The sequence below is a fragment of the Mastigoproctus giganteus genome, chromosome 11 (genome assembly GCF_048544385.1).
Source record: "Mastigoproctus giganteus isolate SK-2022 chromosome 11, ASM4854438v1, whole genome shotgun sequence".
Classification (NCBI taxonomy): domain Eukaryota; kingdom Metazoa; phylum Arthropoda; class Arachnida; order Uropygi; family Thelyphonidae; genus Mastigoproctus; species Mastigoproctus giganteus.
This window is the reverse complement of record NC_143585.1, coordinates 21996425-22284782: the sequence shown is the minus strand read 5'-3', so window position 1 is coordinate 22284782 and position 288358 is coordinate 21996425. Positions and strand designations below refer to the sequence as shown.

Genomic DNA, 288358 nt, shown 5'->3' with positions numbered 1-288358 from the left:
GTAAAGAAGTCTTTGGATTTTTCTTTGCATCCTTTGCCAAAGATTTCTCATAATCTGCTTTTGTTCACCTAACCTCCTTTGTGACTTGATTACAGACTAGCTCATATCTACCATAGGCTTCTGTTTCGTCTGATAATTTATATGCATCCATTGCAATTTTCTTCTCTACACAAGTCTCATTAGTTCATCTTACTTCCACTTAGGCCTAAATCTTGAACAGTATTTTCTTAGTTGGTATGAAAAGCTTAGTAGCTCTCATGGTTAATTCCTTGAATGCTTCCCTCCCGTTTAGAATTTATAAATTTAGAATTTGCCTTTATAAAAACCCTTCCCTTTACTCCTGATGGTAGTTACATCTTTAAGTAAATCCTACATCAATATACTGAAATCACTGAAATCTGCGGATTCTTAATGCATAAATTTTTCTCTCTGGTTGCCTCTTGAACATGCTAGAAAACTGTAATCCAATAAATCCAGAAAAGTCTTGCTAGTGTGCTAGTGACCAATCCACAATCCACAAGTTCCAGCCAATATCTGGAAAGTTAAAGTCTCCTATTATAAGACATTCTGATTTACTGGCTCACTCTATTTCTCTGTGCAGTTATATGTTGTACTTATCAGAGTCCTATGTAATATTTTTTTCCATTAAAAAAAAAAAAAAAAATTTTGCCGATACTTTAAAAGCTTGCTTTCTTGCATCATTTGCCACTACTAATACTAAGAATAAAATTAAACAAAAATGCAAAATTTAACTTACCTTGTGGAATTTTAAAGGAAATTCTACAGGCTGGATTCCACAAGCCTCTTCTGGTGTTTGAAATTTTAAGGCTATTTTATTTATGTTACATTTTTCACATGCAATCTCTTTCTTTAAAGAAAAAATAAATTTTTATTCTAGTAGCAAGACTTTATACATAAGCAGTAATCATATCCTAAATATAGCAGTAATAGTTTTATATAGTTGTATTTATTATCATAAAAAGACAATTTATGATAATAAACATAATAATAAGGTACAGAGGTGTTAAGATACCTTGATATCAATACGGAGGATGCGGAAAGGTTAGGGAATGACCACCACATTACCCCAGAGCAATATGGCTTTAGTTGCTAATGCTCCTAAAAACCAAATAACAACTACCTCGATACCTTATACAGAACAATCCTTTTTATAGCCAATTTCCAATTGGAAAAAGAATCCATTAGGACTGTTCTGTAAGTCATGCCAATATTGAATTTATTATGGCATAATTGCATCCACAAAAAATTTGTTATAAAATTACAAACCACATAAATCTTATAAAATTATTTACCACACACTTCCAAACTATAGTTGAACTTGGTTATAATGAGCATGGAAATAACAAGATCACAGCTGTAATGAGCAAAAGCCATAACAATTTTAATTTACGTGTATTACCATACAATTGCTCACTGTTATAATGAGCATACTACACAGATATGACGTACAAATTTTGATAAACATGCAAACATTCTTAATTGCCTGGGTAGTCTTTTTTTGACTTTTTTGTCTATTCCCAATTCTTGGAATAGGCAAAAATGAAAGGAGTGACTTAGCTTTTATGACCACCCACATCGGATTAGGGGCTGGGTTTATGACCTTGTCCTTTCGGGGATGGCGCCTCCGTAGCCAGGTGGGAAGGAGCAGCAGTGCGTAGCACACGCTTCTTGATTAGACCGGGGTTCGAGCCCGTCACCACCAAATACGGAGGATGCGGAAAGGTCAGGGAATGACCACCGCATATCCCGGAGCAATATGACCTTAGTTGCTAATGCTCCTAAAAGCCAAATAACAACAACAACAACTTTCGGGGACAGGGGCTATACAATAGTGCATTTGAGTTTGGCTTGTCATTTCTATGGTCGCATTACCCTATTTACAGATTGTCTTGTATTCTTCTTCTTCTTCAGCTTGATGAACCTCCAAGCAAGTGCAATCTTCCTCCATTCCTTTTGGTTGTTCACTTGATCTGCCCAAGCTATTATTCCAAGCTCCTCTAGGTCTTGCCGCACGTTGTCCTTCCATCGTTGACAGGGGTGTCCTCTTGGCCTTTTACCTGTTGGTATATATTCGTATGCTTGTTTGGTTGCACTGGAATCTTCCATTCTTTCAATATGTCCTAACCATCTAAGTCACATCGCCTTCATTTAGTAAACAATCAGTGGTGATTTATAATTTTGGTAGAGTTCTATATTATGTCTCCTTCTCCATTCTTCCATTTGGTTGTCTTTGATGGGTCCAAATATCTTTCTAAGTATTTTTTTTTTCAAATCGTTGTAACATATTGTTATCATGGATAGTTGTGTTCCAGGTTTCTGCTCTGTATAGCACTATGGGTCTAATGCAGGTTTTATATAAGTATATTTAAGTCTATGTGATAAAATTTTAGACGACAGAAGATGCCGAATTGAAAAATATGCCCTATTTCCTTCCTGGATTCTAGCCTTCACTTCTATACTGGTATTATTTTTGTTATTTATCATTAAGCCTAGGTTTTGAATGAGGTTACATTTTTAAAGTTCAAATTATTAATTATAAAATTTATGTCTTTGTTGTTATCTCTTCTTGTGACTTTTAAATATTCAGTTTTTTCTTGGTTAATTTGGAGTCCAATTTTTCCAGCAGCTGTGCTTAATATCCTCTATATCCTCTTTGTTTATTTCCCTGATACATTTCTCTAAAGCAAGATTAACCCTGTCGTAAACCTGTTGTGATATTGACGCTTCTGATTTAGTTCCATTAGAAATAATAATACCCCTACTACCATCCATGCACATCTTTATCAGATTTATCAATTTTTGTGGAATACCAAAATCTTTTAGAATATTCCATAAGCTTTCTCTATGGATACAATCATAGGCTTTTTTAAAATCGATAAAAAGGTTATGTACTGGTTGATTGTATTCCCATTTCTTTTCCAAAATTTTTCTTAAAACAAAGATTTGGTCTATAGTAGATCTATTCCTTTGGAATCCTGCTTTGTATTTGCTTATGTTATCTTCAGCAAATGGGGTAATTCTTTTTAATAGGATGTTTGATAGAATTTTGTAGAATGAAGAAAGTAGTGATATTCCTTGGTAGTTATGGCATTCCTGTATATCTCCTTTTTTATAAATTGATGGCATTAGTGAGTCCTTCCATTCCACTGGTATTTCTTCCTTTTCCCATATTAATATGATTAATTCATATAGTTTTTTAGTTAGAAATTTCCCTCCATTTTTAATTAATTCAGAGGCAATTCCATCAAGGCCTGGAGCTTTATTATTTTTTAACAGTTCAATGTTTTCTTGTATTTCTTCCAAAGTAGGTATAGATGTTTCTACATCACAAGTATATAAATGGCTCTGCTCAAAGGTTAAAGTAGGCATTTCACAATTTAGCAGTTGATTAAAGTATTCTCTCCATCTTTTAGCAATTCTGTCATCAGTAGACAGTATCTGGTTCTTTTTGTCCTTGATTATAGTAGTCAGCATTTGGGTTTCTGATTTTTGTTTTTTGACTGCTTGATAAAATTTCCTTTGATTATTTGAAGTGTGTTGATTTTTAATTTCCTTCAGTTCATCTTGTTGAAACTGTCTTTTCTGTTGTCTGATTACCTTCCTAGTTTCCTTACAGCTGTCTCTGTATCTTTGTTCAGCTTCGTTATCTAATGGATTTTGGAGTCACTTTAGTCTGACACCTTTCTTTTTATTCACAGCTTGTTCACAGATATTGTTAAACCAGTTATTTTTCTGTTTCCATTGGTTTGGATTCCATCGATATTTTCCGCTGATTCTTGGATACTACCTTTAATGTAATTCCAATATTCTTCTACGTCTTGGCCCATACCATTTCCTTGGGCATTAAATTTTTGTTCTAGTTCTCTTATGTAGGTCTTTTTAACTTCTGTTAAATTTAGTTTATTTATATTAAATCGCTTTTGTTTCATACTTCTTGTGAAAAATGCCTTATTTAGCTTTATTTTCAAAAAGGCTGCTACTAAGAAATGGTCAGTATCACACTCTGCTCCTTTGTAGCTTCTTATGGGCTGAATATTATTTCTGTGTCTTCTATTGATTAGGACATGATCTATTTGGTTAAAAGTTAGACCATCTGGTGATTTCCAGGTTTGTTTACTTATGTTCTTTCTCATGAACGTTGTACTACAAAGTATCATATTTTATTAGCTTGCCAAATTTATAAGTCTGAGTCCATTTCTATTTGAGGTTTCATGTAGGCTTTGTTTTCCTATAGTCGGTCTTAAAATATCTTCTTTTCCAATTTTTGTGTTAAAATCCCCAAGGAGTACAATAATATTATTTTTTGGGGTATCATCAATCATTTCTTCTAGACCCTCATAGAATTCATCTTTTGCTTCTTCCTCTGTAATTTCTATGGGCGCATGTGCATTTATTAGTGTGAAGTTAAACCATTTTGTCTTTAAGCTTATTTTGCTGATTCTTTCGTTTATGGCTTCAAAATTTTAGAGTTCCAGAGTTTTTTGTTAACTGAAAATCCAGTACCTAGTTCATGTTTATTGGAGCTAATCCCTCCACAAATAATAAATAATCGTGTAGTCATCTTTCTTCATATTTCCTTCTCCTGTCCATCTGATCTCTTGAAGGGCTACAAGGTCCATTTTCTCTTGAAGGGCTACAAAGTTCATTGGTTAGCTCTTGAAGTGTTCCCTACTATGTCTCCCTACTATGTCTTCCCTACTATGTCTATGAAATCGTGGAATGGGCTTCGAACATTCCACGATTCTAATCATAGTCTATTATTCCAAGGCTTGGGTCGATTTCCATTTAAAGTTGTCTGGTAATGAGGCTTTTGTGCTTATTTCCTAACGAGAAAGGTTTTACAAGAGGAGGTTGTTAGTCTCCTGCTTAACCCCCAACCTGGAGGGCCAGGGTGTCTCTCTTAGTCTGGTCCCTCACCCTCGACCTGTCCGGCTTGGGAGGCCCTACCGGTTAGCTAGGCTACCACCGGCATAGCTTTCAGGGTCATTGTGACACGCAAACTCTCCCACCCCAACAAGGTGGAGACACCATCAGGTCTTGTATTCACTGAACCATAAATTTATTTTGGGACTTCTAAGAATTTTGGAAATGATAATTGTTTGTATGCAGATCACTTTACTGTCATTTTAAAGTAAAATCAGTTAGAAATGAACCCTTCCTCCGGAAACTATTATTATTATTATTATTATTAGCCATATAGTACAAGGAAGCCTGAGGCTTATGCTGTACCAGGCAAGAGAGAGAGAGAGAGAGTCAGAAGTAAAAGGGAATCACCAAGAAAGAGAAGAATGATGATATGTCTACTAACAAAAGAAAGTGTCTCTCGATTTGCGAGAAAGTCGAAATTATTGATGAGTTAGAATGTGGTGCAAAAAACATTGAACTACATAAAAAGTTTTTATTGCCCTCTTCAAGAGTATTGACATCGTGGAAGAATAAACATGTTTACATATTAGCACTAGAAAAGAACATAACCGAAAAAAAAAAAAAAAAAAATTAGAAAATGCAAGGTTACAAACGTCAATTTTAAGATTCATAAAATAAAAAGACTAATTGAAATCTTTTATTATTAATTAATATTGTTTTTAATTATGGAGAAATAAATTGTGTTTAGTACTGAGTGTATGGTTTTAAAATTACAGGCAAATAAATTGTGTTTAATATTAAGTGTATACAAGTTATACAAGCATATTAATACAAATAATATGTAGGTATATACTTATATTATTTTTTTCTCTCTAATATTTCTTTTGTTTTTTGAAACTATCTTTTTATCAAGTTATTGAGAATTAAAAAAAATAGGAGGTGGATTTAACTTATCACTGATATAGTGAGTAATGGTTATAATGAGGAAATTTATTTGGTCCCCTTGATGCTCATTATAACTAAGTTCGACTGTAAAGGACATCTACTGATGTTGATTTTTGCCTCTCTAAAAAACACTCTGTCAATATATCAAACATTGCATTTGTCAATATTCAATATAGTAATTTTGCATTTTTTAATATTTACATTTCATTTTTCTGTAATGTTTTCTTTTCATTTTCTTTCATTATTTCCATGTTACCCTATATATTTCACAGCAGTGCATGCCTGTAACTTAGTTAACTTCTCTATTTTACTGTTACTTTGTCTCATGACTGTAGGAATGTATGCAAGTAAAAATATATTAGCATTTTTATCTACATCCAGTTTTTCACTTTCTCAAATTCATATGGATTATTAGACAGACAACTTGTGTAGTTGAGAAACGCTAATTGGAAGCTTGATGGGGGCTTTTTGTTTATACTATCTTCAAAGGGGAGTGAACATGTGTTGAAGGCCATATTTATAGCCTAGGCACGTTCCATTGCCGTATTTCAAAAGTGTGATGGGGGTGTTTGAGTAGGCGAAAGGAAGAGAAGTAGGATAGAAGGAAATTTCCCCCACCCCTTCATATTACACTAATAGTTTGGGAATGTAAAAAATTTAGAGATTTAGAACAGCTTAAAGGGTTTTTTTTGTGAGAGAGATATGAAAGTTGTCACTCAGAAATCCAGGCATGTGACTACCCATCCCTGTTAGTAGGGTTCCTGGATGGAGGAGGGGGATTGTTATGTTTTGTTATTAAATTTGAACTTATAGGATATTTGTTTTAGGTCTCATTCCTCAAAATTATTATTGGTCTATGTACGTTTACTGATCTGTTTGTTGATCTTACTGCCAGAGTCTCACTGGTTTCTAACTTAAATTTTGTGTCTTGTTTGTCTATTATTATGGTGTTTTCAAAAGATGGGTGATGTCCTGTGTCTAACTGGTGAGCTACCAGTTCAGAACAAATTTTTTCTCTCCGGTCTAGTTTTTCTTTATTATTTGAGGCTATTTTTAAACTGCTTTTGTGCTTTTGGATTCTCATATGTAATGATGTTCTCGTGCTGCTTTGTATATATATGCAATCGCAGTCTGGTGTGCAAGGAAGTGCATAAACTACGTTTGTTTGTTGTTTAAAATCTATTGTTTTTTTATTGTTAGTTGAATTTTTAAGGTACACCCATAGTTTCTTGAAGCTACCGAAGGCTAGGTTTACCCCGGAATCTTTGAAAATTTTTTTCAAAAAGTTTTTATATCACTTCTCGTTTTGGTTTTTCTTTACTGTTTCTTTCGGCAGTATTTAAGGCACCATTTATGAGCCATTTGGGTAACCACAGTTGGAGAATCTGTCCTTAAGTGATTCGATTTCCTGTTTGCAGTCATCTTCTGTAGCTGTTAAAATGTAAATAATTTCCCTTATTTATAGGTTTGTGATATATTTTAGTGTTGATTTTGGTGGCATCTCTTGTTAATGTTAAATTTAGGAAGTTTATGCTGTTGTTTTCTTCATTTTCAATTGTGAATTGTAGCCGTTCATATACATTATTCAATTCATAAAAGATTGTATTTATGGTGTATCGTTTGTGTATATAAGCAGACAATCATCTATGTACCTTCCACAAAATTTAAGGAATGGGGAAGAGTACTTGGAAATGATGAGGTTTTCCTTTTCCAGGAGGTAAAATTCGGAGAGATGTCCACTTATGGAACCACCCATTGGTACCCCAAATACATACTGTTTAGTAAAAAACTCCTTCATGGGTGAAATAATTGGCGGGATAACAGTATGCTTAGTAAGTTTGTTATATCAGAAATTTCTAATTTTGTTCTGTTTTTTAGTATGGGGTCATTGCACATTTTTCACAATGTCATGGATTATCCAGATGATAGGACATATGAACATAGCATTTCACTGGCAGAGACTGCAGTGAAATGTTGTATTCCAGCAAGGTGGCACTTCATTTCCTGAAATATGTGTGGGATTGCTTGGCATTGAAACTTTTCATGTTATTGGATTGGCTGAAGTGGATCAATTGATTGGTGGCCTGTTTTCTGGACTTCACATCTATGCATTTTTTCCTATGGAGATTTTAAAATCATTTCCAGGTTCAAACCACCACTTGCAACATATTTACCAGACTTAAAAAACAAGGATAAAATAGGTCATTTCCAGTGTCCCAACATGCTGGAATGAATATGGATGGAAATAAACCACAGGTGAAATATGCGCTATATCACTTCTCTCTGTTCTGTTTGTGGACCTGATTTATGTCCATAGATTTTGAGGAGGGATGCATGCAGGGCTGGCTTTATGGTAAAGCTGAGTATGCACTGGCCTAGGGGTGCCAAGGTTTAGGGGCACCCATAAACAAAGTGCACAAGAAAAATTTTGTGTATTTCATGTTTAACATGTTAAAAACAAACAATATTAACTTCAAAATTAAAACTTTTAGGAATTAGTTTTAGATATATTTTTAACTGCCTAAACACATGGATTAGGCAGCAAACTCAAGTAAAGGACATTCTTATCAAAACTAAAGAACTAAAATGGTCTTGGGCAGGACACATAGCTCGAAGACATGATGACAGATGGACTAAGAAAATAACAGAATGGTATCCAAGAGGAGCTAGAAGAAAACCTGGAAGACAAAGGCGGAGATGGATAGATGAAATTTATGAGTTTGTGGGTAGTAAATGGATGGCCAGTGCTCAAAACAGAAGGAACTGGAAAGTTGCTGGAGAGGCCTTCATCCTGCAGTGGATTGAAAATGGCTGATGATGATGATGATATTTTTAAACAATATCTCAAAACAAAATATTGAAAAAGACAGAAACTTGGTAAGCTTCCTCATTTGTTCGAACAGATTCTATTAAATTTGTAAAAAGCATTTAACCCTAAAATCTAAAATTATTTAAATATTTATAAATTTTGCTGCCATAAAAGCTCAAAACGTTTTGCTTTAAATGTCTAATTGTCAAAAGTTTTTATAAATTTTGTTAACTGTTGAAAAGTTTTGCTTTAAAACAGTGTATACATTATTTGTTTTGTATATTGTGTGCTTCAGATCTTTTTTCATTTGAATTAAACGTTTTTATGAAGAGTTTTTATTTTTATTTTAAATTTAGTGTTACATTGTATATAATTTACTTTTTGTAAGTAAATAAAATGTAAAAAAAAAATGAAAGTCTCTGCATCAGCAGGAGGGGGCACCATATATCCTTGAACTGGCCCTGGATGCATGTAGCAAATTACATTACAGCATTTCACAAAATGCAATAGTCAGCAGTGTCATTATAATTTATTATCATCCAAGTTTTTCAGTCATATATTATTTGATAATATCTAACTTTACTATTAGTAAATAAATAAGAGGAGTTAACCTCAATATAGTACGTGGAACACTTCCGTATGATACCCTCCAGAAATTAAAACGGAAAAAACGAAAAAATCGACAACTTACCGGAACATTAAAGTAAAATATAAATAATTAAATAATCAATTTAACACAATTCAAAATCAATTTAAAACAATTAAAATTCAAATTAACGCAATTAAAAGAATCTAACGAAAATATTCAAAACGATTTTCCTTCCTGAAGCTGACAATGCTTTTCGACCGACTGTCGTGATCACAGGAACGAAAATTACCGAATCAGGCTAAACCTGCAACTTAAATAGTGATTATATGTCTTCGCGCATGCGCGTAAAGGTCCACGCATCGGAGATCAAATATGGCCGCCGAACATTAACAGAATTCTCATGTAATTTAATTTCAACGGTTTCTGCAATTAATAGTCGCGTATAATTACGTTGAACATTAAGTATTTTGGCCTCGTTAAATAAAAAAGTATGTTTTTCGTTAATGGCATGAAAGGCTAATTCTGACGCTGCTGAATGAGAAGCACGAACAGAGGCTTCGTGTTGATTTACACGGATATTAAGAGAAAACCGGGTCGAACCCTGGTAAGACGAGTCGCAGTCACCGCAAGAAATGTTGTATACTAGATCATTAATTTGTGTTGCGAACGCGGAAAGAACCGAGCGATTGTTCAGTATAGTGTGTAACTTCCGTATGGGCCTAGCTATAATTTTAAATTCGGTATCTTTAAAGAATCTGTTAAGCTGTTTGTGCCACTGTTCAACATATGGGACAGAAATAAAGTATTTTTTGATATTTCTATTGTTGATTGGTGTAGTATTTTGTATCCTATCCTTAGCTTGTACCCTAATTCGATTTATTGTGTTAATGGGATAACCCCTGTTTAAGAATCTGCTAGTTAATATTTGTATTTCTGAGTCCAAAGCAGAATCCGTCGTTGAATATTTATAGGCATTTAGAAATTGATTAAAGATAATCGATCTTTTGTAGGTGAACGGGTGGTAGCTATTATAATGTAGAAGCATACCGGTGTTTGTGGGTTTTCGATAGATGCTAAATTGTATTTTGTTCGAGTCACGGGTAAGCGTGAAATTTAGAAAGTTTAATGACTTTGTATCCGTATCTTCCCTTTCCAATGTAAATTTGAGTCTAGAATGAATATTATTAAACAAATGTAAAATGTCTTGGATAGTACTACTATCGGTAATAACTAGAACATCGTCCAAATACCTCCCATAGTATGTGATACGGGGACGAAAAGGTGTCAAATGTATCTGTTCAATCGTTGAGAGATAGATCTCTGACATTAAGCCACTCAGGCTCAAACCCATTGGTAAACCAAAAATTTGTTTGTACACCTTGTCTCGAAAGGTGATGTAGTTAGCTTCAACTAACAGTTTAATTAAGTGAAAAATTTCCTTAATAGGCAGCTTCGTATAATTAATCGGTGTCGAGTTTTTATTTAACATATCCCAAATAATATCTAATGTGTATTCAACGTTTACATTCGTATATAATGAGGTAACATCTAATGAGAATAAATTGTCATTGTCGCCGAGTCTACAGTCTTTCAGATTATTAAATAATGTATCGTAATTCTTAATCCCAAATTGTATAACCTGTCTAAAAGGTTTTATAATGTTATATACATGTGTGGCTAAGGCTGAAAATGCCGAGTTCCTGTAGGAAACAATAGGTCAAATCGGAAATCCAGGCTTGTGTAATTTTACCTGACCGAAAAGTGCAGGAATATTGTATGTTCTGGACTTCAGTTCCTTCAACTGAACCATAGTAATGTAGTCGTTTTTACGATATGTGGTTAACGTTTTATTGTATTGATTTACCAAATTGGTAAACAGTGCCTGGTCCACTTCACGATAAGTGGAGGTATCAGACACAACAGAATCTAACTTATTAATATAATCATGTTTATCTAGTATTACCACTGTATCTCCTTTATCTGCCCTCTGTATAATAATGTCCTTATTTTCTCGAAGTTCTCGTAAAGCTGAACTGTCATGTGTATTCAATTTAGGAAGTCGCGTTTCTTTTATGTTATTCACTACTTGGTTAACTTGTTGAATAAATACATCTTTTTGTGGAACGCTACGAAGTCCAAATTCAATATCAATTACGCATTGTTTTTTTGGCAGCTTTCGAGGTGGTAAATTATAATTTAATCCTTTGGATAAAAGTGAAATCTGGTCCTGCGATAGTGTACACGAGGAAAGATTTGTAACCTTTACAAATGTTTCGTTCAGCAGCGTCAGAATTAGCCTTTCATGCCATTAACGAAAAACATACTTTTTTATTTAACGAGGCCAAAATACTTAATGTTCAACGTAATTATACGCGACTATTAATTGCAGAAACCGTTGAAATTAAATTACATGAGAATTCTGTTAATGTTCGGCGGCCATATTTGATCTCCGATGCGTGGACCTTTACGCGCATGCGCGAAGACATATAATCACTATTTAAGTTGCAGGTTTAGCCTGATTCGGTAATTTTCGTTCCTGTGATCACGACAGTCGGTCGAAAAGCATTGTCAGCTTCAGGAAGGAAAATCGTTTTGAATATTTTCGTTAGATTCTTTTAATTGCGTTAATTTGAATTTTAATTGTTTTAAATTGATTTTGAATTGTGTTAAATTGATTATTTAATTATTTATATTTTACTTTAATGTTCCGGTAAGTTGTCGATTTTTTCGTTTTTTCCGTTTTAATTTCTGGAGGGTATCATACGGAAGTGTTCCACGTACTATATTGAGGTTAACTCCTCTTATTTATTTACTAATATTATTATCAACGTAGAACATATTGAGTTATTACAGCTCTGATTCATACTATCTAACTTTACTATATATTTACATAGGAACAGATAATTTAATATAAGTTATGTTACTGTTGAAAAATACAGTAAACCCCCACTATTTGCGGTATAATAGTGGTTGCTGATTTAATATAAAATGAAGCCTAAAAAAATGTGAATTTTAAATCGCAGTGAACATTTTCCGCCATAAAAAAACATGTGCTAAAAAACATGGGTGGCTAAAACTGCGCTCAGTGGGTAGAGGGAGAGGGGTGACAAAATCGTGAGCGTGGATGTTTCTCGCTGATCCTTGTTCAGTATGTGCTATGCGCTTGTCATGGAAGGTTTCGTCGTTTGCTTTTAATTAATATGCTTACAAAAGTGAAAAATCTACCGTTTTGCAGTGTGTTAGTGTAAACAGACTTTTTCAAGTGTGTTAACGGAAGAAAGTGACTTTATTGTGGACAAGTTCTTTTCTAACCCCTACAAAAATATGGCTACGAATAACAAGGGAATTGTGAAAAGATCAAAGAAGGTGATGACATTAGTGAATAAAATTCAGTTATTAGACAACATTTCTAATGGTGAAAGTGTCTCATCAGTCACAAAACATTATAAAATCAATAAGTCAACGGTACGACCAATCAAGAAATTGGAAGAAAAAATCTGCCGTAGTGTCCGTGAAAATGCGCTAATTGCTTCAAACATTTGCTGTGTAACTCGTGATGTTAAATTAGAAAAAAAATGGAAAAAGCTTTAAATCTGTGGACAAAAGACAAAACTCAAAATAATATTCCTTTAAGTTCACTCATCATTCGTGAAAAGGCAAAACACCTTTATCAACACTTTAGCGAAACTGGTGATAGCACTGGCGGGATAAGTTTTTTTAACTAGAGCAAAAGCGCTGGTTTGAAAGATTTGTTTGAAATTTCTAATAAATATTACATTTAATATTAAATTGTTTCTTATTTTCATTTCGATGCCTTATGCCTGCATTTCACTATGTACTGTCTATGTACATAGTCATATTATGAAGGTACATATAATACATACATAGACAAAATTTTAGACTAGTTTTTCTTATATATTTCATACTTTGGAACAGAACCCCTTTATTACTATGGGAGCCATAACTCAGTATTCGCAGCATTTCTCAGGAATGTAACCCCCGCGAATAGCGGGGATTTATTGTATAAGTTATGTTACTGTTGGAAAATATAAGTTATGGTACTGTTGGAAAATATAAGTTATGGTACTGTTACATTAAACTATTTGTCACTAGTTTTCATAGATGCACTTTTAAAAAAATGAATTATTCTACAATTTTATATCATTTTTATGTATTAACAAATGTTTTATTTTATCAACTGGCTCTGCAATTTGTTATAATTTTAATAACTAGTTCCATAGAATAAGTGCAAAATAACTGAATGACACAACTGGCAGAGACTGCACTGGAAAATGTTAGATGCTTCACTTGTTGATAAGAAAATGAGCAAAGTGACTGTTTTTGGAAATGGGCTGATTCACCTTGATATATTTGCAAATCAGAATAGAAACAGTTTTTGTCATTGTCAGCAAACAGAGTTTGGATTCCACAATGTTTATTTCTATTTACACAATCTTACATAGTCTGTGTAAGATTGTTTATTTCTATTTACACAATCTTACACAGACTATGCCTTCAAGGTTTATGTATTGTATTATAATCAGTAATTCAAATTCAAGTAAATAATTTGCAATGTTCAGCTATTTAATAATTAATGTTTAGCCTATAATGCACAGTTAGTAAAAGACTTACTTGTATTCCAGACTGTAAGTCATACAAATCCATTAAAAGAGTGCTCTAAAAGAAAAAAAAAAAGAAAAAAGATATTCACATCAACCATAGTAATTAAAATCATCATAAGCAAAAAATACAAGAAAATACTTTCCATGTCAGTTGTAAGTTTTAATAATATTTTATTTAATCTTATTATACATTAAAAAAGTTTTCTTCCTAGTGATATTTATTCAAGCCAATGGGAGAAGAGGGCAAGGCAATTACATCAATACAAATGCAATTATTGATAATTGCCTCCATAACGTTCACCAACCTCGTGCACGTGATTATCTGTCTAACATTTGATGTTCCCTTGTAACATTTTTTGTATATTAATGAATATTGTATGCAGGCAACTCTCAGTTTACAAATGTTTGATTTACGAACATTTCCTATAACGAACGTCACAATCATTCAAAATTTCTTAAAGTCACCAATAGATAAGTTCCTTATAAAACAAAATGCCAAATGTATAGTGAACATAATTGTAAGATTGAAATAAATAAACTTTTAAAAAATGCATTTATTACAATAATTATCAGGAAATTGTTGAACTGGGCAATAAAATGGACCTCGACCTTGATGTGACTGACATGAGAGAGCTTTTGGACTCGCATTTTGAGGAATTACCAACTGATGAAATAATTGAAATAGAGACATCTAAATTCTGAAGTAACAGAAGAACCCGATATTTCACAGCCTCCCAGAACATTTACAAGGCAGAAAATGGCTGCAGCTTTTAAATCAATTTCTGAGGGGTTGGCAATCATTGAAGAAGGATGCAAATATGGAAAGAATTGCAAAAGTGAAAAGAGGCATTTATGACTGTCTAGCATGCTACAGTGGTGCCTCCGTAGCCAGGTGGGCAGGAGCAGCGGTGTGTAACACATGCTTCTTGATTTGACTGGGGTTCAAGCCCGTGACCACAAAACACAGAGGATGCGGAAAGGTCAGGGAATGATCACTGCATATCCCTGGAGCAATATGGCCTTAGTTGCTAATGTTCTTAAAAACCAAATAACAACAACAACATGCTACAGTGAGATTTTTGAAAAAAAAAAAAAAAGAAAGAATCTAACTCTGCAATCTTCTATAAAAACATATTTTAAAAAAATGATAAATCTAGCTGTTTCTTCATTATCAGATGCCCTTCCATCTACCTCATCTACACCTAGTGTCACTTATGTGGAAAATATTGAACTCTGATGGAAGATATTGACGAATAAAAGTTAAATACATATGTATGTACAGTACATATGTTAGTACTCATTTTCTTTATTTCTATTTTGTAACTCTTTATGATTTTAATTAAAATTAACAAGTACAATATCTTGTTTTTTTATTCTTTTTTATTTTATTTTAAGTTACGTATCATATACGATAAACCATAACTCATACATACATTATAATGAAACGTATTGTATAGACCATTCGATGTTTAGTACATGGTTTTAATGCTTTAAAATGGCTGCTAAGTTATACAATACGTATCATAAAAGCTCAGGAACACAAGATACACATACCAAACAAAACGTATAATGAACAACGTCTTGGAACGGAACTCGTTTATAAACTGAGAGGTGCCTGTACTGTATTTGTAAATATTGTGGTTTCATCATCATCATCATCAGCCATTTTCAATCCACTGCAGGATGAAGGCCTCTCCAGCAACTTTCCAGTTCCTTCTGTTTTGAGCACTGGACATCCATTTACTACCCACAAACTCATGAATTTCATCTATCCATCTCCGCCTTTGTCTTCCAGGTTTTCTTCTAGCTCCTCTTGGATACCATTCTGTTATTTTCTTAGTCCATCTGTCATCATGTCTTCGAGCTATGTGTCCTGCCCAAGACCATTTTAGTTCTTTAGTTTTGATAAGAATGTCCTTTACTTGAGTTTGTTGCCATGTGTTTCTCTTCTTATCTAACAGTCTTATTCCCAATATGATTCGTTCCATTCTTCGCTGTGTAGTTCTCAGCTTCTCTTCCATTCTTTTGGTGAGTGCCCAAGTTTCACTTCCATAAGTCATGATGGGAAGTATACATTGGTCCATTATTTTACGTTTCAGACAAACTGGGATATTGCTCTTCAGTATGTGACTATATTTCTTGAATGCTATCCATCCAAAATTTATTCTTCTCTTGACTTCCAGCCATTTATCATTATTACAGCTAATAACTTGTCCCAGATAAGTATATGACTCCACCTTTTCAATTACTGCTCCTTCAATCATTATTTCCCTTTCTGTGGCATACTTGTTCATCATTACTTTTGTTTTAGCCATATTCATCTTTAGTCCAAAATCCTTACTAGCTGTGCATAACTGATTAAGATTTTCCTCTAATTCTTTGGGATCATGGCTTATGACCACAATGTCATCTGCAAATCGTAAATGGTTTAGGTACTCTCCATTCACATTGACTCCTTTCTGCGACCAGTCTAATCTTCTGAAAGCTTCCTCAAGGGCAGCAGTAAACAGCTTTGGAGATATTGTGTCTCCTTGTCGAACTCCTTTCTCAATTTTAAATTTCCTACTGTCTTTGTCTAGTCTAATAAAGGAGGTAGCACTCTTGTATATTTTCTTCAAAATCATAATATATGGGGTATCAATGCCTTGTCTTTCCAGTGCCTGAAACATTGCCTTATGCTGTATGGAGTCAAATGCCTTTTCATAATCCACAAATGCCAGGCATAATGGTGTTTTATATTCATTTGCTTTCTCCATTAGCTGTGATATTACATGAAGGTGATCCATAGTTGAGAATCCTGTCCTAAAGCCAGCTTGCTCTTTCGGTTGATTCTCATCCAGTATTCTTTCTAATCTGTTAGTAATGACCCTTGTGAACAACTTGTAGATGTGGGATAACAAGCTAATTGGTCTATAATTTCCAATTTCTGATTTATCTCCTTTCTTATGCAGCAAAACTATGATTGCATTATTCCACTGCTTAGGCGTCACACCTTTTCTAATGCACTTTGTGAAGAGCCTTGCCAGTTTTTGTGTTATGTCTCTTCCTCCCAATTTTAACAACTCTACAGTAACTTCATCTTCCCCCGGGGCTTTCTGATTCTTCATTTTCTTCAATGCATGCTCTACCTCATCAGGAAGAATATTGGGTATGTCGTATGTGTTGCTACTTTGCAATCCATCTTCCCCACTGCTGGCATCATTCCCCTGCTCCTTGTATAATTCTCTATAGTAGTCTTCTGCTATTTGAATTATGCCTTCTCTGCTGTTTATAAGTACACCATCACTATTCTTCAGTTTCAGTATCATTTGTCTTTCTGTATTACTGCTCATGGCTGCTGATTTAAATCCTTTGTTTTCCCTTAATGCTTGTTCTACTTTTCTTGTGTTAAATCTTCTTATGTCCTCTCTGAGTCTCTTTCTAATGGCTTTGCATAACTCAGTATACTCAATTTTCTCCCTGTCAGTGTTTTTCTTGCTCTTCATTTGTCGTCTTTGGTTCATCATGACAAGTGTTTCTTGACTAATTTTTTCTTCTTTGGAATTCTGTTTCCCTATAGGTTTCTTGGGCTTTATCACTTTCAGAAAGTTGTAATATTCCTCGTCGATATCTTGGTCCTGAGAAGTCTGCAGAAGCTCAAACTTGTTCTTAAGTTCCAGTACATACTGCTTTTTCTCCTCCTCTGTTATGTAAATGGATATTGTGGTTTAGTGTTTTGTAAATATTTTAAATATCTGTATAGTTTGTAAATATTTCAGTTAAATATTTTAGTCCTGTTCTTTGGGATGCGACAATATTTCTCTTGTATTATGGAACCCAAAGCAAAAGGCCTTTTCCTAAATGACCTATGTAAATGCAAGTAAATAATTACATAGTGATATTGGCTGAAGTCAAGGACAGCATACACCAGCAGGTAGTTCTATGAAAGCGAGGAAGATGGCGATAATTGACAGGTGAAGGCACCTCCCCTTTCTGATTGTTTTGTGTTGTCGAGTAGGGTTTGTTTTGTTTGTTTGTTTGTTTTTGTTATTTTGGAGCATTAGCAACTAAGGCCATATTGCTCCGGGATATGCGGTGGTCATTCCCTGACTTTTCCGCATCCTCCGTATTTGGTGGTGACGGGCTCGAACCCCGGTCTAATCAAGAAGCGTGTGCTATGCACTGCTGCTCCTTCCCACCTGGCTACAAAGGCGCCGTCGTCGAGTAGGGGGAGCTTAGCTTAGGCATGGTGTTTATCCCTTCATCCTGCTGTTTTAAAATGGAAAAACGAGTTAAACACAGCGGCAAATGTGGGGAAAAACACCCTAGGCATATCAATCTAGGATGGGCAGGGAAAGCAGAGGCATCTGCCAATCACTGCTTTGTTCCTGTCTGTCAAAATATGGGAGTCACAATTTGTCAATCACTGCTTTCAAACTGCTTTGTTTGCTGCCATGTTGGAGGGTGCACACCGTTCTGGAATTTTACCGTGATATTTATTCAACCTTGAGAATGTAATAATAATAATAATAATTCCGCACAATACAAATGCACAGGTAAATAATTACACAGGTCATTTCCTGATTAGATATCGACTAGTGCATTTTGACAGGTGTTTCTTTTACGTAGAAAAGATTTGATTTACTCTGTATACCTCTACATTTTACGTAAAAAAGCATGCGCAGGGGTGGTGAACAAAGCGAGCAAGGGGTGAAGCCTCCTAGTTTTAATTAATAAAAAATAAAACAAGAAACATCTGAAAATGAAATATAAATACTGTTATATAACAAACTGCCAAATACTCTCCTTGTTATTTAAACAAGGAGAGTTATATGTATAATAAAATGAATGCATAAAAAACAGTTATAACTGGCATGTGCATGTCAGTTGAGATTTACAGACAATTAGTCAATTACTAGCAGTTCACTTGTGAACTAACAGTTCACAAGTGAACAATGAAGATACAAGTGAAAAGTTCCAAAATGAGCAGAAAAACAAAGAATATATATATACATTGTGGTCAGAAACTTGTTATTTCACATGATAAAGAAGGCAAAACTTAATGAGAAAAATTAAACAAAAAAAATCTTTCAACAGAAGCCACTCTACTGGGCAATATATCATAAAGTAATTTAATGAAGAAAACTGCATTGCTGATAAGCCAAAAATTGGAATGAAATGTTTGTTAAATTAGCATTAGCATTAGTTGACGCATATGATGCAAGAAAGCAAGCTTATACAGCATCAGCCAAAAAAAAAAAAAAAAAAACCTTCCCATTTGACCCATCCAGTCACTCCAAATGCTTGTCTAGTTCAGCCGTAAATTTATTTAAGCTATCAACTTCCATAACAACGGAAGTCTATTTCAGCAATCAACTACCCGCTGGCTAAAGGCCAGCGGGTAGTTGATCTATTCTACAACTGTCTTTCTTCAATTTGAATCTATGCTCCCTCAGGTTCTTAATCTAAGCAAGCAGAAGTATCCCATCAGCATTGAGACTGCTCAAACCATTCAAGGTCTTACATATCTCGATCAGATCACCTTGCAGGTGCCTAGTCTCCAGAGGCAGCAACTTGCAGAACTTAGCCTTTCTTCATAAATGCACCCCTTTGTTCCTCTCACTAATCTTGTTGCCCTTCTCTGTACTCGTTCTAGCAACTCTACATCCTTTCTAAACTAAGGCCTCCAGACTTGTATGCAGTACGCACAGTGTAGCCTGACCATTGCCTTATACAAAGGGATAGTCACCGCCTTGTCTCTGCTACCAAAATTCCTATATATCATTGACAAAACTCCATGACCTGCTCTGGCAGCCCGTCTGCACTGCTCAGAGAACTTCATACCTTACTGCACAATTACCCAAGATCTTTTTAATTATCCACCTCCCTGAGTGTAGTATCACATAGTTGCTATGTTTCTTTTGGGTTACTGCTACCCATACGCAGTACTTTGCATTTGTCAATATTTATCAGTTGCCACTTCTCTGCCCAACTTTTCCAGATTCTCTTGCAGCAGCACACTGTCATTATTGTTATTAACAACCCTGCCAACCTTTGTATCATCTACAAACTTGGACATTAAGCCTAATATACTTTCACCAATATCATCGATAAATACAGAAAACAACAATGGGTCCAGCACCGAACCCTGGGGGACTCCACTAATAACATTAGCCCACATAGAGCAGTGTCCATTTATTACCACTCTCTGCTGTCTCCCACTCAACCATCCCTTTATCCATTGTAGCAACTTGCCATTAATGCCATACTGCTCCAATTTGTACAACAGTCTTCCATGTGCAACAGTATCAAAAGCTTTCCTGAAATCCAAGTATATGATATCAAAATTACTTTTTGCATCCAATTCTTTTGTGACCACATTGAAATATCCAATCAAATTGGTCAGACAAGACTTCCCCTTAACAAACCCATGTTGTGTCTCAACTATTACTGCAGTCTTGTCTAGGTGATCCTGTATCACCTCTTTAACCAGTGACTCCATTATTTTTCCCGGAACAGAAGTTTTATTTGTGTCACCCTTTGCACCCCCTTTGTGAATTGGGGATGCATTTGCACATCTCCAGTCCATGGGGACTTCCTCTGACTCTAAGGATGCTCTCATAATTCTAGGTGGTAGATGACGTTCATCAACCGGTGAAATACCACCACTTTGCTTATTGGAGGCTTGAAGTGGTGAAACCCATGTTTAGTCTCTAGAGCAAAGTTTCTGGCATCCCCCCCCCATACTTCTCCTTCAACCCATGCACGGTACTAAGTACTATAGGTTTTGATACCTTTCGTGTTTGGGGTTTTCATAAAAAAAAAAAAAATAAAAAATAATTATGGCTAAGGGTTTGCTTACTTCCCTTGCTTCCTCCTTAAATATATATCTGGATAGATTCCATCTGCCCCAGGTGCCCCTTTTTATGTTTAATTTCAATAATTTCTCATCCACTTTGCTCTCAATTATTACAAAATCACTTAGCTCCCTGTTAGAGTTCAATAAACTTCGATAGCTCCTCATGTGTGAATGTAGATCCAAAATACTCATTCAGTTTATCAGCTACTTGAGCAGGATCAGAAATAGTCGAACCATCTATGTTAAGTGGACCAATCTGATTCATCCTCTTCCTTCTAGAGTCGGTGCCTCCGTAGCCAGGTGGGAAGGAGCAGCAGTGCGTAGCACACGCTTCTTGATTAGACCGGGGTTCGAGCCCATCACCACCAAATACAGAGGATGCAGAAAGGTCAGGGAATGACCACCGCATATTAAGCATCTGATGACAGCAAAGAAAATGTAGAGTTTTGAAAAGAATTAAAAAAAAAAAAAAATTACTGTAAATGTCTGTAGCATTGTGGTTAAAGCTTGAACAAAAGGACTAATTTGAGGGAGTAAGTTCATTCATGACTATCAATAAAAGTATGGTTATTATAAAATTAGTTCCATTATTTAGAGGTTGTGCCTTTAATGCTAAATGATTCAATTAGAAAAAAAAAAAACTTTTAAGTGATTTCAATGGTATCCTTATGAGTGTAGAATTATGTTATACAACATTTGTATAACATCATTTAAGAATAAGAAAAGGTGCATGTATACTTGTGTATACACCAATGCTGGGAGTTTGGTAAATAAATTTGATGAATTTGAAGTATTGCCCAAAACATCAAAGGCAGATATTGTTGGGATATCAGAGATGTGGTGTCACACAGATATAAGGAATGCAGAACTGGAATTTGAGGAGTACAATGTGTACAGAAAGAATAGACAGGATAGGAAGGGAGGAGGGGTTATGCTATTAGTTAAGAAACACATAAAATCTAAGGAAGTGAAGCCAGTCGACATCACTGGACAGTGCAGTGTCGAGTCAGTTTGGTGTGACATAAGCATTGGGAGATCAAAATTGAGAGTAGGAGTGTGCTATAGGTCTAATGACTCTGATGAGTATAATAAGAAACTGTACAGGGAAATAGAGTGGGCCAGAAAATCAGAGAGTCTTATAATGGGGGATTTTAATTTCCCAGATATTGACTGGAATTTGTGGGTTGGTCACTCACACACTAGCAAGGCTTTTGTGGATTTATTGGATGATTGTTTTCTACAGTAGCATTAACATTAGTAGAGGCATATGATACAAGAAAGCAAGCTTATGCAGCATCAGCAAAAAAAAAAAAAAAAAAAAACACCCACTTCCAATTCACCCCTCCGTTCGTTCGAAATACCTGTCCAGCTGAGCCTTAAATTTATTTAGGCTATCAACTTCCACGACAAGGGATGGAAGTCTGTTCCACCAACCAACTACCCGCTGGCTAAAGGCAAATTTCTGCACGTCTATCCTACATCTGTCTTTCCTCAATTTGAATTTATGCTCTCTCAGGTGATTATTCTGAGCAAGAGGAAGAATCCCATCAGCATTGAGCATGCTCAAACCATTCAAGGCTTTATACACCTCTATCAGATCACCTCGCTGGTGCCTAGTCTCCAGACACTGTAATTTGCAAAACTTAAGCCTTTCTTCGTAAGAGTACCCCTTTGTTCCAATCACTAATCTTGTTGCCATCAGCATGTTCGGGAGGCAACTAGAGGGAGTAATACTCTTGATTTGATTATCAGTAGTGATTCTTCATGCATTAAGAATCTGCAGATAGAGGAACCAACTAGGTGGCAGTGATCACAGTGTGCTGAAGTGGGATTTACTCAAAGAGGTAACTACCATCAGGGATAAAGGGAAGGGTTTTTGCTTTTGTAAAGGCGACTACGGTGGTCTGAGACAGTATTTAAATTCTATACAGTGGGATCAACTGATGATGTTACCAATAGCAAATTCAAAATGGGAAGCATTCAAAGAATTAATCTTGGAAGCTACTAGGCTTTACATACCAACTAAGAAATATTGTTAAAGGTTTAGGCCTAAATGGATGTCAGATGAATTAATGAGACATATGGCAAAGAAGAAAAATGCATGGGATATATGGGTGACATGGAAGCCTATGATAGATATAAGCTGGTTTGTAACCAAGTCACAAAGGAGGTTAGGCAGGCAAAGGCAGATTATGAGAAATCTTTGGCAAAGGATGCAAAGAAAAACAACGAAGAGTTCTTTACCTATGTAAACTCTAGAAGGAAAGGGATGAATTAGATTGGTCCACTGGATATTGATGGTTAAACTGTTGATGATCCTGCTCAGGTGGCTAACAAACTAAATGAGTATTTTGCATCTACATTCACACATGAGGAGTTATTCAGGGAGGGAAATACCAGAGGTGAGTTAAACTCTGGCAGTGAGCTAGATGATTTTGTAATAACTGAGAGGAAAGTGGAGGAGAAATTGTTGAATATAAACATAAAAAAGGCATCTGGGTGGATGGGATCTATCCAGTTATACTAAAGGAGGCAGCAAAGGAAGTAAGCAAACCCGTAGCCATAATTATGAGAGCCTCTTTGGACTCAGGGGAGTTACCCATGGACTGGAGATGTGCAAATTTGACCCCAATTCACAAAGGAGGATCAAAGGGTGACACGAGTAATTATAGATCTGTTAGTTTAACTTCTATTCCAGGAAAATTAAAGGAGGCACTGGTTAAAGATGCACTGCAGGATCATCTAGACAAGACTTCAGTTATAGCTCGGACACAGCATGGTTTTGTTAAGGGAAAGTCTTGCCTGACCAATTTGATTGGATACTATGATGTGGTCACAAAGGAACTGGATGCAAAGAATAATTTTTATATCATATATTTGGATCTTAGAAAGGCTTTTGATACTGGTGCATATGGAAGACTGCAGAACAAATTGGAGCAGTTTGGCATCGGAGGCAGATTGCTGCTATGGATAAAGGGATGGTTGAATGGGAGAAGACAGAGAGTGGTAATCAATGGACACTGCTCATCGTGGACTAATGTTATTAGTGGAGTCCCTCAGGGTTCAGTGTTGGGTCCATTGTTTTTTTCTGTATTTATAAATGACATTGATGATGATATATCAAACTTAATGTCCAAGTTTGCAGACGATACGAAGGTTGGCAGAGTTGTTAATGAGACTAATGACAGTACACTGCTGCAACAGGATCTAGAAAAGTTGGGCAGACGTGCTGAGAGGTGACAAATGTTATTGTTGTTATTTGGTTTTCAGGAGCATTAGCAACTAAGGCCATATTGCTCCAGGAAATGCGGTGGTCATTCCGACCTTTCCGCATCTTCCGTATTTGGTGGTGACGGGCTCGAACCCCGGTCTAATCAAGAAGCGTGTGCTATGCACTGCTGCTCCTTCCCACCTGGCTAAGGAGGCGCCTTGAGGTGACAAATGAAGTTTAACATTGACAAATGTAAAGTACTATATATGGGAATCAGTAACCTCTGAGTAACGTATCAACTCTGTGGTACTACACTGGCAGTGGTAGAAAATGAAAAGGACCTGGGGATAATTGTGCAGGCATATATGAAGTTTCTGAGCAGTGCAGACGGTCTGCAAGAGTAGCTCATAGTGTCTTATCAATGATATACAGGAATTTTTCTAGCAGGGATAAGGCGGTGATTATCCCCTTGTATACGGCAATGGTCAGGCCTTGAGTACTGTATACAGGTCTGGAGGCCTCATTTTAAGAAGGATGTAGAGCTGCTGGAACGAGTACAGAGAAAGGAAGCAAGCAAGATTAGTGAATGGAACAAATTGCTCTTATGAAGAAAGGCTTAAGTTTTGCAAATTACAGTGTCTGGAGACTAGGCACCTGCAAGGTGATCTGATTGAGGTGTATAAAGCCTTGAATGGTTTGAACATGCTCAGTGCTGATGGGATTCTTCGACTTGCTCAGAATAATCACCTGAGAGGGCATAAATTCAGATTGAGGAAAGCCAGATGTAGGATAGATGTGCAGAAGTTTGCCTTTAGCCAGCGGGTAGTTGGTTGGTGGAACAAACTTTCATCCTTTGTTGTGGAAGCTGATAGTCTAAATAAATTTAAGGCTGAGCTGGACAGGTATTTGGAATGAACGGAGGGGTGAAATCGGAGCCTTTTTTTTTTTTTTTTTTTTTTTGGCTGATGCTGCATAAGCTTGCTTTCTTGCATCATATGCCTCTACTAATGCTAATGCTAATTTATATAAATAAAAGATTTTAATAAGTAAATTAAATTAAGTGGTGTAAGATTTCTTTATCTTTGTTCAGTATTTGTAGATCCTATAAAATGGATATATTTTACAAAAAAGTTGTTGTAGAGTCTAGGGTACATCAGCAACTTGAACGTATCACACAATATATTGCATATTGTGTGATACATTCATGGGCTGCTGATTTGCATGTTGTATGGGCTGAAAAACTTTGTTCCCTCTGCCTGAGATTGGTTAACTACATCCTGGTTGAAAAAGCCTTTAAAAATTCCTCAAGTGTCTATGACAGGACTTGAACCCAATGAGTGACAGGTGGCAAAATTATTATACTGTTAAAGACTACACACAAGTTATTTGATTTGAACTAATCTGATTTATATTTAAAATATATTAATGTTCTTTATTTAAAAATTTGTTTTTCCATCTTTTTCAAAGAGAAATAGAATTCTTTTGAAATATATCACCATCAATAAATAATTTAATTATTGTGTCAAAGTGATCGCTAATCTAGTTAGGTTTAATTTATACACTTAAAAATGCTTTTTTTTCCAAGACTGCATTAAAACATCATTACCCATTTGGTTTTTTCATTTCGTGCAATGTCATCTACAGGAACTAGAATAGCTGCAGATCCAGTAAGTGGACATGGAAGAGTTGCTCCTTTTCTGAAACCTTCACATTCACAATCATATATGTCATTTTCCATAAGAGCTGTTTTGTTGGTGCTTGTAAGTCCACCCAGAATGTAAACCTGTTTGCCTAAAAAAATTAAATTTATTCAATTAAGATTTATTAATTAAATACACACTGCATGTCTTTAAAAACAAATGTTATTGGCAATAAATAAAATATTGTACACTGATAAAAATTTGGTAAAATAAACACTGAAAATAAAACATATATAAGGTAGCTTTCAACAAGCATATGCTGTTGAATGCTACATTGTGTATTACAGCTCCTTATATCCTCAATGGCGTCTCTGTAGCCAGGTGGGAAGGAGCAGCAGTGCGTAGCACACGCTTCTTGATTAGACCGGAGTTCGAGCCCGTCACCACCAAATACGGAGGATGCGGAAAGGTCAAGGGAATGACCACCGCATATTCCCGGAGCAATATGGCCTTAGTTGCTAATGCTCCTAAAAACCAAACAAACAAACAACAAACAAACATATCCTCAATTATAACTCCTCTGTGAACAGTTTTAATTCATGTGGTTTAATTTTTTTGATAATTTTTATTTAAGAAATACCATGTAATGTCATTCTCACAATATATGCATATGACAGATTTTAGAAAGGTATATCTAATGGTTGAGTACTTCCGAGAAGCATATTCAATGAATATGAAGCATTAACAACTGAAGTTATTTACATCTGTAAATATTTATAATGGATAGAAGGTAGTGCTATTGGTTAAAAATGTAAATTATAGTTCAGTTGATTAAAAGTAAACAAATAAAAATAAACAGTCAATACTGTCATGTTAACATAATGTGTGTGTCAGAAGTAGAAAGGAATCACCAAGAAAGAGAAGAATGGATATCACCATTCTTCTCTTTCTTGGTGATTCCTTTCTACTTCTGACACACACACACACACACACACACACACACACACACACACACACACACACACACACACACACACACACACACACACACTCTCTCTCTCTCTCTCTCTCTCTCTCTCTCTCTCTCTCTCTCTCTCTCTCTCTCTCTCAGGGTAAGTCGGGGAATTTTTTTTTTTTTTTTTTTTTGGCTGGTGTAGCATAAGCCTCGGGCTTCCTTGCACCATATAGCTAATAATAATAATGTCAAATGTAAATGCATGTCTAGTATAGTAGCAGAAAGAATATTGATTAATATGCCACAGAGAAAAAAAATAGTATTAGTAGTGGCAAATGATGTAAGGAAAGCTTATACAGCATCAGCAAAAAAAAAAAAAAAACACTATCCATATAATCTGTCCATTGCCTCCAATAATTTTTCTAGCCCTTCCTTAAATTTATTCAAACTACCCACTTGGACATTAAGCCTGATATACTTTCATCAATATCATTGATAAATACACAAAACAAGAATGGATCCAGCACCGAACCCTGGAAGACTCACTAATAACATTAGCCCACATAGAGCAGTGTCCATTTATTACCACTCTCTGCCATCTCCCACTGAACCATCCCTTTATCCATTGCAGCAACTTGCCCTTAAAGCCATACTGCTCCAATTTGTACAGCAGTCTTCCATGTGCAATAGTATCAAAAGCTTTCCTGAAATACAAGTATGTGATATCAAAATTATTCTTTGTATCCAGTTCTTTTGTGACTGCATCATAGTATCCAATCAAATTGGTCAGGCAAGACTTCCCCTTAACAAAACCGTGCTGTGTCTGAGCTATAACTGAAGTCTTGTCTAGATGATCCTGCAGCGCTTCTTTAACCAGTGCCTCATTAATTTTGCGGGAACAGAAATTAAACTAATAGGTTTGTAATTACTTGCGTCACCCTTTGAGCCTCCTTTGTGAATTGAGGTCACATTTTCACATCTCCAGTCCATGGTTACTTCCCCTGAGTCCAAGGAAGCTCTCATAATTATATTATGGCTAAGGGTTTGCTTACTTTCTTTGCTGCCTCCTTTAATATAACTGGATAGATCCCATCCACCCCAGGTGCCTTTCTTATGTTTATCTTCAGCAATTTCTCCTCCACTTTGCTCTTAGTTATTACAAAATCATCTAGCTCATTTCCAGAGTTGAATTCACCTCTGGCATTCCCCTCCCTGAATAACTCCTCATGTGTGAATGTAGATGCAAAATATTCATTTAGTTTGTTATTTACCTGAGCAGGATCATCAACAGTTGAACTATTGATATCAAGTGGACCAATCTGATTCATCCTCTTCCTTCTAGAGTTTACATAAGTAAAGAACTGTTTGCTGTCTTTCTCTGTACCTTTGCTAAAGATTTCTTATAATCTGCCTAACCTCCTTTGTGACTTTGTTACAGACCAGCTTATATGGGATACATAAATTAACAGGCTTCCGTGTCACCTGTTAATTTATATGTATTCCATGCATTTTTCTTCTCTGCCACATGTCTCATTAGTTCATTTGACATCCATTTAGGCCTAAATCTTGAACAATATTTCTTAGTTGGTATGAAAAGCCTAGTAGCTTCCAAGATTAATTCTTTGAATGCTGCCCATTTTGAATTTGCTATTGGTAACATCATCAGTTGATCCCACCGTATAGAATTTAAATATTGTCTCCGACCACTGTAGTCACCTCTACGAAAGCAAAAACCCTTCCCTTTACCCCTGATGGTAGTTGCCTCTTTGAGTAAATCCCACTTCAGCACACTGAGATTGCCGCCACCTAGTGGTTCCTTTATCTGTAGATTCTTAATTATCACAGGCATTCTCATTGTTTAAAACTGATTTGTTTTTAACTGTTGATCAAAAAGCAGTATTGATATAATTTTTTATTCATGTTTTGCCTCACCCTACATATGCTTCTGTAATTTGATCAGCTTCCAAATCAGTATGTAGTAAAGCCACTGCTCGCATACAAATGCATGTCATCACTTGTATGCAAATGATGGGGTTTTGTCAATGATATATAGGAATTTTGCTATTTTGTATACAAATATCCATATGTATACAAATGGATATTTGTATATATACAAATGGATATCATCATTCTTCTCTTTCTTGGTGATTCCCTTCTAGTTCTCTCTCTCTCAGGTAACGGGGAATTTTTTTTTTTTTTTTTTTGGCTGGTGCAGCATAAGCCTCAGGCTTCCTTGCACCATATAGCTAATAATAATAATAATGTAATACATCATTGATTGAATTATAAAGTAGTGTCCTCTTCCATACGCATAACATTCCCTATTTTAAAATTTAAAAATTATGGGTGTAGAAGTTTGATAGGTGGTTTCCCATGCTATAACTACTTTGGACAGAGGATTCCATATCATTTTCATGTTCAGCCATGGATTGATCCTTTTCTAAACAGACTGAAAATGATGGGCACCATTTTTCTTAACAATGGATTAAATAATGACTTTTATAATTATGGATTGAAGACTATTCTACTGATCATGTATGACAGTTCAGTGAAGCTAAATATAGAAGTAATGTGGTTTTATTGATTGGAAGTTAATTGGTCTTGTGTTAAGATGTATTGTAATGCAATTTTCTAATATTGTATGATATTTCACTTTCTTGTAAACCCCACTGGATTAGTCTGTCCGGTGGTACTGCCTATATATAATTTTTTTTAAAAAATTATTTTATATTTTGAATTGGAATAAAGGAATTTATAATATATAATTCTAATCAGCAACACAGAATAATATACGAGGCATGGCTATTAAATAATGCGACTGCACACCAATTTGGTTCCATGCAACATTTTATTATTCCCAGAATTAATAAGAGATACAAAAGGAAAACAAACAGTGAGTAAATTCAAGAAATTCACTCAAATATGATAGATTACCTGAGAGCATTCACAAAAGATTAAAAATGTTTTGATCACTTGCACACATGATGGAAAAAAGTGTATGATTGCAGAAGGAGATTATACTGAAGAATATTAGCAGTGTAAATATTTATCACTGAATAAAATTAATTTTTTGCAACATTGACTAAAAATCTTAATCAAGCCTTTATAACCCCACACTCTTTATTAGTGATAGTTTCATGCATGATAAGTAAAAACTGGTCACCTTCAAAGGGAATGAAGTATATATAAGATGGGAAAACTCTATTTTTAATTCTATAAAAATTTATAAATAATAAAAAAATATATACTAACCATCTTTTGCTAAAGCCATTGAATGTTTTGGCACAGACAAAGAAATATACTGTTCCCACCTTTCGGCTGTTGTTCTAAATACATATGCAACATCTGAGCTTCCCAACTCATCACCATCATTTGAGAAAGTATTAACACCACCCCAAACAAATATTTCCTGCTTTAAAGTAGATGAGCAACAGAATGCTCGACTTTCAGGTAAACTATATTTCTGAGACCAACTGTAACAACAACAGGGAAAAAAAAAAAAATTCATTCATTTTGAAATTTGATTTGCAACTTAAAATACTAAAATTATATATTTTTGATATTTATAATTAAGTTATTGAAATGCTCTCTGATATTGCAGAATACATGATTATAAAGATAATTACTGATTAAGTTTCTAGAAGAAAGAAACTGTTTTAAAACTGTGTGAGTGAGGGAACAAATTCACAGAAATTATTTCTACTCACATATTAACACTGTGGCATGTCAAAACAGGAATATGATTTTTGGAATAACATACAAAAGTGTCTATAGTTTATTGATATATTATCTTTTTGTAGCATGTGCTTTTGAGGTTTTTTTTTTTGGATTTGTAAACAAAAATGACAAAAGATAAATGATTAAATACAGTTGAGATGGAGAGAGGAAGCATTTTGTCTGAATAGGCTGCCTGATCCAACAGGAACCATAAAGCACTGGCATCAGGAACAGCCAAGAGACACAACATTTCAATAACCTCTAAACCTGCTAAAGAGCTGGGTTGAAATGGCCCTGTGAACCAGTGGCTCCCAAACTACTGAGATCTACGGACCCTTTCAAAAATCAAATAAGAGTTTACGAACCCCTTCAAAAATCAAAACAAGTTTGTGGACCCCTATATATATATATATAAAATAAATTAAAACAATTAATTCAATGCTGGTAGCATGGCAAACCAAATGACTATATATCATAAGATAACATAAAAGGGGGGAAGGAGAAAGAGTATTGCGGAAGGAAACATATCTAAAAAATTTAGAACGAGCCAAAAATTATAAAATTATGTAACAAATTATAATTTAGAATCCAATTGAAGGTAATTTAATGGCACCCCCAGAATGGCAACCCATACAGCAATACTCTGCATAGCACTGATAATTGGTACTGAAACTGTTCAGTATTATGTGAAACTGTGCTGATTGAGGTATAATTATAATGGGTTTTAATTGAATGGGTACCAGAGAAACAGTCCATAAACAAATTATAATAAATTGATAAACAATTTGCACTTGATAGCCAATTAAAAGGATTTGAAATTAAAAAAAATATTGCAAAAATTTTATTAATGAAAAGGTAACAGCATAAGAGATGAGAAAAAAAGCTTTAAAAAAGCAGTTGTTTATTTAGGTATTTCAATAATGAAGTCTGGTGAAGTAGTCTCTTCTTTTTCTCAGCATACAAGTCTTTGTAGAATTGAATCCCATCGAATCCCATTCTCCAGTTCTGTTGAAATTTTTTTGGTGGCACTTCAGTGTTATCCACTTCAAAATCGTTTTCCTCTTCTGCATATGCAGTTTGCTCATCAATTTCAAGGAGAGTTGCATCATCTAAGTCACTTGCATGTGAGTCGTTGTTGTTGTTATTTGGCTTTTAGGAGCATTAGCAACTAAGGCCATATTGCTCGGGGGATATGCAGTGGTCATTCCCTGACCTTTCCGCATCCTCCGTATTTGGTGGTCACGGGCTCGAACCCCGGTCTAATAAAGAAGCGTGTGCTACGCACTGCTGCTCCTGCCCACCCAGCTACGGAGGCGCCACATGTGAGTCAATGCAGTCACATACATTGGCAGTATCCAAAGTTTCAGATCCCAAGTCTTTTCCGATCTTCACAATGTCTTCGGCAATTATCTGAACTTGCGATTCAAAACCAGTGAAATCATTTACCAAATGGGGCAAAGCATGCTGCCAAACAGAATGCATGTTGTTGGCAGTGATTTCTAGCCAAGATGCAGATATATTTTTGATCGTATTTAAAGGGGTAAAAAATAAATTGTGAAATGAAAAGTTTGAAAAGCTATCATATCATCTCTTCAGGATGGAATTAAGAATACTGAACACTGTTGTACATTGCAGTTGACTGCCTGAAGGGAGCTATTGTCACATGTATATGGTAAATAATAGAGTTGGCACTTGTACTGTGCCTAGGCTACGACAATGCAGCACATATGTACAGTACTTGTCTAGGCTGTTAGCATTAGCATTAGCATTAGTAGAGGCATTTGATGCAAGAAAGCAAGCTTATGCAGCATCAGCCAAAAAAAAAAAAAAAAAAATCCACTTCCACTTCACCCCTCTGTTCGTTCAAAATACCTGTCCAGCTGAGACTTAAACTTATTTAGGCTATCAACCTCCACCACAAGGGATGGAAGTCTGTTCCACCAACCAACCACCCGCTGGCTAAAGGCAAATTTCCGCACGTCTATCCTACATCTGTCTTTCCTCAATTTGAATTTATGCCCTCTCAGGTGATTTTTCTGAGCTAGAGGAAGAATCCCATCAGCATTGAGCATGCTTAAACCATTCAAGGCTTTATACACCTCTATCAGATCACCTCGCTGGTGCCTAGTCTCCAGACACTGTAATTTGCAAAACTTAAGCCTTTCTTCGTAAGAGCACCCCTTTGTTCCATTCACTAATCTTGTTGCCCTTCTCTGTACTCGTTCCAGCAGCTCTACATCCTTCTTGAAATGAGGCCTCCAGACCTGTATACAGTACTCTAGGTGTGGCCTGACCATTGCCTTATACAATGGAATAATCACCTCCTTATCCCTGCTGGAAAAATTCCTGTATATCATTGACAATACTCCATGAGCTACTCTTGCCGCCCGTCTGCACTGCTCAGAGAACTTCATATCTGCCTGCACAACCACCCCCAAGTCCCTTTCATTCTCTACCACTGTCAGTGTAGTACCACAGAGTTGATACGTTGCTCTGGGGTTGCTGTTTCCCATGTGTAGTACTTTACATTTGTCAATGTTAAACTTCATTTGCCACCTCTCAGCTCATCTGCTCAACCTTTCCAGATCCTGTTGCAGCAGCATAGTGTCAGTAGTGTCCTTGACAACCCTGCCAACCTTTGTATCATCTGCAAACTTGGACATTAAGCTTGATATACCATCATCAATATCATTTATAAATACAGAAAACAATAATGGACCCAACACTGAGCCCTGAGGGACTCCACTAATAACATTAGTCCACGATGAGCAGTGTCCATTTATTACCACTTTCTGTCTTCTCCCCCTCAACCACCCCTTTATCCATAGCAGCAATTTGCCTCCAATGTCACACTGCTCCAATTTGTGTAGCAGTCTTCCATGTGCAACAGTATCAAAAGCCTTTCTAAGATCCAAGTATATAATATCAAAGTTATTCCCTGCATCCAGTTCTTTTGTGACTGCATGATAGTATCCAATCAAGTTGGTCAGGCAAGACTTCCCCTTAACAAAACCATGCTGTGTCTGAGCTATAACTGAAGTCTTGTCTAAATGATCCTGCAGTGCTTCCTTAACCAGTGCCTCCATTAATTTTCCTGGAACAGAAGTTAAGCTCACAGGTCTATAATTACTTGTGTCAGCCTTTGATCCTCCTTTGTGAATTGGGGTCACATTTGCACATTTACAGTCTATGGGTATCTCCCCTGAGTCCAAGGAAGCTCTCATAATTATGGCTAAGGGTTTGCTTACTTCCTTTGCTGCCTCCTTTAATATAACTGGATAGATCCCATCCACCCCGGGTGCCTTTCTTGTGTTTATCTTCAACAGTTTCTCCTCCACTTTACTCCCAGTTATTTCAAGATTCTGTAGCTTACTGCTAAAGTTGAATACACCTCTGGCATTCCCCTTGCTGAATAACTCCTCATGTGTGATGTCGATGCAAAATATTCATTTAGTTTGTTAGCTACCTGAGCAGGATCATCAACAGTTGACCCATCAATATCAAGTGGACCAATCTGATTCATCCCCTTCCTTCTAGAGTTTACATAAGTAAAGAACTCTTTGCTGTTTTTCTTTGCATCCCTTGCCAAGGATTTCTCGTAATCTGCCTTCGCCTGCCTAACCTCCTTTGTAACTTGGTTGCATATCAACTTGTATCTATCATAGGCTTCTGTGTCATGTGTTAATTTGTAAGTATCCCATGCATTTTTCTTCTCTGCCATATGCCTCATTAGTTCATCTGACATCCATTTTGGCCTAAACCTTGAACAATATTTCTTAGTTGGTATGTAAAGCCTAGTAGCTTCCAAGATAAGTTCTTTGAATCTTTCCATTTTGAATTTGCTGTTGGTAACATCATCAGTTGGTCCCACTGTATAGAATTTAAATACTGTCTCAGTCCATCGTAGTCGCCTTTACGGAAGCAATAACCCTTCCCTTTACCCCTAATGGTAGTTACCTCTTTGAGTAAATCCCACTTCAGCACACTGTGATCACTGCCACCTAGTGGTTCATTTATCTGCAGATTCTTAATGCATGAATGAGTTTTAATATGTACAGTAAACTTTCGACTTAAACTTAATTAAAAACCATGTTTTAGTGAAACCCGTGCTGTTTGAAGCTGTGCTAAGCGAGGTATTGTTGTGTATATATATATATATATATATATATACACGTGTGTGTGTGTGTGTGTGTGTGTGTGTGTGTGTGTGTGTGTGTGTGTGTGTGTGTGTGTGTGTGTGTTAGTTATATGCATATATATATATATATATATATATATATATATATATATACGTGCATGTGTTTCTCTCTGTGTGTGTATATCTATGAACACTGGGTTTTCTGAAAAGAAAATTCAACGTTTTATGTTTAAAACAACTCAACTTTCTTATTTTTACATAAATATATAAAAATAACCTTATTTATCATCAATTTACTATACATAGAATGAATAATTTGATCAGTTCCAGAGGGTCCATTTTGCAGACCTCCAGAGGTCCACACACCCCAGTTTGGGAAACGCTGCTATGCCCTATGTTATGCAGACTACTGAAAAACAAAATGCTTGACCAGTGAAGCTGAAAATAAAAAGAAAACTTGAGCAGGCTTCTCCAATGATCCCAGTTCCCCACACACACAGCACCATCTAATGAAATTTTTTTTTTAATCAGAAATGGGTCTGGCAGAATGAAGCTGAAAACAAAAAGAAAACTTGAGCAGGCTTCTCCAATGATCCCAGTCCCCCACACACAAAGCACCATCTAATGAAATTTTAATCAGAAATGGGTCTGGCAGAATGGACAATTTATGGAAAAATATAACATTAAATTAAACTAATGGATAAAAAATTAAATAAGTTTTTCTTTTAAAAAATGAATTTATGAAAAAAATAGCATTAACAATAAATTAAATTAAATGGATAAAAATGAAATATACAAAAAAGTTAGTTTTTTCATAACAATTTTAATATATTTTTCCATTAACTGTCTACTCTGCTGGTTCCATTTCTGGTTAATTTTTAGTTAGAGGGCACTGTGTCAGGGTGATCAATGGAGAAGTATGTTCAGACCTTTCTTTTTTTGTCTTTAGCCTCCATTGGGTATGTACTTTATTAGCAGTTTGCATAACATGGGTGTTATCACTTGGTTGAGAAGCACACAGAATCAAAGGCAGAGCACCCAGTTTAAAGTGGGTAGCCAGTGCAATGTTGAGTCAGTTTGGTGTCACAGATGCACCGGGAAAACAAAAATGCCAGTAGAAGTATATTATAGGCCAAATAACTGTGATGACCAGAATGGAAAACTATAGGGGATTTTAACTTTCCAGATATTGACTGGAGCTTGTGGGCTGGTCACTCACACAGTAGCAGATCCTTTTTGGATGCATGGGATGAATGTTTTCAGCATCAGCATGTTAGAGGAGCAATAAGAAAAAGCAATACTCTTGATCTGATTAACAATAATGACTCTTCCTGTAATAAGAATCTCTAGAAAAAGGAACCAGTGAGTGGCAGTGTACTGATGTGTGATTTATTTAAAGATATAATTACTGTAAAGGTTAACGAGAAGGGATTTTCCTTTCATGAAAGTGGCTATGATGGTTTTAGACAGTTTTTAAATTCTTTACAGTGGGTCAAACAGGTGATCTTACCAATTGAAACTGTAAGTGGAAAACATACAGTGAGGTAGCTACCAAGCTTTTTATACCAACGAAGAGATAATATTCAAGGTTTAAACCTAAATGGATGTCAGACAACCTGATGAGGCTAGTGGCAGAGAAGAAAAATGCTTGTGTTGATTATGAATTATAAGGGCACATAGACACCTGCAGCAAGTACAAACTAGTCTCCAATAAAGTCACTAAGGGGATTATGTAAGCTAAATCAGATTATGAGACATCTTTGGAAAAGAATGAAAAAAAAAAAAAAAAAAGTAGCAAAGAATTCTATGCTTATGTTTTATATTAATGCTAGAAGGGATGAATCACATTGACCCACTGGATATGAATAGAATAACTATCGATGATCCTGTTCTGATTGCTGACAAACTGAATAAATATTTTGCATCTATATAAATGCACGAAGAAGTTTTTAGGGATAGGAACACCAGAAGTATACCAAGTTATAAGTTATAAGAGCTAAATGATTTTGTTATATCTGAAAAGAAAGTGGAACGGAAATTGTTGAAGCTAAAAGTAAATAAGAAACAAATCATTCAATTATATTACAAGAAGCAGCAAAAGAGATAGCCAAAACTCTGACCATAATTATGAGAGCATTCTTGGATTCAGGGGAAGTATCTATAAACTGGAGATGTGCAAATGTTTCTCCTATTCACAAAGGGAAGATCAAAGGGCAACGTGAGTAATTATAGACCTGTAAGCTTGGCTTCTGTTCTGGGGGAAAATAACATAGTCAGTGGTTAAAGAACTATTGCAGTAATATCTTGACAGGAATGCATTTATATGAAAATCACAGCATGGATTTGTAAAGGAATGAGGGAACTTTTACCAACCTGATTAACTATTTATGATGGAGTGACAAAGGAACTGGATGAAATGGGTACTGCTCTTCTTGGATTAATGTTATTAGTAGAATCCCTCAGAGTTTAGTGCTGGGCCCCCATACTATTTTAAATATTTATTAGAGATTTCAATGAGGGCACATCAAGCTTACTGGAGAAAAAAAATGACCTAGGGATAATTGTGCAGTCTGACATGAAGTTCTCTAAACAGTGCAGACATGCTACTAGAACAATTCATGGGGGTTCTATTCCATAATATACAGTAATTTTGTCAGAAGGGACAAAGGGATGATTATCCCATTATATGAAGCAATGATTAGGCTGTATCTTCAGCACTACATATAGTCTATAAGCTTCATTTTAAGAAGGCTATGGAACTGTTGGAATGGGTGTACAGAGGAGTAACAATATTAGTCAATGACATAAACATGTATTTTTACTATGAAAGACTTTAGTTCTATAAGTTTCAGCCTTGGAAACCAGGCACCTGCAAGGAGACCTGATGGAAATGTTTAAGGCATTGGATGAATAAGGTAAAATGAATGCCGATGGCATCTTTATTACATCTTGTGAAAAACATTCATAAGGCAATATAAACTTAAATTGAGAAAGAATGGTTGCATATAAAAATCTGGATTTTCTCTTTCAATCTCAGCATTACTTTTCTTTTAACTCACTCTATACAAATCTTGAATCTGCCCTACCATGGAATATTGTTCCTACATCTGAGACAGTGCCCCATAACTTCTCTCAGTTTTCTAGATCCCATTAAAAAGAGGGCAGTTAGTTTAATTAATGACCCATCTCTTACAAGTCTCTTCACTTTCTGTCTCACAGATATTCTGTTTCTGCTGCATGCATTTTTTATAGATACTTCCATGGGCACTGTTCTTCTGAACTGACTTCTATAATTCCCCCCCCCCCTCTGTTCCAAACCAGTCTGAACACATGCCACAGCCAGTCAGCATCCTTTTATCGTCCAACTTCAAACTCACAGAATAAACTTTTCTTCTCTCTCATTTATTCCTTCAACTTCTATTTTCTGGAACATTATATTTCCTGAAAATTACAATCCACAGAAATTCAAGTCAATTCTTTAATTAATGACCCATCTCTTACAAGTCTCTCCACTTTCTGTCTCACAGCCATTCTATTTCTGCTGCATGCATTTTTTATAGATACTTCCATGGGCACTGTTCTTCTGAATTGACTTCTATAATTTCTCCCCCTCCTCTCTCTCTCTCTCTCTCTTCCAAACCACTCTGAACACATGCCACAACCAGTCAGCATCCTTTTATCGTCCAACTTCAAACTCACAGAATAAACTTTTCTTCTTCCTCATTTATTCCTTCAACTTCTATTTCCTGGAACACTATATTTCCTGAAAATTACAATCCACAGAAATTCAAGTCTAATGTCAACAAGTATTTTTTTCACCTTTTCAACCTTCAATTCATGCACGATACTAAGTACTATTGGTTGTAATACCTTTTGTGTTTGGGGTTTTCATAAAAAAAAAAAAGAAAAGACATGTGAAAATTCCCTTCAGCTAGAGAATGATTGTTTGTTGGAGCAAACTGCTATCTGGTGTGGAAGTGGGTAGTTTGATAAATTTAAGGAAGGCTTAGACTTTATTAGAGGAGGTGGCCAGATGAGGTAGGTAGTTCACTTCTTTTTTTTTGCTGATGCTATATAAGCTTATTTGTTTTCTTGTGTCATTTTCCACTACTAATATCAATAAAATGTAACTATATTACAGAAATGTGTAATCTAATTATATTATTTTATTAATATCAATAAAATGAAAGAGAAATATGCACTTATAATAATTAACATCTTTTAGTTGTGTTCTCATATAAAAAATTAGATTTTGGTCTTATTTATAATGTGGTTACTTTATACTATGGGTATTAAAGTTGCTACCCTCCTACGCCTGCATTATGTAGAAGTTCCACTGAATTTCATTCAAATCACGATTTAGAAATTTCTTTTATTCAATAAGGGTAATCGAAATTTTTCATGTTTATGTTACGAATGGACCAAAAATTTTTATTTAAATTCCTCTGTGAAGAAATGGCAGTTTTGACAATTTTTACTAATTTAAAAATATCTGATTTCAAATCCCATTGATAGCTGAAAGAAAAAATCCTTTCATTCAGGAGTATAGCCAGTCTCAGGAGAAGGCATATAGAATCTAGTGAGATATTTCAGGTTTTATTCATTTTGAAAAATATGAAGTCAGCCCACAAAAACATGCTTCACAGATAAGATATACACAGGCCTGCACTGGCACAAAACCACTGTTCAGAAGAGAAATAATAAATAAGTAATACATTAATTTCAAATTACCTTATATTTACAAAAAACATGAAATTTTAAAGTTGAAAAGAACTGAGCTTACATCTGTTGAGCAATTTCAAAACAGTAAACACTGTTTGATACAGAAAATTTATTTTCTTCTTTATATTTTATACCACCAATTATCCACACATATCCATCAAGAGTTGTAATACCCACTCCCATTAATGGCTCTGGCATGGGTTGAATTAATGTCCATAAATCCTTAACAGTATCATATATTTCAACTGCTGACAACAACCTGGAATAAAGAAAAATCTATAGGACATTCATATACAAATACTCATCACTGAAGATGAAATCAAAGAAACAGATAAAGATCTATAAAAGCCTAACAATTTAAGATAGTTATCAACAATTTGAAATATTATGAAGCTGAATGGCATTGATAATTAAAAAAATATGTTTTTTATTTATATACTCTGCCATCATATGTAAATATGGTAGCTGTATATATGAATAAAACTCAGACCTTTTCAAATAAGTGGCAAATGTCGAGCTGAGAATATTCTTGTGGAGGATAGTGTCACGGGTGCACCGCAGATATTGGTATTAGACAATACGGACCATGGTGTAGAGCAAATATAGTTTCAAAGAAGTTTGATTGTTGGATGACATATTAGCCAATAATTCCAAAAGATGGAAGAAAAAAAGTTGATAAGTCAAAAAATGATTGGGTACCAGTGGTAAATCCAGTAGGTGGTATCTGGGGAAATTACACCCCAGCCTGAGAAAATTGGAATAATTACTGAATTTTATGAATATTAATTCAATTACTTTTAATCATATATACCACTATCATTATATCATGCATCCCAATAAAAAAAAAAAAAAAACAGTCTAGATCCAACCCTGACAGGTACACTAAGGAATTGAAAGGATTCAAAGCTTTGTGAACAGGCTAGTACTTACACAAAATGCTACTTCCAAATATTGTAATCAAAAGATGTTTTTTAAAGGAAATCCAACATAAACTGTACCATAAATGTCAAAACATATAAAATACAAGACAAATTTTTTTACCTATTTTCATGATGACTAAAAAGGTATCTGTATACCTTCTTCACTTTTATTTTCAGAAAATCTGCACAGTCTGTTCAAGCAAAAACAAAATTATTTTGCATTTTAAAAATGAAATAGCCTCTGTTTTATATGTTGCAGGTGATCTGAATTCCATTCTTAAAAATAACAAAATTTCATATGTGGAGAAAGTGTCGCTTATTACTGTTTGTATTTGAGAAACTATTCAACAATAATCTTTCAGTTCGGTAATTCAAAAACATGTACAAAAAAATCAACAATTATATGAAAGCATTCACATAATTGTTTATATTTTTGTATATGAAGGAAAACACAAAAGAAAAAGAAATAACAAAGAACACTTTGAATGAAAAATAAGTAACACTTTCTCCACATATTAAATGAAAGAATTATCTGGCATTTGGAGAAAACAATTCAAGCAGAATACAACTCCTGGCTGAATGAGGACCAGGAGATCGAGCTTAATGTCCAAGTTTGCAGATGATATGAAGGTCGGTAGGGTTGTCAATGACACTAATGACAGTATGCTGCTGCAACAGGATCTATAAAAGTTGAGCAGATGGGCTGAGAGGTGGCAACTGAAGTATAACATTGACAAATGTAAAGTACTGCATATGGGAAGCTTGTTATTGTTATTTTGGTTTTTAGGAGCATTAGCAACAAAGACCATATTGCTCCGGGATATGCGGTGGTCATTCCCTGACCTTTCCACAACCTCCGTATTTGGTGGTGACGGGATCGAATCCCGGTCTAATCAAGAAGTGTGTGCTACGCACTACTACTCCTTCCCACCTGGCTACGGAGGCGCCTGCATATGGGAAGCAGTAACCCCAGAGTAACATATCAACTGTGTGGTACTACACTGACAGTGGTAGAGAATGAAAAGGACCTGGGGGTAATTGTGCAGGCAGATATGAAGTTTTCTGAGCAGTGCAGATGGTCTGCAAGAGTAGCTCATGGTGTCATATCAATGATATACAGGAATTTTTCTAGCAGGGATAGGGAGGTGATTATTCCCTTGTATAAGGCAATGGTCAGGCCACACCTTGAGTACTGTATACAGGTCTGGAGGCCTCATTTCAAGAAGGATGTAGAGCTGCTGGAACGAGTACAGAGAAGGACAACAAGGTTAGTGAATGGAATGAAGGGTTGCTCTTACGAACAAAGGCTTAAGGTTTACAAATTACAGTGTCTGGAGACTAAGCACCTGCAAGGTGATCTGATTGAGGTGTAAAAGCCTTGAATAGTTTGAGCATGATCAATGCTGATGGGATTCTTCCTCTTGCTCAGAATAATCGCCTGAGAGGGCATAAATTCAAATTGAGTAAAGACAGTTGTAGGACAGATGTGTGGAAGTTTGCCTTTAGCCAGCGGGTGGTTGATTGCTGGAACAAACTTCCATCATTCTTTTGTAGAAGTTGATAGCTTAAATAGATTCAAGGCAGAACTAGACAAACATTTGGAGTGAGCAGATGGGTGAAATTAGAAGTTTTTTTTTTTTTTTTTGGCTGATGCTATATAAGCTTGTTTTCTTGTATCATGTGCCTTTACTAATGCTAATGCTAATGTCATCATGTCTATAATCGTAGCTACCAAATCCACTGCTCTTCCAAAGAGGATAAGAGAGTTGGGGAAGTTGCTGTTCACTTTAAAACATCTGTATTTCTCTTAGAACATGTCAGGTCAATAAACGTCAATCTCTTTTGAAGCAATCATCATCACAATAAAGTTAAATTTTACGCTTATTAACTGTGCAGTTCTTTATGTCCCACTTGGTTCCTAAATTGGAATGAATGCTGTAACTAGCTGGCTTCTCAATCACTTACATCCATCCATGAAAAATATTGTTTTTGGCATTGTTCAAACCAACTCCTTGAGTCATTTTTATCAAATTCTAGTTGTCTTTTTTGCCTCTTGTGACATGCATTTAGTTAACCAACAACCCTTGAACTCCAACAGGCCTTTTAAATCAAGAGGGTATGAATGTTAATTAATCAAAAATTACAGGCACTTGTGGAACATCCTACTCCATTAATCCTGTCTGCCAGGGACAAAAGTTGATGATGTTGTAGAGCAGATATCATCTTTTAAGGGCACAAAAGGTGATGTTGTTGTACATGTTGGAACTAATGGCATTAAGAGTAAGAGATCTGCAGATTTACTCAACAAGTACAGATCAATGTTGAAAAAAAATTGTGAGTTAGGTTTGAATGTGAAAGTGTCTACAATTTTGCCCAGACACGATAGGAAGGAGTATATGATGAAAGCCTTGTTGATCAATTCGGCCCTGGGGAGTTTATGCAAGGCTCAAGGGCTAGAATTTTTTTCAACCTGGTCTGTGCTTGTTGATAGGAGAGACTGCTTCTACAGGGATAGGGTACACTTAAATAGAAAGGGTGCAAGAATACTTGCTGATGCTATCGAGGCAGTTTTAGGTATGTCGGAAAACTGCTAGTTTGAGGGGATACACAGATTAAAAGGTTAACAGTGGCTGCAGGCATAAGCAAAAGTGATTCTTGTGCTGCTTCTATTAGAATGAGAAGCAGCTTGGAAAGCAAGGCAATGGGGATTTCCAGGACTGCTGGGATTCATAGTGGAACAAATAAATACATGGGCTATGTTACTGTAACTAAGAGTAGAAGCAGGTGCATGTATACTTGCACATACACCAATGCTAGGGGTATAGTTCATAAATTTGATGAGCTTGAAGTGCTAGTCAAGACATCAAAGGCAGATACTGTTGGGATATCAGAGACGTGGTGTCACACAGACATAAGCAGTGCAGAATTGGAATTTTGGAAGTACAATGTGTACAGAAGGGATAGACAGGACAGGAAGGGAGGAGGGGTTATGCTGTTAGTTAAGAAACACATAAAATCTAAAGAAGTGCATCCAATTGATGTTTGCGGACATGCAATGTTGAGTCTGGTGTGACATAAGCACTGGGAAAGGAAAAACGACAGTAGGTGTGTGTTATAGACATAATGAATCTGATGAGTATAATGAGAAATTGTGCAGAGAAACAGAGTGGGCCAATAAATCAGAATGTCTTATAATGTGGGATTTTAACTTTCCAGATATTGAATGGAACTTGTGGATTGGTCACTCACACACTAGTCAAGACTTTTCTGGATTTATTGGATGACTGTTTTCTATAGCAACATGTTTGAGAGGCAACCAGAGGGGGGTAATACTCTTGATCTGATTATTAGCGGTGATTATTCATGCAATAAGAATTTGCAGATAAAGGAACCACTGGTGACAGTGATCACAATGTACTGATATGGGAACTACTTAAAGATGTAACTACCATCAAGGTTAAAGGGAAGGGCTTTTGCTTGCTTTAGTAAAGGTGACTACAGGGGTCTCAGACAGTTTTTAAATTCTGTACAGTGGGATCAACTGATGATGTTACCAACTTTGAATTCTAAATGGGAAGCCTTCAGGGACTTAATTTTAGGGGCTACTAAGCTTTTCATACCAACTAAGAAATACTGTTCAGGGTTGAGGCCTAAATGGATGTCAGATGAACTAATGAGGCTCATGGCAGAGAAGAAAAATATATGGGATGCATATAAAATATCAGGTGACACAGAAGCCTATGCCAGATATAAACTAATCTGTAATACACTCACAAAGGAGGTTAGGCAGGCGAAGGCAGATTACGAGAAATCCTTGACAAAGGATGCAAAGAAAAACAGCAAAGAGTTCTTTACTTATGTACTAGAAGGAAAGGGATGAATCAGATTGGACCACTTAACATTGATGGATTGACTATTTATGATCTTGCTCAGGTAGCTGATAAACTGAATGAGTATTTTTCATCTACATTCACACACGAGGAGTTATTCAATGAGGGGAGTGCCAGAAGTTTATCAACCTCTAACAGGGATCTAAGTGATTTTGTAATAACTGAGAGCAAAATGGAGGAGAAATTGTTGAAGTTAAACATAAAAAAAGGCACCTGGGGTGGATGGGATCTATCCAGTTATATTAAAGGAGGCAGCAAAGGAAGTAAGCAAACTCTTAGCCATAATTATGAGAGCTTCCTTGGACTCAGGGGAGGTCCCAATGGACTACAGGTGTGCAAATGTATCACCAATTCACAAAGGGGATTCAAAGGGTGACACAGGTAACTACAGACCTGTTAGTTTAACTTGTGTTCCGGGGAAAATAATGGAATCACTGATTAAAGAAGCATTGCAGGATCATCTAGAGAAGACTGCAGTAATAGTTAAGACACAACTTGGGTTTGTTAAAGGGAAGTTTTGGCTGACCAATTTTATTGGATACTATGATGTGGTCACAAAGGAACTGAATGCCAAAAATAATTTTGATATCATATACTTCGATTTCAGGAAAGCTTTTGATGCTGTTGCACATGGAAGCCTGCTGAAGAAATTGGAGAGGTATGGCATTAAGGGTAAGTTGCTACAAGGGATAAAGGGATGGTTGAGTCGGAGATGACAGAGAGTGTAAATCAATGGACACTGCTCTTCATGGACAAATGTTATTAGTGGAGTTCCCCAGGGTTTGGTGTTGGGCCCATTGTTGTTTTGTATACTTATCAATGATATTGATGACTAAAGTCAGTATGCTACTCCAAATGGATCCAGATAAGTTGGGCAATTAGGCTGAAAAGTGGCAACTGAACAAATGCAAAGTACTGCATATGGGTAGCAATAACCAAAGAGAAACATACCAACTGTGTGGTACTACACTCAGGGAAGTGGAAAGTGGAAAAGAAAGTGGAAAGTTAATGCAGGATATTTCAGAGACTGCTGGGAATCATTGGGGTTCAAGTAAACACATGGGTTGTGTTAGGGTAGCTAAGAAAAAGAACAGGTGCATGTATACTTGCGTGTACACCAATGCTAGGAGTTTGGTAAATAAATTTGATGAATTTGAGGTATTGCTCAAAGCAACAAAGGCGGATATTGTTCGGATATCAGAGACGTGGTGTCACACAGATATAAGGAATGCAGAACTGGAATTTGGGGAGTACAATGTCTACAGAAAGGATAGACAGGATAGGAAGGGAGGAGGGGTTATGCTATTAGTTAAGAAATACATAAAATCCAAGGAAGTGAAGCCAGTCGACATCGCTGGACAGTGCAGTGTCGAGTCAGTTTGGTGTGACATAAGCATTGGGAGTAGGATTGTGCTAATGTGCTATTGTACTATTGTGCTTTGGTGTGACATAAAATTGAGAGTAGGAGTGTGCTATAGGCCTAATGACTCTGATGAGTATAATAAGAAACTGTACAGGGAAATAGAGTGGGCCAGTAAATCAGAGAGTGTTATAATGGGGGATTTTAATTTCCCAGATATTGACTGGAATTTGTGGGTTGGTCACTCACACACTAGCAAGGCTTTTGGGGATTTATTGGATGATTGTTTTCTATATCAGCATGTTCGGGAGGCAACTAGAGGGAGCAATACTCTTGATTTGATTATCAGTAGTGATTCTTCATGCATTAAGAATCTGCAGATACAGGAACCACTAGGTGGCAGTGATCACAGTGTGCTGAAGTGGGATTTACTCAAGGAGGTAACTACCATCAAGGGTAAAGGGAAGGGTTATTGCTTTCGTAAAGGCAACTACGATGGTCTGAGACAGTATTTAAATTCTATACAGTGGGACCAACTGATGATGTTACCAACAGCAAACTCAAAATGGGAAGCATTCAAAGAATTTATCTTGGAAGCTACTAGGCTTTACCTACCAACTAAGAAATATTGTTCAACGTTCAAGCCTATATGGATGTCAGATGAACTAATGAGACATATGGCAGAGAAGAAAAAATGCATGAGATACATATAAATTAACATGTGACACAGAAGCCTGTGATAGATATAAGTTGATCTGTAACCAAGTTACAAAGGAGGTCAGGCGGGCGAAGGCAGATTACGAGAAATCTTTGGCAAGGGAAGCAAAGAAAAACAGCAAGGAGTTCTTTACTTATGTAAGCTCTAGAAAGAAGGGGATGAATCAGATTGGTCCACTTGATATCGATGGTTCAACTGTTCATGATCCTGCTCAGGTAGCTAACAAACTAAATCAATACTTTGCATCTACATTCACACATGAGGAGTTATTCAGAAAGGGGAATGCCATAGATGAAGTAAACACTGGCAGTGAGCTAGATGATCTTGTAATAATTGAGAGTAAAGTGGAGAAGAAATTGTTGAAGATAAATACAAGAAAGGCACCTTGGGTGGATCGGATCTATCCAGTTATATTAAAGGAGGCAGCAAAGGAAGTAAGCAATCCGTTAGCCATAATTATGAGAGCTTCCTTGGACTCAGGGGAGGTACCCACAGACTGGAGATGTGCAAATGTAACCCCAATTCACAAAGGAGGATCAAAGTCTGACAAGTAATTATAGACCTGTGAGTTTAACTTCTGTTCCAGGAAAATTAATGGAGGAACTGGTTAAAGAAGCACTGCAGGGTCATCTTGATCTTCTTTGTACTTTGTACATACAAGTACAAAGAAGGGCAACAAGATTGGTGGGTCGAACAAAGGGCTACTCTTACGAAGAAATGCTTAAGTTCTACAAATTGCAGTGCCTAGAGACTAGGCACCTGTGAGGTGATCTGATTGAGGTGTATAAGGCCTTGGATGGGTTGAGCAAGCTGAATGCTGATAGGATTCTTGCTATTGCTCAGATTAAGAACCTGAGGGGGCACAGAATCAAATTGAGGAAAGACAGTTGTAGAATAGATGTGCAGAGATTTGCCTTTAGCCAGTGGGTAGTTGATTGGTGGAACAGACTTCCATCTTTTGTTGTGGAAGTTGATAGCCTAAATAAATTTAAGGCCTAGTTGGACAGGCATTTGGAACAAATGGAGGGGTGAAATGGGAGTTTTTTTTTTTTTTTTTGGCTGATGCTGCATAAGCTTGCTTTCTTGCATCGTATGCCTCTACTAATGCTAATTCTATTCATAAACCCAATAAAATCAGTTGCATTTTCCACGAAAATCATATTTTCATGGAAAAACAACCCATTCAAAATCCAGTTGCCCATTGGAAATTCATTAATGCCTGCAATCCATTCTCAAAACTACCTTGGAATTTGGTTAAACTTGAAATTCCTATTTTTTTAGCAAGACAATCAACTTCTCAGTAAAACTGCATGTTTTGCTAGATACAAAAAACCAACTACTTTATGTTCAATGCCTTATGTTTGTATGCAAATATATTGCCAGGGTTGTATATTCTACATTAGTCTAGGAGTCTGAAATATGGGCTTCAGCTGCTTACTTTAAAGTGAAGAGAGTGTTCATAATAGAAGACAGGTTCCTTAAGTTAATTCCACCTATCTCAAGAGGAAAGAACCACTTGCATGGCCCAATCTCTTGGTATTTGTAGGACAGATACTTGATCTGATATACATACAGCTTTCATTCTCAGCGAAGGTAACAGTAGGCCTTAGCTTAAAGCAGAACTTTTGGTGTACCTATGCCTGGAGGATTTACCCCCCTACTTCAGTTGACTGACATTTCAGGCTACCCTGATACTAATCTAAATACTGATTTTGCTCACTTGCATGGCCCAATCTCTTGGTATTTGTAGGACAGATACTTGATCTGATATACATACAGCTTTCATTCTCAGTGAAGGTGACAGTAGGCCTTAGCTCAAAGTAGAACTTTTGGTATACCTATGCCTGGAGGATTTACCCCCCCCCCACTTCAGTTGACTGACATTGGAGGCTACCCTGATACTAATCTCAAATAATTGATTCTGCTCAGAGAGATACCGTTAAACTATGATTTCTTAAGGTTTGCAAGGAATAAGAATTATGGTTGCAAGATTTTAAATCCACAGATCCTCCCAGCCACATCCCTGCAAGGCTCGTGAATACTGTAGCAAAATGAATTGTTGGTTTTTTTGTTAACATAAATTTTTTTTCCCTATGTTGATTGTTAATTTTTTATTTGAAATTTATTTATTTTAATTTTTTTTTTCTCCCATTCAAGTTTATTTTTGTAATCTTATACTGTTAAACCCCTGGCCATGACTGGATTGTGTATTATACCTTTTGATTAATGGTATCAATAAAGATCTTTTAGTATTATCTTTTAGCTCATTCAAAAAATATAACAGTTGAAGAATTGCCACTTACATGCCACGGTTGTTTCTGCCACCTGCAACCATAATGTTGTTATCTAGAACAACAATGCCATGACAAGCTCTGGCATGATGCATATCTGCACACCGGTTCCACTTTTGTGATTTGACTGTTAACCGAAATGTTGTTTGTGTTGCTAACATTTCTCCATTGGATATCTCAAATGGACTATAGCCACCTGAATCAAAGAAAATCAAGCAACTGTTAATAATATGCCAGATCAATTATAATTTACCAAATTTACAAGTACAGTTGGTCGTCGACTTATGACCGACTTCCGTTCTGACTGACAGGTCGTAAGTCGATCTGGTCGTATGTCGGCCATATATTTATTAACAGTATTTTTTAACCTTTCTAATCTTTTTATCATCTTTATGATTTATTTTTATAATCTTTTATTTTTCATTTTAAATACAGTAATGTTTTTATCTTTTACTTAGTGATACTGAATATACCTTCGTTTCTACGCCTAGGCTATCTCTCTCTCTCTCTATGAGGTTAAATTCAAACGTTCTCTACATTTTAATTGGTTTATTATTCATACTGTTTATAAAAAAACAAAACTACAATCTATAATTATATTGTACATAATGTACTGTAAACACAAAAATACAATCTAAAATTAATGTAAAAATTAATACAAATGAAATTTACAAAATCAATTTTCAATCTTTGCTTGTGCTGGGTTGTGCATCGTCAGGGCCATGTTCTTGGGTTGAGGTAGGAAATGTTTATTTATAGAGACATTATGCAAAGAAAATCTTTTTTTAAAAACGCTTAAACCACCCAGTACTAGCCTGAAAATCTTCTGTGTAATCGTCTCCGGCGCGTGATTTTAAACTGAAACAAACTTCTAGCCTTTGCTTGCACTGTGTGAAGGCTCATGGGTGTATTTTTTTGTATTAAATCTTCCATCCACATAAACAACAATTTCTCCATTTCATGGATGGGTTCCTGTCGTTGTTTGGTTAAAATTGTAGACTTAATAAGTGCAGAACCTTTCACAGCTTCCCGAATTCTTTCTTTGTCCTTAAGTATCGTCAATACCGTGGAATGTGATAACTTCAAGTCACATGCTATCGTATTCACTTTCTTTCCGCCTTCATACTGCTGGATAATTTTCATTTTACACTCTAAATCAATAGTTTTTCTTGACCTTTTAGCTGGCGTATATGTAGATGAAGTCATTTTCCTTTTACTAAACATTTTATGCGTATTTCAGTAGAATTTTAATTAATACACCACACGCAACAGATACTTGAAAGCGACTGGGTGTATGTGAGAGAGAGTGACTGGGTGTATGTGCCTGGTGCTGTCTTCAGGCCTCCCGTCATCGATTAATTAATTTATTATTATTATTTTTTTTTGTGGTCGTAAGTGCGGCCGGTCGTAAGTCGCATAGGTCGTAAGTCGACGACCAGGTGTATACATTTTTTATAGCATAACTGTACAAATTACAAGGTGTGACAATAAACCTCGCAAACTGGTGCAATAAAAAGAACACAAAGCAAAGAAACTTAAAAAGGGTTTTATTTTTATTCAAAGTAATCACCACTTAATTGAATGTGCTTATTGCACTGTTCTAAAAGTTTCTGAAAAGAGTCAGCAAAGGCATTCAAAGAGTTCATGTTCAGTTCAGCAGTCACATTTTTCTTTATGTCATCAACATCCTGGAATCTTTTTTTTTGAGGGAAGTTTTCACCTTGGGAAAGAGGAAGAAGTCTGCAGATAAGAGATTGGGATGCTTGGATGAGTTGGATGGTTGACTTGCACAATGCCATGTTTCATCAGAAATGTCTTCACAACAAATGCAGAATGGGAGGGGAACAATGCCACATAACAAGAACCAGCTACCTTTCTCTCAAAATTGCAGCCTTATCTGAAATGCACTTCAATAGTCTTTAAAGCACATGTACATAGAATGCAGCATTGACTTTCTTTCCTGTTCTTTGCAAAACATGATCGGCATTGTCTTGATCCTGGACTTCTGTAAATGAAACTTTTTGGGTCCTGGTGATGACTTTGAAGTCCACTGCACGCTCTGACACTTTGCCTCTGGGTTGTAGTGAAACACCTGACACATCTGCAGTGACAATACAGTCAAGGAAATTAGGATTGTCTTGGCAAGTCCAGATGAAGTCTTCACATGATGACACTCTTCTTTGTTTCTGCTCATCTGTGAGGCACAAATCTTGCACAGATATTCCTTTTCCCAAAATAAACAGGCAGAATTTGATGACGTCTCCTTATTCATATCCAACTCATCAGCCATCATTCTGAGGATCAAACAATGATCTCTTGCCACAATTTTGCACACTTTTGCAACTTTGTCCTTATTTTGAGAGGTTGGTGGATGCCCACTTCTTGCGTCATCACAACTTAATGTTTCAATCACCACAAACAATTATCACTTCATACATTTCTGTTTCAGATATTCCCAGTTTAAAGAAAAATTTGATATTCATTCATTGCTTTGTTACAAAATTGTGATGCAGAATGTTAACACTACTGATGAAACTGGTTGTTACTTGCAACCTGTCAGCCTACTGAAAAATCTGTATACCACTATCTATCTTTAATAGATAGTGATATCACTATCAATTAAAGGAGGTTTGAACTATAACACACCACTTCTATTTATTTTTAAACTCATCAAACATGACTGCAATCGCACCAGTCTGGGAACTTTATCGCCAAAACTATATATTAGATGTATGTTCTAATTTATACACAGTGAGTCATTGAAAATAAGATTGGTTATACAGCTGTTTCATGGTTGAAACAACTATACAGGGTGTTTCAAAAATGATAGTCAATAATTTAAAGGTGAAAAGTACAAATTAAAATAAGCAAAAAAGTCCCAGTGAACATTGGGCTGCAAATGAACCATTTTCGAGATAATGCACATTTTCTGTTAAGATCCGCCACTGACTATGGGAGCACTAGATTAGCAAAGAGCTGTGAATCCTTTGCTAAGGGTGGTTTTATTAAACATAAGATAATACATTTTTAATTTTTGGTTTCAACACCACAGGTTTGTTTGTTATTTGGTTTTTAGGAGCATTAGCAACTAAGGCCATATTGCTCCGGGATATGCGGTGGTCATTCCTTGACCTTTCCGCATCCTCCGTATTTGGTGGTGACGGGCTCGAACCCCGGTCTAATCAAGAAGCGTGTGCTACGCACTGCTGCTCCTTCCCACCTGGCTACGGAGGCGCCTTCCAACACCACAGGATTTTACAGATGTTACATGTTACAGGATGTTACAAAAGGTGTTCAAAATGCTGTCCTTGCATTTGTACACAGCTTTGTAGTCTTCTCTGCATATAGTTATAAATCCTCTTAGGCATTCCTGGATCATTTCTGATTTGCTAAAAGGCTCCTTCAACCCGACCATGCAATTCCTCAACTGTGTTAATGTCAGAAGTACGCACCAAGCTTTTTACAAGACCCCAGATACAAAAATCCATAGGATTTAAGTCTGGTGATCTGGGAGGCCACATTACAGGCTCACCTCTACCTATCCACCGTTGACCATACCTTCTAGTTAAATACTGAGTCACAACTCGAGCAAAATGTGCCGTGCACCATCATGCATAAACCACATGTTCTGGCATTGCTGGAGTGGAACATTATCATTACCAAGGAGGTCTGGAAGAACATTCTGCAGGAACTGAAGGTACAGCTCTCCTGTTAGCCTGTTTGGCAGAAAGTGTGGTACAATTAGATGGTCTCCTGGTAGTCCTGCCCAGATATTTAATGAGAAATGCTGCTGATGTCATGACTTGTGAATTGCATTAGGATTTTTGTTGAACCAAATGTGAGCGTTATGAAAATTATAAAATACCATCACGAGTAAACCCAGCTTCGTCAGTGAACAAAATGTTGTTTACAAATTGGGGGTTCAGGATACACTGTTGTTGCATCCACTGGCAGAAGTTCACTCTGGGAGGTAGTCTGTATTGCTTTGCACGCTGGATATGGTAGGGGTACAGTAATTGGCGATGTAAAATTCACCACACATTGCTATGACTCAGTACATGCTCTTGCAGAGCAACCCTCCTTATCAAAATTCCTGGATTTTGTTCTATTCTTTCTTACACCCTTTCCTCAACATCAGGTGTTATGCTTCTGAGCCTACCTGCTCGTACTCCATGTGCGAAGTGCCCATGTTTTCTAAGGCACCGATCTACCCTGATGAATGTGCTGGGCTGCCTTCCGCGGGGGATGCTTCTTGGTAGAAACGTCCAGCCTCGAGTGCACTGCCATTGGCTTTACCATACCTGAAGTGCATGTCCGCATACTGTTCATTGCTGTAACCTCTTTCCATGTTGCCTATCCTTTAACAAGTACTAGTATGCCTGCCCCGTCTCAGAGAATTGAGAGAGGGGAAACGGAGTGAATGAGCATAACCTAACCTAAACAAACAAGTCGGTGGTGTATCCCAACTAGACATGTGCAATATCTTGAAAACGATTCACTTAAGGACTCATGTTTGCTAGGCTTTTTGTACATATTGTAGTCTGTACAGTTCACCTTTAAATTACTGACCATCACTTTTGAAACACCCTGTATAACCTGATATTAGCACATCTATGATTTTTCAGCCTTTTAGCATTAGCATTAGCATTAGTAGAGGCATATGCAAGAAACCAAGCTTATGCAGCATCAGCCAAAAAAAAAAAACTTCCACTTCACCCCTCCATTCATTCGAAATACCTGTCCAGCTGAACCTTAAATTTATTAAGGCTATCAACTTCCACAACAAGGGATGGAAGTCTGTTCCACCAACCAACTACCCGCTTGCTAAAGGCAAATTTACGCACATCTATCCTACATCTGTCTTTCCTCAATTTGAATTTATGCCCTCTCAGGTGATTATTCTGAGCAAGAGGAAGAATCCCATCACCATTGAGCATGCTCAAACTATTTAAGTGGTGATCTGATACATCTCTATCAGATCACCTCACCAGTGCCTAGTCTCCAGACACTGTAATTTGCAAAACTTAAGCCTTTCTTCATAAGAGCAACCCTGTGTTCCATTCACCAATCTTGTTGCCCTTCTCTGTACTCGTTCCAGCAGCTCTACATCCTTCTTGAAATGAGGCCTCCAGACCTGTATACAGTACTCAAGCTGTGGCCTGACCATTGCCTTATACAAGGGAATAATCACCTCCTTATCCCTGCTAGAAAAATTCCTGTATATCATTGACAAGACACCATGAGCTAATCTTGCAGCCCATCTGCACTGCTCAGAGAACTTCATATCTGCCTGCACAATTACCCCCAGGTCCTTTTCATTCTCTACCACTGTCAGTGTAGTCCCAAAGAGTTGATACATTGCTCTGGGATTGCTGTTTCCCATATGTAGTACTTTACATTTGTCAATGTTAAACTTCATTTGCTCCCCTCTCAGCCCATCTGCTCAACTTTTCCAGATCTTGTTGCAGCAGCATAGCGTCAGTAGTGTCCTTAACAACCCTGCCAATTTTTGTATTGTCTGCAAACTTGGACATTAAGCTTGATATACCATCATCAATATTATTTATAAATACAGAAAACAATAATGGACCCAACACTGAGCCCTGAGGGACTCCACTAATAACATTAGTCCACAATGAGCAGTGTCCATTGATTACCACTCTCTGTCTTCTCCCCCACAACCACCCCTTTATCCATAGCAGCAATTTGCCTCCAATGCCACACTGCTCCAATTTGTGCAGCAGTCTTCCATGTGCAACAGTATCAAAAGCCTTTCTAAGATCCAAGTATATAATATCAAAGTTATTCCCTGCATCCAGTTCTTTTGTGGCTGCATCATAGTATCCAATCAAATTGGTCAGGTAAGACTTCCCCTTAACAAAACCGTGCTGTGTCTGAGCTATAACTGAAGTCTTGTCTAGATGCTCCTGCAGTGCTTCTTTAACCAGTTCCTCCATTAATTTTCCTGGAACAGAAGTTAAACTCACAAGTCTATAATTACTTGTGTCAGCCTTTGATCCTCCTTTGTGAATTGGGGTCACATTTGCACATCTCCAGTCTATGGGTACCTCCCCTGGGTACAAGGAAGCTCTCATAATTATGGCTAAGGGTTTGCTTACTTCCTTTGCTGCCTCCTTTAATATAACTGGATAGATGCCATCCACCCCAGGTGCCTTTCTTGTGTTTATCTTCAACAATTTCTCCTACACTGTACTCTCAGTTATTACAAGATTATCTAGCTTACTGCCAGAGTTGAATACATCTCTGGCACTCCTCTCGCTGAATAACTCCTCATATGTGAATGTCGATGCAAAATATTCATTTAGTTTGTTAGCTACCTGAGCATGATCATCAACAGTTGAACCATCGGTATCAAGTGGACCAATCTGATTCATCCCCTTCCTTCTAGAGTTTACATAAGCAAAGAACTCTTTGCATCCCTTGCCAAAGATTTCTCGTAATCTGCCTTCGCCTGCCTAACCTCCTTTGTAACTTGGTTACAGATCAACTTGTATCTATCATAGACTTCTGTGTCACGTGTTAATTTATATGTATCCCATGCATTTTTATTCTCGGCCATATGTCTCATTAGTTCATCTGACATCCATTTAGGCCTAAACCTTGAACAATATTTCTTAGTTGGTACGTAAAGCCTAGTAGTTTCCAAGATAAGTTCTTTGAATGCTTCCCATTTTGAATTTGCTGTTGGTAACATCATCAGTTGGTCCCACTGTATAGAATTTAAATACTGTCTCAGGCCATCGTAGTCGCCTTTACGAAAGCAATAACCCTTCCCTTTACCTCTGATGGTAGTTACCTCTTTGAGAAAATCTCACTTCAGCACACTGTGATCACTGCCACCTAGTGGTTCCTTTATCTGCAGATTCAATGCATGAAGAATCACTACTGATAATCAAATCAAGAGTATTACTCTCTTTAGTTGATTCCCAAACATGCTGATGTAGAAAACAATCATCCAATAAATCCACAAAAAGCCTGGCTAGTGTGTGAGTGACCATTACGCAAATTCCAGTCAATATCTGGGAAATTAAAACCCCCCATTATAAGACTCTCTGATTTACTGGCCCACTCTATTTCCCTGTACAGTTTCTTATTATACTCATCAGAGTCATTAGGCCTATACCACACTCCTACTCTCCATTTTGATCTCCCAATGCTTATGTCACACCAAACTGACTTGACACTGCACTGTCCAGCGATGTCGACTGGCTTCACTTCCTTGGATTTTATGTGTTTCTTAACTAATAGCATACTCCCTCCTCCCTTCCTATCCTGTCTATCCTTTCTGTAGACGTTGTACTCCCCAAATTCCAGTTCTGCATTCCTTATATCTGTGTGACATCATGTCTCTGATATCCCAACAATATCTGCCTTTGATGCTTTGAGCAATGCCTCAAATTCATCAAATTTATTTACCAAACTCCTAGCATTGGTGTATGTGCAAGTATACATGCACCTGTTTCTATTCTTAACTACCCTAACACAACCAATGTGTTTATTTGTACTGCATTGACTCCCAGCAGTCTCTGAATTATCCTGTATCTTGTTTTTCAGGCTTCTGCTCATTCCAATAGAAGCAGTGCAAGAATCACTTTCACCTCTGCCAGTTGCTACTGTTAATCTATTAGTCCTTGTGTCCCCCCAAGCTAGTAGTTTTTCGACACACCTAACACTACCTCGATAGCATCAGCAAACATTCTTGCACCCTTTCTATTTAAGTGTATCCCATCCCTGTAGAAGCAGTCTCTTCTGTTAACAAGCTGGCTCACTCTGAGGCAGCTAGAGAATATCCACATGATGCAGTATCAGCTTAGGCTCTGCTATGTAGTTGATAAAACACTAATGGAGAAGATAGTGTTATATGTGTGGGGGCTTAAGACATGCTTATGAAAGTGGGGAATTGAGATTCTGTTATTATTTAATGCATGGGGAGAGGACATACTTTAGGCAACTATGATTGTTGTGGAAATAAAAAAAAAATAAAAATAAATAAATAATAAAAAAAAATATATATATATATATATATAAATCCAGATTTATTTTTCACATATATGTAAAATCTTAGAAGTTGATAAGATTTTTCATAACTTATCATTTGTACATTACTGTATTGCTATTCAATGATAAAGCCTTATGTTAGTAATGCAGAATTTTTTAAATGTTCAAACAAAGTTTTCAGTAGTAAAATCATACAATAATGACCATACTGATGTATGTCACAATGAACTCTTAATAATATGGGTTTACACCTGAGTCATGCAAGAATTTTTATATGCTAAATTAAGAAGCTTATAATGTGATTTCAATGGGATAATTTTATGCCAAACAGTATGGTAAAAAACTGCAGCCATTATCAATCCACTACAGGATGGAAGCCTTCTCAATGATTCATGTTGAGAGAAATGGACCATGATTTGTGATGCTGGTCCAGTGAGGGTTGGCAGATTGACCATATTTAGCAGTCAGGGACTTGACCCCTGATCAAATCAAGGAGCATGCGCTACTGCACTCCCACTCCTGACCACTCGGCTGAGGAGGCCTCACACAGCATGAATGATGGCCAATTATTAGTCTATCAGATTATATCAAGAAATTCAATATCCTTCACAACTGAGGCCATCTCTAAAATGCCCTATTTTAAACTAAGTAACAAACTAGATATAAATACACCAGACTAAAGTTGATTTTAATACTTTAGGAAATAATCTTGTTACCTCTATTTTGCCAGACATTTGTAAGACATAAACAAGCAGTGCTGTCATGAGATATTTTTGCGCCCTAGGCAAAACTTGATTTGCCTAGGGCATATGGATTACTCATAAAATTAAATAATCTGCATGATGGCGAAGTGCCCCTACCCAAATGGCACCCTAGGCATTTGCCTGGATGCCTACCATACCACGACAGCACTGTAAACAGGTATATGCAGAGCACTGCTGATGATAACTATCACTTCATTCCTCTTATTTCCCTGAATCTTTCTGTTATTTCTTTATTTTTGTGCCAAAGGAAGTTGTTGTTGTTTTTGGTTTTTAGGAGCATTAGCAACTAAGGCCATATTGCTCCAGTATATGTGGTGGTCATTCCTTAACCTTTCCGCATCCTCCGTATTTGGTGGTGACGGGCTTGAACCCCGGTCTAATCAAGAAGCGTGTGCTATGCACTGCTGCTCCTCCCCACCTGGCTACGGAGGCGCCTCCCAAAGGAAGTACAGCTATGAGGCAACAGTGTATTGTGCCTATAAATTGTATACATTCTGCAATTAGTTTGCTTGCTTTTCTGGATTAAAAACACAAGTTTCTGGGGGAGGAAACTTGTGTTTTTAATTCATTTATTTAATCTTCTTTCAGGCTCATAAACAATTTATGAGCCTGAAAGAAGGAAGACTGTGCAACTCTTACCTAAGACCAACTAACTCAGCTATGGTATGAAAGAGCCCATAAAAATTCCACCCATCTTTATAGGATTCAAATGCAGAGCTTTACATTGTGGGAGTCGGATAATGTTAGGCTACGTTAAACTGTCATATATACAAAATAATATTTTTTTTATCTAAATTGAAACCTAACATAACCTGATCTTATTAGTATATTATAATTTCAAATTATAATATTATAATTATTGAAATCATAATTTCAAAATCTAACTTGATCTGACCTTACAAGTAGATAACATGATAATGTCAAGAAACCCTTCCAAAAATATCAATGAATTTCATAACACAATGTAGTATATCTTTATATTGTAACTATCCTAAATTGCTGTAGACAAATAAATTTATCAGTTTAATCAACATGCAACCACCAAGGATTAGTATTAGTATTTGGCAAAATGATCCAAGGAGGCTTACGCAGCATCAGCTTCCAATGTCATCTTTCTTCAATTCACTCACCTATTTCTTTCAAGTATTTTCCCAACTCCCTCCACCTTTTAAAAAGTAGCTAAATTTCCAACCTTTCACAAGTGCAAGTAGAAGTTAATTATAACAGTCAATCTTTTGACTAGAAGAGTATTGAAAAGGACTGGGAAAGATGCTACTTTGATCACAAAAGCAAATTTTTCCAGTCCCTTATTTCCTGCAATTGTCCAAGTTCCTTAGTGAAGTAAGAGATTTATATGCTTTTGTAGTTTTTCCAAGATACAGAATTGGACTACCTGTGTTTGAAAATTTTATAGCCATTTTCAAATTTAGATTTATTATAAATTTAATAATACTTTCCCTTACCATTTAATGGTTGTTTATTCTGATGACTAGTATCCTTACCTATTACATAAAGTTGATTGTGAAGATAAGCGGCTCCATGAAAATTTCGTGGTTCAGGCAGGGTTCCATTATAAAACCATTTATCATTTTGTGGATTATAGACAAAGAGAGATGACCCTGAAAGAGTGAAAAAATATGTAATTATGATGTTTAGTAGTGTTTTTTTTTTTTAAAAACTGTACTTTCAGTAAGCTTTATATCTATTTTTTAATGTAATGTTAAAAGTTTTTGATTATAGAAACAAGAATAGGTCAAAAATTGTAACCTGTATGCACAATTTTGTTTTTACTCTGGAAAGTTATCATTTCTTCCTAACTTAAATAATGTTGAATGCTTAATCAATGGATTAGGAATACTTTAAAAATTAAATTAATTTCAGAAAAAAAAAGTACTATCAAAAGTAGAAGTTCTTCAAGTAATCCTCTATCAGCCATTTCCAGAGCAACTGAGAAAGGAAGAGTGATTCCAGTTGTACCCTGAATGAGTTAGATTAACATTTGTATGTTTCAGGAAGTAGAAAATGATGAGCTTTTCGAATAACTAAAGGGGGAAGGGAACTAGCATGGAAGCTCAAAAAAGGCAGTCTCCATCTCCTCTATCACTTAAGTTGCTAGAGGCCATTATACACAAGCAAAATTCAGAGCTTGAACTAGGCTAAACAGAATGCTGTTTTAGTTGAAAAGTTTACTTTTCAAAATTACCTTCCAGCAAATTTTTTAAAAATTTTAATAAGGTCATTCCCAATTACAAGTTCAAGCACATTCATAATTAATTGTGGTGTCCAAATATCAGAACCAATAAAATTTGGCATATGATACCTGCATGTGTTACATAAGATTTTTTACAAATATATATATTTTATTTTTATCAAATATTAATGTTCCAGATATTAATATTTTCGGCTAAGGTAAAGAAAGCCTGCACGAGAACAACGAGAAATGTCGGATAACTTACGTGGAAAATTAGTTTCCCGTAGGCGTGGCAAACGATGAAATGATTGGTGGTGAGCGCGACAGATGACAAGCTACTGTATAGTCATTGGTTGGCATTATGATGTGTATTTACCAGTAAAGAACAGTGCATAATAGTTTTGTAATGAATGGTGAACAGGTAATAGTAGTGATGAATCTTTTAAGGTGCTGATTGACGTTATGATATGTGTGTATCCGCACGAGTGTCTTTAAAAATAAAAGTACAGTAATAAAAAATTAAAATATTTTGTTAATAAACAATTTATGTGCTAATCCACCCATGATTCTAAAGAAAAAAGGTTAGGTTACTCCCTCCATTTCGGGAGGGGTTCAATCTCCCATGGGATTCAAGTAGAGGTAACCTGACCTTTTTTCTCCATTAGGGCATATTATTGAACAAGAAAATAAAAATACAGTCATAACAAAATTATTTTTTTTATGAATTAATTCTTTTTTATTTTTTTTACGAATTAATTAATTCATAAAAAAATTAATTTTTTTATGAATGTATTTCTAAATATGACTGATTCTAAAGAAAAAAGGTTAGGTTACCCCCTCAACTTCGGGAGGGGTTCAAGCTCCCATGGGATTCAAGTCGAGGTAACCTAACCTTTTTTCACCATTACGAAATACTGTAATAGTGAAAAAAGGTTAGGGTATGTGCGATTAGGACAAGTTACCATTATTGCTACCAAAGTGATACTAAACCAATGTTATCATGTGTTGCGTTCATGCACCAATCAGCACATTGTTTGCCACGGCTACCTGTCAATCAATATATCGTTCTCGACTTTGCTCCAGACCGATAACACCTACCATCTGTTTACCGAGTGAGCAGCGCTAGAGTGCCGTATCGGAAAACTAATTTTCCGCGTAAGTTATTTGAGGTTTCTCGTTGTTCTCATGCAGGCTTTCTTTACTTTCGCCATATTTTCCAATTCAAGCACTTCCAAAATTTAAATGATTAAAAGAACAAACACAGATAAAGCTAGCCTGTCTAAATGAGAAATTAGCAATAGCATTAGCATTAGTAGAGGCATTTGATGCAAAAAGCAAGCTTATATAGCATCAGCCAAAAAAAAAAAAAAAACCTTCCTATTTCGCCCATCCATTCACTCTAAATATTTGTCTACTTCTGCCTTGAATTTATTTAAGCTACCAACTTCTGCAACAACAGATGGAAGTTTGTTCCAGCAATCAACCACACGCTTGGCTAAAGACAAACTTCTGCACATTCTATTCCACAATTGTCTTTCCTCAATTTGAATTTATGTCCCCTCATGTGCTTAATCTGGGCTAGAGATTAATCTAGAATCCCATCAGCAGTGAGCTTGCTCAAACCATTCAAGGCCATAATCAGATCACCTCGCAGGTGCCTAGCCACCAGACACTATACTTTGCAAATCTTAAGCCTTTCTTTGTAAGAGCAACCTTCTGTTCCATCCACTAATCTTGTTGCCCTTCTCTGTACTCGTTCCAGCAGCTCTACATCCTTCCTAAAGTGAGGTCACCAGACCTGTATATAGACCATTGCCTTATAAAAGGGGATAATCACATCCCTACTAGGAAAATTCCTGCATATCATTGACAAGACACCATGAGCTACTCTTGCAGACTGTCTGCACTGTTCAGAAAACTTCATATCTGCCTGCACAATTACCCCCATGTCCTTTTCACTCTCTAACACTCTCAGTGTAGTGCCACATAATTGATACATTACTCTGGGGTTACTGCTTTCCATATGCAGTACTTTGCATTTGTCAATGTTAAACTTCAGTTGCCACCTCTCAGCCCATCTGCTAAGATTATCGCAGAAAACATGCACATTTCAACAAAATGCCTTGGCAAGTAAGAATAAAAGATAACATGCTATGAGAGGAACAGCAGTCGGAGAGGGGGAAGTGCTGCCTCACCTAATTAAAGGGCATGTGTAAACCAAGGTCAAAAGAGAATTTTATGATTTTTAGTTTTAAAACAAAATATTATCCATGTTTTATTGCATTTTTATTATTTTGTTGAATATTTCCCAATTAAATTTTAATCTGATTCGGGCCATACTTGAGAGTGTTGTGGGCCACGTGTTTGACACCTCTGCACTAAGGAACACTCAAAACAAAAAAAAAAACAACAAATAGGGACCACCCTATGAGGAACTAACAGTCCCATTTAATACAGTTGCCCTTTTCTAGAAGTTCTTCATCAATTTTTAGGTGAGGCCTCCAAACCAGAATACAACTGCAAATGAAGATTTGCAGTTGCTGCAAATTTATAAAGAGGAATAACAACAACTTTCTCCTTGCTAGCAAAGGTCTTATTGATCAAGATCTTTATTGAGTTCAATGAAGTTGTTGCTAAAAGAAAAATGTGAAAACTACAGTGTGCACAAGATGTTTAAGTCCATCACAGTAGAAAGGGCAGTGAAGTAGTAGAAGTTTTAGGATAGATGTTAAATGAGGAGGTGGAAACATGTCAAAAAAAATTAAGAAAATACTGGCACAGACAGAGAAATAGAAATTTGTGTTAATACTGCTATAGATCAAAGAATTAAATGGGAGAGACCAGTGGAGAGGGGAATTGAAGGATGAAATTAAGGAAAAGAAGAAGTTATAGAAAAATATTTAGGAACAAGGAGATTAAAAGACTGTGATATATATAAGTGACAAAGGAATAGAGTAAAAGGAATAGTTTTTATTTAGAAGAAAAAAAAATAATGTAAAATGACTTTTGCAGAAAAGTGGAAAATGATTTTGAGAAAATCTGAAATTGTTTTACAGTTTTAAAGGCTAAGAAGAAATAAAAATAATTCTCAATAAAGCACATTAAAAAATAAGGAAGAGAATATCTGGGAAGATGAAAGTGAATAAATGTTTGGTAGTGAAAAATGGAATAAAGATTGAGTGGTGAAAGCATTATATAATTTGTGATATGAGAATTTATTTAGGGAATGAAGCTAACTATGCTAAAAATAACATGAAATTAGAAAACGCTCCAGGATTATCAATAAGGCTAATACTTAAAATGATAAAATATATGGACAACAATAAAAAAGATTGTTATTAAAGTTAATAAGGTTGGTGCTGAAAGAAAATAAGAGACAAGAACAGCATACACACACATCTATATGTGCAAAACATGAAACATATTTTAATCCTTCTTTTACTCATGTTCATTACAATGTTTAGCATCAAGCAATCCAATGCATTTTGATTTAAGCTTCAGCTATTATTTATATCTGAAAATACCATTAATAAAATCAGAAATAGGAAAAGAAACTCAGGAGATAAAGTTTAGTAATAAACTTTACCTCCTGATAAATTTGGTAAAGTTTAGTAATAAACTTTACCAAACTTAATTTTATCCATAATTATTGCTTGTTCTCAACAGAAAATTCTATTTAAATTAAATGATGGTTGTGGAAATATATAAGAAATATGCTTATATACAAATAAAATAAAAAAAAAATATATATATATATATACATATAGATATAAAGAAAAATTTATTAAAATTCTTTACCTAGAAAGTAATCTTTTGGAGTGTGGGGATTAATTCCACCCACAGCTAAAACTACTGAACACAGTTCATCTTGAATGTGTGTTACATTCTGAATTTCATCTGAAAATGTAGTACGCTGTTTCCATTCTCTTAAGATATCATTTCTGCAAAAATTAAAATACTTTTATTTTATATTCCATATTAAATCTGAAAGTCATTTAAAGTCATTGAAAGTCACTGTGATATATAATCATGGCAATTTATATGCTCTTTAGAGCATATAAATTGCCAGGATTATATATCACCGTGACTGCCACGTGGTGATGTGTAGGATCATGGATACCACAGATCACCACTTGGATTTACAGACCACCAAATGGATTTACTGTACCAGCCAAAAAAATAAATAAATGAAACAATAAAAATAAAAATAAAATAAAATAAACTATCTGTGCATTTCCCCCCACATGTAGTACTGCATACGTCTCAAAGTACTAATTGGGGAGTTTGGAGAAACCCCTGGTGCCTCTAGTCAAACTACACTATACACTATCTCCTTTCTGTATACTCCCCATATTCAAATTTTGCATTCTTTATATCTGAGTGAAACTATGTCTATGATATGGTGACTTGACCAGCACTTCAAATCCATCAAATTTATTTATTATACTCCTAGAATTGGTTTACACGATTCTTACTCTTAGTCTAACACAGCCCATGTCCTTGTTCCCTGATGAACCACAGCATCCTTGAAATTCTCGGTACCTTGATTTCCAAGCTGCTACACATTTCAAATAGAAGCACTACAAGAATCACTTTCACTTCTGCCTGTAGTTATTGTTAATCTAATAGTCTGTGTGCCTAATACTGCCTTGACAGCATCAGCAAATATTCTTGCACCCTTTCTATTTAAGTGTATCCCATCCCTGTAGAAGTAGTCTCTCCTGTTAAGAATCACAGACCTTGTTGTGAAAATTTCTACTTCACAAGATGTGCACAATCTCTCCAGGGCCAAATTGACTGACCAAGCTCTCATTATGTACCTCCTCCAATCGTCTCTGGCAGAATTGTAAACACTTTCAAATTTTTGGGATCAGCAATTTTGCTGATCTGAAAGAAAACAATAGTTTCCTTTGGGATCAGCGCATTCTACCTTGGCGGTTGATGTTGTGCAAGTGCAAGCTCTGGCACTGAGGTGGGCAGCTGAGAGCTTGATGAGTCCCCCCCAATTTAATTCCTCCGAGGGCATCATCCTGTTCTTCAAGCTGTCATAAATGCCCATCAGAATGCTGAGTTGATTTAATATATTGATCTTTATATTGAACGTTGAGTTGATCTTTATACTGAACACACAAGAAGACATCCTCCCATGGCTGTATCATGCCCCATTCCAGAGAGATCTGCAAACATCAAACAAGTAGTACATTTGGTAAGGCCATGATTCTGAGGACAACTGCCCCCTCAGTTCTCCCCCGAGCAACAGCACTCACATTACTTTGAGCCCTTTGCTTTGCTGCTCTGGTGTGAGGCATGATTTCCATTCAAATTCAATTTAATTGAGAATACTAGACTAAAGTGATAAACTAGGTAGTTATAAAATAAGTTCTCCTATTCAGGAGACCCTAGTGTCAAAATGGTTAGCGATAGCACTGTGAAAATCGGTGGGTATGTCATTTAGGGTATGGGGAAGCGATTTGTAGGAGAAAAAAAATTAGTTCAAATCTCCCCCACCAGGGGAGAAACTGGCACTGTAAACATGAGATGGAATACTTAATTTAGGATTAGATTTTAATATCAGAACTTAGAAATCTACAGATATTGTTCTATGTGCTTTCCTTCACTTGAGATGACATTGTGAAAACGGAGGACTGTGTGCAACAGTTTCGCGTAGCATCTCATTGGGGATGTTGACTACATGCTGTTTAATGTTTGCTTTCAAATCGACAAGCGTCTGTTTGCCACCATGGTAAACTCTGTCTTTCAGGTATCCCCATAGCCAGAAATCGCAGGGATTGAGATCTGCTGATTGGGCTGGCCAGAACAGCGGAAAGTCTCTAGAAATGATGCAATCATTTCCGAATGTTGAACGGAGCAGTTCCTTCACTTGTCGAACGTGAGGAGGGGCACCATCTTGCATGAACACTATGGTCTCCGAGTGTTAACAGGAGAGACTGCTTCTACAGGGATGGGATATACAGTTAAATAGAAAGGGTGCAAGAATATTTGCTGATGCTATCGAGGCAGTGTTAGGTGGGTCGGTATTCATCTCTGTTAGTAACCACTGGCAGAAGTGAAAGTGATTCTTGCACTGCGTCTATTGGAATGAGCAGCAGCCTGGAAAACAAGATGCAGGGTATTTCAGAGACTGCTGGGAGTCATTGTGGTACAAGTAAACACATGGGTTGTGTTAGGGTAGCTAAGAATAGGAAAAGGTGCATGTATACTTGTGTATACACCAATGCTAGGAGTTTGTTAAATAAATTTGATGAATTTGAGGTGTTGCTCAAAACATCAAAGGCAGATATTGTTGGGATATCAGAGATGTGGTATCACACAGATATAAGGAATGCAGAATTGGAATTTGAGGAGCAAATGTGTTCAGGATAGGAAGGGAGGAGGGGTTATGCTATTAGTTAAGAAACACAAAATCCAAGAAGTACCACCAGTCAACAGTGCTGTGTCGAGTCAGTTTGGTGTGACATAAGCATTGGGAGGTCAAAATTGAGAGTAGGAGTGTGTTATAGGCCTAATGACTCTGATGAGTATAATAAGAAACTGTACAGGGAAATAGTGGGCCAGTAAATCAGGGTCTTATAATGGGAGATTTTAATTTCCCGAATATTGACTGGAATCTGTGGGTTGGTCATTCACACACAAGCAAGGCTTTTCCGGATTTATTGGATGATTGCTTTCCACATCAGCATGTTCGGGAGGCAACTAGAGAGAGTAATCTGATTAATGAATCTGATTATCAATAAAATGATCTGATTATCAATAGTGATTCTTCATGCATTAAGAATCTGCAGATAAAGGAACCACTAGGTGGCAGTGATCAGTGTGCAGAAGTGGGATTTAGTCAAAGAGGTAACTACCATCAGGGGAAGTGTTTTTGCTTTTGCAAAGGCGACTATGGTGGTCTGTGACAGCACTGACACAAATTCATTGACACAAAATGACCCAACAGCAAATTCAAAATGGAAAGCATTAAAAGAATTAATCTTGGAAGCTACTAGGCCTAAATGGATGTCAGATGAACTACTGAGACATGTGGCAGAGAAGAAAACAAAGGAGATTAGGCAGGCAAAGGCAGATTATGAGAAATCCTTGGCAAAGAATGCAAAGAAAAACAACAAAGAGTTCTTTACCTATGTAAACTCTAGAAGGAAAGGGATAAATCAGATTGGTCCACTGGATATTGATGGTTCAACTGTTGATGATCCTGCTCAGGTGGCTACCAAACTACATGAGTATTTTGCACCTACATTCACACATGAGGTTATTTAGGGAGAGGAATGCCAGAGGTGAATTAAACTTTGGCAGTGAGCTAGATGATTTTGTAATAACTGAGAGGAAAGTGGAGAAGAAATTGTTGAAAATAAACATAAAAAAGGCACCCGTGGTGGATGGAATCTATCCAGTTATATTAAAGGAGGCAGTAAAGGAAGTAAGCAAACCTTTAGCCATAATTACGAGAGCTTCTTTGGACTCAGGGGAGGTACCCATGAAAAGGAGATCTGCAAATGTGACCCCAATTCACAAAGGAGGATCAAAGGGCGACACAAGTAATTATAGACCTGTTAGTTTATCTTCTGTTCCAGGAAAATTAATGGAGGCACTGGTTAAAAAAGCACTGCAGGATCATTTAGACAAGACTTCAGTTATAGCTCGAACACAGCATGGTTTTGTTAAGGGAAAGTCTTGCCTGAACAATTTGATTGGATAGTATGGTGTGGTCACAAAGGAACTGGATGCAGGGAGTAACTTTGATATCATATATTTGAATCTTAGAAAGGCTTTTGATACTGTTGCACCTGGAAGACTGCTGCACAAATTGGAGCAGTGTGGCATTGGAGGCAAATTGCTGCTATGGATAAAGGGATGGTTGAGTGGAAGAAGAGAGAGAGAGAGAGAGAGAGAGAGAGAGAGAGAGAGAGAGAGTGGTCATCAATGGACACTGCCCATCGTGGACTAATGTTATTAGTGGCGTCCCTCAGGTTTCAGCCCGTCACCACCAAATACGGATGATGCGGAAAGATCAGGGAGTGACCACCGCATATCCCGGAGCAATATGGCCTTAGTTGCTAATGCTCCTAAAAACCAAATAACAAACAAACAAACAAACCCTCAGGGTTCAGTATTGGGTCCATTGTTGTTTTCTGTATTTATAAATGATATTGATGATGGCGTATCAAGTTTAATGTCCAAGTTTGCTGACGATACGAAGGTTGGCTGGTTTGTTAAGGACACTAATGACAGTACGCTGCTGGAACAGGATCTAGAAAAGTTGAGCAGATGGGCTGAGGGGTGGAAAATAAAGTTTAACATTGACAAATGTCAGTTACTACATATGGGAATCAGTAATCCCAGAGTAACGTATCAACTCTGTGGTACTACACTGACAGTGGTAGAGAATGAAAAGGATCTGGGGCAGGCAGATATGAAGTTTTCTGAGTAGTGCAGATGGTCTGCAAGAGTAGCTCATGGTGCCTTGTCAATTATATACAGAATTTTTCTAGCAGGGATAAGGACGTGATTATCCCCTTGTATAAGGCAATGGTCAGGCCACACCTTGAGTATTGTATACAGGGCCGGAGGCCTCATTTTAAGAGGAATGTAGAGCCGTTGGAACAAGTAGAGAAGGGCAACAAGATTAGTGAATGGAACAAAGGGTTGCTCTCACGAAGAAAGGCTTATGTTTTGCAAATTACAGTGTCTGGAGACTAGGCACCTGTGAGGTGATCTGATTGAGGTGTATAAAGCCTTGAATGGTTTGAGAAGCTCAATGCTGATGGAATTCTTCCTCTTGCCCAGAATAATCACCTGAGAGGGCATAAATTCAAATCAAGGAAAGACAGTTGTAGGACAGATGTGCAGAAGTTTGAATTTAGCCAGCTGGTAGTTGGTTGGTGGAAGAGACTCCCATCTTTTGTTGTGGAAGATGATAGCCTAAATAAATTTAAGGCTGAGCTGGACAGGTATTTGGACTTAATGGAGCGGTGAAATGGGAGCGAGGGTTTTTTTTTTTTTTTTGATTGATTGATGCTGCATAAGCTTGGTTTCTTGCATCATATGCCTCTGCTAATGCTAATTGCATACCTTGGTTATGTTTCTGTGTATTGTATACAGGAAATCCAATCATGATCACTCAATCCCAGAAGACAGATGCTATGACTTTCTCAGCTGACTTCTACACTTAAAATGTTTTAGAAGTAGAAGAAGAGGAATGCTTCCACTATTCTGATAGTTCTTTTATTTCAAGGTTGAAGTGGTATACCGTTTCATCCATAGTGACATACTGCCCGAAAACTCAGCTTTGTTAGCTTTGAAATGCTGCACAATTTCAGGCAGTACCTCACTCCTTCCTGCTTCTGATCTGCATTCAGTGCTTTAGGGATTCACTTTGAAGAAACTTGCTTATTCTTAAATTCACCACAGTATTATGAGCTCTCTCATGGGAGATGCTGGTGTCTCAATGTGCTTTGATGTTGGGCTTGCTTCGTTGAGCATGCTCAGTGCTGATGAGATTCTTCCTTTTGCTCAGAATAATCGCCTGAGAGGGTATAAATTCAAATTGAAAAAAGACTGTTGTACAATAGATGTGCCGAAGTTTGCCTTTAGCCAATGCATGTGGTTGATAGCTGGAACCAACTTCCATCTGTCATAGAAGTTGATAGCTTAAATAGATTCAAGGCAGAACTAGACAAATACTTGGAGTGAGTCGATGGGTGAAATGAGAAGGGTTTTTTTTTTTAATGGGCTGATGATGCTATATAAGCTTGCTTTCTTGCATCATGTGCGTTTGCTAATGCTTATGTTATTCTGCAGTCTAGCATGATCAAGTCATGAATGCCATTCACATTTTCAGGTGTCAACATGGTAGCTGGCCTCCAATGGGGATGCATCTTCAATGCTGCCTTGTACACGCTTAAATTCTCTAACTCAGTTTTTGACCGTGGTGTACGAAGAGCAAGATTCCTCTGTCTGCTAATATGTCTTCATAAATTCCTTTTGGCAGTATTCCCTTTAAATGAAGGTATTGAATGACTGCATGATGCTTGATTCTCTCAACAGTTGCCATCCCTATTTCAATGCCCTCTGTAAAGGAGAAGAATACAGTTATAAACCTGATTTTCTATGAACACAAGAAGAGTTACAGCACAGATTGGCAAAATTGTCTTTCACAAAAACCTTTATGTATTGGGCTAAAAAATTTTCAAACATCCCTCCTGTATCATTTGAATTTGATAACAGAATGTACTGATTCACATTTATATTCTCAAACTGTGTATTTTTAAGTTGTATAGATTATAAAGCTCACCTATATAAACACCTAATAAAATCTGTTAATGGATACTTAATAAAAGGGAAAAAAAAAAAAAAAAATTATGCTTGCCTAATAAAATCTGTTTTGCCTCCACGAGCCCTAATAATAGTGAACATATCATACAATTGAATGTACAGGTGCTTTGAAATATTTCTTGATTTATAGACTGCCGTGCCATCTGCACAATATCTCATAACTTTTTTGATAGAGCCTTATATTAAATTTTTATTGTGTTTAAAGCTGTCACAGACATTCTCTCAGATATGCCAGACAATCTGTGCTTTGCTACCTGGGAGTCTAAAACTCTGATGGAACTAATATTCGGGTGACACTCAAGTCAAGTGGACCTAATTTTGGCAAAGTCTGGATGGTCTGTGACAGCCAGATCCTCCAGTTGTACTTTCACAATGGTGGGACTGTAATCCCGTGTGCAAGCACACTGTGGGTGACCACCCAGGTGTGAACCAACGTAAGCAAGTGTCAGGTTTAGTGCCCACACCACACCAAGGAATGCTGCCTATCTGTGTTACCAGGCAATACTAGGTGGTAGATGACTCTCATCAACCAGTGCAATACCACCACTTTGCTTATTTGGAGGCTTGAAGTGGTGGAACCTATCTCTTCCATCATGTAGTATGATTGATGTACCTCGAGGTTATGATGAACACCATGGTGAGATCCAAACTTCCTTTCATTTCGAGGTTCAGCTCTAAAACGGTGTTTGCAGGCCGGTCGCTAGTTAGTACACTAGACCGAACCTGTTAGTAGCTCTCTAGGAGGAGTCCGGATCAGGTAGTGTATAATCTTGCTGCCTCTACTCTGCCAGATAGTGAACGGAGGGAGTCCAAGTAGTGCGTATGCAGGGGGGGGGCATTGTCGAGGCCATGTTATGTCAAGGATCTGGATATGTTCTTGCGATGTGCACACCATATCCAAAAATTTCATTACTTCATGCAGCATGACCCCCCCCCCCTACCCCAACTTTTTCTTACTGTTGAATACACCATGAATTGTCAAACTAATAGAGCAAACTTATCTGCAAAAGGATCTAAATCTCCCAAACACTTCCTAGTTCATTTCACAAATATACGTGGTCTCAATTCTAATCTTAGTGATGTCCATTTCCACTTGCACTCAGCCAAACCCCGTGTACTTTTTCTGACAGAATCTTAGTTATCGGTTGATTCAATCGCTGCTCATCTCAGTTGCCCAAATTATTCACTGTATGATTCCTTTCACCTTATCGGTGGTACTTGTGCATATGTCCGTTCCGATATTCTCTGTCAGATACTTGGTAATTTGGAATCTTCTCTGGCTTAAAATCTCTCTACCTCATTGTGTCAAATTTATCTGTTGTCTCTACCATTCTAACAACTCCACTAATCACTTGGAACTCTTTGACTTCTTCACTTTGCAACTTGACTCTTTTCCAGTCCAACTTTCCTACCAGTGAGGTAATTTTCCTTGGTGATTTTAATGTTCACAACTCCAGCTGGCTTCCGTTTTCTAGTCACACAGACCCAGCTGGTTGAGATGCTGTGGCTTTTGCAATTACTAATGACCTCACACTGATTGTTCATTTACCTGCAAGAATACCAGACAATCCTAACCATTCAGCCAACACACGCTTGATCTTTTTCTCACAAATAACCCTTCTAAGTACGGTCAAAGTGAATGGTCCCTTAGGTACCTCAGATCAGATCACAACTTGGTGATTGTCTCTTCTCCAATGGAGCCTTTATCTCATGGCTATTCCCAATCTCGTGTTTGGCATTACAGGAATGCAAAATGGGATGACCTACGAGATTTCTTTTCCTTGGTCGGGTCACTGTTTCCAAACTTCTGATTTCAACGTTTGCTCAGATTGCGCCAGTGAAATTATTCTTGTAGGAATGGAATCCTTTATTCCACACTCCACCTTAAAATCTAAACCTTGGTTTTCCAATAAATGTGCTAAGGCTGTATGCTAAAGGTAACGAGATTGGCGAGTGGAACAAAATTTTGGTGTTACCAAGAAAGGCTGAAGTGCTGCAAATGCAGCTTCTGTAGGCTAAGCACCTGCAAGGTGATCCATTTGAGGTGTATAAGGCCTTGCATGGATTGAGCAAGCTCAATTCTAATGGAATTCTTCCTCTTGCTCAGGTTACTCATCTGCAGGGACATAAATTTAAATTGAAGAAAGACATTTGTAGCATAGATGTGCAGAAATTCGCCTTTAGCCAGTGAGTGGTTGATAGCCGGAATAAACTTCTAACTGTTGTAGTGGAGGTCAGCAACTTAAATAAGTTCAAGGCAGAACTAGACAAACATTTAGAGTGAATGGATGAGTGAAATGGGAAGGGTGGGTTTTGGGGTGTTTTTTTTTTTTTTTTGGCTGATGCTATATAAGCTTGCTTTCTTGCATTATATACCCTACTAATGCTAATATCTAGCCAGTTCCTAAAAAGTGTGACAAATCCCTCCCATCCAATTATCGGCCCATTGCAATTACTTCTACTCTTTCTAAAGTAATGGAGAAATAAATTAAATGCCAACTCTTAAACTACCTAGAAACCTTCCGTCTGATCAACGATCACCAGTATGGATTCCATCAGTGTCGATCCACTGGAGATATTCTGGCTTATGTTACCCATTTATGGACTAATTCAATGGAAAAGTTCGGTGAAACACAAGTAGTTGCTCTTGACATCTCAAAGGCTTTTGATCGTGTTTGGCATAAAGGTCTTCTAAACAAGCTTCCATCTTATAATTTGCCAATTGTTTTTTGTAATTGGTTATCCAGTTTTCTCTCTGACCAGTCACTGTAGGGAGATGGTAAATGGCTCTTTAACTTCTCTACTAATGCCAGTGTCCCCCAAGGGGCATCTCCGTGGGCAGGAGCAGCAGTGCGTAGCATGTGCTTCTTGATTAGACTGGAGTTCGAGCCCGTGACTACCAAATATGGTTAGGATGCGGAAAGGTCATGGAATGACCACCGCATATCACCGGAGCAACATGGCCTTAGTTGCTAATGCTCCTAAAAATAACAATAACAGTATAATATTAACAGTATAACAACAGTCCCCCAAGGTTCTTTCCCCCACTCTTTTCATCTTGTATATTAATTACCTTCTTCCATTGACTGGAAATCCTATCCATTTTGCTGATGATAGCACATTGCATTCCACTTTCCACTTTGAGAAACCTTGCCCTGCTCAATCCACTTAAACTTCTCGAATATCCACTACCAATTCCTTAAATGCTGATCTCCAGGTAATTCTCCAGTGGGGCAAAGACACCTTAGTTGATTTCAATCCTTCTAAAACTCAGTCATGTCTTATATCTCGCAAAAAAGATTCTTCTGCTCCTTTGCTTATCTTTGATGACACTCAGATTTCTAGGCAAGGTGATATATCTCTTTTGGGGATTACCCTGATTTCTAATCTCTCTTGGCAAAAGCACATTACAAGTATTGCTTCCTCTGCATCTAAAAAACTTGGTTTTCTCTTTCGCTCTTGACATTACTTTTCTTCCAAACAGCTGTTCACTTTGTATAAATTGCAAATTTTCGCTCTTGACATTACTTTTCTTCCAAACAGCTGTTCACTCTGTATAAATTGCAAATCTGCCCTGCCATGGAATATTGTTCCCACAGCTGGGGCGGTGGCCCCAAAACCTCTCTCACGCTTCTAGATTCCATTTAGAAGAGGGCAGTTAGATTAATTAATGACTCCTCTCTAACAGAGTCTCTCCACTCTCTGTCTCATAGGCATACTGTTTCTGCTGCATGCCTTTCCTACAGATACTTCCATGGGCACTGTTGTTCTGAATTGGCTTCTATAATTCCCACTCTCTCTTTCGAAATAGTCTGAACACATGCCGCCACCAGCCAACATCCATTTACTGTCCAACTTCAAACTCACAGAACCAACTTTTCATCTTCCTCGTTTATTCACTCAACTGCTGTTTTCTGGAACAAACCTACCTTCATACATATTTCCCAAAAATTACAGTCTACTGAAGTTTAAGTCTAATGTCAACAAATATCTTCTTTCGTCTTCTCAACCTTCTCAATTTTTTTCAGCCTGGACTGTACTTGTTAACAGGAGAGATTGCTTCTACAGGGATGGGATACACTTAAATAGAAAGGGTGCAAGAATATTTGCTGATGCTATCGAGGCAGTGTTAGGTGGGTCGGAAAACTGCTAGCTTGGGGGGAGACAAAGACCAATAGTTTGACAGTAGCCACTGGCAGAGGTGAAAGAGATTCTTGCACTGCTTCTATTAGAATGAGCAGAAGCCTGAAAAACAAGATGCATGGTATTTCAGAGACTGCTGGGAGCCATTGCGGTACAAGTAAACACATGGGTTGTGTTAGGGTAGCTAAGAATAGAAACAGGTGCAGGTATACTTGCGTGTACACCAATGCAAGGAGTTTAGTAAATAAATTTGATGAATTTGAGGTATTGCTCAAAACATCAAAGGCAGATATTGTTGGGATATCAGAGACGTGGTGTCACACAGATATAAGGGATGCAGAACTGCAATTTGGGGAGTACAATTAGCATTAGCATTAGCATTAGTAGAGGCATTTGATGCAAGAAAGCAAGCTTATCCAGCATCAGCCAAAAAAAAAAAAAAAAAAAAAAAAAGTAACATAAATAAATAAAAATAACCACTTCCACTTCACCCCTCTGTTCGTTCGAAATACCTGTCCAGCTGAGCCTTAAACTTATTTAGGCTATCAACTTCCACGACAAGGGATGGAAGTCTGTTCCACCCACCAACCACCCGCTGGCTAAAGGCAAATTTCCGCACATCTATCCTACATCTGTCTTTCCTCAATTTGAATTTATGCCCTCTCAGGTGATTTTTCTGAGCTAGAGGAAGAATCCCATCAGCATTGAGCATGCTCAAACCATTCAAGGCTTTGTACACCTCTATCAGATCACCCCGCTGGTGCCTAGTTTCCAGACACTGTAATTTGCAAAACTTAAGCCTTTCTTTGTAAGAGAACCCCTTTGTCCCATTCACCAATCTAGTTGCCCTTCTCTGTACTCGTTCCAGCAGCTCTACATCCTTCCTGAAATGAGGCCTCCAGGCCTGTATACAGTACTCTAGGTGTGGCCTGACCATTGCCTTATACAAGGGAATAATCACCTCCTTATCCCTGCTAGAAAAATTCCTATATATCATTGACAATACACCATGAGCTACTCTTGCAGCTCGTCTGCACTGCTCAGAGAACTTCATATCTGCCTGCACCACCACCCCCAGGTCCCTTTCATTCTCTACCACTGTCAGTGTAGTACCACAGAGTTGATACGTTGCTCTGGGCTGGCTGTTTCCCATATGTAGTACTTTACATTTGTCAATGTTAAACTTCATTTGCCACCTCGAAGCCCATCTGCTCAACCTTTCCAAATCCTGTTGCAGCAGCATAGTGTCAGTAGTGTCCTTGACAACCCTGCCAACCTTCGTATCGTCTGCAAACTTGGACATTAAGCCTGATATACCATCATCAATATCATTTATAAATACAGAAAACAATAAAGGCCCCAATACTGAACCCTGAGGGACTCCACTAATAACATTAGTCCACGATGAGCAGTGTCCATTGATTACCACTCTCTGTCTTCTCCCCCTCAACCACCCCTTTATCCATAGCAGCAACTTGCCTCCAATGCCACACTGCTCCAATTTGTGCAGCAGTCTTCCATGTGCAACAGTATCAAAAGCCTTTCTAAGATCCAAGTATATAATATCAAAGTTATTCCCTGCATCCAGTTCTTTTGTGACTGCATCATAGTATCCAATCAAATTGGTCAGGCAAGACTTCCCCTTAACAAAACCATGCTGTGTCCTAGCTATAACTGAAGTCTTGTCTAGATGATCCTGCAGTGCTTCTTTCACCAGTGCCTCCATTAATTTTCCGGGAACAGAAGTTAAACTCACAGGTCTATAATTACTTGTGTCAGCCTTTGATCCCCCTTTGTGAATTGGGGTCACATTTGCACATCTCCAGTCAATGGGTACCTCCCCTGAGTCCAAGGAAGCTCTCATAATTATGGCTAAGGGTTTGCTTACCTCCTTTGCTGCCTCCTTTAATATAACTGGATAGATCCCATCCACCCCAGGTGCCTTTCTTGTGTTTATCTTCAACAATTTCTCCTCCACTTTGCTCTCAGTTATTACAAGATTCTCTAGCTTACTGCTAGAGTTGAATACACCTCTGGCATTCCCCTCGCTGAATAACTCCTCATGTGTGAATGTCGATGCAAAATATTCATTTAGTTTGTTAGCTACCCGAGCAGGGTCATCAACAGTTGACCCATCGATCTCAAGTGGACCAATCTGATTCATCCCCTTCCTTCTAGAGTTTACATAAGTAAAGAACTCTTTGCTGTTTTTCTTCGCATCCCTTGCCAAGGATCTCTCGTAATCTGCCTTCGCCTGCCTAACCTCCTTTGTAACTTGGTTACAGATCAACTTGTATCTATCATAGGCGTCCGTGTCACGTGTTAATTTGTATGTATCCCATGCATTTTTCTTCTCTGCCATATGCCTCATTAGTTCATCTGACAACCATTTAGGCCTAAACCTTGAACAATATTTCTTAGTTGGTATGTAAAGCCTAGTAGCTTCCACGATAAGTTCTTTGAATGCTTCCCATTTTGAATTTGCTGTTGGCAATATCATCAGTTGATCCCACTGTATAGAATTTAAATACTGTCTCAGTCCATTGTAGTCGCCTTTACGAAAGCAATACCCCTTCCCTTTACCCCTAATGGTAGTTACCTCTTTGAGTAACTCCCACTTCAGCACACTGTGATCACTGCCACCAAGTGGTTCATTTATCTGCAGATTCTTAATGCATGAAGAATCACTACTGATAATCAAATCAAGAGTATTACTCCCTCTAGTTGCCTCCCGAACATGCTGATGTAGAAAACAATCATCCAATAAATCCACAAAAGCCTTGCTACTGTGTGAGTGACCAGCCCCCAAATTCCAGTCAATATCTGGGAAATTAAAATCCCCCATTATAAGACTCTCTGATTTACTGGCCCACTCTATTTCTCCGAACAGTTTCTTATTATACTCATCAGAGTCATTAGGCCTATAGCACACTCCTACTCTCAATTTTGATCTCCCAATGCTTATGTCACACCAAACTGACTCGACACTGCACTGTCCAGCGATGTCGACTGGCTTCACTTCCTTGGATTTTATGTGTTTTTTAACTAATAGCATAACCCCTCCTCCCTTCCTATCCTGTCTATCCTTTCTGTAGACATTGTACTCCCCAAATTCCAGTTCTGCATTTCTTATATCTGTGTGACACCACGTCTCTGAAATCCCCACAATATCTGCCTTTGATGTTTTGAGCAACACCTCAAATTCATCAAATTTATTTACTAAACTCCTAGCATTGGTGTACACACAAGTATACATGCACCTGTTCTTTTTCTTAGCTACCCTAACACAACCCATGTGTTTACTTGTACCCCAATGATTCCCAGCAGTCTCTGAAATATCAATGTCTACAGAAAGGATAGACAGGATAGGAAGGGGGGAGGGGTTATGCTATTAGTTAAGAAACACATAAAAACCAAGGAAGTGAAGCCAGTCGACATCACTGGACAGTGCAGTGTTGAGTCAGTTTGGTGTGACATAAGCATTGGGAGATCAAAATTGAGAGTAGGAGTGTGCTATAGGCCTAATGACTCTGATGAGTATAATAAGGAACTGTACAGGGAAATAGAGTGGGCCAGTAAATCAGAGAGTCTTATAATGGGAGATTTTAATTTCCCAGATATTGACTGGAATTTGGGGGCTGGTTACTCACACACTAGCAGGGCTTTTGTGGATTTATTGGATGATTGTTTTCTACATCAGCATGTTCGGGAGGCAACTAGAGGGAGTAATACTCTTGATTTGATTATCAGCAGTGACTCTTCATGCATTAAGAATCTGCAGATAAATGAACCACTAGGTGGCAGTGATCACAGTGTGCTGAAGTGGGATTTACTCAAAGAGGTAACTACCATTAGGGGTAAAGGGAAGGGTTATTGCTTCCGTAAAAGCGACTACGATGGACTGAGACAGTATTTAAGACCAACTGATGACGTTACCAACAGCAAATTCAAAATGGGAAGCATTCAAAGAACTTATCTTGGAAGCTACTAGGCTTTACATACCAACTAAGAAATATTGTTCAAGGTTTAGGCCAAAATGGATGTCAGATGAACTAATGAGGCATATGGCAGAGAAGAAAAATGCATGGGATACTTACAAATTAACACATGACACAGAAGCCTATGATAGATACAAGTTGATATGCAACCAAGTTACAAAGGAGGTTAGGCAGGCGAAGGCAGATTACGAGAAATCTTTGGCAAGGGATGCAAAGAAAAACAGCAAAGAGTTCTTTACTTATGTAAACTCTAGAAGGAAGGGGATAAATCAGATTGGTCCACTTGATATTGATGGGTCAACTGTTGATGATCCTGCTCAGGTAGCTAACAAACTAAATGAATATTTTGCATCGACATTCACACATGAGGAGTTATTCAGCGAGGGGAATGCCAGAGGTGTATTCAACTCTGGCAGTAAGCTAGAGAATCTTGTAATAACTGAGAGTAAAGTGGAGGAGAAATTGTTGAAGATAAATACAAGAAAGGCACCTGGGGTGGATGGGATCTATCCAGTTATATTAAAGGAGGCAGCAAAGGAAGTAAGCAAACCCTTAGCCATAATTATGAGAGCTTCCTTGGACTCAGGGGAGGTACCCGTAGACTGGAAATGTGCAAATGTGACCCCAATTCACAAAGGAGGATCAAAGGCTGACACAAGTAATTATAGACCTGTGAGCTTAACGTCTGTTCCAGGAAAATTAATGGAGGCACTGGTTAAAGAAGCACTGCAGGATCATTTAGACAAGACTTCAGTTATAGCTCAGACACAGCATGGTTTTGTTAAGGGGAAGTCTTGCCTGACCAACTTGATTGGATACTATGATGTAGTCACAAAAGAACTGGATGCAGGGAATAACTTTGATATTATATACTTGGATCTTAGAAAGGCTTTTGATACTGTTGCACATGGAAGACTGCTACACAAATTGGAGCAGTGTGACATTGGAGGCAAATTGCTGCTATGGATAAAGGGGTGGTTGAGTGGGAGAAGACAGAGAGTGGTAATCAATGGACACTGCTCATCGTGGACTAATGTTATTAGTGGAGTCCCTCAGGGCTCAGTGTTGGGTCCATTTTTGTTTCCTGTATTTATAAATGATATTGATGATGGTATATCAAGCTTAATGTCCAAGTTTGCAGATGATACAAAGGTTGGCAGGGTTGTCAAGGACACTACTGACACTATGCTGCTGCAGCAGGATCTGGAAAGGTTGAGCAGATGGGCTGAGAGGTGGCAAATGAAGTTTAACATTGACAAATGTAAAGTATTACACATGGGAAACAGCAACCCCAGAGCAACGTATCAACTCTGTGGTACTACACTGACAGTGGTAGAGAATGAGAGGGACTTGGGGGTGGTTGTGCAGGCAGATATGAAGTTCTCTGAGCAGTGCAGACGGGCTGCAAGAGTAGCTCATGGAGTATTGTCAATGATATACAGGAATTTTTCCAGCAGGGATAAGGAGGTGATTATTCCATTGTATAAGGCAATTGTCAGGCCACACCTAGAGTACTGTATACAGGTCTGGAGGCCTCATTTCAAGAAGGATGTAGAGCTGCTGGAACGAGTACAGAGAAGGGCAACAAGATTAGTGAATGGAACAAAGGGGTGCTCTTACGAAGAAAGGCTTAAGTTTTGCAAATTACAGTGTCTGGAGACTAGGCACCAGCGAGGTGATCTGATAGAGGTGTATAAAGCCTTGAATGGTTTAAGCATGCTCAATGCTGATGGGATTCTTCCTCTAGCTCAGAAAAATCACCTGAGAGGGCATAAATTCAAATTGAGGAAAGACAGATGTAGCATAGACGTGCGGAAATTTGCCTTTAGCCAGCGGGTGGTTGGTTGGTGGAACAGACTCCCATCCCTTGTGGTGGAGGTTGATAGCCTAAATAAGTTTAAGGCTCAGCTGGACAGGTATTTTGAACGAACAGAGGGGTGAAGTGGAAGTGGGTTTTTTTTTTTTTTTTTTTTTGGCTGATGCTGCATAAGCTTACTTTCTTGCATCAAATGCCTCTACTAATGCTAATGCTAATGCTATTTCTTTCTTTTCTTGCAGAACAGGAATAATGTGATCTCTTAGAAGAGTGCAGTACTGTGCACTTCTAAGTTACCGTACACCTTACGGGGGTGGGGCATGAGGTGTAGACTCTTCAAAGAAAAAATGGTCTGATTCTAAACTCTGCTGTGAATCCACACCATATTGTAACATATGGACTTTGTAGTGGTCTTTCATGCACAGCAGATGGATGAGAAGTTCTGAATATTCAGCATTTTTGTGTATTTACAGCCCCATGAAGAGTAAAATGAGCCTCATTAGACTACAAGATCATTTGAGCTCATGTATCATCAAGTTCCATACGAGCCAGAAATCGTAAAGCAAAGTCTGTTCATCGTTACTGATTACAAGACTTTAGTTCTTGCACTACATGAATCTTGTACAGGAACCAGCGTAAAATTATTCAAAGCACTTTATGTATAGTTGACTAAGGAAGGTTCAAGTGTCTTGACACACCTCTGGCACTACTGACTGGTAGTGTTTTGCATGCTGACTATTGCAATCCCCACTTCATCCGTTTCCTCTGTTACGATATGTGGTCGTCCCCTGCCTGGAATTAAACCCAACTCCCCGGTCGCTTAAAATTTCTTTATTAGTTTTTGAAGCCCCACTGACATCAAAGGTCCTTTACGCAAGCCTTTAAGTTTCCGATATTCATGTAGTGCTGCATTAGTGTTACTATTATTCTGGTAGAACAGTTTTATTAAAAGAGCACATTCCTTTTTTGTAAGAGCCAGAATGATTATTGACAGCAGCGTTGGCTTTTCTGCTTTTATCTAACAGGATGTCATTTGCATAAGCAGTGTGCCTTGAGGTATATGGCAACTTTTACATATGTGCAGCATCGTTTTTCCCCTGGCGGCAGAAATTTGAACTTTTTTTTTTTCTGCAAATTGCTTCCGCATACCCTAAATGACATACCCACCGATTTTCACAGCGCTAACTCTAACCATTTTGACACTAGGGGTCTCCTGAATAGGGAAACTTATTTTATAACCCCCGGTACTCAAATGCAATAATAACACTATGCATTGGTTATGCAGAAATAATACATTAGCATTAGTATACTTAGAGGCATACGATGCATGAAACCAAGCTTACATAGTATCAGACAAAAAAAAAAAAAAACATCCCATTTCACCCATCCATTCACTCCAAAAGTTTGTCCAGTTCTTTCTTGAATTTATTTAAACTATCAACTTCCACAACAACAGATGGAAGTTTATTCCAGCAATCAATCGCCCACTGGCTAAAGGCAAATTTCCGCACATCTCTTCTACAATTCTTTCCTCAAATTGAATTTATGCCTTCTCAGGTGTGTAGTCTGAGCAATGGGACAAATCCCATAAGCACTGAGCTTGCTCAAAACTATTCAAGGCCTTATAAACTTCAATCATATCACCTTGTTGGTGCCTAATGTCCAGATGCTGCAATTTGCAGAACTTAAGCGTTTCTTGGTAAGAGCATCCCTTTGTTCCCATCACCAATCTTGTTGCCCTTCTCTGTACTCGTTCCAGCAGCTCTACAACTTTCCTAAAATGAGATCTCCAGACCAGTATGCAGTACTCAAGGTGTGGCCTTATACAAAGGGATAATGACCTCCTTATCCTGCTAGCAGCAAAGTTCCTGTATATCATTGGCAAGACCCCATGAGCTGCTCTGGCAGCCTGTCTGGAGTGCTCTGATAATTTCATATCTGATGACAAAATTACCCCCAGGCCTTTTTCATTCTCCAGTACCCTGAGTGTAGTACCACACAACTGGTACATTACTCTGGGGTTACTGCTAACCATATGCAGTACTTTGTTGCATTTGCCAATGTTAAACTTCAGTTGCCACCTCTCTCTGCCCATCTGCCCAACTTTTCTAGATACTGTTGCAATAGTGTACTGACATTGCATATTATGATATTCAGTGACTGAATAATCTTATTCTAGCAATGCTGCCACTTACTGAAGCATGCTTGGAATTCTTCTTTCAGAATGTCTCTTTGCATGTGTGTGTTTTCAAAATAATATCCTCCATTTTGCCAAATCTTTTTCCTTCAAGTTGAGTTGTTAGTTCCAGAAAAGAAGATATTACAGGAGGAAAAATCAGAGGAGTAGGGAAGATATGATATAACAGGAACACTGCATTTCACCTGACTATGGACAAGGCAATGTATAGGAACATGTATTATCACAATAAAGGAACAATGTATTATTCAGGTGTAAAAATCTTTGGCGTGCCGCCAAAGTTTTGGAAGTCATTTTGACATTTTCACAGAATTTTATGTCATTTTGACATCATTTGACCTCATTTCCATTTCATAACAAATTAATAAAAAAGTATGAGATTGAGGAAATCTCTTACTTTTTTTAATTTCATAACAAATAAAAATGGAGTAGGGAGAGGAAATCGTGCAAAGGATCATGCGAGGTATTCTTGGATGAACTCAGAGCTGGCATAAACCAGCTGGTTGCAGAAAACAGTTTATGATTTGGGGCATACTACTTAGGTGGCTTTGGGCTAACCACTGCCACCCGAGGCATAAAAACCTTTTGGTAACCAGAGAAATGGGTATCTTGCAAAATTTAAAGTAAAGTAAAGCAAAATTTAAAATAAAAAAAATAAATAACATGGTTCGACCAGCACAAAGCATTGTGCGAAAGGCAAAAAGAGCAGAGTCAGAAGAGGAGATCGCCAAAAGGATCATGGGTGGTGATCTTAAATGTGTTCAGAGATTATTATTATTATTATTAGCTATATGGTGCAAGGAAGCCTGAGGCTTATGCTGCACCAGCCAAAAAAAAAAAAAAATTCCCAAGTTAACCTAAGAGAGAGAGAGAGAGAGAGAGAGAGAGAGAGAGAGAGAGAAAAGAATCACCAAGAAAGAGAAGAATGATGGTATCCAGCTCAGGACCCTGGGTGTGCCAAGCCTATACTCACCAGATGTGAGCCCCTGGGGTTAATAGTGTAAACCAGCTGGTTGCAGAAAAACGTTTATGATTCAGGGCATACCACTTAGGTGGCTTTGGTCTAACCATTGCCACCAGTGGCAGAAACCTTTTGATAATTAGAGAAATGGATATCTTGAGAGCAGTGAGCTTGGATATGCTCAGAACTGGCATAAACAAGCTCTGAGCACATCCAAGGTCATTACATTACATGCACTTCAGCCTTACCAGTTGAAATGCATGTAATGTAGGTATTACAGTACCCATCTGTATTACTGAAGTGGTTGTATATTTCCATCATGAGGTGAATCATAAATGTTTTTCTACTACCAGTTGGGCCAGTAAAGAATATTTGAATCGGTTCGTGATTGGGAGATAACAGACAAATTAGGTACATGGGCCGAGAAGTGGCAAATGAAGTTTAATATTGAGAAATGCAAAGTATTTCATATGGTGGGCAGTATTAATATACTAGCTGTGTGGTATCACCCTCAGGATATTTATTTACTTTTTTTTTTTCATTTATTGAGTAAAGCAGCCCCCAGCCAAAAAAAGATCTGGCAAATCTGCTTAGGGTAGTGGAGAATGAAAAATACCAAATTACATGTATAAGTAGAATCTTTTGCTTGTCCTTGGCCATTCTCATTAAGTTGCAGAAGTCCTTGTTGGTCATCAAGTTTTCATATTTCTTTGCAATTGTGCTTGGTCAGTTGAGCATGGCGAGCTTTAGATCCTCATTCAACTTGCTGTTTGGATGATTGTAAAAGTTTTGAGAGAGGTCTTCTTCTCGCAGTTGCATTACAAGACTATACAGCTTTCTTGCATCATATGCCTCAACTAATGCTAATGCTAATTACCACATGCTTTGTCAGGGTCACTGTCATCATTGTCTTGACACATCATTTTACATATTTCAATAGTTTTGCAAATGTCCAAGTCCAGTTCATAAAATTTACGACCTATCTAGTATGAGCTCCTCATAGTCGTCGTAGATCTTGACATATTTCATCTCTGACAGTATCTCTGTTTCCTCATTGAGAAATGGAATGTGCAGCATTATCATCTCGCAGTTGTACTTGTTGAGATCCTGGGCCAAGTCATAGTTTCGATAGCATATTATGCGTGGATACTGCCATTTCTTGCAGATCTCATAGCACTGCATGTGAAATTTGCGACAAAGCATGACAGAGCAACATGATCCAACATGATAGTATGATTGTAACAATACAAATACTTGTATTGTTGCAATCATACTATTTAACAAATGGCTATAATCAAATAGGTAAATAGGCTATTGGCCTAACCTCTTCCAAACATTGAATTGGTAGAGTAAGCAGCAGGTGTGTGTATCCATCCTATTTATCACTAGCATTGAATCAGTAGAATAAGTAGTGGGCGTGAGCATGAATTACATTGTTAATGATTTCGGTTCTAGCTGTTTGAAATTTAGTAGGTGTCATCAAAGATGCTTACACATAAAACATCTTTCTTGCGTACAGGGTACATGGATGATTTTTTTTGTTGTTGTTGTTTCCTTTTAATCAAATCAAGCATACACACACAAAAGCCTGTCCATTGAGCAATGGCTGATTCTTCTGAAAGCTTTCTCAACAAAAAATGCATCACCTTAACACAAAATTTAATAATATGTACTTGTCATTAGAATTAGCCATATAACTGCAACAGCTGGTTTACACATGCCCTTAACACAGAAATAAATTCAGGTGTTATGATGGGATTGTATGTGCAAGGTTACCAATAATTGGTAACCTTGCACATTGTTACCACATTGTTGCCACCTCATTTGCAGCTTACAGCTCTTCAGATTGCTTAAAAAATATTGGTTGCAGGACTTTTTTTAAAGATTGTCATATATAAAAAAATATTCTAAAACAACAATTCACTAAAAACAATTTAAAAACTAGCCATTTTAAAGGATCTTACTTTTCAGAAATGTCTAAAGGTTGAAGATGAGGTATTAAACCAAGGTTAGGATCCACGTGTCTTGGTAATGGTATGAAAGATTCATCTTCTGAAAGATTAATAGCATTATTAGAGGTAATGTCTTGGTGTATGAATTCAGATTCAGATGTTACTGCTGTAATATCTTCAGATGCAACTTCAGGTTCAGGTGCATCTGTTGTAATATCTTCAGATAAGAATTCAGATCCAAATGTTACTGATATAATATTTTCAGATCCAGAAGTTGTTGTTGTAGTATCTTCGGTATTTAATTGCGGCTGTTCAGACCTTACTGTTGTAATATCTTCACATATCAATTCAGACTCAGCTTCAAGTTTTACTGCTGTAGTAGCTTCAGATATCAATTCTGATTCAGATTTTACAGCCTTTGCTAATATTTCCTTCCGTAAACGTTCCTGTGAGTAAAAATAATTATTTCAACATACAGAACCATCCAGAGTTTTTCATATATTAATTTGATCCAATATAAAAGTAATACAAAAATCTGTTGAATAAAATATTAAAATATAATGCTATATATTCAAATTATTTGCACAAATAATAATATGACTCTGAATTAAAATTTCAGTGCCACAATAAGACATTTTAACTTTCCATGGAAGACATCTTGCTATTACTTATGTGTGAATAAAGATTAATAGCATTTTAATGGTATTCAAATTAATAAACAGACCCCCTTTCATCATTTCAAATTAATTTTACTATCAAACTGAATTCCCTATTGTAAGTCAATTAAAACCACACTATTATAAAATCTGTACTAGTTAAATACTCCAATAATTAATTAAGCATTTATGAAAAGTAAATAGAACAATGAATACTCTGCAATTATTATAAAGTATTTTTAGGTAGGTTAGCATATATGTGTAAAGTGCCTATTGTCCTCACCAGTGGCAGATCCAGAAAAAAATGAGAGGAGGGGCACCATTTGTGATGGGGGGACCATTTTGTGCCTTGTTTGTGCACAAAAAAGGTACAAAACAAATATGACACTCAAACACATGTGACTGGTGGACACAGGCACACAGCTACAGTCTGAATTACTTTGAAGTAAACATTACCCACCACCAAACTGCATGATGCCTCGAACTAGAATGGCGATCACATCAGCATTGTTGCCGACTGTAGTTAGTTGAAAATAGCTGAGCCACAATGCAAAAATAGCTATAATACTATGTTAACAATGAAAAAAATTGTTTTTGTAGCTAAAAGGAATTAAATCATTAGTGTATATGCTCCGAAAAACAAGTGGGGCACGTGCCCCAGTGCCCTTACCCTAATCCGCCTATGGTCCTCACCATATCTGTCTGTTTGCATGTAATAACTTTACTCAAAGTGGATGGATTTTCATAAAATTTTATATTTGGCTCATTTAGAAAAAAATTTGTCAAGCCATCCCAAATTGCATTAATATTGGACCAAACAAAATATAACAAATACTATTTCTTTTTCCACTCATCCACATATAATAACCAAACTCCCAGTGGCAGGCTTTTGATGAAATTATCTATTTAGAGCTCTTAGAAAGACTTATCTAGCCATCCCAAATTTCATTAAAATCAAACCAATTGACATCTGGCAATTATTATTGCTTTGTCCATCCGTCTATCTGCATATAATAACAACTCTCAGAGGATGAATTTTCATGAAATTTTATGGTTGGCTCTTTTAAAATGATTTGTCAAGTCTTTCCAAATTTTGCAAAAACTGCAGTTACCAATAGAAATCAAGAAATTATTATGCTATATACTGTAGCTGAACCAGTCAATATTGTTCTGTTGCAGTATGGTGATTGGCGGAATGAATGGACAGTATGGCAGATGCTCAGAAACGAAATGCTTTCAGTTCATGCATAGAAGTCATTGCTTTTTTTGCTCATTTTTTATTTATAAATCACATATTATTAATATTTACTAAAGTGCCTGAAATGCAATATGCTGCGCACATTAACTAACCTGTTTTATACTCTGTAGCAGCCAGATGATAAAAGGAGTGTTAACAATTTTATTATTTTGCTGAATGTAGTACCTAATTATTTGCATTGCAGTTAGAAATCTAGGTATATATGAGAAAACTCATTTCATTATAGATGTGCAAATTTTTTTTTGCAACAAAATCATAAATTAGGTGAAATAATTTAACAGAGTTCCCCAGGGTTCGGTGCTGAGCCTATTGTTGTTTTCTATATTTATAATGATGATAATGATTAATGATAATTATGAAGGTATATCAGGCTTCATGTCTAAGTTTGCAGATGATATGGCGGGGTAGTTAATCACAGTGGGTATGCTACTGCAACAAGACCTAGACAAATTAGGTACATGGGCCGAGAAGAGGCAAATGAAGTTTAATATTGAGAAATGCAAAGTATTTCATATGGTGGGCAGTATTAATATACTAGCTGTGTGGTATCACCCTCAGGATATTTATTTACTTTTTTTTTTCATTTATTGAGTAAAGCAGCCCCCAGCCAAAAAAAGATCTGGCAAATCTGCTTAGGGTAGTGGAGAATGAAAAATACCTGGGGGATAATTGCATAATCAGATAGATATGAAGTTCTCCAAGCAGTGCAGGTTGCTAGGACAGCTAATGAAGTTTTATCGATGATATAAAAGAATTTTGCCAGCAGGGATGGCTTAATTATCCCATTATATAAGGCAATAGTTAGGCCACGGCTTGAGAACTGCATACAGGTCTGAAAGCCTCATTTTAGGAAGGACGTGGATCTGTTGGAATGGTGCAGAGAAGAGCAACAAGACGAGCAACAATTGGTGAGGGAAGTAAAAGGGTACTCTTACCAGGAAAGGCTTCAGTTTTGCAAATTGCAGTGTCTGGAGGATAAGCACCTGAAAGGAGATCACATTGAGGTGCTTAAGGCCTAAAATGGATTGAGTAAGCTGAACACTGGTGGAATTCTTCCTCTTGCCCAGACTACACATGAAAGTGCATAAATTCAAACTGCAGAAGGATAGTTGCAGGTTGGATGTGCAAGTGGGATGGACAGATGATATGGGAAGTCTTGGCTTTATTTTATTATTTTTTTTTTTTTGGCTGATGCTGTATAAGCTTGCTTTCTCGCATCATTTTCTGTATTTACTACTATTAATAATAATAATGTATTGAAAAAAATATATATATACATATTGGATTTTATTAAAACTTATTCACAGACTTGTTTTTTTTTTTACCTTTTTTTTCCAGTAGCTTTTGCGACATTTATAACCTCGAAATACTGATTGAATTTTTGTGGCTGCTTTGCCCAGCTTATTAATATCCTCATCAGTTAATATATTCTGAAAAAATAAAGTAATTATGTTTTTATACAAAATCATTTCTGCTAAGAATAAATCATAACTGCTAAAAAAGTTCAATCACAATTCCCATTTCCTCAACTGATTTTGGAAGATAAGATAATAAAGCAACTTATAATAAAGCTGAATTGCTATGAAGGATATTTTCCCAAATGGCATGGAAAAGATTAGGTTTTCAGTTCATGATAATGTTTTTGAATTTGAAAGTGTCTGCAATACTGCCCAGACACGATAGGAGAGAGTATATGATGAGAGCCTTGTCGATCAATTTGGCCCTGGAGGGATTGTGCAAGGCTCAAGGGGTAGAATTTTTTTCAGCCTGGTCTGTACTTGTTAACAGGAGAGACTGCTTCTACAGGGATGGGATACACTTAAATAGGAAAGGGTGCAAGAATTTTTGCTGATGCTGTCGAGGCAGTGTTAGGTGGGTCGGAAAACTGCTAGCTTGGGGGGGGATACAAGGACTAATAGATTAACAGTAGCCACTGGCAGAGGTGGAAGTGATTCTTGCACTGCTTCTATTGAAATGAGCAGAAGCCTGAAAAACAAGATGCAGGATATTTCAGAGACTGCTGGGAGTCATTGCGGTACAAGTAAACACATGGGTTGTGTTAGGGTAGCTAAGAATAGAAACAGGTGCATGCATACTTGCGTGTACACCAATGCTAGGAGTTTGGTAAATAAATTTGATGAATTTGAGGTTTTCCTCAAAACATCAAAGGCAGATATTGTTGGGATATCAGAGACGTGGTGTCACACAAATATAACGAATGCAGAACTGGAATTTGGGGAATACAATGTGTATAGAAAGGATAGACAGGACAAGAGGGGAGGAGGGGTTATGCTATTAGTTAAGAAACACATAAAATCCAAGGAAGTGAAGCCAGTCGACATCGATGGACAGGGCAGTGTCGAGTCAGTTTGGTGTGACATAAGCATAGGGAAATCAAAATTGAGAGTAGGAGTGTGCTATAGGCCTAATGACTCTGATGAGTATAATAAGATATTGTACAGGGAAATGGAGTGGGCCAGTAAATCAGAGAGTCTTATAATGGGGGATTTTAATTTCCCAGATATTGACTGGAATTTGTGGGTTGGTCACTCACACACTAGCCAGGCTTTTGTGGATTTATTGGATGATTGTTTTCTACATCAGCATGTTCGTGAGGCAACAAGAGGGAGCAATACTCTTGATCTGATTATCAATAGTGATTCTTCATGCATTAAGAATCTGCAGATAAATGAACCACTAGGTGGCAGTGATCACAGTGTGTTGAAGTGGGATTTACTCAAGGAGGTAACTACCATCAGAGGTAAAGGGAAGGGTTTTTGTTTTCGTAAAGGCGACTATGATGGTCTGAGACAGTATTTAAATTCTATACAGTGGGACCAACTGATGATGTTACCAACAGCAAACTCAAAATGGGAAGCATTCAAGGAACTAATCTTGGAAGCTACCAGGCTTTACATACCAACTAAGAAATATTGTTCAAGGTTTAGGCCTAAATGGTTGTCAGATGAACTAATGTGACATGTGGCAGAGAAGAAAAATGCATGGAATACATACAAATTAATGGGCGACATGGAAGCCTATGATAGATATAAGTTGGTCTGTAACCAAGTCACAAAGGAGATTAGGCAGGCAAAGGCAGACTACGAAAAATCTTTGGCAAAGGATGCAAAGAAAAACAGAAAAGAGTTCTTTACCTATTTAAACTCAAGAAGGAAAGGGATGAATCAGATTGGTCCACTGGATATTGATGGTTCAACAGTTGAGGATCCTGCTCAGGTGGCTAACAATCTAAGCGAGTATTTTGCATCTACATTCACACATGAGGAGTTATTCACGAAGGAGAATGATGTAGGTAAAGTAGACATTGGCAGTGAGCTAGATGATTTTGTAATAACTGAGAGGAAAGTGGAGGAGAGATTGTTGAGGATAAACATAAAAAAGGCACCTGGGGTGGATGGGATCTATCCGGTTATATTAAAGGAGGCAGCAAAGGAAGTAAGCAAACCCCTAGCCATAATTATGAGAGCTTCTTTGGACTCAGGGGAGGTACTCATAGACTGGAGATGTGCAAATGTAACCCCAATTCACAAAGGAGGATCAAAGGCTGACACAAGTAATTATAGACCTGTTAGTTTAACTTCTGTTTCAGGAAAATTAATGGAGGCACTGGTTAAAGAAGCACTGCAGGATCATCTAGACAAGAATTCAGTTATAGCTCAGACACAGCATGGTTTTGTTAAGGGCAGGTCTTGCCTGACCAATTTGATTGGATACTATGATGTAGTCACAAAAGAACTGGATGCAGGGAATAACTTTGATATTATATATTTGGATCTTAGAAAGGCTTTTGATACTGTTGCACATGGAAGACTGCTGCACAAATTGGAGCAGTGTGGCATTGGAAGCAAATTGCTGCTATGGATAAGGGGATGGTTGAGTGGCAGAAGACAGAGAGTGGCAATCAATGGACACTGCTCAAAGTGGACTAATGTTATTAGTGGAGTTCCTCAGAGTTCAGTGTTGGGTCCGTTGTTGTTTTCGGTGTTTATGAATGATATTGATGATAGTATATCAAGTTTAATGTCCAAGTTTGCAGATGATACAAAGGTTGGCAGGGGTGTTAAGGACACTACTGACGCTATGCTGCTGCAACAGGATCTGGACAGGTTGAACAGATGGGCTGAGAGGTGGCAAATGAAGTTTAACATTGACAAATGTAAAGTACTGCATATGGGAAACAGCAACCCCAGAGCAATGTATCAACTCTGTGGTACTACACTGACAGTAGTAGAGAATGAAAAGGACCTGGGGGTAATTGTGCAGGCAGATATGAAGTTCTCTGAGCAGTGCAGACGAGCTGCAAGAGTAGCTCATGGTGTCTTGTCAATGATATACAGGAATTTTTCTAGCAGGGATAAGGAGGTGATTATTCCCTTGTATAAGGCAATGGTCAGGCCACACCTTGAGTACTGTATACAGGTCTGGAAGCCTCATTTCAAGAAGGATGTAGAGCTGCTGGAACGGGTACAGAGAAGGGCAACAAGATTAGTGAATGGAACAAAGGGTTGCTCTTACGAAGAAAGGCTTAAGTTTTGCAAATTACAGAGTCTGGAGACTAGGCACCGGCGAGGTGATCTGATAGAGGTGTATAAGTCTTTGAATGGTTTGAGCATGCTTAATGCCAATGGGATTCTTCCTCTTGCTCAGAATAATCACCTCAGAGGGCATAAATTCAAATTGAGGAAGGACGGATGTCGGATAGATGTGCAAAAATTTGCCTTTGGCCAGCGGGTGGTTGGTTGGTGGAACCGACTTCCATCATTTGTTGTTGAAGTTGATAGCCTAAACAAATTTAAGGCTCAACTGGACAGGTATTTCGAACGAACGGAGGTGTGAAATGGGAGTGGTGTGTTTCTTTTTTTTTTTTTTGGCTGATGCTGAGTAAGCTTGCTTTCTTGCCTCATATGCCTCTACTAATGCTAATGTAACAAACTAATATTATCAGTAGCAAGGTATCTTGACAGTGATGAAACCTTACTGGTCAGGTTAATCATAAAACATAAAAATAAGAAAAAATACTAAACACATTTGCTAATGGCTTTTGTAATTGAGTGGCCAAGCATAAGGGTACTAAAGTGCATGCACTTTGAGTGACTGTGGTTCAAGCTGGAGTGAGTACTAAATGTGGTGTAATTTTTCTGTCATTCTCTCTACCTTGTGAACTCCTCTAACCTGATTGTCCGAGAGTATAAACAGAAAATTTATTATTTAATTATTAAGTATAGAACACTCACTTTGCATTCAAATTGGATGTGAAAGGTAGCTGACACTTCCTACCTTGGAACAAACAGACAAGAAGGAGAAGTGGAGGCAGCAGTACTCAACCCATAGAAATTAGAGAAGCACACACTGCTTCCCCTAGTACAGTAAATTTAAAATTTAAAAGTATCTTATGTTTGTAATATAGTTCAAAAATACTGTTTTCCATTACAGTATACCAGGCTCACCACTTTTTCTCATTAGAGAAGTCTAGGTTCGAATCCTATTGGATGAATTTTCAAATGTTTCTGTAATAAGAACTATAGAACTACCTCAAACAGGCAGAAGGAGACAGACAATTCAGTACTTCAATTCAAATACATAGTGCTAACTGACTTTGACAGTGTGATGTAGCAATTCTGTTGTTCTGGCATAACTGCACATGTATTACAGAAGTAGCTTTCAATTTGATTTGATTTTGGGTTTACTGGTGCAATAGCAACCTAGGCTACAATGTGCCAACCACGGCAGAAGTGGCAAGAAAAATCATCAGTCTGAAATATGCTGAATAGATATGAGTATACATTTTATAGTAATGTTTCTTAAAATTTAAGTATTTTATTACGTTTAAAATTGTCTAGACAGTTTCTTAGTTTCTTCTTTCAACAGTATTGCATTTAATTGTTGCTGTTTTTATATAATTTTCATGAAGCGACTGAAATTACTAAAATTTTAGTAATGATATTCTTTTCAAAAACTCCTGGGCATGATGTAAAATTTGATTGCCAGTGGGAAATATATGGTACAGATTATCACTAAACCATCCAATAATATCATATGCGTTTGACTGATACTGGTAAATGCATTTTAGAAAGCGAAAAACACAAGTTCTCAGTATAGCATCACGAGTTTCATATTACATCCCTACATTTCTGAAATCTGTGAATTTTATGTTCAATCCTAATCAACAGCAATAAAAGTGTACCAAAAATTATTAAACATAACTACACTAAGTCTACATTTACATTAATTAGCTGCCCATTCTTGCTTGTACGAAGTGCCAAAAAATGGCAACCCCAAGCTTGCTGGATAAGGGGTTCCATATCTGCATTATTTCTTGAATTTAATTTCAGCAAGTTTTACTAAATTTCTTGTCTACCTAGGGAGGCACACATTAAGCAGGTGTTCACACCTTATTTTTTCACAAAATTAATGTGAAACTTGTTCATCTTGTGTCATTCAGGATGTAACCACTAATTACAGTAATAATATACCAGGAATTTTTTCCCACAAGTCTTTAAAGAAATAGCTGGGCTAAACAAAAATCCTCTTCTTTCAGATTTTCAGCTTATGAAAATATTGGGTGTTCATAAAAGATTTGATATTGCAATAAAATAACATTTAAACATAATAACAAAGAAAGGGTTTATTGATATTGTAGTAACTCAATAAATTTTACTTACATGATCAGTACATTTTGCTATGTGAACATATATGGTCACATGCAGAATATCTAATTGATAATTAATTTCTCTCAATGTGTGTTCGTGCACATTGGCATTGACTGCTGCTGCTGCAGCATTCATGATTGTAGTTTGTAGTTCTGTGTTGTGCAGAGCTTCGGTACAAGAATTTATTAAAGATATTCTGTTGAATATCGAAAATCTTTAATGAATCCCCAAGGAAGAAATCAAGAAATGTGATATCTTGCAACCATTTTGACCAAGGAACAGATATACCACAGCTAATTACAAACATACAGACACCAGTTTGGTGGTGTCCCATGCTGCTGAAAGAATATGTGTAGCCACATTTCTTTCTCTGAGGGCATTCATTAAAAACCTAGATAAAACTGTTCTGCATATCACAAAACTTTGAACCAAAATCACAGATGATGTAAGCAATGGTCAGTGCTAACATGTAGAAAGATCCATAACATTCATATTTTACTTACTTTTGGTCGACTTTTGCAAACCACTCCACCAAACTTACGCCCGTGTGGTCTTGGATGAGCAGGTGAAGCCACAAGTGATCTTCGTAACATTAGTGATGTTGAAAGGAAGCGACAGTAGCTCCTTCAATAACAGTACAAAAATTGAATAATATATTAATAATAAAAACTAAACAATAATAAAAATGAACTATAATATAATATAACATATAATATAATATAATATAATAATTCATATAATAAAGTAAGAAGAGGAATTGAGTAATATGGATTGAGATCGTGAAAAGGACATCCTTATGAGGAAAGACTTGGAATATGTGGGTTGCGCAGCTTGGAAACTAAGCACCTTAGAGGCAACTTTATTGAGGTGTTCAAGACTCTAAGAGGCAATAGTAAAATGAATGAGGATGAAATTTTCAAGGTAATTATTCTAGAACTAAAGGACATAAATTCAAGTTACAGGGAGAGATGTTTAGACTAGATTTCATGAAGTTTTATTTTAGCCAGCGAGTTATAAATTACTGGAATAAGTTACCTACATGGGTGGTAGAAGCTGACAGTTTATCATTAGCATTAGTTAGCATCAGTTGAGGCATATGATGCAAGAAAGCAAGCTTATACAGCATCAGTCATATATATAAAAAAAAAAAAAAAACCCTTACCATTTCACCCATCCCTTAACTCCGAATGTTTGTCTAGTTCAGTCTTAAATTTATTTAAGCTATCAACTTCCATAACAACAGATGGAAGTCTGTACCAGCAATCAACTATCCACTGGTTAAGGAAAATTTCCGCACATCTATTCTACAACTCTCTTTCCTCAATTTCAATCTATGCCCCCTCAGGTTCTTAATTTGAGTAAGTGGAAGTATCCCATCAGCATTGAGCCTGCTAAACCATTCAAGGCCTTATACACCTCGATCAGATCACCTCGCAGGTGCCTAGTCTCCAGATGCTGCAACTTTCAGAACTTAAGCCTTTCTTTGTAAGCGCACCCCTTTGTTCCTCTCACTGATCTTGTTTCCCTTCTCTGTACTCATTCTAGCAACTCTACATCCTTCCTAAAATGAGGCCTCCAGACCTGTATGCAGTACTCAAGGTGTGGCCTGACCATTGTCTTATACAAAGGGATAATCACCTCCTTGTCTCTGCTACCAAAATTCCTATATATCATTGACAAAACTCCATGGCCTGCTCTGGCAGCCCATCTGCACTGCTCAGAGAACTTCATATCTGACTGCACAATTATCCCCAGGTCTTTTTCATTCTCCACCTCCCGAGTATAGTACCACACAGTTGGTATGTTTCTCTTCAGTTACTGCTACCATTTGCAGTACTTTGCATTTGTCAACATTAAACTTCAGTTGCCACTTCTCAACCCACCTGCCTAACTTTTCTAGATCCTGTTGCAGTAGCATACTGTCTTTAATGTCATAAACAACCCTGCCAACCTTTCTATCATATGAAAACTTGGACATTACGCTTCATATACCTTCATCGATATCACTGATAAATACACAAAACAACAAATGGGCCCAGCAATGAACCCTGGCAGATCCCACTAATAACAGTAGTCCATGTAGGCAGTGTCCATTTATTACCACTCTCTGCCATTTCCCACTCAACCATCCCTTTATCCGTTGCAGTAACTTGCCCTTAATGCCATACCACTCCAATTTGTACAGCAGTCTTCCATGTGCAACAGTATCAAAAGCTTTCCTGAAATCCAAGTATAATATCAAAATTATTTTTTGCATCAAAGTCCTTTGTGACCACATCGTAGTCTCCAATCAAACTGGTCAGACAAGACTTCCACTTAAAAAACCCATGCTGTGTCTGAACTATCAGACTATCAGTGCTATCTAGTCTAGGTGATCCTGTATCACCTCTCTAACCAGTGATTCAACTATTTTCTCCGAAACAGAAATTAAACTGACAGGTCTATAATTATTTGTGTCACCCTTTGAACCACCTCTGTGAACTGGGGATACATTTGCACATCTGCAGTCCATTGGGACCTCCCCTGACTCTAAGGATGCTCTCATAATTATGGATAAGCGTTTTCTTATTTCCCTTGCCGGTTCCTTCATTATAACTGGATAGATTCCATCTGTCCCAGGTGCCTTTTTTATGTTTAACTTCAACAATTTTTCCTCCACTTTGCTCTGAGTTATTACAAAATCACTCAGCTCCCTGTTAGAGTTTGATAAACTTCTGGCATTCCCCTCCTTGAATAACTCCTCATGTGTGAATGTAGATGCAGAATACTCATTCAGTTTATCATCTACCTGAACATGATCATCAATAGTCAAACCAGCTTTGTTAAGTTAAGTTAAGAACTCTTTGCTGTTTTTCTTTGTATCCTTTGCCAAAGATTTATCGTAATCTTCCTTCGCCTGCCTAACCTCCTTTGTAACTTGATTACAGACTAGCATATATCTGCCGTAGGCTTCTGCGTCTCCTGATAATTTATATGCATCCCATGCATTTTTCTTTTCTGCCACGAGCCTCATTAATTCATTCGACATCCATTTAGACCTGAATCTTCAACAGTATTTCTTAGTTGGAATGAAAAGCCTAGTAGCCTCCAAGATTAAGTCCCTGAAGGCTTCTCATTTAGAATTCACCATTGGTAACATCATCAGTTGTTCCCAGTGTATAGCATTTAAAAACTGTCTGAGACCACTATAGTCACCTTTACGAAAACAAAAACCCTTCCCTTTACCCTTGATGGTAGTTACATCTTTAAGTAAATCCCACATCAGTACACTGTGATCACTGTCACATAGTGGTTCGTTTATCTGCAAATTCTTAATGCATGAATAATGACTGCTGATAATCAGCTCAAGTGTTATTACTCCCTCTGGTTGTCCCTCGAACATGTTGCTATAGAAAATAATCCTCCAATAAATCCACAAAAGTCTTGCTAGAGTGCGAGTGACCAACCCAAGAGTTCCAGTCAATATCTGGAAAGTTAAAATCCCCCATTACGAGACATTCTGATTTACAGGCCCATTCTATTTCTCTGCCGAACTGTTCATTGTACTCATCGGAGTCATTAGGCCTATAACATACTCCTACTCTCATTTTCCCTTTCTCTGTGTTTACGTCACACCAAACAGACTTAATATTTTGGTGTCCACTCATGTCAACTGGATGCAGCTGCTTAGATTTTATGTGTTTCTTAACTAACAGCAAAACCCCTCCTTCCTTCCTACTCTGTCTGTCCTTTCTGTACACATTGTACCCCCCAAATTCCAATTCTGCACTGCTTATATCTGTGTGACACCATGTCTCTGATATCCCAACAATATCTACCTTTGGTATCTTGATCAGCACTTCAGATTCATTTATTTTATTTACTATACTTCTAGCATTAGTGTACATGCACTTGTTCTTACTCTTAGTTACCCTAACAGCCCATGTATTTACTTGTTCCATGATGACTCCCAACAGCTCTTGAAGTCCCCAGAAACTTGCTCTCTAGGCTGCTGCTCATTACAATAGAAGCAGTGCAAGAATCACTTTCGCCTTTGCCTGTGGCTACCTTTAATATTTTAGTCTATGAATACTCCCAATCTAGCATTTTCCAACTCACCTAATGCTGCCTAGATAGCATCAGCAAATATTCTTCAAGAAGGTTTGGTAAAATTCAAAGGTCGGATGGATAGTTACCTACAGGCTGATGGAAATGCATTGGTTGTCTATTTCCTTTTCTCTTGTTATAATTTATTAATTAATTATTTTATTTAATTTTATTATTATTACTATTATTTATTTTATTATTTTTTTTTGACTGGTGTAGCACAAGCCTTAGGTGTCCTTGCATCATATGGCCATTACTAATACTAATATATATATTTTTTTTTATGAAAATCCCAAACACGAGAGGTATTAGAACCTATAGTACTTAGTACCGTGCTTGGGTTGGAGGTGGAGAAGATGAACGAAAATATTTGTTGACTTGAACTTCTCTAGACTGTAATTTTCAGGAAATATGTATGAAGGGTGTTCCAGAAAATGGCAGTTGAATGAATAAACAAGGAAGATGAAAAATTCGTCCTGTGAGCTTGAAGTTGGACAGTAAATGGATGTATCTGTAGGAAAGTATCTGTATCCATGGAAGTATCCGTAGAAAAGGCATGCAGCAGAAACAGTATGCCTATGAGACAGAGAGTGGAGAGACTCTGTTAGAGATGAGTCATTAATTAACCCAACTGCCCTCCTCTGAATGGAATCTGGAATCCTGAGAGAGATTTTGGCGGCTCCACCCCAGATGTGGGAACAATATTCCATGGTAGGACGGATTTGCGATTTGTACAGAGTGAACAGCTGTTTGGAAGAAAAGTAACGCTGAAAGCAACAGAGAAAACCAAGTTTTTTAGAAGCAGAGGAAGCAATATTTGTAATGTGCTTGTGCCAAGAGAGATTAGAAGTCAGGGTCATCCCCAAAAGAGATATATCATCTTGCTTAGAAATTGGAGTGTCACCAAAGATAAGTATAGGTGCACAAGAATCCTTTTTGCGAGATATAAGACAGGACAGTTTTTAAAGAATTGAAATCAACTAAGTGGTCTTTGCCTCACCGGAGAATTACCTGGAGACTGGCATTTAAGGAATTGGTAGCAGATATTTGAGAAGATGAAGCTGATTGAGCAGGGCAAGGTTTCTCTAACTGGAAAGTGGAATGCAATGTGCTATCATCAGCAAAATTATGGATAGGATTTCCGGTCAATCAAAGAAGGTCATTAATATACAATAGGAAAAGAGTGGGGGAAAGAACTGAACCTTGGGGGACACCAGCATTAATGGAGAAGTTAGAAGACAGAGAGCCATCTACCGTCACCCTTAGTGAGCGGTCAGAGAGAAAACTGGATAACTAAATACAAAAAAATGGTTGGCAAACCATAAGATGGAAGCTTGTTTAGAAGACCTTTATGCCAAACATGATCAAAACCCTTTGAAATATCAAAAGAAACTGCTTGTGTTTCACTGAACTTTGCCATTGAATTTGTCCATAAATGGGTAACATAAGCCAGAATATCACCAGTGGATCGACACTGGCAGAATCCATACTGGTGATCGTTGATCAGATGGAAGGTTTCTGGGTAGTTTAAGAGTTGGTGGTTAATTAATTTGGCCTTACATTAGAAAGAGTAGAAGTAATTGCAATGGAACAATAATTGGATGGGAGGGATTTGTCACCCTTTTTAGGAACTGGCTGGATATGAGCAAATTTTCAAGCGGAAGGAAAAACACCTTTGGAATAATAAAGAGAAAAATGAGGCAAAGAACAGGAGTAAGTTCAGGAGCGCAGGTTTTGAGAACAAGTGGAGAAATACCATCAGGACCTGGAGCTTACTTAGCATCGAGATTAGTCTAAATTATTCTGACATCCTTTTGATGGAAGACCACAGGAGGCATTGAATGGAGCATGCTGGGAGGTGTTTTACCAAGATCATTAATACATGAGTTGGAAGAAAAATGGGATGCTAGCAGATCAGCTTTATCCTTAGCTTCAGTGAAAATAGAACCATCTGATTTTGATAGAGGTGGGAGCAGAGATGGGCAAAAGTTGTGGCCAATAGCTTTGTCAAGAGAGCAAAATGCTCGGCTACCATTAGGGCAAGATGCAAGTTTTTTACTTTTAGCCTGTTCAAAATCTAGTTTGGACTGATCAATAACTGCTTTACAATTGCTGCGAGCTTTGGTGTAGGCAGAAAATGAAACTGAAGAATTGGAAACAAGCCAATTATGATAGGCAACATTCTTCTCTCGAATAGCCTTAGCACATTTATTGGAAAACCAAGGTTTAGATAAAGGATGAGATTTTAATGTGGAGTATGGAATAAAGGATTCCATTCCTGCCAGAATAATTTCACTGACACAATCTGAGCAAATGTTGACATCAGAAGTTTTGAAACAGTGATCCAACCAAGGAAAAGAAGAAAAGAAATCTTGCAGGCCATCCCATTTTGCATTCTTGTAATGCCAAACAACATGAAATTGGGAATAGCCATGAGATAAAGGCTCCATTGGAGAAGAGACAATCACCAAGTTGTGATCTGAGGTGCCTAAAGGACCACTCACTTCGACCGTGTACTTAGAAGGGTTTTTATGCGTACTTAAGAAGGGTTTTTATGCGTACTTAAGAAGGGTTTTTAAGGGTACTTAGAAGTCTCTGACAGGGAATATCGGAACAGACATATGCACAAGTACCACCTTTGAGGTGAAAGGAATCATACAGCGAATAATTTATGCAACTGAGATGAGCAGTGGTTGAATTGACCGATAGCTGAGATTCTGTCGGAAAAAGTACATGGGGTTTGGCAGACTAAGTGGAAATGGACATCATTGAGATTAGAACTGAGACCACGTATATTTGTGAAATGAACTTGGAATTTTTTGGGAAGTTTATATCTTTTCACAGATTAGCTTGCTTTATTAGTTTGACAATTCATGGTATATTCAATAGTAAGATAAAGTAGGGGGGACATGCTGTATGAAGTAAAGCAATTTTTGGATATGGCGTACACATGGTAAGAATATACCCAGATCCTTGACATAACATGGCCTCGACAATGCCCCCCGCATACACACTACTCGGATTCCCTCCAGTCACTATCTGGCAGAGTAGAGGTAGCAAGGTTATACACCAGCTGATCTGGAAGCCTCCTAGAGAGTTACCAATAGTTTTGGGCCAGTGTACTAACTAGTGGCCAGCCTGAGAACACCGGTTTAGAGTTGCACCCTTGAAATGCAAGGAAGTTTGGATCTCGCCATGGTGTTCATCATAACTACATCATAAATGTATAATAGATGTGCGGAAATTTGCCTTTAGCCAGCGGGTAGTTGGTTGGTGGAACAGACTTCCATCACTTGTTGAAGTTGATAGCCTAAACAAATTTAAGGCTCAGCTGGACAGGTATTTCGAACAAATGGAGGGGTGAAATGGGAGTGGTGTTTTTTTTTTTTTTTTTTTTGGCTGATGCTGAATAAGCTTGCTTTCTTGCATCATATGCCTCTATTAATGCTAATGCTAACTTCAAAAGACATCAGTCATACTGCATGATAGAAGAGATGGGGAAGGGTTGACCAGAACTTAGCTCTGGAAACTAAACATTGATTCCACCACTTCAAGCCTTCAATAAGCAAAGTGGTGGTGTTGTACCAGTTGATGAGAGTCATCTACCACCTAGTATTGCCTGCTAACACAGAGGGGCAGCATTCCTCCATGTGGTGTGGGTGCCACACCTCGACCCCTGCTTAGGTTGGTTCACATCTGGGTGGTCACCTAAAGTGTGCTTGCACATGGGGATTATACCCAGGATTACTAATAGTCCCACCGTTATGAAGGTGCAAGGAGAGGATTTGGCTGACACAGACCATCCAGACTTTGCCGAAATTGGATCCACTTGACTTGAGTGTCACCCAAATATCAGTTTTATCAGCATTTTAGACTCCCAGGTAGCAAGCACAGCTTGTCTGGCATATTTGAGAGAATGTCTGCGACAACCTCAAGGACCCAGTTGTTATATCCATGGATACAGAAGGATACAAGCTTCAACTTAAATATTAATATTTTTTTACCTCATTCAAACATTTTATTACATTGTTAAATGCTTATCCTCCCCCCCTTACAAACCATTAGCACTCCACCCTCACTTGGAAAAATTTCTTGTTATATTCGTGGGCACTCTGTGTATAAGGTGTAATTGTAATCAATACTAATAGTTATTAAACAATTCCTGTTTAGTTAATATTCATTTTTAAAATATTTTTTATATTTTAACTTGTACATGAGATTGTGTGAAGCCAACTTTATCCATCATTTGTGCTCCGTTCTAATAAAAACTTGCAATTGATAATTAGACAATTTTAACACACAAGTAAAAAAAATAAATAAATAAAAATTTTGCTATCAAATTGTTCCCTTTGATTAATATTTAAATACAGATTTAGTATTTTTAAAGTTATATTTTTAATATTTAATCAACCAACTTTTATTTTCAATAACAAGTCATGATAACCAGTAAGAACTCAGTCAGAGTAACAGCTTTTAAGCCATAATTATGAGAGCATAATTATAAGCCATAATTATGAGAGCATAAAATTACTTCACTCTTAGGGGAATTAAGTTGGAGAAAGTAGAGTTTCAAAGAATGGAAGTCAAAGAGTTCGAAATGTTGCAATATGCAACATTCTTATCCTGAAGAGCCTTAGCACATTCATTGGAAAACAAGGTTTAGATAAAGGATGAGATCTTAAGTTGGAGTGCAGAATAAAGGATTTTGTCCCTACAAGAATAAATTCACTGACACGATCTGGACAAATATATTCAGATCAGAAGATTTAAAACAGTAACTGAGTCAAGGAAAAGAAGAACAGAATTCTGGTAGATCATCCCCTATTTTGCATTCTTGTAATGCCTACCAACACGAGGCTGAGAATGGCTACTGGAGAAAGACTCCATTGTAAAAGAAACCATCACCAAGCTGTGGTATAAGGTGCCTAGAGAACCACTCACTTCAACTGTGCACTTGGAAGGGTTGTTCGTGAGAAAACAATCAAGTGTTGGCTGTGTGATTAGGATTGTTTGGTATTCTGGACGTAAATGAATAATCTACATGTGGTCATTAGTATTTACAAAAATTTCAGCATCTCAACCAGCTGAATCCATGTGACCAGAAAACTGAAGCCAACTGGAGTTGTGAACGTTAAAATTACTTCACTGTTAGGGGAATTAAGTTGGAGAAAGTAGAGTTTCAAAGAAAGGAAGTCAAAGAGTTCGAAGAGTTAGTGGAATTGGGAGATCGATAGAGGGTTGGTTGGCTGTTTGTTTGTTTGTTATTTGGTTTTTAGGAGCATTAGCAACTAAGGCCATATTGCTCTGGGGATATGCGGTGGTCATTCCCTGACCTTTCCGCATCCTCCGTATTTGGTGGTCATGGGCTTGAACCCTGGTCTAATCAAGAAGCGTGTGCTACGCACTGCTGCTCCTGCCCACCTGGCTATGGAGGTGACCTAGAGGGTTCGGGTGGAGAGATTTTAAGCCAGAAAAGATCGAAAAGAGGAGATTACAAGTTACAAATTCTCTGACAGGAAATATCAGAGCAGACATATGCACAACTACCACTGTTGAAATGAAAGGAATCGTACAGAAAATAATTGGGACAACTGAGATGAGCAGTGGATGAATCAACCAATTAACCCAAGGGGCTCACATCTGGTGAGTATGGGCTTGGCACACCCAGGGTCCTGAGTTGGATTTCATCATTCTTCTCTTTGCTTTTTTGGTGATTTCCTTCTACTTACTTCTGACTCTCTCTCTCTCTCTCTCTCTCTCTCAGGGTAACTTGGGATTGGGAATTTTTTTTTGGCTGGTGCAGCATAAGTCATGGGCTTCCTTGCACCATATAGCTAATAATAATAATAATAGGGATTCTGTCAGAAGTGCAGCTTACACCATTGAAATTGAAACTGAGGCTACCTGTATTTGTGAAATGAATGAATGAGTATGTGTTTGGGAGGTACAGATATTTTCGCAGATAAGTTTCTTCTATTAATTTGACTTTTCATGATGAATTTAGTAGCAAAGAGAGGGTGTGGAGAGACACGTCAAATAATGAAATTTTTGGATATGGTATACACAATATCATTCTACTCTTTTTTTGCTTTCTTGGTTCCCTTCTACTTCTGACTCTCTCTCTCAGGGTAATGTGGGAATTTTTTTTTTTTTTTTCATGAGGCTTATGCTGCACCAGGCATCATAAGCCTCAGGCATCCTTGCACCATATGGCTAATAATAATAGCCAATTGATCCAGTACCAATGGGGCAATAAGAGTAAGAAATTAATTGGAAAAGTGAAGACCATCCTCAAGAGAGACAGCGTCCATGAAAAAAAAACCAAACTATTATGTTTAGGCCACCCGAATAATTAAATTCATCTCCCGTGCTGTATCTTATGTCTGTTAATTGCATGTGTTCTATGGTTGATTTGTTTGTTTCCTGGACAAAAAACCCCAGTTTCTGAGGAAAAAACCTTGCTATCTACGCCTGAGACCGACTAACTCAGCCACGGAGTGAAAAAAGCCCATTAAAGTTCCTTGAGTAATCATCGGGGATTCGAACCGGGGCCTTTCCACCCGGTGTGGAAAGGACGGTCACGATACCACTGTGCTACACACACAGACAGACAGCATCCACAGCAAACATGAGACAAAAAATCAGAGAATAGGAGAGTACTTGGACACTGAAGCAGAACATCCTTACACTCAGAAAGAGACTACGCCGATACAAAGAGAGCTCCCAGAGGAAAATAAACAACCGAATCTTCGATGAGGACCAAAGAGGCTTCTACAGGAGTCTCAGATAAGATGGGAAGAAGGGAACGAACTACCCGAACAGAAGGAAATTGAGGAGTTCTGGGGAAACATATGGAGCAGGGAAGTAAGACATAACAGCCGGGCCCCCTGGTTAGAACTAGAATGCAAGAAAACCAAGGACGTACAAGAAATGAGAGGGTGAGAGATTCGGGAAGAAGTAAAACAGACGATCAAGAACTCTCACAACTGGCGAACACCAGGAATAGACAACATCCACAACTAATGGTACAAGAAGCTCACTTGCACACACAAGCACCTGGCAGAGCAGTTCACCCGAATGATAAGGCACCCAGAGACAATCCCGAAGTCTCTCACTCAAGGAATCACATATCTGAAACCTAAAGATGAAGATACAAGAAACTCGGCAAAATATAGGCCAATCACCTACCTCCCAACAATGTACACGATCCTGACCAGCTGCATAACCAGGAAGATATCAGACCACTCGGAGAGCAAGAACATAATGGCTGAACAGCAGAAAGAATGCAAGGAGGAATTAACCATAGATTCCATGATTATGGAGCAAGCCTACAAGAAGCGCCGCAACATGTACACAGCCTATATCGATTACTGCAAGACCTTCGACTTCGTGCCTCATAGCTGGCTAATAGAGGCGCTGAACATCTACAAAGTCAATCCTATAGTGACAAACTTCCTAGGAGAAACGATGGCCAAATGGAATACCACCATTAAGGTCGAAGACATCACAACTAGGCCAATCCCCAATCAGGAAGGAAACCTTTCAGGGAGATGCCGTGAGCCCATTGTGGTTCTGTCTAGAACTTAACGCGCTATCGACCATGCTCAACAGTAGCAAGTACGGATATAACCTCAAAGAAGGAAGAACCTGTACACCCTCACCCACCTGATGTACATGGATGACACCAAGCTCTACGCGGGAACCCAGAAGCACCTCCAGCAACTACTCCAGATCATTGAAGAATTTAGCAATGATATTAGGATGGAATTTGGTCTAGACAAATGCATGACCCATGGATTGCACCAGGGAAAATTAGTCAAACGAAACTACTAGCTGTAGACTGGTAAAGAAATCGAAGCCATGGCATAGGGAGAGGCCTACCAATACTTGGGGATGGTGCAGGCTCAGCAGTTACAGCACAAAAAAATTATGGCCTGCCTGACCAAAAAATACCATCAGAGATTCAGAAGCCTGCTGAAAGCGAAGCTGAATGGAGAGAACACAGTTAAAGCCATAAACGCCTATGCAGTCCCAGTGCTAACATACTCCTTCGGAATCATAGATTGGACTAACACCGAGCTGGAGAAGATCATGAGAAACACAAGCACAATGATGACAGAGCCGCCAACACCACCCGAATTCTGCCGTGGAGAGACTGACAAATGCCTGGAAAGAAGGAGGAAGGGGCCTGATAGACCTCGTTGAGCAACAGAAGACAGTGATAGTTAACTAGAAGGATTACTTCCAGAAACACACAGCAGCACTCCAGCAGGCCATAAGGAAGTTAGACAAGCGGTATACTCCCACTCAACCTAAGCAAGGAGTCCCCCCCCAACCAGGAGGCACAAACGAAGCTAGAAAGACAGGCAGAGAAGACACTCCATGGCAGACACTACAATGATCTCCATCAAGATCACATAGATAAAATTGCTTCCAATGCATGGCTCACGAGCGGGACGCTCTTCCCCGAGACTGAAGGATTCAAGCTCGCCATCCAAGACCAGGTAATCAACACCAGAAACTACAAAAAATACATCGCCAAGGAGCCCGGAGTGTCCGATAACACATGTCGACGATGCCACCTGGCCTCAGAAACGATCCAACACATCACCCAGACTAAGTACACTCATAGACACGACCAGGTAGCTAGGATAATACATCAGAAGCTAGCGAGGAAATACCAGTTGACCAAAGAAAGTGTATGATACTACAAGTACGAACCCCAGGCAGTACTAGAGACCCGAACCTACAAGCTGTACTGGGACCGCGTCATAATAACGCATAAAACCATTATGCACAACAGACCGGACATAACCCTTGTGGACAAGATGGAAAAGCTACCTACCTGATTGACACAGCGGTGCCCAAAACTAGCAATGTCCAGAACACCCATGAGGAAAAAATTAGGAAGTACATGAACCTGAGACACAAGGCCAAGGAGATGTGGCATATGCAAGACGTAACGACCATCCCGATCATCCTGTGAACCACCGGTATGATGCCAAACACCCTACATAGCAGCCTAACAGCAATAGGTCTCCCAGAGAACAACTACAAGGAACTCCAGAAAATCGCAATCCTGAACACCTGTAGGGTAGTCAGAGACTTCCTCGACCAACTGTAACACCAGACATTACAATCACCCTAGGTACTTGGTTGCAGTACCCGTCACGGAGTGGAATCGCCCAATTAGGGAGAAATAATATAAGAGCAACAAAAATAATAATAATAATAACAAAGCAAGAATATATCTAGTTCCTTGACATAATGCGGGCTCGACGATGTTCCTCCCTTAAACCTAGTACTCGCTCCAGTCCACCGTCCTTTCCGTACCGGGTGGAAAGGGCTCGGATTCGAATCCCATCAATGACGCCAGGAACTCTGATGGGCTGTTTTCACTCCGTGGCTGAGTTAGTCGGTTTCAGGCAAGGTTTCCTCCCCCAGAAACTGGAGGTTTTTCGTCCAGAAAAGCAGGCAAATCGACTAGCGGACACAGGCAATTTACAAATGCAATACACATGGGTATATGAAATAACTTTCAGGGTGACCCTAATGTAATAGTTTGCAGTTATTCCCTCCAGTCACTGTCTGGCAGAGTAGAGTTAGTGAGATTATACACTAGATGATTCGAATGCTTCTTAGAGTGTTATCGGGCTGGTGGACTCAAACTTCATGCCTCAAATACCATCCTCTTACTTCAAATACACCAATCCCCTTACATACCCTGCCCTATAATTAATATCCAGACACCTACCCTTTAGACAAAAAAAGAGCTTTTATTATGTCATTTAATATTTTGTGCTGAAACCTTTTTCTTTTATGACGGCCTTCAATCTTCGCGGCATTCTCTCAACCAGCTTTTCATAAATGTCAGGTGATATGTTCCTCCACTCGGCCTTTAACGCAGCCACCAGTTCAGCCTTATCCTTTGGGCCATCTCGACGTGCTCATACCCGACAGTCCAATACATTCCAAAGATGTTCGATAGACTTCAGATCGGAACTCTGGGCTGACCAATCCAACTTTTTCACACCCATGTCCTCAAACCACTCTGTTACGACCCGAGCAGTATGGAATGGCGCGCTGTCTTGCTGATACTGGTATGGGCATTGCCATAATGTTGGAAATGCATAATTATTATTATTTTATTATTGTTATTAGCTATATGGTGCAAGGAAGCCTGAGGTTTATGCTGCACCAGCAAAAAAAAAAATCCTGAGCCACCCTGAGAGAGAAAGAGAGTCAAAAGGGAATCACCAAGAAAGAGAAAATGATGATCAGCTCAGGACCCTGGGTGTGCCATGCCCATACTCACCAGATGTGAGCCTCTGGGGTGATTTGTCCAGGTTGTCCTGGTATTGCACAGCATTCATGGGTTTTGTCGATAACGACTAACGGGTCCAAGCCAAACCATGAAAAGCAGCCCCATACCAAGACACTGCCTCCGCCAAACTTCAATGTTGGGAGGATATAATCAGGAAGGAACTGTTCCCCTGGCATTCGCCACACCCAGGAACGGCTATCAGACTGGTAGAGTACGAACCTCGACTCGTTTGTCCATAGGACTGTTTTCCACTACTCTACAGGCCAGGATTCGTGCTCCTTACAACAAGCTATTCAGTGTCTAGCATTTGTTCAGGTGACCAATGGCTTGTGAACAGCTGCACGACCATTGTAACCGATATCGTGGAGCCTCTTTCGTATTGTACTAGTGCTGACATTAGTTCCAATACTCTCACAAAGGGTTTGTGTGACGTAAGACAATGGAAAATTATGATTTGCATGTACAGTTCTTCGCAGAATTCTCTTGTCCCGTTCTTAGTTTTCGGGTTTACCAGGCTGTTTTTTGGCAGATTCAGTCCCATTCATCTGCCATTTGCATATGACTTCACTAACCGTTGACCTAGGGATCCCCAGAGTGACTGCGATGTATCGTAGAAAACTCTTGCTTATGTGGCACTTTTGCAATTTTTACATTTTCTGTTCGAAGCCCAGTGTGCATATTTATAGCAGGTTCTGTGACGTGTTGCATGCATAGGACCTGTTTCCCCATCCATGGAGGGGTGTCCGGATATTAATGGTAGGGCAGTGTATATCAGAAAAAAATTGTAAAGTGGAAGTGGTATTAGAGTCAGCAAGTTTGAAAATAAGAATTGGAAACAATTTTTGCGTCTAGCTGAGTTTTGATTTATATTCTTTTTTTTTTACGAACGGCAGGATTATAACGGGGAGACAACTGCATGAGTTAATATATTTAATTCCCCACTGCATGTTTTGGTGCCCCCAAGGACTGGGAACATGTACTATACCACTGTGAAAATTACCATCCATTCAGAAGCATCATACTGGAAAACTTCCACTCACTCTCATGTGAAAATTAACTTTTTTTCGTCTTAGATGAACAGCACTACAAACAACTCTTCACATTTACACACATACACACACACACACACACACACACCCGCGCGCGCGCCTCTTTTCTCTAGAAACTGAAACGTTAAAAAAGCAGCAACTGCAACACAGGACAACACCGCTCCACCTCGAGGATCCCACCACAATCTAAACTTCTGCCACAACTTCACCTTACCAACGGACTTACTTTCTCGCCTTCCTGATAAACCGGAAAGGAGAACTGCGCAGGCGTCCTCTTCATGATGCGGAATCTGTTGACCTGTCAAGGTTTCCTTGCACCTGTATACCCTCGGTTGGTCGGGTGCAGCTGATATCTGGCTTGCCAGATGTGAGATGCCGATCTGGTGCTCACTTTTGCAGATCTCTCTCTTGCTGGAGGATGCCGTCTTTCCTCATCCTCCTCCTATTTTCTACATTGACTTCTCCATTTACAGTATTTACATCTGTAAATACTGCAAAACCTGGCAGAGACTAGTCAGAGTATGATGGGCAGCCTTACTCACCTGTCAGTAGTGGTGGCGAGCAATAGGGTCATACTGGGACCTCTGCGGCCAAGCAGCCAGAGACACAAAAGAATAAAACACAATACTACATAAACCAGATACTACACTTTTTCCTATCTGGGTGGGGAGCACAGTGATATAGGCACTGTCCTTCCACACACCGGGTGGAAAAGGCCCAAGTTCGAATCTCGTCTATGACGCGAGGAACTTTTATGGTTTTTTTTTCAATCCGTGGCTGAGTTAGTGGGCTCAGCAGTAGCAAGGCTTTTTGCCCGGAACCCCGGGGTTTTTCGCCAAACAAAGCAGGCAAATCAACCAGAGAACACGCAATTTAAAGTCACAATATACACGGGTAGATGAAATAACTTTCCGGGTGACCGTAATATATAGTTTTTTACACTTTTCCTTGGCCTTTGCAACAGTTTTGCATTGCAAGCGTACATACGGCGCAGATGTGAGAAACCACCGGTGGTGCCTGACTCTAAATACTATGCCACTATGAAACGCTGTGTTCCTTTCCTTGGCCTTCGGTGAGCTCCCAGACCAGAAGTGATTCCTACTTCTCCCTTCCAAACCTCTTCTTTCCGCTGGAGGATGCCTTCTTTCCTCATCCTCCTCCTTTTGCCTACTTTGATTCCACCAATTTGTGGAATCGAGAATGTAGTCCTGTCTCACCTCCCAGTGGTGGTGGCAGACAACGTATGGTCCACTAGGGACCCAGTGGCCAAGCAGCCAAAGACACAACAACAGAACAAAACACAATACGACATAAACCAGACACCACTTTTTTTCTGGCTTTTGCAGTAGTTCTGCATTTCATCACAGAGTACATATGAAGCAGACGTGATTAACCATCGGTGGCGCCTGACCCTAAATACTATGCTATATGCAATTTTTGCGCACGGAGGGGTAGGGGTAATTGCAAGGGAAATATTTTTGTGGCATGGACTAGACCCACAGATATGTCTAAAAGGACGACAAACGCCTGCTGCATAATTAAGGGATTTCAATTCTAGATCTCAATTCTATTGAAAACCGTGAGACACATTACGTTTTATTAAACAAACTGACTATGAATACACGCAATTTACATAAATAACCATTGGCGCCTTATGGCTTTGTTGCCTTTGCTCAAAATCAAAGCAACAGTATTATGCCTTCGCGGATACCACAGTTGATAGGGTCACCGTACTGATGGAAAACACCCGACTTTGAGTCCCATAAAATTCTGGGAGGAATTTTATGGGCTTTTTGCACAACGTGTATAAGTAAGTCGGTCTCAGTCGGTGTGAACATCTACTCATATAGATGTTCACACCGACAACCCCATATTTCACTCGGATCATTCACCAATTACTTTTGACATCACAGTGACTTCTCATAACTTCAAATGCAGCTCCCGTACTCCTCGATTCAATTTCAGAAAGGCTGACTGGCCTCTGCTCAACCTAGCTCTAAGAAACGTAGACAAGCAGCTCGCTGACGCTATGGATGACATCGATGTGCTCACCAACAACCTGATTAACTGTGTCCATTCAGTTATATCTGACATTGTTCCTCAATCCCATCTTACCGCACGCTCTACCTACCCGCACTGGTATAATAGTGAACTAATACGTAAAATTAAATCCAAAGAATTCTACAGAAACAAATATAAGCAAACAGGTGACAGTCAATACTATGAAATATTCAGCCAACTCCGCAAAGAAGTGAAAACTCTCATATTAAACTCCTACAACATGTATACAGAGTCAGTTCAGGATAGTCTGCTTACTCACAGAGATATCAAACCATTCTGGAATTTCATGAAGCATAAGAACATAACCAGTAGAAAGTTACAACTCCGAAACGCAGATGGAATTCTCTTATCTGACGAATTCAGTATTGCTCAAGAGTTTGCCAAACACTTTTCTAGAATTCAAACAAATGATACATTGAGACCTGCCTCATTTCCTGACTTCACACCTGTTAAAGATGATATCCTCATTAATCTCTTTATCACTGATGAAGATTTAAATTCGGCATTAAAAAGCATGAGAAATGACTATACTAGAGGCCCAGATGACATTCCAGGCTTATTTTGGAAAAGGACTGTCGCTACATTGAAACCCCTCATACTGCGGATCTTCAACCTGTCTCTCAGGCTGGGGAAGTATCCTAAGCACTTTAAGCAGGTCAATATAGTTCCTATTTTCAAAAAAGGTGATAAAAATGACGTATGCGATTACAGACCCATAACCTTGCAAAACAGCCTGGCTAAACTCTTCGACACAGCAGTGCACAAACATCTCTTCGAATTCTTCAAGCCTTTTATCGATCAGAATCAACATGGTTTCTGCAGTGGCAAGTCAGTAGTCACAAATTTACTTCCTTTCTGGCAATACACCTCTGAAGCTCTTGATAACCACCTACAAGTTGATGCAGTCTACACAGACATATCTAAGGCATTTGATAAAGTCCCGCACGAACAACTTCTGGAAAAACTTAAGCTGTATGGCATCCGTGACCCTTTGCTCTCATGGCTACGCAGCTATATTACGCATCGTTCCTTGAGCGTTATCATCGATCAAGTGAACTCAGACTGTTTTATACCACTAAGCGGAGTACCACAAGGCTCTCCCTTAGGTCCTCTTCTCTTCATTGTTTTCGTAAATGATCTTCCTTCTTTCATCTACACCTCCAATGTTCAAGTTGCTCTCTATGCAGATGATCTTAAGATCTACTCAGCAGTGAAGGAGACTACCGATTCTCAACAACTTCAATGTGCTCTCAATAAATTCTCTCTGTGGCTATCTCTGAATGGCTTGTCTGCTAACCCCTCGAAGTGCAAAGTTATCTCTTTCTCATCTTGCAGATCTCCACAACTAATGAATACGGAGTATAGTATTAACTCTGTGATCATCGAAAGGTGTGACCAAGTTAACGACTTAGGGATTCTCTTTTCCAGCAGTGCTAAATTCGATGCCCATGTCCTTAAAATCACCAGCAAAGCATTCAAAACACTGGGATTCATCAAACGGAACACATACAAGTTCAAAAACTACAGATATGCGGTTATCCTTTATAAAACTATTGTACTGCCAATCCTTGAATTCAGTTCCCCCATCTGGAATCCTCACACAAAGACTTTAACTAACAAAACTGAAGCAGTCCAAAAAAACTTTGTCCGTTACCTTACGTACCGCAATCCTCTATTCTATCACTCAGTGTATTATGAATCGCTGTGTGATTACTTTCATCTAAGGCCTCTGTGCACTAGAAGAGTTACTGCTGACATCGCCCTCCTAGCCAAAGTAATCACTGGAATTTATGAAGCATCTGATATCCTGAGTAAAATAAACTTCAATGCTCCCTGTAGACAAGTCAGGAACCTTACACCGTTTCGCCTTGACTCTGCCAACACGGACTTAATGAAGTTCAGTCCACTGAACAGAATCAGCAAATCAGCAAATGACTCTCGCATTGACTTCTTTGACAACTCCCAATCACTGTTGAACTCCATCCACAAGTTTGCCTCTTCACTTAAACTGCAAAGTGACTAGCTCACATCTAATTATTGTAGCTTATTATTTGTTATATTATTTTTCTATTCTCTAACGGATTAATTATTACTTGTTTTACCGGTAACTTAACTTAATACAATCCTCTTTTGTACATATGCTTTATTGTTTGAATTTGTATCAATGTTTATCGTCCTGTAGGATTTCACATTATTGTTATTATGTTTATTGATCTGATCTCAGATACACTGTTAATGGTTACCTGTTGTGTATCTTTTTATTAATAAAATAAAATAAAAAATAAAATAAAATAAAGACGTGAACAGCATGGTTTTTTCTCCCGGAAACTCAGGTTTTCGTCCGGCAAACAGAAAATTGACCTAAGAACACAAGCCCTACCTACAGAACACGACCTTAGTTGTTGATGCTCCCAAAACAACAACATTATAACTCTGATGTATGAGAAAGCAATCCGATACCTCACCACGACTAATTTAAAATTACACTAGATACCTTTCACTACTAATCTGTAATTGACCCATGTCGAAGTCCTACAAGATACTGTCTGAGATTCAGTTCCTAATATTTGGCCACGTATATACTTTACAATATAAATTACATTAGCTGGTCTGGTACATCAATTATTATTTTATATATATTTTTTTAATTTGGACTTATGTAACTTTTCTTGAGGAGGTGCGAATATCTAGAAGTAGTAATCAAAAGGTTAAAATAGTCACTTTAAACGTGGATTTGTATATTTTCAGCAAGTGATTAGGTAGAAATTCTTAATACTTAACTCATCCACTCTAAAAATAATGCCCTTTCATTATCAGAAACTTTTCAGAAAGGCGTCCAGGATGTTAGGTATTCTAATCGTTCTTGCAGAAACTTCTCTGACATCAGTTATATAAGAAAAATATACCAAATGTCTCCACTTGTGGGGTATGTCTCGATCATTTCGTTGCTAAAGACTAAGAGCCCTTATGAAAGACATCGAAAGAATAGAGAAGTCGCTTATTAAATCCTTTGATTCAGAAAACATCGTTAAATTTCACGCTAAGAATTATAAGAAATTGTGAGGAAAGAAGAAAACTATTAGATCTCAACTTTTTAAAATAAATTAACGAACAATGCGATCCAAACAAATAAACGTCTGAAAGAAATCACTTTTTTTCTGCCCACCAAATAGGAAAGAACCGAGTTTTGCAGTATTTACATCTGTTACTGCTGTATCCCACAACTGAACATCCAAATCTTCTTAATCGCCTTATGAATGAGGTAGGGTCGGGCGCCGGACCCTGCCTCTTTCTTAGAAGCCATAAGGCGATTAAGATTTTAAATTTGCAGTGTTTACTTCGAGTATTTACTTATAACGCATACTTCAACCAGTTGTTTAATGCATTTTAGATAATTAATACTGGCCTGAAGTAATTATATTAATAATAATTATTATTAATTCAAGCATATTGATATAAATTGATCTCGGTAATCCTAATTATCTATTCAAATTGTAGTTACTATGCTTAAATCAATCAGTGTTAAAAAATGTTTAACCGAAATGGCATCATACCTTTTTCAGCTATTTTGCTACATAAATCCTCTACTGAATGAACACACATACGTAAAATGTTTTACTGTATGTAAATATAATATATATTTTTAAGAAAAGTAGAAAACTGTATACATTCTTTTCTTGAATTTAAACAACTTTCTATATGAGTTTAAACAACGCGGCCTGCCATGACAACATTATTCGAAAGCGCCGTCTAGTGGCTCTAAAATATGATTTTTATGAATAATTATTTATTATATTTGGCTAAGTTTTATTAGCCAGAATTAAAAAGTAGTTGAAGTTTATTATTATAGGATAACTGCATAAAAATCATTTATAAAATTCCACCATCCCCTACAAGTACATGTATTCGTTTTCTCTTTCCTATATTTGAAGCTTGAGAAATGTTTCTAAATATTTTATATTATATTTGACAAATCTCAAATTTCGCTCTACAGAACAGTACAAGTGTTCTGTATGAGTGGTATTATTTTTGAAAAACAATCTGAGTTATATTCAATGTCATAACGTGTCTATTTAGAATGCTATCTAAAAATAATTAACTATTAAATAAAAGTAATCATAAAAATTATTGATTTAATTTAAAAATTGAATTAATAACGTGTTCGCTATTTTAACTTATTTTTATTACTGATATATAAATGTAATTTTCTTTCGAAAAGATATGGGGGGGGGGGTATCATCTAGGTAAGTACTAGTCAATAAATGCATACAACCAGAATTTTTCTTCCGATATGTGTTTGGGAAAGGAACAGCAGACAGGGTAAGGAGCCGCTGCTCTTAAGGGAAGTACTGTACTCACTTTTTTTTGTTTTCCGTTTTGATCGAGTCATATTTGGCGAGGACACTGAATCCTGCCAACTACCTCCAGCCGCTAGACAGAGACATTTTCGATACATGACTTCGTGAGGCTCACGTCACATTTTCACCCTGCCATTAGCACAAAAAAGTGCTAATGGCAGGGTGAAAAAGATCATATTAGACATATGATCTTTTTCCACTGTTCCATAATCCAGTCTTGGCGTTGAAGGCACAACTCTAGTGGAATATTTAAATTTTTTTAGAAAAGAAGTGGCTTTTGTATAAGGCACACGACTGCCCAGATTCTTCAACTCAAGCCACATGGTTAAGTTTGAAATAGGGGTTTATTTGCCTAAAATGAATTTTCAGTCATTACTGCACACTGGACGTTCTGTTCTGACACATAATTCGCTTTAAATTCTTGCTGTCTAGTACGGACTTTTTGCAGCATTTCTCTCTTTTAGAGCTGGATTCTCCTTTCGTCTTTCACTCGTTATATGCTTTTGAGATGGTTGCTTTGAACCCTTTGGTGATTTCCTTTTTTTTAAATTAATTTATTTTTTTCTGAATTGCGGTTCCTGCTTAATATGCTCCATTAATAACACCGGAGGGGTCACCTGTCTTCCCCATAGCCGAATCGACTAAGCCCAAGAAAGCATACAGTATTAATCCGGTACCAAAGAATTTGTGATCATACCACGTGGCAACTTAAATTTGTATTCCTTACACTTAATTATCTGTTCAGGTCAATTGCAAAATGTTTGTAATTTTTTGACCAGTGAGTGCATCAAACATCATTGCAAAACGGTTGATTGACAATAGCATATTTCTACAACTAATTTCAATCATAGGAGTTTCGTATCCACATTTATCACACTAAGACAATTTATGGGTTTTGGGCACGCATATTAAATATTGCCATTACAGCTACGTTGATTTGAGGCGAAGTATGTTAATATACTTCGCCTCAAACCAACCTTTTCGTGAGCTATAAGAGCAGCAGCAATCACTTTCAGCACACCGTAACACAGGCACGATATGGTTATTGAAACAAAATTCTGCTCCATCCGAATAAATTATAGGAACTGTAAAACTTTCCTTTTGGAGTTGCAGTTTGAGTGTGCAAAGAATTTTGGCTAGTTACCTATATACATAGACATGCCATAATATTTTTTAGATGCAACCTGTATAAAATGTTGTAACTTGCCCCTTTCAACTTTAAGCGTCATCCCCTTTTCAACTTTAAGTACGAGAAGTATGATGAAAACTTAGAACAATGCAGAAAATTCGTCAGGGAAGAAACTAAACTTCTGAAAAAGCTTCAGTTGCTTTATAAGTATACACGATGAAACGACGTCTCCACTTTCATCTACAGGCTTCTAAACATCAATTTTTCATAACAGAAAAAACAACTCCCATATCCTAATTATCCACTCCAGTTTCTTCGTTTTAAAAGTACTTGTGTATGTCCTTTTGCACACGTTCATTTTGATATTCATTTGCCAGAGAATCCATAACTTAAAATCTTTTATTTGATCAAATTCTCTTCATTCCAATTGGTTTTTTGGAGAGAATTGATGGACATAAGGTTCCTTTACGCATCGACTACTGTGTAAAGTCCATCAGGTTATATGATCTTTGCTGTGTATTGTACCAGTACACTTCCCCCCCTAAAAGTTTGGCATCACAGTGTATGAAAACTACGTTTGTTAATGTTTTTAAAATTAATTATGATAGTGTAAGGTTTAATTTGAGAAAAAAAAAAAAAAAAAACACTACAAAGTATTTTAAGAATTTTCATTAAGCAATGAAAAATTTATAGCAAAAAATTATTTGAATATTAATAACTATACTGATTGTTCATCAAAATATCCTCCACGAGAGGGTAAAAGAATATCCTCCAAAACATCACTGCCTTACACAGACGAGGCATGCTCGCGATTACTTTTATAATAGTGTCTTGACTAATATTATTCCAAGAGATCTGCAAGGTTTCCCATAAATTTTGCGAAGATGAGCAGACTTCACGGATTTGATTGTCTATATGATCCCATAAAAGTTCTATTGAGATTAAGCCAGGCGATTGGGGTGGCCGCACCATAATTTGCAATATCCCCCCCCCCCGTTGTTTAGTTGCTAGAAAGTCTTTGCACAGATTAGAGTTGTACTTCGGGTTATTGTCTTGTTGTAATGTAAAATTTCTTCCACAAAGTCGAAGTCCAGAGGATATTGAATTATATTCAAGAATGTTTTTATAGCCTTCTTTTCTTAAAATTCCTTCAATTCCGACAATGTCACCCTCTCCAGAAAATCAGAAGCAACCCAACATCATGATGTTACTACCACTTGACTATAGACACTAAACAGTGTGGCACCATTTTTTCAGTTGATCGTCTCATATAAACTATACATTTGAATCCAAAAATTTTAAATTTGAATTCATCTGTCCACAGTACGTTTTTCCACTCTTCAATTGTTCAGTGTTGAACTCTTAGCTCAAGGTTTTAATACGGGTTTTCGGACCTGTACACGACCATGAAGTCCTGCTTGTTTAAGACGAAGTTTTACAGTGGTTACGTGCGGTCGAACTAATCGTACTTTGGCCTTTAAACTGCCAATTTCCTTGAATCGTCGAATGGTAGTTTGTATTTCTTTAAATGAAAGGGCGCAATATGGCCTGAGCAGTCCTTGCACCAAAAATAAAAATAACAATAATTTAAATGAAACACTTAGTTCAAGATATATTTCTCGTGGAATAACTGTTTTATACAGAGTTATAATAGCACTTTTTTTTTCTCCTCAACACTCAGTTCGTTCCTTATTTCTTGTCATGTTTATCACGAAACACACAAAACTTACACCAAACACTCTTTCTGAATGAAGGGTGTTCGATATTACAAGTTTTACGATATTCAGGAGTTTTCTACCGGTTTCTGGAATAGTATCGAATATTCTAGAGATTTCTTCAATATTTTTAAAATATTATTTAAGTTTTTTGATTTTTATAGATAATAGAATATATTTTAATAAAAATTGATAAACAAGTTGGTCCTATTTTAATAACAAAACTTAGAAAATTAAGAAAAAGGAAACGTGATTCCAAACTTTTAAGCGGCAGTGTATGTACACAGGTCGATTTGCGACTCCGATTAAGCTAGTTTCATTTGCTCTTTTTTTTTTTTTTTTTTTTTATTTTGCTTTTTGGAAATAACTCGTAGCTTTTAATGTTTTCTCATTGCAACTTCAAAGGATTTTTACACTGTGCTGCCACTTTATTAAGTACACCCATCTAGTAGCGTGTTGAGCCTCCTTTAGCCTCCAAAACAGCTTGAATTCGTCTAGGCATGGATTGAATAAGATGCTGAAAATGTTGCGCAGGAATGGAGTACCATGCAGACATAAGTGTGTCAGACAGTTCCTTGAGATTCGACGGAAGTGTAGGCCTGCAGCAAACAGCCCTTTCCAGCTCATCCCAAAGATGTTCAATAAGATTGAGATCCGCGGACTGAGCGAACCACTGCAGCAAAGAAAAGTCATTGTCATTGTCATGTTCCTGAAAATATTCCATAGTGATTCGGGCTTTGTGCACCGGCGCATTATCCTGCTGGAAGTAACCATCTGACTGAGGATAAACTGTCAACATGAACGGATGCATTTGGTCAGCAACGATGTTTAGGTACGATGTGGCATTCAGACGTGAATCTGTGGGTATCAATGGATCCAATGTGTGCCAAGAAAACGTTACTCACACCATAACACTGCCCCCACCACCTTGCACAGTAGTCGTTAGACATGACGGGTCCATGGATTCATTTTGTTTTCGCCAAATTCTGAGCCTTCCATCGACATGATGCACAAGGAACTTCGACTCGTCAGAGCAAGCAACTGTATTGCAATGCTCGATAGTCCAATGCTGGTGTTGCTGTGCCCACAGGAGGCATGCTCTCTTGTTCTTCATTGATAACAAAGGTACGCGATGTGGCCGTCGGCTGTTGTAGCCCATTCGCGACAAAGTGCGACTAGTGGTCCGTTGCAATATTTTGTTCTGCGCACCAAGGTTGTATTCTGACGTGATATATGACGTTGTGGCCCGTGTGTTTGCTTGCACAATTTTAGCCATCCTCCTCTGACCTCTCTCATTAACAAGCGATTTTTTTCCACAGGAGTGCCGTTGAGAGGATATTTTCTGTTCGTTGCACCATTCTCGATACACCCTTGAAACTGTGGTGCGTGAAAAGTTCAGGAGAACTGCCATTTCAGATATGCTTTGTCCAGCACGTCTTGCACCTACTACCATGTCATGTTCGAAGTCCGTTAGATCACTCCTTTTCCCCATTCTTGCTACGGTTTGTATGCTTAACTGATATTAGAAAGGTTGTTCTGCTGCATTTATATCCACAACTGTGGTCATGTGACTTGTAACGTTGTGGGACAAACCATTTGTGTGCACAGCAGGGGTATACCTAATAAAGTGGCAGCACAGTGTATGTATGTACCTTCTGAGAGTATCATATGAAATATTTTTGGAATTATACAAAGTGATGTTATGGAAAGCTAATTATAGAAAACCCCATCAATACCCCCACGAACAGTATAGTATGTATGATTGTTACTTCCGCCATACGGAAAAGGCTTGGGGTTGAGTGCTATCTGTACGGGAGTATGCCATCTTGTGAGATATTTTCACACCATGGCCGAGTTAGTAGGTCTTGGGCAAGACTTTCGCTATTTTTTTTTCTTGGAAACTCCTTTCTTTTTAATCCAGAAAACGGATCATAGAATACACGCAATTTATACTGACACCTCATGTGTCCTAGTTGAAATTGAGCAAAATAAAAAAAAGTGAAAAAACAATCTATCGCTTTTCCTAAGTACCCCTACCTTTTTTTGAACTGTTGCTTTACGTGATATTTCTTTAGGATGAGTTGCATATAAATTGGTGTTAACATAGTGTTGTAAACATTGTGAAGTTATTATAATGACGAACAAGGAAGAGTGTCAATACAAATTTTAATTTGTGGCAGTCAATAATATAACGAGCGGAAATAAGTGTATAGAAAAATAGATAGAAGAAGAGAGTATGATCTATTTTATATATATTGAATATTTAATGTTAATTTAGAGGAACAGGTGTGGTTTTAGGTCGCAATGTCCATCCTAGTCCTCCCTGATCCCCACGGTGATGATCTGATTATACGGAACAAGCAGTGGAGAACGTGCGTATATATTAAGTGACAAAGCAAACAAGGCAAAACAACTATGAGTCACTAAATTTTGTTTTTAAATTGAGCACATTCTTCAATACGTTCCAGGATGCGCTCGATTTTGTCGATTTTGTACATTTAGTGTACGAAAAAACCGATCTTCCGAAGGACAGAACAATGCAACCCTCGCCCGAATCCGACTAACTCAGTTACATTGTAAAAAAGTCCATAAAACTTTCTCGTGTCACTGACGGAATTGAAACCCAGTCCTTTCCCACCTGGAGGGGGTTGATTGATTATACGTTGATTATATCCACCGTGCTATCACCGAGGGTCAGCAGCAGCAGCAGCAGAGAGATTACCCCTGTAAATATGATTACACTGTGCGGTTTCTGTGTTCAGTGGCACTATTATTTTTCCCATTGGTTAAACTCCAGGCAGAATGCCCTTTCTTGGAAATATTTTTCTCACTTTAGGCGAGGCGCGTAGTGGAAACTTTACTCGATCAACCGCTAGTGTTTCTAGGATGGAATTTATTGTTTTATATGAAGTGCTCCATTCATGAAGCAATGAAATTGTTGCCTATATGAATGTTTGAGGTGGTCCATGCACGCTAAGGATGAAACAGTTGCTTTCTGGCAAGAAAATCGACGTCTAATAAAATTTGTATGCTTAATGAATTCGGTTTTCCATCATTATTCTTCTTCCACTGAAGCCCAAGGCTTAGTAATTATATTCACTTTAGTGGTAAATACCGTTATCTACTGTTCTGCCCAAGTTGATACAATGTTAACTTGTATAGTATCATCTGAATATGGAAGCCATCTGACATCTGATGAAAAGCCACTAACTTTAAAACAGCTACCATGATGGTGTCTCAGGTTTTTAAATGTATAGCGGATTCACCCATTCAGGTGATGCGATACAATTTAAAAAGATATTAGCAATTTTAGCAATTAGCAATTTTAAAATTGTAATAAAACAAATTTCCAAGAACATTGATTTCATTATTTTATTTCATATCGCAAATCAAAACGCTGAAAGCTTAAAATTTGTTCGGAAGATCGAAAATTTTGGGTCTGCGAGTGTAACTGTTTCAGACTCCAGATAGTAGTGGAGCATATCGATTGATAAAGATCAATCGATATGCTCCACTACTATCTGATAAACAATAAGTAAGCAACATAGCAATCAGAAATAATATTCATGGCTTTAAAGCAGTGATGCCCAAACTTTTGTCACTCGAGTCAACCATTGGAATTAAAATACACTATATTCGTGGCACACCTAAACATTTGTCCAAATCTCTAGGCACACCTGAAGAAGGTTGAGGCAAACCGAGCTGTCTGGACATACCGTTTCGACATCACTGCTGTAAAGGTTAATTAAAAAAAAAACATAAAACTTTTAAGAGTAATGAGACAAAGTCTGTATAAAAAAGGGAAATTTATTTCAGCATTTAGTTTACACAGAAGGTCCTCAAAATTACACAGGTTTTATTTGTACCTTGATAAATCGTAAAGCGAATAAAAGATGAAGATACCATGAAGGTAAATAAATTTCTCACTATCAACTACAAAAATGCTGTGTTAATGACACACCCACCTTTCTTCCACAACTCATCTCATTAATCCCAAACACACATAAACGAGGCATCTTCAAATGTGTATTAGAAATTCCCAAGTATAGATAATACTTTATACAAATTATTATACAAAGAAAATGTCGATTTTTCTCCAAAGTAGCATTGCTTGAGCAAGGTCTTTGGAGATTAAAGATTTATGTTCGCTACTTAGCAATGAAATATCCAACAATTTACATTCTCAGTACAAAACAGGCTGATTACAAGCACTATTAGAAAACTATCGAGCAAATACCAGTTTGACACAACCTGAGACCACTTTCATATGTAGGCACTTCATTGTCTACATAGAAACATCTAAAACGAAGAGAACCAAGAATTAATCCAAAATGACTATTTTTATAGTAAACATTTACTTTACACTTGGCCCCTAAGACGGAAAAACTTTTTAAGACACTAAAATGAAAAACTGCTTTACATATTCCTATAGCAAACATGATCAATTACTCTAAAACACGAACAATAATAAAATTACTTAATTCTCTCGCAGTAATAGGAGAAGAGCCGTTCCACTTGATAACAGGAAATTTCAAGGGCAACATGAAACGTATTAATAGAGTTCAACTGGTCAGATGAGACCTAAATCTGAAATCGGGTCCCAATCCACCCAACCCATCTAGGGCTCCAAATCAGATTAAAAAGACAAGCAGTTCACAATGTATGATTGATAGTCCAGATTTTAAAGAAATAATAAATTATTTTAGTTTATTTAAATTATAGTTTTAAAAATTATTATATGAAAAGTAAAGTTTTATTTCGACATTCACTGAAGCTTATATAAGAAACTTTGGGTGTCCAATTATTCATTTCAACTAACCAAAGTCTTCACTAACTTAAATTTGATTGGCTACTTATTAATTACTCTAAATCAAGAATGTCAAATATACTGCCCTCTGAAAGACCTCAAATATTTGCAGCCAAAGTATTAACTTATGTGAGTTCATAACGTTTTCGGAATTTTGTTAGTTTTCTTATTTGTTGCCTATATTTTTCAATTTTATGTTATTTCTTCCTTGAATCCAGAGGGAAGGAAACTTTTCACGTTGGGCATAAGGTTCATTCTAGTGTGGGGGATTCAGATGCGTGTAGTGAATATCTGAAATTGGGGAGGGGAAAATAAATTTTTTCGGTTTTTCATCCAGGCAAATCGACCAGAAAACCATGCAATTTACAGACATAATATAGGCGCAATATGACCTAAGTCGCTGGTGCGCTTAAAACCCTACAACAACCAAAAACAAAATAACCATTATGCTATCCGCGAAGGTTCTTCATTTCGAATGCCCCACTCTGAAATTAAATTGAAATACAGGGACGTCTATACGTGTGTTGCGAATTTAGTTGAAGTGCCTTGTTGGGTATATTAAATTTTTAAAATATTAAATATTAAATAAATAAAATCATGTGGAGTCGGTGAGCAATTTGGCATTCTTGCATCAAAAACATTACAGTCTTCTTAATCTGAATTTTGCTTAATCCGGTATTATCCATAATAATAAAAAGAAGTTCCACCTAAATAACAACTTTATGGATTCCCACATGTATGTAAACAAAAATATGTGTATTTTTTTTTCATTCATCGGCTCAAAAAACTTAACACTTTTTATAACTCACTCTAGAATTAGAGTTCAAAGTCAAGTATACATTTTTGATTTTTCGAGTATAATTTTGTTAATTTTAATCAAAAAATTACAAAATACAATTTATCTTATTCTGTATAATCCGAGTTTTTAGTAATCTAAGTTGGCTCTGATCCTATTTACTTTGGTTTATCAAGCTTCTACTAGTTGAAATGATTATGGATAAGACTTAAAATGATTTAATTTTAAATCAATCTGAAATAATCAAATCTTATAATTAATTTTAGAAATGAAACACAGATTTTAGAATTTCATCCTACAAAAAAAAAAAGAAAAGAAAAACGCTGACCGCCTGCAAAGTGGGGGAGGAGAGGGTTCCTGAGGCAAAATTTTCAATAACGATTTTTAAAGCTATTTTCATTGGACTGCCGCATGTATCCGCAGTGCAATGTAATTACAACTGCATAATGTAGAAATTGAATATATTTTTGGATAAAGGTAAACTGCAGCCATTATCAATCCACTGCAACATGAATTGTTGAGGAGGGAAGCCTCCTCAACAATTCATGTTGAGGAAAAAGGACCATAATCTACCACGCTGTCCACTGTGGGTTGGCAGATGGACCGTATTTAGCAATCAAGGGCTTGAACCCCGGCCTACTCAAAGAATGTATACCCCTTCACTCCCGACCACTCGACTATGGAGGCTCCTTATTTTTTGGATACTGAATGTTAACCCTGATTTTTATCGAATTTTGTTTCATACACCAAAGTTAAGTAATATCTAGTTTCAGACAGGGCTGTAGCCAAACGTTAGCGGACGGAAAACTTTCTCGGGCTTTGACGTGAAGTGGGGAAGAGGAGACATCACAAGATACTCTACAAAGACAAAATACACATTCAAGATTTCTAAGAGGAGTTCCATCATAATGGGTCAGTATGTTCAGCTTGTTCGAAAAAAACAAGCAAATTTTATTTTGAATAAATATTTTTAAAATGATATATTTGATAACATTAATTAAACAGAAGTAAAACACACATTATTTGGCCATTTCTTGTAAGGTAAGGCTGAGACCGACATGTGGCAGGGGATTCCGACAGTCCAAGTCTCCTTAATCATCAAATTACTCCAGCTACAGCCCTGACTACACACACACACACAATTAAAATTGTTTTCCATAATAATTCTATCTAACTAAATCGGAATTTTAAATGAAGTCTTTGCCAGTTTTACCTGAATTAAAATAGTAAAACAAAATGAGATTTTTTCTCTTATATTGTCCCTTATAATTTCCTCTTTTAACGTTCGCACTCTATCTTAACAGATTCATGTTGCCCTGCATTTTATCTAGCACCAATTCTATAAATTTGGCCGAAGTGATAGGATTCAATAGCAAAAGGTTAAAAACATTTAAAAAATTATCTGGTCCATTCCAAAGGACAAAACGTAATTTTCTAAGAAAAAATATCTCATCAAGATCTCGTTTCATATTAATAGTCACAAAATATACCATATCTCAATGATTGCACATCCTTACATTTCAAAATATGCTATTTGATTGCCCACGCGAACTGTTTTGATTACTCCATCATTTTGATTATAGTTACAAAAACATTTATGAAAACATTTGAACACACAAGGCAAAAGACCTTCATGGATAGAACAGAGGAAATGCCAGGGATTCTTAAATCTTTTTTCACATTATAAAGGTTAACTTTAAAATACTATACTTTTGCCTATTCAATTTACGAACCTCAAAATACAATAGGAGTTAAAAACAAGGGAACATAAATATTTTTTATACCTTTGGCACTCCTGTACTAGAATACGAACAAGCAGAAAAACAAATCTACATATTCTTTCATCAGATACATCGTAGCAAAACTCAACATCTGCAGTGATATCTGGCGGTAGCTTTCTGTACATATTTATTTTGAACTACAAAGGGCGGATTGATGTCATTCATGTGACATCAATGGGAAGCAATTTCATACTTTGTTTCAAAAACGTCTCGTGGAAAATCTAAAGAGATTCTAAAATATTGCTGTAAATTCCTGTAGAAAGAAAAAAATGACTTCGAAGATAAATCAATTGTTATGCTGTATATGTATGCATGTAGAAAAGAAAAAAAAGATTACAGCCGAGGTCCAGTTGAGTCCTCAGAGAAAAAGTAGAGTAGAAAACTGCAACAGAAATCTCGGCAGTTGAGGGGCTCTTCTCTCCTTTAAAATGTGATGGAATCAGGTAATTTGTTCTTAACAAAAATGCCGATATATGGCATAACTGGCAACCTCGTCCCTTATGCTAAAAGGGTACAACCACACGACATACTTACATATATCCACAAAGCCAACAGTTTCTCACTTTTATGTGAACAGTTTTTACTTATCACACATAAATTTCTGCACGAATAACTAGATACTGGAGAGTTCAAACAGCTATGGGTAGGTGTCGCTTCAGCCGCTTAAACACAACTGTGGCACTCGGTATACGATTACACATTCAGTTAATATGTCATCTCCATGTTTTGTGAGTATATACACATTGAGGATGATTGTGTTGGGGCTGAGCGAACTAGTACACACCAGTATTGTAACGAATAACGTCTTCACTACTTCGCTAAATCATACAATATACAAACACTGTTTCCAGGAATCGCCTGGATGCATGTGTTGAAATCAAACGCTGGATTCGAACTGCGAACAGTTTCCAGTGTTCATTGGTACCGTTTCTTCCCTATCGACTACTTCTTCGTCATCGTGAAACCGGACTGAAGTTGCTTTGTAACACACCAATGCATCCACGAGAAATGCTCCAGTCATTATAGCTGCTGTAAGTCCATGAAATACCATACGAAATTTATTGGGATCGTAGACTCGGCAAGCTCCAGGCTCACCACAGTTGTCCTCCCAAAATAGACACGCTGAATCAACAACTGCACCATAGATGATGGGACACGGGACATTACCTATTGGGGAGAAAACAAAATAATATGATATTAAATAGATAAAACTAAAATAATATACCTGGAATCTTGGACCAAATTATGCATTAATTTTACAAAACTTCAATTTAAAACGCTAACCAAACTTAAATGCGAATTAGCAACTCTCATTACGTTTAGAAATATCGATTTTAAGATTTTTAAATTTAGAAACTGAAGCTTTAAAAAAAACGAATAATGTTGGTAACGTAGAAAACAAAGGGTAGGGAGACAGGAGAAAAATCTTGAGGAAATCCAACAAATTTAAAATAAAAGTTTTCTATTGGACACCATTTACTAATACATTGCAAAGCTTTTCCTTCAAATAACTAGGTATCCATTGAAGCAATGGCTCAGGAAGACCATATCCAAATAGTTTTCTTAATAGAAAATGATTGTCGACCGAGTGAAATGTTCTGGTGAGGTTATATAACATCAACATGATTATCCTATCCAACGCAAGAGACAAGTCGTGTCAACATTTAAAACAAATTGGTAAATATCGATCCTTTTTACCTAATCACCTTTTTTTTTGGGATCCTTCTTCCAAGGAATTGCAAATGCCTCTAAATTAAAACACCTGTGGTCTTTCTTTCTGAACAAATGAACACAATTTGTGGATTGTATCAGTCATCAAGAGTGTGCTATAGGCTAGAGAGGTTGAAATCGCTAAGCCACTGTGTTAGTGGATCGATAGGATATCTGAGAGATAGGATATGCATGAGGAATGTAGAGGAATGAAACTAGACTTGCAAACAAAAAAACGGGTTACAGAATCTCTGCGCCATACCAGTGAGCAGTCAGATTGCTGTTGACGAACACCAACAACGACCAACTACCAAAACTGATCGCTCCTCACACCATAACACCAGCAGGGCGCGCAGTATGGCATTCAAGAATGACGCTAGGATTATTGAGTTCACAATGATCGTCGCCACAAGAGTATGCAGCGATCATCGGGCTTCAAACAAAAGCGGGATTCATCGTGAGAAGACCACTTGATGCAATTTTGTATCCCAGGTGGTGTGTGCGCGTCACCATTCCAGACGGTATCGCAATGGGCAATGGTCAGAGATAATCAATGCAATTGCTGATTGGCACAGCGGTCTCCTTCTGATAGTCGGCGTGCAATGGGTCGACGGGTAATGTGGTGAAAGCCAACTGATATCACAGCTCGTTGGATGGTAGTTAGTGTGGCTGTAGGTTAGGTGTAAACCAGTTGATGGATAAAACAATCCTCCCGTTCTCTAGTTATCCGTCGTGCTCCACTACTTATTCGATGAGCAGTCGTACCTTTCCGCAACCACTGTTGCCAACATCTATGCATTGTGGTATTGTCACGGTCTACCTGTTCCGACACGACAAAACAACCATCCAGACTCTGAAAGGCCGATAATCTGCTCTTCGTCGAAGTCACCAAGTTGCTGATATCATTATTGAACATGACGTCGCGGCATTTCTAAAATTTCCTTGCAATCTGAAGTCAGTTTCTGTAAGACAGAAACCTATATTAATTGCGTCACACACGGGTTGCTTCGAACTCCAGGATCTCAATGTTCATTTTTAGGCCCCTCATGGGTAGCACAGTTGGTAAAATCGCCGTCCTCCACACAGCAGGTGGAAAAGACCCGAGTTCGATTCCCATCAGTGACGTGAGGAATTTTTATGGGAATTTTTCAAAATGCGACTGAGTTAGTCGGGTCTCAGGGGAAGGTAGAATGGCTTTTTCTCCCGGAAACTCTGATTTTTCGTCCAGCAAACAGGAAGTCTACCTCAGAACACAATTTACAGACAGTATACACGGGGCAATATGGTCTTAGCTGATGATGCTCCTAAATCCCAACTACAGCAACAATATTGAACTCTGCATGTTGATGACATCAAAATATTTACAAACACAGTTTTGAAGAATGGGCCCGCCATGACAGCATAATGGTTTCACCGTGGTAACTTGTTTGGAGAGGTTTCGATTTGAATCCCGTCAGTTAGGATTTGCAACAAGTACAGCACTTTGAAGAGGGAGATCATGAGCCACGAGTGAACCTTACTCATAGGGTGCTGGCTAATCTTGATGGGGCAGGCACTGATGAAATGTTTACCCAATTAGAAGGTGCTTCAAATCACTTTACAGAAGCAACCCCTGAAGTTTGACAGATTCTCCCTAGGACACCTAGATAGACAGAATAGCTATGACATGATCAGCACGTCTTCTTAAAAGCCGTCCATGGGTTGGTGAAAAGTAGCGATTAGTTTTCTAATGGCTAAAATAAGGTCACGCATCTCACTAGATGACAACGGTATTGCAAGGGTATGACATGGCTTCAGTCTCCGTTGACATGGTCAGCGACCCTTATATATATTCAAAATATAGATTCAACTTGGGGTCTTTCCTCTTTCTGCCAGCAGAGTGCTCCCTCTGTTTGTTGATATTGGGTGTGATTAGTATTGCCGATACGTTGACAAGTTCTGGCATTTATGTGTTTTCTAAGAAGAAGTCCAAAGATGATTATTGCCTCCGAAAACTTATAAAGGTGCAGAATGACTGCAGCAGTCAGCGAATATGAACTCGGTGACCCCTAAACATTAAATGTCATTGGATTCTACAGTAATTTTTAGGAAATTGCATAAGAAAGAAGGTTGTTTCAGAGAAACAGAAGATCGTAGTTGGAAGTGAGTGGATGTTGACAGGCTGAGGCAGATGTCCATATTGGTTTATAAGAGAGGAAGAGAGCTGAAATTACAGATGTTAATTCAGAAGAATACTGTCAATAGAAATATCTGCACGGCCGTCGCTGATTGCACAGTGCATATAAGCACTGTCCTCCTCACACCTGGTGGGAAAATCCCGGGTTCAAATCCCATGAATAACGGGAAGAATTTTTATGGGTTTATTACAACATGACTGAGTTAGTCAGTCTCAGAAGGGGGATTGCATGGAAACTCGGGACATTCCATGATTCTTCCTCCTTGGTTTTTCGTCCGGCAAATCGACCATAGAACAGTCACAATATGGAGACATAATATATACTGCTGGTTGGTTGTTGTTTGGTTTTAGGAGCATCAGCGACTAAGGCGATGTTGCTCAGTGTATATTGTCTGTAAATTGCGTATGTTCTGTGGTCAATTTTCTGTTTTCTGGACGAAAAACACGAGTTTGGGAGAAAAAAAAGCCAAGCTACCTTCTCCTGAGACCGATTAACTGAGCCATGTGAAAAGGGCCCATAAAAATTCTTCACGTCATCGACGGGATTCGAACTCAGGTCTTTTCCACCCACATGACATTTCCTGCACATTTGTTCCTTGTCTCTATGCCTGGCCGACAGATTTAACTGTCCTCCAAGAGATTTCTCTGTTTTTTTGGGGAGGACCGTGCATGTGTTTCAACAAAAATACAATTCACACATATGAAAAATAAATCAAAAGTCAAATTAAAACTCACCAAACAACCCTATTGCAAATGATATCAAACCCAGGGCCATTGCCTTGTCCTGAGGATCGACACATCTAAGAAAGAAAACAGGGGATGGTTTATTGGTTAGAAGCACATAAAGGTATCCGAAATCAGTAAAAAATATCAAGTATAAAATTGTACAGAGCTAAGAAAACAAAAGAGTGTAAAATAGTGATTTAAAATAATGTGCTGGTATAAAATTAAAAGATTATTCATATAGATTTACCTGAGAGTCAGTAACATTGAACCCACTTCAGAAGTGGAGTGGATGAGTACGAAAAAAGAAAATATGATGATATACCAGATGAGGTTGTCACATTGCAAAGGACAGTAACCATTCACAGCAGTAACATTTTGCCCTAGACATTGGCAGTCACTATACTGGTACTAAAAGAAAAAAAAAAAAAAGAGTATAAGAAGAGAATTATTGAAAGAAACAGTTTCATTTAAGTTGAAGTGAATATGCTCAAAGAGATAAAATCGTTTTTTCATCAATATTTTAAATATAAATAGCTAATTCTGGATTAATTAAGGTGTAGCGGCTCCAGAAGTCCAGAGGTTGCAGGGGATGCAGAACAATGTAGTCATTGTCAGTATTGGAAGCCAACAACCTTATTTTTAAGGCCCCTAAAATTATGTATCTCAGAGCACCCAGATTTCCTAATTTTGGCTTTGTAAGCGGCAGACCTGTGCCACAGAGTTTCTGGAACTTCAAAAATATCAAACAAAAAATTTCCACTAAAATAATACAGGACTGAGAATATATTGAGTGGCTACTCACTGACTGCAGAATAGCGAGTAGATCTGCTCTTTAGAACAAACAAAAGTCTGAAATTATCGTTGCATAAACTTAACGATGTATCGAAAGAGTGCCATAGGGACGCCGTTGCACGTTAACGTAATTGATTCCCACAGTTGCTGCTGCAACGTTGGAGATCTCTACTCCGAAGAGCTCATTCCACCAGATGCCACAACTGTTCAATTGGATTGAGATCTGTGAGTGGAGAGACCATCGCGGAAAGCTGAATTCACCCTCATATTCCTTGAACCAGTTCCAGGAATATGAGGGAAGCAATTGGGGGTCATCATCGATTGGCATATCACTGCATTATGCTTCCAACATCTGATTGATTCTATGCCACAGTGAATTCAGACTGTTCTGAGAGCTGAGGAGGAGGAATGTACTCGCTATTGAGTAGGTGAATCTAATAAAGTGGGCGCTCAGTGTATATTGAATCCGAATGCTGTTGAGAATATAATTTACTCCGAAGGAAAGGGAGAATGAAGAGTAGTTAGATACTAACCTGATCTTTGGTTGTCAAAAGAACTTTAGTACATCCGGCAACACATGGTGATAAGTAGGTAACACCATCGCTAGAGCAGATAGGAGCGAACTCTCCTAGTCGACACTGGCATGTAGTATTACAACTCTGTTTGGCCACTCCAGGAGGTCTGTAAAACAGGCAGACAGTTAAACATTTGATTGCATAATCATTTTATTTTTATTTTAAAGTAAATAATAATTTTAATTTTAATTCTATTTTAATATAAATATTATTTTTTAATTTAATTAAAAATATTTTTTAATTAAAATGATTTAGATTTTTAATTCAATCATTTTAATTTAATATAATATTAATTTTTAATTAAATTGAAAAAATAATAATTTTTAAATTAAAACGATTTAAATTTTTATTCAATCATTTTAATTTTAATTTTATTTTAATATAAATAATCATTTAATTTTTTTATTCAATCATTTTAATTTAATTTTTTTATTCAATCATTTTAATTTAAATTTTATTTTAATATAAATAATCATTTAAATTTTAATTTTTTATTTTAATGTAAATAATAATTTCAATTAAATCATTTTAATTTTAATATAAATATTAATTTTTAATTAAATTTAAAATATAATAATTTTTTAAATTAAAATGATTTAAATTTTTAATTAAATCATTTTAATGTAAATAACCATTTTAATTAAATCGTTTTAATTTATTTTATTTTAATATAAATAATAATTTTAGTTAAATCATTTTAATTTAACTCATAATTAAATTAAATTTATTTATAATGCGCATTGTTCAAAACATCTATTATAAATTAATAACAAATAAGTTATTAAATAATATACAATAAAATATATTTATATAATAATGCAATCCACTTCCAAAAATAGGTTTCCATAATTTGATATGTTAGAGTAAGATGTCACTAGATGGCAGCACCACTTCATTTAGTTTTTGCTATAAGCAGTTGGTTCACGTAACGTATGGGAAGTATTGTACTCATCTTTCCCATAATTCGTATGAAGATTAATACAATTTTAGTATATTAAAATAAAGCTTTTGTGAAAATAAACTTATAAATATTGTGAATAATAATACAATTTAGCAACTTTTGAAATTTTCTTACCCTCCAGGATTGAGGCCGACAAAATTTGTAAGAGGACATCCCAGCCACATTAGGATCACCATTCCTACAGCATAAGCCAAGGCAGACATTGCAATCCATCTGGCAACGAATCGTGCATTTGGTTTGAACTTCCTCATAAAAGTCCCGCTAGCAAAGATGCCCGCTCCCATAACCAGAATCCCTGCCATCCCTACAAAAATAACAAATTCTTTTTATAAATGTTTTTTTAAAGATTTTTCTAACATTTTATTACCTCTTTGTCAATTTATTCATTTAGCAATATAATGCGCACTCTCTTATGAGTGTAAATTCAAAAAAAAAAAAAAAACAGAAAAAAACTGAAAATCAGAGATTTTATTTCAACTTACCAGAAATCATATTAGCTTTAGTAGCTGTCAATTGAAACTGCGATTCTAAATATTTCGGGAGGAAGGTATACAGCCCTGCTATTGGCAAAATATGAAGGACGCTGCTAGCTGTTCTGCACAGAAGGATTTCGTTTCTCAGCAAACGGCGCATAGCAGCGGGGAAATCTAAAACAAAAAAAAAAAAAAAGCTCGTTTTAGATGTCAGTGTGTTGAATTGCTCAGGGCCTTGTGAGAAAACTGTAGGAGCAAGAAATATTGTAGAAAGCAAGGCCTTTGCTGTATCTTTTTTTATTCCAAATTACATGAACGCAAAAGACCATTTCCATAGAGAAAAATCCTAATAGTAATGGTATTATTTAAACTAAGTGGCCATTTTATTAGATAAACCTACCTAAGAGCTAGTAGGTCCCCCTTTTAGCTCTCAGAACAGCCTAGATTCTTTCTAATGTGGTGTGGAAAGTGTGCCGTGTGGCACACTTTCCACAATTGTTGCAATTGTGGAATCTCTACTCCGAAGAGCTCATTTTTCCTCTCCTGGCACCAGATCACAAACCAATTCAGCATTTGAATGCTCAAGTGGACTGAGATCTGGCGACAGGGGAGGCCAGCGCAGTAGGACGAATCCACTTTCATGTTCCTGAGACCAGTTTCACACAATTCACTCTTTGTGACATGGTGTATTATCCTTTTGAAAGAATCCATTTGCAGACGGACATACTGCAACCAAAAAGGGATACGTTTGGTTGTAATCAATTTTAAGATGACCTATGGCATCCAAATGTTATTCCACTGGTATCAAGGTGCCCAATGTACATCGCAAAAACGTTTCCACGCCGTTACCAGGCCACCTCCATCTGCATTATTGACCTCGCAGAATGAGTCCATGGACTCGTGCTGTTTTCACTATTTTGTGATCATCGCGTCATCGTGAAACAGAATGAGCTGCTATTCGGATTAAGCGACGTTTTATCAGTTCTCCACTTTCCACTGTTGCTGTTCCTGAATCCACAATAACTATATCGTCTTTTTTTCTGACAAGAGTGGATGTCAGCTCGATCGTCGGCTGTGATACGATGTCCTTCACAAACTACGCTTCTTTGGTTACCACTGTTGTACTGGGTTGTCATTTGACTAACAACCTTTCACTTACTCTGAGCAAGCCTTCTCAGCCTCCTTTGGTCTCTCGCATCAAGGAACTGCATCCAACCATTGGATCGCACATAGCTGGATGCCATCTGGGTATTCGCCCAAACTCGATAAACCCCAGATACCGTACCTGAAAACCCCAGCAAGATTGCAATTTCCAAGATACTCATACCGGCGAGTCTGATGCCAAACTATCGTGTTACGTCCAAAGTCACAGAAACCTTAAGTTTTGACCATATAGTATCCTTATGTACCTGCCAACCTGCTTTATATTGCCTAGAACGAATACGTGGTAACGTTTCTGAAGAGGCGCTCCATTTCATCAAAAGGATAGGTGTACCTAATAAAGTGGCCAATCGGTGCATTTGTCTCTAAACCGTGTGTATTCGTTAGTCAGTTGCTTAAATTTATGGTTGGAAATCTCGAGCTTTTAGAAGGATAACCAAACATTAGCTCATGATAAGGGCCGAATAAGGTTACGACAAATATAATCATAAAACTTAGAAATTACTTAGTCGCAGCTGGAAATAGCGTATTTACCTTTAAGACTAGGCTTTTTGGATGTTTTCTTTGGAAAGCGGCCATTGGCCATGAGTACAACCTGACGACATTTGGCATCGGAAGTTCCATTGACTCGATCTTTGACTGGAATTGCTGGAGTGCTTCGAATAGGTGAGCCTGTTTTTGACAACTTTCGAGGGAATGCCATCATTGGTAATGCAGTAAGGACAAGTGCTGATCCAACAATGAAAACTCCCAACCACCAAGCCCCAATCCATTGAGGATCATCGGGTAAAAGCCCGGGATTTTCTGAAAAGTAAGAACAGTACATATTGTAATTGGGAAAAGGAATTAGAAAAATACATTCAATAAACTTATATTAAAGCAATAAAAAGTGTTGGAAAGTATAAACTTACCAAACGGAAAATTTACATAAACACTGGTACAAAAGGATCCCAGTAGAAATCCGAAAACTGGACCAAATATTCGTACTCCAATGGTGATACCTGCAAGTTACATATAAGTTTTCAGAACTGGGAAAGGCAGTTACACATTCACAAAGAAACAGTAAGAATAATTTGAACAGAGCAGTTGAGCATGAGAAAGGTGCGCGCGCAAATGGTGCCAGTGAGAGTTGTTGTTTTGGGGTTTTAGGAGCATCAGCGACTAAGGCCATATTGCTGCGGGTATACTGTCTGTAAATTGCGTTTGTTCTGTGGTTGATTTTTTTTTTTTTTGCTGGACGAAAAACCTAAAACCATGCTACCCTCACCTGAGACCGACTAACTCAGCCACGTTGTGGAGCACGTTGTACGGGCTCAATGGCAGGCCGTTGTACGACAATTAACATGTGAATGCAATAAGGGAATGCAAGAACAATATCTCAAATGACGATGTTGCACAGACAAACGTATGGTGTTCCACAGCAGACGACCCAAGGGACTCCTCTCATCACAGCTGATCATTGTCGACGGGATACTGGTGACCTGGAAACGAGTCACCAGTATCTAGTGACTAGTCTGTTGAGCCAAATATGTAGCGCAACACGCCGACAGACGCCTTCATTTGTGACGCAAGCAACAAGAGTCCACGAATCGATTTTGCGTAGTGCCAACTATCATGGCAGGTGGCGATGGTTGCGTTATATATAAAGCAACCACCGCCAGCAAACTTTGCCAGTAGGGCATGTTTTTCTGGCAAGAACTAGGGCCCCCCCCGGTGCGTAAGAACCTCGTTTTACGCTTACGCACGGTTCCTCGTCTTTCTTCGGGCAGTCCTTGTAGTCATGGCCTTTGTCGGCGCAATGGTCACAGGTTGGGGTAGTTTTTCTGCAAATGTTGGTAGCATGGCCAAACTTGCAGCATCTGTAACATTTTGGGACTACTATGTGTTTCCGGAGAATCCCTCTCCAACTAGTAGCCCGCCAAAGACCCAGCTCAAGAGCGGATATCTCTCGATGAAAAAAGAAAAGAAAAAGAAGAAGGCCAACAAGAAAACTAAGGAGACCATGGAGGCATGGGGTGCTCTCCTCTGCTCGGAGTTAGTGACCCAAGATGAGGGGCAACCACTGGCATTGGCCTCTGACCAAAGCCCTGTTGCTGAACCTACCGATGCTGCTCCAACTACTGGGGCTATGGCCTCCACCCATATAGAGGTTAAAAGCGTCGCCCAAGCTATCAGATCGACAGTCCTTGCCAACGCTATCACAGCTGGGTTAAAATCCTCTCCTAGACTGGGGATACCTCCTCCTCCTAGTGTCCCAGAAGGTGGACCCACTTCAGAGCCAGCTATCCTTCACAAAACAATTATTGTTATTATTAACAGCTACAAAACAGCAAACAACGTGCCTGAGGGTGCAGCTACAAAGAATTATTACATAGCTTCAAAAAGCTTGGAGTATACATTTCCCAAAGTAAAGAAAAAAGTATATGTACAGATAAAATAAACTAAATAAATAAAAGGACTCATCCGTCCTATTTAAGTGAACAGGCAGAGCACTGGTATTTCTTCACACACAATCAGAGTCTTAGAACTTAAAAGAAGAGTCTATTTTAAGTCAGGTACCGGATGAGGTTAGCAATTTCAGTTGCCTCTTGAAGTGTCCGGGGGTACCAAATATCTCAATATTTGAGATATTTGGTACCCCCGACTTCATAGGCAGTTGATCGCATTCCTAAACCACGACTCCAGTCACTTCATCAGAATTACAACTGAGCTCCTCATTGATAATGAGAGGCTCAAAGCTGTGAACGAAGAACTTCGGTCCAAAACTGTAGTCCTGGAAAAGGTCATTGATGCTATTGGCAGGCTCCAAAAAAATTGTACTAACGCTGACCCTGACTATATTGAGACTCCGTGCCCCCCTGGGCCTGTTGCGGGTGTCACTTCCTATGCTGCTGCTGTAAAGTCGGGACAGGAGTCCCTTGCCCATGACATGATACAAACTCTCCATGGGCACCACCCAGAGAAGAAGCAACAGCATCTACTACTGTTGAGAGCAAGTGATACCTCGGAGCTCAAGACTAGCAATGACGTTAAAGATCTGGTGCAAAGCACTATAAGGGCTGATTATAATAATCTAAAAGTGAAATCCCTGAGACCCATTAGGAACAAAGGAGTCCTACTGGAGACCGCAACAAAAGAAGACCTAACAAGTATTGCCACATGTGGTACGCTCACAAATGCAGGAGAGGTTATAGTTCCTCATAAAAAGTCAAATCTGTCAATCGTAGGGTACGATGTTGCAAAGCACAGTTCCAACGATGAATTACTCGAGGATCTGTTCCATAGAAACCCACTGGACCGTGGATTCTCCTGAGAGGAAGTTAAAGCTGAGACCACTTTTAGGTTTGCAACAAAATCAAAATCCAGCTCAAAATACATCTCAAACTAAATACTTGCGAATGATGAAAATAAATGGGCAAAGGTCCCGCACAGTTGTGGATGAAATACGCCAGGCCACTGAGCAGCATTCAATTGATGTTGTTCTGATTCAAGAGCCGTATGCTTCAAGAATACAACCCCATCCAACCTCTAAAATTACTGGCTTTTCCATACACACTCGAGTCATTCAACCTGTCCCAGTGGACCCTGAAACATGTATAGCAGTCATAAATAGGGATCTCTATGTCCTGGTTGTCCAGGGCCTCTGCAATCAGTTCTCCACCTGTATCCAGATTACATATACAGATAAATCATTCTATCTGATGTCACACTACAGCTCTCCCTCAGGTAACATCAATGAAACACTAAACTTTTTGGAATTCGCCCTGAATTTTATTGGCTCCAAACAACTGGTTGCATCTGACTTGAATGCAAAATCCCCATTCTGTCACAGTGCGGTTGCTGATGGCCGTGGCCAGCTTATTGAGGACTTCGTTGTCAACCAAAATGTTATTATCCACAACCAGCCTAGCCAGTTCACTACTTACTCTAGTTCCACTGGTGAATCTAATATTGACTTAACCCTCTCTACAAAGGACCTACGTCAGTCAGTTAGCTGCTGGGAGGTAACTCCGGATCTGACTGTTAGCGAACCTTACCAAGAAAACCTTGGTAAGGTCCTTGAGCGACTCATGGCTATCAGGGTTGTCTCCCTGCTACAGATGCAAGATTTGGTTTCACCATGCCAGTATGGCTTCACCCGTGGAAGGTCGTGTGAAGAAGCTCTTTTCGATTTGGTCTTACATATTGAAAGTTCTGAAGAAAAATTCGAATTGGACATCTTCATAGATTTGGAGGGAGCCTTCGACACCGTCTGGTGGGACAGTGCCTTGGCACGCCTTCGAACTGCCGCTTGCCCTCGGCAAATACACAGACTCTTCCAGAATTATTTTTCCGACCGAGCAGTTATTCTCAAGTCAAAATTCCAGCAAGTGACCAGATAAATAAATCGAGGTTGTCCCCGAGGTTGACCCCTCATTTGGAATATAGTCCTCCAAAGCTGGCTCTCCCGCACCTTCAGGAATGCGAAAATTGTGGCCTTCGCTGATGATCTCACAGTGGTGGTGTCAGGACATTCACGGAAGGCCATCAAAGAAAATGCAAACCAGGTCCTCGACGATCTCTCAACATGGGCCGCACTTAATAAGTTGCATATCAACCGAACAAAAACTAAAATGATGCTATTCAAGAATCGACTGGATTTCAGGCGCCCACCGCAAGTAAAGATATTTAATGCTCAACTGCCAATCGTCACCGAAACCAAGGTACTTGGGGGCTGCTACTAACTACGCTGCTATTGACCACAAACTCAGCTTTCTCCCACATCTTGTTCATCTAAGAAACAAAGTTAAGAGATTCTCAGGAACCATCATACGCATCTCTAAAAATGATTGGGGACTCTCCAAAAAGTCCCTGCGGTTGTATTACAACGCAGTATTTTTACCAATTTTGACATATGCAGCCGGAGCCTGGTTCTATCGGGCAACTCTTGTAAAGATCCGAGACAAGATTGGAACCATCAATGTTATGGCAATCTGCCGAGTGTGTAGAAAGGTCTCCACTCCTGCCATTCAGGTCATCGCGGGGAGCTCTTCCGCTCGATCTATATGTCATCTTCCGTGGGTTGTTCTTCCGAATTACGAGAAATATCCCAACAAGGATCCTCGACATTGAGGTTAATCTGGATGCTGACCCCAAGGCTGAGACGACCCATTGCTACAAAGAGCTCTTCAACATTTGGCAAACTCGATGGGATAACTCATCACTGGGCATTGTCACAAGAACATTCCTTGTGACATGGACACGGATCCATGAATGAAAAATTACACCAGCTGGGTCTCCACTCAACAGATCTCTGCCATTGTGGAGCCAAAGAGAACTGGTGGCACATACTATTCGAGTGCATTACGTACGCGGATCTGAGACACAACCTTGTCAGCTGTACACAGATCTCTGGCGAGCATCTAGAGCTCTTCCTCAGAACCCTAGAAACCTCCCTGCACTGCAAACCTACTCAGCTGAAGTCTTTAAGCGCAGACGAAGGATTAACAGGCCCCCAGTGGCCAACGTCGATGACCAGCAGTGAACTGAAACCGACCATGTATTTCCCCTCCCCCAGTCCTGCTACATGGACTGTGGAGCTTGTTTCTGCAGCCTGTGTGCAGGACGGAAAACACTATCTCTCTTTTTATTTATTTATTTTTTTATTTCTTCCTATCTCTCTTCTTTTCTCTTCGCGTTCTTCAGTGTGGCTGTCACATGGTTTTTTTTCTCTCTCTTTTTATTTTCTCTTCTCTCTACTTTTTCAGGGTTGCTGTCACACTGTTTTTTTTTTTTTTTTTTTTTTTTTTGTTGTCGTTTCGCGTTCTACAGTGATATCACTTTTTTTCTCTCTCCTCTGGAGTGGGCCACTAGAGGAATCTGGCCCACCTTTTGGCAACATCATGTGGGTCAGAGTCTCGTATTGAGACAGTACGTGTTTTGCTGGAACTGGCCCACCTTCTCGTGGTGTGGACGGGTACCCAGAATCATTTGTCCAGGTGACTGATGCTTCTGGGTAGCCAAGAAGCCAGACAACGTCACACACATCTGGCCCATTTGTAGTGATACTGCTCTTCACAGAGACACGAGGCAGAGTTGAACAAACGTTCTAGGAGCCTCCCCTTACAAAAACACATGTCCACACATATTTGTTCATAGAACCCGTGACTACTCCATTTGATGAAGATCCGCGATTGGTTTGCTATGATTTTCCATGCTGTGGGGCTGAGTTCAATTGGTTTCGTATTGATGGCAGTCGAACATTAGAGTGGATTTTCGATTATTCCCAGAGTTGTTAGTTTGGTGTTTATAGCGCCATGTCCTGTAAGCGTAAGAACCAACGTTTTACTGGTGAGGCCTACCAGCACCTCTTAGGAGACCATATGCACCTTGCCACGTTGCATTTTTTCCCAGACAGGATGCTCTGTGTCATCGGGCCCGTGCTGTGCACGAGTGGTTCGAGGAACACAGTGAAAATATCAATCGTCTTGAGTGGCCTCCAAATTCGCCTGAAATTCAAGTGAACACCTGTGGGATGTTTTGGATCAGGTAGTGAGGTATATGGACACGCAACCGTCATCTGTTCCAACACTGTGAAAAGCCATGTGGTTAGCATGGATCCAGATCCATATGGACATCTTCAAACATCTAGTGGAGTCAATGCCTAGACGAATCGCAGATGTTATCCTTGCGAACGGTTGCCTTGCACAGTATTGGGTAGGTGATCATCATACAGTGATCACTCAGTCTATAATAATTTAACCAGTTTAATATTCGTTTCTGAATATCATAATACTGTAATTTTGGCTAAAAGTGGCCCCACTCGATGTGAGTCCTCTAGTCTTAATTCAGCTTTCTCGATGTATTATTGAGTTCACAATAATTCACAATTATTGTGAACCATCTTATATGCAAGAAATTGTTTTGGTTGATTGGTTGTTGTAGGGTTTTAGGCGCATCAGCGACTTCTGCTGTCGATTTTCTGTTTTCTCCACGAAAAACTTGAGTTTCTGGGAGGAAAAACCCATGTTTTGAGATGCAGTGATAATATTTTAATATGGATTAATAAAATAAGTGTTTCTCAGAGTCCTGGAGAGCTGCAAAGTGATCCTAGAGGTTTTTTAAAGGTTCCGTTATTCTTTTATTACTGATTTTTAAAATTCAGTTTATACAATTGTTAATTATTACTATTTTTAAAGAGACCAGAGTTGGGCTGGAGATTTACTCCATCAGACATCTAATGGAATCCAGCCCAACTCTGGTCTCTAGATATTCTCAAAATGATTCGAATTTTTTGACAAGTTGTATATAAAAAAACTTTCTATAATTTCTATTTAATTAACAAAGTGGAGGCCCATAAGATTTTCAAGAATCTAATTCCAGCGCAGAACAAAGAATGAAGTCGAGAAATGGGCCACACGAAGGGGTTAAAAATTACAAATTGGTTTAAAAATCTTAAAATAATATATTTGTGGATACAGTGAAGGGCAGTGGAGTTACATCACAAGGGACTGAGCGAACTAAAGCCCCTTCCAAGAATGCTTTGTTTTATGTTATATGAATGTACTTTGTAAACGCTACCATTCTTAGTTTTTTGTAAATCTGAAAGGAATTATGTGTTCCATAATTTTTCACGCTGTGGCACATGCCAGCTGAATAAACGAAAGCTGGCTGTTTAGACGTGAGTATATCGCAATTTTAAAAAAATATATATTTAAAAATTAACCAGCTTGAGTGAATTTACGACCCTATACGTGGAGATTCTGCAATTTTCTGTTCTGGATTCCTTTCTGGATGAAAATCCGAGTTTACGGGAGGAAAAAACCATGCAACCCTCGCGTAGGACCGACTAACTCAGCCACGTTGTGAATATTGTCCATAAAAATTCATTCCACACGTCATCGATAGGACTCGAACTCAAGTCTTTTCTACCGGTGTTGGGGAGGAGAGCGATTCTACCAACTGTGTTACCCACGATAGCAGCCTTATTAAAAGACAAGGGGTTAACAATTAACTGTTGCGGTTTATCACTGTCATGTCGACCGAAAACTTCGGTGTAGTTCCATTAATGGGCAAATACCTCATTGTTGAAGAACCTGTGTTGCTCTAAGGATTTCATTTGTACCATAATATCAATGGATGGAAATATACACTGTGCTGCCACTTAATTAGGTACACCCATGCTGTGCACACAAATGGTTTGTCCCACAACGTTGCAAGTCACATGACCACAGTTGCGGATATAAATGCACCAGAACAACCTTTCTAGTATCAGTTAAGCGTACAAACCGTAGCAAGAATGGGGAAAAGGAGTGATCTAACGGACTTCGAACGTGGCATGGTAGTAGGTGCAAGACGTGCTGGACAAAGCATTTCTGAAGCGGCAGTTCTCCTGAACGTTTCACGCACCACAGTTTCAAGGGTGTATCGAGAATGGTGCAATGAACAGAAAACATCCTCTCAACGGCACTCCTGTGGAAGAAAATCGCTTGTTGATGAGAGAGGTCAGAGGAGGATGTCTAGAATTGTGCAAGCAAAGAACCGGGCCACAATGTCGCACATCACGTCAGAATACAACCTTGGTGCGCAGAACAAAATAATCCAACGGACCACTAGTCGCACTTTGTCGCGAATGGGCTACAACAGCCGACGGCCACATCGCATACCTTTGTTATCGATGAAGAACAAGAGGCACGCCTCTTGTGGGCACAGCAACACCAGGACTGGACTATCGAGGATTGGAAAACAGTTGCTTGGACTAACGAGTCGACGTTCCTGGTGCATCATGTTGATTGAAGGCTCAGAATTTGGCGAAAACAACATGAATAAATGGACCCGTCATGTCTGACGAATACTCTGCAAGGTGGTGGGGGAAGTGTTATGGTGTGGTGAAAGTTTTCTTGGCACACCTTGGGTCTATTGATACCCATAGATTCACGTCTGAATGCCACATCATACCTAAACATCGTTGCTGACCAAGTGCATCCGTTCATATTGGCAGTTTATCCTCAGTCAGATGGTTATTTCCAGCAGGATATTGCGCGGTGCACAAAGCCCAAATCACTATGGAATGGTTCCAGGAACATGACAATGACTTTTTTTTGCTGCAGTGGCCCGCTCAGTCGGTGGATCTCAATCCTATTGAACATCTTTGGGATGAGCTGGAAAGGGCTGTTCGCTGCAGGCCTACCCCTCCGTCGAATCTCAAGGAACTGCGTGACACACTCATGTCTGCATGGTACTCCATTCCTGCACAACGTTTTCAGCATCTTGTTCAATCCATGCCTAGACGAATTTAGGATGTTTTGAAGGCTAAAGGAGGCTGAACACGCTACTAGCTAGGTGTACCTAATAAAGTGGCAGCACAGTGTGTACTCCACTACCAGTAATATCCGAACTGCTCTGCATTGATAGTTGATTACTTTCTACTCAAGCACTCCCCACACCGGGTGGAAAAGACCGAGTTCGAGTCCCATTGGTGACGTGAGGAATTTGTATGGGCATTTTTCACAACATGGCTGAGTTAGTTGGTTTCAGGCGAGTGTACAACGGTTTTTTCTCCCTGAAACTCTGGTGTTTCGTCCAGCAAACATAAATCGATCATAGAACACACGCAATTTAGAGATAGCACATAAGGAGCAATATGGCCCTAGTCGCTGATGCTCCTAAAACCCTAGTATAACAATAGTCCATTATTCAGTGATCACTGAGTATATTACGATAAAACCATAAAAGGTAAAGTTCTGAAGTGTCCATGAATCAGGAGCACAGTGCAGGAAACGAATTTTCTCTTCCTTTCCTTCATTCAAAAAGAAAAAAAGAGAGAATAAGGTTCTGAAACATGTAACTTGTAGTGCCAAACTCGCTCCTGAGTTCGGCAGTACAAGTTACAAGTTATTATGTTGGGAATACAAGTTACAACATCTCCAAGACGATCAATAGCCAGAGGGGATTACATTATACTGAGTCTACCCACATTAAAATGCAATTAATCAGCAATACAGCGTTACAAGCGTGGTAAATATCAACGGGAACTATTTGTTCAAGTTCACAAGACAAATTCACAAAATCCATTTGCACAGTTCAAACTGGCGAGAACCTAATAACATTATTTAAATACAAGTTACATCAGAGTTGATGTCGTTGGAAGATCGTGGTACATTTATTTATTTAGGGAATGGAAAGCTTGTTGTGAATTCTTCAACCGTTTGCATTTTACAAATGAAGAAGGAACTTGATGGTTATTGATTACTTTAATGCACACACTCGGAATTTTATCCACTTTCAACTCAATATTAATGATGAAATTATAAGACAGGTTTTGAATGCGATCTAAATTACTTTTAAAATGTGAGACACATAGAGTTACAAAGAGTTTCCTCAAAAATTAACTGAGGTTTGCGAAACTTACAGAAGAAGATACTATTAGGTTGATGTTTGCAGATGATATATAATATTAATTGACCACATCAAAGAGGGAGTAAGATGGAATTACAGCAAATAGCTTTGGAGGGTGATGATTTGAGAATTAGAAGAACTAAATACACTGCCTTACCATTAATATTCGAACACCTTTCCATGGATGGGGAAACAGGTCCTATGCATGCAACACGTCACAGAACTTTCTATAAATATACACACTGGGCTTCGAACAGACAATTGCAAAAGTGGACATGGAAGATGACATGTTCAACAGAATTGATGACTTCAACAAATGCTAGACGCTAACATGGTATAAGGAGCACGAATCCTGGACTGTAGAGTAGTGGGAAACAGTCCTATGGACAGACGAGTCGAGGTTAGCACTCTATCAGTCTGATGGCCGTTCCTGGGTGTGGCGAATGCCAAGGGAACACTTCCTTCCTGATTGTATCCTCCCAACAATGAAGTTTGGTGGAGGCAGTGTCATGGTATGGGGCTCCTTTATCAACAAAACTATGAATGCTGTGTAATACCAGGACAACCTGGACAATTATACACTTGTTCTTGTTGATACTCCGGCACAACCACCAGGTCAGTGGAGTTTACAATAAATCAATCATTACAAATTGTTAATCGTATTTAGCAGTCACATGCCATACTGCTTGGGTCGTAACAGAGTGGTTTGCGGACATGAGTGTGGAAAAGTTGGATTGGCCAGCCCAGAGTACTAATCTGAACCCTATCGAAGATCTTTGGGAAGTATTGGATCGTCAGTTACGTGCACGTCGAGATCGTCCAAAGAATAAGGCCAAACTGGTGGCTGCGTTAAAGGCCGAGTGGAGGAACATATCACGTGACATTTATAAAAAGTTGGTTGAGAGTATGCCGCGAAGATTGAAGGCCGTTATAAAAGCAAAAGGTTTCAGCACAAATTATTAAAATGTCACAATAAAAGCTCTTTTTTGGGTCTAAAGGCAGGTGTCCGGATATTAATGGTAGGGCAGTGTACTCTTCCAATCATTGATATTTGGACATTCGCTCCATTATAGTTTGCTCTCGTGGGTAGCACAGTTGGTAGAATCTTGGTCCTCCCCACAGCTAGTAAAAAAAGACACGAGTTCGAGTACCGTCGATGAGGTGAGGAATTTTTATGGTCCTTTTCGGTCTCAGGCGAGTGTAGCATAGTTTTTCTCCCGGAAACTCCGGTTTTCATCCAACAAACAGAAAATCGACCTCAGAACACACGCAATTTACAAAAAAATATAATACGGAGCAATAGGGCCTTAGTCGCTAATGCTCCTAAAAAATCGTCCGCTCAAAACACAGGTCAACGGTGCACCACATAAATGCTCTCAGCGAAATAATTGGTATGCACGTCACTGCCAGTACATTGCCCAGGACGCCGCGCCGTTTGAGTTTGAGGTCTTTTCTACCCTGTGGTGGGAGGGCGGCGATCCTACTAACTGTTATACTTACGAGGGCCCGTCTAATGCCAGACGTTGTCCAGTGTGATTCTTGGTGCATAAACCAATGGACAGCTGTGCTTTCGAGTGACTAGTTACAGTCCAGGGTCTACCAGTCTGTCGCCCTTGGGTGTGGCAGATTCTTGGAGAAAGCTATTAGCCGGACTTTATCGTCCCACAATGAAATTTGGCAGAAGCAGCGTGATGGTTCTGTGGCTGTCTTTTGTGGTTTTGACACGGGACCGTTGGTTGTTTTGGACAAAACCCCGAATGATGAAGCCTGTCTAAATGACCTGGACAATAATGCGTTACCTACGTTGTGGCAGCAGGTCGGGAAAAGCCTCTAACGCTATCAGAAGGACAACGCGACATGCCATACTGTCACATTGTGACAAACTAGTTTGAGGACATCATCGTCGAAAAGTTGCACTGGTTAGCCCAACATCGAACCTCCTGGATAAATTGGATCGCCGGGCGTATGTTTGGAGAGACTGCCGAAAAAGATAGAGCTGAACTGGTTGCCACTTTGAAGGCAGAATGGGGTTAAATTTCGGAGGACATTTACAAAACATTGGTGGAGAGTATTCCAAGGAGACTAGACGCTGTCATAAAAGCCAAAAGTTGTAGAGCATCTTATTAGTTTTCCTGTGAATCAAGATTATTTTTGGATATGCAGGTACTCGAATATTGATGGTAGGGTGTATAGGTGAGATTTTTTAGAGGAGAAAGAAGTGCAAAGGATAATTTGGTGAGAACTGGGGTTCATACAAGAGAATAAAGAGAAATTCGGACAGTGTACTTGAATCACTTGGCGTGACGAGATGGTAAAACTGATGAGGATGTAACACACGGAATTAGCTCTTGTGGATAAATTGGCGACAGACTAGTGAGACACTGTGCGATCGATGGGTGACAGTAGGACTTAGGAGGGCTTTATTGATCGTTAGTGAGGTCAACTATTGCGTGTTTTCTATGGTTGAGTCATTGCTGGATGAAAAACTACGTTATCCTCGCCTGAGATCGTCGAAATCAGCCAAATTGTGAAAATAACCGATAAAAATTCCTCGCGCGTCATTGACGGGATTTGAACTCAGGTATTTTCCATCTGACGTGGGAAGCTAGAAATTGGTGATTAAAATTAAGTCACCCTTAACGGTAAGAAGCCCCCCACTGGATTTCAACACTATAGCAGCTCAAAGAGATGGGCACTACCGGATTTGATCGCTACTAGAGACATGGGTATTGTTCAATTTTAAATCTTACTTTCATATAACCCGACAACAACAAATAGACTATTAAATTAAGAATATTCAAGTTTTCCAACTAATATTTCTATCAGTTGACCCAGAGGATAATAAGTAGTATTGTTAAACAAATTATACAGATACTTACCAAAATATAAGGGACTTTCCCTAGTGGCGACGTTATCGTCAATATATGGTATCCCCAGAGTATACACTGCTGTGGCACCAATTCCTATGAAGAGCAGACTGAAGAAAAACACTGCTAACACTGCTTGCGTAACCTTGTTGTGATGGCTAGTATTCTCTGGCGAATCACATCTAGAGCCCTTCAATCCTTTATACAAGGGAGGTTGCGTAGAATGCCAAATGGTCAGTTCTTCGACCACTGGATGAGTTGTATTTGTCTCCTGAAGATCAGCAAGGGTCGTATTTGCTTCCTGAAGATCTGGGAGAGTTGAATTTGGCCACGTCCATTGGGGCAAAGTCACATTGTCATTCGAGTCACCTTCGGCATGATGGCACAACCTAGAGGTGAGTTCACGCAACTGGAAAGAGGTAGCGTTTCGTTTGGACGGAATTGTAGATGGAATGGTGTAGCCACCGAAAAGGAAGTGAGGGGTGGAGCACAGGATGGAAGCTAGAGCGAATATTAACATTCCTCCTGCTATCCACTTCGGTCTATGTCCTTGCCCACCATAATAGGTAAGCAAAAGAGCGCCCCCTATCTGTCCAATTTCAGTGGCAGACATAATGATACCTGTGGTCTTGCTTTGGATCTGGTAGAGCTTCTCAATGGTGGTAAGGACACTCACAAAGTAGGTGTAATACATGCCCTGGAGGACGCTTGTCAGACAGAACACTGCAAGAAACGCTTTTTTATTGGCGAACGACTGTAACCACCTCGGTTTCAGAGACCACACCCCGCACGTGTAATCATCACGATCATCATACACCACGTCCAGTAACTCCATATGACACGCGCAACCAGGAAATATTTTGTACCTCGATTCATCAGGCACTAGCGCTAATTGTCCATTGACCCCTCCGTTGGCAAGTTTATGATGACCATTTAAGTCACCGTTCTTCGTTTCTTTTTCGCTGCCGATGACCCTGCAGTCATTAGGTGAGTCGACTACATTGCCACCTACCGGTGTAAATGATCTTTCTTTTTCCATTGCGTTACGATCCCAAAATGTAGAGAGACCTGAAAAAAGTGAGGAAAAATTATTTTAGTTCAAAATTGGCACGAAATTTATACTCTCTTTGGATTAATATTTTGATACAATTGAAATTTTTAAGACTATTTTATTCCATTTTAAATTTCACAGTACCAAGAAATTATTTCTTAAATAAATGTTATCTTCTTGAAGTTCTCTCCCTCAGGCAGATTCAAAGCTCCATTGACGCCATGCATAATTTCCTCTTCCCATCCAATTCATCATTCCGATTCTCCTTCTCCCAACAGCTCTCTTCCCACACATCTCAATAACTTCCCTCAACATCTTTCTCTCTCTCAAAACATGTCCTATAAAGTTCTTTTGCCTTCTTAGTTCTTTTACCAGCGTTCTTTCTTCTATTTTCCTCGTTACTCACTCTGTCCACCCATTTCACCCTTTCCATACCCTCTCAAAAGCTTCTAGCCGTCTGATCTCTCTTCCCAGTGTCCATGTCTTCGAGCCATCTGTAGTACAACAGTCCATTATTAATGTTTCTGTTACTAAATGCCTCTTTGCCCATTGCGATCCTTGTTTTTTTTCCTCCAGGCTTTTCCCATTTTTTGTCATTATGCTTCCCAAGTATCTCTATCTGTCCACCTGTTTCAATCTTATTCCATCTAACTGATTCTTCTTCCTGGCCACTGAAATTAAAATTGTCTTGGTTTTCTTGCTCTTATTGCACTCCTTTACTTTACTGTTCAAGGTATCCAAGGAGCTCGTCAAAATCTTTTTCGAGCTCAACATGTTATACGCTTTAAAAACTATAAAATTTATTCGTAATATTTATCAAAAAAATTATTTTGATAAAACATTACGAATTTTATCATATTTAAATATTAAATACAAAATTAATTAATATAAATATATTAACAATTATATTTAATAACGATTAAAAGTAATTATTAAATTTTGTATTTAATATTATATTTTTTGCATCAAATTAAAAAGCTTTGTTGTATGATATATAGATGGCAGCACAGTATTCTATAAAGTTATCAAAGGTCGCCAGATCATCCTTCGGCCACCGTCCTCTACTACACTTTAACCCTTGTTCTTTGATGACCTTGAACCCTAATCGAGGAACTTGAAAAAAAAAGTAGTAGCGGGCTAGCAGGTAGCGACGATACGGAGTAAGCGGGAGATGGGTAGCGTCCCGTGTTTACACACCGTTGACCGTGACCTTGCCAGCAAAGTGCATGCAGGAGATGTTTTTCTTTTGTAACTTTTTGTAGCAATTTATTCTCAACACAAGGAGTGCGTGGGGTTTTTTTTTCTCTTCTTCTTTTTGTTTTTTTTTTATCTTTTTAACGGCTAAGATTTATTTCTTCAACCCCAAACAGTGGAGTTGTTTTTTTTTAATAGGGAGGTGTGGCGAAGAGTCGTTTCCCCATCAGTTTTGGTAAGGAAATAAAGTTCTTAGCTGAAGATGGGCAAAGAAAAATATTAAATAAACGTCACATTAATAACCCGAGAACATAAATTCAATTTACGCATGCGTAGATAATCGAGCAGACGTAATGTATTTTTAAATTGATTTTTAAAAGTCTATTTATTCGCCATTTTTTATAACACGTGACCAAACTCAGATAAAGGTCACAGTCCATCACGAGAAACTAAAGGAAAAATTAAATATCCTGACAAGACTACTCTATAATAAAAGAAAATAAAATCATGTGTATTAATCGTGTTTTTTTTTATAAATACATAATATAAATAAAAATTAAAAGACTTAAGTTTCATAAAATATTTAAATAATTAAATTTATCGTGGTATTTTATTAAAAGAACAAAAATTATTTAAGGTTTGATTCATTAATTCTGAAAAATGATTCGTTATTGAGAAAAATTAATGATAATTAAACATTTCAAATACTGTTCAAATTCACGAGTAGATAATAAAATACAAATTATTTGATTCCCTAATCACATAGGTAACTATCCAGTTGACCCTTGAATTTATTTAAACTGTCAGCCTCAACAACCGTCAAGGCAACCTGTTCTAGCGATCAACAATCCTTTGGCTAAAAGAAAACTTCCTACAATCGAAATCTTTATGACATCGTGAATTCCACCTTCATTCATCATTTCTAATCCCTCCCAGAGCCGTATAAACTTCAACGAGGTCACCTCTGAGGTGCCTGGTTGCCAAGCCCTGTAGCCCACATATTCGAAGTCTTTCCTCATAATTATGGTCGTCCATTTTTCGATATTACCATCCGAGTTGCTTTTCTTTGGACCCTTTCAAGAAGAGCTCAAGGTCTTTTTTTTCTTTCAGACAAGGTCTCCATATTTGAACACTGTGTTCCAAATGCTGTCTTACCATTCCTTATATAGCGGGACTATGACCTTTATATTTCTACAGGATAATGTTCGATAAATCATCGATAGGACACCATGGGCTTTCCTGGCTGCCTGTTTGCACTGGTCAGAAAACTTCATATCTGCCCATACTCCCAGACCCCTTTCTTCCTCTACCGTTATCAATTCAATCCCACCAAGTGTGTAATTTTGTGGTGTTGCTATTCTCCAATTGTAAAACATCGCTGCCACTCTTGCACAGGTGCATTAAAATTGCATCTACCAGAAGTAATCAACTATTCCAGAGATTTCAGCAAAGACAGTGGAGTAGTGGGATCAAGTTAACTTTTATTATTTTCCCCCGGATGACGAATTTCAGCCCTAGGTCCCAACGTGCGATTTGTCCTGTCAGTGAAATCTTGAACTACTGTGGAAGACATGCCTCGAACAGAAGTTGTCCCTACAACATTCCCAATCCATCTTAATTGCGTCTTTAGTATCTTTTACCACCCAAAACAGTTACCAGTTGTGAATCAGACTTGTATTTCTAATGAATTTATAACTGCCTGGGAATGTTCAATCTCAGTTTGTATGTCCTTATAAGCCGTTTCGGTCAATACGTCACATGTAAACTCTTAGCTCCGGGCATACCGACCCTGACACTTATCTGATCAAATTGCAGGGCCTGTTCTCTATTTTTTCTTCCTCCACGAGGCGTTTTTATACCACGGATCATGTGAGAGGCCCAAACAGCTGTATAAAAAATTTCAGTTAGACACATCTGGTGCCCACCCACTGTCTTTGGAATATTGCAAAGCTAGTTTCAACTTATCTCGGAGTTCACAGTTCTTCGTAGGGGGAGGGGGAAGCGATCCGGTCATAGTACTCTTTGTCTGTGTCTGTAAATCGAATGAGTTCTAAAGGTCGATTTGTTCATCGTTTAGGGCCTTCCCACCTGAGGAAATCCTTACCACTTAGGCTAGATTCAATAAACTTACAATAAATATTCGTGGATATCACAGTGACTATAATCACCGTCCAATAAAATCCCGTGGAAACTGTGGGTTCGAATCCCATCAATGACGTCAGGAAATTTTATCGACTTTTTTTTTTTCGCAACGTGGCCGAGTTAGTCAGTTGCGGTGGAGGACTGCATAGTTTTATCTCCAGGCAACTCGTTGGGCATTCTTTTATTAAAGACACAATATATTGACACCTCATAGCCTTAGTTACTTTGGCACTTAGCACACACACACACCATAATAAATCTGCTTGTTTGTTATAGAGTTTTAGGTGTATCACCGATACTGTTCGTAAATTGCGTGTGGTTCTGTGGTTTCTTTTTTCCGAAAAACCAGAGCTTCCTGGAGGAAAAAACCATGCTACGAGGGGCGTTTGAAAAGTTTTGGTGTGAGTGTGAAGGGTTTATTTGAAGGATCCCTTTTGGAGTCAATACACTTTTGTCAACACAGATGCAATGAGTTGATTTCAGCTACGAACAAAGTTTTCTCTTGGGCCTCCAGGAATTCATGCACTGCAATAAATTAGAAAATAGGTGAAAGTCCAACAGTGTCACATTTGGTGAATATGAGGGATGGCCCAAGATTTCAAAGCCGCACTCATCCTCTGCAACCATGTCAATGGCAAACTTGTGAGTAGGCGCTTTGTCGCGCGGAACAATACTCCTTTGCTGAGTTTTCTTTGGCGTTTGTCGTTGATGTTTACACGCAAGCGTTTTACAAGGTCTGAATGATATGTCTCGATGACTATCAGGACTTTCTGAAGGCAATTTACTACCAACACTCCATCGGCAACTTGGCTTTCTTTGGAAGGGGGAGAAGAGGTGTTCTCACTGTTTGCACTGCTCCTTTGTCTCTGGTTGTAAGGGTTCACGTCATATCCATGGTCACAAACCTTGCAAGGAAATTTGCTGGATCTGCTTGAAAACGATGCAAAGTTCACTTGATAACTCTCGTGCATTTTTGATCTGCTGTCAACAACTATAGGACCCATTGTGCTGACACCTTTTTCATAGTGATATTAGTGGTACTCACGTTCAGATGAGATGCCTAAAGACGCTTGCAATTACCGAACTGTGACTCATCAGCAGATCATGCACACCGTCAACAACTTCTCCTGTGATGGCAGTTGCAAGTCATCCACAGCGAGTGTGATCTTCAGGGCTCTTCCTCCCTGGTTTAAATTCTGCTGCTCACTTCTTAACCACAGATTGGGAAGGGTATGCTCCCCGAATGTTTTAACCATTATTTGGCATTAATCAATTTATTCCCAAATATTGGATTTATCACGAAACCACCTAATACTGATTTTATCCATCTTTCCCCATTCACATAACTTTGTTGACTTCAGAAATTGCAATTAAAAAAAGACGTTATCGTCTTTTTTTAATTGTCTCTCCAGTGACGGTGGCAGCGCTCAGACTTCAGCTCTTTAGAAAATCGCTTTTAATGGGATAATATATTTAACAACTTTAGGTTAACTATGCGACAAATGTAGTCGTTTCTAAAGATCTTAAAGTAGCGCCTCTACCAGTGTACTCACCAAAAGGTTAATTGGATATTTATTTAACAGATGACCCACCTGCTATGAGAGCTGCTCAAGCAGGTGGTCTTGCCTTAGACAGCAGATGGTCTCTAATGAAAACACTAAAAAAAAAACGGTTGTAAAGAAGTTGTTCGTTGTTCGAAGAAACAAAGAAGATTTTAAAACTTCGCGGCCAAGTAAATTTTAAAATTCATTGGAAAATTAACCGATGATTCTAAACTCGATATGACAGTTTCACCAAGGAAAGACTCATTGTTTTATTTTAATTTTATTACTTATACCATGCTTCATCAGGAAAGAAATGGTGGAAAGTGAGGATTAGTGGTTACAGTACCAAACGAAGGAATACTGGTTCGTCTGCATTGTTTCTTGTATAAAGACGCTTTTTGAAGACGACAAGTTGAGATACCCTTGCAGAAGACAGAGGGTTCTTGTAATATTCCTGCAGAAGGTAGTCAGGGGACGGTTGCGGTGGTTTTTTTCTCAATGGTCTTCGATGGTTTAAACCTAGAAGCTACAGTTGCAATGTTAACTGCCTTTTGAACAGGTTGATTCAGTTAAGTTTTTTTTCCAGTGATGTCCTCGCAGAAGAGAGAGCCAGAAGAAAGTTGCTGCATTTTGGTCCAAAATGGAGGCCGTGAGGGGATGGTAATGGTGGGGTATTTATTTCATACTCTTCGAGTCCAGCAATGTTTGTTATGGCCAATGATCTTTGCGAAATCGATTTATTGAAGGCTGCATAGTTAGCCTTCTGTAAGTTTGCCAATGTCCTCTTCAAGCTAATACCCGAGAACAGTGCCAACGACATCTTGAAACGCAAACTCCAACAAGAAGATCAAATTGACCAGACAAACATTAATAGGACCAATCCTCCCGACTGTAACAAAACCGACCTTACATACTGATGCAAGAGAACAAGCTTGCATGAGATCCGACTATTGCAACACAAGCTGCATTGCAGGCTTAAATAAAGAAGTCCTCACCTGTGCCACTTATTGCAACATCTCTGCAGATCTTTTCTTGCTGGTCGTGACATACCTCCCGGATATATCCTGAAGGGTGAAGAACTGAACTTTGTCTTCCTTCCCCACATTGTCCCAACATTGCACCATACAACCAATTGCATACTTGTATTACATTCAACCTGTGACCTTACTTCCAAGGATGAACACCTTAGTACAATAAGGAACATCAGTGAAGCCCATCTCCGTCTTAGGGAATGATATTTACCCTTAGTGGAAAGCACTGCAAACCCCAGACTCCCTGGGTGGGATCTTGCTGACCTCCACCCGGGAGTGGAATCGTTATCCGTAGTGATATCCATTGATATCAATGGATATCACTCTAACTGCCGCTAGAGGCGCTCTCCCTGATCACTACTGAGCAGACTTTGTGTGTGCATGCCAGTACTCATCAAGATAGTGTTGGGTGAAGAGTTTTTTTTAGCCGCGTACCATTGATGATCGTTTTGAAGCAAGTATCATGTCGGACATACAGATTGAACAGCGAAATGTGATTCGTTATTGTGTCAGACCGAGTTTAAATGCATCGGAAACAGTTAAAGAGATAAATGAAGTGTATGGTAATGAGTGTCCAAGTAGGATGGCCATATTCCAGTGTGAAGTGGTTTCTCCATCAAGACAATGCTTGGCCCTGTACAGCTAATATTGTGCAGGCAGTGATCACTGCCATAGGTGGGGAGGTTCTGACACATCCCCCTTATTTACCGGACTTATCCCCGTGTGATTTCTTCCTGTTTCCACGTCTGAAGAAAGCTCTGAAAGGAATTAGTTTCGCATCCAACAACGATGCTCGCAGAGCCATAACGGAATCTTTTCGCAGTCTTTCGAGAAATGGCTTGCAAAATGGCTCTTTCGAAAAACGGCTTGCAAGAAGCATTTAATACATGGGTACGACGGTGGCGAAAGTGTATAAAGGTCAAGGGAGAGTATTTCGAGAAGGAGAAATCCACGGAAGATTCAGATCACGACAATTAAGACAAGATCTTGCACCAGTCCACGAATTAAATGATCACCTCTCGTATTCTGAAAGGAAGTTGGACAGTTAATTGATAGATTGTAAAGGAAAAGCAGCCCAAAAAGAAGTTTTTGAATATTTAATGTTCCAGTGCTCCTCTTCTATGCGAAACTCGGTTTTTGAAAATTTTTCTGACTAATTCTTTAAATTTTATTTTATTGATATCTGAGACGATGTTGACTCCAGATCTGGGTAGCTTATTCAACTTTTGTCCTTCATGTATAGTAAATCGAGACCAATCTTTTATTATTGTAGTATCTGCTTTGTCAAAAGAGAGAGAAAAAGAGAGTCTGTGATTTTGCTGATGTGTTCAGTGAACGAAACATCTATCTGAAAGGTGATACCAAGTCTTTTGTATCTTTCACCCTTTGTACGGCTGTGTTTTCCCCCTTATAGTTGTGTTCTATGATCATCTTACTGTGTCTGTCTGTCTGCAAATGTAATCATTTTACATTTTTAAATTCAAATCAGTCTGTCATTTACTGCTCCAAGTGTTATGTATGCACAAGGCACCAATTAATATCTGAAACGAAATGTAGACTATTATCGGCGAAGATTAATTACCCGACTTCAAATACGAGAATGATTTATAAATCATTCACATAAATGCGAAAAAGGAATGATCCAAAAGAGGAACCTTGCGGGACTCCTCTCAAAAGATAAACACTTGTCAGGAACTTTTTGTTTCAAGCGAATCTTAAGTAATATGGCCCCAATAAGGAATCCTTCTTGGACTCCAAGAATGGGTGAAATGAGTCACCCATCACAGAAATTTGCATGTTTTTGGGAGATCAGTGCGGCTAATTGTGGTTAAGGTGGACAACCAATGGTGTAGAACAGGTCAAACCACCTCCTCCCAACAGAACTGTAATGGATTACGCAAGATGGATGTTCCTGGTGAGCGAAGGGTTCAGCGCATTGTACGGGCTCAACAGCAGGTCACTGTGCGATAATCGACATCAATATGGGGAATGCAAGAACAATATTCAACATGATGATGCGCCACACACCTCAGACGTACAGGGTTCCACAGTAGACGACCCAAGAGACGCCCTCTCCTTACCGCTGATCATCATCGACAACAAATGCTATGGTATTAACAACGCGTTGATTGGACACTGGAGGATGGGTAGGGTACAAATACCTGATAGCGTCCGTCGGTGTGTGTGTGCGTGGCTCAAGCAACGCGAGTGCACGAACCCATTATGCATGGTGCCGACTCTCTGGGCAGGTATCGGTGGTTGCTTAATATGGGGCATGTTTTGCTGGCAAGAACTAAGACCCCTGTGCGTATGGACAAATGTTTCACTGGTGAGGTCTTAATGATTTAGATGGAAAGAACTCTGGTTATGCGACCTCCAGAATCACCTTAGGAGACCATGTGCTCCATGCCATGTTGAAACAGGATCTTCCAAAATGATAATGCGCTGTATCATCGGGCCCGCACTGTGCACAAGTGATTCGAGGAATACAGTGAAGATATCACTCATCTTAATTCGCCCGACCTCAATCCAATTGAACAGCTGTGGGATGTTTTGTAATGGAGACACATCAAGTATCAATATCCATCGGATAGTGATACTTGATGGGTTACCAATTGATTATATTGAGGAATGCAATATGAAGGGTATAACTGAAGCTTGATGGACAATCAAGAACACTTAATGAGTTACCAATGTCCATCAAGTGAATATAGCTTCAGTTATACCCTTCTTATTGCATTCCCCAATATACCTTCTTATTGATTTTTCTCCTTGTATCAAAATTAAGATAATTCGGTTGTTGGGATGTAGTTGAACATAAGTTCACACTGTTTACAGTACTTTAGTAAAATCCTCATGTTTGAGTACTTTTGTGAGATGCACCAGGTAGGAGATTTCCAATTTCAAAGTTTGATCGTCCATAGTCTGTTCTTGCTGTCCGTATAATTTTTTAGAGCACGGTTTATAAATAGTGTAAATAATTATACACTTATATTTTTAAAAAGAGGTTAAAAATTTAATGGGGAGATTAATCACCCACAGGAATCTTCCACTACTGCAGAGAAATTACACGATCTTGAGATAACAAAGTTTATTTCCTTCCACCTTAAGGCGCCAGTTTTAAGTGAGGACTCCTTGGTAATACCCCAAAGGGATAACGTTTTGTTATCTTCCCATTTCTGAATTTCCAGGTGTGTAACATTTGCGTATCGTGTTTAAGAAAGTCATCCAGATGTTCCCTGAAGGGTGGAGTGATCCTAAACATATTACAAGGGCAAAGGAGAAGGGGCATTTAGTCCGAGCGATGACAGTATTAAAGTTTCTTGGAAGAGACAGACATAGGGCAGGTGATGAGATGTCTCGAGACGCAAACAAAGCTATTCAAACCGTCTGCGCTTTCTCCTTCTCTCACTCCTATTTGTCTGGTGCGTATCCTGTTTTCTCTTTCTTATTCTGTCTCTCAATTGCCTCCCCCCTTCTGAAATTTTATTTTTCTAATTAGTCTGTGTATACATCTTCCTTGAAAAATACACATTCTTTCACTCTTTGTTTTTCTTCCACATTTGAAAGGTCTCTCTTCAACTGACCCGTATGATGACCACACCAAAACGAAAAAGTCTAAAAATATAATTATTGACCTAATTAATTAATTAACTTCGATTAATTAAAAACTTTAGTACAATACTACATAAAAAATCAACATTTTACAATGCGGAAATACACACTGTCCAAAAAATTAGAATCCTTTATTCAGTATCTAATAGGATGGATTCCATAAAGCGTGTAAGGGAGTTTGGCTTCAGATTTGACCATTCTTCCATCAGGACATTGGCTTCAGATTTGACCATTCTTCCATCAGGATATTTATTAGTTGCTCTACTGTTGTTGGTAAAAACTACGAAGTCGAAATGTCTTTACCAATGCATCGTTGAATTGGCGCATTATAGCCTCAGACACCAATGCGCCACGCCATAAAATCCCAAAACAACCAACATATCTCTCATATTCTCAAGTGGATTCAGGTCAGGATATTTTGGAAATATCGGAAATGTTTCCTCGAACTATTCGGACACAATTTTTGACCGATGGACAGCTGCATTGTCGTCTTGATAGAATCCATCGCAATCCGGTTAAAGATGAAACACTACAGGACGAAGTTCGATCGATATACGACAGAAAGATATTTATTGGAGGTAATGACCCTCAAACAGTATGACAGGACCCAATCCATATCAACAGAATACGCCCTATACTATGATAATTCCTCCAGCACCTTGAGTGGGTGACACTTTTACCTTTCCACCGGTGCAAAAATCTATAAATTGAGACCTATCACACGATATCATCTTTTTTCCACTGTTCCAGAGTACAGTTTTGGCGTTGGTGGCACCTTTCCAGTCGAATCTTTCGATTTTTTGCCTAAAAGGAATTTCAGTCATTGCTCTGCAAACTGGGCATTCTATTCTAACATAGAATTCGCTATAAATTCATGGTGTCTTGTTCTTGGAGTACCTAGAAACGGCGACCTTCTTGGTACTCCAAGTTTTTGCCGCGTTTCTTTCTTTTAGACTTGCATTCTCCTTTTGTCTTCCACTCATTGTATACGTTTGAGATGGCTGCTTTCGATAATTGGATGATTTCGTTCATAAAATAAGACAGCTCACATGTCTTTCCCATGATCAGATCTACTAAGATGCCTTAAGAAAGCTCATAGTATTTATCTGATACCAAGGAACTTGTGATCATAGCTTGTGTCAACTTACGTTTGCTGCCATTGAATGTATTAAGGGAGCAATCTTGCACTCCGGTGAATGATCACATTTGTCTTTATGAATCAATGCAAAAAGGGTGACATTTCTCTCTTTTGTTGCTGTCTTCTTCAGTAAACTTCGTAACTTAGCGAAGCTTACTGAATAAGGTGAATAAATTACAGTCATGTGGTCAGTCATGCAGTGCCTGCGTGAGTAGTGACCATATTCCCTTCTGGCTGCTAGTTTGTATGACTGTGGCCATTGACTGAATACCCTGGACGCTGTCTGCTTCGATACACGGTTAAATGCGCTGTTCATAACGATGTCCCCACTTCACAAGTGTCGATTATACACTACGTTGACAAAAGTTACCGCCAACTGCTCATTTCAAAGAACCTTTTTTTGATAACGTGTAGCTCAGAGAACTTCATATCTGCCCGTATCGTAACTCCCGGATCCCTTTCTTCCTCTACTGTTTTTAATACGACTCCACCAATTGTATAAGATATTCTGGGGTTGCTGTTCCCCAAGTTCATTTTGACTTTTCATTTTGCTGCGTTAAAACATAGCTGGTATCTCTGACCATTATTGAAGCCTGTTCAAGTCATCCCGAAGGCATTGATATTTAACGCTACTTGGCACTGAACATTAACGACTCTCCCAGTTTCATGTCGTTTGCAAATTGTGCCATCACGACCTTCACTCCTTCGTCGATATTAAAGACTATCAGAAACAACAGTGGTCCAAAAACCGATCCTTTGGGGACCTCACTTCTGACGTTACACCGATCTGTAGAATATCCATTCATCACAAACCTCTGTATGCAGCAATTCATCTTAGAATCTTTCCAGTAATCCCATGTTTCCAGCTTATACAATTACCTGTCACGAGGGACTAAGTCAAATGCCTTGCTGAAATCCAAATAACCTATGTCCAAATTATTCCTTATATCGAACTCATGAGTAACTGTGTCAAAATAGTTTACCAGGTTAGTTAAACATGCTTTTCCCTTAACAAAACCATGTTGTGTGTTCTCCAGAATGCCATTTCTATCTAAATATCCCTGGAGTGCACTCTTGATCATTGCCTCTAAGATTTTTCCCTACTACTGAAGTCAAACCAACCGATCTGTAGTTACAGACTTCACTCTTGCAACCGCCTTTATGTATTAGCAATACGGTGGCACTTCTCCAATAAAAAAAAGGGAATCCCCTGAATCCAAAGTTGCTCCCATAATTAACCTCAATGGTTCAATGCAAACTCCCTGGCCGCCTCAAGTTACAACTATTATATTTTGATTTTTTGTTTATTTAAAACTGTTTTGTTTTTGTTTTAAAAACAAACTTTAATAATAATTATAATAGTTTTATTTGTAGTAATAATAGCCTTAAAATAATAATATAATTCAATAATAGTCTTATAACAGTTTTATTTGTTTAAAAAAAACGATTTTAAAACTTTTTTTAAAAAACAAAGTTGTATATAAACTTTAACAATAATTATAATAGTTTTGTTTGTTTACAAAAAAAAAAAACAAAAAACAAAAGTTATTTTAAGTTACAATTATTATAAATTTGATTTTTTGTTTATATAAAACTTTGTTTTGTTTTTATTTGAAAACAGAAAATTTAAAAACAAATTTTAATAATAATTACGATAGTTTTATTTGTAATAATAATAGTTTTGTTTGTTCAAAAAAAACTATTATAAGTTATTTTAAGTTATAAATATCATGATTTGGATTTTTAGTTTATTTAAAAGTTTTGTTTTTGTTTTAAAAAATAAAACTGTAAACAAACGTTAATAATAATTATAATAGTCTTATAATAGTTTTGTTTATTTAAAAAAACGAACAAAAGTACAATAAGTTATTTTAAGTTGGATTTTTGTTTGCTTATAACTTTCTTTTGTTTTGTTTCAAAAAAACAAAATAAACAAACTATAATAATACTTAAAATTGTTTTATTTGTAATAATAATAGTCTTATAATAGTAATGTAATTTAAAACTAGCCTTGTAGTAGTTTTGTTTGTTTTAAAAAAAAATAAACAAAAGCATTATAAGTTATTTTCAGGTATAATTATTGCTACAAAAACTATTATAAGTTGGATTTTTTGTTTATTTAAAACTTTGTTTCGCTTTCATTTAAAAAAAGTTATAAACAAACTATAATAATAATTATAATACTTTTATTTTAATAATAATATTCTTATACTAGTTTTGTTTGCTTTCAAAAACAAACAAGAGTATTATAAGTTATTTAATTTATAAATATTGCAACAAAAACGATTATAAGTTGCAATTATTTCAAGCTAGATGTTTTGTTTATTTAAAACTTTGTTTTGTTTTTATTTTAAAATACAAAGTTTGAACAAACTTTAATAATTATTATATTAGTCTTATAGTAGTTTTGTTTGCTTTCAAACACAAACAAAACTATTATAAGTTATAATTATTGTTATAATAACTTACAATTATGAGTTATTTTAAATTATAATTATTGCTACAAAACTATTATAAGTTATAATTATTACAAGTTGGATTTTTTGTTTATTCAAAACTTTATTTTGTTTTTATTTTAAAACAAAGTTTTAAACAAACTTTAATAATTATTATATCAGTTTATTTCTATTAATAATAGTCTTATAGTAGTTTTGTTTTCTTTCAAAAACAAACAAAAGTATTATAAGTTATAATTATTGTTATAATAACTTATAGTTATGAGTTATTTTAACTTATAATTATTGCTACAAAACTATTATAAGTTATAATTATTACAAGTTGGATTTTTTGTTTATTTAAAACTTTGTTTTATTTTTATTTTAAAACAAAGTTTTAAACTTTAATAATTATTACAAAAGTTTTATTTGTAATAATAATAATAGTGTTATAATTGTTTTGTTTGTTCAAAAAAATAAACAAAACTATTATAAGTTATTTTAAGTTATAAGTATTAAAAGTTGTGTTTTTGTTTATTTAACACTTTGTTTTGTTTTTCTTAAAAATGTTGCAAAACAAATTTAGTAACAGTTATAATATTTTTGTTATTTGTAAAAATAATAGTCTTAAATAGTGTTTGTTTTAAAAACAAACAAAATGTCTAAAATTAAAACAAAACTATCAAAAACTATTTAAAATTTTAAACTTTTTGTCTATTATATGTTGAGTTCTGCTGAAATCCCTTGAAGGATTTAGAATTCATGGTTAATTAATAAGAAAGAAGAAAACATGATTTAGAAAAACAGCATGCATTAGAATACCATCATGATCATTTTTACCCAGAGTCAGGATTTTCTTTTGTTAATGGGATAAAGAATTGCTTCACTTAAAGAGAAAGAAGAAAAAATAGACTGATTGCATGCCAAAGAGACAAGACTATTTTCATTATTATTGCTTGTTTACACCGTAAATGTCAAGGTTTCACGTGCCGTAAGTAAAACAAAACAAGAAAAGACTTTTGTTGACGTCAATCAGCTGCGTTTCGAATTATCATCAATTGTGGTGATTAGCGATTCAGGACTTGTATTTAGATTCACCTGCATTTAAATCTTGTTTAACTAATAAATATTAATACCTAATTATTAATGTCGTTATTAGTATCAGTATAACTAAATAAAAATAAAACATAACAAAAATAGAGGAGGAAAAGCAACAATTTTTATGCTCGAAACCAAGATAATTTCCTTTCTGCGCCTTCACCACTCGTCTATTCATTTCCCAATTAGTGCATGGCCATAACATCCAGTGTTTCAGCTAAGACATACGGTATCCATGAAAATATCTATTCAGTGGGAGTTGTCACATGTGAACGGACGGACGGATATGATGAAGATAAGCAAGCGCATTACGCGTATATATGATAACGTGCCAAAAAATGAATAATATAAATAAGAAATAAATTATAAAAAATAAAAAGAAAATTATAAGGGATTCAACGGTCCTAGAAGTTAGCAGCTTTTAGAAAGTAGGGGAATTTTTAAAAAACTAATTAAATGTTAATTATACTTCAATAAGTTGAATTATTTATGGACAACTTCCAGGAACTTTGGAAAGAATAGTCAAGGTCGTAGTCATTATGCAAAAGCTGTCTAGACTGATCAGAGGAGATCCCTTAACTACCCAGACTGCATCTCGCGGATTAGTAAACAAATAGTGGCGAATGAGGGGACGTATTCCAAGAAAGTAAATTAAGGAAGCGCAAAAGTAAAATTGAAAAGCTGTTCTCCACACCTTGGAGTTCCAGATTTGTGGGATTCCCTGACTGGCCACGATTAATCACCAAGCGAATAACAGAAGCCCAGATAATCGAGGGTCGTCTCTATCAGTACAATGAAATGACGTCATCGCAATGGAACACGTGGCCAATTGTGTCACCTTCCAGCAGAGGGACTGTACGCCAAAGTTGGTGGGTGAAATATGCGAACTCTACCACCGACTGTATTTACTGTACGAATTCTCTGGGAATTGCGGAGAGGTCATGTGACCTGCATTGTGATAGGGGTGGTCAAGACAAGTTTCATTTTGAATGTACAGAGAGAGAAAAAGAGTGCCTTCGCAGCTTGTTTTAGGGACAGACGAAAGTGCATTCACTCTCCGAGCTATCATCGTCTCTTAAAAGAGCCTGAGCACAGACATGAACGCCAATGCCAGACGCTGCACAGACAGAGACCGAAGTTCGGCCACTGGTGGTCTTTCTGGGAATAGTTTGTTTACGCCTTCAAAGCATCGCACCTGTCATAGCAAACGGCGTTCCTTGTCAGTCACGAGCTTGTCGGCAAGACCTCAGTCCACGTTCGATATAACTGTTCTGCTTGGAACGTGTGAATTGGGAAAGTGACCTTGGCACTCGCAGTGGCTTCGAACTCGATGCGATTTTAAGGATTATAGACTGTGGTGGGAGGAAAGAGCGCGGGCTTCTTTATAAATAAGACGCACTCTTGACGTTGATTGATGCATCGTAGCAAGCGATGGAAGATTTGGGTAATCGGAGATGAGGTGAAAAATCTTCCTGCTGTCTATACTTGTTTTCGCTTTCTCTCACTGTCTCTGTCTACCTTGACACTTCATCTGTTCTAGAATTCTCTCCCCTGAATTTAACACGAACATCTCGACATCACAATCATCGAAGTATCCATCATTTGTATCAGCATCTACACTCATTAGACAAAAATTTAGAAATCTTTATTCAATATCTAGTAGGGCAACCTTTTGACCGATTTATAGCCGCACATGACGCGGCGTGGATTGCATTAGGCATCTCAAGGAGTCCAGCTCCAGATTTGATCATTCTTCTCCCATAATATTCGTCAGCTGCTGCTGTACTGTGGTTTCATCAATGATCGTTTTCCACTGTTACAAGTCCAACTTGCGGTTGATGGCACGACTGCAACCGGAACCTTCCTTTTTAGGCTTCACACTCACACGACGATTCAATTCATCCAAGATCCCAGAGGTTTTCCATAGGACTAAGGTCAGAGGTGGTCTGGACTGGCTAGTCCAACTTTTCAACACTCATGTCTTAAACTAGTCCATCACAACGCGAGCAGTGTGATATGGAGTGTTTTTTGCTGATATATTGTACAGGCTTTCCAGCATTATTGTCCAGGACGTGTAGACAAACCTCAGCATTCAGTTAGCATCCAAAACAACCAATAGTCTCAGGCCAAACCATGAAAAACAGTCCCAGACCATTGATGACGTCACCAATCATCAACTTAGGGATCTTCAGTGCCCTTGAAATATCACGTACTGACCGATTGCTTATCTGGCATCCTATTATCATTCTGCGCTGGATGCCTGTTAACCCTGTCGATTGCGGTCTCTTGCATTCAAAATGCTACTGTCTCGGTCTATCTATTTGTCTATATATTTAGTTTTCCTTCTCTATCCATCTTTCCTTCTTTCTCTCTATATCCTCAAAGCTCTGCTACACAAATGGAATATTCTTGACATGTTGCCAGCAGGTGAGTAACTAACATGGGTGAGCAATAAATGTGTGCATCTAGTGTTTTTTCTCTCTTTCTCTCAATCAATACTTTTATGTTTCTCTCTCTCTCTCTCTCTCTCTCTCTCTCTCTCTCTCTCTCTCTCGAGAAATGGCGAAGAGTGTGCGTTGCATCTTCATTGAGAGGGAGAGTGCTTGTTGTCAACCAGATGGCAGCAAGCGTTCTCTAGCACCCATTCAAAGTTCTCACTCCACCTATTGACTTCCTCCACCGAATTCAAGCATCTACCTAAAGCTTCCTTTGGAACAAAACTAACTGGACTTCCTGCTCTAAACTCTGCCAGCGGCTCACTCGCGGGACACAGGAGTTGGTCTCTCTTGATGACAAAATAACTTCCTACCGGATCACCTTTCTTCTAAAGACGCTGCGAAAGAAACACATATTCTGCCACTACCGATAAACTATTAGTAACAGTCAATAGAGGACTAATTCTATCAACAATATTAAGAATGAACATGGCGCCAGCACCATCCAATCTACCCTCATTCTATAGAGACGCATTGCACTGCTGGAAGAAGCTTAACCTTCACCACACCCTTCTAGAAACTTCAATTCCCACAATAGTTTTAGAACCGCTCTTCTACAATAAAAGGATAACAGATCCTGCAACTGATGATCATCTCCTCTTTTCCACGTGGAACTGGGCAGGAATAAAGACCATAGGCGACCTCCTAACACCAAGCCTTGAATGGAAAAGATCAGAAGACTTTCCCATTAAAACCATAAATGCAAAGCAGCAATAGAGACGTCTAAAATTAGCGATTGCACCAGTTCTTCCAGACATCACTACAGCAAAAGGGATTGAAAATATCACTCGATCCTCACCTGCAACCTTCGTCATCACTTCTCCTGCACGCTCCAAAAAGGTCTATCAGCTGATCATGTCACGCCATATAACCACGATTTTCCCGTCATCCACTTGTCAAGGTCTTCCTGCACCCTTCTCCAAAAGCCACCATCTAACTTTCAGTGGAAACCTCCCGTACAGGACTAAATGTTCCAAATCGGACACTGACTTCCAGTGTAGACTGTGGCACATCCTTCCAACCCCACTCAAACTACAAATCTTCTGCGCCACTCCAGGTACCCTGGAAAACACGTGCCCAGTGAACGACAAACTGATCGAGTACGCATTGGATGCTGCAAGGCTCGCCTGCAACCACACCTACACTCGGGAGGACTAGTGGTATCTGCTTCACTCTAAACAGCCAACACACACCACTTGCAACATCTTATTCATTGTCACAAAGGCCATCATCAACAACTTCTACTTGAAGCATACAAGATGCGGTGACGACTTCCTCCTGTCAATACATCAGCGTAACCTCAAGTGGAGCCTAAGGTGGAAGTTGCAGAGCAGACTTCTATTCGAATACCACCATAAAAGACACGAAACTCTTGATTATCTTAACAGTGGCGGTCACCTCTTCACCATCACCGAGGAGTCCATCACCTTCAACATTCAATATGAGACTGATCCAATGCCAAGAAACTGTCTTCTTAATACCTGGAGTTGAAATGTTTATTTTTTTTTTATTTCTAAAATTTTCTTTATGTATTTTTTTTCTCATTTTTACATAGAATTTAAATAGATTTTGCTGAAATTTTTAAATAAATAAATAAATATTTATTATCCTTTCTTTCTCTCTCTCTATTTATGTATCTATTTGTCTATATATTTATTATTCCTTCTCTCACTCTGTAATTGATAATCAGTTTTATTTGTAATAGTGGATTTAATTGTCAATCTAATTTTAATCTTCTCTCTCTCTCATTTCAGAGTTCATCACTTCATTATCATTTCAAATGTGATACTCCACTATTTTCTTAAACAATATTCTTTTTATTAAAAAAAAAAGTGAAAGAAAAAAGGAAAAGAAAGGTGAGCTGTGTTACAGGAGCTTCGAGTATTCGACTGATTTATAAATTGCGCAACTTGGTAGGTCCCCCCCCCAAAAAATAGGAAATATGATCCATGAATAAATTTTTCTTTTTGCTCCTCCTAACCAGATCATGTTCTCATAAATCAACCAATCACATCTACTCTTCAACCACAGCCAAAACAGCGTCTGTGACCAGGTTGGTCCTACCACAGAAGACTCTTAATTGGACATCCGTTGAGATTTCTACACCTGTCACCATCAAAAAGTAATTAAGAACCGGACAAATTAATTATTCGAATCCAACCCACCCGGTTACCATGACAACGAGATGTGTAACGTTACACTCCACACACGGGCAAGTCTTCGGAGAATATTTCAGGTAATCCTCCTCCTAGGGACGCGGTCTCGTGTCTTGCGTGAGCTCATCGAACCGTGTTTGCTCGCAACCGTGAAGTCATAAATGGTTTCCCTAAAAGGCAGACGAGATTATGCGCACGTGGACGAAAAGAAAGTAGAAACCAAACGCCAGGAGAAATGAAAGGAATAAATGACCTTCGTATTTTTCCATGATGCATTGCTAACTGTGCACTGGAAGTGTTTGTTTTTGTTGGAGTGTTGACGAAATTGATTAATGGACAACACCCCCTTCCCACTCCTGTTCGTGGGGGGGGGGAAGAGTAGCACTGTTTACGTCTGCTTTTTCAACATAAATCTGTGATCGTTTGGGATGATTTTTGAATTTATTCGTAAATAATAATAATATAATACGATAATATGTTTAATTCTTTTAAAATTTATGGTTTATAAATAAATAAAAAATAATAATACTGTAAACAATAAACAGAGAGAACGTAGTGTAATACCTAGGCAACTCGTGGTAACAGTTGCAATATACCCTGCACTTTGGTCAAAGAAGCAGAAGACTTTGACCAAAAGTCTTTTGGTCAAAGAAGCAGAAGACTTTTTTTTTTTTTTTTTTTTTTTTTTGTAGTTTCACACAAAATATTTTGATCTTTAAAATATACACTGATTGGGCACTTTATTAGGAGCACGTACCTAATAGACAGCAAAATATGGTGCTCATTTGGATTGAAAATTTGGTGAGTGGGCAGGACACTGCATTACTCTGAATTGACATGACAATTATAAAAATCTCTAACGAGGAACTAAATGATTTTGTTATAACTGAAATGAAAGTTGATGAGAAATTGTTGAAGATGGACATAAAAAAGGCATCTGGGGTGGAAGGAATCTATCCAATTATATTAAGTGAGGCAGCTAAGGAAGTAAGTGTGGAGCAGTGTGGCATTAAGAGCAAGTTGCTACAATGGATAAAAGGATAGTTCAGTGGGAGAAGGCAGAGAGTGGTAATCAATGGACACTGCTCTTTATGGACTAATATTTTAGTGGAGTTCTTCAGGATTCAGTGCTGGCTATTGTTGTTTTCTGTATTTATCAATGATACTGATGAAGGTATATCAAGCTTAATGTCCAAGTTTGCAGATGATACAAAGGTTGGCAGGGTGGTTAATGACAGTATGCTACTGCAACAGGATTTAGAAAAGCTGTGCAGATGGGCTGAGAAGTGGCAACTGAAGTTTACCATTGACAAATGCAAAGTACCGCATATGGGAAGCAGTAACCACAAAGTAACGTACCAACTGCATGGTACTACACTCAGCCCAACTGCCCAGCTTAAATTCTACAAATTGCAGGGTCTCGAGACTTGGCACCTGCGGAATATCTGATTGAGGTGTTTAAATCCTTGAATGGATTGAGTAAACTGAATATGCTTCCACTTGCTGAGACTACACCATGAGGGGGCATAAATTCAAGTTGAGGAAGGATGGAAGTAAAACTTAAAAATAAAATAAACCTATAACACCCCTACAAATTATTGATATGGCAATCAAGAGTGATCCCTCTTTGGAGCTCAAGAAGTGGCTTACACTGAAGTCTTCTTTTCTGAACACTTCTGTGCCTATAAATATGTGCATACGATCAAGTGCAGGGTGCAGTCAATGCCACGCGCTGTCTGAGTAATGAGCATTGGTTGTCTGATCGAAGAACAAAGGATGAGATTTAATCTGCACGTGTGCTCGGTGGGAGCAGAAACAAGAGAATTGAAGTAGACAAACGCTCTTGGTAACGTCATTATATCTTCCCAAGATGCACCGCGCACCCCACGTTCCAAATTGTTTTCTTCTGACTCTACCTGAAATTAATTAATAACTAATTATTCAACGCTATTTATAGAATATAGGAATCCAACATCTGCTTTAATTTGTTATTTATACACTACGCTATCAAAAGTTATGAACCACCAATAATTCATTAAAGATAATCTAATCGTGACTGAATTTGCCTTTGGAAGTACAGTAATGTCTACTTCAACGAATGATAAAAGAATTAAATTGTTAAATGCCAACCTGATTGAACACCTTCATCCTAAAGGTGTTTAATCGGGTTATGGTCGGAATGGCTCTGGACAGATCAAAAGTTTGTACGCTTATTTCATCAAACTAGCTTACTCTAGGCTGTGCAGTATGATATGGTGCATTGTCATACTGAAAGAGAAAAGAAGGATTCCTATACCATTATCATGGTGCAGAAAGAAGAATTATTCAATGAGGAACGACAGAATCTCCACACCGCTCTCCTCAGCATTCTCCATTTGGAGTTTTTTTTTTGGTGAGCACTCCAGCTATGACTGATTTAGTATTTTGCTGCAAAAGCATGAACAGATTGATTGTTAATATGGCATCCTACACTTCGTTGGAGTGGCTAAGTTCAACGTTTCGACCATCTACCATAATTCGTTCATCAGTTTACTTCCAGAGTGGACAAGTTGCTTTTTTTGTGCCTATTCTCGAAACATGGATGGCAGGTGGAGTTATTGTTTCAGGTGTCCAGAAACTTTTGTTAATATGGCGTATTTGTTGATGGCATTGAAGATGGCATAACAGGGCTGTGCCCTTGTGGGTAGCACAGTTGGTAGAATATCGCAGTTCTCCCCACACCGCGTGGAAAAGATTTGAGTTCGCAGGTTACTTGAGGAATTGTTATAGGCCTTTTTCACAAAATGGCTGAGTTAGTCTGTTTCAGGCGAGGATAGCGTGGTTTTTTCATCCCGGAAACTCGAGGTTTTCATCCAGCGGACAGAAAATCGACCACACAACGCACGCAAACCCCGATTGTCGACTTCAGATGGTGTAAGCTATCAGAAAAATAAATGTACAACCCGACAAGCCAGCAATGGGACATCCGAAATTTATACTCCTCTCGCAATCAACCAGCTCCTCGTGGATAGCACAGTTGGTGGAATCACCGTTCTCCCCACACCGGGTGGAATGATGTGAGTTCGAGTCCCGTCGATAAAGTGAGGAATTTTTATGGGTCTTTTTCAAAACGTAGCTAAGTTAGTCTGTCTCAGGTGAGGTTAGCATAAGGGTAGCTCCCGGGATATCCGGTTTTTCATCCAGAGAAACAAAAAAAAATTGACCTGATGCTCTTAAAACCTTACTACAACAACAGCGGTGATCGTATATTTTTTTAGAGGTAGGAATCTTGCTGGACAAAGCTTATAAAGAAGGGCCAGACAAATAACGGGTGGAAGCCAGGTGCATTTTTTTTTCGTGGCTAAATAAGCTTCTTTGCTAATTAGAAGAATTCACTTAAGAGGCCAGCTTAACTTTTGTCAAGGCCTTTTGTATTGGCCTTTAAATGCAAAAAAAAAAAAAAAAGAAAAAAGAAGAAGATAATAAAACATCAATCAACCGAAATTGATTTAATTTAACAATTATTTAAATTATTATGAAAATATTAAAATCGATAAAAATTTCAAAATTTATTTTGTAAGATTGGGCAACATCGACACCTTCCATTAATAATAGAGACGATCATTGAATTGGAATCATTAATGAATTTCCGTTGCACCTGTAAATTTGGAGGAAAAGAAGGAATTTAGCCTTCAGTTCCCGGGCTTAGACTTCCACGCGCTGCATAGCCTCGGGTGGGAACTGTGCATTAGACCAAAATAGGGGTGAAGTGAAGATAAAAGCAAATATTTTTCCCACGCTTTTTTAAAAAAATAAATAAATAAAAAATACACCGATAAATAATATTTGTACAGTTGGGACAAAACACATTTCTAGATCTGACGCACGCGTTAAACTCTTTGAATTGGTCGTCTGCTGTCTCTGACACAAGTTTAAAGTGTAAGAAAGAGGAAGGCCAATACGTCACCACTCTTGGAAGGTACGAGTTCTTTTTTTGTTAAACCTGCTGTAGTCTCATTCGGATGGCGCAAGATGCATATTTTTCCACCTATCTTTTTACTTTATAAAAAAATTGTCTATGACGTCACAGGCGCTCAATCTGAAGTTTGGCTCGTGTGGGCTCTGACTATGACTCGCTCAAAGTAGAACGGCGTCTCAATTATGATAAATAATCAATATATGACTAAATATTTGCAGGCGCCTTGATTTCCTAACTGTAAATTGTATATTTACAGTTAGAAAACCAAAATGTTGATTTCCTGAGTGTAAATTTCAGATTTACAGTAAGGAAAACAAAAATGTTGATTTCAGAACTGTAAATTTCAGATTTAGGAAACCAAAAATGTTGATTTCTCAACTGTAAATTTCAGATTTACAGTTAGGCAACCGAAAATGTTGATTTCCTGAGTGTAAATTTCAGATTTACAATAAGGAAACCAAAAATGTCAATTTCCAAACTGTAAATTTCAGATTTAGGAAACCAAAAATGTTGATTTCCCAACTGTAAATTGTATATTTACAGTCGATTTGGTAACAGTAAATTTCATCCAGGTGTCATCTCTCTTTCTATTCTCTTTTATTTATTCATTTCTCTATCTGCCCTTCACTATATTTTATTTATCACTCTATCTTTGTTTTATTTATCACTTTCTTTCTTTTATTTGTCAGCCTCTTATCTATGAACTTTTTTATCTCTCTGTCTTTTACTTTTGCCCTTATATTTATCAATCTTTCTTTTTTTCTCTTTCACTTTCTTTCTTTTCCTTTCTCTCTTATTTATAAATCTCTTTTTTTGCTCATTATTTCTCACATAATATCTATCTTTTTCTCTTTCTTTCCTCCCTATCTAAAAAAAAAAAAAAAATACATTTTTTGTTTATACTCCGGGACGACCACACAGTCAGAAGAGTTCACAAGAAAGGGAGAATACACGAAACAGCACCGTATTTAATAGTCATCGGGCTTGATTCCCGGTCACTCAAGGCGTGTTTATCAATGCACTCTCGCGTCTGACCTCTGGCTACGGTAACTCTTTCTTTTATTTATCAGTCGCTCTCTCTTTTATTATCAGTTTTTCTTTTCCTTTTTTCTCTTTCACTTATAAATCATTTTTATTTCTTTCTCCTATTTAGAAATCTCTCTTATTTTCTCATTCTTTCTGTCTAATTTTGGTCAAATCTTTTTCTCCCTCTTTTCTCATTCTCTCTCTCTCTCTCGTTTTCTTTCAATTACTTATCAATCTTTGTTTCTTTCTCTCTTATTTATATTCATTTATACTTTTTCATTCATGAATTTCTCTATCGCTCTTTCACTATCTTTTTATTTATCACTCTTTCTTGCAGTTACTTATCAATCTTTCAATTATCTTACTTATTAATCCTTCGTTTTATTTCACTCTCTTATTTAGAAATCATTTTTCTCATTCTTTCTCTCACAATATCTCTATCGTTTTCCCTCTCTTCTGTCTTTCATTCACGAATCCTTCTCCCTCTTTCTCTTATACTTACGAATTTCTCTATCTATCACTTTAACTTACTCTCTTTTATTTATCTCTCTGCTTATCAATCTCTCTCACTCTAACTTTGTTTTATTTATATCTTTCTTTCACTTTCTTTCTTTTATCTATCAATCTTTTTCTGTCTGTCTGTCTGTCCGTCTCTCTCGCAATCTTGATCTCTACTTTCTCATTTATCAAATTTTCATTCTTAACTTTTCACGCGTTGTTGCTCTTCCATAAAGTGCATCTGTGGTTTCCCTGTGTACAAGCACAAGTGAATATCATTTTGCTATCTTAGTTTCGGTGCACTACGCCATTAATTCCCCCCATCCATCCCCCTTTCATTCTTCCTTTTTCACTCTTTGTTTAACATGAAATCCACGTCCGTGGGCGAGTTCATTCATAAGGGTAGATCAACTAGGATTACAATTACTCCCCGGACACTTCTTGGAGAACCATTTCGAGACCAACCATGACCACAACAACCAACCGCCGTAGGTGTGGCCTAATTTGGCAGCAGACACCGGAAACTGCGCTTTTGTTTTGCTAGTTTATTGTTGACACGTGTCCGTGTGTTCCCCCCTCCTTCTCCCTTTCCCCCATTCCGCTGGCATATGCTTAAAGGAGCCTTTCAGAGTTCACTGCAATCTTTCTCCTGCTAGAAATGCGTCTAGACACCATTTTTAATGGATTGCAAAACAAACGCGTCAGATGAACAAGATAAATGATACTTATTTGTTGTTAAATAATGATGGGCCCTTGGGGAAACCAAAGATCCCCCATCTTGTAGTAACTTCCGCTTTCTACGCATAGCGGGTACACTGACAAACGAACATTCCAACCCCTTTTCTCGCGATAAACAATATTTAAATGAGGATTGGCAGACTTACATTAAGTTTTATCCTTTGGTTCTATTGCCTCTTCAGACAGCCCACTTGTGTAAACAACAACAGGTGTATGACGTCATCTTCCGAAGATACTAAGGGGGTCTGAAAAAAGAACGCAATTATTACAAAATCTAAACAAAAAATTCCAATTTATATACTGTACATACAAAATAAAACTCAATCTGCAGACACGATATACCTCACGGCCTTAACTGCCTAATCTGGTTGTTGTCAGTTTTTCTATCCCTCTTTTTCCTTCCCCCCCACCCATATTTTATTCCGTATTTTTAGGCCTGCATAACACGCAGGTCAGCAAATGAAATTAAATTTTAAAACAATCAGTTTTCAAAATATTTTCACTGCAGACGAAAGTGATTTTTCTTTTTTAAAATTTTCAATACGCGTATCAGTACATTTCATTTACGTCATAGGCAACAATCGGCTCACATTGCGTATCTTAGCAACAAACCATTAAATATCTGTTGGCATAATTCAGGATGATGTCGATTGGTAGATTTCATCTTCTGCATTTTCATGATTGTTTTTTTCTGTCGGCTGCTGAAGGTTAAGTTTTTGAATAAGTGAAATCAAGAGATTATAGTGGAGGATAAAAAATTCTTGTCCATCTTTAAAAGGATAAAAAAAAAACTGAAGAACTATTCACATAACAGAATGCCGCGTTCAAATGAAAACAAATGATTTTTGGAATTACGAAAGTGCGCATGCCTTGCTTGGATGACCTTGTATCCTTAGCGACACGTGCTTTCGTTTAAGGCGGAGAGCACCAAACTACAGGAAACAAGATATTTAGTTGTTTTGGAGTATGCGGGTCCCTTTCTTAAAATTTTTTTTTGTGTATATTTGAATTTAATTTAATGTTGTCCATCTTTAAAAGGAAAGATGGACAATACATCATTTATCTTCTGAAACTTTAATTCATGAATCCAGAAAGCACGCGTACTTTCATAAGTGATCCCCAAAATCATTTCTTTTTATTTCAATACAGTGCCCTCGTGGTAGCGCAGTTGTTGAATCGCGGTCTTCCCCAGACTGGGTTCAAAAGACCTGAGTTCGAGTCACTGTCGATGAAGTGAGGAATTTTCATGGGCCTTTTTCACAACGTGGCAGAGTTAGTCGGTCTCAGGTGAGAGTAGCATGGTTTTTTTCTCTCCTGGAAACTCGGGTTTTTCATCCAGCAAACAGAAAATCGACCACAGAGCACGTGCGATTTACAGTAATCTCTATTAACTAATAGAACAAAAATAATGTCTACCTAATTAATCAAATTAATGTTGTCATTCATTTAGAAAGGTCTGGAATCGAACTCTGTGCGAAGGGGACCCGAAATGTGCGAGCACGGTTGTACGGACAGAATGCAGAAGACATCACGTAGTAGTGGAAACGAGATCAATTGAACCACTTCAAATTTCTCGTCTGCTTTAGTTGCTATAGCAACTAAGTATGTCTGAGCAATGAGCCAGCATGAGAACTATGAAATCAAAGATTAAGTTTTCATTTGCGTGTGGTGTGCCTGTTGGTTATAAACGAGTTTTTCAAAAAATAAAGTAAAATTTTGTTTTTTAATTTTCTTTTTAAAAATCAAATTTTAAAATCGGAAACAACGCATCAGCAACAGCATTGAAACGGTGATGAGAGTGTAACTGATAACATACAATAAGAACATAGGATTCTTTCCATAATTTTGTCTTCTGGAGGTTGATGGTCGACTTGAACACACCCAGTGATCACTGAATATGACCACCTCATCCATAATGGACTCGTTCCATAGTTCGCAGTATAAAAACCCGAACCGTTTTGTACGTTAGAGCAGTGGTAATTGGCATCTGGTAGTGCGAGTCATCTGGGACACGTTATTAGCTGGGACAAGTCATTAGCTGTAATAATGATAAATGGCTGGAAGACAAGAGAAGAATAAATTTTGGATGGATAGCATTCAGGAAATATAGTCACAAACTGAAGAGCAATATCCCAGTTTGTCTCAAATCATGAACCGATGTATGCTCCCCACCATGACTTATGGAAGTGAAACTTGGGCACTCACCAAAAAGAATGGAAGAGAAGAGAAGAATGGAACGAATTATATTAGGAATCAGACTGGTGGATAAGAAGAGACACATGGGTTATGCAGCAAACACAAGTAAAGGACATTCTTATCAAAACTAAAGAACTGAAATGGATTTGGGCAAGACACATAGCTCGAAGGTATAATGACAGATGGACTCAGAAAATAACAGAATGGTACCCAAGAGGAGCTAGATGAAAATCTGGAAGATAACAATGGAGATGGACAGATGAATTCACGAGTTCGTGGGTAGTAAATGGAAACTGGAAAATTGCTGGAGAGGCCTTCATCCTGCACATCCTGCAGTGGATTGAAAATGACTGATAATGATGCGTGCAAGTTAAAGTGATGAAGTGCAGTTATGGAACATAATAAAGATATCACAGAGTTTCAGAAGGGGTGAGTGTGAGAGCTCGTGTGGCGGGTGCTTCCATATCGGAAATGGCATGTCTTGTCGGTTGTGTCTTGGCATGTCTTGTCAGAAATGACATGTCTTAAGGCGTACAAAGAATGGTGTTGAACGACTCAAACTATCAACTGCCGAGAAAACTATAAAGTATTATGCAAAGTGGGTGTTCATGGTGAGCGAAGAGTGCAGCGTGCTCTAAGGGATGGATCGATGGCAGGTCATTGTGCTGCAGTTGACGTCACAATACAATGTGGGAATGCAAGGATAATGTCCCAAATGACGATGCGCAATACATTCAAAATTAAGGTGTCCACAGAAGAGAACCCAAGAGACACCCTCTCCTCACCGCTGATCATCTTTGACGGCCAGTGCTGTGGTATCCACAACACACTGGTGTGCTGGTCGAATAAGGCTAAATATCTGGTGCAACACGTCGACGGATGCCTTCGTGCGTGGCGTAAGCAACACGAGTCCATTGGGGGTTGTGTTGTAGTAGGGTTTCAGGGGCATCGGCGACTAAGGCCATATTGCTTCCTGTATATTGTCTGTAAACTGCAATGTTCTCAAGTCGATTTTTTGTTTGCTGGACGAAAAACCAGGGTTTCCAGGGGAAAAAAACCATGCACCCTCGCCTGAGACCGACTAACTCAGCCACGTTGTGAAAAAGACTCATAAAAATTTCTATCGTTATCAACGGGATTCGAACTCAGGTCTTTTCCACCCGGTGTGGGGAGGACGGCGATCCTACTAACTGTGCTACCTACGAAGGCACGAGTCCATGTACCCATCGTGCATGGTGCACACCATCCAGGTAGGTGACAGTGGTTACTAAATAAGGACATGTTTTTCTGAACGAAAACTCCTGGTGCATATGGACCAAAGTTGCACTGGTGAGATCTATCGGCAGCTCTTAGGAGTCAATGAGTCAATGTACACCCTGTCATGTTTCATTTTTTCTGGAAGAGAAACGGGATCTTCCAAGAGGACAATGCACCGTGTTATCAGGTAAGCACTGTGTACAAGTGATTCAAGGAATACAGTGAAGATATCACCCACCTTGATTGGCCTCCAAATTTTCCTGACTACAACCCATTTGAACACCTGTGGGATGTTTAGGAACAGGAAATGAAGCGTATGGACACGCAACCTTCGTTTGTTTCAAACGAAGGTTGCGTGTCCATACGAAGGATGGCTGCAGATCCCTTGGGACGTCTGTGGTGGAGTCAATGCCTAGGAGAGCAGCAGCTCTTATCCGTGTGGATGGCGGCCCACCTACCCATCTCTAACAATATGAAAGATGTAGGTCATAATTCAGTGATCATGTTTATGATTCAGATTTTGTTTATTCTTTACAAATGGAGGCACAAGCAGGGGTAACCCCAGGATATCAAAAAAGAAAGCAGTGTTCCGGAAAAACAATAGACTTTAATCAACAAATAGCAGTAAAAAGGGCATATGATCAGTGGCGTAGCCAGGATTTTTTGCGAGAAGGTACATTCACAAAAAAAGGCGCTATTTGCTTTCTAAAAAAGCGCCACAATACCAGATTCCGGCGTCAGGGGGTACAATGTACCTGCTGGCACTACCCTGGCTATGCCGCTGCATATGACTGAGATCATAGGGGACAATCGTCCCTTTAGCCCCCTACTTGGAGTCATCTATCTCCACAGTGCTGAACTTCCTCGTTTTCTGTATCTTCATTGAAACTGATGGATCTAGTTCACTTCATATACCAGGTTTGAAAAGCCCATGATGCAACAAAGCAGCCTGCGTAACTTCCCTACACACCCTCGCGGATATCACAGTGGTTATGATCATCGTCCTTCCAAATTGGGTGGAAAAGGCAGTTCAAATCCCGTTAATGACGTGAGGAATTTTTTTGCCTTTTTCGCAAAGTGTGCGAGTTATTCTGATTCATTCGAGGATAAGATGGTTTTCTCCCGGAAACTCGAGATTTTCATCCAGCAAAACAACAAATAGGATAAAGGATACAAGCATTTGTGTTTCGAATACGAATTATAGATCTCATTTATTTAAATTGTCCCAATCTTGAAATTGTTAAGCATTGCATGATTCAAATATTTAAAATGTTGCTCATTCCAATGTGAATAGAATATTCATCAATTTTGATGAATATTCTATTGATCAAAATTGATGGGGACACCTTTTATTTCTCATAAAATGCTTTCATAAAAATACCATTCATTTTCTATGTTTTTTTCTATGTTGCAAACAAAGAATTTATACTGTGATTGCAAAGAAACTCCACCAGAAAATAGAAAATTAATTTTAGATTTAACCTTTCTTAGCAAATTGAATATTGGCACATTGATTCACCCTACCTGCTGAGTAACGTTAATTGCTTTCAGTCCAAGAATATTTCGAAAACAATCCACTCCACGTTATTTCATATTTTTTCCCTTCTACAATCACAGAATGTCAATAGTTTGAATGGGATGGCAATGGTTTAAATTAGTGCCAGGGTAACTAAGACCTTGAATTGAATGAATCCAATTTTTTCTATCGGATAATGAGTGGGAGGTCCACTCAGTCTAGGAGCTTTTCCAACACGTATGAATTAAAGTTAAAGGGCAATTTTGACTTGCAGTTATTAGTATGATTTTCCTCGTGGGTATCATAGTTGGTATAATCACCGTCCTCTCCAAATCGGGTGGAAAAGACTTGAATTCGAATGCTGTCGATGACCTGAGGAAATTTTATGGTCCTTTTTCACAACGTAGCTGGGTTAGTCGGTCTCAGGAGAGAGAGTAGCATGGTTTTTCCTCCCAGAACTAGGGTTCTGTGTCCAGAAAACAGAAAATCGACCTCAGAACACAATTTACAGACAATATACACGCTGCAATATGGCCTTAATCGGTGATACTCCTAAACCATATATCAAAAATTCGGGTTTTTCAATGAGTAAACAGCAACTCTACAAAAGAACACACGTAATTTACAAACATTATATATGCCGCAATATGGCCTAAGTTGCTGACGCTTAAAACCTAACAACAACCAACCAACCAACTAGCAGGATTACTTTTCTAAAAATAATTCTCATTCAAGATTCAGGACATATATTCGAGTGCAGGTTCACTCTTGATTTGCACGACCAAGAGTGTGTAGCATTTAGGTTTCGCAACTGAAAAATATTGAACAAACATAAAGGGCGGTAGTAGCCATAATTATCCTCAATACCTTTACATCTCAAGAGAAATGCATCAGCAGATAAAATATTAAACAAAAAAAAAAAGCTAGGTGTGACGTGTACTTGACATTCCAACATTGCTTTTCAATGTGAAGAACAAGTTTCAAACCACTTTTTAAAATCTTAATTCGACGTTTATTTTTGTTTGAAAGCCAACGTAACTAAAGATTTTTTGTTAACCTTTCTTCAATAGTTAATAATAACTGTCCAGGGTTTGAATTTTCAATGTACAGCCTTAGAAGCGAAAGAAATAAGTAACACCCCCTAGAAAAAAAAAAAAAAACAAGGTCATCGTAAGAGGTTACCTTCAAGCAAGCATGCATCCTTGAAGAGGGATTTGGTCTAATACCATCTAGGACAAGGTCTCACAATCTTTTATTTAATGCCTTCTAGTTTTAAACAACTGTCAGGTTTTAAAGATTAAATAATGTTTGGCCCACAGTCTAATGAAATATTCGGCTTTACTTATCTAAGTATCATTTTAATCTTAGTAAAGATTTAAATTCCTGTTCAAGACTTTTTTCCCACTGACCTTGTGATATTTTTGGCTTAGAATGTCCTAGAGCAATTCAAATCTGCATTATATCACTTGATATATTCATCATTACCAGTGTGATAGATTACCGTATCACAGGTGGCCCTACTAGATATTGAATAAAGGTTTAACATTTTTTTGGTCAGTGAATGTAGAACACGATACATGAGAAACAAAGTACTGTAAACTTGAAGAAATAGTTTTTGTCACCGTTGTGGACGGACTTTAGATATGCTGTTGATCTTCAGCAATCACCAGACATGCGAAACACTTCTGGAGATTGTTGAAGACCATACACCTTAGGCAACTGCATGAGCATCGTTATATTAATCAATATAATCCCTTGGTTGGGATTAGATTATCAATTGTCAATGTGAATATCGAGATCACTTTTGTCCGACCTGCCCTGGGCCTTCAAAGAAGCCAAGCACTCAAATCAAATTGGTACGGGTGTGTGGCTTCTTGAGACTGTGTAAATCTCACGAAGCTGATCAACGGTTTCTCAGAGGTTCCTGATGCTTCCAAAATTATATTGAACTAAAATAAAATAAATACTTGACAATTTATCATCAGCGCTGTTGCCACCACGTTTGATTGGTGTTGACGATGGACCTCAATCTCTCTGTATTCGTGAGGTGAGTTTGTGAAGGAATGTTGAAAGTTTAAGACAAATACAAAATAAGAAATGAGTTGAAGTCGAAGTGTTCTTTGAAAGTTGAACAAAGGTGAAGCAGCTCTTTATTTAACATAACCCAGAATTGAATTTTAAAAACATTGATCTTAACTAAGTTCTTCCATCCGATTGGATAATGAAATAGAAATCATGACGAAGGAACTACTAGCATATATTCCAGTACATTTGGAATCAGGTTCATTAAAGAGGAAAGTAGAATGAGTTGAAACTAAATACATCAAAACACCATATAAAGAACTGCGGATAGGATTTCCAGTCAGTGGGAGAAAGTCATTGTGGGATAAGATAAACAGTAGTAATGATTGACTCAATGCACTTGGTTGAAAAGTGGAAAGACAAAGTATCTTCCATCACATTCAGTGAGACCCAAACAAAAATAAATATGAGGTCTGATGACAAAGTTGTAAGACCATTTTTCTGAAAATTGGGTATTCACAACCCTGTATAAGTAGCTGCCTTTGAAGTAATTTTGTCTTGATGTTATGAAAGTGTCCTAATTTTTCTTACATCTCTGAAAATCGGCGCACTATGGCTAAAGATGTTAAAGCGTCTTTAATCCACCAATAAATAAGTAAACCTTCTGGCCAAGTTTAGGCCATATTGCGCCGTATACAATATCTGTAAACTGAGTGTGCTATTTGCTGGACGAAAAAAACAGAATTTCCAGGAGAAGAAACCATGCCCTCCTCTCCTGAGATCGACTAACTCAGCCACATTGTGGAAGACCCATAAAAATCCCTCGCGTCATTGACAGGATTTGACCTCAGAGTCGCTTCCACCTCGTGTGGGAAGGACGGTCATTATACGACTGTGCTACCCACGAGAGCGTCTTTAACTGCGAGTTAATCGATGTGCCTGCTTTGTGGGAGAAAAAATCCAAGTTTCTGGTAGAAAAACTACGTGTCCTTTTCAAAATAAAAATCGAAATATGTTTTTTTTTTGCAATTTCTTCTGAAGTATAGGTTTTCTGGCTTTTACAAAAACAAAACAACAACCGGAAAGGGAGAACACATAATACCAACACGACCGATGATTTATATCTGCTATTTGCCACCGAACGCAGCTGCTAATATTGTTCGTCTACTCAGTTTCCTTGTTTTTCTCTCATTTGAGGGCGTTTAAAAACACCTGCACCAGAACAAGAGCGACTGAAAAAAAATTTGGGGGGAGCTCGAAGGGAAAGCTAGTTTTTTAATCAATGGTCCTTTTTCTTGAGTATAAGTTGGAACACCTTGAGATTGAGACAGCGATGGGTGATCAACGCCAAAGAAATGCTTCTTCAGCACGACTTAATCTTTAGGATGGTCAGAAAAGTGGCAGCTGTGTTTAAATGAAGCAAAATCTAGGGTCTAAAACTTGTAGAACAGCAACCCCAAAATAAAATAAACTTGGTGATTTTGAATTAAAATTGATCAGTTGGTTAATTGTTAGGTTTAAGGAGCATCGGCGACTAAGGCCATGTTGCTCCATGTATATTGTTTGTAAAATGGGTGTGTTCTGAAGTTTCTGTTTGCTGCAGGAAAAACCCGAGTTTCCGGGAGAAAAACCCTGCTACTTTCTCCTTTGACCGAATAATTCAGCCACGTTGTGAAAAAGGCCCATAAAAATTCCTCCACACTACTAGATCCCATACATTTAGGAGTTACAATGGGGTCGGACATGAAGTTATTTGTACAGTGCAGGCAGGCGGCAAGGGAACTGAATGGTGTCCTATCGATGATTTATCGAACTTTGTCGTTATATGGAGAATCACCCAAAAAGATGACATTGAGCTTGAAAGGTATGTCTGCGTGGATTCAGGGGTGGGCAGAGAGGGAATATGGCCCCCCTTAACCAAAAATTTGAAATTAAAGAAAAAGAATGCAGGAGGCGTTCTAAAAAAAAAAAAGCTCAAAAGCCTAGTCGCTATGCCTTCCCCTTATGATGATACCTGGATACGCCAGTGCCTGTTGATAGAAACAGAATTTGACGCTTCAGTAATGATGCACATTTACGATACACAAAAACAAATCTTAATTTACAAAATTCCTTTGATTTCGTCCCTCGTTTAATGGTAAATTAAAGTCCTACATCCTGGATATAAACTTCTGTCAGCTCAGCAGAGTAAATGAGACATCGCAGTTTGTTTTTATTACTGACAAAAGGAAAATATGGAATTTCGCCATCCACGTCTGTGTATGAAGTCACATGCTGTTTTATCAAGGAAGTATCCTTTATTTCATGTGTCTTCAGTAAATAAGGAAGAGGAAAAATATGACAGAATAAATGAAGTTGGATGAGGACTTTCGAAGGTAATTTTTTGTCTATTTCGCGAATTAGAAAGATTTAGGAAAAAAAAGGGATATTTTTAAAAAAAGGTATTAATTTCAGTAAAAAAGAGTAGTTTAATTATACAGGACCCCTTGAAGTCCTTTGTAGGAGGAACCCTACGAGTTATTTGTAGGAATTCCCTCCCGCAGGTGTCCTAAAATTCTAATATAACCACCACGAGCGTTTATTAGACAACCTGGAAGAAAACAAAAGCGGTCGTGGTGAACACTTTGATATTTCAAACTGCTAATTTTCAAGTGAAAAAGGCGCTTGAAAAATGACTCATAATGAGTTAAAAAACGAAAGGATTTCGACACGAGTCTGCTATGGTAAAGACGTAACCAGTTTCCATTTTTTTCAACGCGATAAGCTGTGTTTTCAAGGTTTGGCAAGTCGCTCATGACTGTCTGGTTGTGAAGGACAACTGTATTTCTTAATAGTACATTCATCCAGTATTGAGACACGCGCATGCATTTATTCAATTTATTATCTCTCAGTCCTAGGACAGGTCTTCAGTGCCAGGGATGTTTCAGTATAGCGACATGCTTCGATTTCTTAATATGCTCTTACAAAACTTACTCCAAGGAAAGAGTCAGGCAACTAGTTGCTTATTTTGCAAACAACTATAGTTTTTGTAAAATATAATCAAAAATAGCGCGTAATATAATCACAGGCACCAAACATTACCTCTATGGTATAATATAATTATAAAATATATTGTAGCACATATTATAGTACTATAATATAATGTAAAATAATCACAGATGTCCGAAAATCACCTTCTGAACTACCACTTCCATTACAGACTAGATATAGTCAACCATTGGTTAATCTGCTATGGCCAGAGCCGCTGTTAGGGAATTGGGTCAAAGTCAGGTGGGTCTCATACAAACATCTTCCCTAATGGAGCCCTCTAAGCTATATCCTAAGGCTGCCCATGGGGAAATGCTGTTTTTCAGTAGAAGCGGTAATTTTGGTGACAGTTGCCAGGAAGGTCCTGTTCACCTGTCTCTACAACATACAAACAACTCTTCTAGAATTCAAATTAGATCTTCCCTCGCCTTCGCGGTTAGCACAATTGATAGAATCGCCGTCCTCCCCACACCGGATGAGAAAACCCTTCAAGTCCCTTCGATGAAGTGAGGAATTTTTACTTTTAATGGATGAAAAACTCTGAAACTCGGGTTTTTCATCCAGAAAATAGAAAATCGATCTTAGAACACACGCAATTTACAGAGAATAAACATGGAGCAATATGGCCTTAGTCGCTGATGCTCCTAAAATCCAACAACAACAGATATTTCCTCATATGACAGGAGTGAACACAGAAATTTGATGGAGAAGGAGGGTGATCGATAAAAATTTCGGGATGTTTTGATTTCTCCTCTTCCAACTCTCTGTGTACACCCCTATATTGTGATACAGTTCTCACTAGTATTTTATTTTCGAAAAACCTGTTTTCATTTGATAGAAGTCAAAGGAATTTTTAGCCTCTTTAAAGCAATTATTACAAGAAATAATATACTCCCGAAGGAGACTTAAGGAATTATATTCAAAAATATCAAAAATGCATATCCTTACTGATGAGCATCCCACCGTGTGAAATGACTGCACATTATCAGAAAAGGACAGCGAGCACCAGCGGTATAAACAACCCCACATAGCTTTGCAAACGGCATTGAAAACATCATATTAACACTTACCTTTCGCTTGAAGGTTATAGGGGCGGCTTATCACATCGTTCCGAAAACACAGTCAATACCAGATGTTCAATAAAAGGTCCAATCTTCCTGTAAAGTCATTCATTCACCAGGCGAACTTATTCATGGAAAAACCTGCGTTAGAAATACACGCGACAAGCCATTCTCAGCCAACAACGCGTAAAGAAGACACGTGGCTTCTAGACCTCCTATGGTGCCTTGTTTTCAGCGACTGCACGCACGTGGAGTTCCCTACCCAAGGTTCTACCGAAACGCGCACGTGGGCTACGAATTGTGTACAGGTAGTAAAGAAACGAGGGCCCCTCAGCACTTGCTGGGCGTCAATAGAGTCAGATCAGTTTTTTTTTTTAGTGACATGCGCCTTCATATCTTAGAGGAAGGGGAATGAAAAGTAGCGTCTCCGTTACCAAGGCTGGGGTTAGGGCTTAGGTCCTCCCACCACCTTGCAAAAGGACGCAGGTGTACGGAGCTGACATTGATAAGTCAAGGCCATATGAGGCACACCGATACTTTAGCCATCAACGAAACTGAAGACAATTATCGATTGGGAAGATACTACACTTGACAAGCTTAATACCATCCAACATTTTCCTCATCTTTTATATTTTGGAGATAATTTCTTTATTTAAATTAAAATACTGGGTTGAAACTCTCTCGATGTACAAAGACCAATTACTTTTCGTAATTGGTTTTACGTCACTTCGAAGAAGAATTTTATTGGCTTGAAAAAACATCTAAACACGCCCTTTATGATCAACAAGTTGACATTTGGGAAAATGTTTAAAACACTTACAAAAATGCAAGAATTACAAATTTTTAAACAGAATAATATTTACTAGATCTAAATTACCATCACGTTTGTTTTAATTAATTAATTAAAATATGAATCAATCGGTTTAGGATAATAATAAATTGTATTATTATTTTTCCATTAGCAGACGAAAGAATTTCCCGATTGTGGTGCCATCTATGTCTTTATTTAAGATTTATTTATACGAAAATGTTTACAATCGCTAAGCAGTAGAATCTGTTTTGTTCAACAAGACAGGTCCAAAGTTCTGTGATATAAACAAACCAAAAATAAATCAACGATTTAAGATAAAATAAAAAGATAAGTCTGACATGCTTTCTTGGGAAATAATGTCTCGTAATATAAACTGTCTTTCCTGTAAAAAAAAAAAAGAAAAAAAGTTGAATGACAGATGCATATGCGCAGTGTTTAGATGCCTCTCTGACCTCATAAATGTCACAATTTTTATATATTTAAAAAAACAAAAAAGGGTCCTTATTTATATAAACTAATAGACTTTTTAACAAACTTCGATAATAGTTTAGAAGTAGAAAGGACTTTGTTTATTAAATGGATAATTTTTATTTATGTTTCTACTTTTCCTTGGTCTCTTCTCGGATGAGTGGTTTACCAATTAGCCATTGTCAACGGAAGCTATTTGGTGACACGTAATGTCCACAGGTTGGTGGACTTTATGTTTCCTTTATACATTATATAAGTAGTTTTAATACGAAGATAAGCAATTAGTATGTCGTCTTAGAAAGAGAAACCAAAGACTCGAAAGGTGAAATTGTCTTTGAAAATCAAATCATGAAGACTTCAAGTTCAATACTATTTAAATAAACGATATTGGACTCACCTTTGTAACTTGCTGTAACAAACTTCAGTGTAATTGCTAGGAATTTCATTTATTTTTGAGGGGGGGGGGCACAGGAAGTCGAATTCAATATATTTCGAAAGCACATTTAGGCGTTTGGCAACAATGCGGAAGGACCGGCCATTGAAGCCAACGCCACAGGCAATAGTTGTTGAGAAGCCTTCACGATTATCTATATATATTATTAGAGGGAGCGTTAGAATGTGTCAATGCCTGGAGCGTAAAAATACGTTGGTGAGGCACTGTGCGGAAGCCCCACTTTAGCATCCTGAAATCGCCGGGATGGCACTTGATCCTATCTCTTTCTCCTTTTCCCTGGGTGGCGATACCTTTGACCTACATAGCTCACTCCTCAGTCACTTGGTGTTGTTGTTTGGGGATTTTTTTCTGGGGCATCGACCACTGAGGCTTTAGTTTGCCTAGGCCGATTTGTTATACCCGGAAAAAGAGGGAATAAATCACGGGGGGGGGATCCTCTCCTTCCTAGCTGTGATCGACTAATAAGAAGCCTTTAAGAACTCCTACATTATAGGTTTGAATTTGTCCAGTCTGGCTTCGAATTACTAAAAGATTCAAATTCCGGACATTCCCCAAATAAGTGGTGAATGACATATTTTGTAATAAACTTTTGTTTAATTTTAAAGAGATCACGTGCATTTAATTTTGCAAAAAAGTCTTTTAGTCTCACAACCTGCAAATCAGCTCAAGCCACACATTTGTACAGACAATACTCAATAAAGATTATATCTAGAATTTTGTGAACTGAAGCATGCGCTGCTCAAATAATAATAATAATAATAATAAAACACTGTTAACTGAGCACTATTATATGGGCTGCCATGAACACGTGACTGCATTTGCCACTGGGTAACTGTACACTAGTATTATATACATCTGACCGTCGTATGTAACACAGCTGTAGAATCTTCGTCCTCCCCCACATCGGGTGGAAAAGACCTGAGTTCGAATCCCGTCGATGACTTGATAAATTTTTATGGGCTTTTTCACAATGTGGCTGAGTTAGTCGGTTTCAGGCGAGGCTTGGGACTGCGACTACTAGGGCCATTTAAACACCTCCCAATACTCGAAATTGGGCACAATTTTGGGTTCCCTATATTGCCCAAATATATAAGTAAATTGTAAAATAAACTGAAGTAATTTAGGTCAGGGCCCATGACAAGAGAACTATAAAGCACTGTACAAGTAGAGCGCAGCCTCACTGTGTACGTAGCAATAAGAAAATTAGATTTGCTACTAGTACATCAATCGTAGTGAAGGCAACTGCACCACGAGTTGCTTTTGGTATTGCACTACTCTAAATAAAAAGCTTTTCGCCAACGGAGATGTATACTTCTGTTTATTAAAGTCTATACCACCACTCAAACCACGGTTTCGACCCTGACTGGGATCCCTTCGGTGGTCGATTGCCACTGTAAAAGAATAAAAAACCCAGTGACATTCAGATCTTCATCGTCCCTATCTACCCACCGAGACGATTCCAGTCAGGGTTAAAACCATGGTCTGAGTGGTCCGTATCCTAGTGGTCAGGCGCGCGGGTGCATAAGTACACGTGCCTTGAGTGACCGGGGTTTAAGCCCGTGACTGCTGAATACGGTGCTGTTTCTTGTATTCTGTGTATCTTGTAAACTCCTCTGACTGTTTGATCGTCCCGGAGTACAAACAGAAAATTTATTTAATTTTTATTTAGTTTAAATTGTCCGTCCTCACCACACTGGTGGAAAAGACGAGTTCGAGTCTCGTCGATGATGTGAATTTGAGCTTTTTTCATAACGTGGCTGAGTTAGTCGATCTCAGACTAGAGTAGCATGGTTTTTTCTCCCTGAAACTGGAGTGTTTCGTCCAGCAAAACAGCAAATCGACCACAGAACACACGCAATTTACAGAGCAATATGGCTTAGTAGTCGTTGATGCTCCTAAAACCCTACAAGAACAACATCTCCACTGCAGAAGTGCTTTTTACTTAGAGTAGTGCAATATCAAGGAAACTCGTGGTGCAGTGCCCTCACAATATGAGATCGATGTACTAAGTAGGCAAACCTAATTTTCTCATTGCTACGTACACAGTGAGGCTGTGCCCTACTTGTACAAAGCGCAATATAGGTAAATTTTGTGACCTGTGATTCAGCTGGGACCCGGGACTACATATCCTTAGTACTTCCCCTTAAATGCACCCTGAAGCTTGCCAAATTCAGTGCAAAAAAACTTTTTCCAAAAAAAGATTAAATGATCCGGAAATTTTAAAAGGGACTGTACAGTAGTAAATTTATCGAAAAAAACCAAACAAAACTATTATTGTGCCCAAAAAATTAGACGTCCATTGTGATCTGTCATTGTATCAGCGAGTTTACAGTTATAAAGACCATTTAACTGACTGAGTGTACTAAATGTACAGGGTGTATATCCAACTTAGAGCTACCAATACAGTAGTACAAATACAGTGGCAAGTGTACTAAGTAGAAACACACTTTGTACTATTCGAAACACAGTTTTAATTAAATCCCGGATGTTCATAGATGTACGTGTAGATCATCAACAGTTATTTATCATCTGCATACTGGATCCAACTCATTGTACCTTTAAGGTAAAGCTCTGTACTGAGACAGAAAGGTGTTCGTGGTTTTCTGTACAAAACAGTGACGTAATTATGACGTCAACTGACGTCAATAGTATGTTAGAGGAATGTGCACAGCACACAGGTCGATAGATTTCAAGGTCAAGAGCAATGACTACATCTTCTCTCTCTCCTTTTTCGTTCGATAGTAATAAAGCGTGCATCAACGTTTTCCCACGAACTACAAACTTCTGCTGAATATTAATTTCGACACGTACAGCTGACACTTCACACGAAAAGGAAATTCGATCTTTACAAGATTGATTTTTGGTTCGATTTAAAATATATTCTGCAGAAACTCCCCCCCAAAAAAACGCAAATTTAAGCCTAATTTTGAGAACTACATCGACAAGAACAACAGTAACCATGGTTACATCATTCTGTGTTTCTTTATTTAATAATATATGGTGTATAAATGAATATATTTTAAAATATCTTAATTTTCCATACTACATCTTGGTGTTTCTTTTCTGTAAATAATTTAAAAGCATATTTCTAAGAAATTACATCCATATTCTTGCTATTTACCAAGCAATAAAAAAAAAGAGGTTGCTAATTCGATTTAAATCGGTTTACTCTTTAAGGTTCTGAAAAAACAAAAAAAAGTTGTCACGTGATCAGAATTTCAATTAGTTGTTTTAATTGAAGCCATTATATTTAGTGACGTTTCAGTGGCGCCATCTAGGAATAAATACAGAAATCGAAATCTTGCAAAAGAATTAAATATTATTGTATTCATAAAAGAGCTCCACCTGGAGTTGCCACCTCATCGTAGTTAATTTCAGTTTTTTTTTTTTCTATGTTAAAAAATATGAAAGAAAATATGTAAGGATGGAATATATTGATTGATTTGTCTCTTTTTGTTCTTTCATTTTATTTGCTTTCTTTTTTCCATGTTTTATTTATTTATTTTTAAACATACGTATAGTACCATTTATTAAATTAAGGCTAAAGCAGAAATACCAAATCTGTAGACAGAGAAAAGAGTAGATCAAAATCAATTTATTGTTTAAACTTTTCTTTCTCTTAATTTTTTTGATGTTGCTATCAAGATGTACTTGATATGGGTAGAAGTAACCACAGAGAAAAGTACCAACCGTGTGGTTCTACACTTGGGGTGGTAGAATATGAAAAAGACCTGGGGGTAATTGTGCAGTCAGATATGAAGTTTTTTGAGCAATGCAGACAGGCTGCAAGAGCAGATCATGGAGTTTTGTTAGCAGGGAAAAGGAGGTGATTATCCATTTCTTTAAGGCAATGAGGGCAAAGGATGTAGAGTTTCTTGAGCGAGTACAGTGAAGGGTAACAAGATTGGTGAGGAGAACGAAGGGGTCCTCTTACCAAGAAAGGCTTAAGTTCTGCAAATTGCAGCGTCTGGAGAAGCTCCTGTGAGGTGATCTGATTGCGGTGTATAAAGCCCTGAATGGGTTGAGCAGGCTCAATTCTGATAAGATTCTTCCTCTTGCTCAAATTACAAATCTGAGGAGGCATAAATTCAAATTGAGGAAAGACAGTTGTAGAATAGATGTGCGGAAATCCTCTTTTAGCCAGGGGGTTGTTGATTGCTGGAACAAACTTCTATCTGTCGTTGTGGAAGTTGATAGCTTAAATAAATTCAAGGAGGAACTGAACAAAAAATTTTAGAGGGAATGGATGTGCGAAATTTTTTTTAGACTGATGCTGCATAAGCTTGCTTCCTTTCATCACATGCCTCTACTACTACTACTTGTATCCCTCGTATTGCAAACTCTTCTAATTCAACGTATCCATCTCGGGTAGAAACAGAAATATTTATGGTTTCTTTCTGTTATTGGAAGAAACTGGAGTCTTTGAGAAAAGTTAAAAAAATAATAATAATAAGGGGAACAAATTGAATTCCTCGTTCGAGAATCTGGTACTGGTAAAATTGTAGTTGAGATTGATGGGATGAAAGAATTCGAAGAATCTGTAGCGATGTATGTTAGTGAATTTTGATTAGAATGCGATAGTTACTGTGATGAAGTGATAGTAGCCACAAATGATGTATTTGTGGAGTGTCCGCAAGTTGATTTTGCCATTGAAAAAGTAGTCAGAAATGGGTAAGATTGATGGATTCATGTTGCCTTGAATTTAGTGCGATCCCGATCCCTACCGATGCAGCCTTTTAACAAACTTTCCGGAAAAGATATCCTGCCTGGCATCTTTTGAATTTTTAAGAATTTCAAAGAAATTGCACCAACCTATATGAGTAGAGTTTTTGGAGCATTAGCGACCCTGTTGCTCCGGGTATATTGTCTGTAAATTGCGTGTATTCTGTGGTCGATTTTCGTTTACTGGACAAAAAACCTCGAGTGTCCAAGAGGGAAACCACGCTACTCTCTTTTCCACCCGGGGTGGGGAGGACGGCTGTTCTACCAACTGTGCTACCCACGAGGACAACCTATAGGATAGATTTTAGAAAGTATACCTAGAAAAATTGGGACATTGTATGTCGATGAAAATTTCAAAACATGAAAAAGTAAACATGTTATATTTGAAAAGAATATATCAAAAATCCCAATACCAATGCTTAAATGACTTATAATGAATTCATTATGAGGTTTAAGTAGCCAATAAGAGTCTTCGGAATGGGTCACTTTTTCAATGAACGGATATTATGAAGTATTTATACCATTAACCATTATGAAGTATTTCTTTCTTTCCTATAAGTGGGGAATATTTTAATGGTCTTATAATTATATCAACTAAAATATTTATAATCGTTTGATTATAAATCAAACGATTATATAAATAATTAATGTATTAATGTATTAATTAATGTTTTATATAATTAATATTGCAAGATAAATCAGATCAAATTAGTTGGTCTCGGGTGAGGACAGCATGTTTTCTCTTTTCCCCTCCTGATAAACCTCCGATTTTTCATCCAGAATATATGCAATTTCAAAGTACGTTGATGATCTATGGCTTTAGTTCTACCAATACTTCGCAGATTCAAAACATTCCAGTTCAAATCTAGTTATGTGACAAAACGTTTTGACCAAAGAGATCATTGGAGTGTTTGCAAATAAATAAATTACGTTCGCAATACTCAACTGTGATAATGGTGGTATGGAATTCTGGAACGTAATCAATATTCGAGTTTCTGCAAGAATTTTCGCTTGAAGGGATCCTTCAGAACTGATTAACGCAGATACGCAGTACTCAACAGGGGATTTTTCACGATGCAAATCTGTCTGACCTTGATTTCTCACCGCTGTACTCTTTTCTAGCCAGATTCATTTCTTCTCATTTTGCAAGCCTCAACTCATTCATGACATTAGACCGTATTTCAACTGTCATTCATATTTGGGATGACCTCACAAAGTCATCCATTGTTTGATGATTATTAAATGATTACAGTAGTGGTGGAGGTGGTGGTGGTAGTGTTCAGCGCCAACTAAGGCGATGAGGTGGTAATGTCTACAAAAACTGCAGCTTACACGAGAGAAACCATTCGACCCTCTCCTGAGACCGACTAACTAGGTCACGTTTTGAAAAAAGCTGGTACTGTAAAAGTTTCTTTATTCGGGGCGAGATTCAAAATTAAAAATTTCTACACTGTATGGAAGGACGGTGATTGTAATCGCTGTGCTAACCGCGAGGGCAATTTATTAACAGTTATCGATTTTTTTTATTCTATATAACTGGATTGGCTTATTCTATATGACGTCTATAATACTAAAGTGGGTGTGTCAAATTTTAGCATCAAAGTTTTGATGTAAAGTTAATTATTCTCCCATAAAATTTCATTGAAAATATATCATGGGGAATTAAGCTCCATCATTCTAATAAATGAGGAAGTAATTCTGTATGTGTTGCGCAACGCAAAGTTTATTTCTAGTAGGATGTTTTGGACAGTAAATTCTATAGGAAGGTAAGTTTCAAGGTTAAACATCGAAAGTTTGACCAATAACTTCAATAACTGCCACAAAGTTCTTTCCTCACTACCACCTTCTGGCTTCTCGAAATCACCTCGAGCATATGTTGCTTAGCAACAGCCATAATTGGCAACGTCTGTGCTGGCGTCAATATAATGAACCTTCAGCCCAGCTTCGGCTCAAATAGGCCACTTCGCTTTTCATCCCAACAGCTAACCAGGAAAGCTTACCCACAAAAGAAACTTGGTCAAGAGTACCGACAATAATTTATTTTCCCCTATCCCCACCTCATGATGTATTACATCACGCGTTCTAGATTAGCTCACTTGGTATGTGCTCTTGACCTTAAAATCGCGACCTTGGCATTTTAAGGGAGTTTCAACACCAGAGCCACCGTGATAAGGAACAAGATGTGTGCAAAATTATATTAATCATGGAATACGCAAGTTAAAGAGCTTATTTTCCTCTTGGCATGTCATCAGAGATGACATTTCGGGTTATTAGTTGAATTCCATATTAAAAACGTGGAGGATATTGTGTAAGAAATTGGGTGGAAGCGAAAGGAAAGAGATTAAGAAAAATGGTACCAACCCATTCAGTTCGTGATTAAATTTATTGTCATGTGACATCTTCAAATCACGTGATAGAATCGCTGACCTTGAACGTTATAAAGAAACCTGTCAGATGCGTGAGTAATAGCATTTGTACTCATCCCACTCACGTGTGTGGATGAGATATAGTTAAGTACACGTTCACTGCCAGTGGACACACGATGGTGTACCGAGGCATGACAACTATCCACAAGAAACGAAAATTACGTTAATAAAAAGTCACGTAATCTTTCGTGTGCGCTTGGTCCTATGGTGACACTTGAGATGACGAGGCGAGTTTTATTACTTTGGCAGTTTTTTTATTATGGTACTTATCCCTACGTCCGTATTTTTATTGCCATTTGTCCACCATCATTTTTTGGACCTCTCGATAGTTGGTTGGCTTACTGTTAAAAGTTAGCTTGTCTAGTTTTTTCTCATAAAAACATGAGGACCTTGGTTGGTTCTCATCTTCTGTAGACAATGCTATTGGACCGGTTAGCTAATCGGATTATTAGCTCATATCTTTCTAACCGAAAGCAGCTATCTTTAATTAAAAGTTGAAGATTTTGTACTTGGTATATAACTCAACCTTTTAAGCAATTTAAAAGCCAACTTATACACCGAAATATACGGTAGTTTAACTCTAATCAAATACAAAAAATAATAAAAAGATTCTTCACCGTCCATTCGATTTTGGATAAATACATTTCTTCTGACATCTCAGTGTACGTGCTCCATTCAGCATATTAGATGAGACATCAGTATGAAAATCGGGATGATACGGGAAGTAGTCCAACCTCCCTTTATTATAAGGGGATAACCTGAATTTCTACTAATAATAGTAACTGCTTTTTTTTACCACTTGGAAGATTTCACCGCATGCGCAGAGCAAGCGCATTCCAAACAGTCTTGTATGTTTTCCCAAAGAGTTCATCAACACTTGCAAAATGGTTATAACAGCTGGAAGAAGTCACCTTCATAGCTCTAAAGACATCTGGTGTCGAAAAAAATAAAGAAATAATAACTTTAGTGTTTGGTACTACAAGAAGCGACATCAGTCTGCGGGGAAATGAAATTAAATGCGTAGAAAGCTTCTTAAGAAAAGAAGTATTTGTCCAGGACCATACAAGCAATTCATTAAACCCATCAAGACAGATAATCATAATATAAAAGCGGACACTTACCCATGTTGGCAAAGGACCATACCATCTACTACATTTTACTTGCAATGGACGCATTGCGTAAATATAAAAACCCTTCAACCAGTCTGCATTGTACCTTGTGTTACATAAGAATTATCTTCGAAGATATATTGCCTTCGGCACTCCACCGAAGTTGTTATAAAAAAGTAATCTGCAATATTAGTAATGCATATTTTATTGGGCTATTGCTTCACCTTCGTGAGATTACTGGCAAGCTTTTGACATTGATGTATTTGCAAAAGATGCATGCTAGTAATAGCTCAGCGAAGCCTCCATAGAATGTGACAACCCTCTAGTTCCGTTGATCGTCGTCTATCTGTATCGAGTGCAGCACGTCGTAGAGAGGTCAATGGCCTCGCTACCGCTCGAACATGCAGTCTCCCAGATAGCGGTAAAGGCGAGCTATGACGCCAGCGATATCAGGTGGTTCTAGCACAACTGTACTTGAATATTAAAAAGAGAGTGGCTGCCTGGTTGAACTTCGAAGCCATGAGGGACGTCCATCTTCACAGATAAATGTGGATTCCAAACAAAAGCGTTCGATTAATTTGAAAAAATCGGGAATGCAGCGCATCGACTTGAACCAAACCTACATCATTATATTGAGATATATATATTTATAAAGAAATGCTGCAATAATTGCAAAGCAAAAGAATGTCCAATTAATTCTGCAAGTAGAATTATACGCTAATCTACATACCTATTTTTCTTCGTGGGTAGCAGAGATGGTAGGAAAAGACTCGAGTTCGAATCCCGCCAATGATACGAGAAATTTTTATGGGTCTTTTCCACAACGAGGATGAGTTAGTTGGTCTCGGGAGAAAGTAGCGTGGTGTTTTCTCCCAGAAGCTCTTCAAGCAAACAGCAAATCGATCATGGAACAATATGTCCTAGTTACCAATACACCTAAAACTCTAAAACAACGGAGTAGAAATCCTCAGCTGTCCAATTTTCAACAACTGAGGGAAGCAAATGAATTAACATTGATTAGCATCACTGTGGAACGTGGTCGATTTGCTGTTTGCTGGAAGAAAAACTCGAGTCCTTTGACTGTCCTTCAAACAACGACTATGCAGCAGAAATCATTCCAACATCAGCAGTAAAGTGTTTCCCATGAAGAAAGGAATTCAGGACAAGAAAGAGGAAGAAATCCGAGGATGCACGGTCTGGGGAATAAGCAGGATGCGGCAATATTTTATTGGCCAGTGGACAACCCTTTCATGTGCACATGAAAGGGGTGAGAAGGCTGGGAAGCCATCAAGCAGACGCACTGTACTCATATGCTACTCTTGATGGATGTTGTTCTCCAGATCCTACACCAATTTGGGCCTCTGTGGCCAGTTCTTTGACGCTAATACGGAAATCTTGCAGGATTAGTGCCCCAATTTTTGCAACACTCTCTTCTGTTACAGCAATTGGACATCCTGGGATTTCTTAATCATGCACTAAGGTTCGCCCAGATTAGATTGTTCATACCAATGTGCAACAACACTATAACCTAGGTAGTCTTCTCCATAAACAGCGAATATCATGTGGAGTTTCTTAGAGAACCTGGAATGGTTAATGGAGATTGCGTTAAAGATTACATTTACACTAATTCCAGTATTGAAATAATGGTAACGAATCAGATATCTCTGGAACGTGTGGAAATATAATGGTAAATCAAAAAGTATAGGCAATTTGTGGGTAAAACCCATTTCAGAACACTCACCGAGGTAATCATACCAACGCTGGTAGACGAGTCTTCAAGTGTGTGGGCAGTCTTCTGGACTCATTCTAACTTTATACAATGAAGGGGAGCTAATATCAGTTCTGATTTCCAACTGCACCATACTCAAACAACGTGTGGTAATCAGAATATGGTGAGGAGAGGTAAAATACGAGTGTCTATGAATTAATCATCTGAATATGAAAGCTCGATCAAAATTTTAATGTAACCGGTATCTTAAAATGGTTTGCTGAAGTTATCGAAGCAACGCGATGGGTATTTTCTCATGCAGTTGGCAGCCTTCATCCCAGCAAGCATTGCGACAGTGCAGGAGAAGGTGCGTGTTGTGGCTGTGGAATGCCAAATTCCCAGTGACTGTTTGTTTTCAATGAGAATTCCAGAAAGATCCATCTAGGGAACAATCAATTAGGCGATGGTTGAAACTGTAAGATATATATCTTACATGATTTTTTTATTAATTTTATGATGAGAATTTAAGTCATCTAGTAAGTATCTAGTAAGTAATAGTGGTAGGAGTCCGCAGGTAAAGGAGTGTTTAAAGAAATAGAGAGCCGAGACGAGGAGCACCAGAAATCTTTCATATGCAAGGAGAAGAGACGTCCAACAGTAAGAAGAACCTTTGTGATAGCCGCATCAAAGAGAGGAATGTCAAGCAAGTGTCGTGCAGAAGCCGTTCAAGGAAGACAGCTGATCTTAGGAATCCTGTAAGAAAGAACTATCTAGAAGAAATATACAAAAGAAAGGGGAGAAAAGGCAATAAGAAATGGTACAAGTAAATCCTCTGAAAAATCCTTTTAGTATGTTGTTACCCAATGTCTCTTAACATGTTGTGCAAAATTTCATTCATTTCCTGATAGTAGTAATTTTTTTTTACAGGTCTGAAGTGACCATGGCGACGCAAAGTGTGAGGTTTTCCAAAGTTGAGAAGAGAACCGTCATCAAGTACCTCTTCTCCAAGAAAATGGGAGTCAAAGAGATTTATGACGAATTGAAGCAAACAATGGCCAAGGAGTACCCTTCATACAGCACAGTGAAATCGTGGGTGGCGGATTTTAGGAGGGGGAGAACAAGCACAGAAGATGAGGAAAGACCAGGAAGACCCAGGACTGTAGTGATTGTGGAAATTGTCGATAGTGTCCACGACCTGATCCTTGCAGACAGGAGGACGGGTCTGCAACGTGTAGCAGACACCCTAGGCATCAGTTTGAAGTGGGTGCATTACATCGTGCATGAAGAATTGTGTATGAGAAAACTGTCTGCCAAGTGGGTTCCCAAACTCTTGACAGCTGATGACAGGAGGAAAGAAAAGAAGGGACTGCGCGAAGGCACTTTTGGATAGTTTTTCAAGTAGTGCAAGCAATTTTATTCAATGAATAGTGACAGTTGATGAAACATCATTGTACGTGTATGATCCTGAGACCAAAAATCAATCCATGCAGTGGTACCATGATGAATCACCATGACTCAAAAAATTTTGCAGACAGAAATCTGCAGGGAAAGTGATGGGTGTGATATGTTGGGTTTGGGAGTGGATAATACTCAGCGAATACCTGGAAAAAGGCACCACCTTGAATGCTGAACGTTATGTGGTCATGCTGGACAAATTGCATGCCGCTTTGAAGGAAACGACGTGGGAAAAGTTGTCAAAAAGCATCCTTTTCCTCCAAGACAATGCTCTCTACCACAAGGCCAGAATTGCAATGGAGAAAATTCATGATTTGCAGTATGAAATCATTGAACATCCCCCTTATTCTCCAAACTTTGCCCCCTCGGACTATTATCTGTTCCTCAACCTCAAAATGCACCTCAAAGGTACTACATTTAGGGACACAAGAGACGTTATATCAGCAGTAGAGGGGTGGGTTGCAGACAAAGACTTACCATGGAATAGAATTGCTGCAGGAACGTTGCGCCAAGTGTATCAACCTGGAAGAGAACTATGTTGAATAAAATGACATTCATTTGCCACTGGCGCCATATTTTCTTTCCGAGGCCGGAAACTTATCAAAACCCCCTCGTACACTGTGTTGCACCTTTATTAGATACACCTACCTAGCAGTGTGTTGAGCCTCCTTTAGCCTTTAAAACAGCCTGAATTCGTCTAGGCATGGATTGAACAAGATGCTGAAAACGTTGCGCAGGAATGGAGTACCATGCAGACATGAGTGTGTCACGCAGTTCTTTGAGATTCAACGGAAGTGTAGCTTTTAGCAAAAAGCCCTTTCCAGCTCATCCCAAAGATGTTCAATAGGATTGAGATCCCAAGGACTGAGCGGACCACTGCAGCAAAAAAAAAAAGTCATTGTCACGTTCCTGGATCCATTCCATAGTGATTCGGGCTTTGTGCACCGGCGCATTATCCTGCAGGAAGTAACTATCTGACTGAAGATAAACTGTCAACATGAACGGATGCACTTGGTCAGCAACGATGTTAAATGCGATGTGGCATTCAGACGTGAATCTATGGGCATCAATGGACGCAACGTGTGCCAAGAAAACATTCCCCACACCATAACACTGCCTCCACCACCTTGCACAGTAGTCATCAGACATGACGGGTCGATGCATTCATGTTGTTTTCATCAAATTCTGAGCCTTCCATCAACATGATGCACCAGGAACTCGACTCGCCAGACCAAGCAACTGTTTTCCAATCCTCGATAGTCCAGTGTTGGTGTTACTGTGCCCACAGGAGGCGTGCTCTCTTGTTCTTCATTGATAACAAAGGTACGCGATGTGGCCGTCGGCTGTTGTAGCCCATTCGCGACAAAGTGCGACTAGTGGTCCTTTGCGGTATTCTGTTCTGTGCACCAAGGTTGTATTCTGACGTGATGTGCGACATTGTGGCCAGTCTGTTTGCTTGCTCAATTCTAGCCATCCTCCTCCTCTGAGCTCTCTCATCAACAAGCAATTTTCTTCCACAGGAGTGCCACGAGAGGATGTTTTCTGTTCGTTGCACCATTCTCGATACACCCTTGAAACTGTGGTGCGTGAAAAGTTCAGGAGAACTGCCGTTTCAAAGATGCTTTGTGCAGCACATCTTGCACCTATTACCATGCCACGTTCGAAGTCCGTTAGATCACCCCCTTTTCTCCATTTTTGCTACGGTTTGTACGCTTAACTGATACTAGAAAGGTTGTTCTGCTGCATTTATATCCAGTGATTTGCAACGTTGTGGGACAAGCCATTTGTGTGCACAGCAGGGGTCTACCTAATAAAGTGGCAGCATAGTGAATATATTGGTATATTTATGAGATTATACTAAGAAACCCTTTCATGGAATTGGCTAAAAGAGTAGCGAACTATTTGTAGAATTATGTGTAACTGTGGAGGAGAGTATATACCAGCCATCCTTGTATTCCTATTGCCCTTATAGTTGGCAGGAAGAAGTGTGCCATTTTATGATTATGACAATTATGTGTCTGTAATTTCCATATGATTAATGCTGAATAATAAACTTGTTAATGTTAATTTGATCAATATATGCAGCTCTACAGTAAACCACTTTAGTATCATGAACAAGAGGAAGAAAAGGGAATAAAAAATCCTCACGAATCGGAGTTTTCTGTAAAATGATAGTAGCGCAATCAGGTAGCTTGTGGACCTTGGAGAGAGTGAGGGCCCACTGTTGATTCCAAATTTATCAATAGCTACTCAACTGAAGTTCTAAGGTAAGGTGGGGTAATAGAAATCAACAAAATTATATAGTTAAATAAAATTGAATAAGATAAAGTTCCCACAAAACAGTTTCAAGAAACCGTCAGTGTACTCCACCAGAAAGGATCAGATAGGCCAAGTGTATCTGCAGATAAAGTTTTGGAAATTCAGGAAATACTTATCCGAAGTCCTACAAAGTCTATCAGCCATGCAAGTCTACAGCTGCAAATACCACGAGCAACACTGCACAGGGTCGTTCGCAAGAGATTGAAACTTTATGCTTGCAAAATGCAAATCGTCCAGGAAATTCAGCCTCACGAGAAACCACAACGAGGGAATTCGCTGTACACGTTCTCAACCGTATAGACGAAGATGAACACTTTCTGGAAGTGCTCATTAAGTTAAAAGACACAACTGTAGCATATGGTAACACCTGAAAATCCCCACTGAGTTTGTCCCAAGGTAAACATGTGGTGCGCACTTTCCTTCAGCAAGGTGATTGGGCCATTTTCTTCCACGAAAATACTGTGAACGCCACAATTTATCTACATATGCTCAAATTGTATGTCGAACCTCAGCTGGAATGTATGCAGCCACATGTATGCTCTCAGCAAGGTGGGCACCACTACACTGGAGGTTACATGTGCGCGATTTCCTCAATAAAAATTTTTCTAACCGGTGGATCGGCTGGGATGGTCTCATTCCGTGGCCTCATCGTTCTCCGGTTATCACACCTATGGATTTCTTTGTAAAGGGTTACGTAAAGCACAAGGTATATGCAAAAAAAAGTTAACAACATCAGAGTCAAAAGACTGGATTGAACAGGCAGCGACTTCCATTTCTCAAGAGATGCATCAAAACACTTTGAATGAAATCGGCTGCCATTTTGACATTCTGTGTGCTACCAAAGGTAATCTTGTGGGAGTTTGGTAGCACCTTTGGTAGCACGCAGAAGGTGTCCATGTGGAAGTTTACTGAAGGTCATATACCACTGTATAAGGTAATTGTAAGAACCTTTTTTTTTGGAATACGGTGTCCAGGTATGGAGACCTCCTCCTAAAAAAGACATCGAACTTCTTGAAAGGGTCCAAATAATGTAGATTCTGGCTCAAATGGCCCAAACCACGAATTTATAAAAAAATTCCCCCATGTTTCCATAGAAATATCCATTTTATTTAGAAAACTACTCTTAACTTTAAACAAAAATCAATGTTTTCTCTTTATACGCAGTGACCACACGGTCAGAGGAGTTCACAAGATAGAGGGAATACAAGAAACAGCACCGTATTTACCAGTTGCTGGCTTGAACCACGGTCACTCAAAGCACGTGTACTTATGCACTCTTTCTTTTGACCACTCGGTTAACGCATTTTAAATTATATGCAAATTTTTACGTTTTTAGAAAATAATGGTGTTTAGAGCAGCAAAATGGCCTCTTCCTTTTTGCATTACTAATGAAATAATAAAAAAAATATCTCACACACAGAGGTTCTTCACACTGATAAAACTGATTTTTCTTCTTATCAGTACTTCATGACCGCTAAAGTATTTATCAACAATTCTTGAACGTTGAAGCCGTAATCAGTAGAAGAGTATATCAGTGAAAAAGTTATCAGTAAAAAAAGTAAAATTTCCCTTAGACAATATTATGAAGGCTAATGAGAGATAATTAATTATATTTGTGATTAAAATTTCAATTTTCATAACCTTTAAGTAGATTGTCAAGTTTCATCAAAATCGGCCAATGTCTATGTCTCCTGCTGTGTGTGTGTGTGTGTTTTGAGCAGGAGAAAGAATCCATCAGCATTAACCTTGCTCACCTCAATCCATTCAAAGCCTTAAGTACCTCGATCAGATCACCTCGCAAGTGCCTAGTCTCGAGACGCTGCAATTTGCAGAACTTAAGAATTTCTTTGTAAGGCCACCCTTTTTTCCCCTTCACTAATCATGCTGCACCCGTTCCGGAAGATCTATATCCTTTCTAAAATTAGGCCACCTATATGCATTACTCAAGATGTAGTCTAACCATTGCCTTGTACAATGAGGGCTAGCAAAGTTCCTGTACATCATTGACAAAATCCCATGAGCTGTCCTGGCTGGATGTTTGCAGTGCTCAGAGAATTTCAATCTGACTGTACAATTACTCCAAGGTCTTTTTCATTTTCCACTACCCTGAGTGTAGTACCACACATTTGGTACGTTACTCTGGGATTGCTGCTACCCATATGCAGCACCCTGCATTTGCCAATGTTAAATTTCAACTGCCATTTCTCTGTCCATTGACCTAATTTTCCTAGATCTTGTTGCAGTAGTTCACCCTGATTACTGCCGTTAACCACTCTTCCAAAGTAGACACTAAGCCTGATATAACTTCGTCAATAACTTTTGTAAACACCAATGAGCCAAGCACTGAACCCTAGGGGACTACACTAATAGTCCACGAAGAGCAGTTCCTATTGATAACCACTCTGCCTTTTTTCAGTTAACCATCCCTTTATCCATAGCAGTAACTTGCCCTTAATGCCACATTGCTCCAGTCTGTACAGCAGTCTTTTATGTGCAACAGAATCAAAGGTCTTCCTTAAATCCAAGATGATATCAAAATTATTTTTTCATCTTGTCCCTTGGACATTGCATCATAGTAACCTATCAGATTGGTTAGACAAGACCGCCCATTAACAAATCCACGCTATGACTGCGTTTAATTGCATTCCTGTACAGATAGTCCTGCATTACTTCTTTGACCAGTGACTCAATTATTTTTCCTGGGACAGACGTCAGGCTAACTGGTCTATAATTATCCATGTCACCTTTTGATCCCCCTGTATGAATTGGAGATAAATTCGCGCATCTCCAGTCCATAGAGAACTCCTCTGAATCGAAGTATGCTCTCATAATTATGGCTAATGTTTTTCTTGCCTGGTTTGCTGCCTCCCTATCTAAACGGAAGAGCATGATCTAACTCTAACTCCACAGTAAAAGAGATATAAGAAGACAAGGAATAGATATTGGAGAAATTAGCGAACACGATCGTGCAGCCATGATATGTAGACATTTATAATATCTTATGCAGGGTGGAACCCGAACGTTAGTTCAACTCTGCCTGGGTACACTGTGGTGAATACAGAACTCTTTAAAAGGCCAATGTGTGATCGTGCAGCCCGATTAAGAAATATTTAAGACATATCAGATATAGTTTACAGAGGGAGAGATTTCCTGTCTTTTAGCGAGGAAGCCCTCTCCAACAGTAGTTTAGCGAGATCAGTAGCTGACTGTATTGCAATAGACGTAAACAGGGAGACCACGTCGAAGGACAGTATGACCTCGTCCTCCAGGATGTTAAAATCCTTAATGATCTTCAGCAAATGAGCACTACTATCGACAACGTAGTCTGCTTTTAAAGCTGATTTTAAAACATTGCCCAAAGATAATCCACGTTTAATTAAACTCCATTGCAAGAACTGACAGATACCACTGCTAAACAAACTTTATTACTCTCACGAGTTGATATCTAATATCAACTCGTTTTCTTACATGTTCAATATTTTCCCAAGATTTTAACATTCCAGAGAAACATTCCAACAAGAGAAAGCCATACGCTTGATCTCATTATGAACAGCGACTCTTCATGCATTAAGAATTTGAAGATAAGAAGTATTAGAGGGCAGTGATCGCAATGAATAGATGTGGGAGTTACTGGAAGGTTTAACTATTGTCAAAGGTAAGAAGAAGGGATTTTGCTTTCGTTCAAGGGACATTGTTCAAGGTTTATATCTAAATGGATGTCAGATGACTTGATAAGACTCACGGAAGAAAAGAAAAATGCATGGGATGCTTATAAAGTGTCAGGGGATACAGAAACCCACATAGATATTATCTAGTCTGCTCTCAAGTCACAAAGGGGATTTGGTAAACTTAAAGCACATTATGAGTTCTTTGGCAAAGGATGCAAGAACCGTAGGAACTTATTACACTCTTCTCAACCTATGTAAAAACTAATACGAAGGGGATGGATGAGTCACATTGGTCCAGTAGACATGAATGGTTTAATTACTGCTGACAAAATGAATAGATATTTTGCATCTGCGTTCACATATGAGGAATTTTTTTAGAGGTGGGGATGTCAGAAGTATATTAAATTCTACAGAGAGCTAAATGATTTTGTGATAGCTGAGAGGAAAATGAAAGAAATTGTTGACGTGCAAAGTAAAACAGAAGTTATTGGATAACTGTTTTCTACACCAGCACCTGGGGTGGATGAGACATCTCTAATTATATTTAGAGAGGCCGCAAAGGAGATAAGAAAATCTTTAGGCATAATTATGAGAACATTCTGATTCAGGGGAGGTCCCTACGGACTGGAGATGTGCGAATGGATCCCCAAATCGCAAAGGGGGCTCAAAGAGTGACATGAGTAAGTACTTAATTTCTGATCCAGGGAATATAATGGAGTCACTGGTTAAAGAAATAATGCAGAACCATCTAGACAGGAGTGCAGTTATAATGTACTCACAGCAAGAATTTGTTAATTTAATTCGATACTATGATGCAGTAACAAAGGAACTGGACCCAAAAAGCAATTTTGATATCACAGTGGGTTTGATAAATACAGACAGATATACCCTATTCTGAAATTAATGATTGTATTTATCTAATAGGGAAAACAAATCCATGGTTTCATATTTTAAAACGGCTTGTCTAACAAGTAAACAAGATGTAATGAATTTGAGGTCCATTTATTGTGTTGTGGAACACGCACAACTGGGAAGAAGTTTGAAACTGATTGTGCTGGTAAAGGAAAATCCATTGTAAACTCAGAAATATTACGTTACCGATGGACACCATGGAATGATTTCGAAGGCTTGGACAGTCGGTTTTATTAAGCTGAATGATGCTTTGGATCACGACTATACTCAACGTTTCCGAACCTTAGCCAATTTGCGATAAAAGCCCATAAAAATTCTTTCCATCCTTAAGATTCAAAACCAGTTCTTTTCCACCCACTGAGGAAAGGTTAGTAATTATATCGATTGTGCCACCCCACAGTAGCCCAAAATACACCTACTCTGTAACGTTTTGTTTGACTATTCGGCTACTTGTACAATATAAAATTTGTAAAACATATCATAATCCTAATAATGTTAAGGAACATTATGACCTACATGTAATTAATCCCATCATGGCATGGTGGTGCAAGGGTTTACAATACACATTGACATCCATACAGACAAAAGAGATACACATGAGAAATACATACATGTTACATAATATACATCCAGACTATTGGAAGGCAAAAGCAAAATTTTCAGTTTAGCGAGGATTCCCTCTCTGTATTTTTTGTTGTTGACTGCTTCTTGGAGATCACCATCGATCGCTTGCAGTGAGGGCAGCATAATGTTACTAAACTTGAAAAACCAAATAACATGTCTATTAATGTCATTTATTATAATAAAATTGCATTTGTCCTTTACAGACAACTGCGAGAAACAGAATTTATTCTGTATTAGTATTAACAGTGGCAAATGATGCAAGAAAGCAAGCTTATAAAGCATCAGCCTAAAAAAAATCCAACGTCACTTGTCCATTCCCTCCAATAATTTGTCTAGTTCTTCTTCAAATTTATTCAGATCACCGGCTTCTACGACAACAGATGGAATTTTCTCCCCACGATCAACTATTTGCTAGTTGAAGGCAAAATTCTGCACTTCTATCTTGCAATCATCTTTCCTCAATTTGAATTTATGCCCTCTCATGTGTGTAGTCTGAACAAGAGGAAGAATTCCATCAGCATTCAGCTTGTGGAATCCGTTCAAAATCTTAAACACCTACATCAGATCACTTTGCCGGTGCCTAACCTCCAGACACTGCAATTTGCAGAACTGAAGCCTTCCCTGGTAAGACCACCTTTTTGTTCCCTTCACCGATCTCGTGGCCTTTTTCTGCACCTATTCATGCAGATCTACATCCTTCCTAAAATGAGGTGTCCAGACCTAACCATTGTCTTGTTCAAAGAGATAATCACCTCTTTGTCCCTGCTATCAAAGGTCCTGTAAATCATAAATAAAACCCCATGAGCTGCCCTATCAGTCTGTCTGCGTTGCTCAGACAACCTTCTTTTTCATTTTTCACTATCCTGAGTGTAGTTGGTACATTAATCTGGAATTATTACTACCGATATACAGTACCTTGCATTTTTAATATTAAATTTCAACTGCAATTTCTCAGCTCATCTGCCTAATGTTTTTAGATCTTGTTGGAATAGATTACCATGATTACTGTCATTAACCATGCAAGCCTTTATATCATCCGCAAACTTAGACATTAAGCCCGATATACCTTCATCAATATCATTAATAAATATTGAAAACAAAAATGGGCCCAGGACTGAACTCTGATGGACTTCTCTAATAACATTAGATTACGAAAGGCAGTGTCCATTTGTAACCACTCTCTGTCTTATTCCACTCAACCATCCCTTTATCCACAGTAGTAACTTGCCGTTAATACCACACTACTCCAATTTGTAGAGTATTGTTTTATGTGCAATAGTATCAAAAGCTTTTCTGAAATCTAAGCATATGATATCAAAATTATTTTTTGCGTCCAATTCCTTTGTTGCTGCGTCAAAATATCCAATGAGATTAGTCAAACATGCTTCATAACCATCCATGCTATCACTGCACTGTAACCGCTTTTCTGTCTATATGGTCTACATTACTTCTTTAACCAGTGACTCCATTATTTTCCCTGGGACATAAGGTCAACTACTAGATCGATAATTACTGATGTCACCGTTTGATCCCTCTTTGTGAATTGGAGATACATTTGCACATCTCAGTCCATAAGGACCACTCCCAAATTCAGAGATGTTCTCATAATTATGGTTAAGGGTTTGCTTACCTCCATTTATATAAACGAATAGATCTCATCCAACCCCAGGAGCCTTTTTAATCTTTAGCTTCAACAACTTCTCTTCTACATTCCTCTCAGTTATCACGAAATTATTTAGCTCTCTGTTCGATTTCGATAAAATTCTGGCATCGTCTTCCCTAAAGAATTCTTCATGCGTCAATGTAGATGCAAAATACCCATCCGGTTTTTCAGAAACCTGAGCGGGATCATCAAGAGTTAAATCATTACCATCAAATGGAAAGACGTCTGTAGCTTTTATTTGCCAGGGACAACTTCTAATCTGCCTTCCCTTACCCATTAAAAATCTTTACCCACATTTTGAAAGCAACTCTAAAAATAGTATAGTATAGTCTATTTTCAAAAGATTAGTTAGATTTGGTGATACGAAAAGATGGTCAGTTCTCTATTGACCACAATACAACGGCTCACAAAAACTCAATTGCAATCATTAACTGATATGTGTTTGATGGTTGAAAGAAAGGTATTATAGATGGAATAAATCGACGTTGTACCAGCTAATGAAATTAAGAAATATCTAAAAGATATTAAAATGGATGAATTAATAACATTCTATATGTACATGTAAATAACTTATACGGATGGTCAATAAGTGAATATTTACAGAACCTTATACAGGATTTAGTTCATCTGATGTAACTCAATTACCAGATGATTATGAACTGGAACATTTCACAAATTGGCTAAAATCGTAGAAAGAACTAAGGCTAATAATACATTTGAAAAATTAACTTGTAATTCTTCCTTAAACTTATTAAAACTACGCACTTTGAACAACTCCAGATGATGTAATTTTGTTCCAAAACTCAACCACCCACCGACTGAAGACACATTTCTGCAAATCTATTCTATAACCATCCCTCCTCAATTCAAATTTATGTCTTCTCATGTGTGTAGTATGAGCAAGAAGTCTTCCATCAGCGTTGAGCTTACTCAATCCATTGAAAGTCTTAAACAACCCAATCAGATAACATCGCAGGTGCCTAGTCTCCAGTAACTGCAATTAGCAGAACTGAAGCCTTTTTTGGGCAGACTATCCTTTTGTTCCTGCACCCGTTCCCAGAGACTCACATCTCTCCTAATATGAGGTTTCCAGACCTATGTGGTCATCTCATCCAGCGATTGGCTAGTTTGGCTACCCTGCTGATAGTATCTTGACATACAAGACAGGAAGAATCTCGAGTTTTTTGAAGTGTAACTTCCCCAACTATTTCTTAACCGTAACCCAATTCTTTGGAATTGTTAACACCCCTCTGGGCATTTAAATACATCTATTGTCAGCAGCCCTGACAGCTGAAGTTTTCAAAACTGTTCTGGTTTTTTAAACTAAGTGATAATGGCAGTTAGCTACGAATTAGGACAACTTACCTGTACATCAAGGAAATAGCTCCTAAATACCATTGCAAAATTTCCTGAATGCCTGAAAATAAAGAAATTCATCTGTAAAAACAGAGTAGGTGTACAGGAAAATATATATTTTAAATTTCCAAATAAGAACTGTTTAAAATAAGTGGTTTTTTAAACAGTTCTTATTTGGATTCATTGCTCCAGCAATGATTCCAAATAAGAACTGTAATATTTGTTGATAACAATTCCGGTTATTTTTAAATCAGTTAACCAATAAAAACTGCTAGTTCATGCTTTCTAAACTCTATAAGTGTTTTCCAGACACACCTGGCAACCAGGTGTTGTGTCAGCATTTTATTGAGTTGAACTCGGCTCATTTTAGAACCACAGACAAAGGAGTTTTTATATCAACATTAGATAACGTAAAAGTAATTTAAAACCCCACACACGTTAGGAGAGGATGCTGTCCTATGAAACCTTTCCATCACCATACTTTTTACTCCTAATGGACGTATCCTCTATCATTAAAAACGTTGCGAAACCAGAAAACCTTTTATCTCACCACACAATGGACTTGTATGTTGAGAGCAGGTGATCCAGTGGTTACAATTAACAGGAACCCGTATTTTTCGGACTATAAGACTTTATTGGCTAACCTACTCAGATGCAGGTCATTGTTCGACTTTTACTGTATAATAATCTACAAGAAAATATTGCTCGACAAAATTAACAGATCACGCAGAAAATGTGGTCTAACTCGTGCAGCTTAATGAAAAGGGACAAAGGAGCCAGCAAAAAACTTGATGCATGGTTAGGGCCCCAGTACTTGGGACAGGTTTTCTGTTTGCTGGATGAAAAACCCGAGTTTCTAGAAGAAAAAACCACGCTACCATCGCCTGAGACCAACTAACTTAGCCACGTTGTGAAAAAGCCCCATAAAAATTCCCTACAGCATCCACGGTACTCGAACTCAGGTCTTTTCCACCTGGTGTGGGGAGGATAGCGATTCTACCAACCCACGAGGGCACAAAATTATGGCGAGGTCATAGAATACCAAGTTATGATTCACAACTTACAACACATTTTTGGTGCTTGTAGAAGAGTTTACCATTTCTATGAGAAAAAAATGAACATCGATCCATCATACGCAAATGTTGAAAATAGGTGGCTGAATTTAAACGTGATAGAACCAGCATCGAAGATGAACAGTGCAGTGGGCAGCGATCAATTGCATTCACTCCAAAAATCATCATAAAATAAAGCGTATAACCTTGGAGGGATACCCAGATAACATCTTGTTCCAGAAAGTCACCAAATACTTGGTGACGTGCTAGAAATAGTAAGCAGTATGGTTGTTCAAGAAAAATTATGACCATTATTTATTGAACAGCCCTGGCGTTTTGAATAAATGACAATTCAACTTTTTTTTATCATATGTTTGAAGGTAATTCAGTGGAAACTCATTGGGAATGGAAAGTTTGTTCTGCTGTGAAATTCTACCCTATCCTCTGAGGAGAATTCGCCATTTGGAAGGACTGATGAAATGAAAAGAAAAAAAAAATGGGAGACCTAAAAGATAAAGTTTTTGTTACCGATATGAAAAATAATCTTTTAAAGAGTATCCCTTGATAATGGCCACAGAAGATAAAAGGTTCCTTTGAGAAAGAGAACCCTAGAGGGATACCCAGATAACATCTTGTTTAAAGAAATTTGTGGAGAACACATAGACGGAAGTTTTCTTATCAACTTTCTTTTGCCCAAAGGTCATCGGGACTTCAAAGGAGAAGGAATTTTTATCAGGTTAAAATTTGAATTTGCTTCGAGTTCGGGAATACTATGAAAGACTCAATCATGCCGAAAACGTTCAAAGACTCCTGAGCGAAGAGAAATTGCGACTTTATTACAACACAACAAAGCAACTAAGGCTATGAGGTGTCATTATATCCTCCGTGGGTAGCACAGTTGGTATAAGAGGAATTATGTTATTAGTGACGAGAGGAATTATGTTATTTTTCAGAACATATAAACTCAGTGATCACTGAATTATGACCACCCCATTCTTAATCGACTAAACCACATAAATCGCAGTATAAAAAGCCGAAGTTTCGTACGCTAGAGCAGTGGTAATTTGCATCTGGTCGTGCAAGGCAAGGTGATCAAGTAGCAGTTTGGGATGAAGTAAAGAAGATGTCACCTAGAGTTCAAAGGGCATGATTATGGGAGCCCATGAGTCGGGTGATTCCATTTCGGAAACGGGACGTCTTGGTTGCTCGCGGCCACTGAGGAGTATAAAGAATGGTATCGAACGGATCAAATTACCTCCCGCTGACAGAACTGTAATGGATTAGGCAAGGTGGATGTTCCTGGTGAGCGAGGGATGAAGCGCATTGCACGGGCTCAACGGCAGGTTGTGACAGCTGGCATCACAATAAAATCTGAGGAATGCAAACTATATTCCAAACGACGATGTGCCGCACATTCACACGTATTGGGTTCAACAGCAGACGACCCAAGAGACATCTGCTCCTCACTGATGATCATCGTAGACGGCGAATGCTGTGGTGTCCACAACACACTGGTTGCACCCTGGAGGACTGGAAACGAGTGTAGTGGTCGGATGAGTCCAAATATTTGGTGCAACACGCCGACAGACGCTGTCGTGTTGGTCGCAATCAACAAGATTCCATGGATCCATCCTGCTGTCATTGTAGTAGGGGTTTTAGAGCATCAGCGACTATGGCCATATCGTTCCTTGTGTGTAAATTGCGTGTGTTCTGTGGTCGATTTCCTGTTTCCATGCGACCCTCGCCTGAGGCCGAGTAACTCAGCCACGTTGTGAGAGAGGGCCATAAAAATTCCTAACGTCATCGACGGACTCGAACTCAGGCGCCTTCCACCCTCTGTAGGGAGGATGGCGGTTCTCCAATCCATAAAAACGTGACCGTCTTTTCCAACATATTGTTGGAAATGGCGCTCAATCCCAGTGGGCAGCTATGCTCAGTGGGATTGATCGCTGTCATCCATCAGAACGAACTCCTCACTAACAACACCAGTATAGGGAAGGACCATGGATTAAAGGATCTCATCTCTATGTATGTATGTGTGCAGTTAGGGTCCGTTCCTGACGACTGCTGGCTCTATCTGGACTCATCTGAAAAGTACATGGGCCATTTTTCGTCAGTCCCATTACGATGTTTGAGTAGCCACATTCACCTGACTCTATGATATTCGGCACTCAAGGGAATACCCACCATATATCTTCACGCATAAAGTCCATGTCTGCGCAGAAGGTTTCAGATGATGTTGGTTGACATAGCGCAATCTACCTTTTTATTAATAAGGATGTACCCGCTGAGCAGATCATCATCGACGTGTGAAAGAAATTCAAAATGGCAGCAAATAGCAAAACCTGATGGATAGGGAACTACCTTGAACACTTCACTGTTAATATTTACATGATGTGTCACGTTGGATAAGATGACTTTAATGCCATAATGATTGTGGACTGGTCTTTTTTGCTGAAAATTTGGATCAATGAATGGAAAAACAGATATTTTTCGAAAGATAGTAACTCAAACTTAAGAAAGCATTCTATTGATCAGGAGATAATTGTCCCCTTAAGATTTTTTCAAAAGCATTGGCTTCCCTCTGTAATTGTCTGTGTTCTGAGGTCGATTTTCTGTTTGCTGGATGAAAACCCCGAATTTCCTGGAGAAAATCCATGCCACCCTCTCCTGAGACCGACTAACTTAGCCACGTTGTGAAAAAACCCCATAAAAATTCTTCACGTCATCGACGGGACTCGAACTCAGGTCTTTTCCACCCGGTATGGGGAGGACATCGATTCTACCAACTGTGCTACTGCGAGGGCTATAAACGGGCAGGATCTGACATAACCTGTATCCTGTCAAGGAGCTAGCTTAGTTACTGCTTTTTAACTGAAGCGTATATTTTACATTAAAGAAGAGTGCTCGTATGTTAATGATGGTCGAGGCCGTTATGGGGAGGCAACACCCATAACTAATGATTTCGTTATCTGTCTTTGCTTTATTAATTTGGGAGGAGAATTCTTGTGTAACCTCTAATTGTTTAAAGTGCCAGGGGTGTCGTAACAAATCATTATCGGGGTGGATAATGTAGTCAGTTGTGTTGTCAGCAGACAATAGAGCAGCAGCTGTCACAAGCTCTTTCGCATCAGAACTGTGGACAGGTGTAGCTGTCCACAGTTCTGATGATCATAGTAACCTACAATCCTCTTTTCTAACGCTCACAATTGATTGTAAAATGAAAATTGTTTTTGAAAAATATATTTCAACATTTTGTTCGATTTCGTTGCGAAAGAATTCATAAAATGAAGATGACTATGAAGGTGTGATCATATCAGCTGCTTTGACCTTGATGCAATTGCTCAGATGTGCCGATTTTTCGTTCTAGTCTCTTTGGGAGTGGCTGAAGTCCATTAGCTACTCCATGGATGCATTCCTGACATGTGACCACGACTGCACGCTTCAATTAAACAAATTGAGTTTAATCAACTCATAGACCACATGTCATCGAACATAAAAAAATAAAGGTTGTCACAATGTGACTTGGCATCAGTACACCAAAAGATGTCCAAATCTCGCATAAGATACTAACCTTTACTGTTTTCAAAGTTGTTTATGGTCTTTCCCCATTAATTTATTCATTGCATCAACGCTTCCTCTTATGAAATCAGAGTCGCAATATGAACTTAAGCAGACCATTGCGCAATATCTTGGATAATTTTCACTCTGTCCTAGTCTCATTATCAAATAACTTCTCCTAAGTGGCCTCAACTCTTTATCGGCCATTTTAAAATTCCAGTCATGACTTTTTCTAAAAAAAAAAACCGATATGTTTTCAGATATGCCTGTGTCTCTTCGTGACAATATCAACCCTGAACGTAGTTATTTAAATGACCCTGAGGAAGAGACAAAAAAAAAACAAAAAGAAGTCTGGAACACCGTTTTCAACGATGTGATCCCTATCAGAACATCCTTAGTCATACAACTGGCCTTACACGTGTCCAGTCCATATTTACACGTGCAAATTTAATTTTTGTTCTCTCTCTCTCTCTTTGTCTTCCTTTTTAAATTGTCGTTCTTTCCTAACTCGCACAATGAACGTTTTATTCAGCTTAGTATTTTGGCAAATTGCCACTCATTCCCTCACGAAAAACGCACGAGTCAGACACGTGATTTGTCGTGACCTTGAATTTAATAATCTATCGTATATATAGTAAGGAATCCGCTGTGTGTGTGTCTCCCCGTTTTCTTAATGTCGCTGGTAGCATTCACCTCGAATGTCCTTGGAGCACAGTTGCTACTTGCCACGTAAAAAGTTTCTATTTGCTCTTAATGTCTGTCTCCGTTTTATGAAAGCTCATAAATACTCCACTCGGTAGTCATAAGTAGCTGAGGAGAAAAGAAAAAACACAAATTGTTTACTTCTCAAGAAGTTATGCAACCTTACCTTTATACTTTGATTTATAGATGATGAAAGGTTCATTATTCAGAAATTAAAACGGATTAGCGGTTGTCCTCTTCGTATAAGCGATCATTGCTTTTTAAACGTACATCGAAAATCTAATTTACTCCAAAGAGACGAAAGATGACTGTATCCACCACTTGGAGTTATGATTCCAAGCTTGATCACCTCTTTCAGATGTCTCTAATCTCCTGGTCACCAATGTCCACCCCTCCATCTTAATGAATCGGAAGGTTACTTAGACGTGTTGGTGTTTGAGCACGATTGAATTGAGAGACGCACGGTCAGACTACTCTATTTACAATGATATTTGCATATCCATTTGCTATTAGATGATTTCAACGTTCCATTTGATTATTCTGAAGAAGAGTTCGCTGTTATTGTATTTCCAGACAGCCAGTTTAGGGAAAATAAAAGAAATTAGGCCTTTGAAGACAGAGAAGCGATCGTGGCAGGGGCAATTGGCACGTGTTTCTTTCTACTCGCAGGAGTTGTACTTTCAAGGTCAGCCGGACAGTCTCGGGGTGGCATCTATGGGGAATAGAATTCGTGTTGTTTCACGTTGGCGTAAAAAAGAGATTGACCATTATTAGAGGGAGGAATTTGATGAGTGATGTCGCCTACTGTTTCTGGAGGGAAGGTGTCAGATTCGCAAAACCAGAAAACTGCAACTTTCCCATGGTCTACACTCCTGCCTAAAAGTTTGGGATCACAGCGTAAGGCAATATAAGGTTTAATATTAAAAAAAAAAAAACAATACACTAGTATTTTAAGATTTTTTATTGTTGTCCTTGCACAGTTTAGAGCTGTGATTCGGGTCTTGTTGTAATATAAAATTTCTTTCACAAAGTCCAAGTCCAGAGGATGTTGCATTATGTTCAAGAATGATTTTATAGTACTGTATTTTCTAAAAATTCCTTCAGTTCTGACGATGTCACCCACTCCAGAAAAACAGAAACAACCCCTGATCATGATCGAACTACCATAGTACTTGACTGTAGGCACTAAACAATGTGCCACCATTTTTATTTCAGTTGATTGTCTCACATGAACTTACGCGTGGATCCTTTCAAATTTGGATTCATCCGTCCGTTTCATCAGTAATCCTGCTTTTCAAGACGAAGTTTTACAGTGGATGTAGACACGGTAGTTTCTCTGTTTAGTGTTATGGTCCATCTTGTGCTTCCGTTGTTACACGCGGTCATCATGATCGTGGATTGTCCTTTAAACTGCCAATGTCCTTGAATCGGCGAATGGTAGTTTGTTCTCCTTTAATTAAATGTACAATCGTCCATAATATTGAGACAATGCTTCCATTTTCTAGAATATTCTAGAAACATCTACAACGTTCAGGAATCTTCTATAATGTTCTACCACATCCAGGAGTCTTCTACACCTTTTGGAATATTCTCGAATATCCTAGAACTTTCTTAAATCTTATTTAAGTTTTTCATTTTTATACATATTGAAAATATTTTAATCAAAATCGGTAAATACACTGGTGTGCAAAATTTAAGGACCAGTCAGGTTTTCACCTGTAGCTTCTCATGGGAAAAGCATACCAAATGAACCTCGTGAGGCACAGAAATTATGAAGAAACAAATCGGTACAGAGGGACTTTATTCAAAAAATGGCAACATAGCACTGGCTGCCATGATACAGATAAGTCACTGCCAAAGATGGAACAAAGGGAAGAGGTGGTCCTCAGTACTATAGCCACCCCTAATGTCGATGTAGGCTTTGCACCGCCTGTCCTTATTTAGAACAATGTTATTGATAAGTTCTTGCGGTAACATCGTCCATTCCTCTGTCAGCGCCATCTTCAGCTGGTGAACATTTTCTGGTGGGTGTGGACGTGCCGCTAGGCGTCACCCCAGGGCGTCCCATATGTGTTCGGTGGGATTTAGAGCGATAGAACGGGCAGGCCAATCCATATGAAAAAGTTCCCACTTTCCAAAAGCATATCAACAGCTGCAGTGCGATGGGGTGTGGCGTTATTATCCATAAACACGAACTCGGGGCCAATGGCACTTCCGAACAGACGCAGTTGGGGAAGGATTACCTCAGTACAGTAGCGTGCACCGGTTACAGTACAGCCTTCCAGTATCTGGAGTTGTGTATGTCCATCCAAGATAACGCCTCCTCAGACGAGACCGCCATATCGATCCCTTTCTGTGATGTTTGCTGGGTGATACCGTGTGCCAACCTTTCTCCAGATTAGCTGACGTCCAGAATCGCTGTTGAGACTGAATCTACTCTCATCAGTAAACCTTATGTAAAGATTTTGTGGTTGTAATCTTTAGAAATAGCGTTGGTCTTGAAGTTTTGCACACCAATGTACTAATCATTCGATTATACAGATTACTACTTTTGTTTTTTTAAAATCAAAACCAGAAGAATAACTATGATGCACTGTGGATCCTTTGTTCTGATTGGCTTCAGTTGGTATAATCACCATCCACCCCAAATTGGTTGAAAATGATCAATTGATTCATTAGTAAGTGATGACCGATTTGATATAAATTAGACAAGTGATACTCGCAATCGTTATGCCCACTTTGCTAATATTTTAGCAAGCAATGTATACGTTTATGCATATGTTAGCGTGCATTGAAAATTGCATTACATTTCCCATGGTCACCAGCAGTTCGAAGAAATAGGAAAATTCAAGAAATAATTATTTCAGGACTCGACTCTGTAATCGGCAATTCATGACACGTGTTTGCAAGAGTGGATAATTGTAAACCAAGCTTCAATGCTGCAATCGTGTAATACTAATCGATGCATTTATAAATAATTTATGTACTAGGAAAGACAAAAATAATTGCATTACTCTTTTCCAGCAGAAGTTAATTACATTTCTTAGAACTCCAATTTCCGACCTGCCCTGGTGAAACATGCTTCTGCTGATGATAGATTAATGTCTTAAATTGGGTCGCAGAAATTAGAACATCTGTTTTTGCTTGATTATTTTGTGGGCATTGAAACTTATAAGCAAACAGAAATGAATATGTCTTGGCGTCGATATGGAGAGACAGAGGAGGAAATAATTCGCTCTCACAAACGGACTTGAGGCAAGTCTCGAACGAAGCTGTACTTGTATTGTCAAAAGCCGGTTGGTTGTTGTTGGGTTTTAGGAGCATCGGGGACTAGGTCCATGATGCTCCTTGTATATTGTCTGTAAATTGCGTGTATTCTGAGGTCGATTTTTTGTTTGCTGGAAAAAGACCCGAGTTTCTGGGAGAAAAAACCATGCTTCCCTCTCCTGAGACCGACTAGCTCGGCCATGTTGCGAAAAGATCCATAATTTGTTCGAATCCTGAGCTCGAATTCCCTAATCGACGGAATTCGAGCTCAGGCCTTTTCTACCGCCTGTGGAGAGGACGATGATCCTACCAACTGTGCCACCCTCGAGGGCACTGCCAAAAGTAACCGCACATCTGTGTGTTTCAAAAAAAACTTTAATTAATACAATATTCATTCTAAAGATGTCCACTGGAGGTGAGATAGCAGCTCTGGGTTGTCCAATGAAGCTTTGCACGCCCATATCTTTAAAAAAATTCACCACAGATTGTGCAGTATGATACGATTCTTGGGAATCGACGTATCCTATGATGACTCTGTTTTAATGGATTAAACTCAATACTTCGATCCATTTACTGTATTTTTGTTTAACTCATTGAATGCATTTGCCTTTTACATTTATTCCTGATTTGTGGATGGGGGTATGATTTATTTTTACAAAATTTCAGTGGTGTCAGGATAATCTTCGATACATTTCAATATAATTAACGTAAGTCAATATATCACCAGTAGGTTGACACTGACAGAATCCACATTGGCGATCACTGATCAGATGGAATCATTCTCGATAGTTTAAGCTTCCTTTTAAGGAACTGGTTGGAGAGTTGCAAAAAGAACAAGGAGAAAAATGCTATGAGGATCTGTAGCTTTCTTGGCATTAAGATTATTCAGGATTCTTCTTAACATCCTTTTGTCAGAAAATCACAGGAAGCATTGAGTGGAGTATTGGTATGACATGAGTTGATTTACCAAAATCAAACTATAGATGGGTAAAAGTAGAACCAGCTTTATCTTTAGCTGAGGATACAATACCTAAGAGGCGGCCTACCATGGCCTTGTACACAGGGATAATCACCTCCTTATTTCTGCTAGCAAAATTTCATCGACAAAATTCCAATAGCTGTCCTGGCAGCATGTCTGTGTGTAACTTATCAACTGTATGGTACAATAGTAGTACCATACAATTGATGTTACTCTGAGATTACTGCTATCCATACGCAGAATCTTACATTTGTCAATGCTAAACTTCAACTACCATTTCTCAGCCCACTTGCCTAATTTTTTTAGATCTTTTTGCAACAGATTACCAATATTATTGTCATTACCCATGCCAACGTTTGTATAATCTGAAAACTTAGACATTAAGTTTGTTATACCTTCATCAATACCATTAATAATTAGTGAAAACAACAATGGCCTCATCACTGAACTGTAGGGAACTCTACTAATAAGATTAGCCCATGAAGAGCAGTGCTCACTGATAACCACTCTGTCTTCTTCCACTTAACCATCTCTTTATCCATGGCAGTAATTTACTTTTAATGCCACATTGCTCCAATTTGTACCACAGCCTTTTAAGTGCAACAGTATCAAAAGCCTTCTTGAAAACCAAGTACATGATATAAAAATTATTTCTTGAATCTAGTTCCTTGATCACTTCATCATAGTAACCTATCAGATTGTTTAGACAAGACCTTAACAAATCCTTTGAAATCCTGTCCAGATGACCTTGCATCTGTTCTTTTACCAGTGACTCCATTATTTTCCCCTGGAACAGATATAAGCTAACAGATCTGTAATTACTCATGTCACCTTTTGATGCCCCTTTTTGAATTGGGGATACATTTGCAAATTTCCAGTACACAGGGACCTGCCCTGAATCCAAGGATGCTCTCCTAATTATGGCTAAGAGTTTGCTTACTCCCATTGCATCCTCCCTTAATATGATTGGATAGACGCCATCCACACAAGATTCTCCTTCTTTTATGTTCAGCTTCAACAATTTGACTTCCACTTTCCTTTCAGCTCCCTGTTAGATTTTGATAAACTTCTGGCGTCCCTTTCCCTAAAGAATTCCTCATGTGTAGATGGAAAATACTGTACTTATTCAATTTGTCATCAAGCTGAGAAGGGTTATTAACAGTTATCTCATTGACATCAAGTAGTCCAATGTGATTCAACTCCTTCCTTCTACCGTTAATTTAAGTGTATCCCATCCCTGTAGAAGCAGTCTCTCCTGTCAATAAGCACAGACCAGGCTGAAAAAAATTCTACTCCTTGAGCCTTGCACAGACTCCCCAGGGCGAAATTGATTGACAAGGCTCTATTCATATACTCCCTCATATCGTCTCTGGACAGAATTGCAGATACTTTCAAATTCAATCCTAACTTGTGGCATTTTTTTCAACATTGCCCTGTACTTGTTCAGTAAAACTGCAGATCTCCTACTCTTAATATCATTAGTGCCAACGTTTATAACAATATCACCCTTCGTGTCCAAGATGATATCTGCTCTACAAAGTCATCTATTTTTGTCCCGACAGACATACCCTGGTCTTATTTCACCTATCCTTCTTGCACAACGTATTTCCCGTTTCCCTGATAATGGAGTTACCGACAATAACCAACTCCTGTGGGATCTGCGCATTCTGCCTTGGAGTTTCTCAGCTGCGTTGCCTGATGCTCTGGCGTTGGATTGGGCAATTAAGAGATTGATTTTAATTCCTTCAATGGCATCTACCCTACTATTCAAACTCTCAAAAACGCCCATCAAAATGCTGAGTTGTCGCCTAATTTCTTTACTCTCTCTCACCCCTAAAAGTATAATTTCGTTGACACGAAATTATAGCAAACATTACAATATCTCAACAAAATCTCAGCAAACATTACAATCACAAAATTTAAAACAGTAATCGAACAAGTCTTGACAAGTTTGGAAATGTCGCTCTCAGTACTTTTGATAACACAGTGTATTTGTGTTTTCGCATCAGCGCGTTACTTATTTGTTCAAAATGGACCTTAGAATGGCTCTGCGTCCACCTAAGGAAACGTGACAGTAAGAGGACCTGGAGGTGCTCCAATGGACAAAATAAACCTTTAGTTTCAGGCCCTCATTAGTTCCAGCTAACCTCTTAGTTTTTCTTTTTAATCTAAATATGTTAACCAGAATGCCCAATTCTGATGACGTAAAAATATTGCTCATGGCAAAATCCATCTTGAAAAAAAAAAAAAAAAAAACCAAAACAGATTTTGGATTTATTCCAAAGAATAAATACTGATATATGAGCAAGTCAAGATTTCCATTAGACAAACAAGCAAAGCGAACTAAGTTAATCTCAAGACACACAAGGAACTGACCTGCTCCAAATACTGGTCGGACTAAACATGCACCACCACCAGGGTGGGGCGTGTGTGAGTAACTAATTGACATAGGTCCTTACCTCGAGGCAATCAAACGGCACGTGTTGTGTTCTCTCGTGTCTCTTGGATGACCTCGTTGATCTAGAGTTGATCATAAGGCCATTCTCCTCTTGCTCGCCTTTCTGACTTCGTTTCTCACCCACGGTACACTGCAGAGTTCTACTTTCGTCAACGAAAGCGATTGGTAGGCGGGAGGGGCTGTTATATTAGTGCCTTGCGTGTTTCGAATGTTTGACCCCGTGCCGAAAGGTCTCGAAGGATATAACCAAGTAGCCAATGTAGGTCACCAACCGTTTCTGGTTAAACATTTTAAATTTGTTTACTCCACCCCATCACTCAACTTTACTGCCACCAGTTTAACCTATAAGAAATGATAAGAGCGCCTTCAAAAGCAAGAATTAATATTCGCTTTCTCCCCCACTTAAATGTAAGACGAGATTAGAACGCGCATTTACGCGGTGAGGGTTAAAATTCAACGGACTCAATGTGAATGACACTGTTAGTAGGTCTGGACACAATACTGAAGTTATTCTGATACGTGAGAATCTTTAAATGAGATTGTTGAGTAAACATTTTGAAACAAAGGTTTCCTTTTATACTCTGGCACAGTCACCCAGTGGCAAGTGAGGTTTACGACTTCATTGTTTAAGGTAGCTGATATAGCAGCGCTCAGTTAACAAAGGACTTTTGTTTCTTATGAGAAAAAGAATCAGCAGTTCGAATAAAATTAAATGTTTTACAAAAACTATTCGTAATAATTATTACACTCGTACAAATTCTGTCCAGAAAAATGTTATTTGCAGCTACTCTGTCCAAAAAACTAGAAACCTTTTGCACAATTGGTGGGAAGCACAATTGGTAGGGTTGCCATCCTCCCGACATTGGGTGGAAAAGACCTGAGTTCGAATCTTCAATGACGTGAGGAATTTCTATGGGCCTTTTTCACAATGTGGCTGAGTTAGTCGGTCTCAGGCGAAGGTAGCATGGGTTTTTCATCCAGAAAGCAGAAAGTCGATCACAGAACACGCGCAATTTACAGACAATATACACGGAGCAATACGGCCTTAGTTGCTGATGCTCCTAAAACTCAATACACCCAACCAATCTACAACTGAACGTAACGGAGAAGGTACATGACCTTTTCGAAAGGTGTTATTGTTGAACCACGTTTAGAATTGAGAAACAGTTGAGAAACAAAAGGATATTACTGGTCTGTCGAAATCAACCATCTCAAAGGTATAGAATGGGTGGAAAACGAATGGAGAACAGAGCTAAAAATAACATAAATAAAAAAGTAGAAACCATCCACGGTTTAATCAAAAAATTTCCTTAAAAAGTGTCTTTTGTGGTCAGTGTAATAATCCCGAACAAGAACCAGATATAGTTGTCCATCATAGCTCCATTCCAACCTTCCTTGGAACTGGTGAAATCTCTCCACACGCTAACCGTCTAGATGCAGTCTGAAGAAATCCAGGTGAAAGCAGAAGTAATGGAGTTTGTTGGGCATTCTACATTTTCAATAAACTTGTCCAATAGTTCTTTGTAAGTTTCACTCATTAACAGTCCTTTTGTTTTCCAGTTTCGAAGGCAACATCTTAATCTGTGGATCAATAAATTTTCCACCTTATATATTGTTTGACCCAGTGACAGCATTATGTAGAGTGGTGGATGCAATACTGTTTCTTGGTTGGTTAGTTGCAATAGGGTTTTAGGGGCATCAGCAACTTCAGCCATATTGCACAGTATAAAATACTGTGTAAATTGCGTGTGTTCTGTGGTCGGTTTGATGAACGATCAGTCTGCATTGCTCAGAGAACTTCATATCTAATTGCACAATTACTCCCATGTCTTTTTCATTCTCCACTACCCTAAGTATTGTACCATCCAGTTGGTGCATTTCTCTGGGGGTTACTGCTACCCATACGCAGTACCTTGCATTTGTTAATGTTAAACTTCAACTGCCATTTCTCAGCCCATCTACCCAATTTTCCTAGATCTTGTTGCAACAGCTCACCCTGCTGCCCATCGTTAACCACCCTGCCAATTTTTCTTTGCCTAAATGGATTTTTGATTGCTTTCGACACAACTTTGTTTTCTTTCTTGTGGTTCCTTGCTAAATCTGCCCCTGAGAAGTCACAAGAAAGAGCACAGTAATCTGATGTCTAGAGATTTGTTACCATAACATTTAACAACTTACATTTGCATATCAAACGTTTAATTATCTGTTGACGCCATTGCTAAAGGTTTCTAATTCTTTTGGCAGTGAGTATATATCACCTCATTAGTACGCAGTCATATAATAATTCATGCAAATGCCACAAAATTATAAAATCTTCAGTTGCCTTTAAAATATTGATATAGAGAAAATCCAAGACACCATTGGATGGTGACCAAAAAATACATGTGAGAACAAAAATAAACATTTTTTTTTTGATTTAATAAACAGGTGCAAATAAATGAAGCTGTTACCGAGGCTTTCGTTTAGGAATAACTTTGGTAAAAGCTTATTGCACACTTGTCCAAACAGCAGCAGAACTCTCCCATTTATTCCATGTCAGCAGATGACGTTTTCGCTTCCGTGTGGTTTTATTTATTTTTCCAATCATCGTTTTTGCAATTACACGCCATACTTCCTGAAGCATGCAGCTGTTACTTTTCCAGACCGGAACTGAATTAGTAGTATTTGCTTAATGTTTTTTTCTTTATCAACTGTTTTTTTTTTTTTTTTTTTGTCCCTTCTTCAACTGAAAGGACAGCTATCGGTTGAACCCACACGACACATTCATAGCAAACAGTTACGTCCATATTTGCTAAAAAATATTAATTAATACTAATTAGGTGAGCAGCTTCTAAATTTTGGAGAATAACCAGAGAGGAAAAGAAAGAAAAAACATGAAACAACATCTTTAACTTCCATCACTATAATTAATATGGTTTCGAATAGATATTTTGTGGATTTTTAAGTGCTTTCGATAATGGGTAAAGCGCTCCTGTTGTTTTTTGTCCGTCCACATGTAACAACTTGACTCCCGGTGGAGAAATTTTCATGAAATTTCATATTTAAGAAATATTTATCAACCCATCAAAATTTCATTATAATGGTAGACCACACAAGGTCTTTGGGAAGATTTTGAATTCCAATTTTGATTCCATACCACTCCACTAAAATGGTCTTGGGCAGGATACATAGCCCGAAGACATGATGACAGATGGACTAAGAGAATAACAGAATGGTACCCAAGAGGAGCTAGAAGAAAACCTGGAAGACAACGACAAAGATGGACAGATGAAATTCATGGGTTTGTGGGTAGTAAATGGATGGCCATTGCACAAAACAGAAGGAACTGGAAAGTTGCTGGAGAGTCCTTCATTCTGCAGTGGATCGAAAATGGCTGATGATGATGATGACCACTCCACCTATAGAAACATTGCTATTAACTTGAACAGAAGCTCCGACATTTATGAAAAATTTTAATACATGTACATAAGTGATGAAATAACGTCTAGAATCTATTTGTAAGCTAAAACAGGACTCATCGGAGAAGAGAACTGCGCCCCATTTGTTTATGGCGTACTTTCGACGAGCTCTGTGGTGGATTGGGCTAATGGGATACGAACCACTGGTTTCTTTGCATAGAATCCACTTGAATTGACCCACCTTAACACAGTCCAGTTGGAAATGCTTTCACCTGTGGACGCAGCAACCTCAAGAGACAGTTGATGACAGGGCATCTTAGGGTTCCGTCTTACTGTTAGAGCCAGAGAGCGGGCTGTTCTGGTTGACATAGCCCTCGGGCGACCTTGGTCAACTCTTCTTGTAATTCCTGAAACTGCTTCCATAGTGCCAAGACGACACTGTTCACAATAAAATATTCAGGAAAAACATTTTGTTCTGTTAATTTTGTGGAGTAGTGTATATTAAATCTTTCAAAAACGATTTGATATACAACTCATATCGATCAACTTCTTTAAAACTGTTTTAGCTGAGTGTTGTCGCTAGAGACCACCTGTTATCTAATGAGGAACCAGTTAGTCCCGAAACAGGCTGTCATAGAAGATTCATCTTTTAAACAAATGGCTAATTAACTCTTTGGTGCAGCCATCTGCTTGCAAGTAGCACAATACCAGGATAACCAGTTGCATCCCCAGGGTCTCCGAGCAATGCAATATATAAAGTGACACATGCTCACCTATATTACTCGTCCACATCAACTTATTTGCAGAGTCTTCTTGAGAAAACTTGACCTCTCTAATAAATCAGGTTCTGAAGAATTTTTTGAGGAGGAACCGACCTAGTTTAGGTTGTTAGAAGACCGGACCGTGTATGCATATTTTCAGGTTAGGGTCATCCTTTGAGGAATGAGCCTCCATAAAGGACACCAGAGGTACTTTGGTGTTATTGGCTCCCTACAGTATTAGTCTTAAGTTTGGAAATTTATTCTGTTTAAGGTCTGTCAAATATTATTAAAACAGAAATGAAATTAGACAGAAAATTAAGAAATTAAACTTAAAATTTATTATTCTAAATTTAAAAAAAAATTGCTACATAGAGAATGTGAATCCATGCTTCTTCTTAGACACATTCGCATATGTATTGAGTAACCACTAAATTATGATCACGGCCTTCGTAGCCGAGTGGTCAGGAGCAGGAGTACAATAGCACACGCTCTTTGAGTAGACCAGGGTTCAAACCCCTGTCTGCTAAATACGGTCGCTCTGCCAACCCGCACTGGACCAGCGTGGCAGATTATGGTCCATTTCCCTCAATATGAGCCGTTGAGGAGTCTTCCATCTTGCAGTGGATTGATAATGGCTGCAATTTGTTTTTAAAGGTTTTTACCCTAATATCCTATTGAGCCACCGTTCGCACGGATAACAGCCTCTATTAGCAATAGGGATTGACTCCACTAGATATCTCAGGATGTCCATAGGGATCTGGAGCCATGCTGACAGCAAGGCTTTCGACAGTGTCAGAATAGAACAGGGTTGAGTCTATAAGCCTCGCTTCTCGTTCCAAAACTTCTACCGGTGTTCAACTGGATTGAGGTCAGGCGAATTTCGAGACCAATCAAGATGGGTGATATCTTCACAGTGTTCCTCGAACTACTTGTGCGGCTTATACCATGGCGCATTATCATCTTGGAATATTCTGTTTCTGTCTGAGAAAAAAATACAACATGCAGGGTGCACATAGTGTTCTAAAAGCTGCTGATAGACCTCACCAGTGAAACGTTGGTTCATGCACCAGTTCTAGCTCTAGCCAGAGAATTATACCCCATATTAAGCAATCACCGCCACCTGGCTGAATAGTGGACACAATGAACGATGGATCCACGGACTCGTGTTGCTTCAGCCACATACGAAGGAGTCCATTGTCGTGTTGAACCAGGTGATTGGATTCATTGAACAGCACACTCGTTTCCAGTCCTCCAGTGTCCAACCAGCGTGTTGTTGACACCACAACATTCGCCATCGATGATGATCAGCAGTGATCAGGAGAGGGTGTCTCTTGGGTCGTCTGCTGTGGAAGCCAGTAGGTCTGAGTGTGCGACGCACCGTCATTTAGGATATTGTTCTTGCATACCCCATATTGTATTGCGATGTCAATTGTCGCACAGTGATCCCGTTGAGCCCTTACAACCCACGCTGCACCCTTCACTCACCATGAACATCCACCTTGCATAATCCTTTACAGTTCTGTCAGCTGGAGGTAGTTTGACCAATTCAACGCCATTTTTTGTACATCTTAACTACAATGGGCTGTGAGAAACTGACAAGGCGTGTCATTTCCGGTATGGAAGCATCCGACGCACAAGCTCCTATAATCATGCCCTTTTGAAACTCCTTTTGATATCTTTACCACTTTCCATAACTGCTGCTTTATCAGTTTCATTTGGATGACCAGATGCAAATTACCACTGCTGTAGCGTAGGAAACTGTTTAGATTTTTATGCTGCAGGATATGTGATATAGTCCATTACGGATGGGGGTGTCATAATTCAGTGATCACTGAGTGTATGTGTATGTATATAGCGCCTATTGTCTTCACCATTAATTTAATTAATTACATTATTATTAAATTTAATATTATCTAATAAAAGCATAATTAAAATCCCGAATAGTTAATATTCTGTTAATAAAATTATTAATGTTATTACTTTTTAATTAATAAGTGAATTAGCAATCACATTTAACGAGATCAAATTCACTTCTTACTTCTTCCAAGATAGCTTTATTTTTTAATACATGTACCGTACTTAAATGGTAAATAAATCTGGAGAGGATGGAATAGTTGAGAGATCAGTGCCTTTAGTTTAAGGCAGTGATCTCCCAAATTACCACACTTTGGTAAGGAATCCGGATTCTCTGATAAGGCACTGATTTCATTCAGCAATATACTTGCAATGCTAATGACTTTTAAGATGAGCTCATTAAGATTTTTTACATAACCAGTAATGTCCTCCAATGAGATCCTTTGAATTTCATTTTGGAATTTCGATCGAATAAAGTTGGAATGGAATAAAGATGGGACGTTGGCAACGGGGGATTTAGCCCCCCGTTGCCAACGTCCCTTTTTCGATAGTGTCCTCCCTTGACAGTATGAAGTGAGGAAAGTCAAGGACCAATCCATGTAGTTCAAACATTTAGTCATTGGTGCGCAAAGGGAAAATGCCGCTCCCCTTCAAAGAAAATAAGTATATTTGTAGACCAATAAGGCATTACTAACGGACGCCTCTTATTTTTAGCTGTTTATATGCAATGTACACATCGCACTCACGGAAGGACCGGCCCTGATGGTAAATACGCCTCCTCTTCTGGGTAGCCAATGGCTGCTTTGAAAGAGTGTAATAAAATGCCAACTTTACACGATATTTGACAAAATATTGTTCAAAGGTCGAAAGTTAGTAAACTCCAACTATATTTGAGAATATAATGTACACTAGGTCACCAAAAGTATTCGAACACTACGAGAAACAAATTACTTTTTAAAAAGTAATTTTTTTTAAAGATTTAAATGTTTTAATTGAATAGCCTTTGTATTTATGGTATGAGGAATAAATGTAGTTGAATTAATATAAAAATATCCGGTCTGTTTTCTTAAATTAAAAAAAAAAAAAAATCGGCCCACAATTGAGTTCTGATCTACAGTAGTTTTGGCTACAGAAAACAATTAATTGTCCTACTTATGTACATTAAATCATTGTCACGATGGTTTGAAATGGGGGATGTATTTGGGGGAGGCAACAAAATGTATTTATAAGTTGCCTCTAATATATACAATTGGATGAAAGAATTACTTAGTAGGAGAAGAGAGGTCACCACGTAGCACAACAAACTGAGGCCAGGCGTGCCTCTTGTAACCTGAATCTTCCCCACTTAAAGCAGGACGGGAGATGTTATGCGATAGTGCAAGGTTTTCATGACAGGCTGTCAGCTGAGACGTAGCCAAAAAAGAAAGAAGAAAAAAAGAATTTGTTTAGAATTGCTGAGGCGAACTTCAATGTTTGGAAAAATATTTCTTTCTGAAAAAAGTAGACAGAACACAAGAAAAATTGAAAGCGAACTCCGCAAAAGGATTTCTCCTTTAGATTCCATCTCCTTTAGGAGAATTTTTAGCATTTAAAACATCTCAAGGCGAAATATTACTGCAAGGCATCTTTTTAAAAATAAAATGGTGCACCTTTATTTTTTTTTAAATGTGGTATACATTTTATTTTGTTTTACTTTAAATAGCTTGTATTTTATTTATATTATCTTGTATTTTAAATCCCTGATTTCCCTGAGTTCGAATCAGGGAAAATCCCTGAGTTCGAGAACCGTCGATGACGTGAGGGATTTTTATGGGCCTTTTTCATAAGGTGGCAGAGTTAGTCGGTCTCAGGAGAGGGTAGCATGGTTTTTTCATCCCTGGAACTTGGGTTTTTCATCCAGCCTACAGAAATTCGACTTCTGAACAGATGCAATCAGTAAATGGTGTGTTTTAAAAGTTTAACAAAGAAATTAAAGATTTACATTCTGATTATGCTAATACATGGATGAAAACAAGCTAATTAACAAATGTATATACAGTTTATATAAAAGGAAAGACCAGGCTGTATTTTGAAAGACCTTTTGTTTTTCTCACTATTTTCTCATGGTCAAAGACTGGAGTAGTTCTTGAAAATCCTCAGTGTTGCTAGTAGGCATGTTTTGTTTTGTTTTGTTTTTCCCCACAAGAATATGATAACCGGTTTTGTCCAATCACTGGAGTATGTTGTACCTTGAGGTGTGTGGGGGGGGATGCTTCCAGTGCGGTGTCGTTGGAAAGGGGAGGGTATATTAGAAGCAAAGCGTGTTATGGTGTATGTAGAGTTAACTGTGCCAGAAGGGGATGAAATTCTTGAATATCTATTGGAAGAGACTACGCAATGTGTTTTTCTATTAATTTAATGAGAGAAACTGTGCCTCCCCTTACACACTGACACGCATGCGTATACAGTTGTTTTCTTCACGTGTCCTAGAACTTTTTTCTTTGATGACCTCACAACCCACATTCATTGGAATTTGCATACGCTTATGCAAATTTCAATATGGAGAAACAGTACTAAATTAAGGTTTTTATATTACTAATGTGCATTATTATAATTCAACGCCCTTAAACCAGGGGTGCACAAATAGAATTTCAGGGAACAGAAGGCTGGAACTCATGAAGTTTATTTTCTGGAAGCGTTGGAATGAATTGACTGCCACAGTAATTGAAACGGAGAGTTTGGAAACGTTCAACTGGAACTGGATAACCGTTTTTTGGCAACGGGAAGTGAATGGATGTTGAGAAATCCCACCCTTTTTGATAGTTACAGAAAAAGCTCGCTTTCTTGGTATCATTAAGCCATTCTTATTTGCCGATAATTACAATCTACACAAAGTCAAGTCCAATGTCAATAATTCTTTTGTCTTCTAATTAATTTACATTCAATCTATACTAGAAGTCTGAACAGTTCATGCATTTCCACTTACGTTTTTCAACATGCATCTCTTTACAAGATTTCAAGTCCCTAATGCGGGGTCCACCATCTAATCAGAGCACATGCAACCGGTCTCGAAATAGGGTAACGAATATAATTGTGATTTTAAAGGACACTCAAGTGCTTCCATTGTACGAAATAGAGAAGGGATTAAAATACACATTCGTCTATGGATCTACAAAGAAGGCCGTTACCACCGACTCTATTCTGAGATTACATTTTTACGCGCTCTACCGAACAGCTGAAAGCTCAAATCCTCTTCCCCGATATGGGAAATATTCAGTCCCTTATTTTAGCAATCTTTTAATCTTTTATGATTTCTATCTGCACTGGACGACTGTGGAACATTGACGGCACGTGATCACGCTACGGATTGTAGCCATAATCTGGCCTAAGTGGTTGTATTGATTTTGTACATGTTGTGGTATGTACGAGCCACATCAACTGCGGCCAACGAACTTCACAAAGCGGTCGTCTGGTCGGCGTACGTTAAATCGAACCTCTAATAATAACAAAACATTAGAAAGTAGTTCCCATTATCCAAAACACATGCGCGATAACACGTTCGATTTGGTTTTTTCACACATCACGAGTGCGTGTACCTTACAATTAATCACAATCACCTTATAATTAAGAGAAAGAAAAGAAAGAAATGAAACTTTTTTTTATATAAAAAAATTGTAAAATATCTTCGAAATATACTATAATGTACACAGCTATATGTATTATATTCAAATACAGTCATTAGCCATTTCTAGACGCACTAATAACTATGTCAATCTGTAAGCATTTAAAGCCATTTTTTATTCCATGACGTATACAAAGCCATTTTTTATTACATGACGCATATAAAGCCATTTTTATTCCATGACGTATACAAAGCCATTTTTTATTACATGACGCATATAAAGCCATTTTTATTCCATGACGTATACAAAGCCATTTTTTATTCCATGACGTATGTAAAGCCATTTTTTAAGCCAATTGACGTATATGAAGCCATTTTATAGATTCGTATTGCGTGCTCGTTTAGCATATCTAAAACTATATACAATATTTATTATTAGGACGTTTCTTTCGATCAGATTGTCAATGGTTCACGCAAAATATTTTTTATATCGCGAAAACTGTACATAATCTTATGTCACCAGCAGGCTGTCAGATTTTAAGGGGAGAAAGAGAATATTATTATTCATGTGGGGACTAATGACATTAAGCATACACGATCTGACGATTTGTTAGACAAATATAGGACAATGCTGAAGAAATGTCGCGAGTTAGGTCACAATGTCTATGTGTCTGCAATTCTGCCCAGGCACGATAGGAGGGATTATATGCTGAAAGCCTTGAGGATTAACTCAAGACTTGAAGGACTCTGCAAGGCTTTTGGGGGGGGGGGAATTTCTATCAGCTTGGCCCGCACTTGTAGGAAGAAGGAATCTGTTTTGCAGAGACGGGATACATTTAAACGAAGGTGGTGCAAGAGTTTTTGCTAGTATTATTGAGGATACCTTAAAGGTTAAGGGAAGGACAAGGGTCCTTCCCTTTGGGGGGGGGGACAAGGGTAATATAGATACGCGTTTATCTGATAGTATTAGAAATTAACTCTTGCACATACCTCAAGAGTATTTGTTTGTTACCGCAACAGAACATAGTAGCAAGATGTTCTGAGGGCAAAAGCTTTTCAAATGAGCGGGTAGCAAATGCCTGGGAAGCGAGCTTAAATAAGTTTAAGGGGTGTGTCAGGGTAGTTAACTATACAAGAATACCAAGTCTTAATTGTTTATACAGTAATGTCAGAAGTGTCGTCAATAAAATGAGTGAATTCCAACTGCTGGTTAGGACAAGTAACGCGGACATAACAGGGCTTACAAAAACGTGGTGCTACCCGGAGATAAAAGATGATGAGTTTCAGTATGGTATGTATAATGTATTTAAGAAGGACAGGAAAGATAGGAGTGATGGAGTCATTCTTCTTATCAAAAGTAGCCTGAGCGCGACGAAAGCTTTCCTGGATTCAGACGTTTCGCATGCTACTGTAGAATCTGTATGGTGTGAAATAGTTGGAAACAGAGGTATAATGCGAGTAGGAGAAATCTACAGACCAAGTGATTGTGAAGATTATGACAAAAGCCTCTACATTCAAATGGAATGGGCAAGTAAGCGTCAATGCCTTATTATGGGTGATTTCAATTTGCTTCTAATTGATTTGAGAAAATGGGAAGGAAACTCGACATGGGGAACAAAATTTTTAAATCAACTAGATGACTGTTATTTGTATCAACATGTCAGGGAAAGTACTACAAAAAAGAATCTCCTAGACCTCATCATCACCCATGAACCAGATGACATAACAGGGCTGACAGTAGAGGAACCAATAGCAGGAAGTGATCACGGAGTTATACGGTGGATGATGATGAGAGAGGTAGCAGTAGTTAAAAGCAAAGGAATGGGCTATAACTTCAGGAAAGAAAATTACCACGGCTTAAGGTGCTACATAGTCTCTATTAAGTGGGTAGATATCTCACAGAGAGCGAATACAATTGAATTATGGTATACCTTTAAAACATTAATCACAGAAACCTTGAATGCTTATATACCATTAAAAAATACTTCACGAGGAGGATTCCGAGTTGGATGAATAATAAAGTTGTCAGATTACTTGAGCAGAAAAAGACGGCATGGAAAAGTTACAGAACAATAAAAAGTACAAAAGCACAACAGCTACAAATTGGTCTGTAATAGTGCCACAGAAAAGGTTAGACTGGCAAAGGCAGTTTATGAGAAATCGCTGGCAAAGAGGTGGGGGGATAAGGAATTCTTCACATGTATAAATGCAAAGAACAGAAGGACAAACCAGATCAGACCCTTATGTAATGGACGTGGGACAGTATTAGATACCCCAGCTAAAGTTACAGATGAACTCAACAGTTACTTTGCATCGATATTTACAGAAGAAAATTCCTTCAGGTGAATGAGAAATTCGGGGAGTGAAGTTGAAAAAACTGTAATTAATGATGTTGAAATTTCGCACGTTTACTTAACGAAAAAAACTCTCGAGCGTACAGGCCACTAAGGCTCCTGGGTTGATAGCAATTTTAAGGGAGGCGGCAAGTGAGTGCATTGAACTATTGAGGCTAATTATGAGAACATCACTGGACTTGGAAGTGATTCCGTTGGATTGGAAAAGTGCCAATGTATCTCCAATACATAGGGGCGGTTCTAAGAGTGAAGTGGCGAATTACCGGCCGGTTGGTCTAACTTCAGTAGTAGGGAAAATTATGGAAACTATGATCAAGGGTGAAATTCAGGACCATTTAGATAGAAATGGAATTCTGAAGGATACTCAGCATGGTTTTGTAAAGGGAAAATCATGTTTAACTAATCTGGTTACCTATTTTGACAGGGTTACTCAAGCACTAGACTTTGGGAATAATTTTGACGTTGTTTATTTGGATTTAAGCAAAGCATTTGACTCAGTCCCACATGAGCGGTTACTTTATAAGCTGGAACAGGTTGAAATCAAAGGGAAAATCCTTAGATGGATAGCAGGGTGGCTTCAGGGCAGAAAGCAGAGGGTTGTGATAAATGGTTATTCCTCAGATTGGGTTGATGTAAGAAGTGGGGTTCCCCAAGGATCAGTATTAGGACCATTGTTGTTTTCTTTAATGACATCGATGAAGGGATAGAAGGTGGGATGTCTAAATTTGCAGATGATGTAAAGATTGGTAGACTAGTTAATGATTGCCGCCAAGCAGAGCAGTCTATCTAGTTCATCTTCTTCAGAATGACCTAGATAGACTTCAAAGATGGTCAGAAAAATGGCAGCTATGCTTTAATCGAGCAAAGTGTAAGGTATTGCACCTGGGGAACAGTAACCCCAAAATAACTTATAAACTTAGCGGAGTTGAACTAAAGCCGGTAGTGGATAAAAGGGACTTCGGTATTACGATACGGTCAAACATGAAGTTCTCCGAGCATTGTAGACTGATTATGACGTCCTTATCTCTACTAGCGATTGTTCGATAAATCATCGATAGGATAAGGACGTCATAATCCCATTATATAAGGTTATTGTTAGACTACAATTGGAATACTGTGTTGGAGTATGGAGACCGCACCTAAAGAAAGACATTGTTCGTCTTGAAAGAGTCCAAAGACGGGTAACTCGCCTGGTGAGATCGGCAAAAAGGCTTCCATATGACGAAAGACTTCGATTATGTGGGTTGCATAGCTTGGAAACTAGGCACCTCAGAAGAGTCTTGACTGAGGTGTTTACGGCTCTCAGAGGCATAAGCAAAATGAATAAGGAAGAAATTTTCGATGTTATAAATGATTCTAGAACAAGGGGGCCATAATTTCATGTTACGGGGTTTGATGTTTAGACTGGATTGCAGGAAATTTTATTTTAGCCAGCGAGTTATAAATTACTGGAATAAGTTACCTACATGGATGATAGAGGCTGACAGTCTGGGGAAATTCAAAGGGAGGAGGGAAATGCACAGGTTGTCCATTTTCTTTATTATTATTATTATATTTTTAAAATTTCTTCTTCTTATTATTATTATTTTGTTTTTATTCTTATTATTTCATTTTATGTATTTTTTGTTATTTTATTTTATTATTATTATTTTTTTTGGATGGTGCAGCATAACCATAGGCTTCCTTGCACCATGTGGCCATTACTAATACTAAACTCGTAAAAACGAACAAAACTCAAAGAGATATGTTGAGTACGAATAAATTTACATTTATTAATTATAAACAGTAAATAAAAATTGAAGCTTCCTCAATTTAAGTTGAGAAATAAAACTGTTTTATATAAAAATATTGTAAATTTTCTTTGAAATATACTATAATGTACACAACCATATGTATTATATTCAAATACATGCATTGCATTAGTCATTTCTAGGAGCACCAATCAATATTTAATCTAAGCATTTAAAGACATTTTTTATTCGATGACGTATATAAAGCCATTTGTTAATCGATGACGTAATAAAGCCATATTTTATTTTATGACGTATATAAAGCCATTTTTTATTCGATGACGTATATAAAGCCATTTTTTATTCGATGACGTATATAAAGCCATTTTTGAGATTCCTATTGCGTGCTGGTTTTGCATATCTAGAACTATATACACAATACTTATTGTTAGGGTGTTTCTTTCGATCAGATTGTTGATGGTTCACTCAAAATATTTTTTCTATCGTGAAAACTGTACATAATCTCTGAAAAACGAACAAAACTCAAACAGATATGTTGAGTAAGAATTTTAATAACAAACAGACCAATCCTCATCTTTTGTATGGGAAGCCAAAATTACAATCCCTTAAAAAGGAAGGGACAAAAAATAAATAAAATTTAAAAGTAAACAGCGATGAACATTCATTTCTTCCCAAACCAAACTTACTTAACGCGGGTGAAATACGAGTCCCCCCACCACTCAAGAACATGATGAAAGAGTGAAAAAGCAAACCGCAAAAATCATTCCAAATACATCTCCCACCGCCCACATGACCTAATGTTACTAATAACAGCACACATACACATACAAGCACATGCACGCGCACTTACGTCGAGGTCAGCGACCTCCCCGCTGTTGTAACGGTAGGGAAAAGAGGGGAGGCTGTACAGTATCAGACATGCGCGTCGGCTTGCACTCTCGCAAGGCACTTTTCCTACGAAGCACAGTATGTACAGCATCGACCCATTTCTGTAAGCAGCGAAAAGTGACGCGTTGTTATATAGGACACACCAAAAGATCGATTGGGTGGCGTCGACCTATTTCGTATGGCTGGACCATGAGGAAAACTCGCCATGTGGTGACATAGTATTCTTCGTATTGCAAGGTTTCTAAGGAAACACTGATACTGAATTTGGTTAATATCTAATTTTATTGCTTTAAATCATTGGCTATTGGACAACCATCCATTTTATGATTCGGGTGGCACAGATATTTTCACTTTGCCACTTACTTTCGTGTTTCTGGTGTCCCCCCCCCCCCCCGACAGTTCAATCATCGAATTAATTACTGCAATTAACACTTAGGTCATGATACGGTTTATTATAAACAGTCTACTTTATGAAACTCCTCGTGATAAAGAATAAAATAAATATAAAATTAAATAGATACTATTTTGTAATGGAGACTTCTCGGTCGTTTCAGTTTAGATTATGGACAGGCTGCCTCATGGGTTTTTGTCAATGATATACAGGAATTTTTTCAGCAGGAACAAGGAAGTGATTATTCCATTGTATAAGACCCATTAGACTGCATCTTGAGTACTGTGTACAGGTCTGGAGGCCTCATATTAGGAAGGATGTAGAGCTGCTGGAACGGATGCAGAGAAGAGCAACGAGATTAGTGAGAGGAACAAAAGGGTACTCTTACCAGGAAAGGCTTTAGTTCTGCAGACTGCAGCGCCTGGAGAGGAGACCTGATTGAGGTGTTTAAGGCTTTGAGTGGATTGGGTAAGCTGAATGTGCCTTTACACTTGCGCAGACTAAAAACACATGAGGGGGGGAAATAAATTCAAACTGAGGAAGGATGGCTGTAAGGTAGATGTGCGGATATTTTCCTTCAGCCGGTGAGTGGATGATTGTAGAAACAAACTCGCATCTGGGTAGCTTGAATAAATTCAAGGAAGAATTAGATAAACTGTTAAAGGGAATGCATAGGTGATATGGGAAGTGGTTTTCTTTATTTATTTTTAGCTGATTCTGTGTAGCTTGCTTTTACTAATACTAAATCTAAATATATAAATAAATAATGAAGCCCTTGAAGCAGTTATTTCTGCTTGCAATGAGCTAACTGAGCGCAGGCGCTGCTCCGGCTTCCCTGCCCCCCCCCCCCTTCAGTGCATGAAGACTGAAGTGAAATACCATTTTTCGATTGCAGAAAGGAATCAATTAACATCAAATGCTTCCTTGTCGAAGTTAAAACAATGAAATTTCCCCTAAAACGACCAGTTTTCTTTAGGGCGATCTTTACCCTCGAGCACCTGGATGGTAATTTATGTCAATGAGTATCATAAGATGCTCGAAGGTAAACTTCATCAGATTCAACCTTCTCTTACTCCACAAAATTTTCCTATTTGCAAAGATCTTATAAATAATAAACAGGATACCATGTGCCAATAAATATTCGTCACATCATCGACGTGAGGAATATTTATGGCCTTTTTCACAATGTGACTGAGTTAGTTGGTCTCAGGTGAGGTAGCACGGTTTTTCTTCTAAACTCTGGTTTTTCATCCAGAAAATAATGTCGATCACAGAATATCGTGTGCATAGTATTAGGGTCAAGCGCCACCTGTAGTTTCCGAAATCTACGCCATATGTACGTTGTGAAGAAATATGTGTGGACGTGTGTAGGGCGGCACTTGGAACGTTTGTTGAACTCCGCCTCGTATCTCTGTGAAGAACAGAATCTCTGTAAAAGAGCCAGAATGCGATTAGTGTAGGTTTGTGTGAGTATGTTCTGGACACTTGGCTGCCTAGCAGCACCAGTCACCTGGAGAGATGATTCTGGTACTCAACCACACCACGGAAAGCTGGGCCAGTCCTAGTAGAGCCTGTACTGTCTCAAAAGGGAATCTGACCCACCTAGGGTTGACAGAAGGAGGGCCAGGATCCTCTGGGGCCCATTCCAGAGAGAGAAAAACAGCGGTGCTGGTTATGGAAAAACAAAAAACCCAATGGCGCTGGTTATGTGAAAAAGTACAGTACTCTAAATGACAGAAAAGTGTCGTGTGTTGTATGTATAATATTTTGTTAGGCCCGGCCCCTGGTGGGATTCGATGTCGGCCGCCACACCGCTAGGAGGTAGGTTGCCTGAAGGTTTGCACATCAGTGGTGAAACTACCATACAGTCAAATAACCCACGTGAGGGGGCACAGAGTCAGGTGGAGTGCGGTATGATTGCTAAAAAGCACGGGGGGGGCTAGTTTTCACGCATCTTCGTAGTGGAGAGCGGGAAGAATCTGCAAATTTGCTTCTCTTATACCCCTTCTAATAACTCTTATTGAACTGCATAATGGATGACACACTGAAGATTTTCTTACGAAAACTGAAGGACATCACCATCCAATGAGAAATAAGTTATAATAATACTGTTAAGAGTGCATTCACCTCAATTAACTGTACTTGTTAATAGGAGCACATATATTTCCTAATTTCACCTGATGAAAGGAAGGGGAAATTTTTCGAAACGTAGTGTTCATTGTGTTTGTTTATGCTGTCCTTTATAAATATTATAATTAATTAATAATTAAACTTTTATTAATATTAGTTTTATTAATTAAATTAATAAAACAAGTGGACGACTTATATTATCATATGACTTTTTATAATGTTAACATCCAAATTTATTGGAGTCTTTCTTTATTATACTTCCAGCTAGGTACGCACACTTCCTATAGGTCATCAGACAGGCATATCTGGTGCGTCTCTGTGTGCGGAAATGTTACGAAATCGTACCCTAACACATCTACTTCCGTACCGTTATCAGAGACATCGGATAACATTAAGTTTTTACAAAATCATTAATTTGGAAGTAACATAAGATCTATTTTTTCCAAGTTACTGTTTCCGCATTTGCTCTAATTACAACCTGTAACCTGTCACTAGGCCAATGATTAACTATTCGCGAGTGACAGGTGCAGTTACTCACCATTATTCAAATAATAAGTCATTCCGTTTAGCTCTCAGCGTTCTGATACGTCACAGTGACTTAACTGGGTTTAACTCAAGTCCCGGATGACCAGGAGAGATTAAGAATGTAGCTCACAGAAACTGTTCTGTACAACAGATGTTAAAAGTTTCTACAAGTACGTTGCAATAGACAGAGCGTACAAAACCTTAAGGTTTTGTACTCTCTAAGGTTTTTAATGACTGTAAAGCAAACGGTTCTTCCACATCTCAAAAGCATAAATGTGGCAGAAAAACAATACTTCAAGAGCGAAACCTACGTACTCTAAGGGAGACTGTACGAAAAAATGAGACATCCAGTGTGCAGCAAATAACATCTGAATTCAGTCAAGCCCAGAACTGCCTTATTTCAACTAGTATCATGCGCAGGGAATTGAAGAAATTTGGTGTTGGCAGCCGCCTGCTTATTCGGAAATCACTTGTTTCAGAGAAAAACAGAAAAGTCCAGTTGCAGCGGTGACGAGAACGTCATGATTGGACAGTGGAACAATGGAAGAAAGTCATGTGTTCAGACCAATTACAATACACTGTTTTGAACTGTTGGTAGGCAGAGACTGTGGCGAGAACCTCATGAAGACTGGACCCTGCTTTCCTTGTTAAGACAACCTAAGCAATTGGAGGTGGTATCATGGTATTGAGAATGTTTCTTGGCACGGACTGGGTCCGTTGATACTGGTGGAAAGTCGAATGTCATCCAGGGAGTACCTGAATTTTGTATCAAATCTACTGCGTCCTGCAATGGAATCCTAAAGGTAATGACTATTTTATGGATGACAATTCAAAAGCACAGCGTGCCAGAATGGTTCGGAGAACACGACATGAATTTCCAACCCATCTTCCTTGGACCCCACATTAACTTGATCTTAATCCTGTTGAGAGTGTGTGGGATACGCTGTAGAGAGCTATTCAGCAACGAAGTCTTCTTTCTTGAACTTTGTCTCAGCTACGCGATATTTTGCTGGAAGAATGGTTACAATTAGACCAAAACGCATTAAAATACCTTACACACTTGCTGTTATTCAAAACAAACGCAGCTCGATTCGATACTGAATAAAAAGTCGTATTTTTTCGGCCAGCGCGCTCATGTTATGTGTGTTATATGGTTAAAAACATTAAACTAAATGTTAAAATTAACGTAAACTTCATCTTAATTATTTCTATTGAGAAGAAGGGCAGGACTTATTTTAATTGTCCAATCAGGATCATTTCTTGTAAATTTTCAAAAAATATAGATGATTTAATCGACCAAATTTTCTTCCAAAAAACATTGTTTCATAAATACGATATTAAAACATAACTGCTGACTTTTTAATGTCGGTTGTTCACAATTCTCTTTTTTAACACGTTAAAAATCAGATCCACCACCAAGATGAGAGACCAGTAAATTTCGAAACTCGCCAGTCTCTCATCAGCCGGTGTTGGTGGGAACAAAATGTTCCCTGTGATGGAACCACCTTAACCACCAACCGGCTGATGAGAAGCCAGTAAGCTTTGAAACAGCTGTGCTGGCGATAGATCTATTTTTTTTTTTTTTAAGAATTCGCAGAAATTATTCAAGAACAGATAAAAAACAGATGATTAAAAATGATTTTCAAGTGACCTTGAAAATCTTAAAAGATGTTAAGACGATGTTAAAAGATGTAATATGATAGAAACATTATTATTATTAGTTTCTAGCGTTCTATTGTTTTCGATATTTTCTAATTCATTTAGCAAATCATCACTACATTAATAATGACAATAATTGATAAAGCGCAAGATCAATAATTAACAGATATTAATTAAATAATAAAAATAGCTTTATTTCGTATTATATTATCAAAAGGTTAGGGAAATATTTCAAAAACCGTAGAGGGCAGCACAGTAATATTAAAATACAGTATTTAAGAATGTTGATATTTAATGGATTGTCTATGACTTAAATTTAAGAGTATATTCTAATTTTAAAATAAAACAAATGGAATATTAAATATATATTTAAATTACTTTATTGGTGTATTTTTATATTTCCAAAAACTACTTAAATAATTTACATCAGTAATTAATAATTATAATTTAAAGTATAATTACTATCAGAATTAATAAATTTCTTTGATTCGTATTATTTTATCAGAATTTTTGGGAAATATTTCAAAACCATAGAGGGCAGCACAGTAACATTAAAATATTTAAGAATGTTGATATTTAATGGATATTCTACGACTTATTCAGTTTAATAAAGTATATTTTAATTTCAAAATAAAACAAATGGAATATTAAATATATATTTAAGTTACTTTATTGCTTTATTTTTATATTTCTCGAAACTACTCAAAATTATTTATGTCAGTTAAATAATAAATAGATTTTTTTTATTTCGTATTATTTTATCACAATGGTGGAGAAATATTTCAAAAGCTATAGAGGGCAGCACAGTAACATTAAAATATTTAAGAATGTTGATATTTATATTGAGTTTAATAAAGTATGTTTAAATTTAAAATTGAACAAATGGAATATTAAATATATAAATACTTTATTGCTGTATTTTTATATTTCTCGAAACCTACTCGAGAAATATAAAAATACAGCAATAAATAATAAATAGATTTCTTTATTTCGTATTATTTTATCAGAATGTTGGAGAAATATTTCAAAACCATAGAGGGCAGCACAGTAACATTAAAATATTTAAGAATGTTGATATTTAATGGATATTCTACGACTTATTCAGTTTAATAAAATATATTTTAATTTTAAAATAAAACAAATGGAATATTAAATATATATTTAAATTACTTTATTACTGTATTTTTATATTTCTCGAAAAATACTCAAAATAATTTAAGACAGCAATTAAAATTTAAATAATAGATTTCTATATTTCGTATTATTTTATCAGAATTTTGGAGAAATATTTCAAAAACCATAGAGGGCAGCACAATAACAAAAATATTTAAGAACGTTGATATTTAATGGCTGTTCTATGACTTATTGAGTTTAATAAAGTATATTCTAATTTTAATAGAAAAATAAAGGAATATTAAATATATATTTAAATTACCTTTTTTATTTTTGTATTTTTTATATTTCCAAACTCTACTCAAAATAATTTACATATTTATGAATAATATTTTCCTGGAACACGTGTTGGCAGTGGTCCAATGAACATAATTTCTAAAACTTATTTTTAGAAGCTAATTAACTTTGAAAGTTGGTTTGAAACTCTGTTGAAGTTAATTGTCACCGCTTCCAAGTAATTTGTCCTTTAACTTAATCGTATCGCTCAGAATGTTGTACAAAACGTAACAAGTCGGTATAATGTACCAGTACGTCTTTCTGTCAAAGAGGTTGGTGGTAAGGAGGAACTCCCTAGAGGTCAAGCTGATTAAAGGAAATGTAAGACGCTGATACAATGGAGTTAACGTAAAACTTCTATCAAATTTCAACTCTGCTCTAATTACGATGCACAGCTAATTATCCGACGTAGGGCATTGCACTTAAACAAAGCAACAACAAAAATATCTGCGGAGAAGACGTGATGAAACTGGGTTTATTTAAAAAATAATAATCATTTCGAAGGATGTATACAGCCAAGTTATCCGTTTATCGAGCAACCATTGGTAGCTATGGCAACGGAAGATTGATTCTGGAAGCAGTGACTTTTCAGGAGTAGTATTAAATTTAAATAAAAATTTAAAGTAAATGTGGTCCAATGGTGACAAATAGCTGAATAAAAGAAATATTTAGAGTGATTTAATATAAAGTTAAAGAGCACAAAACCGGTTTTGTTATATACTCACTGGCCAAAAAATTAGAAAACTGTATTCAGTATCTAGTAGGGTCACCTTTTGCACAAATTATTGTAGCCCGTACATATCTTGGCGTGGATTCCATTGAATCATACCATGAATATTGTGGTTGGCAGGAGACAGAAAAGCCGAACTGCCCTTTCCAACATCTCCTAGACATTTTCAATTGCATTCAGTTCTGGAGAATTAGGCGGTCAAGGTAGACGTTGGAAATCTTGGGAATTTTCCTCGAACCTCTCGGATGCAATTTTTGCACGGTGGATAGTTGCGTTGTCGTCTTGAAAGGACCCATTGCAAGGTAAAAATGAAGCATTGCGGGGTGAAGTTGGTCCGGTGCTATAGAAAGATATTCAGAGGTACACCACGACCTTCTAATGGTATGAGAAGACCTAGTCCGTACCCACAGAGGATACCCCATACCACTATACCACCTGTAGCCGCTTGGTGGTCACGAGACGGTCTGGACGCATGGCTTTATGTGGTCACACAACACTTTCACCCTATCCTTAGTGCAAAAAAAGTGTAAATCGAGTCTGGTCAGACCACATGGTCTTTCCAACAAAAGTACTTTTCTAAAAATTGGAAAGATCACTGTCTTCTCCATGACTGGATCGACTGAGAAACTCCAGAAAAGTGTGCAATATTTATCTGATACCAAGGAACTTGCAATCATACCATGAATAACTTACATTTGCATACCTTACGTTTAATTATGTTGACGCCAAATGCAAAAGGTTTCTAATTTTTTGTTCAGCGAGTGTTTAAAAATTATACACTCGCTATATAATCGCATTATAAAAACTGCAGCGATGCCTCTAATTAAGAACAAAATCAATATAAGGTGAGCACGGGCAATCTATCACGGGCATCCAATCTTTATGATTGAGTCATGAGGATTGGACTGCATAGGCATCCAATTCTCATGTCTCAATTGTAACGAATAAATAATCTCAATCAGAAATAATTGAAGATGTGCGAACAATTAAACAAAACACTAAAACAATTTGTGACCGAATTATGTTTTGTGATGGTGCAACTGAAGAAGTGGCAGGAAAATACCACGAAACGTTTAATCCCATTATGTAAATATTTCCAATTCCGAAATAAACGTAACACCAACGTAGGTTTAGATAGCTTTATTATCTCCAAACAAAATACCACTGAATGGTTTTTGGTAATTTCAAAATTGAAAGTATGCGTTCTAAGGCCAGTTTGTTTTCGGTGTCTCGGTTGATCCACTTTAACTTGTTTAAGCTTAGCGTGTAACCGCGAGCGAAATTTCAAGAGATGCTAGGTCGGCAGGGTGTTCTTTTAATCATGCTGGCCTACAATGTTTGGCTGTTTACCTTTGATAAGACCCTCGGATAAGCAGCAAGGTTAGTCGATATCACAGAGTGGCCTACAAATGCTGCCACGTGCTGACGATAGACTCAGCGAAAGAGGAAACGAGGTCATCAGATTCTGGAAATGATTCTGCCAGGTCATCATATTAAAAATACAGTGTAAGCCCACCCATTTTAAATGTTCATAAGCCGTTTATGAAAATAATTACACAGACGCACGCAAAAAATGGTCTCTTTCTTGTCCGAGGTAACGATGATAATCTCAGACCCTGGAACCCAACCCCCATTTCAAAGGGGGAGGGAGGAAGAAGGTTTCCAAAACTGTAAACAAACCCAAGGTGGTACGCAAAGCTTTCACTCGAAAGAAACAACAACAAATTCACCTATCGATATAAACACGCGTTCCAAAAAACAAAATGACGCAAATCATTCCAGAAATCCTGAAGTGGCAGATTGAAATACAGGTTAAAGTTCACTCAAGTAAAGATTTCTCATTTCTTAAATTTAAGTTTCATTATTTATTAAGTAACATTAATTAACTTCGAAATTCTGAAATTTAATTTAAAATTTTTAACACTGATTTAGAGTAGTGAATCTCAAATAGGCGCCTAAACACTCTGGTCTGCCGCACGAGTAAGTTGTACGGTTTTGGGCTCATCAGCAAATTGTTCTATACGCGCAATATAGAACAATTTGGCTCATCAGCAAATTGTTCTATATTGCGCGTATATAATATGTAAATTGCGTGTGTTCTGTGTTCAGTTTGAAAGGAAAAAACCACGCTACCCTCGCCCGAGACCGACTAACTCAGCCACGTTGTGGAAAGACCCATGAAAAATTCCTTGCGTCATTAATAGGATTCGAACTCGGGTCTTTTCGACCCGGTTTGGGAACGATGGTGATGATACAAACTGTGCTATCCACGGTGCCATCCTGAAAATTTTATTTTAGTTCAATTCCAAATATTTACTACAGCGATTTCTAATGGGGTACCGCGGCACCCTGGTTTGACATTTAATCTAAAATTGAATGAATTATTTTTTTCTAATTTCTACCTTCATTACAACGGTTATAAGAATCGTATCGGTTTATTCTGTCATATTTCGATGTAAGTTTTTGCTCTCTCTATCCCAATATGGTTTTAAGTGACTGAGGAACAGTCTCTTAAACCCTATTTTGCACGTAGACTGTTTTTTGTAACTCAACGACTATCTTGCGAAACAAAAATAGTCCTTCAGCTATTTCGTGACGTGTTCAGAGGTAAATAACATATTCAACCAGGTGATTGACATAATTTGCGTCGGATTTCAGTAAAAAGTCACGTTTGCGTGTTAGTCTATTTATGGACGAAGGCGTGTGGTTTGTGGTTCTTAATGCAATATTCACAAGTCAATAACCACGGAAAAGTCATTCGATATGAAAATAGCTACCGCGGTATAGAGATATGTCCATTATCATAATTTATTAGGGACTGACTGCCCCAGAGTATTAATAATGGCCATGTGGTGCAAGGAACCATGTGACCTTTGAATTTCCCCAAACTGTCAGCCTCTACGTTCCATGTAGGTAACTTATTCCAGTAATTTATAATTCGCTGGCTAAAATAAAACTTCCAGTCTAAACAACTGCCCCCCCCCATAAATTGAAACACCTCAATCAAGTCTCCACCAAGATGCCTAGTTTCCAAACTGTGCAACCCACATATTCGAAGTCTTTCCTCATATGGACGCCCTTTTGCCGATCTCACCAGGCGAGTGACCCATCTTTGGACCCTTTCAAGAAGCTCAATGTCTTTTTCTTTACGTGCGGTCTCCATACTTGAACACATCATTCCAAGTGTGGTCTAACGATAGCCTTATATAATGGGATTATGATGTCCTTATCTCTATTACCAAATGTTCGATAAATAATCAATAGGACATCATGGGCCTTCCTTGCAACCACCCTACAATGCTCGAACTTCATGTCTGATTAATACTCCAAGTCCCTTTCCTCCACTACTGGCTTTAGTTCAACTCCACCAAGTGTACAAGTTATTTCGGGGTTGGGTTGCTGTTCCCCAGCTGTAAGACTTTCACTTTGCTCGATTAAAGCATGGCTGCCACTTCTCTAACCATCCTTGAAATCTATCTAGGTCATTCTGCAGAAGATCTGCTTGGCGGTGATCATTAACTACTCTAACAATCTTTAAATCTGCAAATTTAGACATCATGCCCTCTATCCGTTCATCGATGTCATTTACTGATCCTTGGGAAACCCCCACTTCTTACATTAACTCAATTTGAGGAATAACCATTTATCACAACCCTCTGCCTCTTGCCCTCAATGCCTTAAAAATATTTTAAAAGAGGTTAAAAATGGAATAAACCTCCTTCTACAAACTACTGAATACATCGCTATAAACCAATTATCTGTGAGGACAAAATTTCTTAATCATCATGAGTTCCCCACAAACAGAACTATAAAACATCAACAAACACTTACCCTATGCCAATCACTTAAAGCAGAAACTGTAAACACAACATATTTACAATATTTCAAAAATATACACTCTGGCCAAAGAAATAGAAACGTTCATTAAGCGTCTAACAGGGGCAACTTCTCCCTAAATTACACACGTACACATAGTGGCATGGATTCCACTATGGGCGTCTAGCTCCAGATTTGACCATTCCTCCATTAGTATATTGAATGAAATGGTTTTCATTTCCAAAACTCTTGCCATATAGTTCGGTTGAAAAAATTGAAAAAATAGTGAGCATATTTAAAATCGTTATCTGCACAACGAGTTGCCCAAGTATCACACTAATTTAAAAGGAAAATAGCGTGCTTTTTGAAGTACGAGTAATACTATACCAAAGCAAGTGTGGTGTAGGTGAGTATGTCGTTTGAGAGATTAAAAATAAAAAAGAAATGCCTGTTTTTTTTTTTAATTTGTAAAGAGGGCGGTTGTGTCTAGCCAATTAGTCACTCGATGTCAGTCTGGTAGCCGGGCTCGCCCCATGGCAATATGGCAGTGATCGATGTAAGAAACGATAAAAAATTATGTGGGTTAAATGTCAGTTATGTAACAACCCAATTTCAATTTCGAACGCGGGTAATCTTTCAAAATGGGAACAACTTTCTGGTAAAAATGCGTTAAAATTATTGGGGGGTACTCGATTGTGAAGGGGAAAGTAGAAATCAAAATAGAGGAAGCCTTAATGAACACACGTGTGCACTAAGCACCAAAGCAATTAAGGCTCTGAGGCTTCAGTACATTGTACCTGTAATTGTGGGTTCTGGTTTGCTGGTCGAAAAAATCCAAGTTTCCGGGAGGGAAAACTATGCTACCCTTGAGTGAGACCGTCTAACTCAGCCTACTTCGTGTAATTGATGGGATTCGAACCCGGGAATTTTGTATTCGGTGTGGGCAGGCTGGTGATTATATTTTCTGTGCTGTTGTCTGCGGGGACAAAAAAGAAACGGAGAAGAAACAGAGAAAGAAAGATAAAAAGAAAAGGAGAGGAACAGAAAGAAAGGAAGACAAACAGAGGAACCAAAGAAAGAAGGGCATAAAGAGAGGAGAGAAAGAAAGACAAAGCGAGGAACCAAAAAAAAAAAAAGGAAAATAAAGAGAAACAGAGAAAAAAGGAAAGGAAGGAGTATAGAAGGAGAAAAAATAGAAAAAGACGGAAAGAAAGCTAGGAAGGGAAATAGATAAAAAAGAAGGATGGAAAGAGGGAAACACGGAAAGGAAGGCAGGAAGGCAAAAAGCGAAAGAAACAAGAGAAACTGAAAGAAAGAAAGAAAGAAAGAAACGAATAAAAAGAGAAAAACAAAGAAAGAAACGAAGAAAAAGAGACAAAGAGAAAGGATGAGAGGAGAAGAAACAGAAAGAATGCAAGAAAGAGAAACAGAAAGAAAGAAGGGGAAAAAAAGGAAAGAGAGAGCAATGGGAAGAAAGGAAAAGAGACAAAAAGAAATTGAAAGAAGAGATAATCAATAAGACAATGAGAGAGAGAGAAATAGAATGAAAAAGAAAGAGAAGAAAATGAAATAAAGTGAGAGAGAGAGAGAACTAGAAAGATGATGAGAAAGAAAGAAAAACGGTCATAGAAAGAAATAAAGATAGAGAGAAAAGACACAGATAAATAATGATAAAGACAGAGAGAGAGAGAAATAGAAAGAAAACAAAAGAAACAGAGAGAAAGAGAAACAAAGAAAGAAAGAAACGAAGAAAAGGAGAAACAAAGAAAGAAACGAAGAAACAGAGAAACAAAGAAAGAAACGAAGAAAAAGAGAAACAAAGAAAGAAAAGAGAAACTGAAAGAAAGAAAGAAACAGAAAGAGAGGAATGAAGAAAAAGAGACGAAGAGAAAGAATGATAAGAGAAGAAACAGAAGGATAGAAAGAATGCAAGAAATGGAAACAGAAAGAAAGAAAGAAAAAAGGAAAGAGAGAGCAACGGGAAGAAAGGAAAAGAGAGAAAAAGAAATTTAAAGAAAAGATAAACAATAAGACAATGAGAGAGAGAGAGAGAGAGAGAGAGAGAGAATGAAAAAGAAAGAGAAGAAAATGAAACAAAGAGAGAGAAAGAGAGAAAAACAGTCAGATTAAGAAATAAAGATAATGAGAGAGAGAAAAGACACAGATATATAATGATAAAGCGAGAGAGAGAGAAAAAAATGAAAGAAACAGAGAGAGAGAGAGAGAGAGAGAGAGAGAGAGAGAGAGAGAGAGAGAGAGAGAGAGAGAAATCAGGGGAGAAGACTGGAAATAATTGAGCCTTCGGTTGAAATACGGTGTAGAAGTGGACTCTTCCAACTGACATCGATTAAAAACTCGGAGCCATCAACGACTATCTCTCTCTCTCTCTCTCTCTCTCTCTCTTTCTCTCTCCCTCTCTCTCTTTCTCTCTCTCTCTCTCTGGAAGCAGGGAAGGGGAAAATTGCATCGCTCTTCCCGCAATTTCAGAAGCATTTATATAATTACGAACGCATCACTAGTTAATAATGAGCGATTAAGCGGATTCACGTGGGACCGGGGCGGCATTAAAACCTATTGAAAAATAAACGACCCCGATTGCAATCAACGGATTAACGACGCTCGCTTATTGTTTTCGCGATGTTTTTGCGATCAGATGGTACTCGTTTAATTGGGATGTCAAAGGTCGTCCCGTTACTTACGCGCACACACAACCTCAGCGAAGTCCTTCGGCTGTCGTACAGACGACTCTATTTATAATTGTCCTTGATGGAGGAGCATCTCCTCATTCCTCCCGCTTGTTTATCTATGACGTGTTCGACAACTCCTGCAACGCTGCTGACAGCGCCTCGACGGTCATTAAAAGGCGACACCTCTTTTATTCTACCACAGGACTTGTATATTGCGCGAGACACCGCCGTTGCCGAAAGTAAAGTGGCCTCTTTCATTGCCCCCCCCTCCTCACCCCTTTTCTTTGCCTTCAAGGTTACGTCAAATTAGAGATCTTCTCACGTGTGGTTGCGTTCGTAAAGATGGTCCATCTCCCCCCCACCTTCTTTTCCCCCTCCTCCCATCTTCTACTTGCGCGTCCAGTTCTGGAACTACAGCATCACGACTGTCAGAAAGCTTTGACCGGAAACTGCCAAGGTTAAGACCAGGCACGTGATGGAATGGATGAGAGCCTTTCGAAAGAAAGCGAGTGTCGCTAGATTAGTGTGGACAGATCGGCTGAAAGGTCCTTTCTGCTTTTTGGATCGAGGTACGATTGATTTTTCAATGGCAAAGTTTTTTCTCCCGGAAATTCGAGTTCTCTGCAGGCAAATCGACCACAGAACACACGAAATTTACGGATATATGGGCAGTTGAATTAGGGGGAGCCCTAATCTGATTTTTTTTTTTTTGCACAATGGGTCTTCCACTAATTGAAAAACTTAGGGATGGATCAATATCACTGCAGTAAATTCCATTAAGGTATTTCGGAGAGGTTGGCCATCTGTTCATATTTTTAAGGATGGGAAAATAAATCCGCCCTTGGATTGAGTTGGGCATTTCTTTTTTTCTTTTTAATCCAAAATTATTGATTTCTGTACTCTGGTATTTGGTTAGGATGGGTTTTGTGTGTTAAGCAGAAAAAAAAAAGTAAAGCTATGAACTGTCGTGTAAGTGCTTTGATTATTCGGTGGGTTTCTGGATGAAAAACCAGTTTTCGAATGGAAAACACACCACGCAACACAAAGTAGCCAAGTTAGTCACCTGAGACCGACTAACTTGGCCACCTTGTGAAAAATGTCCATGAAAGAAAGAGGAACGAAGAAAAAGAGAGAGAAAGAAAGACAGAGAGGAACGAAGGAAAAGAGAAAGAAAGAAAAATAGGAAAGGAAACAGAGAAAGATAGAAAGAAAGCTATAAATGGAAATAGAGAAAGAAAGGAAACAGAGAGAGGGAGAGAGAGCAACCAAAAGAAAAATGGGAGACAAAAAAGGTAGAAACACAAGGAGAAGAAGAAAGAGCAGAGGCTGAAAGAAAGAAACAAAAAAAGAAACAGAAAGGAGAAGGACAAAAAGAGACAGAAACAGAAAAATAAGGAGAGGAAAGAAGAAACAGAAAGAAAGATAGAAAAGGAAACAGAGAAAGAAAGGAAACAGAAAGAGAAGAGAGAGAGAGAGAGAGAGAGAGAGAGAGCAACCAAAAGAAAGAAAGAAAGAAAGGGAGACAAAAGACAGAAACACAAAAAGAGGAAGAAAGAGCGAGAAGCTGAAAGAAAGAAACGAAGAAAGGAACAGAAAGGAGCAGGACAAAAAGAGGCAGAAACAGAAAGGAGCAGGACAAAAAGAGGCAGAAACAGAAAAAGAAAGAAAGAACGCAGAAACAAAGAAATAAAGAAAGGAAACAGAGAAAGAAAGAAAGAAAGAGAGACAAAAATGACAGAAAGAGAGGAAGAAAGAGCGAGAGGCTGAAGGAAAAGAACGAAGAAAGAGAAACAGAAAAGAGAAAGAAAGAGAGACAGAGAAACAGAAAATAGAAAGAAAGTTAAAGAGACAGAGAAACGGAAAAAGAAAGATAAAGAGAAGGAGAAACAGAAAAAGAGAGGAACAAAGAAAAAGAGAAACAGAGAAATAAAGATAGGAGAGGGAACAGAGAAAGAAAGAAACAGAAAGAAAAGAAAAGAGAGCAACGGAAAGAAAGAATGAAAGAGAGAAAAATAAATCGAAAGAAGAGAGAGAGAAGGAGAGAAAGAGAAAAAAATACTATTTTTTTTTTCGAAATACCAGTTTTTTTTTGTATTTTTTTAATCAGTGAATACCTCTACATCCATGTGATAAGGTGTATGGGCTGTAATTCAAGCAAAAGGTGGCCCTACTAGATAAGGAATAACGATTACTAATTTTTTGGCCACTGAGTGTATAATAGATGAAGTGAATTCGATGGCAGATATGGAGAATTAGTTGATTGCGTGCGTGTGTGGACCTGCCCTTAGTAAACACAATGATAATTGCTAAACGGGTAACTCCACTCTTCTCATCAACTTTAACTTAAATTGTTCTGTTGTTAAGATATTTTGAGTGCTGAAAATCACAGATTTATGCTCAGATCGTGTGGAGGGTGCCCCATAAACCACAAAACAGATTTATGATGACGTTTCATTTTTATACCAAATTCCAATTAATTTATTTAATGTACACTAAGTGATCACTAATTTTGTGACCACCCCATCCGTAATGGACTATCCGCATAACTCGCAGTATAAAAACCGAACAGCTTCATACTCCAGAGCAGTGGTAATTTGCATCTGGTGTGCAAGTTGCTGTTATGGAATGTAGTTAAGATATCAGAATTTCAAAGCAGCTACTGCGTCGGGTGATTCCATATCGGAAACGGGACGGTTTGTCGGTTTCTCAATGCCCACTGTGGTTAAGGTGTAAAAATAATGGTGTCAACGGGTCAAACCACCTCCCACTGACAGATCTATCAAGGATTACTCATGGTTCGTGGTAACCTAAGGGTGCAGCGCGTTGTACAGGCTCAATGGCAGGTCACTGTGAGACAGTTTACATCGAAACACAATATGGGGAATGCAAGACAATATCCCACATGATGATGCACTGCGCATACAGGCGTATGGGATTCCACAGCAGACGACCTAAGAGACACCCTCTCCTCACTGCTGATCGTTGTCGACGGCGAACGCAGTGGTGTCAACAACAACTGGAGGACTGACTGGAAACGAGTGTGCTGGTGGGATGAGTCCAAATACTGGGTTCAACACGTTGACGGATGCCTTCTGTGTGGAGCAAGAAAGAAGAGTCCATGGACCCATCGTGCATGGTGCCCACTATCCAGGCAGTTGGCAGCCTAATATGAGGCGTGTTTTGCTGGTAAGAACTAGAACCTCTGGTGCACTTGGAGCACCGTTTCACTGGCGAGGTCTATCGGCAGCCCTTAGAAGACCATGTGTACCCAGCCATTTTTCCTTGACAGAAACGAGATCTTCCAAGACGATAATGCATCATGTCATCAGGCCCGCACTGTACACAATTGGTTTAAGGAACACAATAAAGACATCACCCATCTTGATTGGCTTCCAAATTCGCCTGACCTCAATCCAATTAAACATCTGTACAATGTTTTTGGAACGAGAAATGAAGTGTAATGGACGCGCAACCGTTATTGTTTCCAACATTGTGAAAAGCTTTGAAGGCATAATGGCTGAAGATCCCTATGGAAGTCTTCAGGCATCTAGTGCAGTCAATACCTAGACGAATAACGGCTGTTATCCGGGAGAAAGATGGCTTTGGTTTTGCTGGTAACAACTAGAAACTCTGGTGCATATGGACCAACGTTTCACTGGTGAGTTCTACCGGCAGCTCTTAGGAAACCATGTGTACCCAAATGAAGTGATGGACACGCAACCGTCATCTCTTCTGACACTGTGGAAAGCCTTGCAGGCTCCAGATCATACCAGATAATACCAACACGGTATTAGGTAAGTGGTCATAATTCATGGGCCTTTTACTCCGGTTTGGGCTTTTTAACTCCTGGCTTTTCCACCCGATGTGGGGAGGACAGCGATTGTACCAACTGTGCTACCCACGAGTGCCACGTCACGATGCGTTACTGTATAGTCTCTGCATTGTCGTGTGTTCTAAGGCCTGTTCAGGATAAAATCTCCCATCTTCAGTGGGACTTGAAGAGTGAAAAACCTCGATTGATGGTGACCTCTAAATATTAAGGATATTCCTACTTTGTGTTTACAGGAAATTCGCAGGCCTCTGTTTATTTTATTGGTACAGGCGGTACAATTATAAAAAAATGCTTTTTGCTTTTTATTTCACCTTTCTGTTATGCTGGAAATGGTTTATAACCTCCAGGTAAGAAATATTCTCTTTAGAGAAAAAATACGCTGATTTATTTATTTATTTATTTTTGTTATTTCAATGAATACCGTGCTCATAAATAAATATTACACGCGCTTTAGAGAAGATAAAGTTTACTTTTATATGGCTGCAGGCTGTCCACCGGAAATTGTAGAATTCTCCTTGATTTGCATTTTAGATAGGATATAAATGCCCCTGTGCACACATAAATCGTTCTTGCCCTTTCGTGTTGCTAAACTACCGGAAATTTAAATCAGAACCGGCCCTTTTTTTTCTTCTTTTTTTGTTATGGCAAAAGGAAGCATAAACAAGAGACTCACAAAACATCTGTTTTTATAATAGTAACAGTTTCTTTCTTTGGTTATCCTGCTTTTTTTCCCCCTGTAGGCCTAACTTAGGATTAAGATGCCACCTGGTGTCATTAAACGTTTCACATTTTAGCAATTTGGACTAAAAATGTTTTTAAAACAATTTTAAGATAAATACCTTATGTTAATGAAGTACTGATACTTGATATATTGTTTATTAAATTAAGTTTTCTGAAAAATAAATCATATAATTTTTTTGTATGCTGAAAAGTAAAGTATCTTTTAATATTTTTAGTATTTTATTATTATTTGCAAATCGGGAGAAAATTATAGATCATCCCAGTACCACTAATATAACTTATTTGAATACAAGAGACAGTCGATAAGTTAGTATTTTTGGGTTTTAGGGGCATCGGCAGCTAAGGCCCATGTTGCTCTGTGTCTGTCTGCAAGGTGTGGTCTGAGATCGATCTGCTGGACACAGAATCCGAGTTTCCGGGAGAAAAAACCATGCCACCCTCGCCTGAGACCGACTAACTCAGCTACGTTGTGAAAAGACCCATAAAACTTCCTTCCGAACTCGGGTCTTTTCCACCAGGTGTTGGGAGGACGGCGGTCCCACTAACTTTGCTACCCACGAGGGTAGTCAATAACTATTTACTTATTCTTAGGGATTTGATATACCGTACTACTAATCTCATGAGATAATGTATATATACTTTTATAGATTCATTGCTTGCTGAACTAGAGCTGTGAGTATAGGAGAGGTAATATTGTTGAAGGTTGAGGTCCGATCCGTTATAGATTTCTTCATTTGCAAGAAAAAGAAGCAAAACAAATTCACGAGGGGATGAAAGCCGTACGTGGTGAGGATTATCTATCATATGAAGATGTGAAATTTTGGAAAAGGCAGTTGTGGTGTGAGCGAAGCAGTGCATGATGACCCACGAGAAGGAAGACCCATCTCAGCCACAGGTTCTGCAGACAGACCCATGGCTAAAATGAACATTAGCCATGGGTCTGTTTGCAGCGCATTGCATGAGTTCCTGTACGTGTCTAAGGCGGTAGCCCAATGGCTTCAGAGATTTTAGCATTAGCATAGGCACATGATGCAAGAAAGCAAGCTTATATAGCATCAGCCAAAAAAAAAAAAAAAAATCTGATTTCACCCATCCACTCGCTCCTTAATTTCCAAAAGCAAAGTTAGGTGTTGGGAGTAGTATCGGGTGTAGGTATGAACGAAACGTCAGTATGGTAGGTTCGCCACTCAGAGGATGGGAGGGATTGTTGGCTACTCCTCCAAAGCTCCACAGGAAAGAGTGTTCCGCATAACTGTTGGATCTTTGTAGAGAGAAGTTGATTTTTTAGTCGAATTGTTTCAATCGATGAATATTGGGTGCATCATTATGACCTAGTAACAAAACAGATGAGCAAACAATGGAAATATTCATCTTCACCAACCCCTCAAAAAAGCCAATGTTCAATTATCTGCCAACAACATCATGTTGTCAGTCTTCTTGGACTCCAACGGTATCAACCTTACAGATTATATCCAAAAAAATTACCTGCACCCGAGTACTACAGAAACTTTCTGGGAAAGTTAAGAGGTTATCATGTTAACGAGACATGGGAAGCTATCCAAAGGTGTTCGCCTCCTAGCCGACAATGCTTCTGCTCACAAGGCTACGCTCACAGCAGACTTTGCAGCAATCATGTGTAGCTTTGAAAATCTTCAAGACCCACCATATTCTCCAGAATCAATCTGCCTAATTTATTCCTAATATACATCCATTTTTGGTTTATTATTTTTAATATTATTTCATCAAAACTGATCCAAAGATGGTCGCAGCTCTGGGCAGCCTATTAACTAGAGGGTGTACTAGTAAACTCTTTAAAATCCGGCATTCGTGGAGATTGAAAGGTGCTGGATTTTAAGAGTTTTTAAAGACTTTAAAATTTTCCCGATTTTAGAGAGGTATGCCTAGTGGTTGAGCATTTTTAGAGGGGTATATGTTAATCACTAACAAATGATCCAAATTTGTGCGAGTAGCATGATTTAAACTGCCTGGATTCCAACTGAAGGCAATTCCAGTTGAAGAGACCATCTGCTCTCTAATGTTGGTCATAAAATAAAGTTGTAATATAGCTAAAGCTATCTGTATTGCCACCACAGACCATCTGCTACCTGTTGAGGGACCGGTTAGTCCTGAAACAAGCTGTCTAGCAGCTTTTAAACAAATAACCAACTGACATTTTTCGAGACCATCTATTTCAAGTAGTGTAATGGTAAGCAACTCGTTGCAAAGACAACTTCTGCTAAGCTGATGAAAGGACAAGATAGTCCTGCAACTCAGAGTGATCTGCTCTTGAGAATTACAGCTATGTGGTTGGTCATACAGCGCTTGAGTGAGCTAGTGACCAGTTTATTGTTAGTTAATCCCGAGGGTGACCAAAGGTTATAATCACCGTTCTCTCCCACACTGGGTGGAAAATACCTGAATCCCATCCAACGAATTTTTATACGGTTTTTTTTCTTTTTTTTTCCCTTTTGTACAACGTATCTGAGTTAGTCCGTATTAGGAGACCACTGCATGGTTTTAAGTTCCCGAAACCTGGGATTCCCTTAATTGCCTTGCCACTTATCATATTCTATACATACTTGATGTCAATTAAGAAGAGCTGATTAAATAGTTTATCTATTCTATCAATCGCGATTTATTAACGCATCAAAGCAATATATTTAATTCCACAGAATCATAATTATAACTATTCAAGCAGCTCATCAAGCGTGTGAATAAAGTAGGGAGAAAAGCAACAGGTGCCTCAGGGTTTATTTTTGGATTTTAATGAGTTTACCATTTTAGTAAACGCATTCATTTTTAAAAATATATTTATAAATATGCTTATAATTCATTAAGAATTCCAATTCTCCTAGGATTCTTAATTAATTCTAAGAGAATTATATTTCGCACAAAATTAAAAACGCTAGTAAATTTGTCAAGTCCATTACATAATTGCCATTTTTTTTTGCAAGACGTTAGAAGTACACACAAACTTGAGAGTAAATAAAAAACAATCTTATTTCCTAAGTGCTTGTAGATGCCTTCCAGACAAGTTGACATCTGAGCGTTTGTGTTCCAGCAAGGACACTTTTCAGCCCCTACTATGAGGGAGCGTAAATGGTGGGTGTTTTTGCAGGTCGTACGAAATTGTCTTCTACGTCTTGAGGAATCTATCAAGGAAGTAGGTTACGTTCGTAGTTGAAAACTGATTTCGAAAAATATATTTTTATTTATTTATTTATTTAAATGCGTAATTTTGCAATAGCAGAATAAGAAATAGAGACAACTTTGCCACACTGAATGCGGGTCACAAAAACAAACAAGAAAATCATAAAAAAAAAGTCCAATAAAAACATTGATGACGTAACCATAGAGCAGACAGATATAATATTCGTTAAATAAAACTTTCTGAAAGAAATCTATACAATTCTTAAATATTAAGAATAAATAAATGATCGTTAGTTAATTCCAAGAAAATTTGAATATTCGCAGCAATTAATCTAGAAAAGCTAATCGAAAATATGGGGGAGGGGAGAGCGTGATTCATCGTGCAATAACGCAACTTTCGAGGGACCAGTTACGATGGTATTCTTGGTAGGCGGATGAGGTATGGTTTATTTTTCACAAATCCCATGGGTTTCCGAATACTTTTGGCCATATAATATATATATATATATATAGACTAGTGAGTTCTCGAAGGTTTCAGCTTACTTAAATGCTAAAATAAGGTGATGAAGCCACTTTTCACTACCCTGAATAAAGTGCCGTGAGCCAAATTCACCAGAAAGAGAAAAAAATTCTCCTCCTAGCATAAGTTTCCCTCAAGTAGAATTCGGAACATCAACACTTTCGCACTCCATAAACGAATTACTGTGTAATAACCTCTCTACCAATTCCATAATTCATCTAGGAGTCCCTATAGCTGTCATTGTCTTTTCCGAAGGTCATACCCTTTTTTTAAGCAATCGTTCTCTCCTAAACCGTCTTCGAAGGCGAAAATTTGCTTTATTTGGAAAAGAACAGCAATAATTATTGAAGGTATAAGAAAGCAAATGGAACATGCATGAAATGTCTGATCTAAACTTGGGATTTTTAAGTATTGCAAGTGCACAGGTGTCCAGGATATTATTACAAGGGTCTGTTTTTCATGTGACACTTCGGTTTATTTACCAAAGGAGCCTTCTGTTTGGCAATTTTCCAACAGTTTCGTCAACACAGATAGTGATTGAGGGTTTACAGAACAGACAAGTTGGGAAATACTTTTTCTTTATTGTCTGGAAGTTTGTGTTGCATGTTTGAATATTTTTGCCTTGTTCATCATCTCCTGCTTTTGCTCTCAGTTGACAGACAGGAATGAGGTTGGTTTTATTTTTCTCTCAAAGCGATGGAGGAAATCTTTTCTTACTACTCACGCTAAACATAGACTCATGCAGTTAAGATCAGAATCATGGGCTACTGTCTATTACAGTAAACTTTCTGGGAGGAAGACCAATGCGACCTCTAGAGGAAAGCTGAGTCAACAGCTGGATTATCGTTTTCGATATCGATTGCGTTCTCTAAGACCATGACCCTGGCCTTGAAGAATGAACTTGAGTAGAAATAATTTTAGAAATGAGGATCGATAAGTTCGACAACAGACTGTCGACCAGGCTGCACTAATCGACAAAAAAAGACAATCAATCTTCCTGAGTGAAAGAACGACTCGGGGAGTGAATGAATACGTCAGTGACCAACATTGCGTGCAAGTTCTCTAGGGGAAACAGGTGGAGGGTATGGGGGTGGGAAGAGAAGGAAAAGGTTGCACACGAAGAAGTCGATGTTGGTTTGTTGAAGATTATTACTACTGAACATTTGGTTGCTTGACCATTTAAATGGCAACGATAAAAAAAAAAGTACACCAATAATGATTACGTGATTATCGCATGATTATTGTTTAAGAGTTTATTGCATACTGTAAAATCACATAAACTCAGATTACAATCCCAGCACAGGAAACAGACCAAGAAAGAAGACCATAAAGTGAAGATTAAAAAGATAAACGAGCAGTGCAAATATAATACTTTTTCTATCGCCTCCAGGGCATCATCTAAGACCGGGTTGTTTCTTTTGAGGATTTAAACAAGTTACTTCATGTAAGCAGGGCGTTACAGTCTTAGACACGTTAGAAAATACTAATAATTCATGATTTACAATTAAAAAAAAGAGAGCAAAAATATATGCGCCAACTGACAACATTTCATTTCTGCTCATCTGCCATATTGACCAATCATTCCTCTAATTAACGAAAGTCAATAAACAATATCCAGCGCATCAGGTGTTATATACGGTATATAGAGAACCTATATGATATGGTCCAATCCATTGGTCCTATTTCAATGAATTTCAGATGGTTTCGCCAATTTTTTCTAAAAGAGTCAGCCATAAAATTTTGATGAAAATCCATCCACTAGGAGTCGAGTTATTACATGCAGCCGGATGGACAGACAGACAGAGGACGTGGTGAAGACAATTGGCGCTTAACGCATGCACTTCTCTACCATTAATATCTGGACACGTCTGTTAATAGTTGGTCACGTTCTATCCAAGCACTACGATGTTGTTATTATTGGGTTTTAGGCGCATCGTCACGTTCACGTTCTATCCAAGCACCAGATGTTGTTATTATTGGGTTTTAGGCGCATCGGCAACTAAGACCATGTTGCTCCGTGTATATTGTCGGTAAATTACATGTGTTCTGAGAACGATTTCTGTTTTCTGGGCGAAAAACCCAAGTTCCGGGAGAAAAAACCATGCTACCCTAGCCTGAGACCAACTAACTGAGCCACGTTGTGAAAAAGACCCATAAAAATTCCTCCCGTCATTGACGGGATTCGAACTCGGGTCTTTTCCACCCGGTGTGGAGAGGTGGCAATTCTACCTGCGCCTCCGTAGCCAGGTGGGAACGAGCACCAGTGCGTAGCACAAGCTTCTTGATTAGACCGGGGTTCGAGCCAGTCACCACCAAATACGGAGCATGCGGAAAGGTCAGGGAATGACCACCGCACCGGAGCAATATGGCCTTAGTTGCTAATGCTCCTAAAAACCAAATAACAGCAACAGCAATCCTACCAACTGTGCTACCCACGATAGCCACTTATCAGACACAAACCGGCGCCTCCGTAGCCAGGTGGGAAGGAGCAGCAGTGCGTAGCACACGCTTCTTGATTAGACCGGGGTTCAAGCCCGTCACCACCAAATACGGAGGATGCGGAAAGATCAGGGAATGACCACCGCATATCTCGGAGCAATATGGCCTTAGTTGCTAATGCTCCTAAAAACCAAAATAACAAACAAACATAACAAACAATAAGACACAAATATAAATATGCTAATAAGCCTTGGAGGAGAGAGTAGTATTGCTGTGAATGAAAGTGTCGCGATTGATGGAGTTAAGACTTCCAGCGTGGAATGATAACAGGGTTCCACATAAGCTAATAAAGTCCCTATGTTGATGACTGGTGATATGATATGATCTGCATATGGAAGCGAACTGGTACTAAAACATTCACGAAAGCATCAGGAAAAAATCTCTGGAGCAAAGAGTCATCAGCTCGGAACACAGGTTCACGGTGTCGCAGCACATGCCCAAAGTGAGACGATTGAGACATATACGCTCCAGTACAGTGCACAGAACACTACATGATTGCCAACGTCGTGCAGCTGTCCATAAGCCACTAATAACCCAGACTAATGCAAGACGTTGTCTAGCTTGGTGTAAGGCCCACCATTTTTAGATAAATCAAGAGCTGTGTTTCGGAGTGACGAATCTACCAGTCGTGCCTGGGTGTGGCGGATTGCCTGGAGAAGCTACCTGGTGGTGAAGTGAAGTTTGGTGGAGGCAGCGGGATGATCTGGAGCGGTTTTTAGGCCTGTAAACATTGGTGGTTTCGGTCAAAACTATAAATTTTGAGGTCTATCTGGTCCCTCTAATTTTTTGGCCATTGACTGTATGTCCGAGTTTAATATAATATTATATTAAGTCAATGTTACATTTAATGTAAAAACATAAGCATTTCAGCAGATTTAATACAAAAAAGCTTTTTGTGTTTGCTGAAGATAAGAAGCAAACAACAGATTGAACGTATTGCATGCGATTCAAATGTATACAAAGTTACCTGAATTGCAGTTGTCTTGAACAGGGAAGTTCAAAAGCACTGCAAAATTGACAGTAGACTTTAATTTGAAGGTACCGACCTTGGTGGTGGACCACGCTAATAGCTGTACAGGACGAGTTATGTGTACCTATATACACTATTAACGGTCAGGGGTTTTCTTTCGTTGAATGATAGATAGCATTTTGAATGTCCCCATAACCTCCTATAAGGACACCCATATTCGTGTAGTCTACCTGGAGCTAGTTATAGGGGAGAGGCAAAAAAAACGCCCTCGGTACTTAAATTAGAACTGCACACAAATAAATCCGGTTTCCACCCCTGTTTAAAAGAAAAAGAAAAAGGACAACAGGAGACCAAATTATTTTTAGCTTTCAGCGTTAAAAAAAAAAAGAAAAAAACAGAAAGGAGGGGAATAAAACAAGAAATGGCGCCCTCTATTGCCATTTCTAAATATATACATCTTTAGAATTAAGTAAAAAATAGTAAACCGTTTTACTCATTGGGTTAGTGCTAACTTTACTATTCGTTTCAACCCAATCTTTCAACCTATGATCAGAGCAAGGAAAATGGTATTTGGAGAAAGCTCGAAGTAAATCAAGGTGACATCAGAGATAGTAGATTGTTTGTTTATTTATTCTTAACTTTGTTCCATCTAGAAAGATGGAATTTTGACGAAACCAGTTGGAAGTGAAGTATCTTGTGTGACCTCGCGTTTGGGAGTCAAACGTGTGCGCCTATTTCTGTCTGTACAGGAGAACTTGGTCGTCTTCCCTCTAGGTTCTTAACGTTGGGCTAAAAATAGCATCTTCACGCTTTAATTTCTGCTCCCCTCTTCTTGAGGGAAGATGAACACTTCATGATCTTCTTTCCTCTTTAATCACTATCCAGTCAGAGAAAACAAACGGCAAAGATGAACGTTCAAAAGGTAAAATACGCAGGTTTAAGATAAAAAAAAAAAAAAAAAAGAGACAGAAACAAGTTACTATGGAAACGTTCGATCTTTATACCACCACCAACCATTACTCAATATCCCTTATATAATTAAACAGTACTTCACGTAATGCATTTTATTCCAATAATTTTTTGATAATTACTGCAAATTCGAATTTTATTCTAAATAATCTTTCACTTAGGTTTTTATTAATACAATCTAATTTATTATTTACTGTGTTTTTAATGATTTTATCACGTTAAGAGCAGTTACATCGAAAATATCTACAAAGATTTTCGAGACTAGTGAGTCACACAATTAGACACTCACCTTACTAGACTTGTCTAGTGGTCATTAACCCATACAGGTGATCTCTTGGGACGCGACGACTTTTGCCTTCACACTAGTGAAGGCATCTTATAGTGTTAACAACAGTCAGTAATGGCAGCCCACATCCCACCAGGACACAAGAATTCTGAAGAATGTTCGTCCTGACAGGTTTTCATTATCTGATGATACAGCTTCCATCAAGATATGTGTGTGTGTGTGTGTGTGTGTCAGAGAGAAACAGAGGATTGACATTGCGTACGAACTTCTCATTTTCTCAATTATCCCACTATAATAAATAGAATTATAAAGATTCTTAAAGATATTTTTAGCCCATTTAATCTAAAATTATCATATTTATCTATCAAGTATATTTGATTAAACTTTCAGATAAATTTACAGTCAGTCGACTTAAAGAAAAAATTCTGTGAAATCCAACATAATGAAAATAGCAGGTTTTGTAAGAAAGGTGGCGCTTCAGTCATTCCTAAAAAAAAATTGGCGAAATATATATAAAATTAAGAAATATATTAAATGGTTTCTAATTAATTATTTTATACTTTCAATGATGTAACTTGGCTGTTACATTATTACTAAGGTTACTAAGGGCTTGAATATAAATCATAAACCAATTAAAATGTTCAATAAATCTTTTGCTACAAAAAAACAAGCAATAAATATTTCTGTATCTAATTACGAGAACAGTTAGTTTTGCAAGAAAGGTGGCGCTTCAGTCATTCCGAAGAAAATTGGTGAAATATATATTTAAAATTAAGAAATATACTAACTTGTTTTTAATTAATTATTCTACACTTTTCAAATGATGTAACTTAGCTGTTAATAAGAGATTGAATATAAATCCTAAAAAAAAATTAAATGTTTAATAAATCTTTCCCTTTAAAAAAAAAAGCAATAAATATCTCTGTACGTAATTACGAGAATAGTCAGTTTTGTAAGAATGGTGGCGCTTCAGTCAGTCATTCCTAAGAAAAATTGGTGAAATATATTTAAAATTAAGAAATATTTTAATGGTTTTTAATTAATTATTTTTTACTTTTAAATGGTTGTTACTTACTAAGGGCTTGAATATAAATCATAAAACAATTAAAATGTTCAATAAATCTTTTGCTACAAAAAAAAAAAAGTAATAAATATCTTTGTGTGTAATTATAAGAATAGTCAGTTTTGTAAGAATGGTGGCGCTTCAGTCATTCCTAAAAATAACTGGTGAAATATATTTAAAATTAAGAAATATATTAAATTGTTTTTAATTAATTATTTTATACTTTTCAAATGATGTAACTTGGCTGTTATAAATCCTAGAATTTAAATGTTCAATAAATCTTTTTGCTGAAAAAAACAAAACAATAAATATCTGTGTACGTAATTATGAGAATAGTCAGTTTTGTAAGAATGGTATTAAATATTAAAATGACAACTTAATTAAAAATGAACTTTATATTGTATATGTACAATATATGTAAATGTATGTAACGTATAGAAAAATAATTTAAATAAATAAAATTTTAAATTTAATTATTAATTTATGAAAATGATTTTTTATTAAAATTTTTTAATAAAACGCATTCTTGAATAACTAAACAAATTAGCGAAAATCCAAAAAAAAAAAAAAATAAATAAATAAAGCGAAAAATCTTTAAAGTTTACATGCTATGGCATTTTTGCGTACAAATTGAAGCGCAAATGTTTAAAGAGGACTTCATGATACAGGTAATTATAGTAGCAGCCATATGTATCCCTGTTCAGGATATGGAGAAAGGCCTTGATCATTGGGGAAAGTGGAAAACAAACACACGCGCATTTGTGTATACAAACACGCATGCGCATGTGCTTGCTCGATTTCAACAAATTCTCTTCTGATTTTGATTGGGGGCAGGCAGAACTGCCCCCTTATCCTCTTTCATTTACTCTCCTGCATAATAAAAGATGTTAAACATTCTCTCCATCAATAAAAAATATTAAAAAATAAATATCGTTCAATATTATAAATCCGACATTTAAGAAAATATCAACTTTTTCGATGTGTTTTATTTCTGCTCTTTTTTATTTTCTATCGTTACGAATCCCAGAATTAATTAATAGCTCTTACCTGATTGTATTTGGTATCACTAGGACATATCCATCTACACTAGACCAGCTAATACAAAGACCAGTCGACAGCTAAACCAGACAGCACTAACCTACTTTAAACTGAGTTGGCACGCGTGTTGCTCACACACAGATAGAAAGAGAGAGAGAAAGATAGATAGATAGAGAGAGAGAGAGATGCACGCGCAGTCGCTGTAATACATGTCCACACTCCTTTATTATTTCTTACGATAGATGTGTTTCTAAACATTCGCTAGCAAACATGTTACAAAATTTGGCTCTTCTTTTCTTGTCAATCTAAATTGTACATAGCGATTTGAAAGATATTTTCGCTCTATCTATAAACACCTGCAGGCAATTAATCATACAGTTAGTTGCACGTGAAAAACACTACCTACAAGAGGTTACAAAATCAACCGAATAACTAGGTTGCTCAGCATGACGGCCCATTGAGTGAATAATGCACTGTAACGAGGAAAAAAATATTTCTGAAGATGAATGAGCAACAGACAGATCTCCTACTTTTTCCAAATGTTGTATTCAGCTGAAAAGAAGCGCGACAGAAGGTCAGAAGGTCACCCAAAGCATTTCTAACCTTAAGGAAACCAGCACACCTTCTCCAACACCATTAGCAAGGTAATTAGCAACAGATCAAGAAATGCAAGTCTTTTTGAAACACCTCTCTTAACCTTATTTCATCCCAGGTCAAAAGAGAAACTCTTCTCCCTTTTTTTTTTGTTTCTTTTAAATGCGATATGTAATAATGATCTTCAGAGCGGAGGTCAAATATCCTGGTTTTACCGAATACCTTTTACCAGTTGTTTCTTGATAATGTCAGATCTGGAACGAATTAACGGGAGTTTCAACCCTTTTTATGTCAATGTACCGAACAGGGCCGTTTTTAGTTATGTCAAGGAAATTGTTAACTTGTACGCACTTCGACTTCTTTCCCCTTTTGTTTTCTTACTTGAATATTGTCCTTTTGGTCAATAATAGATTGACCTACATTAGTTAGGAGATAAAAAAAGGAAAACAGTAACATTTAAAGAAGTACAAATAAAAACATTAATTGGAAAGAAACAAAACAGCGTACCTAAACAAAAATACTTCATTAATCTTGAACTGTACCACTGACAACTTCCTGAATTTTTAACAAAAGGTACGTATAGTAAAAAAAAAAAAAAAAAAAAAATAGTACAATATACAGCATATACAGTATATTAATTGAGACATACTATTTTTATTCTCTGGATCCATCGTTTAACGTGGTTAGATTTTATATTGTCTCATTTTAATAAGAATTTCTCTGTCAATTTTCAAGTAAACCTTTGACTAATAAACTTTTGGCTTCTCATTTTTAGTACTAGAGAACCTATCAGGTTTACAGACCAATAAGTCCATCAAGGCCTTTTCCGTATCTTTATATTAGCGGTTAAGTACCGATAAAGGGATGATTAGTTTATAATTTCCTGGTCTGCCCTTTTCAATGTCTGTAAATTTTCGCAACATTTTCCGCATCTACACTTATAGATTGAACCTGTTTATATTTCATCTACACTAAAAATAGCGACATAAAATATAATACAGAAAATATCTTTTGTGTATATTGTGAATCGAGAGATTTATCGACAACTTTGGAATTAATTCAAAATAATTAATTTTATATAAACATATTGCTTAAGCTTTTACCAGAATGATATCTAATGTAAATAATATCAATAATCAATGAATAATTATTAAAAATCTTTAATATAAAATCGAAGTCATAAAAAAATCGTCAATGACAATTATACACTCAATGGCCAAACAGTTAGAAACCTTCATTCAGTATCTAGTATGGCCAACTTTTCCCCGAATTACACACCTTGGCATGGTTTCCATAAGCTATCTGAAGGAGTCTAGCCCAGATTTGACCATTCTTCCTTCTCAATATTTGTGAGGTACTGTATTGTGGTCGGTAGAAAACTGGAAAGTCGAATTGCCTTTTCCAACACATCCCACACATTCTCAATTGTATTCAGATTTAGAGAATTAGGCAGCTAGGGTAGATGTTTGAAATCATGGGAATGTTCGCAGACCCATTCAAATACAATTTCTGCACTGTGGACAGTTGCGTTTTCATCTTGAAAAATTCATCGTAATTCGGGTTAAAGTATCTTGAATGAACATGAGAATGATTTATTGAAGGTAACAAGGCGGTAGGCGCATTGTTATTGTTGTTGGATTTTCAGACGCATCAGCAACTTAGACCATATTACGACGTATATAATATGCTGGAAATTGAGTGTCTTCTATTGTCGATTTGCTGTTTTCTGGACGGAAAACTCCAGTTTCCGGAAGGAAAACCCATGGTCACCCTCGCTTAAAATCGACTAACGCAGCCACATTGCCAAAAAGACCTCAAAAAAGAAGACACAAAAATATTGCCTTATATAATATGTAAATTGCGTGTGTTCTACGGGCGATTAGTTGTTTGTTGGATGAAAAACTAGTTTCCTGGAGAAAAAACCATGTTACACTCGCTGAGACCGACTAACTCAGCCACGTTATAGCAAAGTAAAAGAGAGAGGGCAACTAACAATACAGGCACATATAATCACATCGCCACCAACATAGTTCATGCTGGTGTAATATAATCTGAGTGAAACTGTATTATTAAAATGTACTAATAAATCCTGCGGTAGTTTCCAAAATCTTCAAGATCTATGAATAAATTCTTGAAGATGAAGCTTATATTGAATTTTATTCCCATAATGGCATTAATTAGCATTGAATGCCTATGGTTTTGTTCCTGGAGTACCAATTTTCAGCCTCATTTCTTACTAACTTACATGCCACGCTTCAAAAGCGCTGTTTATTGGAAGTAGCACAATACCGACGCAACGAGTTGCCTCGGTATTGCACTACTTCCAATAAACGCTTTCTTACTAAGTATCACAACCCAGAACTACTCTTTCGATTACGCTGCCATCTTAAAGAACGGGCAAGGTACAAATCAGTAGAAACTATCAAAACAGCTTCGCGTAAAGCTGCAGTATGAAAGACATCAGATGTATTTCTACGTACCAGTAGAAACAAATTGGTGGCACCTTATTACAAGTAAACTGTAATAAAACGTCTTAATAAGAAGGTTCTATTTATTTACAGCGTAATGCCAAGGCAAGTTGTTATACATTGGAAATAAAAATCATTACAAAAAAGAAACATTCTTTCTGTTATAAACTTCGGTTTGCAAGCCACGTGCAGTCCAAGATCCATAATATTAAAATTCATTATTTTCAGAAGAAAGCCGGAAGTGGGTAATGTAGGGGTAAAACATTATCGTCCAAATAAATAAATTTTTAATATCGATACTTGTCCATTACAACATTTATTTCGTTATTAGACTTCACCTTAATTTTATTTCTGGTTGAAATTGTGCACCATCAAACATTTTTAATACATGTGGGTGGCGTTTCAGCTTATTAGATTTCCTCTTAAAATATTTCATTCGAATTTTATTAAATACAAAACATTCTAAGAAAGACATTCAAGGATCGATCTCATGGCGCCTTTGCCAGCGTTCATTGCTCTCGACTTGCTTCATTTGTCTGCTGATCAATAATTTCGTGCGATCATCAAAGAAAAGCTCACGTTAAGGTGAATGTAGTGTCCAGAGTGTAGAAGACTGTTTATTATCCAGCTTTCTTGGAAATTGCTCCTAACATTTCCTCGGATTTTTATGAACATCCTCGTTTTCCTTGTTAACAAGCACCTGTTTATTTATTTCTTTTCTGATAGGGTTCGTCGTGCTTTACTGATTAATTCCCTTTTATTTCTATATGCATGCATTTTATTTTCGTACCAAATACTAACTTTCATAAGACTGATGCAATGACTTCACTTAAGAAACATTGAAGGTTTCACTTGGATGAATCCATAATGATTAAGGGTATACAGGATATCGATTAAGTTAAATGTGTTTTAAGCGCTAAAGCAACTAAGGCTATCAGGTGTCAGTATATTGCGTTTGTGTGTTTTCTTCTTTTCTGTTTGCTGGACAAAAAAACCATGCACTCTCGCCTGAGACTGACTAACTTGGCCACGATATGCAAAAGAGCCTTTAAAATTTCCTTATGTTATTTAACCAATTCGAACTGAGACCTTTTCCTTTCCGTGTTATAAGATGACGATTACATCCACTGTTCTACCCGCGATGACCAAATACTGGCATAATGTTGAAAGCCCAACTAATAGCTTTGTAGATATAAAATATAATATAGTTTTCATTGAGTCAATAGAAGGCTATTGAAGGACGCTAAATGAGGGTAGTACCCTCATGCAGTGGTACAGTTCTTAATTCAATTGCTGCCTTCATACTGCCAAACGTGTCAACGCTGAGAGAACATGAAGAAAAAGTTGTTAGAATTATTATTTTTTTATATATAGTTTTTGCTGTTTACTTTGCTAGTAAATGCTTTTCTCAGATGTTCATCGTGAGGTGTTAGACCGGATCCGCTCCATGTCTAATCCAGGGGAGGCTATTAAGAAATATTCTCTCTGCCCGCAACAAGTCCATATTCAACACTAGCATTCGTTTAGAGTGCAGGAAAGAAACAAAATTGGTGCCTTTTTTTTTTTTTTTTTTTTTATGTGAGTCAATCAACAGACACAGTAAACAATGACTCATGGAAGACTGTTTTGGCTTTCGCTACTTTTGCTGCAGAGAATATCCCCTGTCATGATCGTTAAATATGACATCCGTTGAAAACGGCTGTAATCACAGATGTTTATAAAATTTCAGCCAATTATCTTCAGCATTTGTACAGGTGGTGTCGTTATTATTCTCGTCCCTTTCTCTCTATTGTCTTTGGAAAGTTCAAATCGACATGACTTCCACGACAACCAATTCTTACTATAGCAGGTATTTCGTTATAACATAAGGGCACAAATAAATAGTTATTTTATACATTAACGTTGGTGCTAATTGATCATTACAGACGTACAGATTATCCAATTAAAGTTCAGCCCAGTTCGCAACATAATGTTATCAAAACTGTTAAACTTCATTTCGGAGGAAGTGGAGGGAAAACATTTTATGCGCTGTAGTAATAAATGCTGCACTGGTCTTTAAATACCACTGCTGTCACAGCGAAATTATCTCGTACCACCCATCTAAAATATCTCATTTCATATCGAATGACATCTTGCACTATTGCCATAGCTATCTTTGTACACACCACTGACCAATGAGTCATGCAATAAATCCGAGTTGGATAACTCTGTATATACAATGTAACGCAGAAAATTAGTAACCACAATGTTAAATTTTTTGAAAAATTGTACAAACAATATGCAAGGTATACTTCAAGTTTATGGCCCATTTCAAAGCGAAAGATGCCAAACCAAAGGCTTATGCAGAGGAGAGAGGAGGAGGAGAATTATGGAGATAAACTTCTCTTCTAAAATTTGGAAAACAATATTTTTTATACTTGAATCGGAGCTCGCAGTGATCGTGGAGTAGTAACGTAAGTTGACATTGGTACGTTACTTCAAAAAAATGTTCAGTCCACTCTTAACCGTTGCATTGGTATGTTAGCTACTATAAAACTTTAAAACAGTTAAAATCAGTTATGAACTCCTTTGCAGTGGTCGTACTACTAAAACAAATTCATTTATAAATAACTTCCGAAAGGAAATTGCACCTCACCTTTTACTGGAAACCTAATATTTCTAACTACAAAGATCGTTAAGATCTTGTGGTAATCCATGATAGAATTTATTGCGATAGACACAATAAAGATTTATATACATAGTATTAAACAGAATGATTTTTTTTATTCATCATACTATAGTATTTCTTTTCTTTTCTTTCAGTTTCGCAAGCTTCAAGTTTTTAACATCATTACTCCGTAGAGTAAGGTTTGGTTGGCAAAACTAAATACAGCAAGCGTTGATGGAATTCCTGGATTAAATTTTTGATAAGGTGGCTTCTAACCACTACTGTGAGGTGTATGACAAAGGACTGGGGTCACTTTTGTCACTTGATTTAAATTCATGTGATTTTTATCTTTAGGTTATCTCAAAGACAGTGTTTCAGAAGAATCCATGAACCATTCCTCAGCCGAAGAAATTTTTTCATTTCAGCCGAAGAAATTGCGAATAACATGTACGAGCATTTCCTCGTTCGTACATGTTATTCGCAACTTCACACTCCGACGACGAAACATTATTGATAAACGTAGAGGACACGTTGAACATTTTGTAGCGAGAATTCTCCAACACTGCAAAATATAGTTAAAATGTCCACTTCCGTTTCTAAACGCTACTTAACGTATTCAGTAAACAAATGGTACGATGAATAAAAAATAATCACCCCGTAATTAATATACCTTTGTAATGAATAACCCCGCATTAAAAATTCAAGGTCTTTAGTGTAGATTTTAATTTTTGGTTTGTGACAACTTAAGTTCTGCACCTTTAGGGTTGTCTGTTCTCTGAATAAATGACTGTTATTAACTATAATTAGGGTTCTGTGTTTGGCCAATGTTATCACTCTTTACCTTCACTACCCCCTCCTTAACTCTATTAATTTATCCATATCTTCATCTTGTACGTAACGAAACAAGAAACACTTACTTCTCAGAGTTGCTTGTCCAATACACCAAAGAAAATCCCAAAGTGATGATGGAAGAAACAAGTAAAACACATCACAAATGGCACATAGAAATGTCACACCACTAAGAAACTCCAGTTCACGGACTTGACTAACTTCACATACTTTGTATCACTCTCGTGTAACGGCACGTGACAACCCTTAAACCACGTGAAACTAGTATACAAGTGACGGCAGCAGCTTCTACCGTTAAGGGAGGCGAGAGACTGGAGGAACGAACGCCAAGCACAAGTGCGTTCTTCATCCTTTACACACACACTAATACGCACGCATGCTTTTCGGCAGTGATGCGACGTCGGTGGAGGCAGTGACCTAGCGGAGCTATCGTTTCAAGGACATCACCGTCAAAGTGAACGTGCACACACATACACACACACAAACACACGCGCGCACACACACACACACATACTCACAAACGACTTCGCTCATCGATTCTCCATCAGCCAGATGTGCAGTCAGCGCCTCTTTCTGTAGCGCGCGTTTTCAGAAACGCCCACAGTGTCCGAGCTATGTGTCCTCGACCTTACGGAGAGGATGCGATAGTGGAAACAGGTTTGTCATCCTTCGGAATCCTATCGATGCAACAGTCCAGCCGCCGATTCATGGTGTTACGACAGATAAGATTACCGGAGACTTGCGGTGCAGTCGGAAGCACCAATACAAACACACGCACATACATACATACAGTTGCTGGAACAGTCTGTTGGTGACAAGCACAGCTCCGAATACAAGTAGTTGTAATCTGTCCTCTGCTTGTACATGGCTTCCCGTTCTCTGCCGGCATCAACGCCCCGGCTTTCTCTTTTAACCAATGACAGTGTCTTATCGACCCTACCCATCACAGGACAAGAAACTAGGCCTTTCACGTTCCTCGTGGGAGTGCAACCTGTCTACGTTTCTATATGGAACGCACTGAACTAACTTACTCGTAAATTTAAAATATACGCATAAATTTCACGTCATCCCGGCAGATGGCGCTGGTGATTATAAAATATAGTTGCTAAGATATGATTTTGTCAGCTGATTTTTTTTTTTATTTCATCCTGCCAAAGTTTTTTTCCATTTTTTTTATATCACTGCAATGTTTCTTTCAATAGTGTCGTGAATATTTTAATTCAGTTTAGGAAGTTTCAGCAGAAATCGTGCTTTTAATAACGGTTGTGAGATTATATTTATGTTTTTTTTTAATTTGCATTTTAAAATATAAAGTTTTTTTTTTATGAGAGGGCGCTAATATTTAATTAGCATTTATGAAACAAGTATGGTTATTTTCATGAGGGGGCGCTAACTACGCTTTACAAGAATCAACATTTATAAGTACTGAAATGTATTTTGTAGAGAAAAACAATCTGTCTGTTGGATAATGCAGGAGATGTGAGATTGATAAAAATTATGAAAATAATGCAATGAATTATTTTTTTTAAATAAGAAGACCTATTTTATCGTTACTTTTTATTGGTTTTTTTTTTCTCCCTTTTTCCAAGAATTAAGTATTTCGTATCTCTGCTTACTACACAAAAATAAAAGATATGAAATTCTGCCAGTTCAGCAAATAATTGTATTAATTTTCTTCCCATAGAGCAATTCCAAACACTCAGATGCATCTTTAGAGGTGCTTACAAAGCGAACACAGTACGTGTATTTTGTTGCTGAATAAGCGGAAGGAGAGAGAGAGAGAGAGAGAGAGAGAGAGAGAGAGAGAGAGAGAGAGATTTACTACTGTATGTGTATATGAAACTGAATGTGACCATATGGAAACTTGAATTTTCTCGACTCGGCTATTGCAAGTAAGGAAGCAAAACAAGAATAATTTAAAGAGAGAGTTATATTCTTATTATATGATTTATAATTTATATTGGCATAATTATATAAACTAATGAAAAGTCAATTCCTGTAAGAACGCTGCTGCTGTGTTAAAACGGGACAACCATCCGCATTACGCTTTGCCACTTAAGGTGACTGCCACCCTGGCGCCATCTACCGTGAATTGTGTTAATCCTATCACTGCTTTTAACAGGTGTTTTCCTTATTTTGTTTTTGTACCGCATAGAAACTATGCGGGGTAGTACTTGTACATATTCATGTGTATCAAATAACTTATAGATATGGTGCTGGACAATATATGAATAAAAGATATCTTTATTATCTGATCATATATAATATATCATAATAATAATATATATATATAACATATAATGCAGTATAATGGTTAATATATTATTCATGGATTAGAACACGAGTCTTTTCCACTTGGTGTCATATATATATATATATATATATATTATGTGAGGTAAAAGTTAGGCAAAAGTGATAAAAATAAATAAATATGTCTATGTAGCCATCATTAGAGGCAGCAAATGCACATCCTCCACATGATGCCCAATTATATCTGATAATTAAAATAAATATGATATTTAAAATAAAAACATCAGCCAGTAGTACGGCAATAATGCAGAGCGAAACGAAACGTAAAATAATATAAAATAAACAAACAGGGAAGGGAAAGTAGCGGTAGTAAGACAAAAGGTAGTCGATAATTCCCTATATAATTTAGTCAATTAAGTCATTAAACCCAATTAATAAAACATGATGTAAATTTAAAATAATGCCAATTATACATAATTTAGCGGAACCCCCTCGAAAGGTACCATTTCCAAAAGACGTGAAATATCACCAAAAAAGGGTTAAAGAAACTACCAAAAAACTAAAATATCAAAATAATAGACTGACCATCATGCCCCATATCGACAGAGGACCACGAGGCCAATAATGGTCATGGAATCGCTGCATTTCAATCGTCATACAAATCATCGCAAAGGCGGAAATATCGAAGAACCAAACCACACCTCCATTCTCCGATAGATCAACCAATGCAAAGGATTTGCATGGCGGTGGTCCTTATGCAGCGAAAAATAATCTATAGAACAGACAGCACTCTAGATCAGAGCCACACCACTGACATAATGCAAGCTTAACCAGCTTATATAATAGAAAGGAAAGAAACAGAAATAGAGACGATTGAAATGCAGCGATTCCATGACCATTATTGGCCTCGTGGTCCTCTGTCGATATGGGGCATGATGGTCAGTCTATTATTTTGATATTTTAGTTTTTTGGTAGTTTCTTTAACCCTTTTTTGGTGATATTTCACGTCTTTTGGAAATGGTACCTTTCGAGGGGGTTCCGCTAAATTATGTATAATTGGCATTATTTTAAATTTACATCATGTTTTATTAATTGGGTTTAATGACTTAATTGACTAAATTATATAGGGAATTATCGACTACCTTTTGTCTTACTACCGCTACTTTCCCTTCCCTGTTTGTTTATTTTATATTATTTTACGTTTCGTTTCGCTCTGCATTATTGCCGTACTACTGGCTGATGTTTTTATTTTAAATATCATATTTATTTTAATTATCAGATATATATATATATATATATATATATATATATGTTTGCAAATTGAATATATGTTCTGTGGTCCATTTGCCTGTTTGCTGAAAGAAAAACTCCGAGTTTCCTGGATTAAAAAAAAAACAAAAAAACATGAAATTCTCACCTGAGAGCGACTAAATCAGCCACGTTGTGAAAAAGGCCCATAAAAATTCCTCGCGTTATTGCCAAGTTTCGAATTCAGGTGTTTATTACCCCGTTGGTGATTACATTATATGGAGCGTAGCACCTTATAGCATAAAAGCACTTCCTAATTCATTTCACAAATATTCGTGGTCTCAATTCTAATCTCAACGATGTCCATTTCCACTTGCAGTCTTCCAAACCCCATGTACTTTTACTGACAGAATCTCAGTTATCGGTTGATTCAACTACTGCTCATCTCAGATGCCCAGATTATTCGCTGTATGATTCCTTTCGCCTCAAAGGGGGTACTTGTGCATATGTCTGTTCTGATATTCCTTGTCAGAGACTTGGCAATTTGGAATCTCCTCTCTTTGATCTTCTCTGGCTTAAAATCTCTCTACCTCATTATGTCCAATTCATCTGTTGCCTCTACCGTTCTTCCAACTCCACTAATCACTTGGAGCTCTTTGACTTCCTCTCTTTGCAACTTGACTTTCTCCAGTCCAACTTTCCTAACAGTGAGGTAATTTTCCTTGATGATTTTAATGTTCACAACTCCAGCTGGCTTCCGTTTTCTAGTGACACCGACCCAGCAGGTCGAGATGCTGAGGCTTTTGCAATTACTAATGACCTTGCACAGATTGCTCATTTACGTACAAGAATATCGGACAATCCTAATCATACAGCCAACAAGCATGATCTTTTTCTCACAAACAACACTTCTAAGTACACGGTCGAAGTAAGAGGTCCTTTAGGTACTTCAGATCATACTTGGTGATTGTCTCTTCAATGGAATCTTTATCATACGGCTATTCCCAGCCTCGTGTTGTTTGGCATTAAAAGAATGCAAAATGGAATGACCTGCGAGACTTCTTTTCTTCTTTTCCATGGTCGGATTACTGTTTCAAAACTTCTGATGTCAACGTTTGTTCAGATCTTGTCAATGAAATTATTCTTGCAGGAATGGAATCCTTTATCCCACACTCCACTTTAAAATCTCGTCCTTTATCTAAACCTTGGTTTTCCAATAAATGTGCTAAGGCTGTTCAAGAGAAGAATATTGCATATCGTAATTGGCTTGTTTCTAATTCCCCAGTTTCATTTTCTGAATACACCAAAGCTCGCAACAGTTGTAAAGCAGTTATTAATCAGTCCAAACTAGAGTTTGACCAGGCTAAGAGTAGAAAACTTGCTTCTTGCCCTAATGGTAGCCGGGCATTCTGGTCTCTTGCCAAAGCTATTGGCCGCAACTTTTGCCCATCTCTGCTCCCACCTCTGTCCAAACAAGATGGTTCTGTTGTCACTTCAGCCAAGGATAAAGCTGACCTACTAGCATCCCATTTTCCTTCCAATTCATGTATTAATGATCTTGGTAAAACGCCTCACACCACTTCCAACACGCTCCATTGTGGTCTTCCGTCAAAAGGATATCAGAAGGATTTTGACGAATCTTGATGCTAAGAAAGCTGCAGGTCCAGATGATATTTCTCCACTTGTTCTCAAAACCTATGCTCCTGAACTTACTCCTATTCTTTGCCGCCTTTTTTCACTTTCTTATTCCAAAGGTGTTTTTCCCTCTGCTTGGAAATTTGCTCATATCCAGCCAGTTCCTAAAAAGGGTGACAAATCCCTCCCATCCAATTATCGTCCCATTGCAATTACTTCTACTCTTTCTAAAGTAATGGAGAAATCAATTAACCGCCAACTCTTAAACTACCTAGAAACCTTCCGTCTGATCAACGATCGCCAGTATGGATTCCGTCGGTGTCGATCCAATGGTGATATTCTGGTTTATGTTACCCATTTATGGACTAATTTAATGGAAAGGTTCGGTGAAACACAAGTAGTTGCTCTTGACATCTCAAAGGCTTTCGATCGTGTTTGGCATAAAGGTCTTCTAAACAAGCTTCCATCTTATGGTTTGTTAACTGTTTTTATTAATTGGTTATCCAGTTTTCTCTCTGATCGCTCACTGAGGATGATGGTAGATGGTTCTCTGTCTTCTAACTTCTCCACTAATGCCTGTGTCCCCCAAGGTTCAGTTCTTTCCCCCACTCTATTCCTTTTGTATATCAATGACCTTCTTCCATTGACTGGAAATCCTATCCATAGTTTTGCCGATGATAGCACATTGCATTCAACATTCCATTTTGAGAAACCTTGTCCTGCTCAATCAGCTTCAACTTCTCGAAAATCTGCTACCAATTCCTTAAATGCCAATCTTCAGGTAATTCTTCAGTTGAGCAAAGACAACTTAGTTGATTTCAACCCTTCTAAAACTCAGTCTTGTCTTATATCTCGCAAAAAGGATTCTTCTGCTCCTATGCTTATCTTTAGTGACACTCCGATTTCTAGGCAAAATGATATATCTCTTTTGGGGATTACCCTGACTTGTAATCTCTCTTGGCACAAGCACATTACAAATATTGCTTCCTCTGCATCTAAAAAACTTGGTTTTCTCTTTCGCTCTCGGCGTTACTTTTCTTCCAAACAGCTGCTCACTCTGTATAAATCGCAAATCCGCCCTGACATGGAATATTGTTCCCACATTTGGGGTGGTGCCCAGATGTGGTGCCCAGGCTTCTTGATTCCATTCAGAAGAGGGCAGTTAGGTTAATTAATGATTCATCTCTAACAGAGTCTCTCCACTCGCTTGCTTGTGGAGAGACTCATTCCTCTTCGCAGATACTTCCATGGGCACTGTTCTTCTGAATTGGCTTCTATAATTCCCGCTCTCTCTTTCAGAACAGTCCGAACACGTGCCGCCACCAGCCAACATCCATTTACTATCCAATTTCAAATTCACAGAACCAACTTTTCATCTTCCTCGTTTATTCATTCAACTGCCGTTTTCTGGAACAACCTTCCTTCATACGTATTTCCTGAAAATTACAGTCTACAGAAGTTCAAGTCCAATGTCAACAAATATCTTCTTTCGTCTTCTCAACCTCCAACCCAAGCACGGTACTAAGTACTATAGGTAGTAGTAGTAGTAGTATACCGGAAAGAGATCCTTAATGACCTAAACTCAACTAGGCAAACTGCACAGTAATGTGGCAGTGTAATAAATTTCAAAAGGATATCTATAAAATATTGTATATAATGTCAAAAATACTGTATAATATTTTTATGAATATATTGTGAATAATTTAACTGAAACTTATTATATTGTTGGCCCTGGGGGATAAACCCGAACTTCGATGTGGGCCTCCTCCTCAAGGCCTTTGTCCACCGGCCAATGTGAAGCCCCTGGCATTCCTGCCGTGAAGGGTAAATTGTGTACATCCTTTTGTACACAATAAAGATTATACACAGTGATTCACTACCAGTGCGACAAACTTGCAGGAGGTGTAGGGGGCACAAAGACGAATCGGAATCACATAGCATTGCAGGGTCCGAATTGCCTTCGTCATGCGGTAGAGGACGTTGAACGGGAGGTCGCGTGAACAGCGATCCCGCTGGAAGTCAGCATTTGCGAACCAGTTCCCGAGGCAGTAGGATGGTCGAGTATTCAAACGTTGAACTGGCCGACATGCACCTCGCGTATGGAGCTGCGGACTGTAACGGGCGAGCCGCTCAGCGCTTGTACCAGAAACGTTTCCCGCAGAGGCGTGCTCCTCATCATACGATTTTCGCACGTGTGCACAGAAGGGTACGTGAGACTGGTTGTTTCACGAGAGGTACCATGAATCGAGAGCGAACGACGAGGACGCCAGACAATGAGGAGAATGCCCTACGTCTTGCAGAAGGCAATCCGAGTACGAGTACTCAAGTGATAGGCCAACTATTGGGTATTTCCCAATCCACTGTATGGAGGATACTGTCAACAAACCAAATGGGTTCATACCATCTGCAACGCGTCCAATCATTGGAGCCTGCGGATTATCCACTCCAGAGGACTTTTGCTACTTGGTTTCTTCAACAGAAACGGTTGGTAAATGTTGACTTCCAGCGGGATCGCTGTTCACGCGACCTCCCGTTCACCGTCCTCTACCGCATGACGAAGGCATTTCGGACCCTGCAATGCTATGTGATTCCGATTCGTCTTTGTGCCCTCTACACCTCCTGCACGTTTTCGCACTGGTAGTGAATCACCCTGTATATATATATATATATATATATATATAGTAGTGGCATGTGATGCATGAAAGCAAGTGTATGAGCTTATGCAGCATCAGCCAAAACAAATCGCACCATTCCTTCCAAATACCTGTCCAGTTCCTCCTTAAATTTATTCAACCTATCAACTTCCACAACGACAGATGGAAGTTTGTTCCAGCAATTAACCACCCGCTGGCTATAGGCAAATTTCCGCACATCTATTCTGCATCAGGCGCCTCCGTCGGCAGGTGGGAAGGAGCAGCAGTACGTAGCACACTCTTCTTGATTAGACCGGGGTTCGAGCCCGTCACCACCAAATACGGAGGATGCGGAAAGGTCAGGGAATGACCACCGCATATCCTAGAGCAATATGGCCTTAGTTGTTAATGCTCCTAAAAACCAAATAACAAACAAATTATTCTACATCTTTTCTTAATTTGAATTTATGCCCCCTTAGGTTCGTAATCTGAACAAGTGGAAGGATCCCATCAGAATTCAGCGTGCTCAACTCATTCAAGGCCATATACACCTCAATCAGATCACCGCGCAGTTGCCTAGTCTCCAGCCACTGCAATTTGCAGAACTTAAGCCTATCTTGGTAAGAGGATCCCTCCATTCCCCTCACCAATCTTGTTGCCCTTCTCTGTACACGCTCAAGCAAATCTACATCCTTCCTAAAATGAGGCCTCCAGAGCTGTACGCAGTACTCAAGGCGTGGCCTGACCATTGCTTTACAGAGGGACAATCACCTCCTTCTCCCTGCTAGCAAAATTCCTATATATCATTGACAAAACCCCATGACCTGCCCTGGCAGCCTGTCTGCATTGCTCAGAAAACTTCATATCTGACTGTACAATCACTCCCAGGTCTTTTTCATTTTCTACCACCTTAAGTTAATACCATACAGTTGGTACGTTTCTCTGGGGTTACTTCTACCCATATGCAGCACCTGGCATTTGTCAATGTTAAACCTCAGTTGCCACTTCTTAGCCCATCTGCCCAAATTATCTTGATCCTCTTGCAGTAGCACACTGCCATTACTGTCATTAACAACCCTGCCAACCTTTGTATCATCTGCAAACTTCGACATTAAGCCTGATATACCTTCATCAATATCATGGATAAATATACAAAACAACAGTGGACCTAACACCGAACCCTGTGGGACACCACTAATAACATTAGTCCAAGAAGAGCAGCACCCATTGATTACCACCCTCTGTCTTCTCCCACTTAACCATCCTTTTATCCATTGTAGCAACTTACCCTTAATACCATTCTGCTCCAATTTGTACAATAGTCTTCCATGCGCAACAGTGTCAAAAGCTTTTCTGAAATCCAAATATATGATATCAAAATTATTTTTTGCATCCTGTTCCTTTGTAACCACATCATGGTTTTAATACCTCTCGTGTTTAGGGTTTACATAAAAAAAAAATAAATAAATAAAAATTATTTCACTAATCTCTGGGATAATTTTTGGTCCGCAATAAGCAAGATATCATGTTCTGACAAAACTAGACCAAGAATAACGTATATCGCAAATCTACATCACTGGTACATATTGTCGAATTTGAGCCAAATAAAACCCATCATGCACGTTTAAGTTTAGTCCACCGATTAAAGACATAATAATGATGTAGATTTGCGATATACGAGATCCATCAAGATGAACTGCGCTTCACCCATCCATAGAACATTAAATAGCCATTTTTAGTACTGCGCAATCCTGTCAATCATCCATTAGAAGAAATCACGACTGCTTTGACAGTTTTGTGATTCCAATCGATGCAATTGTTTTCCTATAAAGGAAGCACAGCCTTAAACCTTTAAGGCTGTGCTTCCGGGAACACCAATAAACGATATGTATGGTAAACATACTTGATTGAGTTTGGTTGTTATTGCACCTCACCATTTCTTTGAATCACTTCTTGTGATGGTGTCGGATGACCCCTTCTTAATTTGGGAGTTACATAGCCCTTTTCGAAATTCTTTAATTAATATTTAATACGGTACCTCTAGAACAAGTAGGCCTTGATATCTAATGACACTGAAGAAAAAATTAATTACTCGTTTAGTGTTTCAATAATCTGTAAACTTTCCTTTGCACCAATCACTTGATGAATTTTCATTGTAGTGATTCATCTAGACCCTTTAAATAGTTTATATAAATATTAAGCCATTCCGAAAACAATTGAACCAATAATTCATTCAGATTTTCAATCGTTCAAGATTGTCCCATACGTCCTCTACACGATTTAAAATTGGATGACTTGGCTAGCCGATTTAAATGGCCGACCCTTCTCTCGTGTTCTTCGTGCCACTTTAAAGCAGTAGAAGCCCTGCGACTCGATAGTTGTTATACAGGAGTATCGAAATCATGAATGTCCCTCAAATGTTCAGTAAAAGCATAACCTGATCATCTAGATTCTAGAATATTTGAATAGCCAACCTATTTATCCTGGTTAATATTTCATAGGCAGTTCATAATAATAAAACAACCCCAGAACATTATTGACCACTATTAGCTTGTACGAGACTTTGCATACAGACTGGATGAAATGCCTCATTGCTTCTCTTATGAATGATGGCGAACATCATTAGGGTACAGGCAAAATTCAACTGGCAGAATCTCTTCCAATTCTCCGTAGACGATGCCTTAGAAGCACTCTCGGATACACTTCACTTCATTGTTCTTGAGGGGGCATCAAAACGCATTAAAATTTCTGATCGGGCAACTCCCTGGTTTAGTCCACAAGTAAAATATGCTTTCAAGAACAAGCAAAAACTCTTCAGAAAATGGAAAAAACTGAACATCCACCTGATTATATTCAATATAGACAAGCTGGAGCACGGGTCATTCGATTGAAACGTCAAGCTCATTATGACATGATGCGATCACATTAAAAAAAAAGGAAGCAGGATATCTAATAAGAAAAGACGTACGGATATAATGCTCGAGCACATCTTCTCAGAATGGACCCAAGCCACCTTTGGAACTCCTCTGGCAGAAAGTCAAGTTGATAGTGAAGCCAACACAGAGAAAATCCGTGAAGCAATCAGCAAACCTGAAGACAAATGTCTATGCGGAACTGTCTCAAATCAATATCGCTAGAGATGACGTTAAAGCCCCTGTAAAAGCCTTAGGAATAAAGCCACAATTGGGTCTGATAAATTCCCGCTCTTCGTGATTAAGATCAGCAGTGTATACATCATAGATCTGCTCCTTCACATTTTCCACAAAATCTTAAATGAAAATTACTTTCAGAGGATATGGAACACGTACTTCGTTAAATCTGTTCCCAAAAATAACAATTCTGAATCCGCCAAAGATTACAGGCCTATTGCAATTGGATGTTCGCTTCAAAAAATGTTTGAGAAATCTATTTTAAATGCCATCAACCATCACTACTTCGGGCATAGACCGGAGTACCTTCATTCAGTGATCCCACAAAGATCGACTACCACGAATCTTATAGAGACTCTATTTCGAATCCAACATGCCCTTAACTTCAGACAGCAAGTAGATATTGTCTTCTTAGACGTTGCATTCGCTTTCGACAGTATTTCCATCTCGGCTATTACTATCATCTTGGAGGAATATTTCCATATAACTGGGCACGTCTTAAAATAATAACGAGCTCTTTGAGGGACAGACACGTCACTGCCATAAATGGAATTTCCAAAGAGACCTTCCAAGTCAGCAGGGGAGTCCTAGAAGGTGGTGTCCTCTCTGCTACGCTCTTCGCAGCAGTACTGCATCCTTTCCTGGCCCAAAAATCAAAAACAATTTTGTCGTATATATGCAGACGACTTGAAATTTTTCATCACTTCGAAAGACCAAAAAACATCCTTACAACGCAACAATGAAGCAAACTCCAAAATCGCCGAGTTGCACGGGGCGCCGACTAAATGAACACAAGACAGCACAAATGGTTTTTACCAAAAAGATAATAAAGAACCACATATCAATACGCGTGAATTCAGCTTGGTCAAAAAAGTCCAGACATATTGATCTTGGTGTGAAATGGGACGAAAACCTAAATTTCACACCGCATTTCGGACATGTAAAGAAGAAAACTTTACATGTCCAGACAGGAGCTGGTAGGTATCAGGAACCCTGACCTTGTTAAACAATATATTTTAAGATGCGTCATCTCCATCCCTCTCTACGCATCTCAGATTTGGTCTTCTGTCCCAGATACTACCATAAAGGCTTTCCTGAGTTTAGAATACTGGATGCTGAGATGGTTAAAAAGAATCACTACGCAGCAATTTACAATCTCAAGGGCATATTTTATATGCCAACTTGGATATCACGCCTTGGTCTCACATAATTGTCACCAAGAACAGCCTCATTCTTGCAAAACTGCTGACCGGGAGACTCGACTTGCCGCAAACTGACTACCTGCTGATTCGGCCCCGCATGACGAAAAGATGGGCAAATGGAACACCATCACCTCCACTCAGTAGCGTGCTCACGCAGCGGGAAAGCCTTCAGCGATATTTTCCTTCTAACGCTATTAAGATGTACAACGATCTTCAAGCAGACCCAGAAAGGCTTTGCACAGAGAAGAGGTACAAGACTGAAATGTTCCAGAATTCATTACTTCACCTATAAATGTTGAGTGAAGTCCACAGATGAAAATAAAACAGAATGCAGGAAACGAAGAGCGAACTGGTTAGGACTGTTTATGTTCCGCATTGGTACTCCTGTTATGTTTACATTATACGTCTTATCTTTCTGTTATTTAGCCGTAAATAATGGAGTAGATGTGAACATTCTTTTAAATCCTCCAATTCCTTGTAAAATTACAAATTATGCTTATGCTCTATCTACCTGTCATGTAAAAATAAGGCAATGATATGTATATGTATAATTTATACATTGTAGGACAAATTAAAGATAATAAAATTTTGTACAATTTATTAAGACCCGATCACGGTAACTTGGCACAGACTATTGACCACAATTCTGCCACTGATGTCTGGTTAGTTGAGACGCACCTCATTCCTTAAAATCTCTTATTACTATTTCTTCCGAAACATAGCAAACTGAGCTACTATTTATTCTGAGACATAGCACTCCATGGTGGTAAAATCCGCGGAATGCTCTTCGAACTATATTCTAGTCACCACAGCTCTGTGGGGAGGCGCATTGTCCTGTTGGAAGAGTCCATTGCCTTGTGGATGCATGATGATCTGCAAAGATGGACACGTACCCTGGACCGTTCAAAGATGCGTCTACACGTACGAGAGGTCTGAACGTGTGCCAGTTGAACACGCCCAGATCCACCTGTCCATTACCCACCGTCCACCTGTCTGAACAGTTCCTTGTTGGCATGACCGGTTCATAGCTTCGTGCGGTTTCCACCAAATATGCGCCCTCCCATCCGCTCGAAATAACTGGAAACGGGATTCATCGGACCAGAAGACACGTCTCCAATCATCCAAGGTTCAGTGCCGTGTTCTTTTGCCGAGTTGAAGTGTAGAGTCCTGTGTCGTGGTGTTAGCAATGGGACTCTGGTGGGTCGACAGCTCTCATAACCTATTGCGGCTAATGATCGCCTGATGGTCTCGGTGGAGATGTTTCTGGAACTTCCCTCGTTGAAGTCGAAGTCGTCTATATACCTGCCAAGCAGTATGTTCGTCCACTAGCGAGAGGGGTAGCAGCGTCGTGTTGCCCAAGAACCAGGTGTCCCATAAATTATGCCCTTTCAGTGTATTAACCTCATACTCTGATTTCAGTGATGAAAGCAAACAAGGTGTTCGCTTTCATCACTAAAGGAAAGCAATACACGTGTTCAATGTATTTATGCCCTAAATACCAGTAATATTTGATTTATTTTCGGGCGTGTGTATTTCTGTCTTTCTTATTTTCCAAGGATTGCATTAACACTATGGCGATTCTTAGAATAAATAATTAAAAGTGCTTTATCTCTGGGCAGCTATAGTCAGTTAAGACTACAGTTTCAAGATTAAGACTACATCTTCAGTCCTGATGAAAGGAAACCACAACACAAACACTAGACTTCTTCGATCTTGTAGCCCATTAGAGCTACAAGATGTCTTTCTTGTAGTATGTTTTGTCTCAAGATGGCAGAGTTTTTGTTTCAAGAGGGCAGAGTTTTTGCTTGTAGCGCTATTTGCAGAGGCATTGACAGCTCTCCCAGCAAAGTTCCAAAACATGTTATCGTACGCCGATGATTCCAAGCTTTTCATCCTTTCACATCAGCCTGATCAAGCATTAACATTCTAAAGAGCTGTAATGAAGCAAATTTTGATTCAACATGTTCCTTCACTCAATTGGACTTGCGATAAATGCTGAAAAAAGCGGCCCAGATGATTTTCACGAATAGGATAAGGATAAATGTCTGTCTCAATGTCTGTCTAAATAAATGCATTCTAAACTTTAAAGTGTGAACTCCAACAAGGATCTCGGTTTGGTCTAAGATACGAATCGATTATTTATTTATTTATTTATTATTAATACATAATATACACAACAGGCGTACGGCCAGTTAAAGTATATAACAGAACAAATGATACAAAGATTCTACAATAACATGTAAATAAATAAAATTAAATTATTCTTTTATCTTTTATTCTTTAATTTTATCTAATAAAACAAGTAAATTATATTATACACTGTGCTGCCACTTTATTAGGTACACCTACCTAGTAGCGTGTTGAGCCTCCTTTAGCCTTCAAAACAGTCTGAATTCGTCTAGGCATGGATTGAACAAGATGTTGAAAACGTTGTGCAGGAATGGAGTACCATGCAGACATGAGTGTGTAACGCAGTTCCTTGGGATTCGACGGAGGTGTCGGCCTGCAGCGAACAGCCCTTTCCAGCTCATCCCAAAGATGTTCAATAGGATTGAAATCCTCCGGGGACTGAGTGGGCCACTGCAACAAAGAAAAGTCATTGTCATGTTCCTGGAACCATTCCATAGTGATTCAGGTTTTGTGCACTGGCGCATTATCCTGCTGGAACTACTTCCATCTGACTGAGGATAAACTGTCAACATCAGCGGATGCACTTGGTTAGCAACGATGTTTAGGTACGATGTGGCATTCAGACGTGAATCTATGGGTATCAATGGACCCAACGTGTGCCAAGAAAATATTCCCTACACCATAACACTGCCCCCACCACATTGCACAATAGTTGTCAGACATCACGGGTCCACGAATTCATGTTGTTTTCGCCAAATTCGGAGCCTTCCATCAACATGATGCACCAGGAACTTCGACTCGTCAGACCAAGCAACTGTATTGCAATGCTCGATAGTCCAGTGCTGGTGTTGCTGTGCCCACAGGAGGCGTGCTCTCTTGTTCTTCATTGATAACAAAGGTACGCGATGTGGCCGTCAGCTGTTGTAGCCCATTCCTGGCAAAGTGCGACTAGTGGTCCGTTGCAATATTTTGATCTGCGCATCAAGGTTGTATTCTGACGTGATGTGCAACATTGTGGCCCGTCTGCTTGCTTGCACAATTCTAGCCATCCCTCTCTGACCTCTCTCATCGACAAGCGATTTTCTTCCACAGGAGTGCCATTGAGAGGATGTTTTCTGTTCGTTGTACCATTTTCAATACCCCCTTGAAACTGTGGTGAGCGAAAAGTTCAGAAGAACTGCATTTCAGAGATGCTTTGTCCAGCACGTCTTGCACCTACTACCATGCCCCGTTCGAAGTCCGTTAGATCACTCCTTTTCCTGATTCTTGCTACGGTTTGTGCACTTAACTGATACTAGAAAGGTTGTTCTGCTGCATTTATATCCACACCTGTGGTCATGTGACTTGCAACGTTGTGGGACAAACCATTTGTGTGCACAGCAGTGGGTGTACCTAATAAAGTATATATGTAAATGTAAATGTAAATGTAAATTATTTCATTGGCATTTCAAGGAAGCAAGAAATAAATTCTACGCTGACCTTTGGCCTACACGACAGAATTAGTGATCTTCAGCAATAGCAAATTTGTCCAAATTTATATTGACTTTCATTGCATCTGTGTATAATTTTGTCGTCTGTCCTGTCATCTTAGTAAGATCTAGTGTATCGGCTTCTACGACCCCTCAATAGATCCTCCGAACATTTCATTATCTCTAGGGCTTTCTTACACTCGCTGCATGGAATGGCCCGCTTGGAAACAAATCATCATCACACTCGAAATATCGAGACGTTCATAGTCTCATTTTGTCCAAAAGTAATAGAAGGATTATCGGTCAGCAAATCAGTATTTCGACTTGCTCTCGTTCAACTATATCAGCTGCCTCAGTCATAAGTTCCCAGCAAGCACGATAATTCACGACAAATCAACAACATTATCTGGTTCTTTGGTACCTCACCATTCTTGGAAGGTTGTTGTTATTTGGTTTTTAGGAGCATTAGCAACTAAGGCCATATTGCTCCGGGGATATGCGGTGGTCATTCCTTGACCTATCCGCATCCTCCGTATTTGGTGGTCACTGGTCACGGGCGCGAACCCCGGTCTAATCAAGAGGCGTGTGCTACACACTGCTGCTCCTGCCCACCTGGCCATGGAGGCACCTTCTTGGAAGGAATCCTAAATGTATTTCGAAGCATTTGTACTGTAAAATATTTGCTCATGGCCTATTATAATTAGTTGAATTGTTTGTAGTATTTTTCATATTATCTAATAAACACACTGGCCAAAAAATACAAACCTTTATTCTGTATCGAATCGGGCCATCTTTGTTTCAAATAACAAGTGTGCAGCGCGGCATGGATTCTATAAGGTGTTTTCGTACGCTTTGGTCTAATTGTAACCATTCTTCCAGCAAAATATCACGCAGTTACGACAAAGTTGAAGGCTTCATTGCCGAATAGCTATCTCCAGAACGTCCCACACATTCTCCAGAGGATTGCGATCAGGTGAATGTGGGGACCAGGTAAGATGGTGGAAATTCGTGTCATGTTCTTTGAACCACTCTTGCATGATACGCAGTTGCGTTGCCATCCATAAAGTAGCCATCACCTTCGGGATAAAATTGTAAAATTGCACGGGTACAGTACATCTGATACAAAATTTAGATACTTCCTGGATGATGTTCAACCTTCCACCTGTATAATGGGATGGGACCTCTGTTCCATGAACGACAACACAGTTTTGGACCTTCCTGATTTAGACTCTTTACAAACTGTGATATTATGCAGCTCTGCTGAATCAATTTCAAGCTGGACTGTCAATGACTACCATCGTTATTGGGATGGGACCTCTGTTCCATGAATGACAACACTGTTTTGGACCTTCCTGATTTAGACTCTTTACAAATTGTGATATTATGCAGCTCTGCTGACCCAGTGACCAAATGGACAGAAGCCCTGAAACCGCCCCCAAGTTAGACTTCAGTGAACATACATCTCTAATTTTGACTTAACAAAAGGGACAAATCCGCGGTGAGACCCGTACTAGTGACACAGTCTAGTGATAACCACACACTTGACGGCCAGACCTGAAAGCTCCGAACTCGAAGTGACAAGTATACATCGGGCGGGACACATTACGTTCAGTCCCAAGTGTGACAGCCTTGACAGACTGAAAAAAAAAAAGACAAGATGGGACGGGACTTTTGTCCCAGCTATGACACTTCAAAGCACAGCTCAGCTGCTGCCATTAAGCTTTTTTTGCCACGCTCCCTTGCGTGGTTCTTTTTCTCCACCACCCAGGCAGGGGGGAGGTTACCCCTGGTCGCTTGTCCCCTCACCATCCCTCTTTTCCCTCTGGTGGGGCATGGGCCTGCTCCACTGATTTCGGGTTCATCTTCTCTATGGACTCCTTATCTCTGTCTTTTTCCCCCAGCCTTCAGTCTCCCTCCCCCTTCTCTAACTTACGACCAGTGTCTGAACCATCTCTAAATTGCCTGAGCCCTACACCCAAAAACTTAATAACAACATCAGTTGCATAATCAGTAATCCTTTTGGCTGACCCCTATCCGTAGCGTTTTTTTTTTTTAGGTCCTAGCCACTGAAATCTCAGGAAATTAGGTGGCAAGACCTGCCAGAGTAAATAACTATAATATTGGTGTACCTGGTCTGCCTCCACGGGGCAGAGTGTGAACAACGTTGGAACCCATTAGGGGCCCAGCGGCTAAATGACCAGAGGAACAATGGTACACGACACTACACATATACAAAACCCATACACTTTTAAACCTCTGGCATTAACAGTGTTCTGTTCCACACCGACAATGTATACTACATGGAGATGGGGGAAAACCCTGGTGCCGTTTGACACTAAACACACTCTACACTCTACTCTACATTCTCTTCCACCTGTATCAACGGACCCAGTCCGTGCCAACAAAACATTCCCCATAACATGATGCCACCTCCAGAAGCTTGAGTTGTTTTAATAAGGCAAGCAGGGCCTATCGCTTTGTGAAGATCTCTCCACACTCTCTGCCTACCATCAATGCAGAACTACAGATTAATAAAGTGTATCGTGATTCGTCTGACCACATAACTTTCTTCCGTTGTTCCATTGTCCAATAACGACGTTCTGGGCACCACCACAAAGCGGATTTTTCTCTGAAACAATTGGCTTCTGAATAGGCAGGCGACTGCCAATACCCAATATCTTCCATTCCCTGCGGGTTGAAATAGGGCAGTTCCGGGCTTGGTCGAATTCGGATGTTATTTGCTGCACATTGGTTGTCCTGTTTTTCCGTACAGTCCTCTTCAGATATGACGGATTTGTTCTTGAAGTATTGTTTTTCTGCCAAATTTACGCCTTTGTGATGTGGAAGAACCGCTTGCTTTCCAGTCATTAAAAACCTTTGAGATAGATGAGGCCTTTTCAGATCACGCGTTTCCCATTTCTGGCTTCAGATTACTGCAGTCTAACAGCCTGT

The 288358-nt window shown here is 38.1% G+C and overlaps 2 protein-coding genes across 2 annotated transcripts; one reads left to right on the top strand and one right to left on the bottom strand.

The window, feature by feature from the left end:
• Window positions 1–123907: 123907 nt before the first annotated feature.
• LOC150077771 (solute carrier organic anion transporter family member 74D-like) lies at window positions 123908–270682 on the bottom strand. The gene is made up of 12 exons (XM_090385174.1): window positions 269759–270682; window positions 208061–208112; window positions 173424–173522; window positions 147171–148226; window positions 134826–134915; window positions 134449–134718; window positions 132763–132927; window positions 132395–132584; window positions 131278–131425; window positions 130200–130360; window positions 129962–130026; window positions 123908–126507 (listed from the first exon to the last, which is right to left on the bottom strand). Exons 4-12 carry the CDS (start codon window positions 148195–148197, stop codon window positions 126218–126220), a joined length of 2406 nt encoding a protein of 801 aa, XP_090241300.1. The 5' UTR covers window positions 148198–148226; window positions 173424–173522; window positions 208061–208112; window positions 269759–270682; the 3' UTR covers window positions 123908–126217.
• On the top strand, window positions 196995–197444 carry LOC150077772 (protein GVQW3-like). The gene has a single exon (XM_090384359.1). It carries the CDS (start codon window positions 196995–196997, stop codon window positions 197442–197444), a length of 450 nt encoding a protein of 149 aa, XP_090240485.1.
• Window positions 270683–288358: the final 17676 nt, after the last annotated feature.

Bases quoted from the DNA above. Each gene is read 5' to 3' on its own strand.
- LOC150077772 (XM_090384359.1), top strand. From the start codon at position 196,995: ATGGCGACGCAAAGTGTGAGGTTTTCCAAAGTTGAGAAGAGAACCGTC.
- LOC150077771 (XM_090385174.1), bottom strand. From the start codon at position 148,197: ATGGAAAAAGAAAGATCATTTACACCGGTAGGTGGCAATGTAGTCGAC. The intron at 134,719-134,825 runs GTAAGTTTATAC...CTTACTTTTCAG, and splicing joins TTATGTAAATTTTCCGTTTG to AAAATCCCGGGCTTTTACCC. The intron at 126,508-129,961 runs GTGAGTTTTAAT...TCTCCCCAATAG, and splicing joins ATTTGCAATAGGGTTGTTTG to GTAATGTCCCGTGTCCCATC.